Raw genomic sequence first — 277786 nt, 5'->3', positions numbered from 1 at the left:
TCACGCTTTCCAGGTACAAATCAGGATTCAGTTCCAGCTACGCCAAAATGGTTTAGTATTTTATTTTTAAATGGTAAGAAAAATTTACTCACTTTATCGTAGAATTCGGTGATTTTATTGTCGTCCAGAAGCTCATCAGGGTAGGCGATGTGCGAGGCCATTGACGCAGCCTTTTCCAGGGCGCTAGCTCTGTGAAATTATAATTTTTTAATTTTGATAAATAGCAGACAATTGACATCTCAATTTTTGGAATAAAAACGGAAATTAATTAAAATTTGAAAAAAAAAATATTTCGCTGTACGTTCTAAGTATTTTTGTGGGTTTTCCTAGAAAACTTAGACGGTGATTCCAAATATGTTTCTGTATATTTTGGAAACGTTACTGATTTTACCTGATTTCAAGCGCAGAACATTTTTTCAATGAATTTTTTTAATATTTTATCACTAACCGTGTGCCGTCGTCCATCCAGTCGATGGTCTTCAGGATTTTAATAAACTCAGCCCTGATGTCCTCGACCATTTCCTGAGAGTTCTTCTTGGCCTCCTCCTTGAAGTATTTCTTCACGTATTTAGACCCAACAGCAATGCTCAAACTGAGATATTAATGAATTAAAAATTAGGCTTTTTATTTTTAAAAAATTTCACCTTCCGGTGACCATGTCGACGCATTCCTTCCATCTAGATTCACGCTCGGTCTTTCCAGACAAAACAGTGTAGTATTTCAGCTGCCTTTTACGCACATCTTCAGTCAGGTATGAAACCATGGCGGCAGCGGCCCTCGTCAAAGCGTAATTAGCTTGCACCCTGAACAAATAAATGAAAAATAAAACTTTTACATTTTTTCATCGTTTATTTTTACTAAAAATACCTCTTTGGCGTTTGGCTGAGAATAATTTCCAGCTCCTTCAGGTAGGATGGGACACTGACGATGATGATTTCGTCATTGGTGACCTGGACAGTCTTGGGGAGGATCGTGTTGAAGTACTCCAGCCAAGGCACGGACGGGTACTCCTTCTGCAGCTGCTCCACCGTCCTCGGGTTGTACAATTTGGTGGCGTTTCGTCTTTTTTCGTTAGGCAGGGAGATCTAAAATACATATTTTCGTTTTATTATTCTGATAAATGGCTTATAAAAATTGAACGCTTACGTTGGCGAGCTTCATTTCGAACATCACTGACTCTTTGATTTCGGTCTCGGCCCTGCTTCTTTCGGCGCCGTAAAGGACAGCCAGGTCGACCAGATAAGAGTAGTAAGCGGTCACCACCTTGTCCTCGAAGCCCTTGATGAAGTACTCGCGACTCAGGCCCAGAGACCCTTGGTCCAGCTGCAATATAAAATTGCTTAATATTCAACAATTTGGGAATATTTAGTGTTTGAAACCCCCAAAAGATGGCACCACCGTTTATTTCCAATTTCAATTTTTTGCATGATTGGCTGAACCAATTTTGGTTTTAGCTCCAAAAATGCCAAGTGAACCGTGGCGACATCGGTTGGTGGTTTCTTGAACTATAAGAGAAATTTCTTACATCAATGATTCTCTTGGTCGAGTTCTTGACGTCCGTGCCGACGGAGAAGTCGATGAAGTAGTCGACGCTGAAGCCCTGCTCGCGGAATTTGTAGACGCTCTGCAACCAGCTGAAGGAACCGGCGTCCCAGTCGTCGCCCTCGAGAACAGGCCAGCCGCCAAGTTTCTTCAGCATTTCCTGCGCCGGTGCGATGCCACGCTCCTCAATCAAACCTGGAAAATGACAGAAGGAGTGTCAAAATGAGATTAGAAATAAAATTAAAATTGGAATTATAAAACGCACTCTTATTCATGCAGGCCTTGTAGAGATTCTTGACCAGTTTGTACGGCTTGGGCTCATCAGGGACGATTGGAGTGTCGATGGCGACGCGGAGTTGCTGCTGCAGCTTGTCACTAATTTCGTTGAAGCCGTTAACCGAGGTCTTGTCATCAGGGATCGGTGTGTCCCGCACGTAGGCGCCGCAGGCGAAGTCGTAAAAGTTGTCGCAAGGGTCTACCTCCGGCTTCATGTTCTTCAACACACTGGCCGCTAAAACATATTTAATTTCATGAACCTATTTAATTTGATACTAAGGGTTGGACACGGCAATTTCCTTGTAAATTTAGGGGAGTAAATTGAATCTCTGCTATTTTTTTAAATTTTATAACAAAATAAAATTTGACCTGATGAAAAATGTTAAACAATTTAAAATATCAATATGGAGCTAGACGATTTTTAGGAAATAACAACATCTGCCACAATTTGAAACAGGAAAAATAAATATAATTTTTTGTTATCTGCAGATAAATTTTAACTAAATTTTCAATCATAAGCACAAAAAGGTTCAACTTTTACCTCGAATATACAACCATATAATTCTTTTCTGACTTCTCTGAAAAATAGTAAGAAAAGCATAAGAAAATATTTATTTACTGAACGGTCAAAATTAATTTTATTTGTAAATTAATGTTTAAAACCATCCAAACCTTTTCTCACGCTATTACCGTCTTATTAAAATTTAAAATTTATCATAGAGCATTTTTTACTGCCATTTTCAAACAAAATAAATCCATCCATTTTATTTTAATAAATCTGAATTTTGTCTCACCACTTTGGACGCATCCCGGTGTGAGGCAAAGCTGGCCGCTGGGAGCGTTGCTCGCCGACTGCTCATTCTCAACGACGGTCTTTCTCGGCTCTGAGAATCACAGTTAATTCGAGGCTTGTTATTTATTTGTATTCTGATTGAACTTAATATAATTACCCGAGTTGTCGCCGATTGCTCTCTTGGAGATTTGCTTGTAGACGGCGGCGGCGCCCAAGGCCGATCCCAGACCCAGGGACAGCAGGCAGGTCAAGGTCGTCAGCACGAAGATTTGCCTCCCCATGCAGCTCCTCTGGCGCCGCGACGTCGATGGTCTGCCGGCACACATAATGAAATAATAATTTGCGCACGCTGCACTGCGTAATTTCACAGAGAGAATGAGAGAGTAAACACAATGGCAATAATATGCCGCTCTAATCGTGGGATGCGGCCCTGCTGTCTAATTTTCTCGCTTCACCTTGGCAAGGACAGCAATTTTCCTTCTCACAATGCCTACCTGAAGCGTGGAATAATTTCATTTTTTTTCCTGTTCTCGTCGTTACATGACTAGTGAATTTAAAATTAATTTTTGTTTCAATCTGTCAGCCCTGAAATCGTCGCAGCCAGTTTGGCCTCTAGATTTAAAAATGCTGACTCAATGGAGAGCCTTCGATTCTAACTCAAACATTGTTTATTTATTCTATAATGTGCCTTGTTTTGTTTTCCTCGCTCGCTGCTAAACCATGGTCAAATTTTTACATATCCAAGGAAACTCTAAGAAGGGTTTTTCCCATAAATTTCATATGGACCAATATCGATACTACTAATTACCATGTGAGGCCACTTTAAAGACCCCTGATGGACTCTGTATTTGTTTGATCTGCAAGGTCTGCACAGAGTTAGAATAACAAAATATCGAGAGCTTTCAGAAAATGTGCATTATGACCCTGATGACTTCCAATTGGTTAAATTGCACTAATTTTAGAGCAAAGAAACCTCCGCTAGTAATGACAGATGATCTAATTTCATGTCAATTTTATGCCGATTTATTTAAAAAAATGTATAATTAATAAAATTGTTTTTATTTGTTTTTAGTTACTTTTTAATGTTAAATGGATAAAGTATTTATTTTAAGTACATAATAAATATTATTTATTTACACCTATATATTCTAATTTTTATTTATTTATATTTTATTTAATTTTCTGTTTTTTATACGCAAAAAATTGTAATTTTATAGCAATTTTTAGACAAAAAAATAAATACACTCACAGCACAAGAGCCGAACATATTAAAAATTAAAATCCTTCATCAATTCAATGCATGATACATTATATATGTTATACTTTAAGAGACTCAAACTTAATGAAATTTCAATAATTTATTTAAAAATAATCTGTAGAAAATTAGAGCGCAGTTTAGACCAATTAATTTAGGATATCCTGCGCCGCGCAGTTGAAACAGGATGCGCCGCCAGTGAAATAAAACACGCGAAAGCGCCCTTTTTATCTCTCACGCATCGAATGTAAATAATGAAACGCACTCTGGCTAATCAGATCTAACCTGTTTTCGGCCATTGTCCACCGTCACAACAAAGAGCAATGCGCGCAGCATCCTTGCCTCTCGGTGCTGCTGGTGCTGCTGGAGCAGAAAGCGAAAAAGTGCGGCTCCATTTGACCCCAGCTAATTTATCAAAACTCGCACACCACACAGAGCCGACTGAGTCGTCCTTTTGTTGTCACACAGCGTGTGTGGAACAATTTAGTCAAACCGCACATGATGGATCTGCGTCACACTTCCGCGGACGACGACCAGCTGTTGTCATCTTTAATTTTGTTTTGATGAGCTTCATTATTTTTTTAATTCACTGCGGAATTTTCAAACAAAAAATAAAAGTCATAATAGGATGCCTGTCTTTTTCATAGCTTTGCATTTAAATTAATAGTATGTTTGAAGCCAAAATAATTGATTTTGGTGACAGTTATTTTAATTATAGCAATTTAAGAATTAAATTTTGACGGTTCATTTTAAACTCATTTACGAAGCAAATTAGTTTTGAAGTCAGTTTAACGATTTTCCTTGTTCTGCTATTAAATTTATGTATTTTGTAAAAATCCCAATGCCAGATATAAATAAAGTTTGAATTTGAATTTGTCCTTGACACTTAAAGAGGAATGATACTGGAAAAGCCTGGAAAATGCTTGTTGCCAATGCATAAACTCATCCCTTAGGATTCAGTTAAAGCCTAAATTGACCTAAGGAGCGCTGTAATTTTTTGAGAAAATTGGCCGGAAAGTTAGCGTGCTTTTCAAATGGTAAATGGCTGTCTCCTTACTTGAAATCCGATTTAATTTCAAAACCAAGAGTTTCCCCAATAAGTGGCATACACCGTTGAACAGATCTCGACGAGAGGAATCGGAATATGCCAAGAAAATATATTCGAGCACTGTAAATTTTGGAGAAAATTGGCAAAATTTGAATTTTTATTGTAGGAAGGTCATTTTTTTATTATTGCAAATTGTTGAACAAATTGTTTATCGGTCAATTGTTTAAGGCATCCAACAATTTTAATAATTTTCAATTGTTGCCCAGTATCATTCCACTTTAACAGAAGGTTAAAATAAATTATTTAATTTTTTAGGTAATTGATACCAGCTCTTAATTTTAAAAATAAATTTTATTAATTTTAATCCATGTTCTGAAGGTAAAAAACATCGTTTTCGAACAAAAATTTGGTCGTTTCAGCAAATCATATTTTATTAAATTTATTAGAGGGCCAATTTTATAAAAAATAATATTAAATTGAAGCAGAAATAAATTTTAAGTTTTCATTTCGCAATAGAACTGATGTCACTTTTGTTGATATTTTTGTGGCGAGAAAAGGAATCTGGCTGTTTCTATTTTTAAACTCCGTCGCGTTTATTATTGGTAGAAAAACAACAATAATTGTATTTGTTGTGACGCAGGTAGCTTTTATAGCAAGGATGCGCAGCACGTGGCCGGTCGTTGCTCGGCAGGAGCTGCGTGTAATGCCATCATTACCTTGCCATTGATGAGAATAATAATATAAAAAAATATGGAGTGGCACAATCCTTTATTGGCGTCGATTGACAATTTCTAAAAGGTCGATCAGGAATGTGCAGCAGGGAGAGTGAAATCGAAACAATCATTCACGATGAAAACAAAAGCAAGCTTTGTTGGATGAGAGAAAGCTATTTTTGACTTTGGCGTGGCTCGCAATTGAACAAACAAATTTAAGAAAAAAGAGCAATATGCTTGCAAAACCCTCATTGTGCGTGCATACGGCACAATCTCCTTTCTTTCGTTCAAGTCTCTCGCAGAGGCCTGCAGCAACGAAAACAGATTTGATTTCATTTTCTCATTATCTCGGCGGACAATAAAATTGGTCGGCAGGTAACTTCCTGAACAGGATTTTCATTTCAATGCCTTTTTTATCTCACTTATGCAATGGCTAATAAAATTGACTCCCGTTTTAATAGGAATAAAATGATGAAAATAATTTTTTCTTTATTCGGGATGATTGCTCTGAAAAGAGTGGAAAATTCCTAATTGCGAAATCACGATTTATTTTAAAATTAGGAAAATTCAGGTTATAATTCTCACATTGCTAATCAGAGTTATCTTTCAATAAATTAGCAAAATCTGATTATTGTTGCTCTTTCAAAACAATTTTAAATTTAATAAATATAAAGAGAAATTTTATTTTAATTTAAAACGTTGTACTTTTGGATTCGTGTATTTCTCAAGGAGGCAAAACAAAAAAATCTGTAATAAATTTTGACATGGAGAAACAAGAGTGTAAATTTTTCATCCATAAATAATCATGGAGGCTGGGTGGCATTGAGTGACGTGAACCACTTTTTCAGGTCTGCACCGATCAGATAAAAAAAGCAATTAAAGGTCACACGAGCGCCGCTCAAAAATCGTGACTTCGAGATTTGCACTTATTGCTGCGAGTGAATGAGCCCTTGAACTTGAGCATCTAGCGGTACTCCTGTCCGGTGTGTGTGTGTGTGCGTCTTGTTAATGCGATTGGGAGCGAACGAACTTTCAAAGTTAATCCAGAACGACTGCATGACAGTGAGAATGAAGGCAGAGGCGCTGGCTCAACAAACGAGTATTTCACCGTTAGCCTCGCCCAAAACTGACCCTTATCAATTAGGTGGTTTACGAGACCGATTATTCTTATTTTAATTTATGTACGGCGGCAACCGTGTCCGACAAGCCCTGACTTGAATACAGATTGGCAACAAAGTAAGGACAATGCTGTTCTTCATTTTATGATCGAAGCTGTGGAAATTTTATACAAAAAAATCAAGGTTTTGGATTTTAAAATTAATTTGAACAATATTTAGATGTTCTAAAAATATTAAGATGTGCAAAAATCAAGTCAGAGCCGAGTAACATTTAAATTTAAAATTTTATCTGATTTTCAAAATATTGAAAAAAATAAAAATGTTTTTTTTGCTATATTTTGATTCCTTTTATTGCGATCTATTCAAATGTGTCCGAATTATGAGGTGAATTTTCCTAATTTTTAAATAAATCGAAAGTTTACAATGGGAGACAGAGAGATCACCGCGCGTGATTTAAATGCAAACTTCGGAGCCGCGTTTCTCGAAATTTAAAACGGCACTTGAGGAAAATTAAGCTTTTTAAAGTGATGATTAACTATTTTCAAAAAAATTGCCCAAGGTTAATTTTGAAAACTGTCTACCCTTTGCAGAAATATTTAATTTACAATTTCAAGGACTAAAATGTTTTAACACCACTGTTCCTCAATTTATAAATAAGCTCGCGGTGTTTTAAATTAAAATAAAATGTCCACCAGTACCGGTTTTACAGTTTTAAAAAACACTCCTTGCTTTTTAAATTGAATCTGCCTGCCTTAGAGTGCATTACGCATGAATTAATCAATTTAAAAAATTAAACCCTTCGAATTCAAGAATATTATAACACAAAAATTAATGAACTCACCTGGCTGTGTGCTGCGTGCTGCCCATGTCTGGAGCGAGTGTGCTTCGAGGAGGAGCTGCCTCCGGAATATATATCCGCTCTCTCGCTCTCCCAACCCTGGCGGCCCTGCTGGTGCTCCGAAGAGGGGTCTGTGCTCCCTCCCTACCACACGATACCTGCGGCCTCAGGGCGTGTGACCTGCGCGTCCTGCGAACGAGCGTAATGCGCGATCGCTGGCTGCTTTAGTTGCTAGGCAGCCGGCGACTAATGTATAATGTATTCCGCGCCCGGCTGGCGAAAAGTGTGTGTGTGCGCGCCGACGACGATAAAGAGAATACGGGGAGGGGAACTCTTTCACGTGTCTTCCTTGCTGTGAAAAAATACATTTGTTTCGGACACAGTAGGACATGGCAAAGGAAACATAATAAATGACATTACTGTTTTTTTAATGGTCGCAACAACTAGATCAAATAAATGCCAAACCGTTTAGAACTGTGTCACGCATTTGTTGCTTTTTTTGTTGTTGTGCGCTTGCCAATTTTTTTTCTAATCTTGGTTTTGAATTTGTGCTAAGTAAGGGAAGGAATATTTAAAAATTGAAAGTACCTGAAATTTAGTTGTTGCGGGGTGGCCGCATGGGTAGGAAAAGGAATGAACTCTGCTCTATTTGACTGCTATAGATATACTGACCCATTTATTTCACACTCCACACTCTCTGCGTGCACACAAAAGAAATATCTGAGTGAATACTTCGGATATAACAGTACTCCGTACGGCTTATTAAAATAATACAAAATAAATTAGATTTATTTTACCTAAAATAATCTCGAAGTAATTGGAAAGAGCATAAATTTTCCCAGATTGTCCGAGAAAATTGGCTTCAAAGTTTGGACACATTATAATACGAATCAAGACAGGGTTCCCAAAAATCCAAATTTTCCCGGTAAAAACACTGCATTGCAAAAAATCTTTTTTTGCGTTTATTTTAAATGGACGTGTATTTTTATTGAAGATAAAAAACTTTCATGATTGATGACCGAATATATAAATTTTTACAAAAATCAACACCAAAGACCGAAAATTGTAACACTCTCATCGTAAATTTCCAAAATTTCTAACATTTTTTTTATGCAAAATGTGACTTTTTCAGGGGTAAATTCGGAAAAATGCGGAAATATCCAAAACTGATGCTTTTCCAGCTGTTTTTTTGCGATTAAGATCAGTATAGTGGATTTGTGCGCAGCATAAAATTGACGAACCCTGTTGATAATAGGGAGAGGAATCGAAATAAAATAAAAAATCATGAGCAAATTAATTATTTTTAATTTAGCCATATCACCAATCGCTAGTTACAGCACACAGGCAATCTGGCCATATCTTACCTTGACAGACTTAAATAAGTTAGAATCTGCAAACTCTCGTTTTCTCAAAAAAGCCTTTAGCGCACTGTCAAAATTTATGAAATCTAGACTAGCATATGAGCTGGCTGATACTGACGACTTTTTTGTTGATTCTTAAGAAATTCTCACTTTCAGAAACTGCTGCTCACAATGGCCTTATAATAATAGACTTTTTAAGCTCTCCCAGATCGATGGGGATTTCTATGGCACCCCTGCAATGGGCTGGAAAAATACCTGTTTTCTAAATAGACATATTTTCGCCTGTCACGCGCCTGTCACGATTATCATTATGTTTACTGTATACTAACAAGAAATATCATTGTAAGGCCGGTTTCGATTGTAAATGTGCGTATACTGTGATGAATATGTGAAGTTCTACCACTTTTTGGAATGCAAGAAAATCCCATGCATGTCTATGTCTGTTGTACACCATTGGTGTTTCTTTAAATAAATAAAATAAATTAATGATTTTCTGTTTCGCGAAAACAGTTCAAATCTAAAATTCTCGTTTAGATAATTTCACATTGAAGAGATGAATTTCTAAAAAAAATCTTCAAATCCCAATAAAAAATAACACTTTTTTCTATTCTCTTTATTTATTTCTCAATCAGTACAATCCTCACTCTCTTGTCTGCACCAAAAACACGCACTCAATAATTATATTACGAGATCCACTTCATCATCACTATATTAAATTTATTAAATTTGAAACGATCAGAATTATAAATAGCGAAAAAAAAACAAAAATCAGTTCCGCTTGGGCGTGATGTTGGTGCAGACCCATTCCATGCCGTCCTTGACGCCCTCGCCGGAGGTGGCCGAGCACGGCTGGATCTGCCAGGCTCTGTCCTTGATCGTGTGCAGCGACAGGTCTTCGGCGATGTTAGACGCCGACGCCGCGTATTCCAGGTCCTGTTTGTTGGCGTAGATCAGCAGCGGCACTCCCGAAAGCTTTTCCTCCGTTAGCAGCTCGGACAGCTCCTGCGCTGTCTCGTCAAGCCGACGCAAATCCGCACTGTCGATCACGTAGATCTAAAAAATAAAAATAATAGGAAGTTTATAATTGGACCAAAAACAATTTTTTTTAATTTCGTTAATTACAATGAAGTTTTGGACTAAATACATATATCTGCAAATTAAAAAAAAATACCCAAAAAATTTATTTTCCTGTCAAGCTCAAAATAATATGGGTAAGGGTATGATTAAATTTAGTGGAGGTGTTGCTCTAGTAGACCTTCAGCTCACCTGAAAATTCCGGATCAAAATTCCGAATATTTTCCATATTTCAAAGGCTTAGAGTTTTTTATTTTTTCGGGAGAATTTGCTGAATTTCGTCATTTTTGACCGCGCAGAACACTATTATTAAAAAATTTCATAAAATCATCATCTCCACATGAATGAACTTAAAACATATATCACATAATTGTACCTTTTGGATCACGGTCGAATGTGACCAGCACTCACAGCTTATTGTGCTTTATTTTTAATTAATTTTACGTTTTTTTATATGGTGCCTTATACTAATTTAACAAAACTAGTCACTGAATTTCGATTTTTAAAAATTTGAAATATAATTCAAAATATATTATTAAAACTCATGGCCAGTCTAGAAATTAAAATTAACCAAAATAAATTATTTAAAAATTAATTTTTTTGGAAATATAAATAGTTAATGAACCTCCAAAGAAATAAAACCCTAAATTTCAAATGTTGTTCCTGCTTAATTGTCTAATTACTTTATGGATGTGTGCTGATTTGGGGCAGAGTTGCCCTGTCAGCCCATAACAAACTTAATTTTGAAACTAAATTACGTACATTTTTAAAAACTGGCTTTTATAGATTAAATTTTAAACGTCCTTTAAAATAACGTTATTCGTTCTTGCACTTGTCGGCTTAAAAGTTGTTATGTGCAAAAATCTGTTGTGCTTTTGATAAGAGCCGTGTTTTAAAAGCAGTAAAACTGGTTCGCTTTAAAAACACACCAGTTAAATTTGCGTCACATGTTCCTTTTTTCTCAGGCAAAGCAGGGTGCCAAGGTTTTTAGCACAGTATTCATGTTAGACTCATGCTAATTAATGTTTCCTTCCAGGCAGACGAAACTTGGCAGAGATAAATTACAAATTTTTCCTTTTGGTTATTCCCCAGTCCAGACCAAGAAGGAGGAAAAATAAATGTATAAGGAAATTACCCTGAAAATTGTACATTGATTTTATCACTTGGCTGCAACGCAATTTGGTCATAAATAGTTTTATTTAAAAAAAATTATTTTGATTTTCAAAATTTTGGAAAGGAAAGCACGAAAAGCTTAAATTCTAGAATAAATAATGATTTTTTTTAATTATTGACATAATTTACAATATTTATTTGTTTCTATTCATGATGGAAAAACTATATAATTCAATAAAAAATTCAATTCGTTTATCTCGCTGTTACATCGGAATTATATAACTTAAATTTAAAATATTTTTTATTTTTAAAAAGGTCAGGTTGTCATAACTTAAATTTAAACGAGAGACACTCTAATAAAAAATTTAATTACCAGCACGTCGGTGTTTTCGAAATAGTTTCGCCAGTAGGGCCGGATTTTCCTCTGTCCGCCGATGTCCCAGACGTTGAGTTTGTATCCCTCGGCCTGCACGGATTTGATGTTGAAGCCCTGCGTGGGCGTGATGTGGGTCACATCCTCGGAGGCCAGTTTTTTCAGCAAAGTCGTTTTGCCCGCGTTGTCCAGCCCGAGCAGCAGAATCCGCAGCTCCTTCTCCTGCGACGAACGAAACTTTTTCAACAAAGCTAGCAATCCCTGGAAGATCAAATATAGCGATTTATTTGTAAATTTGGTTTAGAATTAATAAATCAAACCATGTTTGTCGTCGGTTCAAACCGCTAACATGCTTCCCGGAGAGTTTAAAGTGTCAAAAAGGCACCACCTATGGTTCTTTTGCTTCCGCGCGGCCGCAAACGCGAAGAATGGAATGTGGTTGAGTTTGTGTTGAACCGCCAAAACACGCGCCCGCGCCACCCTCGTCAGCACGCCACGGGGGTGCCGGTGGTCGCCGCTCAAACCGTGACGCGATCAATACTCTAGCTTATTACACAGTCTATTTTGTGCATTGACTGGCGCAATGATTGTCTTTCTTTGTTAAAAAAAGTTATTGACATAGTACAAGATACTTAAAAAACTCTTTCAAAACACAGACTTAAAGCGCTTATTCAAATTTAAAATAATTGTTAAAGAAACGCTTCATATTTTGTTTTAATTAAAATAATATAATTTATAACTCATAATATTCGATTTTATGGTTCAGTTTAAAAACCAATCTAGACGTTTTCTATTCGATAGATTATCTTTTAATAGGTTTTCAATTTATTTGTCACCTTCGGGAAGATATGTCAATGAATTTTAATTGTTTTAGATAAAAATTTATACTATTTAGGGTGGATCAAGTTTTTAAATAATTTTGTTCTATATTTTACCTTAAAATTAATTATTCAATGACAAAGAAAAAATAGAGTAGGTCGTAAATTTGATAAAAATATTTTGTTAATTTTGCATTGAAATATTAAAAGCCACTTAAAGTGATTTTAGAACAAAAAAAATTTAAAGTTTTAAATTTTTGAAAAAAGAAATGTTTAAAATATGCAAAATTAATGCTCTTTGATCCCTTAATAAAAAATGTGTATTTCAGATTTTTTTGTCGTTTTTATTCTCGTATATTATTTTTTAATTAAATTTCAAAAACAATTTATTAATTGTAGAAGATCCGGGTGTCTTTTTCATTAGAAGTGATATGAAATGGGGCTCCATAGACTTGCACATCATAAATTAGATATTCGAGCAAATACATTTTTTGCGGCCACGCTTGGTGAAATGAAATTACGTTTCTGCGGCAACAGGATGTCCGCTGCAATAATACGAAAAAGATTGGTGTCGTTGACATCTGAATAAAATATAAATTTCTGGTACCTTTTTCGGCGGGCTGGGTGAATCTCCATAAGGCCAAAACTCGAATTCCTCTTTCCACCAGCTTTTCCCTCTCACCAAAGGTAAAGAGAACTTTTTGTCGTCAAACGGCAGAGTCTCGCCGTTGATTTTGAACGGCTTCATTTTCAGACGCTTCATACAAGAAGCTATTTCGATATATTTTAATACAAAATAATTAATTTAAAAAAGTCTAACTGATTTCTAAGTCGTCATCCACTTCTGTCGCGTTTTCATCTCTGCAATTTGACGTGTTGGAAGAAAATCCTTCTTCCACTAATTTCTTTACCGCTTGCCGGCTCAATGCATAACCTTTTTTGCGGTTTAAAATTAAATTTTAAATAAAATTCGAATAAATACCCGTTGAAGTATTCGGCTTGTTTAGAGTGTTGAAATGAACTCCGTAATTATTTGGGTCATCAATGCTGAATGGTTCCAAAGCGCGACGTAAATTCTCAACCAGAAGAAAGCTGAATGGAGACAAAAGATTTTAAAATAAATCGCATCAAAGATTAATTAATTGTTACGTTTCATCATCCAGCCTAACGAGCCACTCAAAATCGTAGATATATTTTTTGTGCACGAATTTCAAAGCACGCACAACGCTTTTCCACGCGCTGGAATAATTTTCCACGACTCTTTTCTTCCTATCTATTAATTAAATTAATTAATTTTGATAATTTTTAATTGAATTAAAAGTGACGCAATTCACCCTTAGTGTTCGAAGCCGCCAACCATAGATTCGCCGTAGAAACGTTGGAAAATATTTTTTATTTCAAAAAATAGTTTTTTTACGATTCTACGGCGATTGGCTGAACCGATTTTGGTTTTCAGCACATCAAAAGAAAGCATATTAAGTTAAGAATGCACAGTAGCTATAGATTGTGTCTGAATTCGCAGCGAAAGTGCCTCTTAAAATAAAATGTATTATGAAAGCCATCTGTTGGCAGCTTTGAACACTAAGGGTTTATACAACTGGTCAATTTAAAGAAAAATCAGATTGTAACTTGTAACTTCGCTCGTAAAAATGAGTTTGTTGCAATGACGTCCCCAAGTGGCTTTCGAGCCGTTTCTCCTCTGCGTTTGGTACGGATCGTCGATCACCAGGCATAAAATTCGCACTCGCTCGGCTAATCGTCTGGCTTCGATTTCTCTCGTCTCTGAAATTTTTACTTGTATAAATTATTCAAAAAAAGAAAAACACAGTCGAAAACCTGTCAACAAATCCACTGCAAATGTGGAATTCATTTGCAACCAATGGCTGAGGCTCTCGTACAATTCCTGCTGCTCACTATTTGCTACTTTTGTTGCAGGGCTGTAATTCCAATTTAATTTTTTTTCGTGAGAATATACTTTTAAAATATAAACTTACATGGAATTTCCAGGATTATTTACGGTTATGAATGTGAGTGAGGGTAGGAATATTCCAAGACAGAGCCCGATTAAAAAGGTTAAAAAGAATCGGGGCCCGTGCGATACAGCCACCTTCCAAAGTCCACCTGCTATATATTTTTTGAATGAAAATCATTTTTATGGTCTGCTTTATCTACGGCCAAAAAACCCCGATACAATAAATGTATTTTAATTTTTCTTAAATTTCGAAAGAAGAGTGCTTGGGGAACTTTAAAAATTTTGTTTAAAATTGGTTTAAATTAAATTAAAATATAATTATAGGCGAGGATCATATACTAAGAATGCCGAGAGATGAAAAATTCCTGATTTTAAATATATTTCAAAAACTGTGGTAATTCGTGGATTTCTTGAATAAAATTTTATCAGCTATTATTTATCTCTCTTGTGCTGCTTAACTCCGTTTTACGTTGAATTGCATTGCTGGAGATTTGCATGCACGGAAGGGGTGTGAAATATTTTCCAGATTCACTCACGTGTGGTCATCGAATTGATTTTAGAAATCCAATAAAGAACGATGACGAGGACCAATCCGCCAGGAACAAAGAATCCAGCGACATGGAAGGCTGTGAACTCGAGCGGCATTTTCGCCCATGCAGTGTGTCCGCTGTCGCGTTGGAAAAGGAACGAGATAAGAGTGTTATATTTCGCTTTTATCAAGGAGGGGGGGGGGAGGAAATTATATCTTTTTTACGTTTAAGGTAGCAAAAGTTTAGTAAATATATTTATCAAATTTGAAGTTTTCATATTGGAGGTACAACATTGGCAAATAACAATCTTTTATAGTATCTTTTCTTAATTAAAACTGTAAAAAACACCGAAAAAATAGCGAGGAAATTGTAGTTTAAGAATTTTATGGAATATTTGTGAAAAAAATCATTTTTGCCTTTCTTTGAATTGCAATTTAAAAATGAAAAAAAGCTTATTAAAACTTTCCAGGTAGCCGTTTAAATTTTTGAGAAAATAAGCTCAAGTGCTTGCAAACTAATGAAGCACTATAACTGTCTCCTTACTGTAAAACCACGATTTATTTCACAATAATATATATTTTGCAGCAATGAGTTTCTTACTGCCCTCGCTGGATTTGAAAGGAAGTGCATGTGTTTGTATGTGTATTGTTACTGATGGCAATTTGTTTGAAAGTTATCTTTTTTTTAAAGAAATATATTTATTTTGAAAGCAACAGAAGTTCAGCCAATTTGGTGCTTATTCTGCCACACAATAAGGCAGCAAAATTTTTGTACATTAGTGTGCAAATTACATACAATTAAATATTTTTAACGCAGTGTCGTCATTGAGAGTCCATTTAATTATTAATAAGCCACTTTTTGATGTTTCGCTTCACAACACATTTGTCAGCTAAATTTTTTAGTTCACTTGGTATAACATGTTCCAAAGTCTGGGCAAGATACTGTGGCGCCTTCTCGCCACTACTGTCCTAATAACTACTTTGCATTTAACCTGTATCGCCAGGTGGCAGTACAAATGTGTGCGACAAGCAGTGCACCCTTACTGCACGCTTTCTCCCCCACTGCAGAGAAGGTGCAGTAAGGGTGCACTGATTGTCGCACACCTTTGCACTGCAACCTGGCGATACAGGTTAAATGCAAAGTAGTAGGACAGTAGTGGCGAGAAGACGCCACAATACATTCAGATGTTCGGTTAAAATAGTAAAATTGCAAATTTATGTAGCTCGTAACCGGGGTTCGCAAAAAAAAATCGCTAAAAATTTTTTTCAATGTAGTGAGTTTTTTTCAGAAAAATGCAGTTTTTCGAACCCTGGTTGCAAATCACATAAGGTTGCAACTAACACGAAAAACACCGTAATTGAACTAACCAGAAAAATATCCATGAAACAGAACGGCGCGAAAATTTATAATTTAGGGCACGTGAAAATGAAACTCTATATAACTTTAAAGGGAGTTAAAGAAAAGGGGACTCAAAGTTTCGTCTGGTTCTATCCCTTTATCTTCAACAAATAAACGTTTGGCGGTTTAGTCGCGGTTTTGTTGGCGCGGTTTTAAAATTTAAAGTAGAAGTGATTGCGGTGCGGTTGTGTGTTTGTCTTAAGTTGTTTGGAGCGGTTGTGGATTGAAAATTTTCAATAAAAGCGCGCAAAGCTCGGCACGGAGCCGTGAAGCCAAACGCCGATCACAATGGGGGTGGCTCAGACGTCTATACACATAAAAATAAGAATTAATTGAGGAAATTGGCGAAATTGGCGAGCCACAGTGACATATAATATAAGAATGCTTCATCGGGAAGGTGCTTCGAGGGGTGGAAGATGTGTTGCGGCAGCAGGGTGTGCGCCCAGTATGGCAAGGGTTGCGGCAGCAGGGTGTGCGCCCAGTATGGCAAGGGTTGCGGCACATGAATTGCTGGCAGGGGCAACCCCAGGCCAGCGGAGGCACCAGTCATCGGCAAGTTGCGCTCAACGTCACGAAGGTAAACTGGTTCCTCGGAGGCGGCGGCGGCGGCAATGGGGACGGAGGCGATGCTGGCGGAGGCCTGTAGGCCCTGCCAGCTCCACAGTTCAGGGGTAACTGGCGAGGGGTGCGGGAAGGTCAGGTGCGGGTGGCGGGGTTCCCGGTAGGTCAGCTGTGCAGCTGCCACCTGCCGCAGAAGATTCATCTCAGAGAGGGATTGCTGCTGCTGCATTAGACCCAACGATCTCAACCGATTTGCATTGCGTCTGTCCAATTCCTCGATTTTTCGGAACGAGGCAAATCTGGAAAAAATTGAAAATCAATTTAAACTTGGTGGAATATTTATTTTTAAGACGCGTCGTGAACATATCAAAATTATAGGAATCCGACCCTATTTTTTCGGTATCTCAAAATCCTCGAAAAACGAATCTCTCTTTAAGACGGGTTTTAGTCGATTTTAGATGGTTTTGACAAATTTGGACGGTTTTAAACGATTTTAAGTGTGGTTTAAATAGCTTAAAAATGCATGATTCATGCTCATTTGAGATAGTCCTACTATTAATCTAACGCTTAGAAAAAATAGTCAATCGTCTAAAATTAACAGCCCTAAATACAAAAATTAGCATTTTTCACTATGATAATTTCCTTTTCTATAGAGTGTCTAAAATACTTATAAAAACCCCTTATAAACATTCAAAACGGGATGAGTTCAATCCAATACCTGTACACAAAATTCTGGCCAAGGACCTTCTTGATGATATTTTTCCCATAATAAGAGCGCAGTGCTCTGCTCATCTTGCCATAAGTCATGTTGGTGTTATTTTTGCGGAGTCCCCATAATCTGGCAACTTCTTCAGCGTTGACCAACTTAAATTCTCCTTCTGCATTCGTCCACGTGATGATGGACGAGTACTGGTTGGAAAGAAGCAATTCCAGCAGAAACTGCCACAGCGTAGTGCTCGTCTCCATGATTCCAGCAACTGCAATGAAATTATGTATTTATTATTCATTTGTTGGACACCATGGGGGAACACTTATTAAAATTGTATTTCTTATAACAGGTAACTTGGGATGGGATAATGTTAAGCATCGTGGTACCAGATGTGCGATACAATTGGTTCGCGCACTGCGCAGATCCAAAGATAGCGTCTGAATGTTAGGAAACAAAAAGCTCTCTTTGGATTGCCGTACTAGTGTCAAGAGTATGTTTTTACGATTCATCAAGTGATGCAAATTATGCCACAATATTGACGAAAACTTGGTTCTTTTCACGCATTTTCACGTGACCGTTTTTACAAGCGAAACTCCATCTGCCGCCATATTTGCGAGTCGCACGAATCTAGTCCCCGCTGATGTTAAAGGTTTTTTCATACGGTCGAGCAAATGAAAAAAGCTATATATGTGTGTGTTCGGGAGACTTGTATGGGTAATTGTCAATTTACCGACTTTATTTCTCCATCCTGAATTTTACATAATTATTATGTTGTAATTGTCAAATTTTGAAAAAAAATGGAGATTTTCTCATCATTTCGTCGAAAACCGCTCAACGTGATTCAATGTTTTAAGCAGCAGAGAGGGGTTGCCAAAAAAAATTTATTAGAGAGTTCTTGATTAATAGCGTTTTTTAAAAATTCTGAAATGGGGTGCTGTCAGCGACGCGGGGCAGGGGCCGCCGAATGGGTGCAATCGGCCCTGCCGGCGCGCCTTCTCCCTATCACGAGGTCGGAGCCTGTTCTTCTAGCCATGGCCGACTTTAAAGGGTGCAGGGTGGACAAGAAGGGAAAATGCCCGGTTACTATACCATACCAGTTTATTGTAGATGGCGGCGACAGTAAAGCGTGGCTACCCAGAGGGACGAGCGGGGGAGCGAGAGAATTACCCTCTTGCTCGCGTGCCGTCAGGAGAGCGAATCCGTGGGTGCGAGCGGGTCGTGTGCTCGCGCGAGGGGGAGGCTCTTGCGTCGCCTTTATTGATACCTGAGTTTCTCCCTCCGCTCTCCCCTGTGGGCGCCCGAAAGTTCACGTCAATACATATCGGTGCGCAACAATTATTAGTGCGATCGTAATATCGTCAGGTAAAACCCTGACATCTCACAAGGGTTTAGTTTTTTTTAACCTTAATTCTAACATTGGTTTCCTTTCCCGTTCTTACATTTTCTCCGGACATAATTATGTAGTCATGTGTTTGTGTGACCCAATTACTTCAGTTTATTCTAATTAAGTATGTGTGTATGTGTGTGACACTCCTGCGCGAGTGAGGACTGCGAGTGCAAATTCTGTGATATCAAACAAATTAACTTTTACCATTTTTTTGAATTTGTTAAGAACAATCTGACGTTGTGCCAAGCCGCCAAAGCAAAAACGAGCATTGATATGTGATTTAATTACTCTGTATTTTATGTCTGTTGTACACCTTTTGGTGTTTAATAAATATTTCATTCATGTATGTGTGTGACATAAGTGTAGTTATGTGATTTCTAAAATGTGTCTTATGTATTTAACTTTCACTTTCGGAGATTTATAGTAAAAAGTTAATTGTAATTAAATGGTAGAAAACCTTCTACCTCTTTATCGTCAGGTAAAACTCTGACACAGTAGAAAAACAAAAGGAGCTCAGACGAGCAAAATTTGATGTGAACAGATAAATAATTATCGGAGAATTCAAAAATCTCGAGGTCGATTGGACGCGATTTTTCAGCGTTGAAATTTTTAGATGGCAATCATTTTTGCTTAAAGTTCTTGTTAATAGATGGTGAAATTCCAAATTTTAAGCTCGGGAATGGGGGCGTTCCCTATTTTTCGGTATCTAAAAAATACCCAAAAAACGAATTGTTTTAATGAATTCTAAACTGCAACTTTTGACTGCGTTGAGGTATCACCTTGAAATTTTCACTTCCCAACCTAGTTTTTGACCCTGAACAACTTTTGCATTTGAGCAGTTATTTGCGAGATTGGAGGTCGATTGGACGCGATTTTTCGGCGTAGAACCAGTTTCAGGATTGTCATTCGGCAGTTTTGGCTGTATATTTGAGCTCTACGGTGGTGAAAACCTATAAAAGGACACCAAGTTCGATGAAACTGGAAATTTTCGATATTTCGGATCTCAGGGTCACGTCAGGGACAGACCCTGAAGGTCGATTTCAACCTTCCTTGGTCTACCCTAGGCCCCATTGGTGTTTCTATGCAAGTGAAATGCGAAAAAAATCAACTTGAAGAACAAGAGGTGAACTCGCTGCACAAAGTCCACGCGCGGTAAAGCGGCCTCGAGCAGGTTTTCAAACTTCAAATTCGAATTGCAGCCAAACTATCGCGATTGCACCTATGAAACTTGGTGTGCTTGTGCAGAATTTCACGGGCTACATTTCAGCGCTGAACCCCAAAAAAATCGTAGGGGGCTATCATCCCTTAATTTTGAATTTTCAAAAAAAGGTCGCAAAAGGTGATCTTGACCTTCGACCTGCGAATTTTTTGTAAATGCAAAAGTTGTTCAGGATCAAAAACTAGGTTGGGCAGTGAAAATTTCAAGGTGATACCTCAACGCAGTCAAGAGTTGCAGTTTAGAATTCATTAACACAATTCGTTTTTCCGGTATTTTTGAGATACCGAAAAAATAGGGAACGCCCCCATTCCCGAGCTTCAAATTTGGAATTTCACCATCTATTAACAAGTACTTTAAGCAAATATAACTGCCACCTAAAAATTTCTACGCTGAAAAATCGCGTCCAATTGACCTCCAATCTCGCGAATAACTGCTCTACTCTCTTTTTTTATTAAAAAATTATTGAAATTCAGATATAATACTCTATAAGTATTAAATTTTTAACAGCAGAAAAATAAAAGGGGCTCAGACGAGCAAAATTTGATGTGACCAGATAAATAATTATCGGAGAATTCAAAAACTTTGACAGCAAAAACTATCTACATGAATTGAAAAACCTGAGAGATTAAATGTATCGAAAAAAGTGAAGGATTGGTTGTCATCGTGCGACTAATTTTTTTGTTCTTCTTTTCGCATACTATTTTTTGAGTACAAAAATGTTTTTGCACTTTTATTTTGTTAAATAGCTACTGCGACTCAGCAACTGAACGAGCTCCAGTCATAATTCCTATTGAATTGTAATGTTTTTTCCAATTAATATGATTTTCTAAAACCTAGATTTTTCCACCACAGGTTTGTTTAACCAATTTATTGTTATTTTTTCTAGAAAAAAATCTTAAATTAGCCTCTATGGGTGCCAACTGTATACTGCTACTAAAATTTAATAAAAACCGTCATTTCGTGTTCTCAATTTCGCCAGAATTTCTGTCCCGTTGAGATCATATTATACAAATATCTCCAGTGCAAATAATCACGCAAGATATATCTGTACAAATTAAAAAATAAATAGTACACAACTTGATTTCAAGAAAAAAAAACTTCTGATTTGTCTAAACCCTGCGAACGGGATGACGCAGATGAAAAGAAAAAAATTAATTAATTACCTGGGAGAGATGATTGAAACTGCCGTATCCAGCGGTTCGAGTTGTGTGAATTCATTGCTGAATCTGTGCGAATGCTGCACCCCGATCACAAAATATTGAAAAGGAGACTTTGATGAGTCGCCGCACTGCTTGCTACTGCCTTTCTCACTCACTGGCTAGCTTCACTCTGAGTTGAGATGCGCGCTCGCCAACATATATGGCCATTGAGACGCCGCTGTTAGTATAATTGTTTGCCCCCAACCCAGCTACCCCAAGAAGGAGGAGAGAACAAGAGAGAGAAGCCAATCGCCGTAGAATCGTGAAAAACATTTTTTTAAATATAAGATCTTTTCCAATGGCTGGACTGATTTTGGTTTTCAGAACGTCAAAAGAAAGCAAATTAAGTGAAGAATGCACAGTGGCAGGATTGAGTCTGAAATCACAGTGAAAGTGCCTTAAAATTAAATTTATTGCGAAATTTTACGGTGGCGCCATCTGTTGGTGGCTTCAAACACTAAGGGTTTATACAACTGGTCAAATAATTGTTAGAATTATTCCTTTTAATTACGCGCACAATTGGATCAATGGAGTCAACAATAAATTTTGTAAAATTTCCAATAATATTCGGAAATTAAAATATTTTTTTACCACAAACTTGTTAGGATTGCCAAACAAATACCAAAATTTTTACTGTGAAATTGTCTGTTGCCTTTTTCCAGCAGCAAAGAAAGTTTAGATTTTGGTTGTTAATTTAGATTCAAATTTTGGTTTATTACGGATCAGCAGGGCAACTGTGCCCCATACATCCACATCCAGAACACAACAAAAATATAACAAAGCATTTTTTTGTATTTGATAACAGAGGGAATAGTAAAATCAGTCTATCATATCAGTATTTGGCAAGAAATGTTTGGCTCACTTTTTGTTTGAATGCACTTGAGTTCCCATTCATACACAGATTCGGTGACAGGTTATTCCACAAGCGATAACAAATGACTTGGAAGCACTGCTCAGGCACTGTTACACTGACAAAGGGGGCCCGAAGCCGCTTTCAATGCGCCCGTGACCTACCCGAAAAATCGACATCATGCATTGTTGTTACAAGATTGTGCAAATATTCGGGACTATTATTATACAAATAATAATTTATGATTCATTGCGACCTTCCAGAAAAATCTGGGATGGACCACTTATTTACTATTTTACGTGAGGTATACTTTGTGGAGAGTGAAACGAAAAATGTAGAAAGTCGGTTCAAGCGAATATATACACCCCCAATGAGCTATGTTCTATTTTTCTTTAAAATTGCTGTCTATATTTCAATTGTTCCAGAGGTTCATCTTTTATTTTTGACCGGCAGGGGATTTCCTTTGTCGAAGGGTATTTTCCTCTAAATTCAATGCATGTGCTTGGCATTATTTAGAAACGTTTTAGGAAAAAAATGTATTGAAATATTTCCTCTCTGTCATATTATTTCGAAAAGAGCCCATTCAAAATATGCTTCGTCATGAATTTTCCTTTATCACCCAGCAGAGACCGACTCTGCGGGTGGGTTCTTTTATTCACCTGTCTTATGTCAACAATATTTCATTTGTTACAATTCTTTTCATCCATGGACCAAAAGGTTCAAAGTTCAACCTTAAATTAGCTAATGAATATAGCGTGACATTGTTAGGCTGTGAGAGTTTTTATGATTTTTTTTAGATTGCCTTATTCTGTTTAAAATATGGTTTAGGGTGCGCGTTCAATGGTAAAGTCTCTTTTATTTCCGAAAAATCATAAAATGTTTCATCAGTAGATTCATCTTGTCATAGGATAGGTTTAAAAAAGTTATCTTTAAAAAATTTCAAGATACAAATATTATATACATATGTTTCCACCATATAGCTCAATAACATTTCATAGATTGAAAAATTCCGACTAGTGGCTGGTTTCAAAGTTATAATAAATTCACATTTTAGGCAAAAAGAATGTCTTATTGTATTTCGCACCTTGCATTTTAATATTAATTTTGATTTTTCGCCCACGCGAAATGCATCATGAGACCGGTGGTCGCGCGGCTGGTCCTCACGTGACTGCTGCTGTGCGGCAAATAGAGACGTCGCATGCATTAAAGTAAAATGATTTTGATTTTTTTATTTAAAAAAATGAAATTTCATGTAAAGTGAACCCTAACCGACCTATTTTTTCCATGTACTTCTGACCAAAAGTGCCCCAAAATCCCATTTTTCGAATTTTACTGGTTACGCACTCTTTTTTTAGCATGAAATTAATTCCTTCCAGGGTGAGAAAACTTATGAAAAATCAATAGTGAGAAGATAAAAAATAGTAATTTTGAGTCCTGAAAGAAATTTTTTATTTTTTTTAAAAAAAATTGCAGATTTTCAAAAGGGGTCTGTGTTTGGCTTCATTAAAATTCACCTGTTCATATTAGCGCTAAATACTGCCTAAAATTTCAATTTAGGAAGAACCGCTCCGACCCCAGGTGCTATGCATATAGGTAAGAACAACAATAGATTCACGGGGAACCCCCCTACATCCGCCGGGATTTTCATCTGGGGGACCTTATTAGGATTTTTCATTTTTTTCAATGTCACGAATGCTGGAAAATTGGGCATAGCTAATGCTTTGTATGGTGGGTGCTTATTATTGTGCCCAAGTGGGTGGCGCGCTCTCTCTCTCTGCTCCCCTGGGTGTACCTGATAGTTTATTGAATCTATTTTAGTTTTTCTAAAGACATTCTTGTGTGTGGTATTGTACCCTCGACCGCATACTAATTTTAAGGCGTATTCGTTAAGTAGGTATAGCCAGGGGAGGAACCGATTGGCAGCCTCCATACTTATTTTAGCTTCAGGGGAAGTTGTTAATTAAGATAAAATTATGTTTTAATTGTTATTGTTTTATATTTCATATTATTTTGCTCATCAATTCAAAGCAAGGGAGTTAGGTGTGTGTTCGGGAGACTTTTAAGGGTAATTGTCAATTTTACCGACTTTATTTCTCCATCCTGAATTTTACATATGTTGTTAGGGGTGTTTCATAGTGTGTAACCTGAAATTTTGAGCAAAAAATTCGGGGGCTTTTTTGGGAAATCACGATTTTTGAAAACGGAAAATTTCAGATATATAGTAAATCCGAAATATCAAGGTACCTTCGGTCCAGATTGGAATTTCCATGTGGTTTTTTCACCTCCACACGTAACTTTTTCAGTAGAACAAGTTTGCCATTGGTCAAAAATTCGTAGGTCAAAGGTCAAGGCCACCAATTCGCGTGCAAAATGTTCAATTAAAAATATCGCAAAATACGCCCCCTCGGATTTTTTTCATGAAAACGTAAAAAATGTAGCCCTGAATGTGTCGAATCGAATGGTGAAGAGAAATCGATGGAGACTCTAACAGATCGTGAAATATTTTGAATTGAAGAATTCGTGTGGCGCGTCCGGCACGATGACAATATCATCCGGCGATTTTACTTTCGTAATTTACGTCGGAATTTGATATGTAACCCACATGCTATGCATATGATTACCTAGAAAAATAAACGAGCTTTCCAGTGGTGTGCTTACATTTTGGTTTGGTTTCAAACGTCTCAAGAAATAGCGGCGCGCGAAAAGAAAATATAAATTTTTCAAATATTGACATTTTTACAAGTCTCAAATCTCGGGTTCTAACCATCAGAATTGCAAAAACTACCCACCGTTGGACTCGTCTCGACCTTCCCTGACCAGCTGAAAGGTTTAGGGGTGTTTACCCTCCACCCCTAACTGTAAGATGCTACATTTTTTGTTATTTTTCTTGGGGGTTGAAGTTCAGCAACTTAGGGGTGGAGGGTAAACACCCCTAAACCTTTCAGCTGGTCAGGGAAGGTCGAGACGAGTCCAACGGTGGGTAGTTTTTGCAATTCTGATGGTTAGAACCCGAGATTTGAGATTTGTAAAAATGTCAATATTTGAAAAATCTATATTTTCTTTTCGCGCGCCGCTATTTCTTGAGAATTTTGAAACCAAAACAAAATGTAAGCACACCACTGGAAAGCTCGTTTATTTTTCTAGGTAATCATATGCATAACATGTGGGTTACATATCAAATTTCGACGTAAATTACGAAAGTAAAATCGCCGGATGATATTGTCGTCGTGCCGGACGCGCCACACGAATCCTGAAATTCAAAATATCTCGCGATCTATCAGAGTCTCCATCGATTTCTCTTCACCATTCGATTCTACAAATTCAGGGCTACATTTTTTACGTTTTCATGAAAAAAATCCGAGGGGGCGTATTTTGCGATATTTTTAACAAAACATTTGGCATGCGAATTTGGGACCTTGACCTTTGACCTACAAATTTTTGACCAAAGGCAAATTTGTTCTACTGAAAAAGTTACGTGTGGAGGTGAAAAAACCACATGGAAATTCCAATCTGGACCGAAGATACCTCGATATTTCGGATTTACTATCTGAAATTTTCCGTTTTTGAAAATCGTGATTTCCCAAAAAAATGCCTCCGAATTTTTTGCTCAAAATTTCAGGTTACACACTATGAAACACCCCTAACCACATATGTAAAATTCAGGATGGAGAAATAAAGTCGGTAAAAATGAAAATTACCCTTAAAAGTCTCCCGAACACACACTTAGATTAATTATTTAAAATTCATAAAATTCAAAGAGCCACCACAGTTTTGAGCAAAAATTTTAAAAAAATTAACTGAATTTCACAAATTACGTTATATTTTGATGGCATAAAAATCTTAGAATCGTTATAAATTTTAGCCCTCAAATTATAAACATTCCTCTTAGCTAAAAATTGTGTTGGTATTTTTATATAGTTTCCTGCTCATTTTTAAAACTCTTTATATATATATATATATATATATATATATATATATATATATATATATATATATATATATATATATATAACCCCCTCAAGAATAAAAAATGTAGCGTCTTAATGGTATTACTTTAAAAAAACATCTTTATAGACATTCAAGATGAAAGTTAATTTATATACTTGTACACAAACTTCTGGCCAAGGACCTTCTTGATGATATTCTTGTCGTAATAGTAACGTAGTGCCCTGCTCAGCTTGTCGTAGTTCATGTTTGTTTTGTTTTTCCGCAGTCCCCATAATCTGGCTACTTCTTCGGCGTTGACCAACTTAAATTCACCATCTGCGTTCGTCCACGTGATGATGGACGAGTACTGGTTGGAAAGCAGCAATTCCAGCAGAAACTGCCACAGCGTAGTGTTTGTCTCCATGATTCCAGCAACTGCAATGAAATTATGTATTTATTATTCATTTGTTGGACACCATATATCGGCGTACGATTTATTAAAATTGTATTTCTTATAACAGGTAACTTGGGATGGTATAACGCAAAACATCGTGGTCCAGATGTGCGATAAAACTGATTCGCACTGCGCAGATCCAAGATAGCGTCTGAATGTTAGGAAACAAAAAGCTCTCTTTGGTTTCCCGTACAATATTGACGAAAACTTGGTTCTTTTCGCGCATTTTCACGTGACCATTTTCATGCACCAAATAAACCCAAAAATTCGAAAAATGTCATGTTTTTTAATTTTTTGTTGTTGAATTTCTTGAAAACTAATAATAAAACCACTCTAACATTTTCAGCCTGCTTATTTTGCTTCGGCGAGAATTGTTCTTTTTAATTTCAATTGAATGTGAGTGGCAAAAAACTTGAATTTGCTCCGAGAGAGTGATACGTACACTTTTGACTGCTCGACCGCTGCATGGCTATTGCGCATGATAACCTTCTGCAGCGACGAGGGCGGAGCAAAGGTAACCTACCATGCAGGTTGCATATCTGTCCCCATGTGAAGAAGAAAAACCGAATTCTTTTGGTTTATGAAATCTTCTGCGGTCCTTTTCCGGTTAAAATATATTCTGGTTTATTATGTGGAAAACCGGAAAAGGTTTCCATTTTCGGACTCCTATCATGAGATACGCACTTTTTGACTGATAGGAAAAATACAAATAAGTTAATAAATTTGTGAAACCTAATTAATACCATCTTAAAAATAATTTTTGGGGAAAAAATCAGAAATGTGATTTTCGAGAGTGACTCGAGCAGCACCGTGAGCAGTATATTAGGTGAGCCGCCGCCGGTGCGAGATTTAGGTGGCTAATTGCAAGCCGGTTTAGCCAGCAGCCGACAAAATGGAGCGCCTCAGAATTCAATATAGGCCTCATTTTGGCCATTTTGGGGTTTCGAATTTTTATGTTCGAGGGTAGTACGCTAGATTTTTTTTTAAATCGAACTCAATTTTGAAGCCTGACCTTTGGTCTCTGACCTGCGAAGTTGGTGTCCAAGGGCAACTTATTTGGCGTCAAACGTCCAGCTTTTTTGACACCGATATTTTCTTCCTCAATCAAGGTAAAAGTTTGTTATATTCTAAAAAAATGCCTTTTCAAACAGCAACCTCCTTTGAAATATGCACACTACTATGTTAGGATTATTTGCCGATATTTTTGGGTGTTACATAAAGGTCTGCTAGGCCAACTCCTCCAGCGAAAGTCTGATTTAGACCATTTGATAAAGATATAAAATAATAATTAATATGAATAAAAAAAAATTCTCTATTTTTATTACAAAAATAATTAAAATTCAGATATTTTACTCTAAGTAATTTAATTTCAAACAGTAGAAAAACAAAAGGGGCTCAGACGAGCAAAATTTGATGTGACCAGATAAATAATTATCGGAGAATTCAAAAATTTGGACAGCAAAAACTATTTACATGAATTGAAAAACCTGAGAGATAAAAGTGTATCGAAGAAAAAAGTGAAGGGTTGGTTGTCATCGTGCGACTAATTTTTTTGTTCTTCTTTTCGCACACTATTTTTTGAGTACAAAAATGTTTTTGCACTTTTATTTTGTTAAATAGCTACTGCGACTCAGCAGCTGAACGAGCTCCAGTCGTCAATTCGTATTGAATTGTAATGTTTTTTCCAATAAATATGATTTTCTAAGAGCCTAGATTTTTCCACCACAGGTTTGTTTAACCAATTTATTGTTATTTTTTCTAGAAAAAATCTTAAATTAGCCCCTATGGGTACCAACTGTATACTGCTACTAAAATTTAATAAAAACCGTAATTTCGTGATCTCATTCATGCCAGAATTTCTGTACCGTTCAGATCATATTATACAAATACCTCGAGTGCAAATAATCACGCAAGATCTCATTCGCGATATTAAAACCTACTTAGGCAAAATGTCTCTATATTTAAATTGGAATAAATGTCAGATTATAAAATTTAGAAATAAATATAAAGATAAAGTAAAATAACTTAAAATTTTCCCCTTCAGTCAACTATCTAGGAGTAACTTTTCAAGCATCTGGCACTTGTTTTAGTCAACACATTGATCGAAGGGTTGAGGGTTCTATTTTCGCAACATTAAAAATAAAAAAAATCTGTGTAAGTCCTCTATTGATACGGCCTCAAAGTTATTATTTAGCAATCTACGGTATTGAAGCTATATGGCCATATTTAAATTTAAATGATTTCAATAAATTAGAAAGTGCTAAATCTAGATTCTTTAAAAAGGCGCTGGGCGTTGATAAACGAATGCGTTCAAGATTGGTTTATGAACTTGTACAGACCGACCTATCGTAAATGAGCTAAAATCAAAATTGTTCCAAAGCTTTTGTCAAGTTTGTTAAGTAATACGAATATTAAAATGCAAAATATTGATCCAAAATTCTATTATACTCCCGCAATGTTAAATACTGATTGGAAGAAAACGAATTGTAAGGATCGTTCCATGCTAACCATATATTTTTTTCATGGGTATCATTTTCTTATTTGCACAAATTCTTGTTTTCACCTGGATGTTACTGACAAATGTAAATGTAGTTATTGTAATGCTGATCTGTATAGTATTCTTGATTGTCCTTAAAAACCTTTGACTTTAACCAAAGCAGCCTCATATAAATGCTGGAAATAGTTGTACGCCGTTGGCGTTTAATAAATATTCTATTCTATTGCCATTTGCAGAAAACATGCACTAAAAATGTTAAAGGTATACAAATGATTTCTCAGAATTAGCTGAACAGATTCACTTTAATGAAAGTAACATGTAGTTTTTATTCAAGCCAACAAAAACCCACTCACAATTTGCAAGGGCAACACATAATTAAGAATTAATTGGGGAAATTGGGGAAATTGGCGAGCCACAGGGACATATAATATTCGAATGCTTCATCGGAAAGGTGCTCCGAGGGGGGAAAGAAGTGTTGCGGCAGTAGGGTGTGTGTCCAGTTCGGCAAAGGTTGCGGCACAAGAATGGCTGGCAGGGGCGAAGCCGGGCCGGCGGAAGCGCCAGTGATTGGCAGGTTGCGCTCAACGTCGCGAAGGTCGATGGGCTCCTCGGAGGTGGCCGCGGGGGAGACGGCGGCGGAAGCGATGGCGGCTGAGGCCTGCAGACTCTGCCGCCTCCATAGATCTAGAGCGGCTGGCGGGAGAAGCGGGAAGAAGTCGTCCCGGTATATCAGAGCAACAGCTGCCGCCTGCCGCCATAGATAGCTGCTAACCTCGGAGGAGGCCCGCGCCTGCTGCTGCTGCTGCATTACACCCGACGACCTCAGCCGATACGACATCTTTTTGTCCATTTTCACGATTTCGTGGAACGAGACAAATCTGGAAAAAATCGAATATCAAATTAAATTTGGTGGAACATTTAATTTTTAAACGCGTCGTGAAGAAATCAAAATTATAGGAAACCGACGGATAAGTTCTCTACGAGATTGGAAGTCGATTGGACTCGATTTTTCAGCATTGAAATGTTTAAAAGTACTTGTTAATAGATGAATAGGTGAAATTCCAAATTTGAAGCTCGGCGATTTTGTGTTCCTTATATTTTCGGTATCGCAAAAATCCCCGAAAAACGAATTGTGTAAATAAAATCTTAACTTTAACTCTTGACTGCGCTGAGGTATCACCTTGAAAATGTCACTAACCGACCTAGTTTTCGATCCAGAATAAGTTCCCAATTAAAAAAAATTCGCTGGTCGAAGGCCGAGGTTACATTTTGCGACCTTTTTCGAAAATTCAAAATTAAGGGACGATAACCCCTTTCGATTTTTTGGGGTTCAGGGCGGAAAGGTATCCCGTGAAATTCTGCACAAGCACACCAAGTTTCATAAGTGCAATCGCGATGGTTTTGCTGCAATTCGAGTTTGAAGATTAAAATCCTGCTCGAGGCCGCTTATTGACCACGCATGGACTTTGAGCAGCAAGTTCGCCTCTCGTTCGTCAAGTTAAATTTTTTCGTATTTCCCTTGCTTAGAAAACCCAAGAGGGCCTAGCGTAGACCAATGATTAATGAAGGTCGAAATTGACCTTCAGAATCTGTCCCTGACGTGGGCCTGCGATAAAAAATTTCGAAAATTTCCAATTTCATTTAACTTGTGTGGGTCTTTTCATAGGTTTCCACTGTCGTACAGCTCAAACAGCAAAAAATGACAATGCAGACGTGATGTTGAAAATGGTTAAATTTATGAAAAGATCCTTCTATTTTGCACACATGAAGTTCATATTGAGTGTTGATAATACAGGATCTTATTCTTGAAACTACGAAAAATTGTTATTAAATGAAATAGCAACTAAGCTGATTTTAAAAATAGAAAACTTTTTCCTTAATACTAAAAATTTCAACCCTGAAAAATCGAAGAACCGCTCCGACCCCAGGTGCCATGCATAGGTAAGAACAACAATAGATCCACGGGGAACCCCCCCTACATCCGCCGGGATTTTCATCTGGGAGACGTTTTTAGGATTTTTCATTTTTTTTCAATGTCACGAATGCTGGAAAATTGGGCATAGCTAATGCTTTGTATAGTGGGTGCTTTTATTATTGGTCCCCAGTGGGTGGCGCGCTCTCTCTCTGCTCCCCTGGGTGTACCTGAGAGTTTATTGAATCTATTTTAGTTTTTCTAAAGACATATTCTTGTGTGCAGTATATCGCACCCTCGACCGCATACTAATTTTAAGGTGAATTCGTTAAGTAGGTATAGCCAGCAGGGGAGGAACCGGTTGACAGCCTCCATACTTATTTTAGCTTCAGGGGAAGTTGTTAATTAAGATAAAATTATGTTTTAATTGTTATTGTTTTATATTTCATATTATTTTGCTCATCAATTCAAAGCAAGGGAGTTAGATTAATTATTTAAAATTCATAATATTCAAAGAGTTACCACAGTTTTGAGCAAAAATTTAAAAAAAAATTAACTGAATTTCACAAATTACGTTATATTTTGATAATAGCATAAAAATCTTGGAATCGTTATAAATTTTAGCACTCAAATTATAAACATTCCTCTTAGCTAAAAATTGTGTTGGTATTTTTATATAGTTTTCTGCTCATTTTAAAACTCTTTATATATATATAACCCCCTCAAGAATAAAAAATGTAGCGTCTTAAGGGTATTACTTTAAAAAAAAAACATCTTTATAGACATTCAAGATGAAAGTTAATTTACATACTTGTACACAAACTTCTGGCCAAGGACCTTCTTGATGATATTCTTGTCGTAATAGTAACGTAGTGCCCTGCTCAGCTTGTCGTAGTTCATGTTTGTTTTGTTTTTTCGCAGTCCCCATAATCTGGCTACTTCTTCGGCGTTGACCAACTTAAATTCACCATCTGCGTTCGTCCACGTGATGATGGACGAGTACTGGTTGGAAAGAAGCAATTCCAGCAGAAACTGCCACAGCGTAGTGTTTGTCTCCATGATTCCAGCAACTGCAATGAAATTATGTATTTATTATTCATTTGTTGGACACTATGGGCGTACGACTTATTAAAATTGTATTTCTTATAACGAGGTAGCTTGGGATGGGATAACGCTAAACATCGTGTTCCAGATGTGCGATACAATTGATTCGCACTGCGCAGATCCAAAGATAGCGTCTGAATGTTGGGAAACAAAAAGCTCTCTTTGGATTCCCGTACGAGTGTCAAGAGTATGTTTTTACGATTCATCAAGTGATGCAAATTATGCCACAATATTGACGAAAACTTGGTTCCTTTCGCACATTTTCACGTGACCGTTTTCACGCACCAAATAAACCCAAAAAAATCGAAAAATGTCATGTTTTTTTAAATTTTTTGTTGTTGATTTTCTTGAAATGAAAACCACCCTAACATTTTCAGCCTGTTTATTTTGCTGCGGCGAGAATTGTTCTTTTTAATTTCAATTGAATGTGAGTGGTAAAAAACTTGAATTTGCTTCGAGAGAGTGATACACTTTGACTGCTCGACCGCTGCAGGGCTATTGCGCATGATAACCTTCTGCAGCGAAGAGGGCGGAGCAAAGGTAACCTGCCATGCAAGTTGCATATCTGCACGGCAGTCCCCATGTGAAGAAGAAAAACCGAATTCTTTTGGTTTATTGAAATTCTCTGCGGTCCTTCGCCGATTAAAATATATTCTGGTTTATTATGTGAAAAACCGGAAAGGGTTTCCATTTTCGGACTCCTATCATGAGATACGCACTTTTTGACTGATAGGAAAAATACAAATAAGTTAGTAAATTTGTGAAACCTAATTAATACCATCTTAAAAATATTTTTTGGGGAAAATTTAGAAATGTGATTTGCGAGAGTGACTCGAGCAGCGCCGTGAGCAGTTATTAAGTGAGCCGCCGCCGGTGCGAGATTTAGGTGGCTAATTGCAAGCCGGTTTAGCCAGCAGCCGACAAAATGGAGCGCCTCAGAATTCTATATAGGCCTCATTTCGGCCATTTTGGGGTTTCGAGTTTTTATGTTCGAGGGTAGTACGCTAGATTTTTTTTAAATCGAACTTAATTATGTAGCCTGACCCTTGGTCTCTGACCTGCGAAGTTGGTGTCCAAGGGCAACTTATTTGGCGTCAAACGTCCAGCTTTTTTGACACCAATATTTTTTTCCTCAAGCAAGGTAAAAGTTAATTATATTCTAAAAAAAATTCTTTTCAAACAGTAATCTTTAATCTCCTTTGAAATAGTAGGATTATTTGCCAATATTTTAGGGTGCAACATAAAGGTCTGCTTGGCCAACTCCTCCAGCAAATGTCTGATTTGGACCATTTGATAAAGATATATATATACAGAGACAAAAATAATAATAATTATTAACAAAAAAGTTATTTCTCTCTTGTTTCATTATAAAAATAATTGAAATTCAGATATATCACTATCTAAATTTCTAACAGCAGAAAAACAAAAGGTGCTCAGACGAGCAAAATTTGATGTGACCAGATAAATAATTATCGGAGAATTCAAAAATCTGGACAGCAAAAACTATCTACGTGAATTGAAAAACCTGAGAGATAAAAATGTATCGAAGAAAAAAGTGAAGGATTGGTTGTCATCGTGCGACTAATTTTTTTGTTCTTCTTTTCGCACACTTTTTTTCAAGTACAAAAATGTTTTTGCACTTTTATTTTGTTAAATAGCTACTTCGACTCAGCAGCTGAACGAGCTCCAGTCGTCAATTCGTATTGAATTGTAATGTTTTTTCCAATAAATATGATTTTCTAAAAACCTAGATTTTTCCACCACAGGTTTGTTTAACCAATTTATTGTTATTTAATCTAGGAAAAATCTTAAATTAGCCCCTATGGGTGCCAACTGTATACTGCTACTAAAATTTAATAAAAACCGTCATTTCGTGTTCTCAATTTCGCCAGAATTTCTGTCCCGTTGAGATCATATTATACAAATATCTCCAGTTCAAATAATCACGCAAGATATATCTGTACAAATTAAAAAAAGTATTACACAACTTGATTTCAAGAAAAAAAAACTTCTGATTTGTATAAACCCTGCGAACGGGAGGACGCAGATGAAAAGGAAAAAAAATAATTAATTACCTGGGAGAGATGATTGAAACTGCCGTATCCAGCGGTTCGAGTTGTGTGAATTCATTGCTGAATCTGTGCGAATGCTGCACCCCGATCACAAAATATTGAAAAGGAGACTTTGATGAGTCGCCGCACTGCTTGCTACTGCCTTTCTCACTCACTGGCTAGCTTCACTCTGAGTTGAGATGCGCGCTCGCCAACATATATGGCCATTGAGCCGCCGCTGTTAGTATAATTGTTTGCCCCCTACCCAGCTACCCCAAGAAGGAGGAGAGAACAAGAGAGAGAAAGAGAGAGAGAGAGAGAGAAACAAAAGGTGCAATAGGAATGTGAGAGTCGCTTAAAATTTTTATGATTCATTTGGACCTTCCAGAAAAATCTGGGATGGACCACTTATTTACCATTTTACATGAGGGATACTTTGTGGAGAATGAAACGAAAAATGTAGAAAGTCGGTTCAAGGGAATTTATACACCCCCAATGAGTTATGTTCTATTTTTCTTTAAAACTGCTGTCTATATATTTCCATTGTTCCAGAGGTTCATCTTTTATTTTGGACCGGCAGGCGCTTTCCTTTGTCGATCGAAGGTTATTTACCTCTAAAGAAAATGCATGGAGTTGACATTATTTAGAAACATTTTAGGAAAACATCCATTGAAATATTTCCTCTGTCATATTATTTCGAAGAGAGCGCATTCAAAATATGCTTCGTCATGAATTTTGCTTTATCACCCACCAGAGACCTACTGCGCGGGTGGGTTCTTTTATTCACCTGTCTTATGTCAACAATATTTCATTTGTTACAATTCTTTTCATCCATGGACCAAAAGGTTCAAAGTTCAACCTTAAATTAGCTAATGAATATAGCGTGACATTGTTAGGCTGTGAGAGTTTTTATGATTTTTTTTAGATTCCCTTATTGTATTTAAAATATGGTTTAGGGTGCGCGTTCAATGGTAGAGTCTCTTTTATTTCCGAAAAATCATAAAATGTTTCATCAGTAGATTCATCTTGTCATAGGATAGGTTTAAAAAAGTTATCTTTAAAAATTTTCAAGATAAAAATATTATGTACATATGTTTCCACCATATAGCTCAATAAAGCATTTCATAGATTGAAAAATTCCGACTAGTGGCTGGTTTCAAAATTACAATAAATTCACATTTTAGGCAAAAAGAATGTCTTGTATTTCGCACCTCGCGTTTTAATAATTCATTTTGATTTTTCGCCCACGCGAAATGCATCATGAGATCGGTGGTCGCGCGGCTGGTCCTCACGCGACTGCTGCTGTGCGGCAAATAGAGACGTCGCATGCATTAATAACATTTAATTTTAATAATATGTGGCATTATTTATGTGGAAGATTACGCGTTTCCTGCTCTCGTTCCGCCAGCAGAGGATGTGCTTCGTTTATTTGCTCTGTCCTTTATTCGTGCAAGCGCGCTTTAGTTTTCTCTTGGTGAGGGTGGCTTGTTACACAGTTAATGAACGCGCCATGCAGTTCCTCCTGCTCGCACGCGCTCTGAAGGAAATTAAATTTGTTGTTTAATCAGTCACTCGCTCTCTCAAGTCCGCGTGCACAGTTTTTCAGCCGAACGAAACCTTTTCTTTGCAACACGCGCACTGCCATTTGTCTGTCAACAGAAAATAAAAACGGCCAATTTGGTCAATTATTTTAAATGACGTGATCTCACTTACACATTAAAGCACAGAGAAGATAATATAGTGAGCGAATGAGGACAGTACCCTTCTTACATACACACACGTCTGGCTGGTAACACGTGAAAAATGTAACTGCTTTTCAAAATAAATTCAAATTGTGACTGTTAGCAGAATTTTGGCGGATTTTCAAACTCATTTACAAAGCTAGACGCCAGTCCTTGAGTTGGTTTTTACCAGCGGGGGCCAGATTCGTGCGACGCGAAGAAATGGCGTCCGGTGGAACATGGGTCACGTGAAAAGAACCAAGTTTTCATTAGTAAATGCGACATAATTTGTATTATAATTGTTTTAATTGTGTCTTCTGGATTTTAAAAACAAACTTTTGACACTCGTACGGCTATCCAAAGAGAGCTTTTTGTTTCTCACATTCAGACGCCATCTTGGATCTGCGCAGTGGGAACCAATTTTATCGCAAATCTGGTCCCCGCTTGTTTTTAAGTTCAATCGATTCAAAAAAAAAAAATTCGGTAGACAATTCAACGAGACTGAAAACATGAAAACCATTACTTTCTCATCGAATCTAAAAGTGCTACAAGAATGCCAGCGACCAATCAGAAGGGAGTTCCTTATTATGCGGTACTAGCCTAAAATCGAGACAGAAGCGCCATGGTGACAACGAGCAGAGCGACTATATATAGCATTAAGTCTTGTTGATTAATTGTGTGTCGCTGCCGTCTCGATCTCAGGCTTCTTCGACAGCCACAATTATATCTATAGAGCAGTTCATCCTTTCTCTGATTGGCCGCCGGCGTTCTTGTAAGAATCTAAGCTACACTCTGATTAAAAAAGTGGCTAAAAAGCAACGATTTTTAAGTGTTAGACCGATTTGTCGGAATTTCGATCACCCAATCTAATGAGACCATCAGGAATCGATTAGCACTGACAAAAAATAAATTCCACCGCTTAAAAATAAATCAGATGGTTTGCATGGTGAAATTGTGAACTATTTTTAAAGGTTATCATGCATTTGATTGTAAAATTCAGACAGTTATTCCAAAAACCCTGAATCTCTATTAGAAAACGAATATTAATTTTTCCCGCAGTCTTTTGCATTTAATTTGTAAAATTGCTCCTGGTCTAGACGTAAAAAATATTTATTAAACCTGCCACTCATTTTTAGAAAATTTGTTGAAACTAATTTGCAAGCTATAAAGGCTACGAGTTATGCCACGTAATATATTATCAACCAAATCAGATGAAAATATGATTATCAAGGTTTAATGGAGAGCTAATTAATTAGAAACCGCGTGCATAAGCGGAGATTCGTGAGGGTGAAAAAGAACAGGATTGAGAGAATTTTGCTTAAAGCAGGAGGTGAAAAGAGCACAGTGTATTGACGGGGTGTGTGAGTGGCACTCTCATCAGCCACCGCCGCTCACTCGCCCGTCCGCGTGTCGTTTTCAATTGAAAAACAAATGCGGGGAGAAAAGAAGGCGCGCGCGAAACAAAGCACTGCTGCTTTCAGCAAAATTAATGGCGCAGAAGATATCCTTTTTTCTGCATAAATAACACAGCGAGTGGAAAAAGAAGTGACTACAATGAAGAATTAAAAGAGCACAGCATATATCCAAGTCCACACACGTGAAAAGGGGTTTCATGCCAATGAGATGCGCCGCACCATGTAATTTCAGTGGCACGACATTTCGCGCGTTCCAATGCTTTTGCTCATTATCCGCCACCACTCACGGTGTTTAACTCTCTCTTTATATTTTGTCGAATAACGAAAAAATAAAGCGCAACTCGCGGTGTCCAATCAGGAAAGTGTTTTAAAATTCAAATTGAAATGAGGCTATAAGAGGAAATCATTTCTACTAAAAATTGTACTCACAAAAATTGAAATTTTCTCACTAATTGCTATTGTGTCACGTCTCGGGGCCACCAATATATAGGAAATAATAATTAAGATAAGCAAAGTTTCCTATATTATGAAGATGTTGACCTTTTGTTGCAACAAGGAAATTCGCGTTTGGTTGTTGAAAGTTGCGCAATTTTGCCGGGACCAGGACGATTTAATGCGTTGCAGTTTTTGGGCGATGGCGTGTCATGCGTGGTGTTCTATCACCAAACATTTGCGGCAAAATTGTTTTCCTCTCCTGAAATTACTCAACAAATACTGCTGGCTTAGGGGAGGGAAACCTTGACACCAAGGGAGGTCTTTTTCAGGATTTATACCCCTTATGTATGAAAAGGCTCTTCCGTGAAAAGCATCCCCGAAGGCGGGCACAGCTTAATTTTCATCTTCGCATCGCGCACTGTTTTGGAGATATATTTCTTGTTTAGAAAAATACAAGGTCAAAGCACCACGCAGGTGCATGTCGAAATAAATCACTTTTGCAACCAACACTTCTGGCAAGATTTTGTCCAAAACAAATCGCCTTGTTTGCTCTCTTGTGACATTTCTCTTCTGGCATTGTCATTGCCATGACATAGCCATTCCTTAGTTGAAAGTATCACGGAAGCCTTTTATACTTCCGACTTTTGTTGTTCAGCACCTTCAGCACCTTAAAAACTCAGCTTCAACCAATTCTGCGGAACGAATTTGGGGAACCATTATTCATTTCTGTAAAATAATTATCCCCATGAGGGAGCAGAAACACGATGATACAAAGATCATCCTACCCTGGAATGAGCTATAGGGCAATTTGTCACTGCGGTATTGGACAGGGTATTTCTGCGCGCTGGTCGTTACAATAAAAGATGAAAAGTAAACAAGTATTAAAAGAAGTGAACCGACAAAAGGAAAAAAAATTGTCAAAAAAGATTTATCTGAGCAGCTCTTTATTTGTGAGATTGGAGGTCGATTGGACGCGATTTTTCAGCGTTGAAATTCTTATATTTGCTTAAAGTACTTTGTTAATAGATGGTGATATTCCAAATACAACTCAAATATACAGCCAAAATTGCCGAATGACAATACTAAAACTGGTTCTTGAAAGAATTGTGGTATTAGCCATTAAATGCAGTATATAGACGTTGAAAATGGTCAAATTTATGATAAGATTCCTTTGTTTTGTACACACATAATTCATATTGAGTGTGAAAAATTACCGATCGTTTTTTTACAAAGTTAAAAAATTTATTTAGAGCAATAACAAATAAATTACATGTTTAAAATTTTTTACTTAAAAGAGTAAGGACACAATTTTTTTTAGTTTTTAAAAGTAGCTAATTTACCAGTGCATTTAGCAACATTTGTTCATAGTATATAAAGCATAATGATCCTTTATTATCAACACATTATGAACTTCATGTGCAAAAAAGATGAGAAGCAACTTTTCATAAATTTAAGATTTCAAAATTTTGACCATTTCTGGATGAGTGGCTACCACAATTATTTCAAGAACCGGTTCCAGGATATTCATTCGGCAGTTTTGGCTGTATGTTTGAGCTGTATAATGGTGAAAACGTATAAAAAGATACCAAGTTCGATGAAATTGGAAATTTTCGAAATTTTGTATCTCAGGGTCACGTCAGCGACAGACCCTGAAGGTCGATTTCAACCTTCCTTGGTCTACCCTAGGCCCCATTGGTGTTTCTAACAATAAGCAAGTAAGTGAAATGCAAAAAAACATCAACTTGACGAACGAGAGGCGAACTCGCCGCTCAAAGTGCTTGCGCAGTCAAGCGGCCTCGAGCAGGTTTTCAAACTTCAAATTCGAATTGCAGCAAAACTGTCGCGATCGCACCTATGAAACTTGGTGTGCTTGTGCAGAATTTCACGGGCTACCTTTCAACCCAATCACCTTTCGAGAATTGCAACCACCGCTGCCTGATAGAAACAAGATTCCCGTAATTGCCATAGGTGGCAGTGCAAAGGTGCAGCTCACCTATACAGCACCTTAACCCCCAGTACATAATTAGACTCGCCCAGATGTATAGTCACATCTATAATGTTAGTAATGTTTTCTCTTGGGTACCGCGAGCGCGTTGCGCTCGCTGGCACCTGCATCGCAGGTTGCCTAGGCCGCCAGGCGACCCCTACAATAGCATGAAATCACCCACGGAATTATATTTATAAATAAATTTTTGTTTGCGATAGAGCAGGCATGTATCATGGAAATTTGCTAACTGTAAAACAAGTTTGTCAACTCCTCGAGCCACCAAAAGCGTTATAGCCCAAGAAATCTGATGTGGCCGGCAATCTGGCCCAAAATAATAAAAAAATCCTTTCGCGGCTGCTTTTAGCGGAAATAGCATAAATATAACAGTCAATTTCGTAAAGTTAAATAAATTTGATCATGTCAATATTTCATAATGTTCGCCATATCAAATTTGTTGGCGTTTTGGTAGCATATAAAATAATGAAACTCGGTTTGATGTCACGAAACGATGTCACTTCCCAATAAAAATTGAGTTGCATCAGAATTTTAGACCGTTAATATTGGAAAATAGTCAGTTTAAGACTGTTTGATCGGACTTGTTAAATTTTAAATTACATTTCTCAAGCGGACATCTTATTTTTTTCATCCAGATTTTTCGACAAAAATATAATTTATTTGTTTTCTTTAACACTACCTTCTACATATACTGATTTTACAATGCGGCTAATCCCATAAGCGAATAAATTAGTCAGTGAATTGTGGTTTAACAGGCTTAAATTGCATGGTTCGTGCCTATTCGATGAGAAGATTTGAAGCTGAGGAAAAGATAGTCGATCATGTAAAATTATAATAATCCTAATTTTTTGTTATTCTTTTAAAAAATAAAATACAGAATAATAGAAACGAATGCGTTTTACTGAAATATCCAGGAAAATCGTTGTTGGCGCTATGCATGAACTACTCATCCCTGAGGATTTAGTTGAAGCCAAAAATTGTTTGTAATTTATGTTTTGTCTGTTTGTTGTTTTGGAGGCGGTGGCAATGGAATACTCAGAAAACGTTATTATAGTAACCCAAGCCACATGCTTTGTGATGTTTGGAAAGATACTTTACGCGCTGAATGGGGAAAAATTAGCTCACGGAACAAAAAGGTTCCCTACCGCCTGTGAAATGTGCGTGTTTTTAACAAAGGGAGGGCTTAGAGTTTTTACATTTTTTGGTCTTTGGAGCTTTTGCCTCAAGTGCTTCATGAATAGGTGGGTGATTTTTAAGAATTGTATGGATTTTTTGTGATTTTAGATGTGACATTATTGCATTGTTGTATTTGATTTTTTTTCCTTTATTTGTATTACACAGCGGTACAAAAATCGAAGCTTCTCCATTTCTGTCCGCGCATTTACAAATGAGTCTTAATCAACAAAATAATTAATAACAATAAATAGAAGAAATATAGTGTTAACATTTCGTTAAGTTTGTGTCGCAAGCGAGTGTGCGTGTTTTGCTACATTTGGTGCTCTGAAATTGTAACGTATGTGATGACGTCGAAACTGGTCGAGGAATAAAAACGACGAATTTCTATTTTTTTGACAACGAAGATGAAGCCTGGTTTTAATTCAAACATGAAAACAACCTCAAGTGGTCGCATTTTTCAAATATTGTCTGTAATTATTTGAGAAAAGTGGCTGCAAAGTTAGCATGCTTTTCAAATGGTGAGGATGACTGTCTTCTTGTTTGAAATCCTGTTTAATTTCACAACAAAGAGTTTCCCTAAAAGGTTTCATGCGCTGTTGGATAGATCTAGATGAGAGGAATCAAAATCTGCGCCGAGAAAATGTTGTCAAGCGTTGTAAATTTTGAAAATTTTGAACTTTTACTGTTAAAAAGTTTTTGTTAAATCATTGCAAATTTTAGAACAATTTAGTTATCGACAAACTCCTTATTGCATCGAATAATTAAAAAAAAATCGCCCTATTATCGATCCACTTCAACATCAAGTGTGCTAATTCCTTGAGCTTCTTATTCTTTTTTTATTGTTGAGCAAGGACTTGGCGATCGAGTGCGCTGTGTGTTTCGGAAAAGACGCATCGCACAGACTTCCCTTGATATTCCGTCGGGTGTGTGTGTGAAATAATGCGATCGGTGGTGGCTTGGGTGGCGAAGGTGCCAAGTGTGATTAAGGCTAGCCGTCACCGTTTGATTGCAGATTTGAAGACGTCAAAGTGCTTCTCGACTCCGACCAACTGCATATGGATGAATTTTGCCGTGCGGCATAATATATAAAGAAAGCAGAAGCGCAGTATACTGGCTTCATTATTTAATGACGCGCGCTTCCCCGCCGCACGCCCGCCCGCTTCGCTCAATCAGCCCCGACCGCGACCCATACATAGCAGTGACGGACGGAACGACCGAAATTATTACTACCGCCGACTTCCTCTTCATCAATTCAAACGACGGCGCACAATAATTTTTTATTTGCACTCCGGGGAAGCATTTTAAATTTGTGCATCGCTCCTCTGCTCAACACGATGATGGGCTACAATGTCTCCCGTCTCGTGGATGCAAAATTATTTCAATCTGTTTGGACATTTAGCAATTTCTTATGGTTTTGAATTAACAAAGAGTTTAAAAGTTATCACTCAACTTTAATGTTCGAATTACCAATGAAAATTGATGAAAATTTTGTCCAGATTTGAATTCGTGACGGCAGTAAACATAATGAATCGATGCCAAAAATGTCATGTTTTGAGTAAGTCACATGCCAGTGACTTTTAATGAGAGTGCCAATTGAGATGCCATCTGGATAAAAAAAAGAGTTAACGAAACAAACTAAAAAAAATAGTTAGGCGCTTTGAAGATCGAGGACAGTATTTTTTTTCAAGTTGTATGAAACATGCTAGGTTTTTTCGATTTGATGTGCCTGCTCTTGTGTGTGGGCAATCCTTGATTTTCCAAAAAAATTAAAAAAAAACAGTTTGCAGTTATCCATTTTTATTAGCGATTGGACTTTTTTATTCGTCTTTAATTTAAAGTACACTTTTTTCGATCTTTAACCCTTTGTATCTCGATATCTAAGAGCTTCTAAGCAAGTTCAAACACTTACAGCAACAATTGTTACCATTGTGTCGCTTACTTTTATTATAAAACGATGTATTTTAAGGGATTCAATCAAATATTAAATAAAAACATCATCATAATCAGAAAATAAAAAAAAAATGTTTCGGGTTTCTTTACATGCATCTTGTGGCACAAAGTTTTAAGTCATAGAAAATAGTTTAAAAGTAATCACTCAACTTTAGTGTTCGAATTACTAATGAAAATTGATGGATATATTAACAAAATTAAGTCCAGATTTGAATTCGTGACGGCAGTAAACATTATGAATCGATGCAGAAAATGTCATGTTTTGAGTAAGTCAAATTTAAACCCTAAAGACAAGAGATGGATTCCAACTTAAGCCTCTGAAAGTCTTAAATAGTCACGATGATTAATCATTCTAACATCAAACCTGGTTGATTAATGAACAAAATCAAGCGTCGTGTTTCGGAGTGCTAAAAACCGAAAACGATTTCATGCACAGAAAATTTCGAAAAAGGCTTCAGCGTGTTGCCATGAACTTTATACAACAAAATTTATCTCAACTATAATGCTCTTTTGAATTTTCGTTTGATTTGACGAGTTGAAAACTAATAATTGTTTCATAATATAGGGTCATTCGCAGTTGAAACCTAAAATAATAATTTAAATGACGAAAATATTTACTGTCATGTTTACCGAGACTGGCCTGAATTGATTTGGTTTTCAACTCGTCAAATGAATCATTTTTACGCCAAGTCTTAAAGTGGAATGAAACTGGGCAACAATTGAAAATGATTTAAATTGTTGGATGCCTTAAACAATTGATCGATAAACAATTTGTTCAACAATTTGCAATAATAAAAAAATGACTTTCCTACAATAAAAATTCAAATTTTGCCAATTTTCTCCAAAATTTACAGTGCTCGAACATATTTTCTTGGCATATTCCGATAACTCTCGTCGAGATCTGTCCAACGGTGTATGCCACTTATTGGGGAAACTCTTGGTTTTGAAATTAAATCGGATTTCAAGTAAGGAGACAGCCATTGCCATTTGAAAAGCACGGTAACTTTCCAGCCAATTTTCTCAAAAAAATTACAGTGCTCCTTAGGTCAATTTAGGCTTTAACTGAATCCTAAGGGATGAGTTTATGCATTCGCAACAAGCATTTTACAGGCTTTTCCAGTATCATTCCTCTTTAAAAAAAGCGATTTTATTATTTCACGAGTACCACGTGTCCAGCTTGCTGATAAAATATAATATTATGTTAGGAGCGGTTACGAGTGAATTGTTAGCGCCACATTCACTCAAGTCTCCCAAATTCGCTCCATGGTTTGAATTCTACTTCATAGATGGCGCCAAACTACGCGTCTCACGGAAATAAACAAAGACAAGCTAACTAAATACCGGTAATCTCAAAATTCATAGATACGAGTTAATCAGCTTTATTTGAATTTTTAAACTGCATTTCAAAAAAAGGAAACCTAAATTTTTAAATATTAAATCATTCAAAGGGAGTTTAATGATTTAAATACGAAAAAACACCTTTGATTAACAACCGGTATTTTAAAAAATTAATCTGCATTGACTCCGATTACTATCCCACAAGTAGTGGTCCACTCAGGCAGAATCCAACACGGTCTCATCTCGGATATCGATGAGCGTGTTTCGATTGGGAAAACCGGTTAATGCTTGCCGCAATAAATCAACCGAATTCCATACCAGCCGGTGTTTTGATACTCACACATCCAAAATGCTGCTTCGTGTTTGATTTCTGCAGAATCGACGGTTGAATTTAATTTAATTAGAAAAAGGTAGATAAGCATGCGGTGTGATTGACAACAAATCACACAATAGAAAATGTTTTTTCCAATTTTGGCGGCGTCCACAGGATGCCAAACATGTGTCGGCGACGATGGGCTATCTTTGTTGACAAACAAAATACCAACGGTTGTCTTTGTTTTCTTTTTGACGAATGTCGATTTCCAATATATTAGCTGGTGATCTTGTAATTTGTGTTGTTATTAGTAATCAGGATTATTTCGGCCTTCACATAATCTCAAATCACGCAAGAAAAGAATTAGAATCGGGGTTTTGGGCTAAATTTGGCGGCAAATTTATTTGAAGAGATGCTTCGTCAAAATACAGACTTTCAAACCCTTGATAATCATTTTTACGTGTCTTAGTAGCTTCAATCTTTGTTGTTAAATTGTAATTTTGGTCTCGTTGTGCCACCAGCGTTGCCGAATTTGTCCACGAGCTGTCAACCTAACTGGTGAGTAAATTTCGTTGTTTCTAAAGACGATTGATAGTGAAAAATCCTGGAAAATCCTTGTTGGCAATACATGAACCCATCCCCTACAGGATTTATTTGACCTAACAATAAGTAGCACTGAAAATTTTTGAGAAAAGTAGCTGCAAAGTTAGCATGCTTTTCTGTCTCCTTACTTGAAATCTGATTTTATTTCGCAACAAAGAGTTTGCCTAAGAGGTTTCATACGCTGTTGGACAGACGTCGACAAGAAGAATAGAAATCTGCCTAGAAATTGTGGTCAAGCGCTGTGAAGTTTGGAGAAATTTTTTGAATTTTTCTTGTAGCAACTAGCAAGATCCATTTTTTAGCTATTGAAAATTGTAGAACAATTTGTGTATTAATCGACTGCTTATTGCAACCAACAATTCAAATTAAGTATCAATTGTTGCCCTGTATTGATCCACTTGAACATTGTCCCAAGCGGCTTGCTATAATAAACAAAAAATATTGTAATTATGTCGTACGCCAATGGTATCCATAATAAATGAATAATGAAATATTCTCCAAAATTTGAAGCGCGCTTGGCCATTTTCACCACAAATTTCGATTCGCCTAGTCAAGATCCATCCAACGTTGTGTGAAACATTTTGGCAGAGAATTCTTTGTTGTGTAATGAAATAAGATTTCAAGTCGTCACCAGTTTAACTTCACAGCCACTTTTCTTATAAATTTACAGTAGTGCTTCTTAAGTTCATTCTAGCTCAAACTGAACCCTCAGAAATTAGTTAATGAATTGGCAGCAATGATTTTCCGGTTTCAATTAATTCCCCGAGGTCTTATAATTTATTCTCGTCTGTATTTTAGATCCGGATTTCGTCCAAGAGCCGCATCGACCTGATTGGTGAGTAGAAACGATTGATTTCCAAACGAGAATCTCGGCCTGGAATGTGCTTTCGAGTAGTAATTAAAACGGCGAGCTGATTGTGAGGGGGGAGTAATAAATTTATGGCGGGGAATAGTAATAATAATATTAGTAATTTAATAAAAACAGATACTTGTCGGCGAAGCAGTGTGTTGTGCGCGCGGTGAAACACAATGAGAGCCGCACAGATTCTGTGGGAAAGATCTCACTATTATATTCCTAACGGGGTGTTTTGGGCTTGCAACAACAATACACACAGCCACTGCGCTGATAACAACAATGCCATGTGATTAGGGGAAAGATAAATTAAAAAATAAAGAAGCTCTCCTCTCTCGCTGGCTGGCTGGCTGCTGCTGAGAAACTCATTCCGTGAGAAAAACGCACCGCCGGCCTGTTAATTGCCAGTGACTTTTAATGAGAGTGCCAATTGAGATGCCATCTTTCGCGCTTTAAACTCCGCTTCTTGACTCACAAAACACGGACGGCGTCTCCTCGATTCACGCACGTCATTGCACCCGAGCAGCAGATTTCAACAAAGCTGAATTTGCGCTTCGTCTGCGAAATCTAGCAAATTTTCAAACGGCGCCAGTCTACTGCCTGCTAACAGCAACAGATATAAAATAGATTGATTAAAAAAAGGGTTAACGACACAAACTGTAAAAAATTAGCTCGGCGCGTTGAAAATCAAGGACAGTATTTTTTTTTAAATTGTAACAATAATATATGCTAGGTTTTTTCGATTTGATGCGACTGTTCCTGCGTTTGGGCAGTCCTTGAATTTCAAAGAAATTAAAAAAAACCGGAGGACTGTTAGAAAATATCCACTTTAGTCACCTTCATTTTAAAGTACACTTTTTTCGACCTTTGACCCTTTGTATCTTGATGACTAATAGTTTCTAGGCACGTTCAAACACGTACAGCAACAATTTATACCATATAATCCTCTTACCTTTAGTAAAAAAACGATGTATTTTAAGGGATTCAATTATAAAAAAACAGATCATCGTCACAAAATTAAAAAAAAAAATTGTTTCGGGTTTCTTTACATGCATCTTTTGGCACAGAGTTTTTTAAGTTCAAGTGTCATTTTAGCTCAGGAAATCCTCATTTTTGAACGCTGAATTTTCCCTTGATTTCCCGGAATTTTATTAATAAATTTTCCCGTCAAACCTGTTTTTTAGACACCTTTCTCTCTGTTCTGTAGCACCCAAACAAAATAACAGGATGGGAAAGAAAATTTAAAATTTTTGTATCATAATTAAATTCTTGTGGCTCTAAGGTTAGCATGCTTTTGAAACGGTAAGGACTGTCTCCCTACTTGAAATCCTATTTTATTTCAAAATAAAGATTTACCCCGAAAAATGCTATACATACAAAATTCGACAGATCTGTCACTCAACAAAAGGAATCAAAATTTACCAAAGAACTGTAAATTTGAGGGGGAAAATTTGATTTTTCACTGGTGCCACAAGCTCCTCTTTTGATTTTTCTAGTAAAATGTTCCACACAATTCAATTCAATTGCTAACCTGATTCAATTTTAATTATTTAGCTGCGTCCCATTTTTTAAAAAGTTACAAACAGTTAAATATAAAGAAATTCTCAACAGGTTTTAAGAAATTATACAATTATTCATTATTATTTTATAAATTAAAACAATTAAACAGTCATTATACATATCTTAAACCGTCATGGGCTAGAAGAGCAACATTTTCAACATTAAAAATTAAAATTATACAAAATAAAGCCAAACCAAACCTTTTTAATGTTCAGTCTTTAGAAGGACCATATATGTTGGGGGGAAAAAGGGCTTCAGTATAGGAATAAGAAACAAATGTAAATATAACTTTATTAATTTACTGACATTAAACCATGTTTTCGTGCCTAATTTCGATTTTCCCGTCGGTATTTGTCCGATTTTGTTTTACTTTAGAGGACGAAAGCCTGTAGTGTTTTTAGCCATCATCGTCAAATTTCGCTAACGTATACTTACCACTTTTATTCAGTCCACTCTACTAGTCCAGACTCAATCCTGCCACTGAGCATCTTCATTTAAAATGATTTCTTTTGACGGGCTTGATAGAAAAATTTCGGTGCAGCCAATTCCCGCCGAAACGAAATACAATTTTTTTGAAAACAAAAAATATTTGCTGATGTTTATTTTTTGTTTGATTTGTGTTTTTAACGCATCAAAATAAATCATTAAAGTGCTCAGTAGCAGTGGTGAGCTAGAAATCCCAGCGGCCTCAAAATCGGAAGTAGCTGGGCTATTGGTGAATTGTGCCCTGATTTTCAGTAAGCTTTTGCTACATCAAATAAATAGCAGACAAACTTCAAGCTCACCAAATTAAGGTAAAAGAAAAAAACAAAAGTTTCACAAATTGTAGCTACAGCCCTGTTTTTCCCAATTGAATGAAAACTGGCTACAAATTTATCCCCTCTTTTTGAGGTGTTAAAAAAACAAACTATTTCTCTTGCATTAATCCGTGGGACTGAAGCCCGGCTGCGATGCGAAAAATCGAGCAAACCGCAAGCTTCGAATATAAATATGGAGAGAAAAAAACATGCATCCCTCGCGCACCCAGATCCGATGCTCTCTTGTCGGAATTTTGTGCGTTTCTCGGCCATTTAATCCAATTCATTTGATTGTGGTGTACCGCGGCGCATCGCATCGCATGGGCGACTGAACTTACTGAGGGGTTTGATTCTCGTTGCGCCCGGCCGCTGAGGAACTGTAAAGCACTATTAGGTTTGAATAGGTGGTGAGAAAGCAGCGATTCTCTTCTCTCACGCTGCCGTGCGTGAGATCAAACGAAACACACTTTCGGCCTGCGCTGAAAATGTCTCCTCGCCCAAGGTGCACGAAAGCTGAAAGCGAGAAAAGCGCCCTGTTGTTCGACCTTTGGGCGGAAAGGAGAACAACTCGGAGAACAGACTGCAACGATATCGCAAAAGACTCGTTCTGACTGGATTTTTTTAGAACACAATGTTTCGGCTGCAAATTGAATGGTTTATTTTGTTATAGATCAAGTGTCCATTCCTATATTTTTACAAATAAACCGGGTAACGTTTAAAATAATACTAATTTATTTTAACCCTGTCAAAAACTGTACCGCAAAATTATGTAAAATTATTTTACCTTTTAAAATAAATTAGAAAAAGACTAAATTTTAATTTTTAATCAGAAGTGCGGTGAAAACTGTCTCCAAATTATAAAATCCATTGAAAAAAAATGAACAATTCGTTTAATTTTTTCAAGAATTGGTTCTCATTCTCAAACTTAATTGTTTCTTCATCCTGATTTGACTGTTGCACATTGTAGAGACGAATTGTTGCATTTTATGCGGATCAGGAGAGTTGAGGAAATTCCCACAATCATAAGTAACGTAATTTTTTAGCTCTTGAACAAAAAAAAATCACGCTATATTACTCATTCTTTTTGTGCGTGGAGAGTTGGTGGCTAGAAATTAAAAGACAATGCGTTCATAGTTTTTACCATTTAACTTCCTTATTGCTTTAATATCAGTGTCTGTTATTAACTATATGCATTTGATGTGCGGCTTTGGCATACCATCAATGCAACAAAATTGCCACTCTAAGGCGATGATTGCATTTGTAGAATTGAATTTTCCCATTTTCCTTGTTATTCGAAACATGACTGAAACTAAGATGAATTTCCTTATAAATTTGAGAAAAATGGAATGGAATGAAAGAGTTAGTTTGCAATGGTCGCTTCAGGCGTTGTTACTCTTATTTTCATCGAACTTGCGGTCACATTCTGGCCGCAATAATATCTTTTCTAAATATAGCCATTTTTCGGGATATTATTTCACAAAGATTGCGTTCTTTTTTTGTAGCACCACCGATCGAATTCCACAATAATTGTAGCTTCAATCGCACACATGTTACATCCTCCTCGTCGAAAATTGAAACGTCTCCACCTCCAAAGAAATAAATTGCCTTAATTTAGCTTCTGCATCCTATAAAAATGGAATTAAATTAGGATGAACATTTTTCAATTTTCCAGTTGAAATTGCGAATTTAACAGTCAAAAAATCTTATTTATTGAGGTTGAGTGCAAGATGCAGATTTCAGCTTACATGCAGACAGTATCATGGACAACCTTCAACTGTTTGAAATGATTTTTTTATGGGTCCAGCGAATTTAAACGCTCAAGAAACTCCCCTTCCAAATTCATTCAATTTTTACTTGATTTTCTATAAATTTGACATTTGCGAGAAATTATAAAAGAAACATTTTATTAAATTTGAGCACTGCATGTTCAATTACTTTACTTCTCGCTCCAAAAATTATTTAAAGATTTTTCATTTTAATGTTTGAGATTAAATTTTTAAATGCAATTTAAGAATTAATCTTTTTCATTGAAATTTGTATCGAAATTGTCTTATAAACATCTTGGAATTCAATATTTATACGCGCTCATTTTACAACCAGATAAATTTTACAAAAGCCCTAGGTTAGACAGACGGTTTCCACTTTTTTTCAGCATAAACTTTATTTAGCCCCTATATTAAATATTTTAAGAAATTCAGTTTTGAACTTAAGGTAAAATTGCAGATTTTATTTCAGATAGAAAAGCTAGAAACTAGTCAAACATTTAATAAAACACAACAACGAAATTTTGTAGCAAGAAACCCGACGCTGCTTCACCAAAAATTGACGTCACTGGAACATTTTTGCTCCGTAAATCATGCTGGTAGCATTTTTTTCGCGATGCAACCCCGCAAATCACGGCAGAGAAGGCGAAAAGCAGCAATCTCGGCGGTGGTTTGCACCTGCGGCGGGCGGTGGGAGGCGCGGGGAGGAGCCACCTGTTTTGATTGCCGGCTCGTGGAGTGAGTGATTTAATTACGTCACGGTGGCTCGCAATTGGTAGGAGCTCGAGGCGTGCGAGTGTCTTAGCGTGAAGAGTGCAGGCCGAAAAAAGAGCAATTTCGGCAGTTGAGGTAGCGACTTTGGCGCGCCGCCACCCCCGAGCCGAGCCGCCGCCAAGCTGGAGGTCACGAGTTTCGAGGGCCCCGTCTCCGGAGGCGGCGGCCTGCCCCTCGAGCACCTCCAGCACCACCACCTGCTACCCCTGCAGGCCCTCCAGCACCCCCAGCTGCACCACCCCCTCGACGACAGCGCCACCCTGCAAACCCTCACGCCAATGTCCACGCCGGGACAGATGCCCGTCAACGACGTCTATGTCCAGGCCCACGAGGTATGCCAAACTGCCGCCTTGCGGACGGTAGAGAGAAATTTCAGAATATTCAAATAGGGGCTGTTTTTTTATAAAAATTAGAAATGTAGACCAAAATATTAGAAGTTGACGATTAAAATCAATATTAAGATCCAGGGATATTTTTGAACTGTTGCACAAAATTCGCCAGTCAATTATAGCACATTTTAATTTATATTTTTTCCACCAATAATTGTCTTACCAATATCTTGCGCCAGAGAGCTGCAAGAAATAACTCTCTGCACATTTTCATTTTCAAATTTTAGGCAAGTTGAAGTAATTGGCTTTATTTTATCATTATTTCTTTGTTCTTTCAGTGTTTTATTTTTCTGTCGCAAAAAACTCTAAATATAAAGTATTAATTGGACTCAGTTCAAGATTACTAACAAATTCAACCAAAATTGTCATCTTTAGTCGAGAATATAAACTGTAAAGATAGGTAAAAATCGAAAAAGTGGTTCTTCTGGGTGATCTGAATATTATTTAAAATACGTATTGTTTCGGCAACCCTATCGCCGAAAAATAATTAAATTTAGAAGAGCTGAAATATCCTAAAACTTCTCAAGATTTCTTGGCGTTGTGTTGAGGTGTTAATATGCGTTATAAAATAGCAAAACGCGTGCAGATCGCATATTTCAAAAAACCATAATTAATATCTTTAGATATGCAGGTAGACATCCAAGTGAGCTGTGCTTGTAAAATAACAACTTTTCAGTAAGTGTTAGAACATTAATATAACTTCCGAGACGCCATCCCTTCCAAAATCTGTTCGTTTTGGCGGTTCAATCACGGTCGTCAGGTACAGGTGGGGAGGCAAAGTGGTGATTCGTAGGAGGCCTTGTTGAAAAAAAAAATCAACAATGACTGCTCACTTCTTTGATGTGGCTGATTTTTTCTTTCTCAAACCGATACAAACTTAAATGTTTTCACAAACCCTTTTCTCAACCTGCGGTTTTTCAGCGCTGATTTTTTAACAATTTTTGGCTGAATATTCGTTATAAATATTAATCGTATTCTTCAAGCCAGAAGCCCCAATTTTTTGCTCTCTTCTAAATTTTTCCTTTAATTTATTCCTAACAAAAATTGTTCCCAGGCAGAAAAATTCGCCTCCAATGGAAGCGAAATGGAACCAATTCTCTTCCACTTGAGATCAAAACGCTTCTCTTCTGGAAGTGGTATTGGTTCTGTTAAAGCGAAAATGTGGAAACGTTGGTTCCTCGATCCTCTAATGAAAGCGTTTGCTTTTGCTCCCCTTATTTGGAAGCATTTCTCTTTCGGTTCCTATATACGAAACCATTTCGGTCATTTTTCGATTACTTTTTTGGAACCATTTCTGTTCGATTTAAGATTAAATTCTTAATTTTTTCTGCTAAAAATCTGGTCCATAATTTGCAAGCAGTGAGCACGGTCTCCATTTGAAAAAATCACGATTTATTTATAAATGTACCTCACATTGCGCTCACCGTTTGTTAAATAGCGACATTAAACATGAATTAAATGAAGCGAAAAAACACGTACAAGCCGTTTAATACTTCGAGAAATTTGGACAACATCTGATTTTAATTTTTATACTTCCGTCTTGATTCGGGTTTCGCACATTTTAGATATGAGTTGCTACTGAATTCCGCAAAAATCGGTGCGGCAAAATTCATGAAAAGAAAAATACCGCTTGTCAAACCAGCGAAAATTTTCAATTCTGAAGACCGACTCTTTTACAGTGGTGCGAAATTTAAATGAAATGGACTGCTTCAAAGCGTGGGCGAAGAACTTATAAATTTAAATTTCCAACGGTGAAACATATATTTAGAAATATTCTGTATTTTTTAACCCTTTCCCCTCACCATCATTAAATATTCAGCATTTGGTTTCAAAAGTAAAACAGGAAACCGATTAACAATTGTAGGCTATAAATTACGAAATTTTCTTCATTGAAATTCAATTTCCTGTTGCAACTGCAGCCGTTTAAAGAAGTAATAATTTTTTTTTCTCAAAGTCACTTGCATCAGTCAGATGCAGTAGCACACCTGAGACGGTGTTTGTTTGGTCGTGTGAGATGCGATCACAGCGAGAGCTAGCCAGTTGGACTTGTGTTAGTTGTGTGTTCCACTTGTCCTGTTCGCATGACTCGCGCGCAGGCCGGCTGGGCAGGTAACCCGATCGGCAATATTGTATTGAAACCATTTTTTCTTCTCTTGTAACAATCCGATCGGACCTGCATGGTGCTTTGACACGTCTGCGAATAAATACACTCGCCGATTCTCATCAGACATGAAAAATACAATCCTCAGTGAAACCGATGCCGCCACCGCTTTCAAGAAGTAATATATTTTTAAATATTAATCGTAATACAGATTGATTTTCCTCAAAGCAATGACTCATGTGAATTTAAAAGAGTAAGGGGGACAAATCCATGATTTTTTTTGGTTTCTAAAATTATGGGACTTGTCAAAAATTAGATCAGACACACTTCACTAATTTTACTCTTGACCACTAAGATTTCCTAGTTCTTTATTCGTTTTTTTTCCAACAAAAATCTCAGGTTGTTTCTTGGACAAATTTCTATCGTGTAGGGTTCTAGACTAATGAGACTATGCCGAATAATAAAGGAAATTTGTATATACTTTATGGCAATACTCCAATGGTTTTTCTAGATTGGAACTGTACGGATTTATTATTCAAATTGGCAGGAGTTGAAAAATTGAACAAACTCTTCTAGTTTGAAATATGCAATGCATGACAAACTTGCATGCATCCATATTAAAAATAAATAAATAAATAAAAATTAGTAAATACTCAAGGACCAAAATTTACAGAGATTTGCTTCAAAATTAAAATACGGAGGTTTTAAATATAAAACCATGAATAAAAAATACAGGGAGCATAATGTTAAATAATGAAAAACAATAAAAAAAATTGAGCGCTCCCTGAAGGTTGTGGTTGATTTTTTTTGTGGTGAAATTTTGAGAACATTGTCCCGAGTCCATTGTCCTTGCGAGAGTGAAGTTGAAGAAAATTTGCGGTGTTTCGGAAATTGATCTAACTATTTTGCGCCGAATCCGATTTTGAGGTCCATTTTTCGATCAGATGATCGGAGAGTGCGTTAAGGGCAGATTCATAAAGGGTTTGAAGAGGGAATGATGGTCAAAATCAAAGTGGACAAAACTTTAAGTGTGGTGGGACACTTTTCGCAAGGTAAAATCGAAAAAAATAGGAATTTCAGACATTCTTTGAGAAAACTGGCGAAAACTGATACTTTTTTAAACAAAGGTTACTGAACAAAGGGCACAAATCTCTTCATAATTACTTGAAATTTAGTATGCGAGTACAAAATGACATATGCTAAGCAGGAGGAATTAAGCCCAGCTCTTAAAATTTCCAATCTTTATCGTGAGGCAAGAAATTTTGCTGCACATGCCACTTTTCCGAAAATTCCTGATAAAAAATCAAGTTTATTTTTCCAAACATTTTAGCAGCAAGCAAAAATCAAGGCAAAGTCTTTGGTAACATCCTGAAAAAATCAAATGTTTCCCCAAAGCTATTAAATTTCCCAAAAGTCTGCTGGCAAGAACCAAAATTTAAAAAAATAACATCGTTAGTTTCGTCTTGACAAGCAATGTCTAGAAAGGTTTGTGTTTTTGAAAATCGGACCATTTTCAAAGTCCAAATAAGCAACAATAATAAAATTTCAGACTTTTGGCCAAATTTATCGAAAATTTAAAGAAGTTGACCAATTTTTACCCCATGATTGCGAATCCTCTCGTCGCGATCTATCCAACGGTGTGTGAAATTTTTAGCTAAATTTCCCTACTTTTAAAATAAATCCGGATTTTTTCAATAGGGAGAAGAGCTCACCGCTTGATTCAAATGCAAACTTTCTAGCAGATTTTCTCACAAAAGGCAATCAGGGAAAAATTTTGTACTGTTTTATTATTTTCTAATTTTCCTGCTATTTTGAAATTAAATTCAACTGTTCGGATCTCATTTTTATTTCAAACAAATTCATAAAAATCTAGCGGAACCCTCGTCGAGTGGCAATGGCAATATTATGCCGTCTCCGAAAGGACTTCCTCCTCCTTTGAGCGAAAAGTGTCACCCAGCTGCCGAGTGCGGTGGCGGTGCTGTCTGCTCAAAAGTCTGGCTGCGCAGTCAACAACCTCGCTCGCTCCAAATGGGATTATAATTCTGCGCCTTTGTTGTTATTATTTTAATGTAGCTTCAATTAAAACAGGAAGCAAATTGTTCGTTCGGCTGAGCCTCTTTTGTGTGCATGATTACTTTGGGAAAAGGTCCTCTCGCGCGCTTCTCGGCGTGCTGTGCGCACGCATAAACACACGAGTCGCACCAGTTCCCACGATTTGCTGCTCTCCGCGCCGCCGAGATATTGTAGCGCGAAAATTCCGGCGTATCACAAGGTGCCTTCCGGTCCGCAGTGGACTCTGATTTTTTAAACTTGCGCGACTACCCTTCCGCTCCTTCCGCTGCCGCAAGCCGGATAATTGCCATTTAAACGCGGCTTATCAGTTTGGTCTCGAAATTTTCTCATGCACTTGCCGCTGCTGCTTGCTTGCTTGGTCGGGATCAATGAATTTTAACACCGCTTCACCAGACCTCGTTTCACGCTTCTTTAATTTCAGTTCATTAATTTATTTCAACTTTTCAGACCCCACAACAATAAGAATGATCCGCGGTGTAAATGCTAATTTTTTGTTAGCAAATTTATTCCTCACTGATTTTAAGGAAAAGCAGTTTTAAATGTATGTAATTGAATTAGATTTTTTTCATTCAGGAAATTTATGCCATTGAGGCTCCACTGGAACGCGGTCCTATTTTGTGTGCGATTTTTTTAAAATGTCATTTTTTAAACTATGTTTTAAACTAGTCAATCAATTTAGAACCAAATAATTACATGAAAAGGGAAACTTAATTTTTTCATTTCTGAACTTTTTCAGGGTACTTTTGGTAAAAAACAATAGATTTTTTACCATGCTATTGCGGCATTTTGGAGGGTCCCCTGACGAGACAAATTTGCGAACGGACAAGAAAAGCATTTGCGAGCTGATTAAGACGAAATTTTGCGACCCTGACGAAAGAAAATTAAATTCGCGACCTTCTGGCGAGAAATATTTAGCGATTCGGGCTAAAGAAAATTTTTTTATCCTGCATGAAGACCTCTTTAAAGAAAATGGCCGAGATTCCGCGATGCACGTTTGAGCAACTAAAAAGATAGAAGAAGATGAAGAAACAGACGTAACGCGCGCGAGAAGACGATTTATTTTATCTGCCGAGTCCCTTAGTAACAGATTAAATGTAAACATTGCGCCAAGCACAAATAATAGTAATCGAGAGCGAATAATATAGACTTAATTTTTGGAAGCCTAGCCAGATAGCTGGCAAAATACATATTTAACAAGCGCTGAGGTGATTTCGATTTTTATTTTTTATTTTTTTAAATTCACATGAAACTCGCCATTAACAGGCCAAAGAGTGTCACAACACATGCAATCGTCTGAATTTTAATCAAATTTTCCGAAATGCGAAAAGTTCAATTAGAGACTAAGAGAAAAGTCGTGACACTTACAGTTAAATCGTTTTTGCTTCGTTAATTAGTTTAATATGTACAAAATACCTGAAACCGGCCATATTTTGCCTCTGAATTGAAAAATTCCAGCATACAATCACAATTCTAGAAGTTTTTTCTAGGACAGTTTCACTTTTAACATTTTATTAATTCTTTTCCTTCAAATTAATTTATAAAAAACTTTAAAAAACATTCATATATGCTAATTTTTTTAATTTAACCAAATTTGCGTTGAAATGTTCTCACATTAAATTATAAATAAAAGGTCAGTAGTTTTAGTTGAAGAAACGGGGATTTTTTTAAACTTTAAAGGGCCTACAAGTTTACACAGAAACTGCAAGATTATTATTTTTTGATAGAAAGATAAAAAAGTATAGTAGTTTTTTTTTGTCTTAACGTTGTAAGAAATTGACGAGCCATGCGTGGTCAGGAATGCAACCCTGGGAAAAAATGGCAGAATTTTTCAGAGACCCATATTTGAAGGAATGCTAGGCACTAATTGTGGGAGTTCCATTTAAATAATGAAGACTTGCCAATTAATTTGTTATAATAAGTGCATGAAGAGATCTTAATTAGCTAACGATTTATCCCTACTCGTCAAAATTTTCGCTCAAATAGAAGCTCGTTAAAAGGATTTCCTCGTACAAAAGCAATCAACTCACACAGAGAGCGTTTCATTCATTCACCTTCTTTTTTTTTGTATTTTCCATGCTGTCCGCGTGTTTCATCTTCTATCTGCTCTTTCCGTGGCCAGAGACAAGAGAGGCGGCGCGAATTTTTGATTGTGCCACCCGGCAGCATTAATATTGATATGGTCCAGCGAGTGCACCCACGCTCGTCGGCGGCAATTTCCACACACCGCATGCGGTCATGCGAGCGAGCAGCGTGTCATCTCCTTTTTCCTCGGCTTGATAAGTAAATCTGCTGGTCGGCCAGGTGTGCCGCTGCCGCCCCACACACATACCGACGAGAGATCATCTCGTGCTCACGATCGGCCGCTCAAAATTTTATACGCTTAATGGGAAATGAGGTTTCGACAGTAATGAGGTGTTGTTCAGCCTGTGATCTCGCCTCGTGGAAATTGAATCTGGGTTTTGTCTGCTGCAATTTGTCCGTTTTGCTGATGTAAAAATATCGAATGGGATTTTCTTGGCGGAAAGTAAAAGTTGTTGCTAAAATAGTTTGTTTGAAGGGTAAAAACTGTTAAAAAAAATAAAACTACCAGAATTTTGACTGAAATTATTTGATAAAATACAGCAGTTTTGACAAACTGAAACGAAATAAGTTTTTACTGGCAGTTTTCTTAAACTTTAAAGTTATCATTTTAACGTTTGGGAAAATTTAGACGGTTTCATGGCAAAAATTTCAATTGTTTTTAAGGTTTCTACAATTCTGACAATTCTTACAAGACGTATCTTCTTACGTTTTCATAAAATATTATTCCCACTCATAAATATTAATTTAAAATTTTAAAATAGGCTGAAATACGAAAAGAAATCAAAGAAAAATATCATTTTTCCTTTTAAAAATGCCGAAATATAAGCTGACACATTTTAAATATATTTATGAATCCGCAAAAAAATCATATGATTACAGAGAAATTTATTTTGAACGCTACTCCTTAGAATTACATTTTTTACGAATACTTAAAATTTAATTTCAATATCTGTCTCCTAAATTGTCAGAAATAATTTATTATAATCCATAAAAATCGAAAAACTCTTCCCTCGTCTCAATTTTTCTGTACCGATGTCGTCGTCTTCTTAAAAACCAGCGAAAATGAGGCAAAAAACATTTTGAACCGTTTGAGAAAATTTGTGCTCCATGATTGACCTCATCTGATGGAGCAAATCACCTCTTTTGACGTCAGTAGTCAAAGAAGTGCACGCTCGTGCTCACGACGGTTGAGAGTTTTACTTTTTTCTGAAGAAATTTCGCGGCGACGGCCGATGCACCGCGCGCGGCATGAATGGAAAAATGAAAAGAAAAGAGCATATATACAGCCTACCGCAATCGAGCAACCGAGCGATGATTATGTGAACGGACAGGCAGCAACAAATAATAGTGGTACGTGCGACCAATATGCTCCATTGAGTGAGAATTTTCTCATCAGACGCGATCCCTATTCGGGTATGACACGCCGCACTCACCTTGGGCTTTTTTCGCCGCGCGTGCAATGCTCCTCCCGCGCACCAATATCCCGAGAACCACGTGTGAGTTCAATTTTTCAACTTATAAATTATATTATTCTTTAATTTAGAAAAAGGGTCTTTCTACAAGAGGTTTGATACCGACTTCAGATTTTTTTAGTGTTTTAGAGGTGTTGAAATAATTTAGTGTCCCGGAAAATCAGCGTGAAATCTGTGGAAAATCAAAATCAGCCTCTCGGAGGCTACAAAATTTAAATTATCTCGAGTTTTAATGGAGCTAGAATATCAAACTTTGCTCCAAACGATGTCTAATTAGATGGACAGCAAATTTTATGTTTGCAAAAAAATCTTCAGAACAGGCGAGAACAGGTAAGAAATCGAACCTTGGCGTCAGGGTGGCCCTCAATCGATCGATATCAATAAAATCCAATTTTTCAACAATTTTTTCGCCGCCTGACGGGCTCTGTATTAGTTCGATTTGCAAGAATTCCACTTCATTGGAATGCCCAAATCAAGATCTTTCAGAAAATGTGCAGTTCGACCCTTTGAAGCCATCAGGGTGCTCAGGGTACACCCACAATTTCGCATCAGAATTATAAATTTAAAATTTTCTAACGTATTTTGGTTCAAATTTAAAAGTCTGTATTTTTCGGTTATTTTTCAATTTTATTAATTTAAAAAAGAGACCTTCAAGGCATTCTATTGTGTCACGACTTGCCATTTTCTAAGGCAAACTGCCTCACCGCGATTGGTTGCGTGCAATTAGTCTCAGTCACTCCACCGTGTTGTTGCTCGGCCAATCGCTCCTATTATTTTTGTCTAAAAGCGTCGGTATGAAAAAAGAAAAATCGGCGGCGGTCATGCCTGGCTACATTTCGCACCGATTCCGAGCGAGATGGAGAGAAAAAAGAGGCGGTGTATATGGTGCTGGACTCGGCAGCTTGTCGGATAAAAAATAATGCACGAGTCTATTCACGGGAGAGCCTCGAATTTCACACCCGCTCGAATCAAATTGCTCCCATCCAGCGAGACGAGACTAACGCGCCAAAACTACTGGAAATCACTGTCATTACACGATGATTTGGGTCTTTTTCTCCGCCAAACGGAAAATAATCCGTGTGGAAAGAGCTACCGTGTTCCTCAAAAATCCGTCTATAAATAAGAGAGTGAAAAATGCCCAGCAGCATTATTTTTCCTGTTAAATATATTTTTGGCTAAAAATAAGAGCACCTCTTCCTGTGTTTTTTTCTGGAGGGTGTCAAAATAAAGCTTTTCAGGAAAAATATTTAGCAGGTTTTTCGGTGTTCACAAAAATTAGTCATAACTATGCTAGAACATTAAACTTTGTCCCAAAATATGCCAAAAAACTAATCAAACCCGGAATGTGCCTAGTAAAACTATATTTTTTTAATTTTTACATATTCGAGTAATTTTTGAATGTCTTAAAACCAATTTTATTCAAATTATAAGACTAAATATTGCCCTTAAATGTGTGTAGCATGTGTATAAATGTTGCAACTCTTAGTTTTCGAGGTCTGGAGGTTGAAAGGTTGCAAAAATGCTTCATTAGATCTGGTGAAAAGTCGGTAAATAAAAATTTGCACGATCGCGGTTCATTATTTCGCCTGCGAAACGTGCTGGGGGTCAATCCAGGTGTCAGATAAGACCATCAAAGCAGGTAATAAATCGAACCCAATCGTCAGGGTAGGCATCAAGCGATTAATAGATTAATATCATTCAATTTGGCACCTCTACTGACGTCTGCGGTGTGGGCTTTATCTAAGAGCTTTCAGAAAATTTGCAATTCGACCCTTTTGAAGCCATCAGGGGGCTCAGGGTGCACCCACATTCTTTTACCTGAGTAAAAAATATTTTCCAAATTAAAGTTGAAGAAAAAATTGCATTAAAACATTCCAGACGAAATCAAATCATAAACTGAAAATTTCCGGCAAATGATCGAGTACTTCAGGTTCAATTTTCCATAATAATGAAACATTTGAAGTGCAGACAAAAAATAAATGGTGATCTTTGGTGGACAAAAAAGTGACCGAAAACAATTTTCTCGCCTACGAGCAAATCAATTACCGCACGCGATATGGTTTTCTGCGGTCTGTCATGTGGCCGCGTTTTGATTTCTCGCCGCGCGGCTGCAGGTGCTCGCATTCATTATTATTTCTTCGGAAGGTGGGAACCTCGCGCAGAGCGGCATTGTATCAAGAATCGGAGTCGTCAGAAAGGAGGAAAAAATCGATCCCAATCAAGGACAAATCGGTCCCTGCCTGAAGGTGGCACTTAATAGATGAATTACCCGCGCGAGCTGACTCATTCGCGGTCGCACTGCATTTGTTCCATTGCGGCCGCGTCGAATTTCGGTGAGATTGCTCCCACCCTTTCAGCACCTGACTCGAGTTTCTTCGCGTCCGGCGGCTGGAATGCCGCCCAAAATATACACAAGTGTGAAAAGCGCAAGTGAACCTAACGAACGCCTCGAAAGCCTTTTATTAATTTATGCGTTTTATTTCTCCATTTGCGCAGGATGTGTAGAAACAATATGGTGGATAAAAATAATAATGCAGTATGTATGGAAATTAATAGCGCTGAGGACATTTCCTGTTTCTACACACAAAAAACCCTGAAATTCGGTGTAAATAATTTATATTAATTCTATGACTGACAAGAAAAAAACTAAAATCAGGTCCATTTGGATATTCTCAAGTTATTCTTCTTTATTGCGGAAGAATAATTTTAAATTTGTTAAAATTGCAAGTTTGTGTTTATTTTTGCAAGGAAATTGATAGTAGTTTTAGTTTTTAGTTAAATTACGCCTTAAAGAGAATTTAATAATTTTTTATTAAAAGGTGACCTGTTATATAAAGGTAAAGGGGACTCCGAAAATCAAAATTCCTACCGTGGGATTAGTCTTAATCATACTCTTTATAATTTATTGGATAAAATTGTTCATAATAGGTTATATTCAATTTTAGTACACGATATTCCTGAGAATCAGTTTGGGTTCGTTAGGGGTAAGTCAACCCTACAAGCAGTTACACTTTTAATCGATCAAATTAATCTGTCGGTATATGAAAGAAAGAAGCCACTATACGCTTTGTTTTTAGACGTTAAGAAAGCCTTTGACACCGTTGATAGAAAAATGATTTTTAGGAAAATTGTTGAATCGGGAAATGTTTCTAAAGTGGAACTAAAATATTTAGCTAATTCCTTAGATGTAAATTTTTTGAAAATTGTTGATGGTGTCGCAGAATCAGAGGTTATTGTCCAGTCGAATGGCGTGCGTCAAGGGGGCTGCCTATCTCCTTTCCTTTTTAATATCTCAATTAATGATATTAATGAAGTTATTAAACACATTCCTGGCTTGAAAGCTATTCTATTTGCGGACGACATTGTACTAACGAGTGAGTTCTTGAGTGATTTGAATATTGCAATTGTCGCCTTAAAGGAATATTTGTTAAGTAGGAGCCTTCAGCTTAATATTGAAAAGTGTAAAGTGATGAAATTCAGGAATTCTGGGCGGGGCAGGTATGCGAAAACTGATAAAATTGAATTAGATGGTTTAAATGTTGAATTTGTGTCTGAATTCTCATACTTAGGTGTTGTGTTCCAAACCTCGGGCACGTCCTTTTCGAGACATGTAGAAAAAAGAGTGCGAGCAGCTTTAATGGCTACTTATAGCATTAAAAATTTAAACAGGCTTTCTATCAATACTGCGGTTAAACTCTTCGACCTTAAAATCTCGCCAACAGCCTCATATGGAATTGAAATTATCTGGCCACATCTAACTAACATGGATTTTGTAAATCTAGAAAGAGTGAAAACTCGCTATTTTAAAAAAGTGCTTGGAATTTCTAAGTATAATAGATCTCGTTATGTTTATGAATTGATTGCGAAAGACTCCAATTTATATGTAACTGACTTAAAGGTTAGATTTAATCTACCAGAGACTGATGTGTATATAAAGTTCTGTGAAGAAAAGAAAACAAATAGACTGTTAATTTGTTCTGAGTTTTTTGAGACTGAAACTATGATTAATGACAACTGGCGTGGCCCTGATTTTCCTGATAGACATATTTTTGCAAGATTTGCTTGTCATGGATATCACTATATTTTCTGTAATAATGCAACGTTTCACTATGAGCCTAATTATGATTGTAGATGTAAGTTCTGTGGCGAGACTTGTGAAAAATATCATATCCAAAAGTGTACAGCAAGAAAACTTACTTTGAGAGAAGCAGCGAAAATGTGTAAAAATTGATTAACCTTTAGATGTAGAGTGTTGCACGCATATTTTGCGTTTAATAAACCATTAATTAATTAATTAAAAGGTGACCTCGTCCCATTCTTTTCCAAATTAAGATTTCTAAGCTAAACATGGAAAGTATCTTTGGTTTGTTTTATTATAAAAAATATATGCTAATTAGATTGATATTCAGAGTTATCATCAAATGGCTCCACTATTTAATTACAATTTTACCGTCCACTTTCTCCTTGCGATTTCAGATTTAATTTGACGTGCTGAAAACCAAAATCGGCGCACCATAGAAATGTTTAGTCTTCTCGTTTTTAAGTTAAGGAACGGAGAATGATTCATCGCGTGATCTGTGATGTGGGCGAATTAATAATAATAATATTGAATGAGCGCGATATTGAAAGCGGTTGAAGTTGGCTAGGACACTATTGTTATGACTATGCAAACACACAGCGACAGAAATAATAATATGGCCGGGCGTCCTCCGACGTCCTTCTCAAAGTCACTTTGTGAGAAAATTTTTTCGCTCGTTCTCTCGGGCCGTTTTCATTATTGATTTCCCATAGTGCACGCAACACACAAACAACACACCCGACACCGCCGCCGACGCCGCTGCATTAAATTGCACCCAAAGTGCCGACAAACGCCTGATGCACTCTCTCCACAATGCAAAATCACGGTTTAATACGTTCAAAATGACGTTTTCCACGAAATTTTCACACAGTTGGATCGGTCAAGACAAGAGGAGTCAAAATCAAGTGAAAAATTGGCTAATTTATGTATAATTTGGTAAAATCTGATATTCTCTATTAACTAGGGCCTGATTTGGCTTGAGATTTTTTTTAGATTTTACACACAATCAAAGTTACTTTTGAAAAGTGTTGAATTATAAAAACAAATTTTTTTAATTTAGTTATATTTCAAAAACGAGAACACAATAAAAAGCAAATATTTAAGTTATTTTTGCAGTAATTATCTTGACCCAATTTACAACTGATTGTGAGATGAAAACTTTAATTTGTGAACTGAAGAACTGTAGTGGAGGGTGACACGGTGACAGTTAATTGCATTATTTTTTAAATTAATATATTTTATAAAAAATCAGTTTAAATTACATCTTTAAAAATGGTTAACTTATTGTTTAAATTTAAAAAAACTATAACTGCATCACTTATTTAATCACTTTAATAACACACCATGACAATACTCGTAAAATACATTACTAAAACAAATAATTTACTCTTAACACATTCTGTTTATACCTGCGGTGCACTCGTGGAGGTCTTGACAAACTCTCCGCTTCGTAAAAGTGCTTGTTCTGCAATCTGAACAACACTTGTGCGCTGCCGGTTGCGTTGATTGTTTCAAACACGATTAAATGCTGAGAAAATGACCTTGCTTTTGCATTTGTTGAAGCAGCACTGGAAAAAAACACAGAATAATCGGATATTTTTTTAATTCTTAGGAAAAGTAATTTATATTTTAAATGTACGTTTCGTCATTGAATGAAAAAATATTTTCTTTAAATAAGAAGCATTTTTACGTCTTTTTAAACGTACAAATTTTATCAGAGAGAGGTTTAGAACAAATTTGTTAATTAGAAAAAGTTAAAAATAAATTCGCCCTGGTCCCGGTAAAATTGCGCAACGTTCAACAAATACCCAAATTTTCACTGTCGAATTGATTGTTGACCTTTTCTTGCAACAAGGAAATTCGCGTTTGGTTGTTGAAAGCTGCACAATTTTACCGGGACCAGGACGAATTGTTTAAAAATTTAAAATATATATTTAAGTCATCAGGGTGCCCAAAAACAAAATTTTTGGCACATCAGGGTGACTTTGAAAGGGGTCGAATTGACATATTCTGAAAGCTCTCGACTTGTCCGATCCAACAGTGTGAAAATCTTGAAGATCGGACCAATACAGAGCTCGTCAGGTATCGGTAAATTAGCCAAAAATTGCGAATTAAATTATTTCGACCACTCGAGGGCTACCCTGACGCCGGGTTTCGAAGTCTCACTTGCTCTGATGGTCTTATCTGACCTCACGAATGTGTACTCTGACATGCTCTTAGCTCTTAGGGTAATAATAAACCGATCGAGCGATTTTTAATTTTTTTAAATTCACCTTGAACTAAAATAAACATCTTGAAATTTTCCAGGCATCTTACATTTTCCCAAACTTTTCAAAAATTGAGATATTCAAAATAAGAAATAAACTTAAAAAATAAGTCGACCCAAACTAATAAAAAGGTCGATTAAAAAAAACACCAACATGCGTTCTTAAATTTTCACAGCATGATTTTTTTCAAGTCAAGAAGAAGTATTACGTCATATAGTAATATTTTTTTATTTCTGCAACAGTAGCAAGAGATTGATCTAAAAAAACTCGTGTTTTCCTCAGGGGGCCGTGTTCATTCATAAATTAATCCCTGGGTGATAAATTCCCATGCAGTCAGTCAGGCTGAATGATTGCGGCGCGCAACAGGTGGCACACTCGGCGCAATTTCGATCGCGTATCGGCCCAGGGATGAAACAACTATAACTATGTATTATCACTCGGCTTGCATATCATTAATTGAATTACGACACACGCACGCACGCACACACACACGTGAAAGGGAGAGAGAGAGAGAGAGAGAAATTGTATCAGATGCGCTGTGGCGGCGGCCGAAAATTACTTGAGCAAGACAATAAAAAGGGGCAGAGGTTCCCACAGACACCCATAGGCCCAGGACCAGCAGCGCGGCGCGGCGAGGCGAGGCGCGCGGGGGGAGGGGAGCAGAAGGCTACCGTGAGAAAAAAGTATCGCGGCCCGCAAAGCAGCTCACGACAAATATGAAATAATGAATGTTAAATAACTGCACACAGGAAGGAAGCCTGGGGTGAGCGGGGTGTGTGTGTCAACAGGTGAGAAAGACCGACACACAACGCTGCTTGATTCTTGATTGGTGTGGGAAGTCTTTTTAAGCTGCTCGCCCGCCCGCCGCCACGTATTAATTAAACTCCTTTTGTCCGCTTTCGGGAATTCCTGCGGCAGCCGGCGCTTCCAGCCTCACACGCCACGGCGCCTAAACTTTTGCATACGCTCTTCTCCAAAATTAAAAAAAAATGTTTCTTTCTTTTCTCTTGAAGAAATTAGTTTTATTTTTAAATAAGCGAGTTTGTTTATTAATAAAATTGTTTTTACGATGGCTACTCCAATTAAAAACTAGGAATGGAAGGCTAAAAAAAATGAAAAAATTGTATGAATTACAATTACTCTACTGCTATAACATCACGAATTTTAATTACCAAAGACCATTAATGGAACAAAATTATTTGTTGAGCAGCCCAGAAAATTTGGAGAAAATGTTAAAAGCTCGAGTTAGCTAACCGGAAAGCAGAAATTAAAATGTTCATCAATTTGACATTGCGTTAAATTCAAAATTTTCCACAAAACCATAATTTATCCGGTTTTGATTGATTTTGCAACTCTCTTGAAGATTTTCAAGAATGCACCGCCCAGCTTTGGAATTATTTATTTATTTTATTATTTTTACTTTTTTCATTGGAATAAATTCCTTTTAATTAAAATAATTGATAAAATTTCGAGACTTCAACTGAATTCCATTTTATTTTAAATTTTTTTCTTGATGGATTCTTAAAAACAATTGTTAAAGAATAACATTTGAAGCTGTTTTTCTTGTTCATTATTTGACCTTTGCAAATCCATCTATTCGGAGTCGTACCTATCAAATTTAAAATAAATTTGATACAATTAAAATTTGAGGAGTGAAAAAATGCAGAATATATAAATTGCAATTTTTCTATTATTTTCTTTTGCAGTTTTAAAATTTATGCACAGAAAAATGACTTGGTATTTTTTGTTAAATTTTTTTAGTTAAAAATAGTTTAAATTTTGAACAATTTTGGAATCTATTTTACTTTGCTTTACCATATCTTAAAATTTGATTCTTTCCTTTTAGTATCGGAATTTTTACTGCATTTTAATTCTAAAAAAATAAAGATCCTAATTGGAAATTCAAGGTAAATAAAACTGACATCCTTAAAGAGATCAATTATTATTGGTACACACAACAACAGAAATTTACTTTAGGGGTAGGACCTTCAACCAAAATTAGTATATTGCTATACAAAGAAAAAAAAATCCTTAACAACTCTCAACAAACACTTAAGCCGCGCTTTATGTGTCGTGGAAAAGTGAAATCTGCTTAGCTTCGAGTTACTGGCATTGAATCGTCGTCACCCGCCCGCCGAAAACAGGCCCTTTAAACCACACCGCGCGTATACTGTATGTAAAGCCAGCCAGCCAGCCAGCGAGTGTGGGAAAATAGGTTAATGGGGGGTGGCGCTGGATGGAGAAGGCCGCTGCTTGCCATTCCAGCGGCAGCGCGGCGGAGGGCTGGAGGCACGAGGGAGGGAGGTGGCACAGAGCGAGACAACTGGAGCCGCAGCAGCGTGAGTGAGTGATATCAGCAAGCAGTTGATTTCCGAAAGCCGCGGCGATCGCTCTCTGCCGCTCTCATCGTCAGGGCCTCTCCCAGGGCAGCCCTCTCGCCGGCAGCGACGATGCCCGTTGTCATGGAAAATCGATCTGAATGGGTAATTAATTCCGGTGGTTTGTTTTAAGTTTCTTTAAATTGATATTTCTTGTTTTAATTTTGCAAATAAACATGGTTAGCTTTTATTTTTGTTATGTGAAAATATCAAATTTCAAATTGTAAGGTATCATGACATTTTGACGAAAGTTAAATTAACATAATTTTATTTTATTAATTTCAAGCTTACAATATTTATTTTTTCCTAAAACTCAGATATTGGCTTTTTAACCAATTTTCATAAATGGAAACTTTTGACTATGGTTTCCAACCCTAATATTAAAAAATAAATTTTTTATCAAATATTTAATTTTTGGTCCTACGTTTGATTTCAAATTAAAAATGATTAAAATAATTAACAACTTGACATGAAGTTAACTACTTGAAATATAAAAAATCCGTCAACTATTTCTCAAAAGAATCAAATTTAAAATTTCAAAACAAGGAATGTTTGTCGATCTTTAATATGTTCACAAGAATAAAAAATTAGAAAATTATTTATTATTACTTTTTATCAAATTTTTCCCCGAAAAAATCGTGCAGTAAATTCCTCAAGTTAGTAATTAAATTTGTATCGAACGGGCCCGCTGGCGGTGCTCACTCGCGGAAGGTCCGGTGTGGAGGTGCGTGATCGGCGGCCAAGAATTAATATGTATTATATGCCATCCTCTCCCTCCCGAGGTGATTGCGTTACGCTGCACGCGAATTCCACACATATAAAGCAGATGATTGTCTGCTGCATTTGCATAATTTGATTGTACTCGTTGCCCTGATTCTTTCGTTTTCGTCGGCCAGCACCGTGGGAACATTCGCGTCTCTTTAATTTCCGCGTCATTTACTTATTTTGTTTCTCAATCCTGCGCTAATTTTTTAATTTTACAGTCTAAAATCTTGTGAGTTATATTTCTTGGAATTAAATATGTTAAATATGGCTAGAAATGTTCTTTTAGCGAATTAAAAATTAAATTTAGGATTATCAAATTGGCATTTTATACAGAAATAAAGTTAAAAAATTTAAATTTATAAGGAAAGGAAAATTGGTAATTTAATTTGCTAGATTTTATTCCGTAAATTTAAATTTCTAATTTTTTCCAGTTTTAATTTTAAGAGAAGATCTTGAAAATAAAACTTTTGGACCTGAGATAAATTCTGCCCAAATTGCATTTTATATTCGAGTTTCTGATTTAATTTTCTAGTGTCTTAAAACGCTGCTCTTAAAACGAAAGCATTTAAAAATTTTACATCTTGCTGGGAACCTCGTTTTGATGTTTAAAATTAATGATGATTGATGACTAATTACCATTAAATTGTTTTATTCATTTATTTTTTGTGCGGAAACGCTGACATTTGGGTGCATGGGAACGTGGTTTAGAGCTCACGGGCCACTCGAGGTCGTGATTTACGTGGCGCGGGGCGGAGGTGTTTGTGTTTCTCTCTCGAAATCAAATGCATGTTTCGGAATTGCGGCGATCGCTGGGGGATATTCCCGGGCCTCGACGCTCGCTTAGCGAGTGAGCGAGCGAGCGGCGAGAGATGAGCAGACAGGCGGAAGAAAGCCATATCCATATTGAGGGGAAGAGGTCTAAGGCCACCGTGGGAACCTAACAAGACGCACAATCATGAGAAATGCGCCCGCCGCGCGCAATCGCTCTGCTCTCCGCATCTCGCATCTCGCCGCCGCTCACCCCAGCTAAATAAATTCTAAGTGATGTTATTCGGTGGTGAAAACGAGCCTTTTGCCCTCAAAAGCGTGTGGGAAATATATTTTTTTATCCCGTCGCTGGGTTTCGTGACAAAAAGTAGTGGTGCCGGTATAGTCTCCCTTTCAGCGCATCAATGAAAAGAGGGAGGTTGATGATCCGGATTTAATTCTCGCTGGAAAAACAACTTTTTTATAAATAAAGTTTACGGTGAGAAAGTGATGTGATGTCAATTCTCAGATTTTTGCTACAAAACAAACAGTTCCACTTCCGTTCTTGGTCCTTTTTTAAATGGTGTGGCTTCACAAATAAAACGAATATAACTGGATAGCAATTTGGAATATTGTGCTCTACCATACAATACAATTTTTTTCTTTGGAAAAAATCATTTTAAATTATTCTATAAAATCTAATCTGGAACTAGGTATACAATTAAATTTAAGATTTTTCACTTGTTTTCGACTTCTCTCGTCGGGATCTATCCAGCAGTGAGCGAATTTAGAGGACAATTTCCCTAATTTTTAAATAAATCGTGGTTTTTGAGAAATTCAAACGACACTCTTAAATTCTTAAAAAAAATTTTAATTTTTTTTCAATTTTTCAATTTTTTTTCAGCATAAAATTGTTCTAAAGTGCAAACAGTTATCCAGATTAATTAACCTCATTCTATGCCCTTCGTGAGAAAATGTTTCACTCGCTCAAATTCGTCGTGTCTCCTTGCATTTGGCGGAAAATTATCTCTCGTCTCGCATTCGTCCGCACGCTTATTTTTTTCTAGCTCTGCAGATCCAATTACACAAATTGATGTTGTCAAATAGCGGTTGAAATTGAGATCATTCGCTTTAGCTTTTTAGTCATCGCAGCCAGAGAGCGTATATACAAATTATTGTAATTGGCTTTTGATGCGTGAGAACAATGCGTCGAGCACGAGTTCGCCCTCGGCACTCTATGAAAAATCACTGACGCTCTTTTCCTTTTAAGCCAAATGCTATAATTGGTGCCATATTACGGCTTGTTTCTTTTTTTTATTATTGGCGGGCGGTATAAAATTCTTAGAAGGCCCTGCTTTCAATATTCAATGTTGTTTTATTTTTTTTAACTCTGCAGCCTCTAATAAAATAATTATATAAAATTAATTCAGACATTTAAACAATTTTACTAAAAAGAAAAACCTAATTTTGTTTCCAGGGACACTACAGTTACGCCAACTACTCGGAGCAAAGAGGTGACGACTCGTGGTCAGGGGTGACGAGCAGTGCGTCCGAGTCTCTGCCCCCGTTCAACGCCGCCGCCGCCCCCTCGCCCTCTGCCCCCTCGCACCATGCATCTGCCTACTACACGCAGGTAGGTCATTACTTTTAATTGAATTCCGTGTTTTTACGCGCGTGAATAGCAGAACAGCCAGCTGCGTTTTCACACGTGTGTTTCGTGGCTTTAAAGAGCTCCGAAAATCGGCTAGTATGAATAATTTAGCTTTGAGTCTATTTAATATGAACCCTATACTCAATGAAAAAGGTATAAATAAAAAAATAACAAAAGAATGTATAGTTGAAAAAGAATTCGCTCTTTGAAATTTTTTTGGGATGGGTTTTTTCTAGATTTTACCAGACGTCTGTTTGATTCTTTTGATTTTTGTTCAACACAATGTTAAAAAATTGATTTAAAAAAAGACTTCGATAAGAATGTATTTTTCAACAATTTAATTTTTTAAAAATGGAGTTAAATAAAATAAAATTAAAATTAGGAGAACAAATGGTTTTTTCAACCCTTAAAACAATCGCATTTTTCCAGTCCTAATTTTAGATCAAGGGAAGTTATGATTTAATTCGTTAATTAATTTAAAAATGTTAAAAACCGGCTTAATTTTTTCTGTAATCGAATAAGTCGGCCTCGAAAATATATTTTTAATTAATTTTAGAATTTTTTGACATTTTGAAAAAGGAGGAGTCGGGCCAGAACGGGGCCCAGTCAATGACAGAGTTGAGCGTGGCTGGGTCTGACCAGCAGCAGCAGGACTCTGCGTCCTCAGGCAGCAACCTGCAGCAGGATCAGCCCTCCAGCTACCCTGAAGTCCACCCGGTGGACCTTTCTAGTCCGCGTCAGTTAGATTCCATCGACTCGTACAACCGGGACCGCCGAAGTGCTGACCAGTACAAACAGAACGGATCACTCGACGCGGCCGGTGAGTCTCCACAATTTTTTTTCTTTGTTAGTTAAAATGTCGTAATTGTTGTTGCATTTTTGAAGAGTATTCTTAGTAGAGATAAGCGTTCTCAAAAAAGGTCGCCGAACCATAAGAAATAAAAGCCTATTGTAGATCGCTTACAGATGAGGGGAGACCCGTTTTTTTGTGTCTTCTTGCAGCTGAAAAGTTTGTCTATCGATTTTCGTGTTTTAATTCGCAATAAAATCGGTTCAAAACAACATTTATTGCGTTTCTATACGGTTTTAAGTCGATAGAACAACTTTTCAGCTGCAAGAAGACACCAAACAATTGGTTATTCGCAGACTGGGAAGCGATCAATGAGAGGAATTGTAGGAAAAAGACGTTTAGTGACTTTTTAAGAACGTGCATTCTTCATAGCATGATTTGTACTGTAGAAATGGATTTTTAGTCCATTTTCCCATTCGTAAATCCCACGTAATTCTATATAAATTGGTGCAACTAGATCAAAAATGTCCGGAAATGATTATTATTTGCAACACACTCAAAGTCACGCCTGGCCGTAATCAGAAATAGAATTAACACAATGCCGGCGAATTAAGAGGCCGTTCGTTTCCCCTTGCTGGCAGCGGAAGGGGGTGCGTAATTCGCGTTTAATGCACTGCGGCCCCTCTATATCGTCTGACACACATTCAAAAGTGCAAGTGTTTGCTTTGGACGCACTGCACACTAATACCTCCGTCGCGCAGACAGGTGTCAGCTGTTGTGGCCTTCCCCCCGGCTTTTATTTGTCTCATTGATAAGGGGGCGATTTCCGATGCGTCACAGATCAAAATTGAGAGAATTATCTTTAATTAATTCAACGCTTGGCAGTACTTTTGGATTCAGTTTAGAACCGGATAATTCAAAAAATATATCTTGCAATAAAAACTGCTATCTTATTTCCGAAGGATTAATTTTTTATCACAAAAAAAAATGTTTTTTAGATCTGATTAACTAAAACAAATCGTGACAAGAGTTTTTCGTATTTTAATTTAAACCTATCAATTTTGTTTTGATTTGTTTCTCGCATTGGATTAGTTGTGTATAAATTTCGTGCTGCGCAGTAAACACACTCGGTTGTTCGGTTCGGGTTCGTGGCGGCGTACATACACACATAGCAGACAGCTGAAGATGATTTATCGCGCGCCAACGTAGTGTAGCATTGTGTGAACCAAAACACATGTTCGTCATTCAGCACGCAGGCAGGCAGAGCAAGGCAGTCGACCGCCGCACGAGGGGGGTGGCTCATCCCTGAGCCGCGAGGGATGATTTGTATTGTATAGTGTATACGGCTCATCCGATGATATAGCCAAATTTTTTTCAACAAAAAGAAAGGAAAGTGAAGCAGGTTTTTTTTGCGTATGAAACTAGGAAAATAGTAGCAAATAATTAAATTTTAATTGATAAAATGCCTGGCTTTTAGGTTTTAAAATTTATATCACCGTATATGTGTACTAAATAATTTTTCTTTGATTTTTTATTTGCTACAGTTGCTAAAAACCAGTTTAAAAAATGAGATTAACGATTTTGGATCATTTTTTCGAGAGAAATTTTTTTAATTGATGTTCCTCCAGTCAAGGTTATCGGATTAGAACACAATTTTGCGACATTGAGGTTTTCATTTAATTAATTTTTTTATTTATTTGCTTTATACTTTAACACTTGAATTTATTCAATTTTTCAAATTTAATAGTTTCGATATTAATTTTCCTATGAAGCCTCGGGCCGAAAATAAAACCAGCCGGATAAAATTAAATTCGCAAGACCCCTTGTATACAATATTGAAGAAAAAATCGGACTGTTCATTTTTTTTTTCAAAAGTTTCGGACAGATTTTCATCGTTTACTTTTTTTTAACAAGTCTCTAAAGGCGGAAAGTTAGTTCTGAGACGCCTCTTCGGCTCACATTTTCCGGAAAAGCGCAGGCCCGACGACGGCCAGCCCTTAGATGCGCGCGTGGGGCGGCGCAGGCCTGGCACTGGGGGTGCTCGGGCCAACCCCTCACCACCGAGGGCGGCGGGAATTCGCGCAGGTGCTGCGGATAATTAAAAGCAAGATCGTGTGTGTTTATTCGCGGGCCGGCGAGGGTGCGATATAGTCGACAGTGCCGCCGCCGCCGAGAGAGAGAGAGAAAGAGAAAGAGAGCGAAATATGGTCCTGCTGCGTGAAGTATAGTGTGAAGCGGAGAAGGTGCATGGCCGACCGACACCTAGACCACACGAGCATGCCGTACATCGAGGCCGCCGCCGCCCTCCACGCCTCCAACCCTTACACGCCCCAGGGTACGCTACCCTCAGCCGGTATGAACGGGGTTATTCTTAATTTTGTCCGTCTGGTTAATAATCTCCTAGATAAAAAAACGTTTAAAAATGTCACGTTTCATAAAATTTACCGAAAACTTTGAGAAAAGAGGGAGTTTAGTGCTAAATTTATTTATTATTAAAGAGGGGGAAAATTGGTTTAAAAATAATTTGGTCATAAAATGTTTCTATAAAAAAGGAACAGTTGGCTGTAATTAAACTAATGAAAGTTAGAAAGTGAAATAATTGTATTTTCAAAACCCGTCACACGAAATTGGAAAAAGTCAAAAAGTGACCTTTTCGTGGGTCAAATTCGGGAATAACGCGGAAAACTCAAAACTGTTGGTTTGGTTGGTTTTCCCAGCTAGCTTTTTAGAAAAATTGGCGAACCTTGAATTTAATATTTTAGCAGGACATGTTAAAAATTTTTAATTCATGATAACTCAGAGAACTCAGATTTAAAAAAAAAATAGGATTATCGTTATAAGACAGCTAAACTTTTAAGGCATTTAAGCTAATCTTTTTTTAACATGAGAGGCTTAAAATTAAGTTCCAAATACAAGACTGAATTTTTATTGTATCACTTTTTGTGATGAATATTCAAACTCATTCAAAAATCCACTCCTTTGATTCTAATTTTGTTTGCTGGCAAAGTTAAAAAATTCCTTCCTAGAAAATAAATTATCAATTTTGGGGTGGGGGTTGAAACTCTGGTATTTTTAAACAGTCGTGGGTCTAACTTATGACAAGGATGGATTTTTTAATTAATTGACCTTGCTTCGAAAATAAAAAATATCTTTCTGTTCTTTCTGTGAAGTGTCAAATGACCTTCACGGTAAAAATCTCAAGGTGACTGTTTATTTATCATTTTTTTACTCTGGAAAAGATAAATATGAAACAAGTTTAAAAAAATCAGATATATTTTAGTTTAGTGTCCCTCCTCATTTCATCCTTAAAATAACCATCCAAGTTTGCTGAGCCTAAAACGAGTTTTCAAGTTCAAAGCTACCGCCTAAACGAGGTTGAGAAATTGATTTTTGTCTGTCAATTGAGAAGGAGCGTTAAGTGTTATACACCAGGGATGTTTTTGGTTTCACCCAACAAAGAGATACATTGAAATCGTAAGTGACATGGACAAAGAGGGTGAAATCGGATAACAAATGATGCAGTCGTGACCATGAGAATGACTTTGTTATGGTTCCAGAAGATTTTACCTGGAATCGTATAGTAATGCCGTGAGAAAATAAATTTACAAAAAGAATTACTGAAGAAATATTTTTTACAGAAATATTAGGAAAGAGGTCGTTAGTTTTATTTTTAGAACATCTCGGCTAAACAAATGGTGAGCACTGTCTTGATCCTTATGGGAAATCATGATTTATTTCGTCAGAAAGGAAATTAGCTCAAAATTCGCACACCATTGGATATAGATCGCAGAGAAAAAAATCATTGAATTTGTTGAGAAATCTGGAATTCAACTGTTTCCCAGTCCTGATTTCAACATTGCGCACATCGTAGAGAGAAAATGTTGCTAAATCAATTTAAAAAAATTAATAAGTAAATAAATTCAATTAATTTCTTGCTATAGTCAATAAAATAATGCAAAATGGTTTTCGTTCTTGGCCTGAAATGCTCTACTTTAAAAGTTTCCCTGGAGAATCTTAAAATTTTCTGAAAAATTTTATTCTGTCTGAATTGAAACAATTTTATTTTTGTTCTATTTTATCCATCAACATCTTCAAAATTACGTATTTCCTGATAAATCTTTTATTCCAAAATTACCTTGCGGCTAAAATTGGAATTTACACATCAATTCTACAATTTATTCCTTTTCCCCTCCAAATCTATCATTTGAAATGCAATCATTTATTTGTTATTTGATCATGACCAAATTAAAAAAATAATCCACAGAGATTCAAAATCGTTTTCCTGGAATCACGCACGCAATTCCCGATATCTTCCAATTGACTGACGCGAGAGAGCAAAAGCATGCAGTTGTCTGGCGTGCCTTTCAATTCTTTTTATGGCCAGCAAACTCTTATACGTTATTATTATTATATATTTGTTTATTTTGGGTCGTTCCATCATTGGGAAATTCGTGCGCGAACTGGCAAAAATAACACGCTCGCGGATACTGCTTCTTCTCGGCGGCGCGTACGAATGGTGAGAAAACAAAATGGCGTTAGCTAACAGTTGGCATTTTACTCACGGTGGTCTCGCAGATCGATAGAGATACACTTGGAGCACGCGAGCCAGCCGCCAGCCCGCCCCGACCGACCGACCGACCCATCCATCCCATCGCTCGCAGATTCAACCGCAGCCGCAAATAATAATGCACTTCAATTATACGCTTCACTCGTAGATCGCGTCCGGAACCTAACAATTCGACGATGATCCAATTTTTTCCTCGCTCCGATGGTTTCGCATTCATTTATCTCTGGCACCTGGTCGAAAATCTTGGGAAACAATATAATTCAACTGAAAACTAGATTTTTAAAGGGTATATTGCGTAGAAAATATTTTTAAAAGGAAAATGAAATCTTTGATTGAAATGTAGGAAGTCTTAAATGTTAAGTCTTAAATTCGCAGATTAAGATGCAAAATTTATGCTTACTAAAATTAAGTACTCTGTATAATAACTAATAACAATGGAAATTCTGTTTTTAATTTTTCGATACGTAAAAAACAGTTATGGACGTTCAAATCTCGAATTTAGGAGGCTTCCTATATAGCTGTCAAAATCATTTTTTAAGTATCAAATTACATAAATGTATTTTTAAAATTCATAAAGGGTAAAAATTTGGCTTTATAATGCAGCGCTACAGAGCAAAAAACTTGAAAAACTCGGAAAGCGGATAAAATTTGCAATTTTTACTTATTCTGGAAATTTTTTAATCATTGATATCCCTGAATCGAATTAACCAGCTAGCTATACATATGCAAACCCGCAAAAATTGTATAAACAGCTTCAATTTATGAAAAATAATTTAAAAACAGGGTTGCAAAAAACCCAAATTTAAAAAAATGCAGTGCAGTGGTTAAAACCTTTTTTCTTTTCAATTTTTACCATGCAGTTCCTATTAAAGCAGGCCATGTTTGCACCTCAGTTTTCAATAATTTTCTAATTATTAGCTCATGGCCTCGACTTGAAAAATTGTCAGAGAGAAATGTTTGGAGAAATTGAGGCAGTTGAAAAGAAAAAATCTGCACCGTAGAAGAAATTTTGACCACTCTGACCGCAAATTTTAGATTTTCGCCGAGGAAAAGTGGAACGATTTAATTTCTTCCGCAAGAAATTGGTGAAATTGAGTGGTAAAAACAGTTCAAAACCATTGAACAAAACCTGGGGTAAGCAAATGCAACCCTGTTGAAAAAATTAAAGCTCTTCTAAAATCCGTTCAATTTCTGCGCGCAAATTTCCCAGAGCGTTAGAAAATCTTAAATTTTTGCGCAAAAGTATAATCGCACAACATTTAATTCGTCTCGCTTAGCAGATTCCAAAATAGTCTCGTTTATTTTAATCTTACAATTTTTGCAATAAATTTTCGATTGTTGGTAATTTTTTAGTCTTGAAAAAAACTTGATATTTTCATTCGGGTCTTTTTAGACTTAAAAATTTTAACATTTTAATAAATATAAACATTTCAATAATTTTCTGAAAACAGGAATTTCCCAAAAGGTGAAATTAAATCCCTAAAACAGCCCTAATATTAAGCTATCTGTTCTTTCAGTTTCAATAAAAATGTTCAAAATTATTATTTTCTCTTGCACCTCCATTTCAAATTATTGTTTATTTATATTTTCGCTCGATTCTTCTTGTAGAATGGCAGTCCCCAGACGTCAAAGCCTATGGATATCCTCGATGTAAGCAGCAAACTCAGCCATTTTTTCAGTTTTCCACCCGCACTGTTAATTTTATTCACCACACAAAGCACCAAAATATATTATTTTGTACAAATTGTCTCGCACTTTGACACCAAACGCACACCCGGTGGACTGAGTTTTGGTAGTTTTATGCATGCTTATTTTCTTACAATTAGACAGAATAAAAAAAAATAATCGAGAGCTTGAAGTTGGTTGGTAGGCGACGCACTGCAGTTGCTGCGTTTTTGTTTTCTGCGCACAGTAGAGCTTTTATTCGCGGAGATTGAAACGATCGGCGCTGAAGTTGCTTGTTCTCGTTTTGCAGGGGCTGTTCCTTGGCCGCCACACTCGCCCCACAACCACCGCAGCTCCTACTGGGCTGACTCGGTAGAAAACACATCAGGTACGTCAACAATTTCCTAAAATAAATATTTAAAATTAATTGATTTGTTCGAATTTTTTATTTGGTGATTTAATAAAATAACTCACCAGTTGTATGAGCTCTTAGAGTTCGAAGCCGCCACCGTATACTTTTGTAAAAAAATAAGGCATTTCCGCTGCGATTTCAGACTCAATCTAGCTACTGTGCATTCTTCACTTAATTTGCTTTCTTTTGACGTGCTGAAAACCAAAATCTTTTTAACCAATCACAGTAGAATCGTGAAAAACTATTTTTTTTAAATATAAAATATTTTCCGACGTTTCTACGGCGAAGGGTTGGACTGATTTTGGTTTTCAGCACGTCAAAAGAACACATATTAAGTGAAGAATGCACAGTGGCAGGATTAAGTCTGAAATCGCAGCGGAAGTGCTTTAAAATTAAATTTATTTCGAAAGTACACGGTGGTGCCATCTGTTGGCGGCTTCGAACACTAAGGGTTTATACAACTGGTCAATTAACAAAAATTAATGCAGATGTAAATTATTATTATTTAATTTCAATAAATTTTCCGTCTCAGAATCGGGCCCTTCCATGATAATTGGCTCGCTGACGCCGCCAGACAAGATGAACGGAGAGCACCCTCACGCGTCCGGAGTGCCCAGTGCGTCCGGCACGCCAATGTCGCACCACTTCAGCCTGACGTCGATCGCCGGCCACGGCATGCAGACCCCCCCGTCGCCCATCCCCACGCCCTCCCCGCCCGTGCCCATGGAGAGATATAATAGGTGAGACCCAACAACAAATTTTTTAACCGGACTGCTATAAATCTTTTTCTCGGTGGAAATTTTATATAAAAATAAAATTATTCGGATCTCAAGTGAGGTTAGCAACGTTATTAATGCTTGCAGTTCCTTACACTTCAGACCGAAAGAGCAGCGACTGACGCGTGACGCCATGAAGCGCTACCTGAGGGAGAGGAGCGACATGGTCATCGTCATCCTGCACGCAAAAGTCGCCCAGAAGTCGTACGGAAACGAGAAGAGGTTCTTCTGTCCTCCGCCCTGCATTTACCTCTTTGGCGAGGGCTGGCGGATGAAACAGGTGAGAAAAACGTGTTTTTTTAACTAACGGATCTTTGAAAAATTAAAAAAACTATTTATTAAATACAGTTTTAGCTAGATTTAGGTTAATTTTAATTTGATCAATCCATGATATAGATCAGTTTTGACTCCGAGAAAAATTAATTAAAATACTTGGGTCTTTTCTAGGCACCATGATTTTTTTACACAATTTGAAAATTGATAAAAAAATTTCCATTTATTTAATTCCTTGTCCCTCATAAAGTTAAAGTTCTGTGCCCTTTTTTTAAACATTTGAAACTCCATTTTTTAAATAAATTAAAATTTCAGGAGCAAATGATGAAGAGTGGCGAGTCAGAGCAGAGTTCGCAGTTGTGTGCGTTCATCGGGATCGGCAACTCGGACCAGGACATGCAGCAGCTGGACCTGAACGGGAAGCAGTACTGCGCGGCCAAGACGCTGTTCATTTCAGACTCGGACAAACGGAAGCACTTCATGCTCTCAGTCAAGATGTTCTATGGCAACGGCCACGACATCGGTGTCTTTCACAGCAAACGCATCAAGGTCATTTCCAAGCCATCCAAGAAGAAACAATCGCTCAAAAACGCCGACCGTAAGTTCAATTTGTCTCTGGTTTTGTTTTCGGAAGGTGAGAATTTTCTCTGTTATTCGCAGTGTGCATAGCCAGCGGTACCAAAGTTGCTCTGTTCAACCGACTGAGATCTCAGACTGTCAGCACTAGGTATCTGCACGTGGAAAACGGAAACTTCCACGCCAGCTCAACGCAGTGGGGAGCATTCACCATTCACCTTTGTGAGTAAAATTTATAAAATAAATTGTGATGTTAAATAAATTTGGCAGATTCGGATTTTTGAGTCAAGCTGGACATTTTTTCATACCAAAATAAACCAGTTCAACGTCTACAGATTTTATTCGAAAAAAATTTGAACAAAATAGAGAATTTATAAGGTTCAGAAATTTTTTCCAAGGATCCCAGAGAAACAAATTTTCATGAAGGCTCAAAAATTTTCGTGAAAAACTATATTTTTTCTAAATGCTAAATGAAATAGTTACAAAAGATCTAAACTTTTCCAAAGTGTTCCAAATTTTTCCCGCACAAAACAAAACAATTTTTTTCACGGGTTCTGGAACTGTTCCAAACGTTTCCAAAATACTTCCCGAAGGCTGTGTAATTTTTCTTAAAAGTACCAATTCTTTCTCAAAAGTTCCAGAAATGTTCCCTGGAAAATCTTTAAATTTATCGAAAGAACTGGAATTTTTCCGAATTGTTCTTTTGAGTGCCTTTCAACAATAAACCTCCATTATTTTTATAGAAAAATTAATTATTTTTACTATTTTTTCCTGCAGTGGATGACAACGAATCCGAATCAGAGGAATTCACGGTGAAGGACGGTTACATTCACTACGGCTCGACCGTAAAGTTGGTGTGCAGCGTGACGGGCATGGCGCTGCCCAGGCTGATAATTCGCAAGGTGGACAAGCAGATGGCCCTTCTGGACGCCGACGACCCTGTCTCGCAGCTGCACAAATGTGCCTTTTACATGAAGGACACCGAGAGGATGTACCTGTGTCTGTCCCAAGAAAGGATAATCCAATTCCAAGTAAGTATTAAAAACGATATTTTTTTGTTTTTAATTTTTATTTATTTCTTTTCCAAAATTCTAGGCGACCCCGTGTCCGAAAGAGCCAAACAAGGAGATGATCAACGACGGTGCTTCGTGGACAATAATCAGCACGGACAAGGCGGAATACCAATTCTTCGAGGGGATGGGACCTGTCAGGGCGCCGGTCACGCCAGTCCCTCTCGTCTCCACCCTCCACGTAAGAGAAATTCCCCATTTTTAAAGTTGTATATTAATAAACTCCTCTTTAGTTGAACGGAGGCGGAGACGTGGCGATGCTGGAGCTCACGGGCGAGAACTTCACTCCTAATTTGAAGGTCTGGTTCGGCGACGTGGAGGCTGAGACCATGTACCGGTGTCAGGAGAGCATGTTGTGCGTCGTTCCTGAGATTTCCGCCTTCCGAGGAGAGTGGCTCTGGGTTCGACAGCCCACTCAGGTACCTAAGCAGCGGCCAAAAATTTAAGGGAAAAATTTGGGAAAAAAATCGTCAAAGTTGCGAATGTTGGCGCAAAACCCAAACAATCAATGCATTTCGTCGCGGGAAGGCGTAATTTCTAGTCAGAAACAGAATTCCGCCCAATGGTGAATTAAAAAAAACCAAACACTTTAAATTCGCGCAGATTTTGGAGGTGGAAAAGGGCGGCCAAGGGGTCTGAAAAACGCATAATTTTACGGCGAGTCTGATAAACTTTAGTTTTTTACTGTACGACCAATAGCAGCCGAGTTATTAATTTTTAAAGTCCAAATACGCGATTTGTGACATTTCAAACTTTTGTTTTCGGGGCCCAGGTGGGGCCCTATGGGCTGGATGGTGCCCATTTTGGAACCAATCGATGCCCCTCGATGGGGAATGTCCGCCCATGTGCAATTTTCCAAAATCAGACTATTTTTCGAATTTTTACGAATTTTTTGGGCCAATTTTTTTGGAAAAGTCGAAATTTTCAAGGTTGATTAACTTCAATTTATTCCATAAGTTTTAAAATTGTGTTTCAAATTAATTGATTTGAATAAAAATTGTAAATCAGTGAGTCAAATCAATCTAAATTTTCCCTTTTTGACTGTGTTTCCAGGTTCCAGTGACATTAGTGAGAAACGACGGGATTATCTACGCGACGGGGCTGACGTTCACGTACACGCCCGAGCCGGGCCCGCGGCCGCACTGCACGGCCGCGGAAGAAATCCTGCGGCCGAATTCTCACCTGGGACGGCCGCCGCCGCTGAGCATGTCCTCGTTCGAGTCGCAGGCGGCGGTGCAAGGGGGCTTGTGAAAGGGGACACTCACCGTGTTTGTATAGTGACGGAACATGTACTTAAGTGCTGGAAGAAATATCTTTTGTTTCACGCTCTAGTTTTGTGAATTTGGATAGTGTTATATTCATACATAGCTATTCTTTGATACACACACACACACAAACAAATATAATTTTATTTATTATTTTAATTAAAGCGCTATGATCCATTCAATATTGTACAGCTCTGTGATTTTCCGAAATAATGCCGCAATATTTTCGTTAATTACTCAATTTTTTGTTCCATAGTGGCCAGAGGAATAAATAAATAAAAATAAGTGGATTAAATCGAGTTCGAAATGTTCAGGGTACATTTTAATTTTAGCGCTTACGATGGAAACTGGCCATTCGACTAATTTTTAAGCTCCGGAATGAATGAAAGATGCGCGCTGTCAGTGTGAGAGAGAGCAACTTTCGGCCTGGCCGACACGAGAAATTGGATAAACCAAAGAGATTGTGAAATTTAATCGCGGATAATAAAATAATACAGTTACATCAAATTCACTAACAGCTTTGAGAATAAAAGTGCATATTGCTTAAATTCTGTTTGGCTTTCATTTGATTAAAAGAAATTACTTTCCTCAATTTCTTCAAGAAACGAAAATTTTAGATTGCAAAAAATATCCGAGGCATAATTTGAGGTTGATTTTTATGCAAAATTGAAATATTCATCAATTTAGAATTACCAACGTTTTATTACTTAATAAAAAACGAAAATCTGTCTGGAATTTTCACAAACTTTCACACAGATCAAATCTTGAAGGTTTTTCATTTTTTTAAGCTAAGCAAAAGCCTTATTTTCCGAAAATTGCCATTCACCTTAAATTTGTCTATCATTCGATCTGATTTGATAAGAATCTCATTAATTTTTCCGATGAGACACAAAAATTAAAATTTTGCTTAAAATGAGACAATTTCAACCCTCATGTTTTTTTAGAAATTAAATTTAAAAATTTCTAGGTATTTTGGGAATTAAAAGTAAATCGTTTGAATTTGATAATACGGTATATATGTATTTATTTAATTGCTTTCATCACTTCGGCCCAATGACTAAGAAAACGTAACGATAAATCGGTTTGTACTACCCTTCCGCCGTGGAGAGAACACAATAAGAATTTCGTTTAATCAACGCTTCAACGAGCCAGCTGCGTGATCAGAGCTGCGCACATCTCAAAGAACTCCATCGTGTGGTGCCCTGTTATGTTCAACGGCGCCGCTATATAATCTAAAAAAATATAAAAATGTTAATTCAGCACTTCTAGATTAATTTCTGCTACGTGGGCCAATTAAATATTAAATTCGCATACCAGAGGAGGCACTGAGTTCCTGGTCCTCGCCGCTGAGGCTCTTGAAGTCGAGCAGGTAGCTCTTGGGGTCGACCTGGTACAGCTGCAACGACATCAGCACGTAGTTGTCCTTCTGACGGTTCTTCTGGCGGACACGAACGTGGTACGGATTGATCACCTTCCATTCCTACAAGCAGAAAGGTAAAACAAAAATGGAATTAAAGAGGTTTTGGATTTATTAAATGGGTACTTACGAAGTCCAACGCCTTCATGGCTCTGTACACCTCGCCCATGATGTCATGCGGCTTGCTCTGCGATCTGATTCCTGAAAAATAAATTTCAAAATTGTTAATAATGAAAGGGAGATTACACGATAGATTTGATGGGGTCATGAATTTTCAAAATTTACTCTTAGATTTGAAATAACTTGTAATAATTATACTAACCAAGGTGCCACTTTGCCCTCTTGACCGGGGCGCGGTGCCTGTCCTGCAAGTGCGAAGTTGGTCCAAGTGAGGCGCTGCCGCTGTTGGCCAGCACCCGTTCTCGCAGAGCTACAATGTAATTAAAGTGGATTAATTTTTAATCAAATAAAAATTGCCCCCAGATATCGAAGACCCACAATTTTTTGACGCTATTTTTTCCTGTTCAAGATTTTCACAGATACATCTTAAGTGTTTATTCAGGGTAATTTTCAAATCTCGGATTTTTGACAAGATTTTGAGCATTTAACAAATTGAAAATAATATTAAATAACTGTTTATGCGGTTTTTTTACAATTAAAGCCAATTTAAAATTTCGTTAACTTTAACAAAATGCAACGTCAAGCGTTTTATATGTTTTGAGACTGAGGTTCTTTGAAATATTTGAAAATATTTATTTTAGGGTGACATAACACCGTTTCAGCTCAGAGTAATTTTGCCAAATAAAAGAGTGCTTACGGGCGATTCTCTCAGGGTGTGGCCTGGAAGGGCTCGGCGTGAATTCACTGGGGCTGAAGGAGACAGGTGGCGGGCTGCTGGCCACGTAGAAATCTTTGATTTCCGCCTTGGCCGCTTCGTCGGCGATGCGTTTGTTGTCGATCACCAGGTGGTAGGCGATGGCCAACTGGTCGTGCGGGTCGCCGTTCAGCAATGCATTGTGCACCTCCTGCTCTTTAACTTGGAATTTCTGAAAGAATGAGCAATAAGGGCACTAAATTAAAACGTTTTTAAGTTGACCAAACGGAAAATATTGCAGTGTAATTTAAAAAAAATAAATAGGAAAGCTTCATTAATCTATTGATCTAAAAATAAGCAGGCTTTCTCCAGAAATACTCATAATTCAATAATTTTTCGCGGAGTTTTCCGTATTTTTTAAAAGTTAGATGATAAAGATTGAACAGAATAATGAATTCTTTAAATCAATTCCCAAATTAAATATATTTTTAACCTAAATGATAAGTATTCAAAAAGAAAAAATTGAAACTTGTCTACCAGGAGATAAGATATTGTGGCTTAAAACGCCCTTGAAGTACATTTTCTCGAAAAATGAACCCAAAATACCCGTTGTATTAATTTCCCCGATTTATCGGCAATTTGGACACTAAAAAAATACCTCGCAAACTTCATTGATGGCTTCTAGGTCGATGAGCGACGAGTCCTGGTCAACCGTGGCAGGAAACAGGTAGGCTGGCAGCTCCTTCTGGAACCACTCGTGTTTCCTAATGAAACTTGATTATTAAAAAGCCAAACAAAAACCGCTAAATTCATACTTGATGTCCTCAATCGTGGCTCGCTTCATGGGGTCCACTTGCAGCATGTGGCACAGGAGGCCGACCACTGGCTTATTCAAATAGTCAGGAATGGGAAAAACGCCAGCTGAACACAAAGTTTTATTAATTATCTTTCGAGATTTCGAGGGAAACACCAACATTTTATCTTTCTGAAGAGATTCTGAACGTGTTCGTCGTCAAAGGGAAGAGTGCCACAGAGCAGGGCGTACAGAATCACGCCGCAAGACCAAATATCCACTTCGGGCCCTGCGTACAGCTTGCCAGATATCACCTACAAAATGAAAAAAGCTATTTACAAGATTTATTAAATTTGAATTCTTTTTTCATCAACGTTAAGAAGATTTTCAATTTGACGGATTTTGCAAGTTAAAAAAGCTTTGAAGAAATAAAATCCGAATTTGATGAAAAGGATAAATTAATTAATATTTAGGTTGTGAACTGTTTTAATTTCAATCATGAACATTTTTTAAGATTAACTCTCGTCAATCGGTAAGTTATTTTTTTTTAATCAAAATATTTATCTGAAAGCTTGTTAGTGGCTTGCATAAATTGGTTTAAATTTTCTCAGCAAATTTGCAAAACGTGGTGGAATTTTTTATTTAGAAAAATTGCTGCTTTTAAATATAAAAAACTGCAGGACAAAATAATTAGAAAAGAAATAAATTAATATTATTGAGTTTTCAGAATAAGTTATTTAAAAATTCAGAAGTTTGTAGCCTTCATTTTTAATTAACCTTAAAAACAATCAAATTTATCTCCAAATTGTCACCTCTGGTGCAGCGTAGTTAGGCGAACCGCAGCTGGTTCTGAGGAACTCGCCGTCCATCATCATGTTGCTGAGTCCAAAGTCTGCGATTTTCACGTGCTGGTTGTGGTCCAGGAGCAAATTCTCCGGCTTCAAATCTCTGTGCACGATCATGTGTCGGTGGCAGTAGTCGACTCCCGAAATGATCTGCTGGAAGAACCTGCGCGCCTCGTGCTCTTTCAGCTTTCCCTTTTTGACAATGTAGTCAAAGAGTTCACCACCAGCCACGTATTCCATGATCATGAATATGTCCGTCGGAGTGCTGATCACTTGGTACCTGACAGGAAAAATTATATTTTAACTCTCATTTAAGGAGGCATTTCGAAAAATTATTACAGTTTGATAATGTGAGGGTGTCTGAATAGTTTCAAATTTTGGATTTCCCTGCGTATTTTTCCAACCACCGAGAGACTCTTGATTTTCTGGCGGTTCAAAATCTTCACAGCCACTTTGTGCTTGGTCACTTGGTGCTCACCAACTGCAAAAATTCCAGAGACAAAAAGTTACAACAGCTTGAACTTAATGGCAATAATTTATCGATTCAGGTAGGTCGGCATTACACACTTTTGACTTTTCCAAAGGTTCCTATGCCTAGCGTTGCTCCAAGGGTGTAGTGTCCTATTTTGACGATGGGCTGGCCAGGGCCGCCGACCTCCACCTTTTCCGTGGACGAAATCATGCTCAGCTGGTCTACAGGCTTCGGCATGGTTCAATATCACTCACGCAGATCTGCAAAATTTTATGGCAAACATTTGAAAATAATGTCCATTTTGTACATTTTTTCGCTACAAACACGCAATAGAAGTGTATGGTACTACACTACACGAGGTTTGATATCGAATAATCAAGGAATTTGCATCTGACGCAACTGGCAGAGTTTCAGAAGCTCTAAAATAAATTGAGCCATTTACGAAAAATGCCAAGACAAACAATTACATGGCAATTAAATTCTGCTAACTCACACAAAAGGGAAAAAATTGCCGTCCTTCTATGGCATACCGAGCACCATAATTGTTATTTAACTTTTCTCGTCCTGTAAAAAAGACACGCATTGGTTCCAGCCGTGGACTTTGAAAAGCGCGCGAGATTTGAATTAGAATTATGCCTTGATGCGCTATTAGTGTTTGCACGATTCTGGCGCAGGACTGCGAGAATTCTCACCTGGTAAAACCTCTTTTCCTCCCACCCCTTTTGCTGCTCTGTTGGTCCAAGCAGGATATTATTTGGTTGGTGCCATCACGTCACGTACTTTTCAGTGAGCTGAGACACTCCCCCTCCAAGTTCTTCGAGCTTGGGTTCGACTTTTGGCTTCGTCGCAGTCCTTTGATCACTTTCCTTCCGTCCGACATAGTCTCACAATTGCAGACGCTACTTTGTAAGTATCACGCTCGTTTCTTCCCGAATTACCTCTATATTCGAAAATTAACGGTATCTGGAACAAACCATCACGACGTACTTCGCCCTGTGTTTACTGACGCCTTTAATTATTAATTTCTGTGTAGGTTGCGTGTGAAGCCGTAACACAACAGCAGCCAAGATGAGTTGCACCTACTCCTGCAGCAAACTGATCCTCTTCACGGTCAACCTCGTTGTCTCCGTAAGTTCATCTCATCCGCGTATATATGTAATTTCATCCGAAAATTATGCAAATCCCTAAATTGCAGATATGCAGCTTGGCCGTGCTGGTCATCTGCTCGCTGGCGCTGGCCAACATGAACCAGCTGTACAACCTGAAGAACCTGAACACGGACCTGCCGGTGCCGCTGGCTCTTTGGGCCATCATTGCCGTGGCCGGCGTCGCATTCGTGCTCTCGTTCATCGGCTGCTGCGGCGCCATCAGCGAGAACAGTTGCCTGCTCTACCTGGTAACCTCCATTACTAAGTAGTGTCAAGTTTCTCACTCAAACGTGAATTTCGCAGTTCGCCACCTTGCTGAGCATCGTACTGGTCATGCAGCTGGTCGTGATTGGCTTCGTCTACTACCAGCAAGACAACTTCAGGGCCCAGATCAACAGCGTGCTCAACTCTACGCTGCACGACTACCCCACCAGCAAGGACCCGATTGTGCGCAAGACCTGGGACACCATCCAGACTGACGTGAGTTGGAGGAATTTTTTAAATTAATTCATAAAAATATTAGAATTTGAAAAATGGGTCAGTGGTTTGAGGACAATTGATCGATTGGTATTTAAAAAATTAAAATCATATTATGAAACGCAGTTTTTGTCTACGCTATTAACCAGAGTACTCAAAAGTTAAAAAATGACGCAATCAGAGCCAATTAACCCAACTAATCTAAACTACAATAAAATTAATGAGTCACCGCATTCGCTTTCGAAACATCCCGTTTCTGTTTGTTATTTGTAATGATTTAATCAGTTCTCGTAAACATTTTCCCCGAAGGAAAAATTCTCAACAAACACTTCATTGACCGGAATAAATTTTTGTTTACAGTTCGAGTGTTGCGGCATCAACGGACCTGAAGATTGGAAGCACGTCTTCAACAACGACACCCTGCCAAACTCTTGCTGCAAGGCCATTGCTGAGGGCTCGTCTTGCCACGCCAGGAACGACGACGCTCCTCCCTACCTCAGCGGCTGCCTCGAGGTCATCAACAGCAAGCTCGACCCTGTCTTCATCAGCGTCCTCTTTGTCTGCGTTGCCGAGGTAAATTCAATATTTTTTCGGTCAAATTCGTTCATAAAATTCAAACTGTCATTTCACATTAAATTGTTTAAAGTTAAGTTATAAAGTTTTGTAAAATGGTTATTTAAAAAAAATCTAAATTCAATTCCTGCACTTTGGATTAAATTTTTTTAGCCAATAATTGCAGTTTGTAGTAAAAATTGCAATTACAAATTATCATATTGCGCCATTATTTTACACTAAAAATTAGAAAGCCTAATTAGAGGCAAGTGTACTCAAAAAATTCGCCAAAATGCTTAGATCATCCATGGTAAATTCGCTTGCCATTGCCATAATGAGCGGAAAACCAATAGTTCGGTGTCTACTTGCAGTTTAAGCGTTGTTCTATCGATTTATAATCGCGGAATTGATTTAATTGCGAATAAAAACACGCAAATTTTAGTTTACAGCGAAAATTCTTTGCTCAAAGAATCCTCAACGCGCCTGTCAACAAATTAGAGCTGTTGCTAGGCAACCGCGGGAGCTGTTGTCATGCGTGTTGCGTTAGCTAATCAGCGTTGAGGATTCTGCAAGCAAAGAATTCTCACTGCTTTCTCCAATTTGCAAGTTTACTTTCGCATTTAAAACATTTTTAATTTTTTTGGGGTTGTATTATATCGATGAATCAACTCTTAAGTTGCAAGAATGTGTCAAACAATGCGTTTTCCGCTCATCAGTAGATTGCAGAGGCATAATAATGGGGTTCTTATGGGGGCAAGAAACTGTAAAAGAGCGATTTATCTGTTCATTCCTTTTTTCTGAATAATGTCTCTACTGAAAACATAGTTACCAAACAGAAATCAATTACATAAATTTTAATTAGGATAAAAATACCTCCTTTTATAAACACAAAAATTTGACTAACAATTTTTTTTATCAATTTTTCGCAGATTTTCGGCATCATCATAGCTTGCTGCCTGTCGTCGTCCATCTCGGCGCAGTACCGTACTGTGTAAACCCCGTTTTCGCCCTCTCACTGTCGTTAGGAGCTGCCAGCTGTTTGAAACAACCACATGCCAACTTTAGATTTCTGCCATTTCAACAGAACGCGAAGGACGTAGATTTTCTCATTTGATTTCTTGATGTTTTATGCACAATAATTTGTAATAACTGGTATGCAATCTCGGTTAAACCCGGAACTAAGAATCTCCAGAAATATATAAGCAATCTCGATAGTACAGGGCTTGCCAAAATCACTTTTTGTATTTTTTATATTAATATTTTCTACGGCTGCTTTCCAAATATTGGATGATTTATTTTGGTGCACTATAATTGGCGAGCCCCCGTTAAGAACAAATTAAATACTCGTACGGTACGATTGAGCTGCTATTAATATTATACCAGAGTAACACTTAAATATATACATTTTTAAAAAATTTGCTGAGGAAAGCTTCTGGGCTTGTTGAAAACAAGAGGCTGAATAGTTCATACTTAAAAATTTTGACGCACTCGTCTCAAATAATAATTACTTTATCGTCAATTAATCATAGCATTTAATTTGTCAGACAGAGTGTAAGCTGGTGGCTGGGTTCTCTCCTCCATTCTCAATGTGTAGCCTTGTCACTCACTGATTTGATGTCTGATTTTCTTCCCTTGCAATTTCCAAAGGTGGCTGTTAGTTAGTTAAAAATACGTGAAGAAATTTAAGTACCGTTTTCAGATCTAGATGTGTTGTTTTCTGAATAGAGCTATAATGCTATATAATAATTGTAAATTATTCAAGTCAACTCGTTGCATAGAGTAAAGTTTTTGGCAATATTTATTGAATATGTGTATAGGATTGTTGAGTTGCGATGACGTCTTAATCCCAGCACTTCTGGCTTCGAGCACTGTCCAGTTAACCGACTGATTTTCTCGACACCTTGATTCAGCTTCTCAAATTCATGCTCCTACAAGAATGTTGACAAATAAATTATTCTCTAACCTAATATGTCTGCTACTTATTAAACTCTTTTTCCTCGTCATTATATTTTGGGAACAAGTAACTTTGTTAGCCATGAAAATTCATTCAGTGTGAGAGTTTTCAGTTGCATTAATCGTTTTCTTAGGTATTCCAGGTTGATACAAAATAATATAGTCGCTAATTTTCGGAGAAACGGACTTGCTTTCCAACGTCGAGGTAGGAAATTATCGAAGAGAAATAAAACAAACGGTTTGAGTGAAATGGATTGTATTTTAATTTATTTTCATTTTTCTTCTGGAAAACTATCAACCTTTCTAATTCCTCCATCTGCGATATTTTTGCTTAATTATCACGGTTATAGCCTTCTAAATGGACCATTTTAACTGGAAAACCAAATTTTCAGCCAAAAAGCCGAACAGAACTAAAAATTCTACCCAACAGCATGACTAGTAAATGGATAATAACAAAAAAATTATCAAATTACCGCAATGAAAGTTATTTTTTGAGGTTACACGCATTCTAAAAAAGTAAATTTATGCGCGATTAGATCTACTGCCAATGTTATTAATTATTTTCTGGCATCTTTGAAGCGCAGGCATGAAGTCAAATAGCACTCTAATCTTACTGATTGAAACCTTAAATGTACTTAGAAAAAAACAACAAGTCTCGTTGCATCATCAAAGCTCATCTTTTAATTTTCACATTTCACAACTCTGACTTTGCAATCTTTGCATCCCATAAATAAAAGCCTTATTAACATGATAAATATTGTAGTTTGTTTTCCGACGGTGAAAGTATATTTTTTCTAAACACTATCCTGCATCTCCTGCAGTCAATCACACTGTGTATTTGTCCCTGGAAATGCTGTTGTGTCAAACAACACTGACCCCTTGGAGAGACTGAGGCGGGGGCGACGGCTTGAAGGTCACATACGCGTAGAGAAAACTACCAATTACACTGCAACAAAAACAAATCAATCAAATTAAATCATTCTTAAATTTATAATAACCCGCATAAAAAAATATAACCCAGGAATATCCGGAATAATCTTAGATTAATCAAAATTTACCCGAAAAAATTAATCCGAAAAAATGATCCTGGATTAATCCTGTATTAATTGAGATTAATCTATGAATGTTTAAGATCAATCTAGAGATTAATCTAAAAAAATATTCTCAAATTATTCTTTAGATCATTCTGAGATTAATCTAAAGAAATAATTTTTGGAATTTTCTTAGAATGAATCCAGATTAACCTTAAAATGTTTTAAAGTCAATCTAGAGATTAATTTACAAGAATATCCCTAGAATAATCCCAAAGGGGCAATTTGAATATAGTTAATAGAATATCCCCAGATTATTCTATGGATCATTCTGAGATTAATCCAAAAATATTTTTTTAATGTTCCAAGAATATTCTTTAAAAAACCCTAAAAGAGAATAACTTCGATATTTTTCTTAAAATTAAAAACAAAATTAAATATGAAACATAATTTAATCAAGAAAATTAACTGCCATATTGTTAAATAATATGAATAATATCACAAAAAATATTTTTCTAGGAAATATTTTGTAATTAAGTCGATGGATTATATTTTAATATTAAAACCTAAACCTTTTTCATTATCTGATACAAAATTATGATGCCTTTATTTTTCAAAGAATCTGCCCGGATTAAAAAGGGTAAAAATCATAAATGCGATTGAATAAATTAATTTCTTAACACAAAGAGTCTTATTTAATGCTACCGATAAACGGGCAAATATGAAAATAATGGTCAGAAGGACAAAAAAGGGTTAAAAGGCGATTTTAGTGTGCGCGTGGTAGCGGCGGCTGCACATGCATGCACGCACTTGCATGGAATGCCTGCTGCTGCTGCCTGCCTCTGTTGTGGAGCGGGGGAGGGGCGACGGGCGGTGGCAGCAGCAAGAGACTTACAAAATCCTGCCTCGCTCTCTTTGTCTAACGCGTCAACGGTCAACCGCCGTTCAAAGTTAAAGTTATTAACGGACGCAGGACGCCGGACGCCGCCAGTAAGGGACAACACGGACGTCCCGCAGACTTGGACGGATGGCCTGGATCTGGCGGTTAACAGGGTAAGTCCCATTTTATAGATTAGCGTCCAAAGAAATTAGAACAGATCGCGCAACTTTGAAATCCAACGGTTTTATTGTAAAATTACACTTTTCGCCGCTACTTATGCAGTTTTCGCCACCAATATTTTGATATGGGATCTTCTCCAGTCCTAAATGTTCTTAATTAGAACCCTATAAATAAGTTTGGGTGGCGGAAACTGTAAATCGGTGATGAAAAATGTAATTTTTCCACGTAAATCGCGGTCGCGTTTTTTGTACGCTTTCGAGAATTTTGATTACACATTACGATTCAATTGGCTTCGCTTGGAAAATGGAAAAATATTATGCATGAACTTGACATACTTCTACCTTCCATTTTCCAAGCACAGCTAATTGAAAAAAGCTTTTATTTATTTTTTTCTATGAGTCGCTCCCTTTTTTTAGCTTCAAGCCGTCCGCAGCTGTTTTGCACGACGGGAAAAGATACAATCGTTTAAGTTCTGCAGTTTGGGCTTCAAGATTGGCGGTGCTGGCATCGAATGAGAGAAAATTTTGTACCTGATATGATTAAAAACAAATAAATTTTAAAAATTTAACTGAATAAGTTTGTTATTATTTAAATAATTCCCAATTATATCGTAGTAATAGAAATAACAGATTTTGAAATATTCTAGGAACAATCTGAGGGTAATTTTAAGAATAATTTGGGGATAATTTTTGTCACAATCTATGTTAACCTTAAAATGATATTAGAATCACCTAAGAACATTCTTAGATTATCCTCAAAGAATAATCCAAAGTTAAGATTTGATACGCTAAATATTAATCCTAGAACAATCCAAAGATTAATCCATAAGTATATTCTGAGAATGTTCTAGGATCATTCTCTAGAGCTTTTTGAAACAAACCCCGGCAGAATAATCCTGGAACATTCTAAGGATATTCTCTTAAATTAATCTACAGATTAATCCAGTATCACGAAAAACCGTATCATAAGTTCATATATAATTAATTTTTTAGATTAATCCTGGGCGAAGTCGGTATATTCTTAGAACATTCTCAGGCGATATTTTTTTATGCGGGAAACATTAAAATAGCTGCTTCATTAAATACAAAAATATTTGACCCAAATATTGCCAGAAAAAAATTTAACTGCACGATTTTATCAACTTTTTATAATTGAAAATAATTTTCAGTGTTCCAAATATCATTTTTAAAAATAATTTTTAGCGAAGCCAGTTTAAACCGGATCTTAGCCACCTATATTGATTAAAATTAGGAAAGTAGCAAAATAATTCAAATATAAAACACCTTGAAGTACCTTGAATTTTAAAATTCTAAATTTAACATCAAAAATAAAATCAGTAGTAAACAACCTATTTAGCAATAAATTCAAACCAATATGAAAATAATAATAAGTTATGCCTGGTTTTAACCACCCTTGCTAAAACCAGCTGGTCAAAATCCAGAACATTTTAATTTTGTTTAAAAAAAATTGAAACGAATTGCAAACAAATAGTTTTGAGGGCTAATGAGAGCAATTATGCAATAAAATAGTCGAAACTGACCTGACATTGAGGCCCATGAAGTTTACAAAGGAGAAAATGTAGTCTCCGCCGATGATCATTCCCAAGTAGGTGATGCTAATGTTTTTCAAACACCCGATGATGGTAGTGGTGAGCGCTGAGTTGTGTTGCGTGCACAAAATCACTGTGTACGACAGAATGAAGCCCATGACGCAAGAGAGCAAGAACTGCACGAGGAACAGCGAGTCTCCCCAGTTGTCGTAGGCCAACGCGGCTTGCAGTTCGCCAGTGCCGTACGAAAGCAGGAACGTCGGCACCAGCATGAAGAGTGCGTTGTAGTAGAGCAGTCCGTATTTGCCCAGCTCCTTCGCGTCCAGCTTCTTTTTCATTATGACACCGTTTGTGGCAGTGAAGAAGTCGTTGACTAACACGAAAAAGTACCCTTGCATGTTGAACGCTAGGTCGTTGCTGAAATTCAATTAATTTGTTACTTGAAAATTTATACTACTGGAAATGGCATCAATTAATTTAAAATACAGTTTTGATTCTTCAGTTTTCGGAAAATTAATCACACATTTTTAATATCAATATGTTCAGGGTAGCAAAAAACCCGCATTTAAAAAACAAATGCAGGGCAGTGGTAAAAAGTAAAGAGTTTTTTAAATTTTTGCCAGTTTCTTGCAGGCCATGTTTGCACGTCAGTTTTCAATAATTTTCATGACCTTGACTTCTCTTGAAAAATTTTTAGAGCGAACGTTTTGGAGAAATTGAGGTAGCAAGAGGAAATTGAATGCACAGTGGAGGAAATATTGACCACTCCAACCGCAAATTTTAGATTTTCACAGGGGAAATGTGGAATAAATTAATTTCATGCATTTCTTGGGAAAGAACCGGGCGATAAGCAAATAATGCAACCCTGAATATGTTTGACAAAAATGAGGCTTCAAAACTTGATTTTAAAAGTATTAACCACGTACAATTCCTGAAAGATTGTATTCCTTTCTAGCTCCACACCGTTGAATTAAAAAACTCTCGAAGATAAGTCAGAGAGATGCTCAAAAAAATTACAAAATATGTTTTCCTGATATACACATAATATGATTTTTACCTAGCAGCAACAATCGCACCAGCGATCATGGTGTAAACGGAAACTTGAATGGCAAGACTAGGTTTAATGTTGAGAATGTAGAGCTCGGCTATCATGGTCATCAAAATTGAAAACCTCCGAAGCACAGTAAACATAGGAAGACTGAAACAAATCAAATTAACCTCAAGACCGAAAACATTTTCATCATTTCACCTTAATTTTTGCGTTCCTGCTAATCCAAAGATCATGTTGCCGATATAGATTAGCGGCAAGGGCCAAATCTTAAACGTAAAAATAGAATTAAATGTGAGAAAAAAATAACGCAAAATTTTCCACCTTTTTGAACGTGTCCCTGGCGAAGTCTGGAAACTGGATAATTCTGAGTCTCTTTCCAACGAAGAGAACAACCACAGTCGCAATCATCTGTCCCATGCCCAAAAATTGCACCGAAGGAAATCTGCAAAAACAAATAATCTAGAAACCTTTCTTTCAATTTTTTTAATAAATTTATACTTGTACGTGGTGAGCACAGTCTTGTTTACAACTGTGATCATGAATGAAGCAACTCCGTATAACACAGCCGACATGATTTTTTTCCATTGATTCAATGAATTTGCGTTGCTGTGCTTTGTCCGCTCGCTTGATCCCATCAGCGGCGCCGAGTCAGCTTCGGAGCCAGTCATCTTGAGGTCGCTTACTGTGTCAAGGTTCTCAGGATGATTGATTACTCGCGTTACCACAAACTATTGTAGTGGGAGCACGACAAATCCTTCGGAGTTTCAGAGAGCTGGAAGAATTTTACAACATGTTAAAAGTTAAAACGCTCCACGTAGACACTCATTATACACACATACACAATTGCAAAGCTTCATTTTCCTGATGTTTTCCCTTGGGGCGGGAGAGAGATAGTAAAACGTGAAATGTTATATTTGCATTAAGAAAAATTGTACGTAATGCAAATGAAGCTCTCAAAGTTTTGCGGCTTTTCAGGCTGCTCAACAAACTGGCAGCATGCTTCCTGAAAATAAGACAACTTATAATCAACAGAGCCGATGGTATTATCATTTAAAGGACAGTACCTTTTCATTCAATGCAGATTTGCTGCTTTTGTTTTTTCGACTGACGTACGTGTACACTTGAGGCAGAGTTGAATCCTTTCCTCGTTCTCGACCTCTGCTTCTGCTGTTTTGATACTGGCGCTGTGCTCCACTGGAGATACACGGCGCTGAGTACCAAAACAAATAGGGTGTTTGCTAAGGAGTTAAGAAGTTATTTACTAACAGAAAAGCGGGACGTACAGGACTATTATTATATTACGAGAATGCTTGGTGGTATTTATCTTGAGAATAATCAGGATAATTCTTATCAAACTTAAAATATAACACAGGATCCCATTTTTCTGTATGTTTTTCAAGAGATAGCTTACAGTGCATATCAAAAATATTATCGTCACGTTCTCCGAAAACATTAAAACTTATAAAAAGAATGAAAATAACAATGAATAAAAAAAATGCATAATAATGGTATCTACGGGATTATCAATATAATCCACGATTTCTTTGTCTTCAACAGTCTTTAAAGTTTGAAAGTTTGCTTTTTACAAATTCTTTAAAAATTTTGCACTTATACTTGCAAAGAGAATTTTTTAAGATTTTAGGTTTTCAATGGTATGAACAATTATGCCGTTTAAATTTCATAAAAATAAAAAAAATGAAAGCGCGAAAAGTTCACAAGCCGTTCAAACGGTGAAGCACTCCTTTTTTAACAAAATCTCGATAAAAAAATAAGGGAATTTCATTCGCGATATCATCAATCCAACTAAATTACATGATAGCAAGTTGTGGAATAACATCATAGCGAAATTATTTAATCAAATGAATTAAATTTGATAGCAATTCATATCTTTTATTGATGTCCTCTAATGAATTTTTAGTTGGGAATGTGTAATGAAGATTTTTTAAAACTATAGACATAATAATTTTGACAAAGATTAATCATTTATTGAGTTTCATTATAGACATACACAGCGAAATCAATAAACCACTATTAAACTACGATTCTTCGTCTGACGAGTCACTGAAGAAGGTGACAAACTTCTTTTTTGTTGGTGGAGCCGATTCGTCTACTGACACATCGTGACGTTTGCTTCCTTATATCGTTTCCCACTTGCTGGACTTGCTCATCAGTAAATGCTAATAAGCCATTATATCTTTTACCTACATTTTAAAAAAAAAAATAAATGTTAGTCCGTACTTGGTGCCTATCATTTATTTATTTTTTTTTCGGTTCGACTATTTTTAAATTAGAATTTTTGGCCTTTTTCTCGGTCTAGCTAATAGTTACTAACTGCAGTACTGTAAAATAATATTACGACCTGGTCGCGGCAAAATACGGATTTTTCCTGCGACCGGGTTTCAGTATTAAAAATACTATATATTTTGGCCAATTTTTATGTGTGTGAAACCTAACTAATCGGCGACGAAACAGCCGAAATTGACCAGTTTAGCATTAAAACTTGATGTGATAAACTTGTGAAAATCTGGGGTTCCCGACTTTTAGTATTTTGAAATTATGTTTTTCGTAAAATAATTTTCTAAAACAAATTATTTATGCCTTATAAAAGCTTTTATAACCTCGCACAAGGAGGTAGAGAGAAGGAAGCTGATCGGTAGGGATGTGCAAAAATAGTCGATTTGGCAAAGAAATAATCGATTATTATAGTCGGAAATTCAGAGACAAATAATCGGTTTTATAATCGGTTTCTAGTCAAATAATCTATCAAAGAATCGGTTTCATATGTGGTTTCCTGTTCCTATATAGGCGATAAATTATATATTTTTCTATGCTTAATTTTTTATTTGAAAAGCAAAAGAAGTTCGTTAAGGATATTAAAATTTGTAACATTTTGCTGAAAACAATTTTAAATTTTCATATCACTATTAGCTCTTGTGGAAAGTTTTAATCGTGTTGAAGTATTTTTAGACAGTTAAAATTTAATTAAAGTCGCACAGATAGGTCAAAATACTTAAACAAAAATAATTGTTTGAGTGAAAAAGTTAAAGTAGAACTTTCAACTAACAGTCCGCTAAAGATTAAATATTTTTGCATTGTTGGCTCTATATTGTTTTGGGGACTAAGCAAATTCTACAATGAGCAATAATGAAATCAGGTCTGTCAAACAATTAAAGTTCAGATATTGCCTAACTGCTTGCATGACAAATTATAGAGTTTGTCAAAGAGTTTTTCGCTTAAAGAGGAATGATACTGCAAAAGCCTGGAAAATGTTTGTTGCCAATACATAAACTCGTCCCTTAGGATTCAGTTAAAGCCTATATTGACCTAGGAAGCACTGTAATTTTTTGAGAAAATTGGCTGGAAAGTTAGCGTGCTTTTCAAATGGTAATGGCTGTCTCCTTACTTGAAATCCGATTTAATTTCAAAACCAAGAGTTTCCCCAATAAGTGGCATACACCTTTGGACAGATCTCGACGAGAGGAATCGGAATATGCCAAGAAAATATGTTCAAGCACTGTAAATTTTGGAGAAAATTGGCAAAATGATTGACTTTTTATTGTAGGAAGGTCAATTTTTTGCTATTGCAAATTGTTGAACAAATTGTTAATCGATCAATTGTTTATGGCATCCAACAATTTAAATAGTTTTCAATTGTTGCCCACAATCATTCCACTTTAATTTTGATCCCTTTCGTCACGATCTGTCCAATTAATGGTACATATGTGATTTATGATCTAAATTCCTCTTCTTGTGAAATAAACTATGATTTCAAATCAAAATATTGATTAGACAATTTAAACATTTAGGCAATAGGACTTAAATGCAAGCTTAAAAGCCGATTTTCTCACAAATTTGGAATTAATTTAAGCTTTTCTCTAATTATGGGTAAATATAAAAATATTTTTAGTTATACTTTAAGTAACAACAACTTTCTGCAACTGGTTACCTCATGCGGTCCTTACAAATTATTACATTGCAAATCAATCATTGCTCACGTACATTACTGTTAAAAGATAAAAATGTTAAAATTTGAGCTATTAAAGTAATAACTACTGTATATTTAAATGATTCATTGTTTAAAAATTATCTGTTTTGCAAGATTCCTTTAAAAATTTGCTTTGGCAACCTCTCTGATGCTTAAAACACTGTTGCACGTTCGCGGATTGCGTGGTTTTAATTAAAAAATCGACACAACAGGCCAAATGCGAAATTTATTTCCGCGCTTTTTCACACCGAATTCGTCTATTTATCATGAAAATTGAAAGAGCTAGGTAAGTTTCGCGCGCGCGCGCACGACGCTACCTGTTGTAAATTCCTTCACACAGAGGGAGCGCCGATCAGCTTCCCTCGCCCCGCCTCCTTGACCGAGGTTATATAAGCTTTGGGCAACCGGAAGGACGCCGTGGTCGTATATCGGCATCACCCCCACACACACCTCCCTCGCGTTTTTCCGCGTTTTTTTCGAGTTTCTCTCATTTTTGAGTTTTCCGCTTTTTGCCCATGTCCTGCCAGAAGCGTTTTCCGTCCGGCGAGTATCAAAAGTACTTGCGGGACGTGGATCGCATCAGGCGACATGGCATAAAGCGTCCTTCCGACAGCAGATGTAGGATAAGGGTGTCGCGAGGCGATTTGCTCAAATGCCCCGGAACCAAGGCCCAAGCGGTCGGAGCCGACTTCGCAATGGGAGCCGGCTTGGCGTTGCACACGAGGCAACTGGCACGCTGGCAACCCAAAGTGTTGCGGCAACGACATCCGCGGGCAGACCTTGGTTACGTGGCGGCTGAGCTAATGCCGGACAACACCACGATGCTTCTCTGCGTGTCGAAGCCGCGTTCGACACAGAAGCTGCACCACGATCCAGATGGCCATATTGGCGGCGTGCACCTCATGATTGCCGGTCTGGCGCGTTATGCGCGGCAGAACGACATTCGAGAGTTGTATTTGCCGCGAATATGTTCCGGCTTGGATGGTGTTGACCAGGACTTTGTTCTGGAACTGCTTCACCGTGCGTTTGCAAGCCAGCGGATCACGATCCACGTGCTTGACTTCGCTCGTGTGGCGCCGCGTCCCCGAGCACGAAGACCTTCAAGGTTTGCTTGAAGGCATCCTCCCCTCCCATTATCGGCCCTTTTAAGGGCCCGGCCTTGCAAAAGGCCGAAAAAAATAATTCAATAATAGCCCTTGCCCCACAAAGTTAAACGTGATTCCCTGAGGGCGACCTGCTGCACGCATTTTTTAAAAATATCGATCGATACTGGGTGATAAATCTATATCGCACAGTGTTAAAGGACAGGGAAATGTCGATATATTGCCCAGTATTGACCGACAGGTTTCCGGACTCCGTTGCAGCCGTTCCCTCCCCTGAAAACAATATGGCGGACCCTACGGCCCCAGCCGCACGCACAAAAAAACTGTTGCTTCTCATCCACTGGGTCGCGAGCAAACACAGATTACGAAATAGGCCAACATAGTCATTTCAGCAAGAAAATTTGATCGATCTCGTCCCCCACACTTAATTTGGAGTAATATACGATAATTTCAGAATTTTCTTAACTTTAACACACCTTTTATGGGGCATAATTTTTTTTAAAAAATTATTTTACGAAATATCATTTCAAAATACTAAAATTCGGGAACCCCAGATTTTCACAGGTTTAACGCATCAAGTTTTAATGCTAAACTGGTCTATTTTGGCTGTTTCGTCGCCGATTACTTAGGTTTCATGGACATAAAAATTGGTCGAGTTAATAGTCTCGTAATTTTTTAATTCCGAAACCCGGTTGAAGCAAAAATCTCTTATTTACCGCGACCAGGATGCAATAATATTTTACAGTACTGCACTTACTAATTATTAGCTAGACTGAGAAATAAGCCAAAATTCTAATTTAAATATCGTCAAACCGAAAAAAAATAAATGATAGGCATCAAGTACGGACAAACCTCATCCCTGCAGCTGGCTGTTGTTGTTGTTGTTGTTGTTGCTGCTGCTGCTGCTCAGTACCTGCCACAGAACTAGAGGCCAAGCTGGACACAACTGGCAGGAAAGAAGCGACGTCTCTCTTGACAGGTGTGGACGTGGCCAACAGACTGCCAATGGTTGGTTTGCCACTCGTCTGTCGCTGCGCCATTATGACAGAATGAAAAATTGACGACTGAGAAGGACGTTGGCTTGCTTGTATATTTATATTGCTTTTCAGTACCTGAGAGACCGTGGCAGTGCTCTGGAGCATGTGGGTGAGCAGGGGCGACGTTGGGGTCGCAGGCGTCGGCTTTTGCTCCTCGGACAGCTGCTCAACAGAAATGCCTTCGCTCAGCACGCTGTCCTGCGAGATTTCAGCGTCGCTGCTCGCGCTCATCTCCAGTGTCTTCTTTCTCAAGACTGTGGTAAATGAATCGGTTTAAAATAATGCATGAAAATAAATCAATTAAATGCAAAAATAAGAGAAAGCCAATATATTGATTAGTTAAAAAAATAAACCCACATAATTATTTTCAACCATTAATTTTTATATCTCCCAAAAAATGTTTCTTTCAAACAATTTAAAAAAAACATTTAAATCTCTGAATTAAATTAATATTACATGAATGTGGTCGCCAGGCTCGTTGAATCTCGTTGATTTTTTCTTCCCTCTCTTTCAACCAGATTTTATGCTGCTTTTTCTTTTCTTCCTCCTGTTTAGCTTCCCTGTTGGCACATGAATTTTGCATTTATATTCTGATTAATCATTTTAAATAGAATTTACTCATCCATCTTAGCTATCATCTTGTCAAGGTACTCCTCTGACGCGTTTACACTGACTTTTATATACTCTTGTTTCGTCTTTGCATACTGCTTCTTCACGTTCTCCATCGCAGCCTGCAATTCCTCCAGCCTCTCTGCAAATCCAAAACCAGTAAAAATTCAAAATTCTGCCCGCTCAGTGGAAACTCACGAGACCGGAGCTTCTCAACAATAAGCTCGCCTGGAGTAAAAGGCTTTGATTCCTCGTCCTTGTCGCCTCTCCGGCGTTTGGGAACCTAGACATTCTCCAGCAGTTTCTCGTACTGAAGGGCGCAGTTCTTTTGAGAGAACCAATCGTTCGGTCTGTCCTTCTCTCCGTACGGTTTGATGGCCCTGCTCACAGATGCCCTAAAAATCCAATGGGTTTTAAACTGCACAAGAGACAACCAAGGAGACAAACCAATTTTGGTCCCCACTGCGAAGGACCGATGATGCCAATGCAAGTTGTTCACGAATGGACCACTGATCGACATGTAGCCGCTTCAGTTTTAGAGCTAAAAAGTTCCAAATATTTCCAATGAGCGATTTATAATATCCCAAATTATATGTACTCACTCTCCTCCATTGAAAATTTGTGCATGGTTAAGTGCCCTATGGTTGCTGTTTGCTCGCGCTCATCTCCAGTGTCTTCTTTCTCAAGACTGTGATAAACGAATCAGTTTAAAATAATGCATGAAAATAATTCAATTTAATGCAAAAATAAGAGACAGCCAAAAATATATTGATTAGATAAAAAAATAAACCCACAGAATTATTTTCAACCATTAATTTTTATATCTCCCTTAAAAATGTTTCTTTCAAACAATTTAAAAAAACATTTAAATCTCTGAATTAAATTAAAATTACATGAATGGCGTCGCCAGGCTCGTTGAATCTTGTTGATTTTTTTCTTCCCTCTCTTTCAACCTGATTTTATGATGCTCTTTCTTTTCTTCCTCCTGTTTAGCTTCCCTGTTGGCATATGAATTTTGCGTTTATATTCTGATTAATCATTTTAAATAGAATTTACTCATCCATCTTAGCTATCATCTTGTCAAGGTACTCCTCTGACGCGTTTACACTGACTTTTATATACTCTTTTTTCGTCTTTGCATACTGCTTCTTCACGATCTCCATCGCAGCCTGCAATTCCTCCAGCCTCTCTGCAAATCCAACACCAGTAAAATTTCGAAATTCTGCCCGCTCAGTGGAAACTCACGAGACCGGAGCTTCTCAACAATAAGCTCGCCTGGAGTAAAAGGCTTTGATTCCTCGGCCTTGTCGCCTCTCCGGCGTTTGGGAGTCTCGACATTCTCCAGCAGTTTCTCTTACTGAAGGGCGCAGTTCTTTTGAGAGAACCAATCGTTCAATCTGTCCTTCTCTCCGTACGGTTTGATGGCCCTGCTCACAGATGCCCTAAAAATCCAATGGGTTTTAAACTGCACAAGAGACAACCAAGGAGACAAACCAATTTTGGTCCCCACTGCGAAGGACCGATGATGCCAATGCAAGTTGTTCGCGAATGGACCACTGATCGACATGTAGCCGCTTCAGTTTTAGAGCTAAAAAGTTCCAAATATTTCCAATGAGCGATTTATAAAATCCCAAATTATATGTACTCACTCTCCTCCATTGAAAATTTGTGCATGGTTAAGTGCCCTATGGTTGCTGTTTGCTCGCGCTCATCTCCAGTGTCTTCTTTCTCAAGACTGTGGTAAAGAATCGGTTTAAAATAATGCATGAAAATAATTCAATTTAATGCGAAAATAAGAGACAGCCAAATATATATTGATTAGTTAAAAAAATAAACCCACAGGATTATTTTCAACCATTAATTTTTATATCTCCCAAAAATTGTTTCTTTCAAACAATTTAAAAAACCTTCCCTGTTGGCACATGAATTTTGCGTTTATATTCTGATTAATCATTTTAAATTGAATTTACTCATCCATCTCAGCTATCATCTTGTCAAGGTACTCCTCTGACGCGTTTACACTGACTTTTATATACTCTTGTTTCGTCTTTGCATACTGCTTCTTCGCGTTCTCCATCGAAGCCTGCAATACCTCCAGCCTCTCTGCAAATCCAACATCAGTAAAATTTCAAAATTCTGCCCGCTCAGTGGAAACTTACGAGACCGGAGCTTCTCAACAATAAGCTCGCCTGGAGTAAAAGGCTTTGATTCCTCGGCCTTGTCGCCTCTCCGGCGTTTGGGAGTCTCGACATTCTCCAGCAGTTTCTCGTACTGAAGGGCGCAGTTCTTTTGAGAGAACCAATCGTTCGGTCTGTCCTTCTCTCCGTACGGTTTGATGGCCCTGCTCACAGATTCCCTAATAATCCAATGGGTTTTAAACTGCACAAGAGACAACCAAGGAGACAAACCAATTTTGGTCCCCACTGCGAAGGACCGATGATGCCAATGCAAGTTGTTCACGAATGGACCACTGATCGACATGTAGCCGCTTCAGTTTTAGAGCTAAAAATTTCCAAATATTTCCAATGAGCGATTTATAAAATACCATAGTATATGTACTCACTCTCCTCCACTGAAGCTTTGTGCATGGTTAAGCGCCGTATGGATGCTGTTTGCTCGACTCAATCTTAAAATTTACACAATCATGTATGCATAAATATCCTCTTTTACCGGAATAGATTGCGTGGATGTGCGATTTTCACATGAAAGAATCTCACTGAAAATGATGAGTGCCGGCAAGACCGCTGAAAAAGAAAATGTTTACAAATTGTATGCAGGTGTCAGTTAGAAATTGTCAGATATACCAAAAATTCATTGTTTCCTTGGGGAACGTGTATTTAATTTATTATTAATTAATTGAAACCTGCAGATGGTGCTGTTTAAATGAAGTTCATCAAGTTCCTCCTTGTCAGGGCACCAAACGCATGCGCGAAAAAATCTAAATGTATCCCCAAGGATCTCTGGTGAAAGCCCGCGACGTTGGCTTAAATTATTTAATGCACTTCTTTCGCAGAAAATCGGTTAAAAAGATTGTAAAACGTGAAATGTTATGTATGCATTAAGAAAAATGATAATGCAAATGAAGCTCTCAAAGTTTTTCGGCTTTTCAGGCTGCTCAAGACACTATGGCAGCATAATATGCTTCCTGAAAATAAGACACTTTATAATCAACAGAGCCGATGATATTACATATCATTTAAAGGACGCAGTACCTTTTCATTCAATGCAGATTTGCTGCTTTTTTTAACTGACGTAGGTGTGCACTTGAGGCAGAGAAGGCAGAGTATCGAATCCTTATTTATGTCGCTCTCGGCCTCTGCTGTTTTGTTTTGATACTGGCGTTAGAGCACCACTGGAGATACACACAGGGCGCTGGGTATCAACACAAAATTGGATGCTTGCTAAGGAGTTAAGAAGTTATTTACTTGGAAATACGCCGCGACGTGTGGTACTGGATGAGAATGCTGGTTGTTTTTCTATTTTGGGTACAAATTCTTATTAAACTGAAAAATACAACATGGGATTTCATTTCTATATGTTTTTCAACAGATGGCTACTGATACGTGTACAGAACGTATTAAAAATAGTATCATATCGCGTTCTTCAAAATAATAAAATCTTTTAAAAAGAATGAAAAATAAAATATTAAATGGGATTTACGAGTGTTTCTAATTATTCTCAGTGACATTTCTTAGTCTTAAAAATTCTTTCTAGTTTGGACGATTGCTTTGGGAATTATGAAAATTTCTTTGCACATCTTGCCAAAAGAATTTTCCAAATATTGATCAAGATCATACATTTTCAAGGGTATTATGCCGTTAAATATTAAGAAAAACTAAAGCCAGAAAGCTCTCACTATCAGTTCTCGCAAGTCGGTGAAACAGTGAAGCAATTTCCGCAATTTCGTCTTTTTTTTAAATAAAAAAATTCCACCAGAAGGGAAAATAACCTCATAATTTGCACTCTGTTGGATGGATCGAGAATGAGAGAGGAATCAAAATCAAGCATAACATGGACAGACACCTTCAAATTTGTTTAAGTAGATGTATTGTTCTTACTTGGTCCAGATTTGATTATTGCACGTTGTGGATATACGATGTTTTCCTAAAAAAATACTCAATCAATTCAAAGAAATTAATTTTGCTACAAATATTCTTTGATCATGTCCTCTAATGAATTTAGAGTTGGAAATGCGTTCCAAAAATTTTGTACAACAATACATAATCATTTAAACAAAGAACACTATTTTATTGAGTTTTATTATGGAAATACACAGCGAAATCAATAAACCACTATTAAACTACGATTCTTCGTCTGACGAGTCACTGAAGAAGGTGACAAACTTCTTTTTTGTTGGTGGAGCCGATTCGTCTACTGACACATCGTGGCGTTTGCTTCCTTCTCTCGTTTCCCGCTTGTTGGACTTGCTCTCTTGGGCAGCAGCATACACCTCAAGTCAATAAAAGAACTTTAATAAAAGGTAAAGAGAAATAAACACGGTCGTCACCTGGAATTCCTCCTGACAGTCCTTTTGCATTTCAATCGCCATTTGCGCAATGTTGTGGTTACTTGGGTTGTACATGACTGCGTTCATGAAAATCAGCCGCACGTCTCTTTGGAACGCCTCGGCAGATGTCACGTTTCCAAGCTCAATGTTCTTTTTAATCGTGCACAAGTCCATCGGCCTGCAATATTTTGTTTGTTTAAAATATTCTAATTATTATTAGAATTCACCTCAAAACCACGGTCCTATAACCTGCAACCATTTCATTTGTGATTGGTTTGAGGAAAATCGACGCGTTCTTGTGTGCGGCGATTTGATCCCAAATCAGCAGCATGGCCTTCTTGAACGATTTGTTCTTCTCGTCGTCACTAAAAACAGTAGATTAAAAACAGGAATCAAATTCAATTATCGACACATACACAGACACTGGGCTGTTTGGCATGGATTCGTCCGTCACGCTCTGCGCCGATTGTGAAATGGTCTGCCTTCTAAGCAAATTTCTCTTTGTCCTTGCTGGATATGTTTGAATATTGACCGGCCGTGGCTTGTAATCATCATCCGATGACTCTTCAATCTCTGATTCCTTTTCCTCCTCCACAACCTCCTTAGGTTCAGGCTTCTTTGTCTGAACAGCAGGCGCAGGTAGGACCTTGGAATGCAAATTAAGTAATTCATGTAAAATTTGAATTGATTATTGCTATTACACATAAAATTTGTATATTTTGTTAACTGTACCAATTGAATTTTATAATCTAAAATTTTCATTCAGTTACAGAAGATAAAACTTTATTAGTTCAAAATAAAAAATACAGTGAAATCTTATTCAACCGAGAAATTTAAAGATTTTAAAGAAAATTTATGGTTAATCTCTTCCTGCATTAAGTGTAAAAACGGTAAAAACAGCATTTTTTCACTTTAAGATTGAAATAAAATTTCAAATCAAACTTTTCCAGCATGTCAGAAAACGCTAATGAGCCAGCATATCTTTTTCCTACATTTTAAATACTTATTTAAAAATAAAAATTTAACATCTTGCGAATTCAGAAAATTGCATAAAATAGAATGAAACAAATCAAGGGTGTTCTTGAAAGAGAAAGAAACCCACCTCCTCTTTCGCCTCAGCAGGTTTTTCAGGCTCCACCACCTTTGCAGGAATGTTAGCAACAACCACCTCAGGAGCAGCAATTTTTTCTGCTTCGGGAGCAGGCTTTAATGTAACCTCCACTTCCTCCACGACCGATTTTTCTTGTTCAGCTTTTTCCGGCACTTCAGGTTCAGGTTCCTTTTTGTCCTGAAGCAAAGAATGTTTTAAACCATGAACACTGTTTAAATTTAATTTAAAATGCCTGGGGAACAACTTCTGCTTCTTCCACCTTGACGACCTGCTCCTCCTCTGTCGTCGCTTCTGGAGTGATTTTCGTTTCCACTGCTGCAAGGGTTGGTTGCACCTCGATTGCGGGAATGGCCACCGGAGGGGAAGGGTAGAACTGACCTATCTCTCCCTGCTGCTTTTTCGCTTCGGCCGCCTCCTCAACCTCCTCAATCAGCTCCACCACGTCTTGCGGCAGCTCTTCCAGCACATTGGTCTGACTATTATCAACCTGTAAAGAAAAATTAACGTCCTGAAGACATAGGGTAATTTAAATTATATCTGCACTGACCGCATTTCGATCAAACTTCTGCAGTTGCTCTTCGAATTCCTTGCTGCTCTCGACGGTCGCTGGATGAGAAAAAGAAAATAGTTAGAAAGGAGGATGTTGTACATTTCATCCATCTTACATTGCAAAACAGGAAGGGAGGTGGAAGAGCTGGTGTCTGTGTGCGGCAATGGTTTGGCTGCAATTAATCCTTGAGAGTCGACCGCATCGCTGGTGGATGGAAGCTCGGGAAGAGGCGTCCCAGGGATGCTCGGTGGCAGTTCTAACAGCATCGATAGAGTTGGAGCACCTGAAACAACAAACTCGTGTTTATATTTTTATTAAAAATGCCTTGATTGATTTAGAGCAATTTAAATTTCATGCATATGACAAACCATGTAATAGAGAGTATGAAAAATTATTTCTTGCAAAATTGGTCTAAGAAAGCTTTATAATATCTAGTCCTGTGCCGGTTTCATTTTAAACAGTATAAAATGTTGCATTTTTTGAGTGAAATAAATTTTTTCAGAAACGAAAAAAGCAGTGTTTGTGATTTTTGGGGCAGTTTAAGATATTTATTTAAGATATCAAAATATATAATATATAAATTAAATTCCTTAGGAATTGACTTAGTAGTGCACTACCGCAGGTTCAGAGGTGGATAAGCTCAAGTCTTGCCATTCGCGTTTGCTTATACCCTGCACGACCAGATGAGGGCTAATATCTGAGATTCGAAATAGGGTAGCTTCATTCAAAAAAGCTCAACTTTTTAGTTTTGTATTTCTAGAAAAAGATGTGTTTGAGATTAATACTTTTGGGAGCTACCAGGGTAGTCCCTGAGTAAGCGAAAGGTGCTCATATAAAGGTAAATTTGCCCATTTTCGCATTTTTGCCATTAAACGATGTGCAAATCTTGCAGGTCGATCAAATACAGAGCCTGTCAGGCATCGTTAAAGTAGTTAAACATTCTTCCTTCATTACTATGCCAATACGCTGCGCCGTTGCGATTTTTGGTTCTATCTGTTTGAGATCCGAATCGAAAATGAAACCTAGCGGCGGATAATGGCAACGTAACCTTCACAGAAAATAGCAACGCTGGGCGTAAGGCTGGCACTGAACAGTGTTTCAAGTTCGAGCTAAAAAATGGTGACGTAATTCGCCCCCTAGCTGCCTTTTTCAAACCCCCAAAATTCGATACTCCAATTGGGTCGATTAACGCTAGTTCAAGTTCATCGCTGAATGTAATAATCATCAATTTAATTCGATAATTTAGCCAAAACAATGAGCAACAAAAGAAACGTGATTCCTCCCAAAGAGGCGCCACGTTCGTGCCCCCGTCGAGGGTTGTGGGAACATATATTTAAGAAATAAATCTTTGAGGGTCTGAAAGAACTCGACGAGGTGCATCTAAGGAACTGCGTAAAATAAAAATAGGATAATTCGGGCCCGAGAAATTAGCTCCCAAAATTTAACATTTGCACCACGAGAACCTTCCCAAGAGAATAAAAGTATTTAAGGGTCGAAATTAAAAAATCGACACAACAGGCCCAATGCGATTTTATTTCTGCGCTTTTTCACACCGAATTCGTCCATTTATCATGAAAATTGAAAGAGCTAGGTAAGTTTCGCGCGCGCGCACGACGCTACCTGTTGTAAATTCCTTCACACAGAGGGAGCGCCGATCAGCTTCCCTCGCCCCGCCTCCTTGACCGAGGTTATATAAGCTTTGGGCAACCGGAAGGACGCCGTGGTCGTTTATCGACATCACTCCCACACACACCTCCCTCGCGTTTTTCCGCGTTTTTTTCGAGTTTCTCTCATTTTCGAGTTTTCCGCTTTTTGCCCATGTCCTGCCAGAAGCGTTTCCCGTCCGGCGAGTACCAAAAGTACTTGCGGGACGTGGATCGGATCAGGCGACACGGTATCAAGCGTCCTTCCGACAGCAGATGTAGGATAAGGGTGTCGCGAGGCGATTTGCTCAAATGCCCCGGAACCAAGGCCCAAGCGGTCGGAGCCGACTTCGCAATGGGAGCCGGCTTGGCGTTGCACACGAGGCAACTGGCACGCTGGCAACCCAATGTGTTGCGGCAACGACATCCGCGGGCAGACCTTGGCTACGTGGCGGCTGAGCTAATGCCAGACAACACCACGATGCTTCTCTGCGTGTCGAAGCCGCGTTCGACACAGAAGCTGCACCACGATCCAGATGGCCATATTGGCGGCGTGCACCTCATGATTGCCGGCCTGGCGCGTTATGCGCGGCAGAACGACATTCGAGAGTTGTATTTGCCGCGAATATGTTCCGGCTTGGATGGTGTTGACCAGGACTTTGTTCTGGAACTGCTTCACCGTGCGTTTGCAAGCCAGCGGATCACGATCCACGTGCTTGACTTCGCTCGTGTGGCGCCGCGTCCCCGAGCACGAAGACCTTCAAGGTTTGCTTGAAGGCATCCACCCCTCCCATAATCGGCCCTTTTAGGGGCCCGGCCTTGCAAAAGGCCGAAAAAAATAATTCAATAATAGCCCTTGTCCCACAAAGTTAAACGTGATGCCCTGAGGGCGGCCGGCTGCACGCATTTTTGAAAAATATCGATCGATACTGGGTGATAAATCTATATCGTACAGTGTTAAAGGACAGGGAAATGTCGATATATTGCCCAGTATTGATCGACAGGTTTCCAGGCTCCGTTGCAGCCATTCGCTCCCCTGAAAACAATATGGCGGGCCCTACGACCCCAGCCACACGCACAAAAAAACTGTTGCTTCTTTTCCACATTTACTAAAATCCGGGAACCCCAGATTTTCACAGGTTTAACGCATCAAGTTTTAATGCTAAACTGGTCTATTTTGGCTGTTTCGTCGCCGATTACTTACGTTTCATGGACATAAAAATTTGTCAAATAGTCTCGTAATTTTTTAATTCCGAAACCCGGTTGAAGCAAAAATCTCTAATTTACCGCGACCAGGACGCAATAATATTTTACAGTACTGCACTTACTAATTATTAGCTAGACTGAGAAATAAGCCAAAATTCTAATTTAAATATCGTCAAACCGAAAAAAAATAAATGATAGGCATCATGTACGGACAGACCTGAGGAAGGTGAGCTCGTCCCTGCAGCTGGCTGTTGTTGTTGTTGTTGCTGCTGCTGCTCAGTACCTGCCACAGAACTAGAGGCCAAGCTGGACACAGCTGGCAGGAAAGGAACGACGTCTCTCTTGACAGGTGTGGACGTGGCCAATAGACTGCCGATGGTTGGTTTGCCACTCGTCTGTCGCTGCGCCATTATGACCGAATGCAAAATTGACGACTGAGAAGGACGTTAGTTTGCTTGTATATTTATATTGCTTTTCAGTACCTGAGAGACCGTGGCACTGCTCTGGAGCAGGTGGGTGAGCAGGGGCGACGTTGGGGTCGCAGGCGTTGGCTTTTGCTCCTCGGACGGCTGCTCAACAGAAATGCCTTCGCTCAGCACGCTGTCCTGCGAGATTTCAGCGTCGCTGCTCGCACTCATCTCCAGTGTCTTCTTTCTCAAGACTGTGGTAAATGAATCGGTTAAAAAAATGCATGAAAATCATTCAATTTAATGCAAAAATAAGAGACAGCCAAAAATATATTGATTAGTTAAAAAATTAAACCCACAGAATTATTTTCAACCATTAATTTTTATATCTCCCAAAAAAATGTTTCAAACAATTTAAAAAAAAACATTTAAATCTCTGAATTAAATTAAAATTACATGAATGTGGTCGCCAGGCTCGTTGAATCTCGTTGATTTTTTCTTCCCTCTCTTTCAACCAGATTTTATGCTGCTTTTTCTTTTCTTCCTCCTGTTTAGCTTCCCTGTTGGCACATGAATTTTTCATTTATATTCTGATTAATCATTTTAAATTGAATTTACTCATCCATCTCAGCTATCATCTTGTCAAGGTACTCCTCTGACGCGTTTATACTGACTTTTATATACTCTTGTTTCGTCTTAGCATACTGCTTCTTCACGTTCTCCATCGCAGCCTGCAATTCCTCCAGCCTCTCTGCAAATATAACACCAGTAAAAATTCAAAATTCTTCCCGCTCAGTGGAAACTTACGAGATCGGAGCTTCTCAACAATAAGCTCGCCTGGAGTAAAAGGCTTTGATTCCTCGGCCTTGTCGCCTCTCCGGCGTTTGGGAGTCTCGACATTCTCCAGCAGTTTCTCGTACTGAAGGGCGCAGTTCTTTTGAGAGAACCAATCGTTCGGTCTGTCCTTCTCTCCGTACGGTTTGATGGCCCTGCTCACAGATGCCCTAAATATCCAATGGGTTTTAAACTGCACAAGAGACAACCAAGGAGACAAACCAATTTTGGTCCCCACTGCGAAGGACCGATGATGCCAATGCAAGTTGTTCACGAATGGACCACTGATCGACATGTAGCCGCTTCAGTTTTAGAGCTAAAAAGTTCCAAACATTTCCAATGAGCGATTTATAAAATACCATAGTATTATGTACTCACTCTCCTCTACTGAAGCTTTGTGCATGGTTAAGCGCCCTATGGTTACTGTTTGCTCGTCTCAATCTTAAATTTTATACATGTAAACAAAACCAATTACTGGAATAGATTGTGTGGATGTGCGAATTTCACATGCAAGAATTGAGTAAAATGATGAATGCCGGCAAGCTTGCTGAAAACAGAAAATGTTTACAAATTGTATGCAAGTGTCAATTAGAAAATATTAAATATACCAAAATTCTGTTTTTGCCTGGGACCTTTGTATTTCGTTTATTTTGTTGTTAATTGAAGTCTGCAGCTGTTGATGTTCACAGGTTCCTCCTTGTCGGGGCACCAGACGCATGCGTTAAAATGCCCAAAGAGGTTTGGTGTTTGGTGAAAGCCCGCGACGTTGGCGTCCATTAATAATAGGCGGTGATGTTGCGTACGAACGTCAGATAAAGAGGAGGGGAGGAGTTTGACGAGTTCCAACTTGTTTGAAGCGCGTGTGCTTTCTGTGATAATCCGTTTTTGTGTTACTCACCAAAGTATTTCATGCAATGGTTTCATTAGCTCATTTTATCCTTGTAAGAGGTAACATTCGTTCTTAACAAAGACGACAGGTTTGTGTGAAGCCTGATACGGAACCAGATGCATCTCCGTCCTCTATGAGTGCTGAAGTGAGTAGAAAATAATTAATATCACGTGAATTTAGTGAAGTCTTGGGCAAAAGAAGTGGGACTTACATTATGCGACGTTGCCGCGTTCAAGTGCATTTAATTGCGATTAATAATACTTATCATGTATTCCGTTAGGAGTTTCGGATTTTTATTTACAACTTTGATCAATTTGATTGAATTTGAAGAATTCTAATCATGTGATGGTTATTACCCATTCTCATATATTATGAATTTTAAAAATCCAGAAAATTCCTAGACGCCCGCTTATTTATTCATCTTTTACCTGCCAAATATTAAATATTAAAATATTACTATGCAGTTCATCAAAATATTTCTTAATTTTATGTAAGAAGTGTGTAATTACAAATTAAAATTATGTTCTAGATGACCAATGCCAATCCAGTGGTAGGTAACAAACGGCGCAGGCTGTCAATAGGTAAATTTTCTCAATTAGAATATTCCCAAAAAAAAATCTAACCCCTGTTGTTCTTCAGATGGCCATTGCATCGGTGGTTGCGGCAATCCATCCTGCTCGGAGAAAAGGAAAACTGATGAAGATTCGGACCACAACGTCAGCTGGTGGTACTTTAAGCTGGACAGCGAGTCAGAGCCGTTCGACAGCGACGAACCAGACAGCCTGAAGAACGAGAGCGTCTGGAGCGTGCAGCAGAGAGACACTGGTGAGTGCGAGAAGCGAGAAGTGCTGTCGCAGGGGTTGGCCGGGCCGCAGCCACCGAGTGCTTGTCCAACCTGATGCAATTAGCGTTGTTGGGCAATCATGCAACAGGTGGCTGTCCCGCCTGTAAAGCATATTGAGCGTCTCTGTCGGGCATAGAAAGGAACACGAGCTTTTGCGGGTTATTAATTTTAAGAAGCAAACAAAAAAATACGAAAAATAATCTGAAATCCGAATTTGTGATTAGGATAGTTTCAAAATGGAGATGTTAAATAAATTATTTAACTTTGCCTGATTCTTCAAATTATTCACAAGGGAATTCTGGGTTGGTTCCTTTCTTCTTTTTAAAATTCGATTAATGATCAATCATGATATTTATAAAAAAAAATTACTCCCAAATCATTCTATACCTTCTCATAATTTTCTCTTGAAGCATTTGAAGAAATCAGACCATCTTGAATAATTTCCTTAAAATCTTCAATTTTGAAAAATTTAGAATTAGAATTAAACACTACTTCAAAAGCTCTTCTTCCCCTAGAAATATAATTAATAATTCGTCAGTCAATGCCGGTTCAGGGTCAATATGTGGGTCAACCCCTGGTTTTTCGTTTAGGCAGAGTTAGTGAGTGACCCGTTTTTTGGGCGCCCCCGCAGATAGCGTTCACGACAGTAACGACAGCGAGAGTCGATGGCGGCAAACTCATGCAAATGAGTATGAAGTCGCGTCCCTGCACTCTGGGAACGAACTAAACCCCTTTAGTTGCTCGTCAGCCGACGAAAGCTGCTCTTCAGTTGAGGTGTGTGTATTAAGTGGCTCAACAAATAGTGCACCACCCTTCGCCCACCCTTTAGTTTTTCCCAGAGTTTTTTTTAATGCATTAATTTTCGCTTTCTTTTTCCTTTTTATATAGGAGTAATTTTTTAAATTAAAAGAACTTGCTCATGGAATCCTGAAGATTCTAAACTTTCTTTTGGAATTTCGGCCCGTCATTCGTGTAATGCCTACCGAGTGTTTTATTTTAAGCATTTGCTCTGGAATTAAGAACATGTTTGATTTTTCCTGTTTATAAAAGTTCTCAGGAATAAGACATGCTTGCTCAATAATTTAACCAATAAAAAATCTTAATCAGAGATAAGAAAACTTTGAAAGTCACCGAACACCATAATGCCTTTCATAGATCGCTTACCATAATGTATGTAACAGACCGATTGGTTTATGTTTACACTTTCAGCCAAAGAGTGGGTCTGATCTATCGATTTATAATCGCGAAAGAACATTCAAAGTTTATTGAAACCGATTTAATTGCGAATACAAACACGCCAATCCGAGAAAAGAGCAAGAAATCTTTGACGCTGTTATGACTAGGATTTGTCAATGCTGTTACCTAAGGAAGATTTACAAAGCAGCCGCGATTACCTTAGCTTGATTTTTGTCTGTTCTGACTAGCACAGACAACAAAAGTAAAATAATTCCACAATGAAAATTTTATCAATTGCGTAACTAGGAACTAAATCAATTGTATAATCCTGTCGGTTCACTTTTAACTCCCAGTTGAGTAACAGGATATGAATTCGATAGTATGGTTACTCAATTTTTGTTGGTTCATCCTAGAGGTTTTTGTCTCTGTGTTATTCATACCAAACAGTAGAATAATCAACAATCAGATCCTACAGTTGAGCTAATGAAATGTCTGCTTGTCGGCTCTCGTGTCTACCTCTCCTATTTTTATTCCCGCGAATCCTGAGGTTGCCTAGCGACTAGGAACAGCTCACATTGTGTTTTAAAATGCGCGGGAGCTACTATCATGCTGGTTTCACCGATTTGCGTAATTTCATTTGCAATTAAATCGGTTTAAATAAACTTTGAATGTTCTTTCGCGATTATAAATCGATAGATCAGACCCACTATTTGGCTGAAAGTATAAACATAACCCAATTGGTCTGTTACGTACAATATGGTAAGTAAAGACCCTAGAGACCAAACAATTGGTAACAGAATTGGAAACGATATACAAGAAGCATTGTTCAATATGTGGGGTGCATAAAGGAGAAAAAAGGTGTTCTCTCTATTTCAGGTCTTTTTGCTTTAGTAACTTTTATTGTTTAAGATTAATAGGAATGTTTTCAACCTTTAGGATTTCGCTGAGCAATTAAATGTAGTATATTAAAATTAAAAAAAAAATTGTAAAGTTTTAAAAAAATAGATGAAATGATACGGACAAAAGTATTTTTTAACATTTAATCATTTCCTGTTGAAATTTTAAACGTCTGAAAGCTTAATATATTTGAATTAATTTCTATAAGTGTCCCACATTTTGGTAAGGGTGGTGCTTTTTTCGAGTAGCAGTCAGACGTGTAGCAGCAACTGCTTTATGAACGCTGTTGTGTAAAAAGATTTCCTGATTTCCTGAAGAAGATTGTTCATTGTGTCGCAATTCGAGTGAGAAAAACACTCCTAGCCTTCACAGACTCTCTTCCGAGTGAATATAATTAGAATGCAGAGACTACTAGTAGAACTTTTGCAGTAAGAACAATGTCAGTCAGTTAGCTTCCTGCGGTAGATAGGTAACTATACCCTCCCTAATGCGTCTGCTGAGATTAAAATGCAGTTAGCTCGGTAAGTAAACTTACATTTAGTGCTCTTCCGAAAGAATATAAAAAATATAAGGAACATAAATATACGGAGTTTTAAAAATTAATTTAATGAATTGCTCTAATTCAATATATTTTAAATCATGGATGGACAGCACAAAGATAATATTTTTCCATTCATGTACATATTTAAAATGTAAAGGGTTTGAAATAATCATTGTTGGCATGAGTCAAAATTTGCTGGAGAGGTTACCCTATTAATTCTTTGTTGCACATTATAAAAATTGAGCCAGAGTTCTTTAAATTGCCAATTCTACAGTTGGTCAAAGTTTGCGGTGTTTTGTAAAAGGTGATTTTTTCAGATGTTAACGTTCAATTAATAGATTGATCAAATAAATTGATAAGAATATAATGTTCTACATTTTACGCCAAACAAGTTGCCCTAGATGAACAACTCCGTAGATAAAAGGTCAAAGTCACAAAAATCAGGTCGAATTTTTCAAAAATTTCTGGCATGCTATAGAACATAACATTTTGAAAATCCAAAATAGCCAAAATGTGGGCCGGTTTCCAAGGAAAACATAAAATTTCCGATGTGCTTTTTTCAGTTTTGAGAAGATCAAGAGTTGTAAAAGCCTTGTTTTTTGTACACTGAAAAACGTGAATATGTTATCATAATATTTTACAGATTTTGAGCAGATTTGACTTCAAATGTATTGAAAATGATTCATTTTTACTTTTGAATCCCCAACCATGACCTTAAAAAGTCAAAATGAAACATTTTCAATAAATTTGACGTCAAATCTGCTCGAAATCTGTACAAAAATGCATTATAATAATATATTCACGCTTTTCAATGTACAAAAAACAACTTTTAACTTTCTCAAATAAGAAAAAAGCATATGGGAAATTTTGTATAATATGTTTTCCTAGTAAACGGCCCACATTTTGGCTGTTTTGGATTTTCAAAAGGTTATGTTCCATAGCATGCCAGAAATTTTTGAAAAATTCAACCTAATTTTTGAGACTGGCCTTTTATTTACGGAGTTGTTCAATCAAGGGCAACTTGTTTTGCGTCAAATGTTGAACATTTTTCTCACCAATTTAGTTGATCCCCCTCAATCTCTGAAAATCGCCTTTTTCAAAAAACCTCAAACTTTGAGCTCCTGTAAAATAGGCAATTATAGGAATTTTAGCCCATTTTTAATATTGCAATACAGGATTAGAGGGACAACCCTTCCAGCAAGTTTGTTACAAATTTAATGACCAAAATGCCAACAGTGCGTCAACAATGTTTCTTTCAAACTATTGAATCAGAGCCATTTGTTAAATAAAGATTTAAAACAAAACCGCTACTTTCGGACTGCACCCGAGCACATTTCAAAGCAGAACGGCATAATTAATTTTTGAACCCGGCGCCTTATGACAGGAACTCTGATCATGTTCCCGAGGGCCGCTGTGACTTACGATTTTTTTCCTTTTCCTCCCATTTCAAGCGCGATCTTCCTGACTGACACGAGTTCTCGCGCCTCATTGACGGCCCCACAAAGCCCGAGAGGTTTTACGAGCGAGAAAAAAAGTTGCTGTGAGCAGACTGGCCCTAATGAAGGCTGTCTCGGCCCTTTGAGTGGCGGCCGAGCGCCGGAAGGGGGCCCAATCCTGAGATTCGTGGCGCATTTTACTCACGTGTTCGAGATGTTCTAACAGGGCTTGGTCGTAGCCACTGTGGCGCCCGATGGCATCACAATTGACTACTTTGCCGACTCGAGCTCGGACTCGGGCTCTACTGATGAGAGTTCAGACCCGGAGCTGCAGCCGCAGGACAAGTGGTCGTGCTTGAAGTGCAAACAGAAAAACCAACCCATCCCTAGGTACTGCCAGCACTGCTTCTCGGTAAGTGCCAAAATCGGTTTTAAAAAATATTTATATTGTTATCCAGATCTCTTTTGTTTGTTTAGTTAACCAAATTTAATTTAACTTTTAAAACAATTAATTTATTTGATTATTGGCTCGCATTTTTAAGCGTGTTTACTGTAAAATCCTGGAAAACCCTTGTTGCCAAAGCAAAAGCCCTTGGGATTTAGTTGAAGCCAAAACTGATCTAATTAGCTGTTACATTTTTTTTAGAAAAGTGGCTGCAAAGTTAGCATGCTTTTCAAACGGTGCGAACTGTCTCTTTACTTGAAATCTTATTTTATTTCACAACAAAGAGTTTCTCTACACTGTTTGATAGATCTCGATGAAAGGAATCGAAATCTGCCTACAAAATGTGGTCCATAAGCGCTGGAAATTTAGGAGAAATTTTGAAAAATTTGAGTTTTTCTTTTTTAATTATTGAAGATTTAGAAAAAAATATTTATCGAGAAACTGTTTATTGCATTCAACAATTCAAATAATTTTCAATGTTCGCCCTGTATCGATCGCCTTCAATAATTTTATATTTTTGTTTCTGTTATTCAGGTACGCAAGCAGTGGTTCCCACCTCGCCCAAAAGCACACAAAAAGCGGCAGGAAGCCAACCACGAACCCCTACCCATCCCACCCCAGATACAAACCACCCCTAACCTAACTATTCCAGACCTCTCCGACCTGAAAGGAAACCCATTTGAAGACAGCATCCAGCGTTCGTTCTCCGAGTCCGTGAGCAGGTACGCCAGCATGACCCAAGAGCAGAAGCTGGACCAACTCAAAGAACAAATTCAGCGCAACAAGTTGGTGCAGGCCCACAGCGACAAGCATCTAGCAAATTTCCTTAATGAAACGGTGCGGGTTTTTTACTTTTTTTATTTTAACTCAATACTGATGTTTTTTTTCAGACCCCAGATGAGATCATCAACGCTGGGGTTTCTTCAAAAGGTTCTGAGACCATCAGGCCAGAACTCCCGGAGAATGAAAGTGGAGGGAAAAAATCTTGCCATAGCAATAGTGGAGCTGTTGCAAAGGCAAGGTCTTCTTCCTCTAATAGCAGTGCCAAAACTGTCCGGGTTGAAAGCAAGATTGTTCAAGCTCACGACGGCGTTAGGTAGGTTCTAGAATTTGCGTTTGCTTGTACTTGATTTCATTGCAATATTAATTAATATTATCGGTTTGACAGTTTGAAGTTGACAGTTTTTTACTGGAGTATTAAATTTTATTGCATTTATGGAGTTTTTAGGATGCTATATGGTTCAGTTTTGGTGAATTTTTAGTTTTTTTTTTTTAAAAAAAAAGTAATCGTCGAAATTTTCACTTTGGTGGCGTTTACATGATCCAAAGAAATAAATTTCTCTTGGGAATCAACTCTGTAAACAAGATTTTGATTGAGCATGATGATTTTGAGAGTTTACTCGTGCAATCAATGTCATTTTAAACTCTCCAGAATATTTCTCAACAGTTTTAAAAGCCATCACAAATAACTGTTTTCAAAAAATTAAATTTTTTTGAAGATAATTATTATCCCAAAAATTTTGAAATTCGGGATATTTTCATAAAAACTGCCAAATTGTATTTTCAAAGAGTGTCCAAATACAAAAATTCGTCAAGATAAGATAAAAATTGCCCATTTTTAAAAAATTCGGTTTTGTAGCTCTGAAACGATACTCATTTTAATTTTATTTCTACACAATCAAGGCAAAAAATTGGGTGTCAGTCGAAGCCAGTTCAACTATTAATGCGTCCAAAATGGCAATTACATGAAAAACTGGCTTCAGAAAACAAAAAAAAAAAGAATTTTCTCACAAATTAAACTTATTTCAGGCCCGTGGGGATAGAGCAGGAGATGGATTTTCGGGCCAAAGTGGCTCAGTATCTTGCGTCCTGCGTCTCACCAGTGCTGGACACTCCCCCTCAATCGCAAGACTCAGAATTCGCCTTAGACGGTCCTTCAGAGACTCCGCAACCCCCTCATTGTGATAACCTTATTTCCGAGGACGTGGTTGACGGAGTCGTGAAGCGGCAGGCGGACACCATCAAAGCAGCAAATTCGAATTCGTTCAGCACAGTCGGCGCCGGCGACAAAATGTGTTCGTTCTGCGCTGAAAGGAAGGCCGACACGGCCTTCATCCACGCGCGCAAAGGCCATTTGTGCGCTTGCTACGCTTGCGCCAAGCAGGTGTACGCCGTCAAGGGCCAGTGCCCCATTTGCCAGCGACAGGCGTCGTCCGTCTGCAAAATTTACTTCTAATTCCTCATTCTTGCCCTTTTTCCCTAGAAATTTGCCAAAGAACATACCTAACTTAGCGCCGCAAATTTTTAAATTTTCTTTTTGGGCCAACCCGTTAATTAAAACTCACTTTTCAAATTCTTCGCCGATAATTTTTAGCCTTTTTACCCTTATTCTTCTACGCATGTAATGTTTGAAAAATTGACGACTGTATTTAATGGGATGAAAGAGGAGTGAATTTGAAAAGAAAAAACGTATGGTCTTTACTCAACTGGTCGCAGGAATTTTTTCCTGGCAAGCTACTATCTCAAAATTTTAAACATTCATTTTTCTAGGCAAAAATAAAACAAACTCACTAAAACATAGTTGCACTGTGCAGTTTCATTTCTCAATTCCTGAATTTAAGTAGACTAAAAAAATACTGACAAATAGTACAAGGATTTTCACGCCTAAACTTGTCGCCTGAATAAAGAAGGAAGTTTTTCAAGCAACGAGGATTAAGTCAGTTTCTATCTTAATAAACGCTGTGAATATAAGTTTTTTTTTTAATTAATTTTGAAAAAGTCGATTTTAATGTTTTCCTATTTAAATGAACAATTTTCAGGTTGCTGTTTTCTTTGGGAAATTTTTCTTATAAAAAGAAATCGTGTTTTAGTTTTCTAAAATGATATGTAAGTAAATTTGGTTAGAGTAGGGTTTTTCAGTAATTTTTGTAACAGATATTTCACTCCACCACAAGTTGATTAATTTTGGCAAAGAGCAAAATAATAAACTAAACTCAATTCTTGTGCAATGATAAAGTTTGCTTGGCAACCAGAGATATGAAAAACACCGGTGGGTCAGCCAAAACATCTCCATAAAATCACTTACCTTTCCAAAAGTATGAAAGAAACTATTCCTAAAATATTAATATTTTATTTAACACTTTGTCATATGTTAGCGGAAAACAGCATAAAGGTGCTCTCCTCTTGTGCAATATTATTTATCATTTATGAGATTTAAAAAAATAAATAGACCACTTTGCTAGAGGCAGCAATTAAAATACTAATTAGTGTCCGGCTTGAAATTTCTCGCGAAAAAAAATTAAAAACTTTAGAAAGGTATTTCAAGATTGTGCAGTTTCGCATTTGTCGCTTTGTGAAATTGATTGTGTGACGTCTGGAGGAGAGTGTTGACTTTAACGGCCGCGCCAAGAGTGCAGCTTTAACATAACCCAAATTCGAATTGAGGTGCAAAGTACATATAATATATGTGTTACATAATATGAAAGAGCGGCGGGCTCTCACTTTATTCCTCATCACAGAGAGCAGACTGCTGACAAAAACGAGATGATCACTCTACAAAGAGTCAAATTATATGTATGTGACAGTGCTGCTTGCGGCTCACATCGCGCAGACAAAAGGAACCGCCGGTCAATAAAACGAATTAGGCGCCAACTTGATTTTGATTCTTCGACGGCTCGGCAGACTCGAAACTACAGACAGAAACATTTCAAACCAAATCAACAATTTTGATTCTTGTGATTTAGAAACTAGAAACTACAATGTGTATTCAAACTGAAGATATTTTCTCGTAGATAGAGAGGGGAATTTAAATATATAATTATCATTTTTGGACAGAATCTGCTAAATTTTCTCAAAAGCAAATTTGCACTGATTTTATTTTCACACCTGTTTTTTCTTTGACAAAATCCACAATTAATTTTCAGAAATACAAATTTTAGTTATCCTTTCATGCATGTGGTGTTTAAAATTAAATAAATAAAATCAATTTACGTGCTAGAAACCGTGAAAAATAAAATAACTACTGTTACCTAATAAAAGCAACGGTTTTAACCATAAGAAAAAAAATTGAAGCTTAGGCAACCTGCGAGGCATAGACGAAATGCGGAACACCGAATTCGTGAGCGGCGCGCAGGCAGCCGGATACACTTGATTAAGGTCTCGTCGGCGGAGCTTTTAAGCAACATTTCGAGCCGCGAGATGATTCAATTAAAAAACAACACACAGGCAGCTAGGCTTTAAAAATGATTGCTGCGCAGTAAAGTAAACAAGAACAAGTTTGCCGAGCTGCTGCGGCGGCGGCGGCGGCTGCGGTGAAAGAAAACCAAAAGGCTACAACATCACGAGGCAAATAATATGCAGAAATAGCAGTTGCTCTCTTATATAATTTGGGTGGGGAATATTTAACATGATCGAATATTTTTACAGGCTGTTAGATTTTAATTAAGGCACCAAACACGCGATTTTTACTGTCACGCTATTCCATTTTTTTTAAATATAAATTATTCCACAAAGAGATTATTAGATTAATTTCAACATTGATCCGCAATAATTTAAAGTCCTTCTTCATCTTAATAAAATCACAGATCTCTTTTTAACTAGTGGTGGCGGGTAATACAAAAATTTGGAAGACTGTGATTTAAAATCAATCGAAAAACTAGCTCTGATGAAAAACAGAACAGAAAGTTTAGACTTTTATGATTTTAAAAAAATTAATCGAGAAAACATCCTAATTTTGTAGAAATTATAATGAAAAAAAATACTTAAAACGAAAGAAAATTGGCCTAAAAATGGGTAAAAACAATTAAATGGGATCAAAATCTTTTCTATATATTAAAAAATCAAATTATTCAATCGGAAACCCGTCTAAAAGTGCCAACCTTTAGTAATATAGAGCTAATCAGCGGGAGAGGTCGTCCGGTTTTGCGGCGTTCAAAGGGCAAAAACCGATTCGGTAAGTACCGATGTGCGATTGTCGGTTGGGCGGCGATACTGGCTGCTGGCTGGCGTTCAGTGCTCATGCTCACTCTCGAGTTGGTCGGTCGGCAGGCAAGTGAGTCAGTCAGTCGAGTGTGCAGTGCAGCAGACGGTCCCTGAGCCGCCCCGTGTGCGTTTATGACCCTGCCAGGGCGGAGCAGGAGCAGCCCCTCGCGTTCCCCTGCCCCGGCCCGGCGGAGAATTCACCCCTCGGCGGTAAGTATCGTCTTGCAGCCTCCAAATCATTCTTTTATTAAATATTAAATTTCACCTGTTTATTTGTTTCTCTCTTGCTTGGTTTATTTTCGTACAGGGGATGGTTTTAAGGGTGGATAAACAGTCCCCTTAGCGATACGAATGGTCTTGGAGACTCTAATTTAACTTTTATTTATTTTTTTATTTTGCCTATTATTTTATATATTTTGTTGTTTATTTTTTAATGGGGTGAAAACTCACCCTTTTAGTGGTAAGTGGGGCTCCTAGCCTTAAAATTTCACCTGGTTGAGGAGGAATTTTTGCATTTTTGTATATTATGGTTATTTATTCCTGTGCATATTTTTTAAATAGGGTGGAAAACTCACCCTCTTGATAGTCCGTGTAAAATTTCACTTTTATAAATTTACTATTATTTTTCCTGCAATTTTTTCTTTGTGTTTTCTTGTCCCCCTATCTCAGCTGGGTATTTATTTAGTTTTTTTGTTAGTTTATAGGGTGGAGAATCAACCCCCTAGGTGGCACTTATGATTCCGAGCCTTGAATTATATCTAGATTTTTTTTATTAATTTTTTCCATTTAAAATTGGCTTAAATTGTTATTGTGTTTTTAAATATAGGGTTGAAATAAGTCAACCCTCTCGTAGTGGTGTGTTTTGCTTTCTCTTGTTTATTTTCCTTTTACCTATCTGTGCTCGGTTTATTTTTGTTTTGCGTGGGTTAATTGGGTTAATTAAAGAGCGAGCGAGAGGAAGGTGTGTGTATCGATTGCATCTCCCGTGCGCCGCGCATTTGTACGTTTGCCTGCGCTTGCTTGCCTGCTTGCTTATTTATTCGTTTGTTACGAGAGCAGAGAGCCTCCGCCGCTGCCGCTGCCGCTGGCTCGGTGAGAAATTACACCACATGGAAATATGTATGTTTCCCCGTCAGCAAATCGGTGTCAATCAATAAAACTGCTGCTGCTGCTGCTGCTTGCTTCTCGATGCTCGTTCGCTCACTCGCGCGCGCTGAATGGGATTAATTTGCAATTCATGATTGTTGTTGTTGCCCCTATGCTCGGCTCTTTTCGACACGTGCTCCCAGCCCGCGCGACACGAAAACAAACGCCGTCGCCGCGCTTATTAAAGTGGATCCTTACAATTCAAAATTGCCTGCTTTGCTGGTGAGGAAAATAAATGGATGCTAAACAACTGAATTGTTTTTTTCCTACATTTAACCAGTTTTCCGAACTTTTAGTTAAAATACTGATATTAAAAAATGTCCAGACACATTTTCTGTTCCTATTTGAAAAAATACTTCAACACAATTTTAAGTCTTAGTAAATTAACCAACCACCACCTCCCCTCTTATTACAAAAAAAAATCATTTGTAATTTTTGCTACTTTATGAAATTAAATAGTAGATTTAAAAAAACGTCTCAAAATCAGAGCCCTTAAATAATTAAATCAGGCGGAAAGGCAGTAAATTTCAGATTTTGCCGGAATTCTCAAAAAATTAAACGGCGCTTTGTCCATGATTTTTCGCTGTCTTCACGATTTGTCTAGCGGTAAACAAATTATGTGGAGTTTCTTTAATTTTAATCCGGATTTTCAAAAGGAAGACAATCGTTCTGGTCCCGGCAAAATTTCGTAACTTTCAACAACCAAACGCGAATTTCCTTATTGCAAGAAATGGTCAACAATCAATTCGACAATGAAAATTTGGGTGTTTGTTGAACGTTGCGCAATTTTACCGGGACCAGGACGCAATTGTCCCTCTGTTGTTAGCATTTGAAATTTTGAATCCAATTTTCCCGAAAATTAAAACGGCGATTAATCTAAAAAAGGTTTGGCTCTTTCTACTTTGACTCTCAGTTTTTTACAAAATTTCTCCAGAATTTCAACGGCTTGACCATTTTTGTCGCTTAATTACTTTCAATTTCTCTCGCTGCAATCGAATTTTGAGGAAAATCCCTGATTTTGAAATTAAAATCACGATTTTCAGTTTAACTTGCAAATATTCGGAGCAGATTTTCTCGGAAATGAGAAAATTTAGCTCTTCCGGAACTCAGAGAAATAAAATGGAACTGAAGCTGAAAAGAGTTTTATAATTTCTGCACTGCAGATCCACTTTAATATAAGAGCCGTCGGTGTATTCTGTGTGTGTGTGTGTGTTTACGCGTCAAAAGAAACGCGTTGCCCCATTGAAAAAGGTCGTCGTGTTTTTCAAGGATCTGCTCGCTCGCTCGCTCGCTCGCATTATGCACTAGACGCGCGTGTTTTGCACCTTTGAGACGTGACACGTTACTCAACTCTCTGCGCACATTAATTATTGCTAAGTTGATCGAACAACAATTTTCATAATTTATCTGTCTCAGGCATGCTGGGACCAGCATGACGTGCGTGTTGAAAAGTTCAGAGGTCACGTCGGTCGGTGCAGCGCACGCGGCGTTTGTTTTATCTGACGTCGGCTCGTCTGACACTTTTTATTTGTTCTGCGAGCAAATATTCGTTCTGTCCGGGCCAAATTGTAATTTGATCCGGTGGTAAATATAGCTCTGCTTCTATATTGTTGTAATGTTCGGCCTTATCATCATTTGTTTATTTCTGGACACAACTGTGTTTTTTTCCACTTTTATCGCTAATCGTTACGCCTGGCCCGACAATCTATAATTATACAACAAATGTAATGTCAACTCTTTGTAACGACGAAGAACAAAAAGTGAGAAGTCTTTTGATTCTATCTCAACGGCATGACCAACCATCACGTCTATCTCACTGCCAGGAAAAGTCTCGAAGCATATAGCCTTCGAAATAATGGAATTTTAAGAAAGCGTTCTTTTACTTTCACGATTTTTCACTTTGGAAAACTAATTTCCATATCTAATGCAGAGTGAAGAAATTCTTCTTGTTTTATTCTGTCGAAACATGCAGCAACCAATGCACGTGTCATATATTCTGATTTTTTAATATTGCAATTTTTACTAAAAATGCAATTCTGAATATGTTTTTTTTGGGGGGCAGGGAGATAAATTTGTCTGAGAAATAATTTTACCCAGAGTTTTTCGGCGAAAAAGACGAAGTCTGAACTTATTTTAACGAAATATGTACATTTAATATTTAATTACCAGCCAAGTTGAAAATGAAATTAAATGAGTTTTCCAGTATAAGTGTCTGAAATTTGAAGAGGAAAAATTGAACCTTATCAAAGCAGAGGAAAATTTCATGAAACTGGTGGTTTTTGCTTCTTAAAATATTGAACACCGTACTGAATTTCGTCGTCACCAACAATTCATGAAAATTCAAGAGGTTAATTTCAAAAATTGTTTAAATATTTTAAATTTACTTTTATTTACATTTCATTAGCGCTGAAATTTCATATTTTGACAGTGTTGAAAATTCGATATGAACGTAGAAACCGTTACTTTGGCATATTTTGGTCTGGACCTTGCGCGAAAAGTGTGACGAGAACGCCCCGGCCCCGGCCTTATTGCTTATTTGCGCTGTCTGTTACTGTGGCGCTGCTGTCTCACGTCACAATACCAATTCAAGATCTCTGATTGGTCGCCGGTCGCAGGCGTTCTTTTGGCACTTTTTGATTGGTTCAGACCAAATATGTAACGGTTTTTACGTTTGCGCTCATTTTCGGTACATCGCGTCGAATTGTCTACTTACAATTAATTAGTAATTTGGCTAACTAACCTGCTAATTCATCTTTCAGGAATCGGTTTGAACTGTAGAAAATTACGTTTCAGAAACATATGCTTAAATAATTTCCTGTCAAATCTAATTTTGAAAATTAATTAACGAATTTTTTCTTACATTGCATCTTTCTAAAACCAACAACAAGCAACAAGATTTTGAGCCAGCAAGAATATTTCGAAATGATTTCTCATCTTGGAAAGTGTTTCTCGTGTCAGCCTTACTCTTGACATATGAGAGGCGGCTTCGTGTCTGTTTCTGTGTTCCCCGTTAACTCCCATAAGCGGCTTGACTTAGTAGAGCGACATGCGTTTTCATATATTTTATTCATTCGCCCGGGTGACCAAAAATGATGATCCGCTCGAGGCAAAAAAATTGCGTGGAGCTTTCATCAAAACGCTCCAAAAGCAGTTATATGTGTGTAATTTGTTACGGCCAGGAATGGAAGATTTTATTAAATTGCAACGCCTTGAAATCATAAAATTCTAATAAGCAGGAGATTATAAAAACATCGAAAATTATTTATATTATTATATTTGCTCTAGGGAAATATATTTTATTGATTCTATTTGATTTTATGACTCTTTCGTGATGGTATTTTTGCCAAGGAGTGGAAAAACTGTTGATTTTTATACAGACAAACTATTTATGACTATTAACTGTTCAAAAAAGTTAATTAGTTCTAGTAGCAATTCTGCAAGATTGAGACAAGTGCGTGTTCAGGAAAATAGCTTTTAGATTTTTTGTGATTGGTTGCTCGAGTTTTCGAGAGATAAAAAAACAGAGTTTATAGCCAAAGAGTCTATTTTATATTTCATTACAGCAATACGGTTTTGACAAACTTGAGTGAATTTTAGACGGTAGAAGCAAATAAATTTTGACCGTCAGTCAGATAAACGATTTTTCCTTGTTCTTAATTTTTTCACGTTTAGGAAATTGAAGTAAAAATTCAAACGGTAGCGTTTTAACTGCCAATGAACTATGGATTCACCAAAACTGGTCGAGTTTAATGAAGAAACTTTGAAATCAACAAGGATGAAGTCTTGTTAATGAGAATAATTATTTAAATTGCATTTATATATATGGATGAAAAATTTACACAAATATTTCAAAACTCTCAATAAGAAAATTAAATCTGATTCAAACTTTATTGGAAAAACATGATGATTTTTTTAATTAGAAATATGTCTAAAAAATTCAATAAAGGTTTGATTCGTTGTTTTTCAAATAAATTCTTTATTTAAAAGTGTTAGAGACATTTTTCTGTTCTCACAAGGAAATCCCGCGGACCACACACACTTACCTTTGTGTGATTTAAACATGAAACATTATAACATTCAAGATTATATTTATTCTATCTAACATTGCTTCCGAGTTACAAACTGGAAAATGTTTAGGAAAAACATAGCAGGGAAAAACTAAAGAGTTATGATGTTCATCCTAGTCTAAATATGATTTCTATCTTCCTCCGTAAGAAATATATATTTTATTTGTAATTTCTCCCTGGTAAAACCAACCACTTAGACCACGATGTGACATTAATTTCTAAAAAATTATGAAATAACTCTCTCTCCGCGGCGTCTCAGCGGAGACTGAGACGCGATGAGAAATAATTAATTAAATAATCCTGCTCTTCTTGCGGTTGTGATAAACGCGCGCACACGCGACCTAGACACGTTCTTCAGACGGCGCACAAATAGAATTACAGTTCCATTTGACGGCGGCAAATTGCTAACCGCGAGAGGAAAATCGCGAGAGTTTCTTTTGCCAAAGGCTGTACTGCCGAGTGGAAGTGGACGTGCTCATATCGGGACTTCGAAAGGGCACGGCTGAGGCCGAGAGGGAGGAGGAGGAGGGGGCAGGCTGGCAGGGCGGCGTGGTCAATAACGCCGACCGGCCGACCAGTTAATTAAAGGAAAAGGTCGCAAGCAGCGATAGATCGAGAGCGAGAGAGAGATCGAGCGCGTCACCCAGCATGCAGCTCCTTATCTAAAATCTCGGGCTGTTTGTACGCGTCGCCTCTATTTTTACTGTGTTGGTTAAACATTTTGTTTCACTCTCGCGCACTCTGGCTATGATGGCAACTTTTTTGTTTGCCCACGCAGGATGCTGCTGCCGCCGTCGCCGCCGCCGCTGCTTTTGATGGCCTGAAAAGCGTTTATGGACCCTATGCTCAACTCAATTGAAACTTCTGCACCAGCACGATGCGCGATTTGTGGCAATTATCCCCTCGCGGAGAAGACCTTCTACGTACGGGTCGGCCACCGAAAAGAAGTGATGAGGATACCAACCACAATGCCAAAACTTGACTTCATAGGTATTTATATATATACTCATACACTTTTGCTTTTTTTGGACCGCCGAGAGCAGCCTGCGAGCAATCAAATTTCGTGTCATCTGCTCTTGCTCATTAAAAAAATATTGATTTTGGCTTGGCATTAATTGAAAAATCGCCAGCAGGTGACTCCACGGTTCATATCAGAAAGAAATTAATTGTATGTCGTGCCGAAATTTTTGGTTCAATTTATGGGAATATTATATTTTAGTTTTATCGATCTGAGATAATTATAAGTTTTCCAAAGGGTTCCTTCTGGGCTCCGTATGCTTTTAAGTCTGGATTTTAGAGCAAAAAACGCCACATATTCTGAAATCTAATAAAATTTCGAAAAGTTTTCCTATGATATCGGTCACAATTGTCTCGCAGTGTTTGAATATGAAAAATCCATTCTATAATTAAACTGGCCAAAATTCTCCTAGTATCATTGGTGTTAAAAACACTCACTTTAATTAAGCAGATGTTTGTTATTTTAACTCTACCAACAATGAGTTGACTGACTGACTTGTTTGAACCTTTTGAACAAATAATACATAAATAATTGTAAGGAAACTCTTAAGATATTCCATTTTGTTTTGTTGAAAATGAATTTTATATATAATAAAAAAATCGTTAAATACTTCTAGATTGATTTGAAAATACAGTTTTTGTTTAATTTTCGTGGCAAACAATTATCAATGGATGGTTTTTAAAACGTTGGGCAAATTTAAATGGGAGCTGTCAATTCAGATTACAAAATTTAGAGCCTCCGACGAGCTATTATAGCGATTTTCCTGGCCAAAGACTAAAAATTTTATTTTCAAGAAAGTAAAAATGCTACATCAAGCACAATAACAGTTATTGCATTTTGATTGAATGAAAACTGGCTTTTCAATTCTGTCATAAAATCCCAATCCTTCGTTACACAATCATATTAGAAAATTTCCGCTGGTAATCTTAACTCAAACAGTCAGAAACTCTTGATCACAAAATAAAACAAACAACATTTAATTGGAAACATTTTGGATTTTCGACGCTATATAGTTTTTGGCATACTTGATTGAATTCCTGATGTTAAACACGTCCAGAAGTAGAAAAATTTCAAAATTTATTTAGAAAAACAGGTTTTATTTAGCTGAAATTTGGTAGACACTGTTCTAAAAGACAAAATGGGTGGTATAGGACAATCTTGACGTTTTAAATTTCCCACAAGGGTTAGTTCCGTGCTTTGTATATATACAAAGCTTTGTCAATGAATCATTAGCTGATTTTTGCTAAACCAAAAGTGAACATCGATCAACTTGTCTTGACAAGCAGAGTCAGGAATTGAATCAAAACTGGCTCTAAATTTCGATTTTGTTAACAATACCCTTGTTAATCCATAAGGATTTTTAACCTTCGAAGCTCCATACATAAACTCGTGAACTCTGTTGAATCCAAAAAATTTCCCCTGGTAGACACGAACCAAGCACTTAAGTTTCAATTGTAAGACTAAATAAATATATTAAATAATTTTACAACAAACTCAGCTCATTACGAATAAAACGATTGCAAACGTTTAAAAATTGATTTCCAAATGGCAGAGGCCGATATTGCATAAGTTGTGCAATTAGCACGCACGTGTTGATTGTCGTGTGTGTCTGTTTACTGAGCGTCTAAAATAAATATTGTGTCTGTGTTCCACCAGACATGCTACGCTCGGCGGCTGAAGTCGACAAAAGCGAAATCCTCAAATTATACTCAGACGCGGGCCATCTAGTCAATATCTCGCCAGATCTGCCGGCAAACTCGCCGGACTCGCCGTACGAGCTGCACGCGATTGCCACTAACTGTAATGGTCTGTCCTTTTCATTCTGCAATAAAACAAAATAAAAATTAAATATGTAATCTGCCCGCGCTTCCAGATATTCTGCGGAGAGAGCTGGGCATGGATTTCGATGCTCTCGACCATAGGTATGTATATCAGTATTTTTTGTTATTATTATTGTTTGCTGTTCGGGCCTTATCAACCTCTCCACATTTCGCCGCGATACGGGTTGAATTTGTTAGTTCCTATATATAAGCCCCAAAACGCTTATTTGACCAAAATTGTATTTATTACTTTTTTTAATTATATAAGTTGCAAAATTTTGGTAAAAAAAATGACAACAAACTAGGGTTGAAAAAGAATCAGTGGTTTTCCTGGAATGATTTTAACAGATTGGTTTTTAAATAATAACTAAAACAGGAATCCCAATTTTTTGAGTTTAAAAGGTTATCTTTTTCGCTGAATTATATAAATTTGGTATTTTTGAACCACCACAAAATTTGTATACTGTTTATTTGCTTTAATCAAATTGTTCGGATTATTGCAAAATTTGGCGATACTGATATTTTTATTACAAATTCACCAGTTGCATAAACAGATGGCGCCACCGTTTGCATTCGTAATAAATTTAATTTTAAGGCAGTTCCGCTTTGATTTCAGATTTAATCCTGCTACTGTGAATTCTCCACTTATTATGCTTTCTTTTTACGTGCTGAAAACCAAAATCAGTCCAGCAATTCACCGTAGAAACGTTGGAAAATATTTTATATTTAAAAAATAGTTTTTCACGATTCTACGGCGATTGGATTAACCGATTTTGGTTTTCAGCACGTCAAAAGAAAGCAAATTAAGTGAAGAATGCACAGTAGCAGGATTGAGTCTGAAATCACAGCGGAAGTGCCTTAAAATTAAATTTATTACTAAAGTATACAGTGGTGCCATCTGTTAGCGGCTTCAAACACTAAGGGCTTATAAAACTGGTATATTCACAATTTTTTCCTCGTCTTAAATTTTCGATAAAATTCAACCCTTTACGGAACTTTTAAAAGAACACTTGTATTTTTTAAAAACATTTATTTGATGCCCATAATATTGAGGAAATACAGTTTTGACGGCCGGTTTCGTCTCTGCCGCATTTCTCATTGGCATCAAATCGATTTTCGGTCTGCGGTCGGTGGTCGTTTTGAGAAGAAATTGTGCATTTATTGTGAGTGTACATATGAAGGGCGCAGCCTCGCGGGAACTAATACATTTCCTGTGTTCTCTCACTCACTCACTCACTCACCCCATGCGGTAGGGCTTCTCGATGGCCCTGTCAAAGCTCGGCGCGTTCTGTGCGGCGCGCTCTCCCTTGACATCAATAACATCGTCGTCGCCCCTCATGTAGAACGCGCACCCAATTTATTTATAAATAACTATATTTCGGGACGAGACAAAAGTTTGGAAAAGACTACTTGCTCTCAATCCCCAGGCGAAATGTTTTCCCTCTCCTGAGAGATAATTCAATTTCCCTTTTGTGAGATTGGCTCGGGACAAGCCAAAACTTTTATAAATTTCTTTTTTCTCCAGGATAAGTGAGCTGGAACAAATGCTAAATCCAGACAACATAGATGTATCCAAAACCCTGGCTCATCTGCGCAAACAGTTGGAAGCCTTCAGGCTCAAGCTGGAAGGACCCAAAGTCCAACAACCTGGTAAATTATATTTTGAATTAAAAATGAAATAAATAATATACATTTTTGTTTGTCGCAGAATTGAAATTGGAACGTCAATCGCCGACAAAAGAGAGGCACAATTGGAATACGCTTAATCAGCAGTTTTACGCTCGACGCAGCGCTGAAGAGAGACTTGTTGTGTGGCACAAATTCCTCAAAATATGGTACGAATAAATTATTTATTTAAATGTTGTTAAGTTAAGCAATGGAAAATTTCCAACAATATCTGAGAATGCAGCAGAGAAGACTTAAAAATAATTCGTTTTCACCTCAGAAATAATTTTTATAAGAATACTGAATCAAAACATTTCTTTGGCGCTCTCTAAAAAGATATTTAATTTGACAAGCTGAGGACCAAAATTGGTCTAGCCAATCGCAGCTGAATAAAAAACAATTCAAGTAAAAAAACTGGGAAAACTTCCTCAGAACAGGAATAAATTTTAGTATTTTTTAAAATTCCTTTTTTTAGGGCTGATTTGATTCCTTGATTAATATTTTATTTTTATAAAAATTTCCATCAGTGAAATGTCGCTTTCTGAGGATGTTCGGGTGAGGCTGCGTCAAGTGAATTTCGACATCAATGAGTGGGAGGACGAAGAGCTGCTGGTGATGCTGCAGCAAATGTACCTGGACCTCGAACTGACCTCCACCTTTGCTTTGGACATTCATACTCTGCGAGGCTTCCTTTTTCAAATCTACGAACACTACAATGATGTGCCATTTCATAATTTTCGACACTCCTTCTGCGTAGCACAAATGGTAATTATATGATTATCAAGCGCAAATCTCATTTTAAAACCGAGATAAAAACGCAGATGTATTCGCTGATATGGGCTGCCGGCCTTCGGAAGAGGATGGGCGATCTGGAAGCACTGATTTTAATCACATCTTGCATTTGCCACGACCTGGACCACCCTGGCTACAACAATATTTACCAGATTAACGCGCGCACAGAACTTGCAATCAGATACAATGACATCTCGCCGCTAGGTGCGTAACAATTTTCATCAAAATTGCCGAGAAATTTAATTTTCTTATCTGGACAAATTTTAGAATTAATTTAAATTTTAAACAGTCAGTATTGTCCTAATTTAGAGGAATTAGAATATATTTTAAATTTTTGTCTTGCTTAAGGGTTGATATAAAATTGCAATGATCTTAAATTTTTGACATTTAATTTTTTTAATTCCTTATTTTTTAAATTAATAAGGTATTTGATTTAAAATATCGAATAACTATTCAATGATCCCTAAATTTGATGCTTTTGGAAATTGAAGAGATATTTTTAAATCTGGTTAAATTTCACATCTCCAAAGATTAACAACATCTAATTTTATTTCATAAAATGTATTTTTTTCCAGAAAACCACCATTGCTCAATTGCCTTTCAAATTCTGTCCCGGCCGGAGTGCAACATGTTCAAGAGCTTCTCGTTCGAGCAGTTCCGGCAGGTGCGCGAGGGCATCATTCGGTGCATTCTGGCCACCGATATGGCGCGTCACAACGAGATCATTGAGCAATTCCGAGAGATAACGCCAGTGTTTGACTTCGCCAACAACTCGCACACTAATTTGGTGAGTTGTTTCGTTCGTTCGATGTGGCGAAAAAAAAAACTAATTAATTCTCTGCCCAAAGCTGTCGATGGTATTGATAAAAGTGGCAGATATCTCAAATGAGGCGCGACCGATGGAGGTCGCCGAGCCGTGGCTTGATCGCCTTTTACAGGTGAGCGTTTTATTTTATTTTTTCTGCGCTACAAATAAAAAGAGTCATTTGTTGCAATTAGAAAATTAAATAAAAAAATATCACAGTAAAAATAATTTTATTGTATATAGAGATTTTTTGTTCTCTGAAGGTTTTGAGACATTAAAAATCTCATAATTTAGGCAACAAAATGGATTAGCTGAAAATAATTAATATTCTTTGCTAATTTCCAGGAGTTTTTCAAGCAGAGTGACTCTGAAAAATTAGAAGGCTTGCCTGTGACGCCATTCATGGACCGGGACAAAGTGACGAAGCCGTCATCGCAGTGCAGTTTCATAGGACTGGTTTTGTTACCTCTGTTCGAGGCATTAGTAGTCCTGCTGCCAGAGCTCCATGTACGATATCCGACATAATATTTAAATTAAGAATATTTAGATGTTTAACTGTGGTAAATATTCTTTCCCAGTAAATACCCTAGATTTTCCCTATTTTTTGGCTTAAAAATATTGCAAGAGAATTGTGATCTTATGGGGAAAACAGGAAATTGTACCACCATTCAGAATAATTATGCTTGATTTTTTTTGCTCTACGATTTATCATTATAAACACACAAAGCCTGGAACTAATTTTTTTCTGAACCCGATCGATTTGTCTCATAGAAGAGAGTCTAAAAACTAAATTTCAGCTTAATTGAGAAAAATCTGTAATTTTAAATCAATTTCTAAATTTTAAGGCCATCTTAAAAAAAATCACTTAAATTGTCAAACCACTATACATCTTAATTTTAGCATGACTAAATAAATTAACTAAAAAAAATTGCAGGAAATGATAATCAAGCCAGTACAGTTCGCGTTGGACCACTACCGGCGGCTGAACGAGGCGGCCCGCGAGCGCCGCAGTTTGGACTTGCAGTTGTCCCTGGAGAGCCCGCAATCGGACGTGGCATCGTCGCCGACCGACTCGAAGCGCAGGTCCATTTCCATCGAGAGCAACCCGCGGCAGGGCCGCTTCAGCATCCAGTCCAACAGCGAGATTCTCAGGCAAATCAGTTTGATCGAGGAGGCAGAGCACGGCGAGGACGTCACCGAGGTCGACATCAGTGAAAAGACTCTCAAATTCAAAATTTCCACCGAGCATACCGTCAACAACCACCGCAAGGTGAGCCATTTAGACTGATTTTCTTTGGTAAAAATTTTTGGTGGGATAAATTAATTGTCAAGAGGGAATTGAGGACGAATCATGAAATATTTATAATAAGAAATTAAAGCGTTTATTCAGAAATTTTAATTTTTTAATATTTAGGCACCCTCCTTGGCATGGAGATTTTAGATCTTGATGAAAATTGGTTGAAATATTGCCCTATAGGAGTTTAAATTCCAAAAAGTGCCTATTTTACAGGGGTTCTAAATTTGCGATTTTTAAAAAAGGCGATTTTTTTTCAGCGAGAAAAACAAAACTTTGATTTAAATTAAGGTAAAGGCAAACATTTTGTGTCTGAAATGTTTTACGTTTGACGCCAAACAACTTTCACTCGATAACCAACTCCGTAGGTCAAAGATCAAGGTCACTAAATCAGGGCCAACTAATTAAAAAATTGCCGCATACCCTTGTAAACGAAATTTTTAAAATTCAAAATAGCCTAAATGCTCCAAATATTAATGGCAATAACATACAAAAAAATTTATACCTGTTTTTTGTATTCGAAATATTCAGTCAGAACGTCAGAAAATTCACGCTTTTCGCTAAATCTCGGCTTCTGTTTGTCTGATTCACAAAAACAACGCACCGTTTGACTCGTGATGACCTGCCCTAGATAGCTAAAGTAGCCGTAAGGGTGCCACCCCTATATAACCCTTTTAAACCCTCTGGAAAAATAAAAATTCGCAGGTTTTAAGCCTCTAACGTGAGAGAATAACTTATGAACAATCAAGAATGTCCCAAAATGACTCTAAAACAATCAACCCTTATTCAACGCTCTAGAATAGAAGTGTAAAAACCACCAAAAGTTTGGTTCTAGTACTAAATATTTTTTTTTGTCTTCGAGATTTTTTTTTTAATTTAGTGTGTAAAGTTGAGGTTTTCAAAGGCGCAGTATTCCAATATTGCAATAATCGTAGTTTCCATGCCTTCTTAATAAAAAAATAAATGTTCAGGGAAACCAAAAACCAATGTATAATCCTTATTAGCAATTTTAAAAATGAAAGTAAAATTTTTTCACAGGGAAGCACAGAAAAACAGAGTTCGGTGGAGGTGTCGCCGTCAGAGGAGGAGCTGAAGGCGTGCCGGAAGCAGTCGTTCTTTGCCAAGCTGCGTTTTTTCCGGGACAAACTGAACGGGCAGAGCGTGCCGTTCAAGAAGGCGGGGGGCGCGCGGCGCAAGTCGTCCTCCTCGTCCGAGATCAACAAGCAGTGCAGCTCCGACAGCGGCGCCGGGCCGTGCGTGGCGGCGCCGTCGCTCGACGCGGTCGTCTCGTCCGGCAGCCTCGACTGCATGCTGGCGCCGACCACGGGCGGCGCCGCCAACACCGACGGGAAGCCGCACAAAAAGAACCGGCGCTTTCAAAAGCTGAAAAGCAGTGGCGGCGGCGGCGACGGCGCCCGCAGCCCAATCAAAAGCAAGGTCGCCTCTTTTGTTGGCAGTTTCCGCAAAAACCGCCGCTCCGACAACTACAAGACTAATTAGCCAAATAGGCCCAGCAACACACCTCACTCCGCCATCAGGGTTCGCAAAACCAGCATTTTTCCGGAAAAAATATAGCTGACTTTTTGTGCAATTTTTCCCTAATTAAAAAAAAATACTTCATATTAGAGAAGAACAAAAAAATCGTGTTTACCAGCACTGATAACAAAAAATGATGGATTTTTGAAAAAGTTTTATAAAAAAATTAAGAGAATTCGCCAATTATTGCGAATGCCTGTAGTTTCGCAGCCGCCAACAGAGATGAAACCACAGTATACTTGCTTTTTTAAAATGCACTTTGAATTCTGCTGCTGTGCATTCTGCACTTAAAATAATTTATTTTGATTTTTGTTAATTAAAAAATTGACAGAGCCAATCGCCACAGAAATGTACAAAATCTACAGCGATTGGTTGAACCAATTTTAGTTTTCAGCACATTCAAAGTGGCAGGATTTAGTCTTATCGCAGTGGAATTTAAATCGTAGGTAACCTGTCGACGGCTTTGTACACTTCAGGCATTAACAAATAATGGCGAGTTGAATTAATTAAATTACGAAATGGTTAATTCGCCGCGTCTATCCTCATTCCTATGGATTTCAGCCATTTCGCAATAATTTTTATTTAATTTTTCTGTTATCATAGTCCAATTGGGAAACCCGTTAGTGTTTGGATCTGCTAACAGATGGCACAACCGTAAATTTAGAATTTTCAGCATCATTTTTGGCCAAAAGACTCTATTTGACGTGATTAAAACCAAAATTATATAGATCAATTTTTCGAGGCTATAAAACGAGGAAACCCTTTAAAATTGCTGTTTTTTTTTTTGTAAGAAAAAATTTGCACAATGCAAACCTTGGCGAACCCTATCCGCCATATCCATTTCATATATATATTTCTATAACACTTCGCCCTTTTCTCTACGCTATATTAATTCGTTTCTAACCACGTTTAGCTGTTACTAGACGTGAAAAGTGTTTTTATCCGTTTTGGATAAAGGTCAGTGTTGCGTAGATTGCGTTCTTCCGAGAGGGCAGGGAAATTGCCTACCGAGAAATAATTCTTTGCGAGATAACGGAACGTTTGGATAGGGCTAATTTTTAAATGATTTGATACGCCACAAGACTCAGAGTTAGAGAAATAGAGGCATATATGTATTATAATATAGTACTCGATCACCTCTGGATTTGTATAAAAACTCCCGCAAATTTTAATGGCGATAATATTAAATGCAATTCACCAGTAGTATAAGCCCTTGTGTTTGAAGCCGCTAACAGATGGCGCCATATTTTTAGTAATTAATTTAATTTTAAGGCACTTCCACTGTGATTTTAGACTCAATATTGCTAATGTGCATTCTTCGCTTAATAGGTTTTCTTTTGACGTGCTGGAAACCAAAATCAGTCCAGCCATTCGTCGTAGAAACGTTGGAAAAGATTTTATATTTCAAAAAATAGTTTTTCGCGGTTCTTCGGCGATTTGGCTTAACCGATGTTGGTTTTCAGCACGTCAAAAGAAAGCATAAAAAGTGAAGAATGCACATTAGCAGGATTGAGTCCGAAATCGCAGCAGAAAGGCCTTCAAATAAATTTATTACGAAAGTATACGGTGGCGCCATCTGTTGGCGGCTTCGAACACTAAGGGTTTATACAACTGGTGTATTTAATTGTGTGAAAAAAATCATTAAATTTTGTCTTGACCCTGAAGTCACTAAAAACATCAGAATGTGTCCCCAAGTCCCAAATCTCACAAAGAGTTTGCTCTTTGATTAAAATTGAAGTTAGATTCTTGGCAGCCCTGCCGCATATCACGAGAGAGGGACAAACTCAGGTCGAATCCCGCGGAAAAGCAGAAAGCTGGATGTTCTGTCGTTGCCCAAATTAAAATGTATGTTGTTGAAAACCGCATGATATTGAATTGCTTATTGAAAAAGGAAGCGAGGTAGCGCATGCAAAATAGCAATCGTGTTACATGCATCAAATCAAAAGCGTCACTAGCAACTTTACTAAGAAAGTTGGACGCGTGTGTAAAAATCTCCAAAGATGTTTTTCGTCTTTATTGGTAGACAAGTTGTTTGAATGTACAATTTTGTGTTCCCTCTAGCTGAGTGTTCATTTCACTGTAGCGCAGGCATTAAATTGGAGAAACGGACCAAATGTACACTTAAATTTTGATATAAAATATTCACAATTGTAGCTCTTCGCGCATTTAAAATAACACGTTAGGAGGTTGGAATTTTTAAATTTTGGACAGATATTACTCTATATTTTTGTTGATTGGAAATATTTACACGCAGGGGGCCCCCGACGCGACGGATTTGAATTCGAGGGCCGCAGTAGACACGTATTTCCTCGTATTGAATAAGAAGATAAAAAAGCTTGTGATCCAGCCACACACGCGTAGATTTAATTTCCACAAACAAAAAGCGCTTAACTATACTAAAAAGTATCTTCCCTGTACGACTGTGGTCTCTATACACACATTTGACGAAATATATTTATCACATGTGATCGCGAAATTTACAATAAAAAAAACAATTGAAAACGCTCTTTACCGGTTCGGAAATCAATGTATTAAATAAATGTGAATTCAGCCAAGGTAGTAATTAATTTTCATACGCCATCTTCTAGTCATTGTATTTTATAGAGCCAAAGATGCATTCAAAAGCATTCCAAAAATAAACTTCTTTCTGTAGTGTGAATCATCTTGATTGGAAAATATGTTTGTTGAACAGCCCATGTATTAAAAGTATATAACAGAAAAGCTACAAAGCATTTTCATTTCGAGGATTGCAGTGAAAATCTTCTCATTTTTAACAAGAAACCCTTCATTTATTCAACTCTATAATGGCAGTTTTATCAAAATCAACACGTTATAAATATTTTTGATTACATTTCAATCAATTAAGTAGGTGTGTTATTTATTTAATATTTTAACAAATTGTACGCATTATTTGATCGATTGACTAGACAACATACAAGATGAATGAATTCCACTTTTGGCAGTGCCAATCGATTCCTGAGGGTCGAATTAGGCTGGACAGCCGAAATACTCGGTCGAAAATTCAACACGAACGTAGAAACTGTCAATTTGGCTGGTTTTGGTCTGAATACGCAGCAAAAATTGCCACAAGAAAGAAGCAGTTCTGTGATTGCCTGAGACCGAGACAGCAGCGCCACAACGGCAGCCAGCGGAGATCAGATTTTACTGCGTTGAGATTTTAAGTGTTTCAAATCGAAATTTCGATCACCCACCAAAATTTGACCATCAGGAATCGATTGAAATTGTCAAAATTGAAAATCCAGATTATTTAGGGAGCCAGGAGTTGCACAAAATTGCTCAATAAGCAGGCAATAAAATACCAAAATTAATATCACATTCCAGATTTTGAAATTGTGCGTCTCCAGGCAGCCTTTTACTTTGACTGATAGTTAGATTAGTTAGCAATGATAACAAGTGTTTAAGGATTAACAAGATTTTCATGCTCAGATTATTTGTGCGGAGATGGATTTAAAAATGCAATATTATTAAATAGACATTTCAATTTTTTATAGTCGGTTGACTGAAGAATACTTCTTATTCTTAAGTAACAAACGTAAACAGCCAAGATTCGAAATCGAAACACAATAATTATGGCACGGCCTCAAGGAAAAGGAGACTGGACTTCATCACATCACATACTTCATCTCTTGCTTGACGCACGACTTAAACGCGTCCCAACCCTCGTTCTTGGTGTACGACTAAAATTGAGCGTGACCATTGAGCAGATTTGCGAGAAAGACGAAAGAGAAGCCTTACCTTGAATCCTCTGTGCAGTCTGTCCTTCATGATGGCGATGAACTCACGGTAGCTCAGCTGGCCATCACCATCCTCGTCGAAAATCTGGAACACGGTGTGCACCAGGTGCCGGCTCAGGTTCGTTCCGGTGCAAAGCTTCACAGCCCGATGAAATTCATCTGAGGAAAAAATTGACACAAGTGTTTCTTGAAATTTTTATTCTAAATCGATAACTTTAATAACAAATATTCAAATAAATTCTTTCAATAACATTAATAAGGAATTTCACCATTTTCCATAAAAATTGGATTTTTTTTACTAAACAATTTGTTTTTATTCAAGTTACCGACAGTAAAAATTGAACAAATTTGGCTAATTTTTGTCTCACCTTGTGAAATGGGATGGTCAGCCAAGGTGTACATGCGCATGGCGATGCTGAAGTCCTCCAAATTGTTAAGAAACTGGCAGAAGACGCGGAATTCATTAAAAGAAATTCCTTGTTCGTGTTTGATCCTGTCGAGGAGGCGGTCCAAATACATGTCGTACCTAGATACAGCGTTGTGCACTCCACATAATTTTTAAATTTATTTCATTACTGGTCAGCACTCAAGTACGTGAAGCGGAGCAGGATTCTGGCGAAGTCCACTTCAGATATCGTGTCCAGCCCTTTCGAGAACTCATGAAACTCTAGCTCGAGAACTTCAGTTTGCAGGTTTTCCATGAATCTGGGGACAAGTTGATTTTTTTAATGGATTGGTAAGTTAAATAACTTACGAGACAAAAATATCTTTCCTGTCGTTTCAATTGATTTTGGCTTTCAGCTCATAAAATGAAAGCTTTGAACGCCACAAATATACCGGAAAAGAATTTAATCTGAAATTGCAGAGCAAAATCCCGGAAACTGTGGTGCCTGAACACTTCAGTAAGTTTCCAATAATATTTATTTTTAAATAATCTATGACTGATAACAAACAATGGTACAGTTTTTATCAAAAGCGTAATTTTAAAATAATATTCATCAAATTGACAGTTTCAGACAATGATTTTAACAACCTACTTTTTAAAACCTTCGTACTGCAGGTCATCCAAGCCCTTTCGGCCGAAAAAGTGGAGCAGCAGAGTGGTGTCGACAGCGTGCCTTCGCTGCAGGCCCTGGTCGTCGTCAACAAACTGCTCGTGTGGGGCCTCGCCCTCGGCCTCTTCGCCATCAGCTCCGATTCCCCGTTTGTCGCGCCACGTGTGGCTGAAGATGCTCTCCAACTGAAAAGAAAAGATAAATTAACAAAGAGAATTTTTAACAATGACGCAGGCGTTAAAACAGTGGCAAAAAGCTGAAAGAAGTATTAAATTCAGTTTTCAACAGCATTCGGCAAAAGCACAAAACCTGCACGAAAGTCGCATTTTTACATGAACAGGTATATAATACAGCGCAAATTTACAAATAGAATTAATGGAAGAGAACGGATTAGCGTCGCAAAAAACGAAAACGGGTACTCACACTCACAATAATCAGAATTAAATAACGGATTTTGTACAAAAGTAGGGCCTATATTTTTTTAATTATTTTTGACAGACAAGATTGCTGGAAAATGGAAATATCCTAAATTTTGTTAGGCGTACAGGGCTTAGATTTTTAAATAAATCAAAATTTCAATTTAATGAAATTTTACTACAATATTTTTTAGAGGAAGACTTCCAGAAATTTAAATTTTAGCATTCTGTAGACGAATTTTAACACTATTTTAAGTAAATTAGTAAAAATTGTAAATATTTCCTTTTCTTAAACTGTTTTTTATATTTGAAAAATCCTGAAAGTTTTGTGAACCAAATTCAAATGAAAATGATTTATTTACATATTAAGAAAAAATCCCATGGAATTAAATTTTCATTCTTTCTTCATTCAACTCATCAAATAATAAAATTGACTTAAAGGAAAAAACGAGAAGACAGGCAAAATTTTATCTTATTATAAATTTTCGTTTGAAATAATAACGCAAACCAGAGTATTAGTTGAATAAGAAAGTATCAGAAAACGACCAAAAACTGTTTTTAGCAACATTTTTCAATTCAAACAAATATTAGTTTAGTCTTGTCTTGTGTAGAAGCAAACACTTAATGTTAAAAAGAGAGAAAATGAATTAATTCAAGAGGCAGAAACAACGGACAGTCATGTTCAAACACACTGGTTTCGCACCTCAACCTGACTTACGCTAGCATTATTTTTTCTTTTAAGGACTCCCTTGAGAGCGTGTTCGGAAATCAGACCTTTAAGCTGAAAATTGAGTGCTGAATAAAGTGGACTAGCCGTGTTAACAAGAGGTGCACATCGCGCTGTGCTCTTTTTACGAGAAACTCACAGCATGCCGTGTGTTCGGATCGTCCTTGAACTCCAGCATCAAATCAGAAATTGTGCCAGCCATTATGCCGCGGATCTAATGGAGAATATTCAAAAGAAAAAGGAACTGAAAAGTGCTAACCTATGGTACCAATTCAAGAAAAATAGTGTGCTAAAAATTTGAGGAAAATTCACTCACGACTAGAAACTCGTTCTTGTCAACTCGCTGGTTTCCATCGGTGTCGAACATGTTGAATGCAATTTGGAAACCAGATTGAGGCTCTAAAGAGAATTTTTAATTCACTTTGGACGGTCTAAATAAATTACGTACTGGTTAAAATAGATAAAAGGAACAGGTACTCGGTGTAGGAAATGATTCCCTTGTCCCTCAGGTTGCGGAACATGTTGCTGGAGCCTTTCTTCAGAGGAGGAGTGTGGCTTTTTAACGAATCCAAGTCCTTGCTCGTCAGAACTTTCCTTTTGAGCCGGGCTGTAACGAAGACCTTATTTTCAGCGATTTGATCGTGGAAATTGATTGGGGCTCACGTCTCGGCTCACTCTCCACGACACTGTCCAGGAAGTCCTGTGGAGTCATGTAAAGCTGGCTGTCAAACTCCACAGAGGAGAATTTTATGAATCGCCTCTCCCTGGAAGTCAGTTTGACGGCTTTGGCCAGTTCCTCATCCTTCTAAGTGCACACAAAAATCAATTTTAGTCATGATTTTCATAAAAAAACCAACTAATTGGACATTAATTATTTTTATCTCATGTGAGTGTTCATAAAGGTGTGAACGTGAACACAAAAAAAGATAAGGCCGTAAAATAGGCTCACCCTTCTCTGCTTTAATGCATGCACAGTGGCTTGCTTTTGATACATTTTGACAGCGAAAAAAGAGGCGCCAGCGCCCACAAGCACGGCCACGACTGGCCGCAGGCCTCGCCATTGTTTCCGCACGGTCGAAGTGGCCAGGCATCGCACGGGTGCCGACCTCGGCAGCGCCGAATGCCGAAGGGCCCGGATCAATGTTGTGCTCACTGCGGCCATTCCCTCACCAGTATTTTCTATTTTCAGGTTGATTTTCGAACAACTCTCACCACTGCATTGGTGAGCCGCAGGACCGGTAGATACGCCATGTTTAGCACCTGCCACGCCCCTTTTTTAAACTCTTGTGTCTGTTTAAAGATGGCGAATCTCCCAGTCCCGGCAGTGATAAAGAGACTAACAGAATGTAGTGCGCACGCGCCAGCATGTTGCCGGAGATCGATCCACGTATCGATTGGTCGATTCCGCTGATTTCGCGTACCGGTTGGTGGGACCGGCGCTGATCTCCACTCCCATTGGTCCTTTTTGAATTTGCCGGCTGGAGAATCATGGCTTTCGCTGCAAACAATAACAAAACAACCAACACCATGCCGACTGCACCGCAGGAAAATATGAGTGTCGTTACTGAAACGGTGAGAAAAACTGCTCGATTTTTGTAACTCATTAATGAATATGCATTCTCCGCAGCCTGTTTTGTCTCAAAATGTCGTTGTCATCCACCCTGGGTCGCAAAATCTGCGGATAGGAAGGGCCGTGGACTCGAATCCCGTCACCATTCATCATGCCATAGCTAGGAGAAGGTTGAGGCACGACCGGCATGATTTCGTTCACGAGGACAAACTCCTTCCGCCTTTTTACGAGGTACCAATACTTAAAAAAATGTTCTGGTCTTAACTTGTTTATTTTAGGATACTAATTTATTAGCTGAATTGGACGAGTCGAGGCTGCAAGTCAGTCACACCCTGCAGTCGTGTCTTCAGTCTGATGGCTCGAGGAGGTACGCCACACCGCCTCAGCAGATTTCCGCTTTTAATCGTAGATCTCAACCCGAATTGTTGCACCAAAACAAGTCGGAAATGCTTGCCGAAAGCGCTGACGTGATTATAGGCGACGATGTAAAGCATAAACTCTGGTTGCCCAACAAAATCTAATTCACGCAACCCCCTTAGGTTCTCAAAATCCATCCAGACGCCAATTACAACATTCACTATCCAATAAGGAGGGGACTGTTGAATTTGCACCCTGGCGTCGGGGGCTCCCTCACCGCCGTTCTGCACGACCTGGAAGCCATCTGGAGCTACGCCATTGAGCGGAAACTGCGAATCCAAAGAAAGCACCTCGCTGTAAATATTGGAAATTTCTAATTCCTCGCCTAGAAAATTGATACAATTTTTCTTCAGGTGTACAAAGCTGTTCTAGTGATCCCTGATATTTACAACAGAAAACACATCTCGGCCCTAGTAAACTTGCTGCTGACCAGATTGAATTTTGGTTCTTGTTTTTTGGTGCAAGACCACGTAGCCGCCACTTTCGGCGCGGGTCTCGGCTCTGCGTGTGTTATCGACGTTGGGGACCAGAAAACTTCTATTTCCTGTGTTGATGATGGAATGTCCCAGCCAAGCACTAGAGTATGAGTTTTTCCAAACAAGAGAAAAATAATTTAATGCTACCTTTTAACTCGGGATTTATTTCTTTTATGTTTCCTGACGTTATGTAAAGCAAGTTTTTTTATTTGAAAAGTTAAGCAGTCTTTGGAGGTTTTAAAAGAGAGTAGAAATATAAAATTTAATAATTATTATACAGTTTTTGTTTAATTGAGAGAATATTTTATCTATTAATTTTTTTTATTTTTTCCAGTTTGTTCTGAGGTCTGTTATTTATTTAAAAATTCATAATAGAGTAAAAACTATTTTTATTGCTAGTTAAATTTCCTGTTTAATTTTTTATGAATTTTTTTTTTGCCTTGAAGGTCGGCAAACTAGCCTAGCCAACGCAAAATTTTATGGGTCGTAATTTGTACTTAAAAGCTCTAGGACGAACTGAAGTCAATTTTTAAAATTCCCATGTGGATAAACGCGATTTTTTTATGTTTCTAGGGCTCAAATCTATTGATTCCCCTCAAACAAGTTCTTCTGGGCCGCTTTTGGCTATTCAAATTTTCAGGCATTTTTAAGATAATGTTTTATAATATCTCCCTGATGTCAAAAATTGAGTTACATCAATTGGATAACTAAAACGCCGCAAAATTTCCAATTTCAGATAAGACTGGATTACGGCGGCGGAGACGTAACTGTCGTTTACTTCTGGCTGCTCCAAAAGTGTTCCTTCCCGCACAAAGGCTGCAATCCGACCAGAAGAAACGACGCAATTCTCTTGCAAAAGCTGAAGGAGGATTTCTGCCATGTTGACCTGGTTAAAAATTAAATTCCTCCTTGTTTGACTGTTTTAACAAATGTCTATCCTCAGGATATTTGCGGACCGAGTGAAAAATCGTTTAATGTGACCTCTACAGACGGCGTTGTCAAGAAAATTACCCTGCAGGTAGCCAGAATTGATAAAATATTGTGTCGTTTGCTGACCTTTAGTCGCTTCAGGTGGGAGACGAGTGCCTGATCGCGCCGCTCAGCCTGTTCACCACCGACCTGCTCGCAATCACTGGAACGAAAAGCGTGCACGGCCAAGTTCCATATGAATTCCAACCTGATGATCCTCACGATGCCAATTACTTGCGAGAGACTAGTGTAAGTAATTTTTATTTTGGGAATGAAAGTTCAGTTTTAATCTGGGGGCCGAAAGCCAAGGAAACGTGCTTGCATCGCGTTCCTAGTCAGTTGATTGGAGTGAAGTTGGCTCTAGGTGATTGTACTTGGAGGGTTTTGTTCGTGCTGCGGAAATTTGGCCGATTGTTCGCCCCGCATTTACTTTTTTCAAGATATTTTTTGTTCGTGATTCAATTAAGACAAAAAAAGAACAAGGAGTACATTAGATTCTCCTCATTAAGCCAGATTGAACGAACATCAATTAATTTAATCCGTTAATTTTCGGCTTTGAACGAAACTGTAAACAAATTAATTAAAAAAAAAAAAATAAGAAAGGAAATGTGGCCCACGTCAGAGTGGAACGACCCCAGAAGTTTCCCTGTAAGTTGGAAAATTTCTCAACGTTGACATTCTAGAAGTACAAAAGATTTGTCACTGAAAAGTTAACTGTTTCCTTAGATTTTATGATCTTTTTTAATAATTATCTGCATTTGTCAACCGATAATCCTTGATAGCAATCAAAATTTAACCATTCGCCATCTTAAAAATTCCTTCAATTAAAACTAAGTCAAAATTTATTTCCTTCCAAGATAAAATCAAATTGTCTGAAGTTTGTCAGAGCTGTGGTATTGATATGGAACTAAAATGATCTATGTTTAACGAAAAAACACATTTTAATTTAAAAAACCTATTTTTCTCTGAAGAGGAAAGGTGCGAAAGAAACGCTAGACACCCCCGGCGGCGACGGCCAAGCAAACCTGTCGGGTCTGGGCAACATTCCCCTCCCTCTGGACATCAGCAGTGTGATGGAGGAGGACATCGTGGTCGACGCCCTTGACCCGAACTTCCACGCCAATTCGCTTTTGACGGCGGCTGGAAATATTTTGCAGGAGAAGGAGATTTTCGAGTCGGACATTCTGCTCAGCATTGACCAAGCCATCATGCAAAGCATCGAAAGATGTCGTAAGTAGTTTTTTTTATACAGTTATTCTTAAAAAAAACATTTAAAATAATATTGACTTTCTTCTCTCAGCTGAGGAACTCAAGAAAAAAATGTACTCTTCGATTTTGGTCGTGGGCGGAGGCATGAAGTTTGTCGGAATTAATACATGGCTCCAGAACAAAATCAGTCTGCAAATTCCCTTCATGTACAGAAGTGGTAATATTTAAAAAAAAAATCATAGTAAAATAATAATTCATTTCCATTATGTTTGAAGACCAAATGGAGGTTGTCACGTCCGTGAAGGATACAGACCCGCAAATCATCACGTGGAAAGGCGCAAGTCTGATGGCCACTTTAGAGTCTGCGTCTGAACTGTGGATCAATTCTCAAGACTGGATCGACAACGGTGTCAAAGTCCTCAGGGAAAAGGCTGCGTTCATTTGGTAGAACTGTTAATAAATTTTAACACATCGATATATTATGACTTTAGTGTTATTTCTAAACCATATATACTTTCATTTTTAGTATTCAAACATTCATCTAAAAAGACGGATTTTAATAAGCACCAAATAACAATAAAATTTAACAGTTGACATTGAAAATCGTCTCACGAAAAATTCGGTTGATTTGAAACTTTGGAAAAAATGGAATTAAATTTCCGCCCAATTTTTTAGTAATTCAACTCTTCAAGTTTGGACCAAATTTCAAGTCTGGAGCTTTGTCTGGTTTTAATGTATAAATCGCAGAGAAAATTTAAAAATTTTCTGAAAGCTGATGAAATTTCCGATTAAATTAAAAATGTGATTGAAAATAAAAGAATTTTTTAGAATTTTCCTAGTGCCCATATATTAATAAGCAAAGTAGAAAATTCAGGGGCCGATTTTTATTCGAAGAATAAATAAAAAAGGCTTTAGATTTCGGTTTGCTGCTCAATTTTATGTATCCGATACTTTTTTTCCAGGTTCTCTCCTGCTTTATTTCAAATAATGGTCTCTTGAGGAATGGGAATTTGGTGCAACCCTAATGAAAGATCGAACATTGTCAGACGGCGAAAATCTCCATCGTGTCGAGCGACAGAGAACTCGTTGGATGTTCACTAGGGAGACACATTAAATTTGCTCTCTATTGTCAAGCCTTTTTTCTGGGTCAAATCATTCGGCACCTGGACTTTTATTCGCGGATTTGACCGATCACCGATTTTTCCGACGCCAATTTGTGTGCGCGCATGTGGGGAGGAAAGGGCCGCCGCTGACGATGACGACGAGTGTGTGTGAGAGAGAGAAAGAGAGGAAGTCACGTCATCAAAGTTCGAGAGGCTCTTGACAAAAAGACAGGCCGGCGTGGAAAATGCGCGAGCGACACGGTTTTCGCCCGATTCTCTCGATCGCTCGCTCATTGCCGCGCGCCGCCAGCCAGCAATAAGTGCCCATTTATCGAGTGCACCAAGCACGTGCCCCGACTCGCTGCGGTTCCGCTCTTCGCGTCTATTTTTAATTGACCCAATCAAACTGCATCTCTATGGCACCGAAAAAGCTCAAATCGCATGTTCAGCCGTATGAAATAATACTTTTAAGAATTTTATTCCTTTCGATAAGAGGTTTCCCCTCCATTCTCCTGCTCAGGAGTAGGGAACGAGATTATTTTAGGCACGTCAGGGCGTTTCCTAAGCAACCCTGATAGCTTCCAAAGGGTTGAATTGATCGTATTCTGAAAACTCTCGATTTTGTCGGTCCAAACGGTAAGCAAATTTTGCAGATCAAACTTATATAAAAAGAACTTCAGGTGCGTCGGTAAAGTGGCCAAAAAATCCGAATTGAATGTTTTCGACCGCTTATGAGTTATGAGGCCTTCCCTGACGCGCAGGGTTTGATTCTTTTCTCAGGGATGACCCTCAGCATGTTTCGAGGAACTGAAATAAATACGAAATACTGTTTTTCAGATTAAACATTAAAATTTCCTTTAAAAAGAACTCAAAATTTTAGAATTCCAGAAGTATATTGGTTTTGAAAGTTGCACATTGTCTGTTTGGGTATCTCTTTGGCATAAGGTTTAATTTGTATTCTAGTACCATTCAAGATATTCTGTTTTCTGAAGGCTGAGAGAATTCCAGCCTGATTTTCCAGAAAACTACATTTCGTCCTGGTCCCGGCAAAATTGCGTAACTTTCAACAACCAAACGCGAATTTCATTGTCGAATTGATTGTTGACCTTTTATTGCAACAAGGAAATTCGCGTTTGGTTGTTGAAAGTTGCGTAATTTTACCGTAACCATGGACGATTTATTCTTGGAATTTTCGACATCTTCATATAAAAAAATAAGGATGGTGTTTGAACAAAAAATAAAAAATTGCTAACAATATATTAAATCTATCGTAAAAACACCCATTTCAGCCTAAAACAGTTTTACTGGAAAATTTTCCGACCCTTAAAATTTTAAGCTTTGATTTTAACTTAAAATTAATATTTTGTTTCAGGAAAATTCGAATAAAAATTACAAAAATTTATATTCCTCGGAAAACTCACTACCGGACTTTATTCTTATTGTTATCTTCCGTGAAAATACCAGAAGGACAAATTTTGTAGTTACTTTTCAGAAACAGAAATTGTCGAGCACATGAACGTATCTATTTAATTTTTATTTTGCAAAATTTTATTTTTTAAGTACTTTTTTATCTGTCGTCTCCAGTTGAAAATAATTTTTAGCCAGAAAAATTGATGTGAAGCCCATCGAGCCAAAATGTACGCCTTTATTTACTTGAGACACACACTTTTGTAGGGGACCAGAGGGGCTCACGTCCATGTAGATCCTCTTATCTGCGGCTGACATCGATTTTCAGCACGTGCGGTAAAAATGTTTATTAAAAAGATTCAAGAAATTTCCTCTTCAACTGACACGTTCCACTTGAATTGAATCTTGGGTCATAAAAAATATCGACTGGAAAAATAAAATGTAATATTTTTTATCAAACAATTCTAGAAAACAGGAATTTTTATTATGGAATTCAAAATATTTTTTTTAGAGTCACTATTGAAGTAATTCTGAAAATTGTGCATAAATACACAGCCGCAACAGTGTGATGATGGACCGAAATATAAAAAATTCTGATTCCGTCTGAATAATTATTTTCCCATATTTTAAAATTCACAATAAATCCTTCCAAATTGCAGCATTCAAACAATTTAAGTAAAATAAAATCTTCTTGGCCTGGCGTGGTCATGAGTCACAAAAGCAAAGAGTGTTTTAAAAAAATGAAATTTGTGCTTGTTGCAGCGAAAAAGGCGTCGACGTGCGTGTTTTAATGCGCGCGCGTATGACGAAAAAAAATTAGTCTTGACGGTGGCAGGGCAGGCAGGCACAGAAAGGGCGCGAGGTGGATAGCGACGAGTCGAGGGCTATTCACTGAAATAATGCTGACTCGGCACGAATAAAGTGGCCGTGTACATATTTAGCCCTTTCTCGGCTGCATCTCTCTCTCTCTCTTTCTCCGGCGGCACCCGGGTTACCGCTGCCAGAAGCTGCTCGCCCTTTTTGCATTTCGACTTTCTTTCTTTCTTTCTTTCTTTTTTATTATGTACATATATCGAGAAGGAGCATTTGATCGTGTCACACCGCCGTGCTCTATTTCTGAAATGCTGACGTCTTTCGCGGATTTTTTTTTAGACACGTGTCAGTTCTGTTTAAATTTAATATTTTTTTCTTACACAAAAATTATTCAAAAATACAGCAATCACAATTAAATTAATTATAATTACCGCATGGAATGGAAATGAGAAATTGATTTTGAATTTAAATAATTTCAAAAAATATTTATATATTGTTCAATTCACCAGTTGTTTAAGTCCTCGGTGTTCAAAGCCGCCAACAGATGGCACCACCATCTACTTTGGTAAGAAATTTATTTTAAGGCACTTTCGCTACGATTTCAGTCTCGATCCTGCCATAGTGCATTCTTCACTTAATATGCTTTCTTTTGACGTGCTGAAAACCAAAATCGGTTAAGCCAATTGCCGTAGAATCGTAAAAAATATTTTTTTTAAATATAAAATCTTTTCCAACGTTTCTACGGTGAATGGCTGGACTGATTTTGGTTTCCAGCGCGTCAAAAGAAAACCTATTAAGTGAAGAATGCACAGTGGCAGGATCGAGACTGAAATCGTAGCAAAAGTGCCTTAAAAATAAATTTATTACGAAGGTATATGGTGCCGCCATCTGTTGGCTGCTTCGAAAACTGAGGGTTTATGCAACTGGTGAACTGCATACACAAAATTGCATTTTTAGTTTTAGTTGTTTAAAATTTTAAAAATAATATTAACCCATTTTTAAATAAGATTATTCAAATAAAAATTTTCTTAAAATATTATACGATTGATATTTGTCTAAATTTACAATTTATAAAAACTATTTAATCAGTTTGAATCCAATTGTAATCACTTTGAACAGATTTTTGGTCTAATTATACACAATTAATATATAAAATTCGAGCAAGAATTTTGAAATTATTAAAACAAAAGGAAAATATTTATTTCTAAGCTCGATCTAGTATGTTTTTAAATTGGATAAAAAGTGTCTATTTTAACACGAAAATAACACATGATTATACATAACTAACAAAACTGAATTTCCTTAAAAAATAAATAATGAAATCATTGTAGAATGTAAATCAAAATTTGGCATTTTAATTCAACTCTCATAAAAAAAATTATTTACAAAATACAATTCAACAATTTATAAGTGCTTTTTTCATCGAAGATAATTCACAAAAAATGCACAAATTATAGCGATTTTTAAATAACATTGAAAAATAAATTGTTTTTTAAAATAGGTTAACATGTTCATATACAAAATTTTAAGATTTTTTAATATAATTTGAATGCCTCAATAAATAAAACCAAAATTTTTCCCAGCAAAATTAGATCAAATTAAAAAATCAGGAGTTAACTGGTCTAGGAGAAAGGCGAAGGGGGCGAGAAAGGCCCGAGGCAGGGCGAGCGGGAGGGTGGAGGCCGCTCGCGGCTGCGGCTCAGGCTGGCTGACAATAGCACCCAATAATGCCGTGTAATGGTACTTGACGGGCTTGATATCCATCCCTCCGAGTAGGCAAAAGATGAGAACCAGATATAGCAGGCGTGCACGGTCGCTGGCTCGCTGGCTCGTTCGCTCGCGGTGCAGCCTCGGCACCTTTTCAGTACATATCTTTTCATGCGCGCGATCGACGCAAATTGCACTCACTCACACGCCGTATATGCGGCCGGTAATTGCAATGACATGCCAATAGTGCACTATGTACAAGTACAATCATTATTCTGTCGCCTTGGAGGATGATTTTCTTTCAATTCTTTAATATCTATTTTGTTGAAGAGGCGGCACCTTGTTATTGAATAATGACAAATAATATAATGATCGTCAATTTTGTCACACGCTTAAGAAATAATACGTAGTACCATTACACGGCATTATTGCGGCATATTGTCACCAGCTGAGCGGCCTCCACCCTCCCGCCTTTCTCCTGGACCAGTTATAATTCCTTATTTTTTAATTGATGTAATTTTGGTAGGTAAATTTGAGGTTTTATTTAATGAGGGATTAAAATTGTATTTCAAATCCTTATATATTTTTATATGAACTTAATTTAAGCAACCTATTTTAACAGTCTGAATTGGGAGTGACGTTTATTTAAAAATTAGTAGAGAGGTGAATTATGTATGAATAAGTATGGAAGAAAATAAAATTAGATTTTTGCAGTTTCTCCGAATCTAAACATTATTTTGAAAAAATAGCAGTTTAGTTTTAAGTTCATCAATTTCAATTTGAATCAAAGAAAGAAAATATTTTGGTCTCTAGTTTTTTTAGAACACGTGCTGACGAACAGTTTTTATTTATTAGTGCTCTTTAATTTTAAAGTAATTTTGGATTTTAAAACCAAATTAACATCTGAAGTATATGAAAAAGTGTGCTTGTAGTTCAATGTTTGTAGTGAATTGATTTCATATACTTGTTTATTCTTGCATGGTAAATATACACAAATTAATTTTATTTATTTAAAAAAAAGTGTTGAATTATATTTTTTTATTTAGGGTTGAAAATTTAATTCGACGTTTCTTTAGAATTTTGCAGCTCTGAAAAAATAAAGTTCTCTTATACACGGAATTGGACATCATTAAATTTGGTTTGTTCGCTCATATTTTTAAAATTTTTCGCTCGGACGAAACAAATCGATTTTATTCACTATTGTTAAAAATCACAAAAATTATCATTTTTAACTGATGCAAGGGTAAAAGCAAATCGTTTTTATCTTTTGAATTGTTCTCTAAAAAAATCTAACCAGTTTTCTCTATACATATCTATTAATTATTAATTTAATTTTGGGAAACTGAAAATACAATTATTGACACGGAAAATAGAACGTTATTTTATCGGCCCTCGGTATTAGCGGCATTTTTGCTCTTCGATTAATTTGACCTAAATTGAACAAAAAAACTATTTTTTGTTGAAATTTTTGGCGCTCTTTTTAAACCCCAATTAATTTTATTATAATGGTTAGAACTTGGAAATTCGTAAATTCAGTCTCATAAATTTTTTTGTTCAATTTAAAAAATATCGGGAAAAATAAATAGAAGAACTGATTTAGAATAATTTACTGTATATCGAGATTATGGATGACAAATTATGATTACTCTAATTATAAATATGAGGTTCAATTGGAAAAATATATTTTTTTTCTCTTAAATAACTAAAAATTGAATTAAAACTAGTTTTTAAATCTTTTAATTACTTAAGTTAATTATAAATAAATAGATAAATAAAATAAATAACAGACAATAAATAAATGAAATAAATAGATAAATACTATATTATATTAATTATAATTAATAAATTTTAAAGTCACTGTTTTTAAGAAAATTAATTTTTAACACTTTAAATTTAAAACAATTTCTGTTCTATTTAATCAAATTAAATTTTCTTCAGTTAAATAAAACTGATCTAAAATATGAATTTTCTTTTTAAAAATATTAAAAAATTAATTTACCATATTTATGCAAATTAATTTTTATAGTTTACAAAATGTGATGTAATTTTTCAATTATTATAAGTTGGAAAAAAAATATTTTCCAATATAAAATTCCAGAAACTGATATGATAAAATATTTAAATGAATTATTTTCCCTGTTATGAATTAGTTATATTGATTTGAACAACTACCGTTCAAATTTTTGCAGTAAATTATTTAAAATAGGTAATTTTCTATCTTTATACAATATTTTTCGTCTGTGCCATTGATGCTGTCAGAAATTGTGTCTCGGCCCGTGTTTCGATCTTCGAGCAGAGCCCGTGGCGCGTCCCTAATAAAGTTAGTCGTGATTGCCGCTGACACGGAGCACATCAAGGGGCGGAACGTGCGAGACAAGGAGTCGTTAGGGCGCTGCGCAGAGCCACTCGCCGTCTCCTCGCTCGGACGGTACTAAACTTGCTGCTCTGCCTGCGCCCGTTTGCCGTTTGCACTCGGCCGCCGCCAACGTGCTGACTGCAGGTGAGTCTCGCACCCTACACCCTTTTCCACCCTTTACGCTCCCCCAGTGCGTTTTGAACGGTGGTCTTTGACCAAAAACCAAACTCCTCATCGCTGTGGAATTGCGGGGGGTTTATTTTATTTAAATTTAACTTGAGAAATTTGGGGATTTTCCGAAAAAAACCACCAGTGCAAATTATAGTTTAAGTTTGATCTGCATCCCTCTTTGGCTTTATTTTAATTTCAAATAATTTTAATTCAGTTTTTTACAGAACCAAGTTTTGCTGTTCCAATTCTTACAAATTTAAAATTAATTATTTTTTATTGCCGTTTCTAAGCCGAGCGAAAAACCTCTTTTGAATATCCTATTGATTTAAATTATTTTTAATTTTACGGCTGAACAGGAAATTTCTGAAATACGGAGCGAAATAATGTAATTTCGAAAGCTTTGCTTGATTCAGCTATTAAAGTTTCCGCGGCATATATCAGTGGCAGGAGCTCTTCAACGCTCACTGCCAGAGACAAAAACATTTCACAGACAATTCATATCAGAACGGAAATCGTGCTTGTTTGGATTTTCTCTTTTCCATTGTGTTATAAGGAAAATGAGACACTTTACACGCACTCTCCTCTGTTTGACTGAAATAGAAAAGAAGATGGCGCCTCAGTTTAAGTCTTGATCGATTCTCGTTTGCTCTGAATTTGCTGAGGATGAACAATTGATTGGCAAGTCAAGGATACGATCTTTTTTCTTCCTCAGTTTATAAAAAGCCGAGCAAAAGGTTTGACGGGAACATTTTTTAAATCAAGAGGAGTTCTAAGACACTTGTTACGTAACTCACACACGACTTAATTTAAATCTAAAAACGAATTTCTAGTCGGTATATCTAAACAGAATGTTCCAAATTGTTTCAAGCAGTTTAATATCTTTATTAAAATCAAACTCTCTCTTTGGCGGAATTCATTAATTAACTCTCGACAAAATAGTTATTTTTTCGTCTAAAATCAGATGAATTGGTTCAGAATTAATCTGGGTTATCAAATTTTTTGTGTTCCAAATTGAGTTTTTCTTTTTAATAAACATGATCATTATCTTAGTCAGTCTGTACACACTCGAAATTGGTTGTTCCATGGTTAAAAACGGACTAAAAATATGTGATCATTTATTTTAAATTTGGATTTTATAAAAATTGCTAAAATTATGTTTTGTCTTAATATAGATTAAAGCCAAATTTGATGGTTTTCGACCATTTTTGAAGCAATTTTGAAACAAAAAAAGGCAAATTTCAGAGGTTTATATTAATATTATTTTTTTCTTAAAGAATGCGGTTTTCTGAAATGATCGAATACGTTAATTTTGTCTCTCAGCTCTGTTTTATTTAAAAATGAAGTCAAAATAAGCTTAACAAAAACATTTTTTGGAGGTATGAACAATTTGTTTAAAACTGCGTGATTAGTGTTTAATTGATTCCGTCTTACAATTAAGACAGTTCATTGAACCGAGAGGCCGACTTCTTCCCTCTGTTTCCAAATGGTAATTTTATCTTGGATGTGGGATTTACGGGGTAAAGGTTTCTCTGCTGAGGGTTGCATTTTCTTAACACTCGGGTTTTCCTTGCAAACAAATTGAAAGAAAATTACGTCAAATTTTTCAGTGTTGTGTTTGAGAAGGAAACAAAAATAATTATTTTTTCACATAATTCCTCTACCACATATTTATATTGAACAAAAATGTTTTACGCCACCCATTTGGTTGAAAATGTGTGAACCACTTTTTTCTCTATTAAATAATTCACTATATTTTGAGAACGTCGTTAGTATTTGAAGCCGCACCAGCCGTTATTTCGATTTTAATGCAATTCCGCTGCGATTTATGGTTTATGCAAGCTTAAATTCTCTTAAAATAGTTGCAGAAACCAAAATCGTCGGTTCAGCCAATCGGCGCAGAGAAGTGAAAAACAATTTTTTAATAATAAAAAAACCCCGACGTTTCTACGGCGATTTTTTGGACTGATTTTCGTTTTTTTTTTCAATAAACTGTGGCAGGATGGAGTCTGAAAATAACTAGATAAAAATGGACAATTTAACTAAGAACCTTTAGTAAAAAACGTCTTGATTTATCAGAGAAACAGCTTAAAATTTTTTAACTCTCACAACCATATTGGGCATGACTTAAATAATAATTAACACCAATTTCAAATTTTCTCCGGCTTCATTTAGTATTTAAACCAATTTATCATGTTTCTTTAGACTTCAACTCCTTCCTTCAAACTGGTTAAAAAGCTAAACAAAGGGCTTCTTAATATTCCACAATTTAGACTTTTTGGTCGACATTAAAACAGCAAGTCTTTTGAAAATAAGTATCACGCGGATGAACACAAACAAAAACGTGCCCTTGAGCCCGCGGAAACGGAAAAACGCGAGGCATGCGCTTCTCTCTATTATATGTATTAAATGTACACAGTTTCGACACGGCACTCACCCTGCACGTGGCGAAATGAGTGCGGTTTTGCGCGCGCTTTGAATAGTGGTGTGTGTGTGTGTGCGAGATCACTCTCAGAGTGAGAGAGACACACCATTAGTGTGCAACTCTTCGCATCTTTTGTGCGTGTGACTTCGATTTTTGCGCCGCGAATGAGGCCTCCACCGCGCTCGTTCATTACGCCCCGGTCTTAATTGGCACGAACGCAAATTTCGCTTCTTTTTCACAGGTTGAGGAGTTGCCGAGCCGCCGCCGAGAGAGCCGAGCGCTCGTCTCCTGCACATTAGCATGTTCCACTTTTTAATCATCTTCCTCTTCGTCAGGTGAGTGTGTGCGGCTTTCTTTGTCACGCTTTTCGATCAATCCCGCCAGCACCATACATCTTGCCTTTCACGTACGAGATGTTAATCTTGAAATCCTGGGCATCAAGAGAATCAGTTGAAAGCAAAATTGTGCAAATTAATGATGAAGACATTATCTGGAATTCGTTGATTTTCTGGAAAATTCCAATTTTTTATATGGCTGGAAAAGGGTTCTCCAAATTTTCTGGGCTGATCAGCAACATTTCCAATTTAAAAACAAATTAATACCCTTTTTCAAAATGTTTGGAATTTCCATAATTAAGAGTTAAATTTTTATTAATTGTTGCTGATTCCAGAATAAACTTTCAAGGGATAATTTGAATTTTAATTTTTAATTTAAAAATTACCCATCAATTGATTTGTTTAAATAAGAGTAGAGTCTGTAAACAATGTTAAAACTGTATTTTTAAAATTGGTTAGATTTTTTGGTTTTCCAAAATCGAATAAATTAAAAAAACTAACACTTAGAACAGTCAAAAAATTATTTTAATTTGGATCATTAATTTAGAATATATACCTCTACATTTTATCTAAATAAGTAGAATCATATTTTCCGCAGGATTTTGATTCCTCTCGTCACGATCTGTTCAAAACTCCGTGTTTTAATGAGGTGTATTTCAGAAAAACAAATCGAAATTTTTATCTGGAATGTGTCATTGTGCTTGAAAAGCCTGCAAAAACTTGGCAAATGATTTTTTTTAATTATATCCAAGAAAATATAAATTAATTAATAATGTTGATCTAATTTAAGAATTAAAACCGAAGGAAAAAACCTGTTTCTCCGAATATATTTTAGCAAACCTTTCCACCAATGGCAGCATTGAAATATTATTGAATTCCTCCTTGGGCAACTGACCCGAAAGACTTGTGAAGAGAAGAAAGTGATATTAATTGTCCAAGCGAGTGTCACGTCGAACCAAATAATAGACTTCTTGATTAGGCGTCGTGCTAATCGCTCACGACGAGCGAGTTGCCTGCCTTCGAATCCCGCAGGCGCTTGCATCGTGTCTCACAATCAGCTCTCGTTGTGAAGTAAAGTAAAAGAGGGGTGAAATCCATCTGACGACGCGCAGGTTGCCTACCCCGTAATTTGCAGGCGTTTCAAAATTACAAAAAAAATCTAATGGAAATATTAATCAGGGTTTTTTTAAAGTGGAATGATACTGGGCAATAATTGAAAATTATTTAAATTGTTGGATGCCTTAAACAATTGACGGATAAACAATTTGTTCAACAATTTGCAATAATAAAAAATGGACCTTCCTACAAAAAAATTCAAATTTTGCCAATTTTCTCCAAAATTTACAGTGCTCGAACATATTTTCTTGGCATATTCCGATTCCTCTCTTCGAGATCTGTCCAACGGTGTATGCCACTTATTGGGGAAACTCTAGGTTCAGAAATTAAATCGGATTTCAAGTAACGAGACAGCCATTTCCATTTGAAAAGCACGATAACTTTCCAGCCAATTTTCTCAAAAAATTACAGCGCTCCTTAGGTCAATTTAGGCTTTAAATGAATCCTAATGGATGAGTTTATGCATTGTCAACAAGCATTTTCCAGGCTTTTCCAGTATCATTCCTCTTTAAAAAAATTAATCTTACCTTTAAAATGAAAAATTCAATTTTGAAGTGAATTGGCATAAACAAAAATTTTAGTTTTTTCTCCCAAGAGAACCATTTTTAATTTATAATCAATATATTCTGCCTTCTAATATCGAAAATTTACTTTTTCTATCTTCAACCGATCGTGAATAGAGGAATTTATTGCAAAATAATTTTAAAAAAATCTATCAATTTAATTTTCCCGTTGGTGCCGCAGATGTTGCTGCAGTTTAGAGTTCAATGAAATTTTGCCGCAAGACGCGCGGCATTACGACAAAATGCGTCCGCCGAAGAAGGAGGGCATGCCGACGACCGTCTTCTTCCACGTGACGGTGATGGGCCTCGACTCGATCGACGAGACCTCGATGACCTACGCCGCCGACATCTTCTTCGCGCAGACGTGGAAGGACCACCGGCTGCGGCTGCCCGAGAACATGACCTCCGATTACCGGCTTCTCGAGGTTGACTGGCTGAAGAACATGTGGCGACCCGACTCGTTCTTCAAGAACGCGAAGGCCGTCACCTTCCAGACCATGACCATCCCCAACCACTACCTCTGGCTCTACAAAGACAAGACCATCCTCTACATGGTCAAGTGAGTCATGATTTTTGACACTGTTTAAATTTATTTATAGAGACAAATTCACCAGTTAGTGTTTGAAGCCACCAACAAATGGCACCACCGTATACTTTCGTAATTAATTTTATTTTAAAGCATTTCCGCTGTGATTTCCGACTCAATCCTGCTATGGTGCATTCTTCCCTTAATATGCTTTCTTTTGACGTGCTGAAAACCAAAATCGGTTCAGCCAATCGCCGTAGAATCGTGAAAAACTAATTTTTGAAATATAAAATCTTTTCCAACGTTTCTACGGCGAATGGTCGGACTGATTTTGGTTTTCAGCACGTCAAAAGAAAGTTTATTAATTGAAGAATGCACAGTGGCAGGATTGAGTCTGAAATCGCAGTGGAGGTGCCTTAAAATTTAATTTATAACGAAAGGATACAGTGGTGCCATCTGTTGGCGACTTCAAACACTAATTGCTTATGCAGCTGATGAATTAAAGTAGTTTTTTCTTGTGCAAATTTTATAAAATAAAATTTTAAAGCGTTCTCCCTTTTAACAGGGCTAGAAAAGTAGTGATATTAATTTTTAATTTCATTACAAACTATTTATCAATACACACACTTTAAAAAATTCAAATTTTCCCCAAAATTTACAGCATTATGTGTTTCAAATTTTATTTTTATATTTATTTTATTTCACCCGTTTTTAATAATAATTTCCGATTCTCGCATCAAAATGTAATCTTTAAATGTGCGCCAGATGAGATTGTTCGCCGGCAAGAATTTTTAAAAATATATTTGGACGAAACGGTGTCTGTTGAATAAAAAATCAACATTATTTGTATCTTCTCCACAACTGTCAACAGAACTCGTAGCTGAGCTTTACTGAGTTTAATTAGGTTTTTAATACAAATTTCAACCACATAATCTCCAGAAACCTGATTTTAATTACAATATAATCTGTTAAAATTTTAGGCTAACCTTAAAGCTGTCTTGCGCGATGAATTTCCTCATCTACCCGCACGACACGCAAGAGTGTAAACTGCAGATGGAAAGCCGTACGTGTCTATTATTGATTGATTTAATCCTCAATTTTCCTAATTGCATTATGAATTTGAACAGTGTCGCACACGACGGACGACATGATCTTCCAGTGGGACCCGGAAGTGCCGCTGGTGGTGGACGACAACATCGAGCTGCCGCAGCTGCAGCTGGTGAAGAACTACACGGCCGACTGCACGCAGGTCTACTCAACCGGAAACTTCACGTGCCTGGAGGTCGTGTTCGTGCTGAAGAGACGCCTCGGATACTACCTTTTCCACACCTACGTCCCCACCTGTCTGATCGTCATCATGTCTGTGAGTCTCAAAATCAAGAAAAAATTTAAAAAAAATCAACTAAGTGCTTCGTTAATAATTAAAAAATGTATTTTTCAAGCTTTCAAATTGAAATTAACCTTTGCAGTGGGTGTCGTTTTGGATCAAACCTGAGGCGGCCCCGGCCCGCGTGACCCTGGGCGTGACCTCGCTGCTGACCCTGTCGACGCAGCACGCAAAGTCGCAAGCGTCCCTGCCGCCTGTGTCCTATCTAAAGGCCGTGGACGCCTTCATGTCCGTGTGCACCATGTGAGTAGAGAATACATACATAAACTGGAGGGAAATAATGCCTGATTTCAATCGGGACGCGTGCAGTTTTGTGTTCATGGCGCTGATGGAGTACTGCTTGGTCAACATCGTGCTCGGCGACAACGACGCCCCGAAGCCGCCGCCCGACCCCAAGGCAGACAAAGTGTTCGACCTGGCCGCAAAGGTGATTTCATTTCTTTTATATATTTACTACAATTTCTGTTAAAAATATATTTTTTGGAATTTTTTCCCAAATTTTTAAATATTCTTTAAACTGTTAAAATATTTTAGTAAGAAATTGAATCAACAAGCGATTGAAGGATTTTGCACAACATCATTTAAATGATTTAAATAAATGAAAAATTAAAAATATTCAAGGTTCGTAGCTTTATGACTATCTTGTTTTTTCAACGGTAATTTTATTACAACAATTTTTTTTATTAAAAATCAAGAGCAATACCGTGAAACTACTGCAAAAGTGAAAATGAAGAGCTGGTTGGATTTTTAAATAGATAAAATTGCTCGCTAATTTATTATAGAAAAAAGTCAAAATCAATGCTTTTTTAAAGTTTAATTTCTGGAAAAATTGTCAGTTGAATTGATGTAATCGAATTGGTGAAAAATTAAATTTTCAAATATATAAAATCATCTAAGAAATCGTCACTGACGAAAAATAGCGCATTAATCCGAAAATATTTTTACTGTTTAAAATGTGTGCCCCAATTTAATTTTATTTCAATCATTTGCTGATTAAAATTTTGAAAATGAGCTCAGGAAAATTTGCTTACATGCGTGAAAATTAACGAGTACATTGTATTTAAAAAAAATAACTTTAAAACTAAAAAAATATTCTTCATCCACTTTAAATCTCGAAATCTAACCCATCAGAATTTCAAAAACTTCACACCATGAGACTACCCCAAATTTCTTACATTTTAACGGCTTTGAAAAGAGTAAAAATATTTAAAAATTTATTCTTGTATTTATTTCAATAAAAACTATAAGAGGTAAAGCTCTCTGATAAAAACTGTTTTAATTTTTAAATAAGTTATGGGATAGTAATTTAGAGTGAGTTTTGAATAATTTCAAATATTTTTAAGCCCTGAGAAAGCAAACGCATATTTATACATTTTTGCTATAAATATATAAAAAGGGGATGAAAGGGTTGAGCATCCCCCGAAACCTTTCAGCTGGTCAAAGGATGTTGAGTCAAGCGGTGGGTAATTTTTCCAATCCTGATGGTTGAAACCTGAGATTTGGAGTTGGTATATTAGTCAAAAAATAAAAGCTTCGAGCTATTTAGATTTGAAGTGGAATTTCTCGAAAGCAAAAAACGAATACCATTCAGAAATTATCACACACATTCACACATGCGTTGTAGGAAAGCTCTAAAACACATTTTAAAAATTCCAAAATCTTGAGCTCGTTTCCAAAATTTTAAATTAAATCCAAAATTAGATTTAGGACATCAAATTTTGGGTTCCTTTGATTGGTCTCGGCGAGCGGAATCCAAAGTCCAGCTTATTTTTGAAAATGCAACCCAGGGAGATGAAATTTAGAGGTTTTAAAGTTTTCCAAAATTGTCCCGTAAAATCCGTAAAAAATTTTTAAAAACATTAAGAAATCTATAAGCGAATACTGATTTCTTGTGTAAATTTCGTTGAGTTTACTCAATCAAATGTCAATTTTGTCCTTCAAGCTGTGACATTTCGTCTGGAAATATAACAAAATTTTAAATTACAGCAAAGATAAAACATTTCCAACGAGGAAAAGTGGAATTTTTACATTGTATTTTCAAAAGTTGCTCTGAAAAGCTCTAGATATCTCCGAAAAATTCTCTTTCAAAACATTCACACAAATTGACACATTCATCATGATTTGTATTCTGACAAAAAGCTTTTTTTAAAAATTAATTTGAAACTTGAATTTAATAAGATTAAATTGAAAGGAGATTTTTTGTGTGTTATGTTGTTGAGAAGGAGAACGCTCGCATCTTGACTGGGCAGCCGCCGGCCCCGCCAAAGCCGACCAAGGCCCAGAAGGCTCGGCTGCGCGCCCTCAACATCGATCGCTGCTCGCGATGCGGATTTCCGCTCTTCTTCTTCATTCTCAACGCCACGTACTGGGTGCTCTTCTTCGAGTATCTCTAAATCGCGGCACGACGACGCGCGCGCCTTGCTAGTTTCGTCTCTTCTCACCCTCTCTCCAATTCTCTATCATTTATTTGTTATTATTATTTTATTTCTCTGGCTGAAAATTCGATTCTTGTTAAATATGAAACACAAAAATCTTTTTAGCCGTTTTAAACTAAAAATCAATCGTCATTTTCCACCTGTTCCTTAATGGTGTAATTGAATATTGTTAATAAAAAAAATATTCCTGCTAGTGCCGGATCAAGACTACAGGGTTGTACATATAATTGTAACGTTTTTTGACCACGCTTTTCACCTGCACTTTTTGCATTTAATTTTAAATCGTTTTCTCATTTGTATAGCAGTGCATGTGACACACAACTTGACTCTCTATGATATCAAAATCCCAATCGTTCTTGGTTTCGAAATAAAATATATAGATTTCGTCAAAAAATTTTTTGATTGTAAAACGTTTCAGATTTTAATCCAGTAGATTATGATGCGCTTGTAAAAATTTAGGAAATGTGGAAATGGAGCAACGCATTAAAATAAAACTGATAGAATAGTTCAAACCGAGGTTAATATCTTGTAAATCGATCGCTGTGTAGACCAAAAATTAAGGAGGAAAAATGATATGCTGACTTGCAATTTTGAATGAAATAAAACTGTTTATGCTCAATTCATTGTGTTTTTGTTTGTTTATACACCCTAAAAAACGCTTATAGTTTAATTTGGCAGAAATTTACCCTGGATTCCAAAAGATACTGTTTATCTTTCAGGCGGTGAATTTTTCTAGTAAAGAGGAAAATTGTAAAACTTGATAGGATTTATTTTAGAGCAATCCGAATTATTTACCAATGGTTAAAACGTAATATTAGTTAACCAATTCGATTGTTAGAAAGCCTGAAGATCTACTGATCTGAGAAAGACTTGTGGAGGGAAGAAAGCGAGTTCCACGTGCCACGTCGAAACAGATATAATGGATCCTTGATTAGACATCGTCACACAGTAGTCGTAACGAACGGGGTGCCTACTTTCGAATCCTTCATCGTGTCTCACAATCAGTTCTCGTTGTAAAGTAAAGGCAGGCGAACGACGAGCAGTTTGCCTCTACCTCGCATTCTGCAGCCGTCCTTGGTAGCATTTACTCTCAATTTTTATTAAGCATTCATTTCATTAAAAATTTCACGACACTTTGTTGCTGCATTAAACCGGAATGCAAATTTCAAGCAAGGATACTCTCTAAACATTTTTTAGTCACAATTAAATATTTTTAATAATTTTGTGCAATGATTACTGAACATATCTTTGGCGACCAGATATCTATAAAATAACACAACTTGGTCAGCCGGAAGAAAATTTGAGACCTTGAGGAAAGTTCAAACGACAATAATTTCTCAACGAGCATCCCTTAAGAAAGATCTATTTATATTTAGGACAGCGGGGCTTTTACTCGTTTGTATTGTTAACATGGAAATAAAAAACTGAACCGTTTGTAAAATTCAAAGAACCGAATCAGTCGCGCACATCTGGTTGTTTGTTGTTTGTATAAACAATTGGACCAATGTAGATTTATGACCGGGTAAGGGTTGCTTGTGACAGAACGATGTACGAGTTTCCTCGTTCTCGACCTCTGCTGTTTTGATACTGACGCTGTGCACCACTGGAGATACACGGCGCTGATTGTGAGTACCAAAACAAATAGGGTGTTTGCTAAGGAGTTAAGAAGTTATTTACTAACAGAAAAGCGGGACGTACAGGACTATATTATACGAGAATGCTTGGTGGTATTTATCTTGAGAATAATCAGGATAATTCTTATCAAACTTAAAATAATATAACACAGCTAGGATCCCATTTTTCTGTAAGTTTTTCAAGAGATAGCTTACAATGCAAATCAAAAATATTATCGTCACGTTCTCCGAAAACATTAAAACTTATAAAATGAATGAAAATAACAATGAATAAAAAAAATGCATAATAATGGTATCTACGGGATTATCAATATAATCCACGATTTCTTTGTCTTCAACAGTCTTTAAAGTTTGAAAGTTTGCTTTTTACAAATTCTGTAAAAATTTTGCACTTACTTGCAAAGAGAATTTTTTAAGATCTTAGGCTTTCAATGGTATGAACAATTATGCCGTTTAAGTTTTATAAAAATAAAAAATAAAATGAAAGCGCGAAAAGTTCACAAGCCGTTCAAACGGTAAAGCACTCCTTTATTTAACAAAATCTCGATAAAAAATAAGGGAATTTCATTCGCGATATCATCAATCCAACTAAATTACTTGATAGCAAGTTGTGGAATAACATCATATAGCCAAATTATTTAATCAAAGGAATTAAATTTGATAGCAATTCATATCTTTCATTGATGTCCTGTAATGAATTTTTAGTTGGGAATGTGTAATGAAGATTTTTTTAAACTATAGACATAATAATTTTGACAAAGATTAATCATTTATTGAGTTTCATTATAGACATACGCAGCGAAATAAAAAAAAAACACTAATTAACTACGGTTCTTCGTCTGACGATTCCCTTTTTTATTGGTGGAGCCGATTCGTCTGCTGACACATCGTGGCGATTGCTTCCTTATCTCGTTTCCCACTTGCTGGACTTGCTCATCAGTAAATGCTAATAAGCCATTATATCTTTTACCTACATTTTAAAATTTTTTTAAAAAAAATAAAGGTTAGTCCGTACTTGATGCCTATCATTTATTTTTTTTCGGTTTGACTATTTTAAATTAGAATTTTGGCCTTTTTCTCGGTCTAGCTAATAGTTAGTAACTGCAGTACTGTAAAATAATATTACGTCCTGGTCGCGGCAAAATAGGGATTTTTCCTGCGACTGGACTTCGGTATGAAAACATACTAGATTTTTTGGCCAACTTTTATGCGCATGAAACCTAAATAATCGGCGACGAAACAGCCAAAATTGACCAGTTTAGCATTAAAACTTGATGCGTTAAACTTGTGAAAATCTGGGATTCCTAGATTTTAGTATTTTGAAATGATGTTTTCCGTAAAATAATTTTCTAAAACCAATTATTTATGCCTTATAAAAGCTTTTATAACCTCACACAAGGAGGTAGAGAGAAGGAAGCTGATCGGCTCTCCCTCTGTGTGAAGGAATTTACAACAGATAGCATCGCGGGCGAAACCTGCTTAGCTCTCTCAATTTCAATGAAAATTGGACGAATTCGGTGTCAAAAAGCGCGGAAATAAATTTCGCATTGGGCATGTTGTGTCAATTTTTTAGTTTCGACCCTTAAATAATTTATCCAAAAAATGAGCAATAAAAATAGGATAATTCATGCCAGAGAAATTAGCTCCCAAAATTTAACATTTGCACCACGAGAACCTTCCGAAGAGAATAAAAGTATTTAAGGGTCGAAATTAAAAAATCGACACAACAGGCCCAATGCGAAATTTATTTCCGCGCTTTTTGACACCGAATTTGTCCGTTTATCATGAAAATTCAGAGAGCTAGGTAAGTTTCGCGCGCGACGCTACCTGTTGTAAATTCCTTCACACAGAGGGAGCGCCGATCAGCTTCGTTCGCCCCGCCTCCTTGACCGAGGTTATATAAGCTTTGGGCAACCGGAAGGACGCGTGGTCGTATATCGGCATCACCCCCACACACACCTCCCTCGCGTTTTTCCGCGTTTTTTCGAGTTTCTCTCATTTTTGAGTTTTCCGCTTTTTGCCCATGTCCCGCCAGGAGCGTTTTCCGTCCGGCGAGTACCAAAAGTACTTGCGGGACGTGGATCGCATCAGGCGACATGGCATAAAGCGTCCTTCCGACAGCAGATGTAGGATAAGGGTGTCGCGAGGCGATTTGCTCAAATGCCCCGGAACCAAGGCCCAAGCGGTCGGAGCCGACTTCGCAATGGGAGCCGGCTTGGCGTTGCACACGAGGCAACTGGCACGCTGGCAACCCAATGTGTTGCGGCAACGACATCCGCGGGCAGACCTTGGCTACGTGGCGGCTGAGCTAATGCCGGACAACACCACGATGCTTCTCTGCGTGTCGAAGCCGCGTTCGACACAGAAGCTGCACCACGATCCAGATGGCCATATTGGCGGCGTGCACCTCATGATTGCCGGCCTGGCGCGTTATGCGCGGCAGAACGACATTCGAGAGTTGTATTTGCCGCGAATATGTTCCGGCTTGGATGGTGTTGACCAGGACTTTGTTCTGGAACTGCTTCACCGTGCGTTTGCAAGCCAGCGGATCACGATCCACGTGCTTGACTTCGCTCGTAGGGCGCCGCGTCCCCGAGCACGAAGACCTTCAAGGTTTGCTTGAAGGCATCCACCCCTCCCATAATCGGCCCTTTTAGGGGCCCGGCCTTGCAAAAGGCCGAAAAAAATAATTCAATAATAGCCCTTGTCCCACAAAGTTAAACGTGATTCCGCGGGCGGTCGGCTGCACGCATTTTTGAAAAATATCGATCGATACTGGGTGATAAATCTATATCGTACAGTGTTAAAGGACAGGGAAATGTCGATATATTGCCCAGTATTGATCGACAGGTTTCCGGGCTCCGTTGCAGCCGTTCGCTCCCCTGAAAACAATATGGCGGGCCATACGGCCCCAGCCACACCACAAAAAAACTGTTGCTTCCTATCCACTGGGCCGCGAGCACACTCAGATTACGAAATAGGCCAATATAGTCATTTCAGCAAGAAAATTTGATTGATCTCGTCCCCCACACTTAATTTGGAGTAATATACGATAATTTCAGAATATTCTTAATTTTAACACACTTTTTTTAGGGCATAAAATTGTTTCAGAAAATTATTTTAAGAAATATCATTTCAAAATACTAAAATCCGGGAACCCCAGATTTTCACAGGTTTAACGCATCAAGTTTTTATGCTAAACTGGTTTATTTTGGCTGTTTCGTCGCCGATTACTTATTGTTAGGTTTCATGGACATAAAAATTGTTCGAATTAATAGTCTCGTTATTTTTTAATTCCGAAACCCGGTTGAAGCAAAAATCTCTAATTTACGGCGACGAGGACGCAATAATATTTTACAGTACTGCACTTACTAATTATTAGCTAGACTGAGAAATATGTCAAAATTATAATTTAAATATTGTCAAACCGAAAAAAAATAAATGATTGGCATCAAGTACGGACAAACCTGAGGAAGGTGAGCTCGCCCCTGTAGCTGGCTGTTGTTGTTGTTGCTGCTGCTGCTCAGTACCTGCCACAGAACTAGAGGCCAAGCTGGACACAACTGGCAAAAAAGGAGCGACGTCTCTCTTGACAGGTGTGGACGTGGCCAACAGACTGCCGATGGTTGGTTTGCCACTCGTCTGTCGCTGCGCCATTATGACCGAAAGCAAAATTGACGACTGAGGACGTTGGCTTGCTTGTATATTTATATTGCTTTTCAGTACCTGAGAGACCGTGGCAGTGCTCTGGAGCAGGTGGGTGAGCAGGGGCGACGTTGGGGTCGCAGGCGTCGCCTTTTGCTCCTCGGACGGCTGCTCAACAGAAATGCCTTCGCTCAGCACGCTGTCCTGCGAGATTTCAGCGTCGCTGCTCGCGCTCATCTCCAGTGTCTTCTTTCTCAAGACTGTGGTAAGTGAATCGGTTAAAAAATGCATGAAAATAATTCAATTTAATGCAAAAATAAGAGACAGCCAAATATATATTAATTAGTTACAAAAAATAAAACCCACAGAACTATTTTCAACCATTAATTTTTATACCTCCCAAAAAATGTTTCTTTCAAACAATTTAAAAAAAAACATTCAAATCTCTGAATTAAATTAAAATTACATGAATGTGGTCACCAGGCTCGTTGAATCTCGTTGATTTTTTCTTCCCTCTCTTTCAACCAGATTTTATGCTGTTTTTTCTTTTCTTCCTCCTGTTTAGCTTCCCTGTTGGCACATGAATTTTGCATTTATATTCTGATTAATCATTTTAAATAGAATTTACTCATCCATCTCAGCTATCATCTTGTCAAGGTACTCCTCTGACGCGTTTACACTGACTTTTATATATACTCTTGTTTCGTCTTTGCATACTGCTTCTTCACATTCTCAATTGCAGCCTGCAATTCCTCCAGCCTCTCTGCAAATCCAACACCAGTAAAAATTCAAAATTCTGCCCGCTCAGTGGAAACTTACGAGACCGGAGCTTCTCAACAATAAGCTCGCCTGGAGTAAAAGGCTTTGATTCCTCGGCCTTGTCACCTCTCCGGCGTTTGGGAGTCTCGACATTCTCCAGCAGTTTCTCTTACTGAAGGGCGCAGTTCTTTTGAGAGAACCAATCGTTCGGTCTGTCCGGGTCTGTCCTTCTCTCCGTACGGTTTGATGGCCCTGCTCACAGATGCCCTAAAAATCCAATGGGTTTTAAACTTCACAAGAGACAACCAAGGAGACAAACCAATTTTGGTCACCACTTCGAAGGACCGAAGATGCCAATGCAAGTTGTTCACGAATGGGCCACTGATCGAAATGTAGCCGCTTCAGTTTTAGAGCTAAAAAGTTCCAAACATTTCCAATGAGTGATTTATAAAATCCCAAATTAAATGTATGTATCATACTCACACTCCTCTACTGAAGCTTGGTGCATGGTTAAGCGCCGTATGGTTGCTGTTTGCTCGACTCAATCTTAAAATTTACACAATCATGTATGTATAAATATCCTCTTTTACCGGAATAGATTGCGTGGATGTGCCATTTTCACATGAAAGAATCTCACTGAAAATGATGAGTGCCGGCAAGACCGCTGAAAACAGAAAATGTTTACAAATTGTATGCAGGTGTCAGTTAGAAATTATCAGATATACCAAAATTCATTGTTTCCTTGGGGAATGTGTATTTAATTTATTGTTAATTAATTGAAACCTGCAGATGGTGCTGTTTAAATGAAGTTCATCAAGTCCTCCTTGTCGGGGCACCAAACGCATGCGCGAAAAAAATCGAAATAATTATATCCCCAAGGATCTTTGGTGAAAGCCCGCGACGTTGGCTTAAATTATTTAATGCACTTCTTTCGCAGAAAATCGGTTAAAAAGATTGTAAAACGGGAAATGTTATGTATGCATTAAGAAAAATGATAATGCAAAAAATGAAGCTCTCAAAGTTTTTCGGCTTTTCAGGCTGCTCAAGACACTATGGCAGCATAATATTATGCTTCCTGAAAATAAGACACCTTATAATCAACAGAGCCGATGATATTACATATCATTTAAAGGACGCAGTACCTTTTCATTCAATGCAGATTTGCTGCTTTTTTTAACTGACGTAGGTGTGCACTTGAGGCAGAGAATGCAGAGTATCGAATCCTTATTTATGTCGCTCTCGGCCTCTGCTGTTTTGTTTTGATACTGGCACTTGAGCACCACTGGAGATAGTGGAGATAATTGTATGGCAGTAGTGTGAGAACCAGATTCACTATTGGCTCTTGACCTGAAATGTTTAAAAAAGCAGTTATCATGCGCAACGTTTCAAAACTTCAGTGCTGATTTAATGATTTTGCATCAATTTTTACATTAAGTCCAAAAATATAAACTACTTTATTTCTTTTCCGAAATTTAAACTATCTGATGCAGCCAATGGAATTCGTCGAAGACGCGGAACCATCCTTATTTGAGAATGTCTGCAGGAAAATTAACTGATCTTCAATTATTTGAGAATTACCTAAAATTGACCTAACGCTCAAATAAAATATTAAATTGAGTTGTTCTCATTAATCAAAGTTGTAACTTTTCCAACCCCGTTCAAACGACAATTTTTTATTTTAAAAATCGTTTCTATTTTTTATCTATGTTCTTATTCCTTCTTCAATTCCGTAAATTTAAAATGAAAAATCGTCATTTCAGGTAAATTTTGTGGTGTAGAAGTTTCCCCACACCTTCTTTAATAAATATATATGCGTGTGTGTTTATTTATTTACACAATTATCTTAGTATTTACCAATCTTTGATACAATTGATAACTTTGCACAGGAAAAGAAACGTCACGTGTGTCTGTGTTCTGTTCTGTACACCACTTAACAAGGTCCACTTGAATACTAGAGAAGCAAACAATTAAACAATAAAATCAGGATCACTATATTCGTTTTCGTCGTCCTCGTCTTCACTGTTCACGACGCGTTTCCTCTTTTTGTGCTTGTGCTTGCGGTGGCGCTCCGACTTGTGCACCTTGTGGTGAGATTTGTATGACTTGCCACTGCCCTCGTTCGGAACCTTCACTGGCACAATTGTTAGTTTCGGGATTTTCGGATACTGCACCTCCTAAAGGTCACCAGGGAAAAAGCAAATCGTTAGAACTTTTTATATTGTATTAAAATTGTAAAATTTTTTGTAATCAAAATTAATCAAGAATCAAACTTTCTTAAAAAAAGCAATTTTCAAGTTATTAAAATATGAAAAAAATCAGTAAATATGGTAAATACCGAGAAAAATAAGAATTGCCCTGTAAAATCAGATTTGAGCTAAATAATCACAAAAAAACATTCTTAAAGACATTCCAATTTGAATTTACTGAAATTTTTATTATTTTTACAAAATTGGATCTTTTAAATTCAATTTTCCTGTCAGGTCAAATAAGAATATACCAAAACTAAGCGTACCTGGCCGTCAGGGCCCTGGGCAGAAGTGCATGCCGACTCGTCCGGAGCCGCCTGCGAAATGGCGTACACTTTGGTAACCTTTGGGCCGTCCTCCTCTTCATCCTCGTCGCCGTCCTTGCCATCGAAACTGAGCATAAGTTGCTTAAACTGTTGGAGAGCATGTAAGAAATCAGCTGGTGTTTTTATTTTTGATTTTACAAGGACTTACACTTAAGTATTGGCGAATGACGTCTCGCTTGTCCTCCTCGGTCAGCAGCGTCGTGAGCGAACCTTCCCTCAGCTTTTGCAAGGTGGCTTTCGGCTCAAAAATTGAATTACTTTTCCTTGTCAAGGCTTTTTCATAAATCTTCCCCGACTCGGTCGGAGCGTACTGCCCTAGTTTCCTATTTGAATTAAAATTTTAAAAATCTAATTCATGAGTTTTAACAAAATTGTCACTTACGAATCACTTATTCCGTACATATCCTTAAGATGCTGTTTTAAAACTAATAAAAGCATGCAGCCTTGCGACGCTGTGATGCAGTCGAGAAGGGGCTTATTGTTATCTGAAATTCGTTTCATAAGTTCGTCGACGTCTTCCTCATCATCCTCTTCGTCTATCACAGGCTCTTCCTCTGGTCCCAGTTCGTTTGCCGGTTTTGTCAGGTTTAACGACTGAAAAATTCAACATTCAAAATAAATAAAATTGAGCAAAATTGATAAAAGGGGCAACTCACCTCGCGAAATGATTGGAGCAGATTGGTTCCAGACAAGGAAAGGACTATGTCAATGTGATGCACAATGAAAAGCGGCTCATCCTGCACCTGGTAAGGAAAGTAGGCGAGGTTGTCGGCCAAGTAGAGCATTTGAGACAGACTCGTTTTCTACAAATTCAAGGAAAAATTAATTGTTAATAGAGTAAGAAAAAGCATATTTGTTTCAATTTACTCTCAAAGTTAAATATTTTAGCATGAAATTTTTCTAACCAAAAGAATTAATGTGAAACTAAAAAAACCTAAGTAGGTGGGATTAGAGAGTTGTAACTTGTATTTATGTTAAAATCGATTAAGTATTTCTAGAGGTCTCAGCCAGCCGCGCTGCGCCAGCCAGCAAAATTTGGGTCACGTGGGCAGCTGCCAGTGTTTAAAGGTCAACAATTAAAAAAAGTGCAGGAGAAAAAATGTCTTCCTGCCCTTTGGGCAGTTAAGCACTATCAAACTTCACGTTTAAAATATTGTCAGCCATGCCAGCTGCAAGTGAAAATAGCAAGCCGCCGCCGGGCAAAAAATTTGGCTAATCTGGTCCCGCCAGACGCTGCTAGAAAACTTGCGGCTGAGACCTCTTAAGTATTTCCCATAGTCAATTTAATTTGAAAGTAACGTACTGCTTGCTCATCAAACTGCTTGAGGATGGAGAGCGAGACTGCTCTGCGCTGCTGTTTGGTGTTGCGCAGGATCGAGTAGAGGAAGCCATTGAGCGCGGTCGGCAGCTCCTTTTCCTTGGTGCGGAAGCCGCGCACCATCTCGCCGCTTTGCAGGATTTCCTGCAGGCGGAACGACAGCCAGATGCCGTCCAGGGTCTTCATGTGGATGAAGCCTGGGTACTTTTTCTCGATCTCCTGCAGCTGCTTGTCCGCACTGTGGCTCACAGCCTGTTCTTTGTCCGTGCTCATGCAAATCAAGTACGGCACAATCTGAAATAATTATTTAATGTGGAGATTTATTTCTTTTGTAAATAATTTGAAGGATTACTCACCTGTACAGGATGGACGAGACCTTGCTGTAAAATTAATTGAATGACTCTTAGCGCCGCCTTCCTCACAGCAACATTGGAGTGAAGAAAAGCATCAAGCACATATTTCAAGTAGATTTGGATCACAGTGCTGGCCATGCCAGAGCTCACGTCTCCCATTTCCTTTAAATTCTCCTTCTTTGACAGTTTTGCCCCTGGATCGAATTTAAAGTTTAAAAATCAGCAGTTATTAAATCGAATTAATACTTACACTCCTGGTCCTGCTTAATCATCCGCAGCTCCTCCTCTTGCAGGTACGTTTCTATATTGGACAGAACTTGGATTCGCATCGCAATGTGCGCGTCCTTGTCCGTCAACAGCAGGTGGTACATGTTTTTCAGGTCGTCCATCAGCATGTAGTCGTAGTGCCTGATGCACATCGAGCCGATCGCCTGCAGAGTGAAGTACTGCACATCGAAGTTGCCATTCTGAAGGAAGTAGAATAGTGTCTGGAACACCTGCTCCTTGATGTCCGGCTGAAATTTTACATATTTTACTCACGGAACTTCCAGTTTTGTGAAAATAGTAAATTACACCTTAAATATGTTAGTATTCCCTTTAAAATTAACTAGTTTATTTGAAATAATTCAAAACTAAAAATATTTCAATAGTAAGAGCTCTAAAAATGATCTAATGTACTCACAGGCAAGCCTTCGTTGACCTCAGGAAGGGTGAAGTCAAAGTGTCTGATGAGCAAGCCGACCGTGAAGAGCGCCCTTTTAAAGTAGGCCTTGTGCTGGTTGAGCCGTGGGTCATTTTTGTCTTTCAAATGTAGCTGCTTGTACGAAGTGATAGTGCCATAGTAATTCTTGAAGCAGTCCTTGATCAACTTAAAGTTTTTGGTCACGTTGTTCACGACAGAGCCTAGACACGAGAGGCAGCTGGCCACAACGGACTTTTCGTGCTGCAGAATCAGCTTGACTGCGTCCTCCTCCAGCTGCGCCATGAACGACTCGCTTGGGTGTTCAATCAGCGGAACCACCAGTTCGAGGGTGCGAGCCACGCAACTGATTATTTGGAAGTCGGCAGAGCTCTGAAAAATGTATTTAAAAGGATAAGTTATAAATTTGTATGACGCGTGGAGCTGGAATATATTTTCTTTTAAATTTGTTGCGGTTTTTCTAGTAATTAGCGATGGACATTCACGAAAATTGTACTTATGCTTGTTTATTTATCTTGTTTGATCGTGTTTTTTATTCAATTTAACAGAGTATGGTCAATTTAAGTTAAGCTGTTGAGTTAATTTGAAGGGATTTTAAATTCCTAAACCTCCTCGCGGTTAAAAAGTTTGAGAAAAGTTTATGAATAGAGAGAAATCCCAAAATGTATTTTCATTTTAAACTATTTTTCGAAGGAAATTGCTCCATAAATGTGCTTATCGTAATTTTGCAGGAAAAAATGCCCAACCTTGACTATAAAGATTGTCTGATTTAGGGTTTCACTCCGATTTCCCTTTAATTGGAATTAAATTCTCCAAATATTTCAAATAAGTTATAAAAACACAGCAGTTATTATATATTTTAAATTAGGCAGTCTAAAAACCTTCCTGCAACACAATTCCTATTATTGAAAGAAGAAAAAGACAATTTAGCAGCCATCACTCACCTTGCATTTCAAACTTAGGTAAGGCTGCAGGGTGGTGGCGTGATCGATCAACAGTTGGGGCCTGATTTTGGCCAGCAGGTACAGAGTTGTGAGACTTGCAACCAGTCTTTGGGTCAAGGCCTCTTCCGGCGTCATTGTCTCTGACGACGATTCAAATCGGGTGCCTTCCAAGCGCAGCACGTTTTCAATCAGGCAGTGGACTATTTGCTTGCAAGCCGTCAAAAGCGCTTGTGGCGGCTGCGTCTGCACTTTCGCAGCGTCATCTTTGTCTTCCTTTGGCTTAAACAACTGGAAAATATATTTTAATTTGAGTTGACATTTTTTTAGTGGTCTTTAGATTTGAAAACTTGCAAAAAAATTAAAATCCAACACTCACGCTTTGCAGCAGCTGCTCGAACCAATCGAGTCCAGTGTCCTTGCACAGATAAACGACTTCAGTGATGTTAAGTACTTTCCGGAGCAGAGCGTTGTTGTCCAAATGTGGCCTCTCTTTGACTGGCGTGAACCACATATTTTGGAACACCTCCATGACAAGTTTTCGGATGCCTTCTTCATCGTTTACCCTCCTGATCATTTTTATGCAGATTTCAGGTATTTTCGGGAACTCTGGACACTCTATGCATATGTCCTTCATGATTTTAATCACTCTTTTACGCACACTGACGCCAGTGTCCTACAATTGAGAATTATTAGCCATTTTACATCAGTTTAGAGTTAGTAGAATTTACCAGAATTCGTTGCGAAAGCATGTCGTAGTACTTGTCGATCAGATCTGGACAGCTGAGCACAAATTTGCCTACGAGATCGACGGCCGCTTCTCGCACCGAGGTCGCGTGGTCCAGGAACGAGTGCTGCACGCCGTACTGCATGTTAGTCCGGCCCAAAATCGAAGGGTCGGCCTCCACGACCATCGTCAGGCACTTCATTGCTTTTGTGCGAATCGCGATTGAGTGCTCGTTCAGCACTTTGAGGATCTGAAAACAAAATAATCAGTATTACAAGAAAGGATCAACATTTTTTTATAGTAAAATTTAATAAATTCCTGGGCTGTTTAAAATATAATAAAACTCACAAAATTTCAAATGAAAAATTTCTTAAATATACATACCTGCATAAGGTAAACGTCAAAGCTGTAGGAGAAAGGCCGCTTTGAAGCAAGGTATCGGCAAATCAATTCGGCGCTGTCGTAGTCGATGTACGTCTGCAGCACCTGCGTTTTTCCTCCTCCTGTGTCCTCGAAGGGCTTCACCTTGGACATGAGAAAGCACTTGCGCTTCTCGACCAACGCGGTGACCTCGGCATTTTCGTGCTCCTCCTTAGCGTCCGAGTCTTCGTCCGATTCGTCCTCCTCAGACTCGGAATCTCCACCTTTCTTTTTCTTCTTCTTCTTTTTCGTCTTTTTGTTTGTTTTCACTATGTTGTCAAAGTGTCTGCTGATCTCATCAGCTGCTCCTTTGAACCAGATCACAATGTAGAAATGCCTGGCGTAGTTGAAGCACTGGTCGCCTTGCGCGTTCACCGCCAGGTAGTCGAGCAACACCTTCTGCAGGTACTGACACCGCTCCTCCTCTTCCTCCATGGCAGATACATTCTCACTTTTCTGCAAGCCAAGCAAGAGGATTTTTTATTTATTATCATAATTTACAAGTGGCTTGCGCTCCTTGGGCCCTTCGGGCTTCCAGACGGACGCTTTGGGAAACTGTCTGTCAAGTCGGCGAAAATAGTTTAAAGATACAAATATAACCGTCAGTGCCGGGAAAACCGCATAGTCTTCAGGTAACACGACCTAAGGAAGGTCGGTGACTGACAAAGGTGAATAATCGTCGCCTAGTAACGCCAAATGTGCTCAAAATTACTCAAAAAACCATTTATATCCTGCCTGGGAGCGGATCTCAGGTCGGGATACCCTGAAAAAGGTCGTTTGATTACCGCAGGTCAAAGCTCTTCCTGTGACCTGTCCAATGAGGGGTCATGGTCAACGATCGGATGAGCGGCCAAATTTGAATAAAAACAAAAAACCCATTTTCGCCTATGAACTTCTCTTGCAGGGCGAAAAAAAAATTAATTTTAATTTTTGAATGGGCGTGAAAAATCTCAAAATTGGTTTCCAGGCCGGCGTTTGACCTAAGCGTGTGATGGAGTTGGTGGGAACCAATAGTGGACCCCAGTACGTAAAAATGGTGAATTTTCAATTTCCCATGATATATCCTGGATATTGTCGTGCAACTTGTAAAAAATTAACCAAGAGTATAAAGTTGATAAAACTTTCAGCAAAGTTGCTCCATGTAATGCCTAGTTCAGATGGCTAAGTGGCATATCCAAGAAAACTCCGGGTCATGGTGAATTTTTTTTTGGGTAAGTTAAAAAATAAAGTATATTTTTTTTTAATTTTAATCGTAACCAATTTCTTTCATCAAACCCTGAATTATTAAGTATCACGTACCTTTGTTTTCTTTTCGTTGGAACCAGTCTCCTCCAAGTCCTTCCTCTCCTCCTCCTTGATCTCATTAATGAGTTTATTGATGGAGTCAACCTTAAGTGACGACGACACTGCGTCTTTTCTCAGCCTAGCAGCAACGACACCTAAATAGTCGAGCGACGCCACCCTGAGGGACATGTCGGTGCCCTTGTTCATGAAGTTCTTGACCAGGATGTTGCCCAAAAGGCTGAGGAGCATCTCAGCGGCCGGCCACTCTGGCTTATTGGCAGTGGTCAACAAGTCTTGCACGAAGTTTTCAAACAACGGTCGGTAGTCGATCTCTTCATTCTTGTTGCCGCACTTGTTCAAGAAGACAGTCAGAAAGGTGCCAGCTAACTGGATGGCAAGGTCGTGCCGCGTTCTCACAAATACATCACGGTCCACCTAAAGAACAGAATAAATTAACAACTGTTTCAGCTTTTATAAGGAGGAAAAAAAATAATAAGTTAAAATTTTTCAAATATAAAGTTTATAATTACACAAATATTGACCTGGGTGATACTGTTGGCCAATTTTCCGTCTTCGCCTTCGGCGGGTGGCGCATCGGCCGGTACGGATTTTCCATCCTTGGACTTGTGAAGGCGGTCGGGAAGCACGACCACGCACTGGATCAGTTGCAACACGAGGGCAGTAAGCATTTGAATGTGTTCCTGATTGTTCAAGCGGTAAGAGCGAAGAGAGCGCTTGTTGCTTGGCAGTCTTGCGATTGAGGCTAGAATGTCATCCAGCAGCAACCTTCTATGCTTCTCGTAGCGAGTAAAAATCTAAGAAAATGACAATTGAGAATTTTTAATATTTGATGAATGGGAGAAAAATTGCTTCAAAATTGTATTAAGAAAGTTATTATTTGTGCTGCAAACCATCAAAATTGGATTAAAATCCTTGTATTCCTGCATTTTCGTTGCAAATATCAAGAACTATTAAATTTAATTTAAAAAGTATTTCAACTGAATTGAATTAATTTCCTTTGTAATGATGTCTTTAAACTCTTGTTGAACATTTTTTGTAATGTAATAGAAATTTTGTTTTCTCTTGGACAAATCTCCTGATTCCTATTTAAAAAAAATTCCATGAACGATCAATTTTTACTGTCAATAAATCAATCAAAATATTCAAATAAACCTATTTAAACTGCTGAAAATAAGTTTTTCTTCTAAAAAGATGTCAATTTTGCTACAAATGATGTTCCTATTTAGCACCGAATCTTACTTATTACGCGGTGTTACTTACTGTGGTGACTAATTTAAGTGAGGACAACTGCAATTCAGACACTTTCTCCACGAAAAACGGAGACACACTCAGCGTAGACACATTTAACACAGCGGTGTCCGTTAGGACTTGTATTGACAGCAACTCAGAGAGCAAACCAACTACTTCGTTCAGCTTATTGTACAACAGCAAAATGCTTTTCTCGCGCACTTCCTTATTGTGCGCCCGCTTCTTCTTCGCACTCACACCATCTGCGTATTTTTCAAAAAATTAGATGTCAGCTGTTTTTAAAATAAAGACTTGCCTTTCTTGGAAGTGACTCTGTACACTGGATCGAAAGAGGGAAATATCGTATTCGAAAGCTGGTATTTGGTGAATAGAACCACTCTGTCGATCACGTCCTCCAAGTAAACGCGTTTGGGCATGTTGGCAGAGGTTAGAATGTACAAGACCGACAAGGATGAGTCCACGCCCCGAAGCACTCGCTCCATGGCGATGTCGTGCCACAACTTTGTTTCCTCCTCGTCATCGTCCTGTTATTAAAGAAAATTATAGAAAAACCTGACAAACAAATACTGAGGTTTCTTTTAAAAAAGTTTTATTTCAAATTCTGAGCATGTGAATCATTGAAAAAGGATAAAAATGCACTGGTCCTAGATTATCTATTATTTAATTCCAGTACGCCGCAAGGAAAAACTGAAAGTAACCAAACCAAAGAATATGGGAAATAAAAACATACCGGATCGGCCAATGGTGACACTCTGGCTCCATCACGAATATTCTTCTCCAAAATATTCATCAACCGGACAAGCCGCTCGGGCGGAATGGACTGAGTGGCACCCATGGTCTTCAGTTTGGCGGCTTCGCTGTACAAGTCTTGCAGCTGGTACTTGGGAATGAGAGCCTCGCTCGGCACGTCCATGTCTTCCTCTGCGACGCAAATGTCAGACTCCTTACAATTCTACTCGGAAAAAATCGACTTACCAAATTCTGCGTTCAGATCTAAATCTTCGGTGTTTTCAAAAATGAGGTCGACGCACTTGCTGAACCGTTGATATGTGTTGCTCTCCATCAACTCGTCGGTGGTTAATTTTTGAATCACAGGAACCAACTTTCGCTCAATTCTGCGGATTTTCTTCCTTGGAGACTCTGCAAATACACCTTAGTTGTGAAACTCGCAAGTAATCTGAGTTGGTAATGAACTTAATCCGATTATTCCTAAACATGGAAGTTATTATAGAAAAATATTTAACAAAATTTTACTTAAAAAACCGAGAGCTTAACGACTAAAAGTTCTTTATGAATGGTAAAAATATCCGTTTAAATTTATTTTAAGGCGTGAAAAGACTAAGATGAGATGCTAAATAAAACTAAGAATAAAACATTAGTGGCTAATTAAATTTGTGAAATATTGTAATAGATTTTAATTTAAAAAGATTTGATGGGAAAACATCACTGATGCAAATTTTTCCATATTATATATTTCAGTGACGACTCAATTCAAGGCTCTATATTGGTTATCAATCGTTAAAAAGGTGTTTTTTAGCGTTTCCAGTGTGCAAAAATAAATAAATATCACGTTTTTCAGAATTTCCGATCGTGGTAAGTAGGGAATCAATGAAATCTTTTAAAGATCTTAAATAATGAAAGGTTACTGACCATCAGTGGAATTCGACTTTCGGCCTCTGCTAGGAGACTCAAAGTCAGGCAGTTCGTAGTCGTCATCCTGCTGCTTGCTCCGCTTTTCCTCTCGCTCTGGAAATTTTAAATGACCTTTAACCACCACCCAGGAGTTAAATATATTTGGTAGCACGCACCTCGCTTTCGCAGCGCCTCTTTCTCTCGCCCTTTATTTTTGAAAATTTTCGAGTTGGACTTTTTTGCGGTCTCTTCCTCGCTGTCAGACGAAGAAGACACTTCCTTGTACTTAGATCTTGTAGCAGCTCTGCGAGACGTGTTGTTTTCCTTACATTGCGTTATGCCCAACTTGTTTGCCAGGTCTGGCTTGTTTTGAGCAAACTCCTTCAAACTCTTCTGCATCAGAGCTTCATCCTGGAAGGTAACAGAGAGTGACAGTGAGAAAAATTGGATTAATTAATGTAGCCAATGGATTAATTAACCTACCATTGCATTGGTTTTTTTAATTGGTTTCTAGAAAAAGTTTAGACAGATTGGTTGAATTTGAAAAGGACCAAACTGCTAGTAATTAAAATTTGGAGCAAGAAATGACTCAAAACGTACCATTGGCGGTGAAAGAAATTTAGAACCCTGTTTTTGAGTTAGTTTTAAATATAACAAAAAAAAATTTGATTCTCACCTCTGGATTTAACCTGTTCAGCATGACTCTTGGCTCCTTGATCTTAAATACTGACGAATTTTTAACTGGCTCTTCTGGTGGGGGTGGAGGCGGCGCTGAAATCGTATGAAATATTAAATTAAACCTGTTATTTGAAGAGAACACTCAAGATTTTAAGCTGTATTGGGTTATTTTTAGACATTTGAAGAAAAATTAAAATGTTTAAGCGACGTAGAGTAAAAAAAGCATGTTTTAAAGAAAAAATCTGCATATACTAGAAATAAACCAAAATTTCTATTTTTTACTACATTGAAAATAATTACTGGTTTATAGCCAATTTAGATTTGTTGTACACATTTTCCAAGACCACAAACGGACTAACTTTGACCAATAACTTTGAATTATTATATAGGTTATTTTTTCAAAAGAGAATAAACCTGACATTTTTTAGAGGGGGTTTGAGAGAAAAAATTGAAAGTTTTAAAGCTAAGACTGTACATAATCTGAAAGTAAAATAATACAACTTCCTAGCTCTTCTTCTGGTTAAAAAAATTTTCGTGTTGTCTCCAATGTTTCTAACAAAAATTTCAACAGTTAAAATTTTTGAAAATTAGGTCAATCTTAATTTTAAATTTTCCGCAATGCAAAAATGAGCAGAAAATCAGCTTAAAAAATTAAGAGCCATTTTTAAGCCATTTAGCAAATTTCAAATAAAAATAGCAACCTTTCTTAAAAAAATAATTTTGATGTGGCAATAAAACATTTCAAGGTTGGAAAGTAAAAAAAAAAAACGATAGAAACAAATGTGGCTTCCAATTAATTCAGTTATAAAAAGCAAAATACCCGTAATAATATCACTGAGACTTTTAATATTTCGGCGCTTTAAAAAATTTGGAAAATAATTGGTAATGTTTAAATAGTTGGCTACAGTAAACAAGTAAGGACAAAGTAGTAATAAATTAATGAAATTACTCGTAAAATTAAAGCCCTCAATAATTTTTTCTTGATTTCAATCGCTCCCGTCGCGATTTATCCAACAATGTGCAAATATTGTACCTTTTCGCTCAATAAATAAAGATTAAGTGCTCGCCACTTGATTGACAAGCCAATAATAGAGCCGACTTTCTCAGAAATTTTAGCTCTTCTCCCGACTTCAAAAGCATTATTGCGGTTACTAATAATTATTTGTTCGGTGCTGATCTACTTTAAAAAAAACTCCTAGGTAATATTTTGAAAAGAAGTCGAATTAAAAAAATCTTAAACTGTACCTGAGGCAGAATTAGAGGCAACAGGTTTATGCTCCTCTTTGACGGCGTTGTGCTGGGGTTCGTTGCAGTTTTGTAGCGCTCTGCTGGCGGCAGCGGCGAAGCTGCTGTTGCTGCCGTTGACCACCTTGTCCTCTTCCAGCACCTTGAGCAGCTGCTGCGGCGTCTGCGCCAGGGTCGGCAGGGGCATCGACATCGCCGCCGGCATTTGCTGGTTGAAGTTGCCCGAGAAGGAACACTGCTCCAGGCCAGACAGGTTGTTCACAAACCTATTTGGGGTTACTTGCTGCTGCGGCGGCGGTGGCGGCTGTTGGTGCTGCGGCATCAGGTTGGGGAACACGGAGTTTTGCTCCACCAGCGGAAAACTCGGCGCCACCGCTGGCTGTGGAACGAAGTTGCTCACCGCGGGCGCTCTCGTACAGGACGCTCGAGCCGCTGAAATGGAATTTTTCGATAGTTTAATTGATGATTGGTTGTTAGATGTAAGGGTGGAAAACTGACAGCTAAAAAAATGTCCTGAGTTTTTTTTAATGAGAAAACTTTATTCGCCAGAAAAAAGTAATTTTTAGCTTATATGTATATATTAATTTTTATTCTCCTTTATAAAGAAAAAGAACTCATTTTTAAATTTTTCCATAAAGAAGTTTAAAATTTATTCGAGCTGAAGAATGAAGTTGTAACAGAAATATAAATATTTTATACAATTAAGAAAAATGTATTTGACAAATTTTAGTATACAAATAATAGTGTAAAACACACTTTCTCTAGATTTTCATGAGAATTTTCAGTGCCAAAATAAAATAAAAATAGTTTTCCACCTTAGAGCAAATGCATCTAATCTATACTACTAAGCTTTTCACATAGGACAAAAATATAAAACGATTTCGGCGCCGAATAAGACGGTATTAAAGGTTTAACAAACTTAAACCTCATTTTAAATTTGTTAATAGTTACTAATAAAAAAATAATGGATTTCTAGGAAAAAATACACCAGAAAAAAACAAATTTTGACTTAACTCCGCTATTTAAGATGAGTTTTTGGGTGTGTTAAGGGATTTTAATTAATTTATGTTTGATTTTACAGCCTTAAACTTGCAAAATTCGAGCTTAAAGCTAAAATCGGAAGCTTATAATACCGTCTTAACATTCCAGTAATATACACAAGTAAAAATACAGCAAATTCCTGAATAAAGGGCGGTGTACCTTGGGTGTTGGGGCCTTTAAAGGCGTTGGGGTTTCTCTGCAAGATCGCTTTGAGCAGAACAGGGATGTTTTGTTGGTGTTCGATCAGGTGATCCGTGCCCGCGAAATGATCCTTCAGCTCTCTGTTGGGACAAAAATTTACAGATCTGGGGCCAAAATAAATTGTTTATATCTTACATGTGCTCGGCAGAGGTTTCAATCAAACTGTGAATGAGTTGAGGAACCAGGTTGTCATCGTGTACGCTCAACAAAATCTGAGCCTCTTCTGCCACTCGGGGGTGAAAAAGCAGAGACTTATTGCTCATGGTTTGAGGCAGGGGCGTCGGCAAGGGCATTTCAGGCAACACTGCTCGCGCAAAGGGACAAGTGAGTGTAAATGAAAGTGCATGTAATAAATAAATTGAAGTAATTACAGTCTGTTAGGCTTGAAATGCCCGCCAGGGTGGTGATCGGAACACTTGGTATCTCTCCGTTCATCTTGGGGGTTGATTTCTGCAATACATAATAAGATAATTAGCAACATTTCAGATTATTATTATTAGAAAGTTGCAAAATATGAAAATAACCAGCAAATTTTTAAGTAGGTTGTGTGCTGATTTCTGTAGCCGTAATTATCGATTAAATTTTACCACTATTTCATTTTAGGAAATGACTAATGTAATACAAATTCATAAAAATCAGCAATCTTGCGTTAAAGCGAGTAAATAACAGCTGCAGTTGATTTTCTCAGCGAATTTTGGTGCAGTTGGCCCGAGTGCTCGACTGTCCGGCAGACTGCGGACGAGGCAAAACAAACAGTCCAAAATACCATTTAGGGTCGAATTAACGACTTGCACACGTAGCGTAATTAGCGTAGAATTCAAATTTGTCATCGCGTACGCAATGGGAGCGCACAGGTGACTGGGAAACTCGGGCACAAAAGGGGAGCAACCCGTTTGCAATGAGTAACTCACTTTGTTTATGCCGTCTTAATGAGAGAACGCCTGGCCGGAACAGAGATTGGGAACTCGCTATCTCTGGCGCAGCTCGAAGGCACCATTTTGACTGGAAACAATTTTCCGCACTTATCACCGGGAAATCAAAAAACCGGAGAAAACGACGCGCCAAACACTATTCCACAATATGTATGTACTGTGTTTTCGTGAACTCTGGCCGCATAGCAACCCATGCCATAGTGACTGCTGGCGTGCGCGCTTAAAAGTAGATCCGGTGCGGCGGCAGGCAAAAATTCTTCGCCGTCTTAAATTAAATCACACGCGGCACATAATTTTGAATGCACTAGACGCGAATGTTTGAAAATATCCAAAATTCTCATCGCTTTCCTGCAATATTTCGTAAATCTGGGAAATTTTGTTTTTTTGGGAGGAGCTTCACGGGACTGAGGCATCGGCGGGGTTTGCGTTTGGGATTCGGCAGCGTCGATTCGATATGATTGAAGGTCTAAAAAAAATCTGTTTCGGCCTTATATTGAGAATATTTTTGACACATAACGTTGTAATAACGCGTACAAATAAAAATTAAAACCAAATACAGCCGATTTATTAATGTCCGAGCGGATTTAATTCACTTTGCTTGCCGCCAAAATGATTCAAATATCGATACTATCGGTTGAGCCGATGTAATTAGGTGTTCCTCCGCCCGCTGGAGCGCTTTTTAGCTTTTCTCTCATTTTGCACAGCCCATACAGCGTTGCCAGATTGCACTTGGGGGTGCAAGTAAATATTACGCTTTTGCTTCCAGCCACTGCGAGACAGATCCAATAGCGCTAGCTTCGAATGCATTGAATGCTTTGCTTTTCCATTCGATTCAGAGAAGAAGCTATGTCGTGATGTTGTGATCGCGATCTCGTTGCATTCTCTTTTATGCCTGCATAGCGTTGGAATATCATTTTTTGTTTTAACGTACGTTAATTTTTGAACTATTTACTCAAGATGTTTGAGTCTTCAGCCAAGCATTTCTTTGCGAATGGTGAGACAGGTGAGAATCTTATAAACGCTTTTGCTCCATAGCATGCACATAGCATGTTTAGCATCATGGCAGTCGTGATGGTGGACAAAGGAATTCCATCTTAACCTGGTTTTTCACGTGTTCTTCCGTTCCAGGAGAATTTCCATGGATCTGTCCAGAAATCAAGGATTGGATTTTTCAAGAGGATGAGCTATCTCGGCATTTTGATAGCATAGCATCACACTGGTTAGTACACAAAACATACATGTGTAATATAAAATGCGTGTCTTTTTCTTTCCAAAGCTCTTCCATAGCATTCAGAGTAACTACCACCCCCATATTCAACACAACCCCATTGTGCCCAAGTTAACGGCTTTTTGTAACGGTCGCTTAACGCGTCGGAAAAATATTTTTAAAACTAATCCTCTAAAATTAGTAATGTTAGTAAGTTGATAATGTTATTAGGTTGGAAAATGACTTTTAGCGTTTTGACTTTTAATTTTTTTCGTCTCGACATCATGAATTATCTCCCTTCTTTCTTTTAGAAGTTAACTTAAATCCTTTAAGTTTGTTCCACTTGTTTTAGTTTCTCATTAAAAATCTAGATTTTCACATAAAAAATTAGAAACTCCTTCTATTCCAAAACATCATTCTCTCGAGAAATCAGGACATGTGGCATGACTACTTACGAAAACAGACTGATCATGTGTGCGAAGAACACGTGTGTGTTTGCTTGTTCTTTATTGTATACAACATTTTTTGTGTAAACAGGAACTTTTAGTAATTGGGATTTCAAAATACGATTTAATTTTTTCAGGAATAGCGTGCCAAGGAAACAGTCCGATATGAAGAAACTATTGGTGAATACAAAACTTTCACATAAACTGGACGATTTTTATCTCAAACTTTATTTTCACAGAATCGATACAAGGAAAAATTGCCTCGCTTAGAAATTTCATGCTCTCTGCAAGAGTTAGCGGAGATGCGATTGTTTTTCACTGTGTTACAAGATCTTCGAGCCCATGACCTGCGTATCTCGCACTATTTAAGAAGAATTTCCAACCAGATGGAAATGATAAAATCTTATAGGACTGATTGTGAGATCAATAGACTTGCCGAAGCCTTGGCTTCAATCGGGGCCCAACTTGAGGATCCAATTCAAGCCCAAAATGACGCTCGTGTGGGACACACACAATTACAAGTAAATAATGAACCAACTACGAGATTTTTCAATTAATGACTCATTAATATTGCAGTTAAATGAGGAGAAAAGGACTGCTCCATCGGAAGAACCGCATTTGACTGAAATTGCGAAAGCCCTCGCGAAAATTAGAAACAAGGGCCAAAATTCTGGATCTGGAAATGATGATTTGTTCATTCCAATGCCTCCTGGATGGAGTTCTAAGGCACAAAATGATCGCCAAGACGAGGAAATTGTAAGTGTCATGAACCACAAGCAAAATGTGGCTCTACTAACAGGGTTAGATTAGATATTCTTATTAATGGTTATGTAGAAATTAAATATTTCAAGTTTTTTTACTGGCAATGTTTCACAGAAAATAAATTTTGGCAGTTTTTAGCCAGTTTTATAGAATGTACATAGTGACAAAAATTATAAATTCTTTAAAAAAAATTATATTAATTCCTAACAAATTCATGGTAATTTTGCTCATTTTGGAAAGTTTTTAGAATCGGCATCAAAATGGTGGGAAAAACGGTGTCGCCATCAGCTGGCAGATTTGAAAATTTAAGTCTCTGAATTGAATAATGGGTTTTTTCAGTGTATCGCATGATTTTAAACAAATTAATTTGAGCACTTTCAATCCCGACCACTCAACCTTTTTCATTCCAAATTAGGTTTCTTTTTAAGTTAATCTGATCAACTGACTGATTCCAGGCGCAACTATATGATCTGTGGAACGTTCCTGAGATACACCATTTCAACTCTGCTCCGGCGCAGACTCCCGTAGATCCAGTTGATGTTTCAAAGGCGCCTGGTTACAGATGCCCATTTACCTGCCCGTCTCCTCCTGCAGACGTGAACCGAATCAACTCCTTGAAACGCATAAAATTCCTACCTCGCTCACTTCTGGATGAACGACCAATTTCCAAACTATATAATAAGGTGGAGCCAAAGTTGCGCGGTCCAAGTGTAAGTCTTAGTTTAACATATAGTAACAAGGAAGGCTCAACTGAATGTTTTAATCGCAGGAACATGTTCCGAGTCCGAGTGAGATCGGAGGAGATGAATTTTGGGAGGAAGAAAAACCAGTGTTGCGGAACAGCGCGTGGAAGGTCGTCGGTTGCAAGGATCACCAGGCTCCAGCGACTATGGCTGCCGTCGTCAAAATGTCTCTCTCATCCGAATCAAAATACAAACCATGCATGTGGGGTCCGAGTGCTCACAACGTGAGCAAGCCGAAGGTAGACATAGTTTACCACAAGCCCAGATCAATCGACAGTACTGGATCTAGATCAACTGACATTTGGGAATCTTCTGATGAAGAGAGTGAACCACACTCTGACCCATTGACTGAGTAAGTTGAAGATTATTACAATTGAAACTAAATTTCGATTTTCAATTTGTTAAATTTTTTTCAGCCCTAGCAACCCTCTTCAAGCGACTTCGATTTGGGTAGGAAACTTGACTCCCAATATTGCAAAAGAAATGCTGTACCCGCATTTTATGAAGTAAGATGGCCTGAGTTTGTTTTTAAATTGCATTCATAATGAAATGATTTAATTTACAGGATCGGAAACATCAACAATATTGTCATGACCCAGGAAAACCACTGTGCTTTTGTTAACTTCGAAAATCCCAGAGCTGCTGGGAGGGCAATGCGCAATCTGCAAGGACTGGTCGTTGGAGGAGTCAAACTGTTGCTTCGCTACCCGAACCGATTTCTTGGTGGAGACCACACGAATAAATTGAAGGACGCGACTGCCGTATATCCAGGCAGACCCAAAAGGGGAGGCCCATCATTTCAAGCAATGCCTAGAAAGCCCCATAAAAAGTGGAGCAAGTAATTTGGGCTTCAATATAATCTCACGTCAGCATTGTTGCTAATATATCTATAATTATACTGCGAGTACAAATGGCTCTTATTGTCTTTTAAGGATAATACACACAGGCACACTGTGTAAACTTTTACAGTATACAAATGGATGTTGTGTTCAAATTTGGAAAACTTAAATGTTGGCACGCAGATTGTATGGCATAGAATAACAATCGCCGTCCTAAGGAGTGAACTCGCTTACTTAGGCGGACATAAATTCCTAAACTAAATCAGTTTTATTGTAGTGACCTTGTAGCAAAACTATTTTACCTATCTACAAAGTCCTGAGCGAAATTTCAGTGCTGGCGAATCAAATGATGAAGAGTTAGTATTTAAAGTCGCAATAACTCTATTCGTGGCTCTTGTTCTTCGAGTAATAAAACTGCATTTCTATACATGGAAATTCTTGTTTTATTTGAAGATAAGAGAAAAGTCCACCTAGTTTATTTAAGTCTTGTCTATTCAACGTACACTTGATACGTTCAATCTAACTTCAGTAAGTTCTATTCACATTATTGCACAAATTGTTACTACCTGTTAAAGAAAGATTGTATTAGAACTAAAGCCACGCAATGTTCAGGCATTCTCACTAGGGTCAAAGCAGTGGGAAATATTTTATGTCAGTGACTCGAAATTCTCAACGGGCTGCGAAGCGCACCGGTGCCGACTCTCCACTTGCTGGTTTACAAACCTATCCATCTACTATAGGGATAAATAATGTCTGGCTTTTCAATAAAAGACCTCACAATCAGTGCCAAAAGATGGCCCAAGCTCCTGTGCGGACACTCGGGCCCCATGCTATCCGCTCGGCGCTTTTATGGGACCCGGAGAGCTCTTAAGCCAACAGGATGTGCTGAACAGATGAGGCACAAAAATTAAAGATGACAACTTTACTATTATGATTATGTGCATCGTCTGTTTAGGTCTCAGTTCGCCTTAAAACTAAATACAGCAATAACGTGAGATTATTATGTATCAGAGTGATCATTGGAAAGTCTGCCTTCACTTCCTTTAAGTTCAGTCGATGAAACTTTGTTCGACACACGCTTTCACTCGCTTTTCATATTCCTTGCGGTTTTCTTTGTAGAGTTGAGCGGCCAAGGAGTTGGCAGGTGAGTTCGGGTTTGGGTCACCCAGCAAGCTCTGCAAATTATTTAACCAGGTGAGTTCACGATTGCAGCAAATTTTAGCTAGAGTACCTGGATTGAGGTGAGGATGGCAGCAACGTCGTAAGTGGGGCTCCATCTGTTTTGCAGAATGTCAAGGCAGATTCCTCCATCAGCGTAGACGTTGGGATGGAACATTTTGGACATGAACCGCACCACAGGCGGTTTGTTCGGGTACTCTTCGTTGAACTCGATTATGAGTTTGAAGGTTCCATCCTCAAATGGAGTGTCGTAGGGACTAAATGATTTGATTAGGATTAAAAATCAACAAAATTTTGCTAATAAAATGAGTCTGTACCCAAAAATGACTGCATTCCAAATCATGATGTTGTTATCCGTCGGAGCTCCACTCACCCCTGATGGCGGATCTTCTTGCAGCCTGTGGAGATAATTTTTGGTTTAATATTGAAGCAACTCAAATAATTATAACTATGCATAGAGCTTTTAAGACCAATAACTAAGAACAGTTTGCATTGACTAAAGCAAAAGAAGTTTTTTTTAATAATTTCCCTTCAGGAATAAATTTTGATATTGTAGCATACAGATTTTGGAGCTGATTTTCTCAATAATTAAACAGAAACTTATTGGAAAATTAATAAAAAGATAATTACGGAAAATTTGTGAAAAAAATAATAGTAAACCTTGACTTTAAATACTACTAAAAATTTATTAAAATCTAAAGGGTAATAACCTTTTGAAATCTCTCATGAGTCTTCGTCTGGCAGGAGTTGACATGGTGTTCAGACGATAATTAAACACAAATTATAATTAGAGGAAATCAGAAGTATAATTTGGCGTTGTTAGAGTCGTCAGATCAGCAAAATAATAAGTTAGCTATCAGAAGACGACAGAACGACTCATCCGAAACATGAAGGAAGAGCGTAACGCGTCAGGCTTGGTCTAGTCAGGTCCCAAGTAGCTTTGCGCATTTGCGCATGCTCTGAGACCTTGATTGAACTATTGTATTAGAGTTGACTCTAGATTTTATGTCCTGCATTAAAATGTCATCGATCATCCATTCATCAATGTGAGGGAGGGCCGACTATGATGAAAAGAGGAGGCCGAGGAGGGGTGTGAGCCGTGAGCCATATAAAAATCAGGATTTCAACGCCATTCCATGCCCGTGCAGTTTTGAAGCCCGCCAAATTTAACTTGAAATGAGGATTCGAATTATTTTCTCTTGATTTTCGACTAAATAATTTAGATGATGGAATGAGGAACAGAATAAAAGTCACGCATTATGCCAATAATCTCACAATTAAATCTCATTTTATTTTAATTCGGCTTCTGAAAGTTACACCAGAAATTCGCAAAAATCATCACGATTTAAAGATGGCGTCTCTCTTCCACTCATTCCAGTGTAGGCCAGTGTAGGCAGTTTACTTAACATACAACCATGTGAACCATGTCATGTGATCTCCGCTCATTTTTCTGATTGGTGAATGGTCATAAATGCATTCCCAGGCTCTCTGCTCTCTACAAATTCTCACTATTTACAGAATTTATAGATTTTGGGGGGAAAATACTCATATATTCGATGTCGACATTCCTTAGGCAATAGCTTAAATGCTAGGCACGCTTCTGTTGTTAAGCATTGCAAGAAGAGGCCACACGACCGTCTCATCTAGGTACAAAGATTTGGTCTGTGCTTTTTGCACTGAATTCATTCGCAAGTGTTTTTTTGTAAACACAAAATCCCGCCAAAATTATACCCTAAATTTAAGCACGACGCACGACTGTGTTTTAATAGATCGTTGTCATCACGTTTTTCAGACTCAAGAATGAAATACGCAGACAAAAGCATTCACTGATTTCTGACTGGAAACCTTATTTGATTTACAACCCAAAGAAAATGTACAAAAGCAGTAAAAGTGAAGTGTCCAGGCCGTACAGGGTGTCTGTCGAGGGAAACATTGGCAGTGGAAAATCCACTTTTCTCTCGTACTTTGAGCGTTTTTCGGAGGTCGAGACATATTTGGTGAGTGACTGTTAATACAAAAATTTGTTTTTAATTGTGTTACGATTTATCAGGAGCCACTTGATCGTTGGAGGGACGTGCAAGGCTATAATGTTTTGGATCTCCTCTACAGTGACTTGACCAAGTGGAATCTCACCTTCCAGCACATGGTGCAGCTGAGCAGAGTGAACATTCAGACGTCCACGTCGTCAAAGACGGTCCAAATGTTTGAAAGAAGTGTCCAGAATAACAGGTTTAAAATTTGTGTTTAAATTTGAAACGAAACTGACTATTTTTTGGTGCAGATACTGTTTTGGGGAAATGGCTTACAAAGGAGGCCTGCTGTCTGACGTGGAGTACACAATTTTTGACAAGTGGTACTCGTGGGTCAGCAACAACACTGACATTGGTTTAGATCTCATAGGTTTGTTTTCTTATTTTTTAACAAGTTTTGTGAGTGTTTATATTATTATTAATTTAGTATATTTGCGGAGCAACCCAGAAAAAGTTTATCAGCGGCTGCTGCAGCGCTCTAGGAAGGAAGAGCTGAGCGTGTCCTTGGAATATCTGCAGCAGGTGCATGATGCCCACGAAAAATGGCTCCTGCACGGCATCCCAGCCAAGGCTCCGGCGCCAGTGCTTGTCCTGGACGCGAATTCCAACCTGGACGCCATGTACCGCCAGTATGAGCTTAACCAGGAAGTGATTCTTGGCATGAGGAAGAAACTCGCCAATTAAATATGACCAAAAAACTGACAAGAACGTTTCAGTCTATTTCTGGACTGATAATGTGTGCTATATTGTTTTTTTTTGTTCTGTTAGAGAACTTTTTGTCGCATTTTACAGGCATTTCAGTGTAATAAGAGACCAATATTTGTGAAACAATTAATTATTATTTTTAGATTTTTAACCCAAAATCAAAACATTCACGCAGAGACTCTTTCCAGCCAATCTTCGACCTGCTCAATTTGAACCCCTTCTTCATTAGCCGCACTGAACAAGGCAGTCTCGGCGAATTCCACCTTGATTTTGTTCAAATGCTCAAACTCAAAATCCTTGTCCTCTTGACCAAGAAAGACGGCATTGTCGGTCGAGTTGTCCAAACTGGCAAGGCGGCTGCTTTTGGTTTTACGGAGAAGGTTCCTGAGAGAAGAAATAAATCTAGAAAAATTATAAATCACATGGGAATGTACGCACAGCTCCTTCTCCAGCAATTTCTTGACAGCGACGCTTCCCTTGGCCATGGTTTGGTCTTGTTTATTGCACACAATCAGGAAGGAAGGAGCGGATGAGGCAATAACAGGGTCCGTCAGGATGCTGTACAAGTACCTGCGAATTTTTAATCAACTTTAGACATCTTTGAAGAGGTTTGAGCGTTCTCAAAAAGTCACCGAAAGCATTTCTCCATAATTTGTAGATAATTTATTTTCCATTCTACTCCTGGTCATTAATTAGTGTTTATACTTGCAGCTATAAGAGAATCTAATGAATTGTATTTACAGAAACACAACACAAAACTGGAAGCAGCAAAAATTCTGAGCTGCAATAGTAAATCGATAGACCAACCCTCTAAAACTGCAAGTAAAGACCAAACAATCGGCTTTCCTCTCATCAGAAGCAGATCTACAAGAGGAATTCAAAATACAAAGGTTCCTTTTGAGAGAATTAAGGCTTTCGGTGACTGTTTATCTACTCCCCTTATAAAGATCTCTATTCCAAACAAAACTTACTCTGCAGCATCACGGATATTGGACTGTAGATTTGAGGCGTCGACCAGGAAGGCAATGCCTCTCGCATTTCGTTTGTGTTCGTCGAAGAATTTTGCCCTGACGCGTTCGTGTCCAGGAATATCGATAATTTTTAACACAGACTGAAATGTCTAATTAATTTCCATAAAAGTATAAAATATCAATAACTACCTTGCTGGCTGTGAAATCCCCAATATTTTCTTTCATTGAGGTGAAAGTATCCACAAATTCATTGTAAACAATCTGGCTGAACATGAGGGTTTTGCCGCTGTCGTTCAAGCCAACAACCAAAATTCCAGATCTCGAAGTACGCCTTCGTTGCCAAAATAGGAAGGCTGAAAAGCGAAAATTAAATTTTAAATCATTTTAAAAAAAGAGCCAGCATCCGCCATACCAGCTGTCAAGGCGATGACGAAAACTGCGATCAAAATGCCCAGAATTTCAGGTGAAAGAGCCATTTTTACTAAGTAAAAATCACTCTAAACAGTTGTAAATCACGTAGGTTTTGTGTTAACAATTAAGAATCAGAACTGCATGCTGAGACTGGGAAGGAAAACAAAGCGGCAGAGTGCAAACGAAGGTCGACGTCACTCCTGTTGTCGGCGCAGCTTTTTGAACGTCCACTACTACGACTCACAAATTGTTTACACGTAGAAGTGGGAGGGACTGACGTCACGTTTATTCCCTTCGCCACCAGGAGGTGCTCCTGCTGCTCTCGCGAGGCATCGCACAGTCGCAGCGAAAAAACGAAAAACAACCACCACCATCGGTATCCGTATCCGTACTGAGGAACTTGCTGCCCTTTTTTGCATTACTGGTTTCTGGGGAAGTGCAAATTGTCTAAATTGTCATTGGCCCGCACTTAGCGACTCGAAATCAGCTGGACACTTCACACGTGACGAGTGTCTTCCTTGAGGTCCGCAAAGAGGCAGAGAAGCGCGGAAATTTTTGGCCTGAAGGTCGACACCGCAAAGTGTTTGCCCACAAAAAATTTAAAGGTGCAGTATTTGCTTTCTGTTTTCACAAGTGCTTTTGAGTTTTCATTAACACGGAGCTAATTTTCTTTGTTGTATTAAGATTTAAAATTTTAATTATGCTTCTTGTATAAGAGCGTGATAATTTTTTCTGCTCTCATACCGGACGTCCTGTAGATTTAAAGGTTTCCTTTCCGCGATAAAAAGACATTTTTATTTCAGTGTTTGCCTTCAAAGAAAAAAAGCGATATCAATAAATATTAATTTAATTCTTTTCTAGAATTTTTCAATTTAACAAAAAGAATAATCACGTTCTAGTTTTTATTTTTACTGTACGTTGACTAATTGTTTATTTATCTGCTTCACAGGTTTCAGAGTTTGATATGGAATCTATTTAAAACTCTATAGCAAAGGAGGATGTCTGCTCTCAGCGGTTTTGTCGACTTTTTCCAAAAAGGAAAGGTACATAATGTAAGCTAAATCATTTTCATTCAGTTGCCTCAACAGCTTTGCAATTTTTTGCGTGGTAATTTGGTTTTGTTTTCACCTAGATACTATAGCTTTTGTACATTTTGCAACTTATTTTTGAGTGAGAGTGGTTTTTGCATCAATTTTCGCTATTTTGATGGCTTTTTTGTTATAAATTAAAAATTATGCTCTTTTTCAGACATTTCGGCCGAAGAAAAAATTCGAGCCTGGCACCCTTAGATATTCTCTGCACAAACAAGCCGAAGCATCTCTTAGCTCCGGCATAAATTTGCGTTCCGCTGTGAATCTTCCTCCAGGCGAAGACGCCAACGACTGGATTGCAGTCCACGGTAATTGAATACCGCAACCATCAATTCGTTAATAAAAATTGACGTTTTTCAGTCGTCGACTTCTTCAACCGAATCAATTTGATTTACGGCACGGTCAGTGACCAGTGCACGGAGGAATCATGTCCGACCATGTGCGGAGGACAAAAGTATGAGTATTTGTGGGCCGACGGGAACAAGTACAAGAAACCGACGGCCCTGCCCGCCCCTCAATACGTGGCACTGCTGATGGACTGGATTGAGGGACACATCAATAATGAATCTCTATTCCCCGTCACTACTAGTAAGTTTCATGGACGCCAAATTATCAAATATTTATAGAAATATATAATTAAGTTTGAGCTATGCTCTTTCATTGCCCTAAAATTAGCATATATTTTTAATTTCTGGAATATTTTCTATTAAATCATATCTTTCACGTTCCAGAAAAATTGTTTTGCTAAACTAATTTATTTTCTAAGCTGAATTTCCCAATTTGAAGTGGTCGGCTGGCTCAAGAATTAAAATAGTATTCATTTTATTAATTACAAAAATTGGTGCCTGGGAAATGATGATTTATCTTTCTATGATATTTTTATATTTTCCAAAAGGTATGTTTTTTCCTGTGAAAATATAATCTTTTTAAGTTAAATAGAAATATTTGCTTCTAGCTTAAACAAATTTTCTGCCTTTTTGCAAGACAAATTAAATTAATATAATAATTTAATAAATTATCTGATTAAAAATTGGCCCAATTGGACTTTTTAAAATTAAAAAGAAAATGCTTTAAGGCGTTATCAAACCTTAAAATGATTTAATTTAATTATACACATTTTAATAATCATTTTTCAGGTGTGCCATTCCCAAAGAACTTCCTAAGTACCTGCAAGAAGATTCTCACTAGGCTCTTCAGAGTGTTTGTGCACGTGTACATCCACCATTTCGACAGGATTGTTGCAATTGGAGCAGTGAGTTTTTATTTAACACATCAATAATTTTACCAAACTGCCCTAATTTGAATTTTGACCTACAGGAGCCGCACGTGAACACTTGCTACAAGCATTTCTATTATTTTGTGCGGGAATTTGATCTGGTGGGGCTGAAAGAGTTGGAGCCGCTGCAGGAAATGACAAAGAAAATCTGCAAGGACGCGGTGAAGGTGAAGCATAGCAACAGCGCGGTCGCCTCTCCAAGCCACTCGAGCTCTGCGGTGGCCCCTGTGGTGGAAGAGGCTCGGTGATGTCAAAATTCCTTTCTCTGGTCAGGGATGAGTCCCACGGTGAAGACAAAGCAACCTCATTGAACTGCGCCTTTTAATCTAATCTTGTGTTTTATCTTAATGCAATTGGTGCAATTCTTGTTTACTATAATGAGTCTTAGTTGAGGAATTTTTTTCTGGTGATTGTTTCTTTCTTTTAAAATGGTTTAAAACTTGTGACTTTGAAAAAAATTAAACCTAAGAAATGAGTGCTACAAACAAGTCAGTGTCGTTTGGGCTTGAATTTCGCATGTAGCGCAGTGTTGTTTGGCTATAAAATTAGCGGAAAATAAATATTCAATGTTTTGAACAGGTCCCCCAAGCCAAGGTTCTAATAAGTGAGCTTGTAACTATATTTATAAACGGTGCAAATTTACATAGCATCCGCCAAGATACTGAACTAGAATTTCGCTTCTTGAAATTAATCAGGGATTGTGTTATTTATAAATTATTGCTTCTCGTGACATTATAATTTTGCTTTTAATTTTTGGTGTGCCCGTGCTTTTATTGACCGCCTGCGTTGGAATCTCATTTTTTGATCGATTCCTGAAAGATGTTTCAAAGAAACTAGTCATATGTCAAAGTAAAACTTGCATTGTGAGTTTTCTTCACACTATTGTAATAATATGGTACTAATAAATAAAACAGTTCAGTTTAAAAGATGTCTGTCATTTCATCAGAAATCCTATTATATGGATTAAAATAATAGGAGTTTTACATAAGGATAATGGCTTTATTTTGGCTTCTTTCACTGCGAATGCAAGATTGATACTAAATAACTTGTGCTTAAATAGATAATAACTAAAATTGTTAGCTGCAATGAGAAATTTAATCGAATTGTCCAAAAATTGTTATTTTAAAAAATACTTCATTCTATTATAATTTGCAATTGCAATAATAAAAAAGAGGATCCTTCAATTCAAGTTTTACCAATATTTCTCAAAAATATACATGGCCAATTTTTGCTTGAACTGAATATTTTGGGGTCAGCTTATGCATAGGAACAAGAATTTTCCGGGTTTTATGCAGGTTATATATTATACAGTTCATCATTCCTCTTCATAAACAAGTTTTTTGTTCAAGGACCAGATTTTTATTTCAGGAGGAATTTTAGATTTTCCCTCGTTACATCATGTGAAATTGGCGTTCCATGTGTTATTCGGCATCAAATGATTAAGAAAGTGTGTGCAAATCGTGCAAATTGAGAATTTCGGATATCAACTCGTAAAATGGCCGTAACCGCATGCATTCCTGGGATGTGACGGAAATTCTTTCCGGTTTCCCGCGCGAACCCACGCCTAGAGCAGTGGGGCAGTGGTGCGCATAGCATCGGGCGCAGTGTCATTCACGCACCGCCCGTTTGGCCGTGTTTCCAAAGAACGACGATAGATCTCCGTAGGCAAAACAGAGCAAAAGCAAACATCTTTCTTTCGTCTTCTCCGCGGACCGAGTCCTTGATTGGGGTGCAAACAGCGCGAATCTCAGTCGCGGATTCCGCGATCCGCGATTGGAATGACCAACAGGTGAGGATAGCCATCGGTGCGTGTTGTTGTCACTCATTTTATTGCCTTTTCGGCCTGCCCCCAATATGCAGCACCAGCAACCCCCTTTGCATTTGCTATTTTCTCGCCGCCGCTGGCTATTCTAATCCATTCACGCAGTCATCCGTCGGAGCCGAGAGCGAGATGAGTGGTGGAACGGTGAATTTTTTGTCTCACCATTGCACTTCTTGTCGCCAATTTCTCCAAAGCAAATATTGATTTATTTTTAGTTGTTGCTCCTTATCAAAACTCGTTGGTACATACGTTTTATTTGCACTCCGCGGCCCCGTCTTAATTAAATGTTAATTTTTTTGTTGCAGAGTATGGTCTCCTCTGAGCAGGATGATTGTTTACCGAATCGCATTTAGAGTTCCTCGTTGAATCTTCCCCAAACCAAAGCTTCCCTAGCCAATAATTATAGTAATGATATCGATGAGTAATAAAACGGACGCCTCTACCATCACAGGTAAACATATCTAATCGAGATTGTGTCATTCGTACTGATTTTCCTCCTCTTTTCCAGATATATGTAGTTCAAGTGATTTACCTGAAATCGAAGTGATTAGCTTAGTGCAAGAAGCAATACCATTTTACAAACTTAGAGCTGACAGCCTGACGCAGTTCACTGGTAAAAACGAAACTCGAGAGATGCTGTGTTTATTTTGGCGATTGACCCATGGTATTTGAAGGTTACGAGCACGAAGACTGGTTTGTTCCTCACCCAGCCCTACCGGACGAGGCATGGCACGTCAAACTCACCCCGGACATTGCCAGGGAGACCCTCAACTATATGGGTGAGTCACAAGAACCATGGATAAAAATATTAATGTCTCCATGTGTGACACAAATTCCTCGGAGATTAAAAGCAGGCTTTTCTGTTTCTGATAAAAGCTCTTGCGAAAGGTTTTCTTAGTTGAACAACAATTTTTTTTAATTAGAGATAATTTAAAAACTCGTCAGTGCCTCCCCAGACGCTGTCGGCCCCACTAGGAGCAGATTTAGCGTCTGCTATTAGTGGCCTAGACAGTGAGAAAAAGTGATCAGCGACATTGGGGGTGTCTGTATAAAAAATAAACGTTCTGCGGAAGCTGCTGAATGTGTCTAAGTATTTTTACGGTCGCAAAAAAACTTGGACAGAGTCCAAAATCAAACTTTTCAGCTTGAATTCTACATCTGGAATTTGTCTCATCCAAATACGAACTAAACACCATAACGGTTAAGGATTTTATTTAATTTCTTCACTTCAAATTTCAAATACTCGCTCGACCGGAAGTCAATTCCAAAAATAACAGGAAGATACTGTTATTTCAGGCGTAATAAATTAAAAACAAAACAATATCGATCGTCGGATTGCGTAGTCTCCTCATTGCAGTCGTTTTCTCATCGCCTGTCCCACGGCAATAAATTCTGGGCGGCGCTGCGTTATTTGTAGGAAAATAGAACCGCGAATCGATGGTGAAAACGGCCAGCTGACTTTCCTCAATGAAGCGAGGAGCGCCGCGCCGCGGGTCAACTCTCGCGAGCACCAGCAGGTGGCTTGATAATTAAAGTGTGTTTGTTGCCAGCGAGTGCGACGAGCGGGCTGCTAGGCCAATATTTGCCCAAGGATCGTTCGTGGTTCGTGGCCGCACGCGAAATCGAAGGTCACGCTGTCCAATCGTGTCCGGAGCCGCGGTCCGCTGCAATGTGTCATATTGATTCCGTGAGTGAAGTAAATCCGTTGATATCGCACGTTCGACAATCGATTACCATTTGCCTTCACCCACTTTGTCCTAAGTGCAAAGTAATTTATCGATTTGATAACTCTTTCGTGACCGGCTGCATGGCGATTCTGCTTTTTGGACTCTCATCGGTCTGATATTATTTTCAGCTCGTGTTTTTGCTAACTTTCTATCTCTTGCTTATTATAAAATTAGGTGTTGAATTATTATCAACTTAAAAAATATTTTCTTTCAGTTTAAAAACAATTACATTTATTTGTCACCAATTATTTCTGGCTTTGATTTTAAATCATAATAATATATTTCTTGTGGAAGCCAAAAATTCTTATCTGAAAAAGTCATTCCTGTTTTTCTATGATCAGGGGTGCGCTTTAATTTTGTAACTTATTTTCTATTACGTAATTAACGCAATTTAATCCCATCCCTGAATCATAATATATAATTTTGCATTTTTCTACGGAATTTTCTCATTTTTATATTAATTTTTCTGATCTTCCAATCATTGCGAATCATGCAATTTTAAGCCATTTGAAACACTCTTTCAATTCAATTTCTTCGGCCTGTAATTGATTAATTAAAATGAATTTAAATTAAGAAAGAATATCTTTCGTATTTTATTGAAATTCAGAATTTGTAGCAAAGAAAAATGCAATTCAACTGTCTGAATTTCACTGGAAATTCTTAAACCTTGACAACTTGAGAAATAGAAAAACAATATTTAACTCGACTGTTACTATATATTTGATTTGTAAATGAGTTTCTAATTCTAAAACCATCCAAACTATTGCCTTTCTTGATTAACCAATTCCGGCTAACAATCTTAATTCTAGAAATTGATTTTAAAAGTTTTAAAATAATTGTTTCTACGGTGAATAAAACATCCTTCAAATTGAATATGTAAATAGAACTTGCATTATAGTGATTATATGTCGAAAAATTGAACGAGTCGTTGCATCTAAAATTATTAAATTCAATTAAAGGAAACCTTTTTAAATGAACACATCTTAAAGAGAGAAACCATAAATTACAAAATGAGTTCACACCCGTCGTGACGAAATTCTTAAAAAATTAATTTCCATGACAATTCTGGCCACCTCTTTATGATGTTAATGATGCACAAAATTAAAATTTGTAAATACTAATCAGACTAAAAGGGTTCGAAAAGCAGTTGGTGTCACTCTGCGGGTGTCGGCGTGAGGCAAAAAAAAAAAAAAAAAAGATTGTCACGAGGGACGGGCGTTCGTTTGTTGGTTCAGTGTGCGCGCGGCGAGCACCACCATTTGTCTGTTTCAGAAGGGCGCCTAAAATAGCTCTCTGGCTGGAGAGGAGTGGCTTTCCTCCTCGCAGACCATACTAATCCGTTGTGCGGTGCAGTGCAGTGACAGTTGGACTGGCAATTGACGTGGTCACGGCTCATTTTAATTGCGCCGATAAGATAAACAGCGCGGATGGAATGTGACGTTTGGGCCGGTTTTGTTGTGGGCCGACAGTGCAGAATGTGAACGGGAGTGGTGCTGCTGAGATGCACAACGGCGGCCCGGCTGATCAGGCCTCCAGCCACGAAGGCCATGGACAGCTGCCAACGGACATTATCTACCATGTGGCTCGCGACAAGAACCGGGAGATGTACCTCAGGTTTATCAGTATCAAGCTCAATCAAGGTGCGACCTCGAATTTCAAGTGTTTCTCCTGCTCACAATCAGGATGAGAGAGAGAGAGAATTTTTTTGTTTGGTCACAAACGGGATTTTTTGTTACAATGGGATGAAAGGGACGCCATTATTTGTTAATTTTGGCTTGTCATCGCGATTGATAAAGAGTGGATTGGAAAAGTCTCCTCTCATGGTATTAAAAAAAGTCAAGAATTTTTTTAGAAAAAAAAGTTCAGAACTAAACGTGTATTGTTGGCTTTTGATTAAAGTGGAATGATACTGGGCAACAATTGAAAATTATTTAAATTGTTGGATGCCATAAACAGTTGATCGATAAACAATTTGTTCAACAATTTGCAACAATAAAAAATGACTTTCCTCCAGTAAAAATTCAAATTTTGCCAATTTTCTCCAAAATTTACAGTGCTTGAACATTTTTATTTTCTTGGCATATTCCGATTCCTCTCGTCGAGATCTGTTCAACGGTGTATGCCACTTATTGGGGAAACTCTTGGTTTTGAAATTAAATCGGATTTCAAGTAAGGAGACAGCCATTACCATTTGAAAAGCACGCTAACTTTCCAGTCAATTCTCTAAATTACAGCGCTTCTTAGGTCAATTTAGGCTTTAACTGAATCCTAAGGGGCGAGGTTATGCATTGGCAACAAGCATTTTCCAGTGTCATTCCTCTTTAATTGGATTGCAATATTTCGTATTCTTAGCCGCTTAGGAAAGAGAAAAAATTGTTTAAAATATCTCTTTAGTTTAAATTAATTTTAATTTAATTTTTCGGCTTAAAATCTGGCGGCGAGTTCCTGTAAAAAGTTAAAAATTAGGAAAGAGTACAACACCGTTACACATGAGGAATTGAAATCAAGTGAAAAATCATGGATCAGCCATTCATTTCGACATAATCTGAAATTTAGTTGTTACTTGGTCCTAATTTATTTTCTTCTCGACTGCACAAACAATAAATTGAATGGACCACTCTCTACAGCCAAATAAAGCAAATAATAAATAATCTGTCCTGTGTTGAGGTCCACTTTAACACAACTTTCAAGCAATTAAAACACTATAGATCTGATGCTCCATTTGGCTGAGGAATTTCCAAGAGACTGATTTCTTTTTATTTCACGCTTCAATTCTGACTGTCCAGCCGAAGAAGAAGAAAAAAATTATTCGCGGGATTGGTTTGCACACGGCATGCGTCGTTTCGAATTACATAACGCTGAAATTGAACACCAATTGTGGACTGTGTACTTGGCGAAATGAGCAAATTGAAGATATGCGAGATAAGTTTCACCTCAAGCAGCGCATTCATCCAAATAACCGCACTTATTTGCCTCATTAGAGGTTTCGGAAAACTAAGAAACGCAATGAGAAGCAGGAAGCGCTTTTTACGGCACATCCACGCGATAGCATCAATTCATATGCGAATATACGCGACGTGCGAAAATCGGATTAAAACACTCCGGCTGCGTACGTGACGTCCTTTGTTCCGACGCAGTTGTTTAAGAAAATTTCATACCATTCGTATCACATATAAGTCGCACCATCTGCGATTAGGGGCGGTTAAAAATATCGAGAATGTTTAAACGCACGTTTTTCTATGGATAAGTCTTATCAATTCGTATCACTTTTTATTGACACTCATTGAGTACTGAACTAAAACTTTGAAAAAAATATCGGCTGAATATTGCTGTAGGGTTCCATTATCAAACCTCTGGCTTTTATCGTGCTAAAGTAATTCTTGCAAATGATAATTTTATGCTAGTGATTAGATTTATTGACGTTTTTTTTAGCGTTTTGCTGCTTTGTCAGCGTATATTTGGAAGGAAAATACTGAAAATTTTGGTTTATTTTTTGGTTGAGCAAGAAATCGGCAAAAATTTGTCTTTACTTCTTTGGGGGTTAGGAGGTGAAAATAAAACCTTGCGGGATCTTCAACAATTCTTCTCTTTTTTTTATAAGACAGTCAGTCACTTGGCGACTAAGTCTAACAGAATACAAGGACCTTTAAACTGAATTCATAATCGACTTTAGAATTAACAGTTTAACAACAATCATTAATAACAATACCCTAGACCAAAAGTGAAAAGGATTGGGAGCTCGGCCCCGCAACCACTACTCATATAATATGGATTTTTTTTTGCATAAATTTGTTTAAACACAAAACAGAACGTAACTTAAAAATAATCAGTCAAATTGCAGCAGTCAAATTTATTTTTACTGGTTAAAAAATCTTGTTGACTCATATTTGTGCAAGAAATTTGTAACGACTGAACAGCAGGCGCTGTGATGATGATAAAATAATTTAGTAAACTTTAGATTCAAAGTAATTTTATTGCGGATCAGCAGAGCAACTATGCTCCACACCTCCCCACATTCAGAACACAACAGATAAATATACAAAACATTTTTTTGTTTTTTATAACAGAGGGAAATAAGAAAATCATTCAGTAAGTTCAGTATTTGGCAAGGAAAATTTGCCTCACTTTTTGTTTGAATGCACTACAGTTCTGGTTCATGCACAGAAGTAAAAATATATTATTTATTGTAAATTGACAAGACATTTCCCTTTTTGAAATATTTAAGAATTAGTAATAAATTTCTTCCAAATGATAAAATCTTCCAAGGCGTGCCAATTTTTATGATTCCATAATTAACAACAGATTTTCTACAAGTGAGCGTGGTTGGAAATTAAAATCCTCTTTATTTAACAGTTTGAATTCTCCAATTAATTTTTAAAATTCTTTTCATCGGATTTCTATTTATTGGAAAATTCTTCTATGACACTTTAAATTCGATTTTTTTAAATCGTATAGGATTTTATGTTTTAATACGATATATTAGATTTTTTTCTCAATTTCAATAAAATTTGCTTCACAAACAATATTAATACACGAGACAAAATTTTAGACATTCTGAGAAAAGCCTGAATATTCCTTTAATTGTTTTAAGGGTTGACCATATAACAGAAAACCTCAACATATTCTAAAATCAATTTAAATTTCCTATTTTTTGCTTATCCTACTGAGCAACATTTTCTCGGGATTTTATTATTTTTTGATGTAAGACTTGAATGAGAATGCAATATAAATCCGTGTCCATCTTCGGTTATCTGACGTTGCGTCCAGCTTTTCTTCTTCTTTGGTGCCCTCGGAAGCATAAAAACAGACAGGCGGCTCGCACTGCGCAATAGCGACTCGGAAAGTGTGTGTGTGTGTATGGTGGTGTGGGTATTCCGCTTCGTAGGAGGAGTCGCAGCAGTGTTTAGCTCTCGGTGCGCGGCGGCCGAACAGCTGGAATGTGAGCGACGGCGTTCGGCAGGCCGAAAGTGCGTCCGAGGCGCGGACACGCGTTAGACGCGTCCAAGGACGGTGCCCATCGGCGGCCCCGGGCCCCCGAGGCTGCCCCCCGTTGCATCTGCGTCGGGTACGAGGAATCTCTTTCTCTTTTTTTGGTCGGTCGCGGTATCGATCCGTGGCGCCGCCGCCTCGGTTCTTCGGCCTTTGCGGCGTGCTTGAGCAATTACCACGCGCTTACGACATCACTTTCCAGTGCACTGCAAATATTGCCTTGTTTTTTGCCGATTACGGATTTTTCTTTTTCACGTATAACGCAATAGTGGGGTTGCATTGCATGGAAATGCGCCGTTTCCCGTGTGACATCGTTTGCATTAATAATTGGCACCCTGGGAACATTCCTCTCAAATTATAGCTTAAGAGGATAAGCAAAATCGTTACGCTCGTAAAATAACGCTTTTTTTATTTTACTTCAAGGCCTAGAGGCTGTAAAAGTTATTTTTGGACGTAAAAAAGTAAACGGATCGAAAATAATCGCATTTGTTTTTGTAGGACTTTTGTTTATCGTCTCATTTGATAATCAAATTAGTTAAATTTAGGCTTACTTCAGATTTATACATTTTGCAGTGGCGGACGAAGAGATAATGCACGGACTACTGCACTTAGCTTTGACCTTCACAGGTCGATTTTGCTAAAATTTCTTCAGTGCTATTTTTTAATTAGAGGTGTATTGTACTGCGGGTTTGGAAATCTCAAAAAATTAAATTTAACAAGAACCATTTGGTCTAGGTTTGCGGTTTTGTTCGTAATCGATTTTGTTGGAATGTCCCTAAATCTCCAAATAATGTAAATTTGAATGGTTTGAGGCATTAACTTATTTTATTAAAAGCGTTCCATGTAAAACTTTTAGTTGTGAAAAGCTTAAAATTTGATTTTTAAAAATTGTCATTAAAATACTTAAAATTTTTACTACTGCAAAGTCAATTTTTCTTATTTTTACAAACCCTGGACGTGATTCGTTAAGAAAATGTTTTTTCCGAGGCCTTCGATTAAAATCCGTTAATTTTATCTCACAATTAAGCTTTCATAAATAATTTAAAACCTTTCTTCAACATTTCCCTAAAAACAGCAACTTTCTTCGACTTGATTTAATTCATATATATTTACATTTAAACTGTTCCAACTTTCTTTGTTAGGACGGAGATTTTCGAACACAAAAGTTGTTGTAAACTGGTTGTTAGGAATTTGTAATTCAACGCACACTCTATATAATATAAAAATGTTGCCAATTAACTTAATGAAGCTGGTAAAATAAGGCGCTAAAACCGGTCCACCGCGTCTCTGCTTCTCGATACAACTTGCTTACACGCACGTACGCTCAGTTTTGAGAATGAATCTGACAAGAGCAGTATGCAGTTGTGTTCACCTATAGGACAACAAACAACAAGTATTTTTATTTGTTAAATATTCTAATTATTTCGGTTATTAAAGTCCAAGAAGTGTCTCTTAATTTAAATGAGGTCGGTCCCCCTCCGTCGGCGGGAACAGGATCCGACCGCAGAATCAGAAAAGCGCACCTGACGCTATAACCATTACCTGACGCACCCTTTCTGTTTCAGTGCTTAGTGGGAAGCGAGTTTCACAAATGACAAAGACTTACGACGATCCAGAAGCTGTCACGAGACTGCTAGAGGAGGTGGGCCCAATTTCCAGCATGCAGTTTTGCGGTTTGATTCACGCTTTCATTCGCAGAAAGAGAAAGACTTGGAGTTGACTGCCAGGATCGGTCAGGAGCTCCTAGCACACAACAAACAGCTCGAGGAGCAGGTCGGCGCCCTTGAGGCACAACTCAAAGAGCAGCATGATAAACTTGTGCAGACGCAACATGAGCTGCACAGCAAGGCGGAACTCCTCGCCATTCTCGCTGCTGAGGATGACCCTTCCTCAGACCCAAGTAACAAATTATTCTGGATTAAAAATTAATTAAAAACTCCAATCAGCCAAACAAAAAATTTCAGCTCATCAAATAATATTTTTACACCAGGAAAGGATTTTTTTCTAAAATTGCAGTTGAGAAATAAATTTAAAAATCTTATGTAAACGGACGGTGGTGCTGTCTGTTGGTGGCTCCAAACTCTGAGACCTGACTGATATTTGCAGTCAATTATTAGTAGTTTAAATTAATGACTACAAGCATTTAATTTTATTTGCCTAATTCAATCATAATTTTTCTGATTTAAATTTTTAGACACGCCAACGGCAGCTAAGTCCGTCACGTTGGACCTGCTGCAGCGGAAGGTGGCCAATCTGGAGGTGCAAAACACGGTGCTCAAAGCTGAGGCAACTCAGATCGCCAACGAAACGGCCATCGTGGAGGAAAAGGAAAAGCAGCTGCTCACCGACATCACAACTCAACTCAGCGCGGCCAACAGGGAGAGAAGCAATCTCGCAGATGAGAACGTCAAGTACAAAGAGGAAAACAAGGTGCAGTACGAGGAAATCCGATCTCTGCTGGCCAGGCTGGACTGCTTGAAGAAGACAAACGCAGAGCTGACCAGCGACAACACGTTCCTCACGCAGCAGGTCGCCACCACCAAACAGACGCAGGATCTCTTGTGTGCCGAAATCCTCGACCTCAAGGAGCAATATGCTCAGGTAATGCCTGTTAATTATTTTAGACTGTATTTAAAGCAATGTTGATTTGAACAGGTCCTCGGCTTGTTGAACGAAGCGCAGGACCAGATCAGGAAAATGAGGAAAAAGCAGCTGCCGACGGCGAGGGTCGGCGTTGGAGTTGGTGTCGGAACCGTGAACCAGCCAAATATGATTTCCAGCCTGAATTCCACTCTCGGAGCCGAGCTGACCACCTCTCTCGTTTCGGATGCTAGTCTAGATTCTGGAATCAGCGTTGGAAAACCGCAAGTGTGAGTACTCATGATTAAACAAAAATTGTATGAAATAATTCCCCTCTGGTGTCAATTGCAGTCCAAGCTATCGAAGAGTTTTTGAGACTGTCCGTTCTGCCTCTCGCGCCGCTTCAAACGCAAGCAACGCCAGCACTAAAAGCCATAGTCCCGCCTTGTTCCCAGTCATGTCATCTACCATGTTAACCTCCACCACATCAAGCATGCCCAAAATGTCTTCCGGCATTTCGGGTCCCTCGTCAGGCTCTTCCTGGCCTCCACCGCCTTTGTCTCACGAGCCGCTGTCCGACATGAACAGCCTCAGAAGCACTGCTGAAGTCTCTTTGTCAGAGGAAATGGGGTACGTTGACAACTTGATTCATCCTGTCAGACAGTTAATTTCGCTTAATTGAAAAAAAGTAAGCTATTGTTATAATTCATAAAGGGGCCATACCAGTGTGCTATAATTTAACTTAAAAAATTAATTTTTAGACATCTTCAAGTCTGAAAATATATTTTTTTTAAATAACCTAAGCTTACTAAAACAATTTAAAAATTGAGCTTATGATTTATTTGTGAAAAAATACTAGTTTTTAAATATATTTTTGGTTCTCTGAGGAATTTGTATGCCTTGCAACATAATTATTAATTTAAATTTGTATTTATTCAGGATCAACTGTCCTCGTCTCGGCATCCCTGGTCAGCCAGGTTCCTTGGACTTCAAGATGGCCCTGGGCAAAATCACGGCACAAGACGTGCTGATGAAGCGACATCGGATGGGCTTGATCGAGTCCGAGGGCCAGAATTGGGGCTGCAGCAACCCTGGCGAGGCGTGCCTGGGTGGTGACCCCTTCTCTGGCGACGCCTTCCACCTGATGTGCCGCACGCCCGACTCGATCATGTCAACGGGCAGCAGCGGCTTCACCAACGCTTCCTGGAAGCTGCCTGAGAAGCTGCAGATCGTCAAGCCCATCGAGGGCAGCATGACCCTGCACCAGTGGTCGCAGCTCGCGCGCCCCAGTCTCGGCAGTTCGCTGGACGAGCGGCCGAGGGTCATCGCCCGTGGACAGTCGACCGCCGCCTCCTCCGACGCCCCCACCAGATACACGCTTGACGACCTCGAGGAGGACGACTTGGACGAGGTGATTTCAGTGTGGCTCAGTGTTTTGTTTTGTCTCTACTTCTTTTGATTTTTTACTAAAGCTTGGGTCTTTTATGTTTGGTATTTATTATCGGGAGTGGCAAGGCAATAATTAAAGGGCTGTGAGTTTTAGACTAATCGATTATCTTTTTCTCTGGGCCATTAAATTAAACTTGAAGCTCTTTGAACCTTCTATATTGGCTAAAATCTATGCCCAACAGTACAAAGTTTTGGATCGTTTTTTTTTTTATTAAAATCAGGTTAAATTAAAAATTGGCCTCAGACAAGACCTTCCAGTAACTCAACAAGGTTTCAGAAAATGATTTATTTTAATAAGTAGAGAAATTGCGTGACCCCTTTTATAAAAAACATTTTTTTAATATATTCTACTAGAGTTTGGTGAAATATTGGAATAATTTTCTTTACAAAATGAACCTGTTTACAAGGATGACTGAAACATTTGCTCCAGTAAACAGTCTAAAGTTCACAGCCCTATAGCTAAGACCAAAAAGATATTTTATATAAAGGGGATTGCCAAATCTGTGAACGTTTCTGAAAACTGTCAAAGAATTATCCTTAAAAAATGTAAATTAATGAGGGACTGGCTTGCCTGTCAATTTCTTCATAGGTTTCGGTTAAAAACCAAATACTTTTATACAAAATGAAAGTTATATTTACGTATTTCTGTCAACTTCATTAAATATATTTATATTCAATCCCCTTTTTTATTTACTTTTCTGTTCCTTTTATTATTTTTTCGCTCGGTCTGATCAAAACTCTTTGTTTGCAATAATTTTATTCATAAACAGGAATATTAAGTTCTTGTAAAAAAGTAATTTACTCTCATGACCAAATCATTTTACAGTTCTAACACTCAAAATCACTCCCGTTTTTAAATGTTTTTCGAAACAAAAGCTTTAATGGCATTATTAGAAAGTTTAGGAGCTCAAAATTAGCATGGAAAATGCCTTAAAATTGAATTTGGAACCATGTTTTAGACTTTTGCAGGAAAATTCATCAACAGCTTGAATTAATTGTTTTAAAATTTTGTTTCATTCAATCTTTGGTCAGTATGTTATTTTACCAAAGTCCAGAAACTCTTAAATTATCTCAGAATTTATAAAAAATTCGCCTAATCAATACTTTACATTTTATAAAAGCTACAAATTAATATTACTTTACTGTATTTTAAAATCATTTAAATAAATTATCCGTTTTTTATTAAAATTTTCCACGTCAAATCAGGCTAGAGTCAGTTAAATAAAATTTCGATAAATTTATTCCAGAAGATCTATTAATTTATTTCTTAATTTTATTCAAAGCACAATTCACAACATTCGCTTTTTCTTTTCATTTGCAGAGTATTTACCTGGGCAAGCAATTTGAGTCGACAGGCATGACGTACACTTTCACCAACTCCACTGTGATGCACCCTGAGGACCTGACACAAGTCACCTCCAGGTAGGAATAGTGTATTTTTCATTTCGGGTTATTTATAATTTATTTTAAAAATATCGTAACATTTTATTTTTTATCCAGGGTTTGGTATTTTTTACTCAATCTCAAGACATCCTTACAAAATTATCATGAAAGTTCCTGCTGTTTTTAAAATGCGTAAATATTTACTTACACACATAACAGTGATGGAAAAGCAGCGTGACAAAACGAGTTTTGGGCCAAGGCTATAAGAGTTATTTTTTAAGGGTATTTTTTGGTTAATTTTTAAAGTCAGCATGCATATTATAAGCGTTGTTGATAGCCCCAAAAAATATTAAAATCGATATCGAATATCTCTACGATTTTATGCAAAAAATATCATTGAAAATTTAGAAATTTTATTCCAAATAAATTTACCTCGTAGTGAAATGATTTAATTTTTAGTTTTTGTTTAACTTTAAGGAATTAAATGCACTTAAAGCACCAAAAATGACTTTCCCTCTCTTTAGTTACTCAGGGTTGAAAGTGTCAGCGGGAGATCCGGTGCCAGAGTGCCAGACGCCTCGAAAGCCGGGCCTTCTGAGCCGTCGGAACTCGACCAGCACCTTCTCGACGTCGCTCGGCCTGGCAAAACTGCTGAACGAGCGGGGAATCACGGCTGCCATCGGCACGCCCACCATCTCTGCCTGCGCCACGCCGTGCAACAGTCCTGAGAGGCCCTCCTCGCCCGTCTCTGGCCTTGGATTTTTCGCCAGCGGCGCCGAGTACCTCCGGAAGACCCTCGAAGGCTCCTACCCCAAGAGTTACAAGAGATCCAACAGCAAGGTATTTTTTTATTCAATCCCTTGGATATTTTTTCCTTAATATTTTGTTGTTAAGGTATATTTTCAGGGATTTACATATTTTTCCTAAATTAATTTTATGATTTAATCTAGAAGGTCATGATTTTGGCGGAAAAATCAAGTTTGAAAATAAGAAAATTAAAAATATTTTAAAGGAAATAAAATTTTTAAAGGCGAAAAATTACAAATAAAAAACAGGTCACGTTTTTTTATTTTATTTCATTTATTTAATCACCCAAGTAATACCAACTTTGTTCTCAGGAGGTCGCAAACATTCGCTTGGTGGACAAACTGGAGGAGATCGGCTTGGAGTCAATTTTGAAGACGTCCGAGTCCTCGACTTCGGAGAGGAAATCAAGCCTTCCTGTTGCGAGTGTGAAGGAGCGGCGGAGGCCTGAGTCGGAGATAGTGCAGTGCCCCATGTAGCAGCACGAGGACTTAACTTGTGATCAGCCGCAATAATTGCGGCCTGATCACAAGTTAAGCCCTTAAACGCACAGCGGGCAGCTCAAATTCGATATTTCTGTGATTGAATGATGGTTGGTTGAATAATACAGATAGAGGCTACCCGTTAAAGTAATTCTTGGAAGAGAGTATTTAGACATCGGTGCATCGCGAATCATGCGTAGTTGAAAGAGGCTTTTTGAGTCGGTGGCACCGCCTTATGCAAGGAAAACCCGCTTACCTTTTTTGAATTCAATGTGTACAATTTTATCATAAAAATCGTTTCTTTTTTTCTATTGAGCATCGTTTCCAGTTCCATATAGATCAATACAATTTTTATAATATCCACTTTTCAACTAATCGTGGTAGTTGTTAGTCTATTTTTTACCTTTGACGAGACAAATCGATTGTTTGACTATCTTGGTGGTTTCTCTGGCTGATTTGTCTCATCAAGGAGAAATTTATTCATTGCGGTTAGACAAAAACTGCCCATTTTTTTTAAATAAAAAACACGTACTTCCCCTTATGACGCATTTCTAACTCGCCTTTAAAAAAATGTTATTGAAAGGTACGCGGAATTTCCTTTTTAGCTTTGTACCCAGTCACCCACCTGAAGGACTTATAAGTAAAAATCAGATTCACTGGGTGCCACCGCAAGTATTTTCCAATTTTTGCTTATTTATTCACGATTCTGACGCTGTACTGCAGTAGGACATTTGCTGGCAACTGGCCTTTTGTTAATTGGTTTTTTCTCCTCGCGAGAAATGAAAAACTGAGACAAATCGAATCTGTTATCAGCAGAGGAAAAAAAATTGAGGCGGTTCTCTTTAATGATATATTTTGTGCACAGAGAACTGCTCGGGACTTAGCCAATTTCTGTAGAGGTCCACTTGTGAAGATTGATAAGATTAGGCTTACAGAGATTATTCAATTTTTTGGTTGTCTTACCACTTAGATTGCGAAACAATGAACTATGTTAGTGATTATTGATATAAACCATGTATTGTTGAAGACATAATTAAAGAATCAAACTCTCGATTTTGTGCCTTTCAATTCTGATTAATTTTCAACCCATCAGTGAATAAGATGATGAGCTAAAATATTTTGTTGGCTGGTGTTAAGATATTTTCTCATTTTTTAAAGCGTGTATTAGGGGGAAAGTAAGTATTTTTACGGGAGAGGGCCAAAATAATTGATTTTGGAACGGGCTTATTTAATCTTCATTGCTTGCACCAGAAATTTGACCCTTTGGGAGTCATCAGGATACACCCTGATGTGCAAATCTCGTTCCTGAGCACCTGTTGTACCTGCATGGAGAATTACGATTTAAATGCAAATTTCACAAAACAAAAATATTGATGCGGTCGGAAGCGGGAGAGGGAAAGAAAATGCAAATATTGCCGTACAGTATTTTTTTTAATTCTAAAATGCACAAAAATGAAATCCTTCGTTCGATAAAAAGGGGGGCGTACAATAATACTAGGGAGGATTCTCCAAAAGTGTATTAGAGCAGCACCAAATATTAGTGCAAAACTTGTGTGTGTCGTATTAATTTGTTCAATTTGGACAACGCAAAACGAGATTCATCCTACTGCACATTGAAGATAATTGTGAGCAAACTATCATACTGGTAAACTCTGGGAGGGCCAGGATTGCAGCAAAAGGAAAGGTCACGGTTCACGGCTACTAACAAAGTAAAGCCTACAAAATACTAGTCTCAAAAAACGTAGCGACACTATAGTGGTACCAAAACACTTTCCGCCAATTTAATTTAAACGACCTAAAAATGAATTTAAATACAAAATTTAAGCTTTAAGTTCTTCGACGGAAGAAACGCATCGATTCGTCGCACGAGTACGACCTCAAGATGGCACACGAGCCATCCAGTCTGAAAAAAACGCCCTGTCTCGTCGTGTCGTGTGTTTGTGAATCAAGTGTGAATAAATAAAAAGTGAGGCTCGGCATACACGAATTACGCGAGGCCAGCGTCCGAAGCAGCTATTTACACTCGTCGTTTTGTTTCGCAGCTGCGCAATTTCTCTTTATATAAATATTGCCTTGCTTACATTCAAACTCAGTTTGGAATCATGTGGCCCACGGGAGAATTTCGCCTCGGCCCCGCTACTGCCGGTAACCGCTGACCAGCTGCTGCAAATTATTCTGCCCGACGGCCGCGAAGTCTGGCAGCAGCACGTTGGCCGCCTGGTGCGTCGTGTAGTCGCCGATCAGCATGTTCGGCATTGGGTAACCAGCTGCCGTCGAACCCATGCTAATCGTCGGTGTTTGCTGAACGAACAAATTGAATTTTAGTCAAATATTGGAAAAGGAAAATTATGTCAAACAGATAAATAAATCTTGTATAAATTTTAATTTTCGAATTACCGAATAAAAATTACAAAAAATTGTGTTTCTCACACTTTCTGGAGACAATGTGAAAATTTAAATTTTAAATTAATGGGAAAATCAATGCAAATTGAGGATGAAATTTATTTAAAATAATTTAATTTTAATAAATAAATAATAACTAATTTCAACAAGGGAAAAATAATTTAATCCAGTCATAAAATATTTAAATTTAAATTCTGTGCTGCCAGTCTGGAAAAACCAGCGTCGAAATTGAAATCAAGAGAACTTACAGAAGTAGTGAATAAAGTTGGGGCGATGCCGCCACCGATAAGCTGCGATTGGTGGGTTGAGGTTGCCGTGCCCTGAGACACCCTCTGGCGGCCGGTGCTGGGGATGGAGCCAGGGTGCAGGTAGGCGGTGTTGTTGCCGATGTTAATCAAGCTGTTGGGCTGGTGTGTCGTTTCCATCGATACATCACCCAAGCCGTTCACCATGATGCCGTTCACCATGTTGACGGCTGCGTCGGAAAATACTGGTAAGTTTTCTAAACAGTCGATTGTTCCTATGAATACTAGCACGTTCGTAAATACACTGCCATAAAGGTTATTTCAAATAGAAATTAGTTTTTTAGTTTTATAAGCGTGCATATTAAAAAAAATCCTGAAACTCCGAATCTCCTTTTAATCTAGATTGGAAGCAAAATATTTATTTTCTTTCAATTTAAAAAATTTCATTCAGTCAAACAATTTTGTAAATAATTTTAATGTTTAGTTGTGGTTTAAATATTAAGAGAACATTATTTTTAAATTAAATGTATTGGACTTATTACCTTGTCTGGCGCCTTGTGCGTCGAGCTGGGCCCAAATATTTTCGCTGGGTGAGGTCGTGTTGGAGCCGACTGGAGGCTGCGGACTTTGGCCGGTGTAGCGGAAGAATGGGTTCTTCAGGTCCAGCGTGTTGGCAGACCTGGTGCCGGTGCCTTCGACGCACAGTTCGATCACCACGTCGTAGCTTTGTCTGCAGCACCACAAAATATGAATTACTTCTAATTCGACGATTTAAAAAAACAAAAAATCGTCACCTCTTGTTGGCGAGCAGAAGGACGCGGCCAGTGAGCAGCTGGCCCTGTTTGACGAAAATAGGCGTTTCCAGGAGGCAGCGCACCTGATACCAGTGGGTCAGGGGTTCGGTGGGCGCTGTCGACAGCCACACCGTTTGCTGTGAGCCGCCGAAGGCAACGTCAAACCAAAAGGCCAGCCCGTGCACCGTTCCCGATTGGAGAAGGTGGAATTCGAGTGGAACCTCTGCAAAGTTAAAAAATGGTTGCTTGGATTTGGTTCTACGATATAAAAGAATTAAATTAATATAAAAGTTCCAAAGTAGCCATTAAATTCAGAAATAAGAAATTTAAAATTACTTTTCATTATTCAACCATTTTAATAGCTCTTAAATTAATAAAATTAAAATGTTTATAAGGAAAAGTCGGTTAAACAGCGAATTGGTCATTTAGTTCTTTATATGTTTTAAAATTTCTTGCCAAGTATATTTAAATACGTCAGAAATTCGTCAGAAAAACTAGTTATAATGTAAAAAATTGTCCAACTAATGACGAACAGCTCCATTTTTTATTTGGTATAATTTTTAAATAATTAATCAATTAAAAAATCCATTTTTAAACAGATTAACTAACTATCCAAAAATTTCGTTGAGCAAGAAAAATAGAAAATAATATTTAATTTACAAATATGAGCAGATTTAAATAAAATTAACAAAACAGCCCAGAATGAGGAAATTAAAATTTTTCTTAAAAAATATTATAAAATGATATTTCATAATTATATTGTCTGACCAAATTCTGTCCAAAATTCACCAAAATATGATTTTAATATGTATTCAGATGCTCCGTAAAACGCAAAAAATATCAAATTAAAATATTCAGGCTGAAATAAAATTTAGAACAACTAAACTGAAAATCCATGCTCACCTATTTTATGGAGATCTTTTTCGTGAGCAGTCTTAAAATCAAGTATGTGCCGGACAGACTTGGCCATGCAAATGCGGAAGTCGAAGGTGTCGACGATGGGCTGTCGGTAGTACTCTTTCATAGCTGCTTTGCGGAGGCTGCTGAGGTCGACGCCGTGGAAGTTCTGCTGGTACCAGAAGTTTGCCTTGGCAAAGTGCTCCATGTAGAGGGCGTCGTCGGTGAAGGGCGCCACGTGCAAGTCGCCACGGCTCGGGTACATGTGGCCGCCGGGTTTGAGCCACTTCTTGGCGTGCAGGTACGTCTCCAGCATCCGCTCGTTGTACAGCATGTAGCCCATCGGCTCTGATATTATCACATCCACCTGCTCTGGGATATCCAGCTCCTCGATTTTGCCAGCGCGCACCTCGATAACGTCCGACAGTTTGTTCGCCTCCACCACCATCTGAGACAATCACAGCAAAATTCAAATTTAGAAATTAGTGATTAAAAATAGGTAAAAGTCTCAGTCGCGCTGCACAGCGCCAGCCGGCAAATTTATGGTCACTGGCGTAAGCTGCGCCAGGGAAAAAGGGTCAAAATTTCAAAAGTGCAGGAGGAAAAATGTCTTGATATCAAACTTCAAATTAAAAATATTGTCAGACGCCAATCAAAATGAAGAGCCCCAGCCGCCACCACCGGGCCAAAAATTTAGCTAGACCAGTCCCGCAAGCTGCCGCTTTAAATCTCGCAGATGAGACCTCTAGATTTTAAAAATTATAGTTTAAAAAGGTCATATTTAAATTTCAAGAAAAATACTGTCTTAAATTTTTTGTAGACATTTTAAGGAAAGATTAATATTTTTTCAGGGGTTTTTCTGAACTCTGTAATTAAATAAAATAATAAAATATACATCTGAAAGTTGATGAAATTTCCATCTTTAAAATTTCCATTGATGATTTTAATCAATTTAAAAAAAAGTCATTTAAAAAAATTAATACAAACACGAAGCTAAATTATCTGTCAATAAGGAGCTAAGTAATTTTGGAAGCTATTCACCTTCATTTTGACAATTTTGAAAAATTAAATATATCATTTTAAAAGGGCGAAATGATTTAGGCTCGTTAAACCGGTAAAATCCACGATGAGAAAAACGTTATCATTATCGTTTATCTACAAAAATTACTATCAGCGTCGAGGCAAATATTCCAGTTAACTTTTTTACTGATGAAAAAACGCAAACTTTTAAGTTAAACGAGATACTAACTTATAATGCCGTTTTAAAAATAACCTAACTAATAATGTTTTGATTTTCTGGTTACTTGTTTCCTAAAAATTAGGTTTTAGGAAAATAAAAATATTTTTTTAGACTTTACAAAAATTTATCAAAAAAAAAAATTTTAAAACTCACATTCACGAGGGAAAATCTTCAAAAAATTTGGCATCTATATTAAATTTCTGGTATCGTTACCAGCAAGCGCTCAGAAATTTCATGGATTTTTCAATTTTTTAATATTCTGAAAAAGGTTGACGTAAAACTCTTCTTCTTGGAAGTTTTTCAAATTTTTAACATTGAAGGAATGACAAGAGATATTTTATTTAATGGCTCTGAACTAAATTCTTCCTGCAAACGTATTTTGGTAGTTATTTTTATCTGCAAAGATAAGACTGGGTAAATGTAACAACTAATAATATTTTTAAACCGAACACTATGAAGAAATTGCCACCTCCGTTTATCTTTTATAGTATTTTTTTTAGAGAAATCGCTAGTGAAACAGACCATTGTTTAGAAGCATTGTCTGAGTATTCTTATTAATTGATAAAAGTTAGGAAAACTCCCTCACTAAAAGACAAGAATGAAGATAATTAAAATGTACTGACTTTAGCGTGTTGCGCCATGGAACTGGCCTCGACAGCGTAGACCTTCTTGGCGCCCGCCTGCACGGCGAAAAAGGAGAGAATGCCAGAGCCTGCCCCGACATCAAGCACAATCTTGTCTTTAAAGTCCACATCGTTGGCAAGGAAGGCCCGCTGGTAGGTGCTCGTCCGCACGTAGTCCTGCATCATATTTTGTTGTTGCGAAAGGTAGCCGTAGAACTGAAAAATAAATTAAATAATTAAAATAAGAAAGGGTTAGAAAGGAAATAAAGTACTTGGAAGTACTGGGATGCTGACGACTCGTCTGTCCTTTCTCTGAACACGGATATGGTTTCTTTGTTGGATTTTACCCGGGCAATTCTGTTGTGTATGGCTCGTGCGTCTAAACGTCTCGATTACTCAAACCCCTAATTCAATTCAAATCAAACGGAATAATACCTTTTTCATCCCGGAATACAAACAAAATCGTGTCGATGTCCAAGCGGAAGAGGTAGCCCCTGTCGCCCATTCTGCAGCACTCTGTCGTGAAGGTGACCGGAAACTCGATCAGCTCGGTTTGCTCTGCACCTGAAAGCGTCTGTGATGTAAAATGTTATGCCAAAATAAGGGTGCAGCGGACCTCGCGTGACCCTTATGCTGGCGCCCTCCGGGTCGTAGAGGACAGCGAAGTCGACCGGCGTGTTGAACTTTGGCATGAGGTTGCCGTTGGGGCCAACCTCCTGGACGGTCACCCCGGACACAAGCGTTGTCTCGACGGCCGCTGTCTTGCCTTCGCAACCCTCCATCGCAGCAGAGCGTTCGTTTGAGTGCGTTTTTTCGGTGGTGCTGGGGCTTGATCGCTGCTCTGCTGCTGGCAGACGGACACAAGCAGCGGTTATAGTTCGGCTTCGGCTGTCTCGGTTATGTACGCACCTCGAAAGCCGGCGTTGTGTCTCGGTCCGCTTGTTTATCTCGTCAACACACGCTCCGCTAAAAAGCCATCACAAGCTGCCTGCTCTTTTGTGTTTCGCTCATCAATTACTCCGCCGCCGAAGCCGTATCCGCCGGGAGATACACCGGCCGAGATCGCGCAAATGCACGTACGGCCGCCATCTTGGCAATAAGGATTATCAGGATTATCTTGAATTTCTCCAGGACAACATGGCGGGCTTACAAGCCGTTCTTCGTGTTTAACCTCCTTGGTTTTTACCGCATTTAAAGAATGGTAATGGCGCGAAACATTTGAAAATTTCTGTCGAACTTGATATATAAAATCATTTTCCACTCCTTCATCTGGAAGAGCGTTTGGCTTGCACTTAATTTAGTGTGAAATTTGATTTGATGTACGAATTTTATTAAATTTCTTCAAGTCAACCAACATTATTATCAATACACACCACCTGCCTCACAAAAAATGCAACACTTTAAAGAAAATCGGCGCATGCGCAGAAACGAGTTAACTCTTAAATCTGTCAATTTTTTTAATTTTTTTAATGAGTCAAAATGTCGAATATTCCACAAAATATCCTATTCGCACGATCCTGCCGAGAAATCTTCCATTCGGCAAGAAAACTGGATGTTTACGGCACGCCCCCCTTTCCCCTAAAATCAATGTGCGAAATCCCACCGCTGGCGTAGACCTATATAATCAGCGGGAGCCGCGAGCGCGGAGCCAAACGAGCTACGACGAACAGCCTGCCAGAGGGTGCTGCGAGCGTGTAAAGGGCACCACTCACGAAAGACAAAGGGCGAAGACCACCAGCAAGAGGACTGCAGGAGTGTCCGAGTGCGGACATGAGGAGTTGGTGATGTCCTGAGGCCTCCCGGTGCATGTGGAGCCGCGCGGCGCTGTGCGGCTGCGGAGGGCAGCCTCCAGACATGGTCACGCTCAACATCTACCCGCAGGACTGCAGCCTGCACTTTTCCATCTACTGCAGACACGAGCAGGTCGCGCTGATCGGCGGCTTTCCCACGGCCGACGTGCTCGCCAACTGTGCCTTCAACTCGAACGCGGCCCTCGACTCCAACTGGCTCGCCCTCGTCAGCGCGCTCGGCTTCGAGATTTGCCGATTTTCGGACAACTGGGCCCTCGTCTGCGAGTCTGGTATAAAAATTATTCAAATGCTTAATTAAACAGGAATTTAAATGAGCTGAATTAAAAAAAATTTGAACAGCTCACAATCAGTGATTTGTCTCTTTAAATTCTCATTGGTATTTTTTTTTTTTTGCTTTATTTTATTTGGCTTGGGGGGAATGTGTGCTCTTGGCATTCACGTCGGGGGATCAATACCGAGAAGTGTGTTGTATATCGACAGGGAACGGCATGTGCGCTAAAAGGAGTTATTCAGCTTTTAGGCAGAAATCCAATATTTGTGTTTTGTCTTGAGGCGACTGTTCCGTTCTCCAGATCTATTTTCGGGCGCAATAATAATAATACCAGAATATCATGCGTGCGGTGCTCTCACAGGGTTTCCCAAAGCAAGTTTTATTTTTTGTGTTGCCTGCTGATGTAATTAACTATAGCTGTCTTCGTAATCAGCACGCGCGCGGCGTAATCTTTAATGACTGGTTCCTAATCACCTCTCCTTTTATGGCAAGTGTGATTTCCGCTCATTTTTATTCGAGCAAAAAGCAAAGTACGTGCGAGCGAGCCGATTGTTCGGAATTCGTTATCGATCGAACGGACGCGGAACTTCTTACTCGCGGGGGTCACTCCATCGTGCAGTAGAATGTGTTTAAATTAAAAGGACACGATCGAGGTTCCCGTCCCGTTACGAGAAGAAATAAATTTTCGAAACGCAGCCGGCTGTATATTTAAATTCTCTCTCTCTCTCTCTTGACTTGCAAGCAGTAAAAACAAATTATTAAGCGCACAGCACAGGTGAAATAATTATAGTTTGTTGCACCTTTGGTGTGATGTGAGCGGCGAGCGGTGACGTTCATTTTGGCCTATAAATAACCAACACTCATGATGTTCCGATACAAAAAATATGACAGGTGGGTTCAAACAGCTGGGTTTAAAAAAATGTGAAATTAAAAAGTGTTTTCTACTTGATTTGCTTGAAAATTTTAAAAATGCCCTGAAAAGAAAGACAAATTTAAAATTTCATCCGCAGAAAATTAGGATTTTACACCAGGGGCGAGATTCGTGTGACGCGCAGGTATGGCGTTGGCTGGGGTGCGGCGCCTTTCAGGGTTGCATTTTATTCTTACCACCCGATTTTTTTCATCACTGGTTTTAAACGGTTTTTACCACTCAATTTTAACCAATTTCTTGCGCGAGAAATGCAAGAAATGAATTTAATCCATTTTTCCCCTATGAAAATCTAAAATTTGCGGTCGGAGTGGTCAAAAATTTATCCACTGTGCATGTTTTTTCATTTTTGCTACCTCAATTTTTCCAAAAATTTATCTCAAAATTTTTCAAGTCGAGGCCATGAGCTAATAATTAGAAAATAATTGAAAACTGAGGTGCAAATATTGTCTACAAGAAACTGGTAAAAATTAAAAAAAATTGTTTTCAACACTGCACTGCATTTTTTAAATTTTGCAACTCTGGTGCCTTTGAAACAGGCGAAATGTGTCAAAGAAACGAGTTTTTTTTATTAAATTGAGATAAAATTTGCTTATTAATGATCAATTACACGCGAAACTCACACGAAAAGCAAAAGATGGCTTTCCCACATTTCGATACAATCTTCGATCTGGCTACCGGTGAGATTTTAAAAATCTAGATCTAGATGATGAATTGATAAATTTTCTCCAAGACTTAAGGGCAAGTTTAGTAACGAAATAATAATTAAAAAATACACGCAGAGAAAATAATAGCAATTAATTATTATTCTGCATTTTGTATAATTACAGGAGTAGCCATACATTCTTTGAAAATTTCTCATTCTTTCCTAGAGATTTATTTTCTTTTAAGTGACATCTTAAAAATTATAAAATATTATCTGTAAAAAATCTTTGACGTAATTGAGAGGACAGAGTTCTTTGAAATCTATAATATTTGATATTGAGTGGCTTTTGCTATGGAGTGGAAAATTTTAAGTTCTATTGTATTCTTAATTATACTCGATATCAGCTGTGTAAGGAGATTAAAACGCCTCGAGTTTTATTGACCTTGTAATTTAATTAATTAGTTCATTTCACCTAAAAAAAGCATACAACAATTTACTATTTTTTTAATTCTTTCTCAATGGAAACTCAAAAGTTTGTTTAAAAAAAATGAATAATTTGTCATTGATAGTCCTTCAATCTAGCCTCATCGTTAATTTCCACAAACAAAAGATTAGCAAGAATAGCTATTAGATGTTTAAATTAATTTTACAAATATCAGTTAAATTATTAGTCAAAATTAATTCTCAAATCAAATTTGGTACGAAATCGACAGTTTCATTAAAAAATACTGGTGCAAATATAAATCAAAAATTATTTTTCTAACACATCTATAAATTAACTATTTGTTTAGCCTATATAGATTTAAATTAGAGCAATACTGAGCTAAACATTTCGCCAATAATAATTTTTATTAATTGAATTTCAAGTTCAAATTTCCTCAACCGCTTCCAGCCGCCAACTGTGATTTAGTATTGAGCTAAAAAGTAAAACAGGTTTTCCACAATCCCGGAGGAAAACGAGCCAGTCGAGTTGAGCGCACGGAATACAAATCGAAAGGCTTCCTAAGCCATTGTCGGCGGTGGCGGTGGCGGCGTTAAAGGCCCCAGGGCCGGCCTCGTTTCTCGTTTCATAGGTCATGCACAGTGCGAAAATTGGGATTTGGCTGCACCTGCCGCAAGTCACGGACACCCTGCTATGATCTCACGGAAAAATTATTATTATTTATCATCCTCTCCGATTGCATCTCGAGTTGACTCGAGTGGCGAGATTTCGCGTCGCGCTAATAACGTGTGCATGTACCAAACAAACAATCGGCGGGCGCGGGAGATGCGATTACCTGCGCTATGGCACGTACGCCTGCATCTGGAGTGGGACGTAAGCTGCATCATTGGGAAAATGAAAGTGCAATAATCGCCGCCGAGCGTGGGTGTCAAATATTTAACAAGGCAAAACGGCTCTTAAATCATTTCCGGGCTCGTCAGTGCGAATGAGGATGACTCTTTAAAAATATCTTTTCCTCGTATTCTCGAGATGGAGATGGAGATGGAGACTATAAAACAAATTGAAATTTTTATAGGTTTGCACACTTAACCTTGGCTGCTCGGTCAAGCTTAAAAAAGTAGAGTGGAACTTGCCGCGTTCCTATTTGTGCATTTAAACACGATCCCTCTTAGGTTTGCGCGTCGTGGATCCGGTGTCGATTTTCTTTCTTTCTCACCGTGCAAGGGCTTTGGTAGTTATTTTGTTCCTAGCTCTGCTCGAGTGATGAAATGCACGACGCCAGTCCAGGTTTTGCTTATTCCGTTTCGCTTGTACATTTTTTGCCTTTTTAATTTTCTTGTTAAAATTATTAATTTATTCTATTCAGTGGAATAATTAATTAATTTAAATGGGATTGTAGTTTTCAATAATTTAATACAAAGCATTTCTTTATTTTTTCTTTAATTGGGATAGTTTTTGTAGAAATTTTAAATTGTCTCTTGTTTTTCCAAACAAAGTATTCGAATATTTTCAACTGTTCTAAGTGAAATGCGTACACTTTGATTGTTTTTTAAAAAAAAACTATCATTTGCATTAAATATTGTTTTTATTTCTTCTTGAGGTAAAAAAACACACGGGCATTTTACTAATACAAGTAGGAAGTAAGTGTATTTCATACTGATTGTGAAGAAACTTGAAAATTATTGTAATTTTCGGCTTAAGTAAACAATTTTTTCAACAATATGCAAAAGTATTTAAGAACCTTGTGACAGTTTAAATTCGAAAATTGCCGAATATCTCCAAATTCTCCTGCGCTTGACCATATTTTCCTGCCTCCCATCGAGATCTATCCAACGGTCTAGGAGACATTTTAGGGAAAATCTTTGTTGTGAAATAAAATCAGAATTAAAGTAGGGAGACAGTCCTCGCCATTTGAAAAACTTACAAACTTTTCCGACATTTATTTTAAAAATTTACTTTTTGTTGATTTTAAATTACAGCCATTTGCTAATTGAAATATTTTGCTAGATAGACTTGTAAACCTAATGAAATTTTTAAAATTGTTTCAGTAAAAGCCACCAGCTTCTTCTTCTTCCTGGGCGTTGGAGGGTTCGTGTGCTACAAACTGTACCATCATTACTGGCCGAAAAACCCGCCGGACTCGCCGCGCAACGCAAAACGTAGCATTTTCACTTCCACGGGCAAGACCTTGAAAAATTTGTACCAAACAAGGCGACACCTTCTCGAGTCGGGCGAAGAGGCCCCCTACGGATCCGTACAAGTGCGTAGAATGTTTGTATTATTCGAGCAAACATTTATTCTATTTTTTAGAGTAACTACTTCGGCCCGGACACATCATGCGACGACGCCGACTACGCAGATAGATACAACTGCATATCCCTCTCACAATCGGAGGTTCGTAAATTGTTTCAATTAAACCTTTGCTCATCTCATCACATTGAAATCTAATCTTCTGGGCGATTCCATGCCCGTTTTGACCTTCTCGCAAATTTACTGCCTGATCGTTGAACCTCAAGTAGTGCTCTAATATCTTACCTAAATACAAAACAGAAGCTGCGCTTATCAATTTCAGTGGGCTCGTCACTGATTAGGTGCTAATCAAAATATTTCATCGGTTTCGCAGGATGATGAAAGCATCTACTCTGAATCTCATCTCAGGGACCGCAGGTCGGCTTCCAAACGCTGCAGAAATGGCTTCCGCAGTATGTGGGGCGGCCGCAGAGCGAGCCAAACGCACACCAGGGAGGCAGCCAACAAGGGCTGGCTCCTCTCCAGCATCAACGGCTCCATCCCCCCACTATCAAATCCAATAGTAAGACCCGTTCATCCCAAAAAATTAAATTAAATTAATTGGAAATGGTTAAAAAATTCTAAAGCAAATACAAAAATTGTTTACATAAAATAACTAAATTTTACAGATGAATTCTAGTAAATAAACATTTAAAAAATGTCAAAAATTGATAGCATAATTATATATATTATTATTAAAAAAAAACAAATTTACAATCCTCCATGAATGATTTTGCAGCAAGTTCAAAAGAAGGGAGCAAGCTGGCCGGTGACGCCGTGCAAGGGCGACGACAAGCCCAACCTGAAAAAGGCTCAAAGCTACCTGAACTTCGCGGAGAGGATGGCGCCAGACGGCGCCGAGAGCAGCAGCCTTGAAGGCTCCTATCCGTGCTACCCATCATTGCCGAGGGACTTTTCTGTTGACTCGCTCGGCTTCTCGTTCTCCGACTACGAGAAGCACGGCTCCAAGTTCCACAGGGAGGGTTCGTTCGAGAGCACGTGCTCCGACTTCAGCATCGAGTGGAGCGTCAAGGAGACCGACGACTCGGCAACTGTTGCCTGCCTTGAAAAACTGCAGCAGGTATTTATTTTATCTTTTGATTTGTCATCCGCGTGGATAAAATTATATTTCATGGAAATATAAATATGATTTTCAATATTTTTTAAATAATTGCTCTTGATAAGTAACACGTAATTTTTTTAATATTTTTCGTAAAAAAGAAACAATAAAAAATATTAATTATTTCCAGGAAATTGACCAGCTAAAAAACAACTGCCTGTTGATGGACGAAGACTTTGAAACCATCAAGTGCAACCGGAACGTGCCGGGAATGTCTAGCCTGATGACGGAGGCGCCGAACGAAGAATCCGAGCGAAAAGCGTGTTTTGCCGGCCTTTACAGCCTCACCTGCATCAACAAGAGCATTTCCTCTGAGTTGTCAGACATGGCTCTGATCAACTGCAGTCAAGGAAGCGAGCAGGCGAAGCAATTGGACTCGCCAATTGCAGCTGCGACGCAGCAGATGCACATAGGCAGAGGATACTACTTGCCAAGCGTGAGTCACACTTTTATTACGCGCGTCTGCTCTCATTCTGCGAGAACGAAATGGCGAAATTATTACTGTCTAGAGAAACGTGATAACTAAGCCTATAAAATCCCTGATAATACGTTGAAAAAAATGTTGTTTCTTACTTTATGTAAGTTGAAAATTGTTTTAGGCTTGAAAAATTGCACAAATTTTTCTGACCTGATTTTAAGACAAATTTTTTCGATAGAAGAAATTAACAAAAATATAAATATTTTATGCCTCTTAATTTTTTAATTATTTCATTTAAAAAAAGGTTTTTTCGCACTATTTATAAATACTTTTAAATGTTTTGGAGACTAAAACAAATCAAATTTGATCATGTACATTTTTAGCTATCAAGAGCAAGTTCAGTTTTCGACAGTATAAATAATAAAAAATGTTAAACTTTTTCAGCAAGAACAGCAGATGTCTCTGGGGTCTGCATTTAGCGAGGAAGACGAACTGATGGCCCACCTGGAGTGGGACGAAGACCTGGACCAGCAGCCCCTTTTCGAAGAGCGAGACGACGACGCCGGTGACGAGAAACTAAACTGCGTCGCCACCTTGGAGTTGGATTTGGAGGCCGAGCTGAGCGGCCAAGACCTTAACCTTGACAATAACGAAAACCCGACACAAAGGTCGGTGTTTTTCCACTCTCGCTTGGCGTTCCACTTTCTCACAAGATCAATATTTACAGCCTCCAATCTGTGCAAGCCGAAACAAAGAAACCGGAGCTCAAGCTGTTGAATTTGCAGCCGCCCAATCTGCTGCAGTGGAGCTCAGAAGAGTCGGGCTTCATGGAGTGGGACACTTCCTCCGAGAGCCACCGCACCCTCAGCGACTCCTCGCTCCTCTCCAGAAGGTAAGCCCCGGTCGATTTTTTTGTTTTAATCGGTAGAATCGCCAGATGATATTCTTCACGCTAGTAGGGGTGTGTAATTTAGACAATCGAATAATAACTATAAAATTTGTTTTAGAAATATTATGACAGTTAATGTCACAAAAACTTAATTTTATTAATAATATTAGCTTCTTTTAATTAATTATTATACTGTTTTTAATTTTGGAATTGATATTACACGTTCAATTTTGGTACTTGAATGTAAAAAATAAATATTCAACTTTTTTCTGGGTCTTCCTGTCATTCACAGCCCTAGTAATGAGTGATTCAATTTTTGTCCAGCTGGATGAGTGGTGCGAAAACCAGCGAGCTGGTCACCCCCGAGTCTGATGCCTTTTTGACCCCCTCCTCTGAATTACCCACCCCCTCCGATGTGAGCCCGCCGCTGCAGCCAAACATTGGCGACAGGGAGCAAATTCTTGAGTATGCTCTAAGGGAGTGGCACGGAAACACGCTCAAAGCCCAGAGGATGCTCAAGGTATTTTTTAAAAAAAATTCTTTGACCCCTCTATGCCAAATTAGTTTGAGAGCTTGTGATTTTGCTTATTTTATATGCAAATTTAGTTTAAAATAAAGTTAAATCGATATTGCTTAATAAAAATTAATTTTCAGCCTGAAAAAATGTAAACAGCTTTCAGAACCTAAAATATTTTGTTCTATTTTATTAAATTTCTATAGGAGCACAAAAATTGTACATTTGTTTACTATTTTTATATTTACTTCAAAAACCCCGTCCGCATACCAATGTAAAATCTCAAACCAAATAATAATTTCAGGGTTATTCGGAAGTGTCCGGAGTTGTAGGCAAGCAATACATCCGCCGGATCCGCGGCGACAACTACTGCGCTGTGCGAGCGGCGCTTTTCCAATGCCTTTCGACGAATTTGCCCGTGCCAAAGGGCGACGCCACGTTCGCCGCGCTCGCCAAGGCCGTCGGCAGCGGCAGCTCCTGGATTCAAGACTGGCAGTTCGCCGGACGCCTCCCTTACAGGGGCAACAACGTGCTCCACGGAATGAAGCAGTGCCTCGACAGCTTAGACAACGTGGTAAGAATTTTACTGGTTCTTTAATACTGTTAAATTAAAAAAAATATATCATTTTCGACTTCAGGCATCCGAATCTTTTTACTCTTAGAAATATCAGAATATTCAACAAGATTAATCAGTTGATTGGTAAAATTTGAAATTCTGTCATTTTTTGCTTACAGTCGACACTTTTGAGCGAAACTACAAACCGTGAGAGCCTGTTGGTGAACATGTTGAACGCGAACGCCAGTCTGGACCTGCATTTGCTGGAGGCTGTCAAGCTGCACATGATGGCGACCGCCCTGAAAATCCACGAGCAGAGCGTCACCTGCCCTGACGAGCTGCCCCTTTTCGCAATGCTGATGTTCGCCAGGGACACTTCAGAGAACCCCAGAGACTTTATGAACAACCACCTGCAAGTTGTCGGCAACAGCGGAGGCCTCGAGCAGGTAATTCTTTATTTTTAACTACAGTAAATTTAAATTAATTCAAAAAATTATAAAAATATATCTAACTAAGATAAATTTAACCCAACATTTAAATTTTTATTTGAATTATTTTGACAGGTTGAAATGTTCCTGCTGAGCCACACGCTAGGCGTGAACATCAAGGTGGTTCGACCAAACTCCTTTGGCACCGAAGACTTTGTGTGCAGCTTCGGCAAGGAGGAGACAACGCCAAGCGAGCCGAGCATCGTGCTGATCGCCGAGGACGACAGGCACTACAACGTGCTGCTCTAGCAAACGACGCTTATTCACTAGTTGGGTAAAAAGAGGAAGAAGAGTTTTGTTATGATTGTGATCCTTAACACTGCTGGATTAGTGCCGTGACTTTTCCTAGATCTATTCGTTGCTAACCTTGATTTTACTTTTCTGTGCTGATTCTGTAGACTTCTTTGTTGACTTGTCAGGAATCTGGTCAGTGCGTTGAAAAGGCTTGGCAACAAATTCTGTACTCTAGCGCCTAGTTGAGCAAAAAATGTTCCTTTATCTAAGCCAACGATTACACAAACTAGTGATGTTCAAATATGTAGTTAGCGGCAGCAGACTGTGTGGATGAAAAGCTTTTAAACGCAGCCCATTAAAATGATACCTCATCCGAGTAAACTGAAAATAAAAGTACGCGGTCGCAAATAATCGCTGTTTACGTTTGCCAGTGGCGGTCGCTTCTCTCTTTTTTGTAAATCGATGCCTTACCTTTCCTAATCAACAAAGTGCTGGCTGGTTTGCTCTCCGCGTCGGAGTGGGTAATTATCTGAAACTGTTATAAGGCTGCTGGAATGATCCTACCGAGTAAATTTAGTCCCCTGAGTTCCTTTTGACCACACTTTGCGACCTCGAGAGAGAGGCTCAGTATTTTTAAGAACTTAATTTATTAATTATTTATAATTTGCCGTCGATGCGTGAAAAAAGCCGCCACTGAATTTTAAAAATTTATTATACTGTTAGTTTTGGATGAAAAGAAAGTATTTTAAATGAAAATGTAACAAATAAAAACAATGAAAATGCAGCATATAGGATGTATATTTTAAAAAGAAGAGCTCGACAATTATTTTTGTGACTGTACGATGACACATTTATTTTCCAGTTGAATGGTGTGCACAAATAATATCGTTTCTCCAGAGTTGTCCAACAATATAATTTTAACTTATGTGTTGTGCAATACTTTGCTTTACTCTCCCGTACAAACAGGACTGGCCAAATTCATTTCATGTCTGTTCAAAACTGTTATACTAATAAATAGATTGTTAAAACATGTTCATTCTAATTCATTCCTTCGTTTTCTTGGTAAATTCCTCAAATTAAGATATTTTCCAGGTCCGCGTAGAATTTGGTGCCTTTAAGAATTCTAGAAAATTAATTGGGGATTAAAATTCCAAGGATTGTCCATAGATGTTTTGTCGCGTAAGGAAAATTTACATTGGAAAGATATTAAATAAATTGCGATTCGCTGCAGGCAGACGATGTTAGATTTGTCAGATTGTAAATTTTGGCTTTTATGATCAAATAAAAATAAATATCCCTGACTTAAAAGCCACCAACACATCTCAAGTTGTAAAAGTTTTATCCATATCAAGCTAAACAAATAAAATAGGGATGTATAAATACACTAAATCTGAAAAGGATTTAATTTTTAAGAAATAATTAAGCTTTTAAATAAAGCACAAAATTTAGAGCTGACAATGAGATTGCTCGGAAATTTGCACAACCAATTATTTATGATCGGGGTTTTCCTTAACATTTTAATTAATTTTATAGAATTTCAGACAATTTTCTTTGAGAAAAAGGCAGAATAATTTTGAGTGCTTAATAGACGGTTTGCATTGTTCTACCATATACTTTAATTACTTATGGACTCGAGGCTTTGTTTTATGGCTTCTTCTTTTTTTGTAAATTGAATAAATTTTTGCAAGAGTTCGCGTTTCTAAATATAAATTGCAACACAAATTTAGGACTCTAGACGAGAGGCTTCAATATATATCTGCAATAAAGCCTAAAGAATATTTAAAAATTAAATATAAATATGAATATTTTGCCTACTAGAATTCAAGAACGTATTCGTTAAAAAAATGCGATGAAGTTATATTATTAAAAGTATGTTTTCCCTCAACAAATTAAAATTAGGACACGAAATTTTGAGAACTCATTAAAAAATTCTGCTTTTCGAAGGGAATACAATTTTTACGTATTGGTGATGCGCTTTATTGTCTTCTTTTAGCAAAAGTTAGATAAACGTGAAATTTTTGCCTCCAAGGATAACGTTTTAATGTCCGGTTCGAGTACATTTTCCCAGATTTCAGTCAAATTTGATCTCAGCTTTGTTCGTCGTAATTATTTTAGGCATATATGTGGTGGTAAATGGGGGTGAAGATCCGCCCTTTTCCCCCTCAAGCCCCCAGGGGTGAGTTTTTGAGCAAATTAAACTAGAACAAAATTTGGCGTTTTTTTAAGTCAATCAGTCATCAGGAAATGAAATCTGCTGGCCCCATTTTTACAAATATTAATTGATCAATTCATCCGAAATTGGATTTTCGTGTCAATTTTATTCTTCTTTCTTAATTAACAATCAGGTAATCCAGATTTTTTGCCGTTGCAAACAGAAATGTCATTCCACTCCGCAAACGCATCTCAAATTTCGCGAAAGACGCATTTTTCCTGGGGCGGGTGGGAGAGCAGTACTTTATAGTAGAGTGCGGCCGGTGCTCGTGCTTGGTAACCTGAGCACGCATTTCGTTGATGATGATTCGCGGCAAATGTGTTTTCTCCCCTCTGGCGGCTGGCGGGAATAGCGGAGTGGCTGCCGGAAAGCGAGTAAAACAGGCCGCAAATTATTAATGCCGGCTTGAGGCTCGATTAATCAAACTCCCCCAGCCGAGGCGAGGCGAGGCGGGCAGCAAGGCGGCCGCAAGGCAGGCAGCGCCGGCACTCAGTCTCTGTGTTTATGGAATATTAGATCGGCTGAGTGGCAAGTCGTAAAATGGCGCGCGGCTTGTCCCACCAGGCTGCCTCGTGAATGTTTCACCAGCAGTCATTATACTCGCTGCCTCATCCCTCAAACTTGCATGCCTTTCCTCCTGATAGCCCCCGAGATTCTTTCAGTTATGCAACACGTGCACCACCAAAGCCCACACCATTGCGTAAATTCGATTTTTTTTTTCACAGCCGCCTTGGCTGCTTTATCAATTTGCAGCTCCACATTATGACAGCTTATTGCAAGATTTGTAATCTTTTTGAAAGAAAAAATAACATTTATTGGCAATTTAAAATAAATTAATTGAGTTAAAGTGTCTCATTTGCTTCCGTGGATTTGTTGCATTGCAATGGGCAGAATTCTCTCAATTCTTCTTTCACTAAGGTGTCCCATAAATTCGGACCTCTCTTGATTTTTATAAATTTACGGCGTCTTCTAAATTTCATTAATTCGGTTCATCTGCCAAATTTCCCTTCACACGGGGCAAATATAGAAAATTATTTGAATTTGTTGAATGCAATAAGCAAAAAAACTGCCCTATTATTTGCAGTAATCAAAAAAGAACCTTGCTAACTGTAATTTTTTTAATTTTCTCCAAAATTTAGAGCGCTTGACTACATTTTTTTAGCAGATTTTGATTCATCTGTTCAACAGCGTATGAAACCTTTTAGGGAAACTCTTTGTTGAGAAATGAAATAAGATTTCAAGCAGGGAAACAGTTCTTACCATTTAAAAACCAAACGCCAATTTTGCAATGCGCAAAAATGCACCACTGGTTTTTTGCATACAAAAACAGCTGGAAAACCCCCACCACTATTGGTTTTTTTCGCATTTTTCCCGATTTTAACCCGAAAAAGTAATATTTCGCGTCATAAAAACCTGCAATTTTGGAAAATTAAGAAGAGAGTTAAAATTTTCTGTCTTTTGGTGAAACTATATTGGCTTTCATACTGATTTTGTAAAATCCCATTTTCCGGTCATCCATAATTAGAGTTTTTGATCTTCAATAAGAATGCATGTGTTTCGGGAAATTACGCAAAATTGCAGATAAACCCGCAAAAAACATTTTTTTGCAATGCAGTGGGTTTACATGAAAAAACGCGGGCTTTTGCAAACCCTGCTTTTGCTACCTTTGCGGCCTATTTTCTAAAAAAATTGCAGTGCTACTTCTACGTCAAATTTGGGTAGCTGAATCCTAAAAGGGATATCAGTTCATGCATTGGCAGCAAGGAATTTCCAGTCTTTTGCAGTATCAATCCTCTTTAAAAACTCTTTCGAGTATTTAACGTTTTAATGATTGGCAAAATTACTGATAAGAAAGAAAGCTCTATTAAACAAAAAATAAATTCAACAAAAAGACTCCCTTACAAGGCTTTTGATTCTCCCCAAATTTTATAGCTCAAATTAAAAATATTTTACACTGGAAGGGTCTAATTAGCAAATAATTATCAAACTAGCGTTCTGTGAGTGTGTTTTTTTTTTTAACATCAGAATCTGTCGAATCGAGATAAAAAAATTAATGAACGTCATTTCATAACGAACACTGCGATCTTTTCAATTAGAACGGGTGTTTTTGCCAGCGTACCAGGGAGAAATAATTGATATTCCATCGCAGTCGATTAATTTTCCACTTGGCCGATTTCTTTCTTTCGTCTTCGTCGTAATTAGCGACTTTTTAATTGAATCTCTCCTTATTTCTCTTCATTACCGGGCGCGGAGGCAAGAGAAAAGTGCGTCGATGCCAGCCCGGCGAGAAAGAGGGAGCTCATTAATTAAAAATAAGCGAGAAAGATACACATCTCAAGAGCTCGTTGAGTCGTTAAACTGGAAGAAAATTGTCATCGCCTACCCCCATGCTCTCTCTCTTGCTTCTCCCTTGCACCTAATCTTTCTATGCCAGACAGTTAAAACACAAATTAGCTGTCGCGTAGAAAAGCATGAGAGATGATCCCGCCGGGGGTCTCATCCCACCACGGAAACCCGAGCTGAATTTTTAATGCAGCTGGAAAATGAGAAAATTGCTGCCAACACTGGCAATCCCGCACGATGAATCATGCTAGAGAGACGCGATTTTTCACATTAAAACACAAGAAATGAGTGAAGTTAATTAGGAGGTAATTTTTCTAGACAATATTAAATTAATTTTCGAATTAGTTAGATGTAACAGTAAGAGGAATTCTTGTTTTTGAATTAAAATCGGTAAAAAATCAAACCTAAAATAGTATTTCAGGCAGAGAGAACAGGGTATTCAACAGGAAACTATTTACTTTAAACGTTTTGGTTTTTGGCTTAACTATTTAACTCGTATAGCCTTTCCTGAAATGGTGGAGCTTTTGGCGATATTAGGAGATTTTAAGGAATTGGCCCAAAATTTCAAAATTGTTTTTAAAAATACACAAACATGCAAACTCTGTTTAATGAATTAGAGAAACCGATCAATTTTTACATCCCAAAAAGTGTTCATTGTTTTAACTGTTGCGTTTTCTCCCACTTAGCACCTTTAATTTTTTTGGACTAATGCGCAATTTCCAAATAAATTATATTTAGAAATAAGTGGTATAGATTTTTTTAGCTTCGTTCTGGACACTTTATAGGAAAATAAAAATGTGGCTTAAAACAATATCTCATAATCATATTTAAAATTCACCCATTCTGATTTAAGTTGGTTTTTGGTTGAATTTAGAAAACATTCAAAAATTTGTATTGTTTTAAAAGTCCCGGAATTTTCTTGCTGGACATTCCGAGGATATAGACAGCCAAGGAAATATCTACAAAACACCAAAAAACCTACTTGATGAGAGTTAAAAAAATTAAAATATTAATTTTGTCGAAGGTAAAAATGATCAATCGTTTGAAATTTTATGTGTCCCTATTGACAAAATTTAACTGTTGAAGATTATTATATAAAACGATCGGATTTTTTACGCATCACTAATCTTTAATTTAAAAACCGTCTCAAAAATTTAGAAGCGAATCTCGTGGAAATAAAAACATCAAACAAGGAAACGAGAAAGAGAAGTAGCGTGATTTCTCAGCACATCTCGCTTAATTTCCAGCCCGTTGAGAGAGGAGCGGAAAACTGCCGCAGAGACTCGAAAAGTGAGCGGCGAGGATCGAAGTCGCGCGATCAATCACTCGGCATGTAATTACTTCAGTAAATTTAGCCCGCCTCGCACGTCTTGCAGCCTGCAGCAACAAACACACACACAAGCAGTGCTCTCTCTCTCTCTCTCTCTCTCTCTCTCTCTCTCTCTCTCTCTCTCGTGTTATTTAAAGCGAGAGGAGCGGCGTGAAAGACCCGAGAAATGGTTATTAGCTCCCTTAGAGCGATGATTAAACAACAAAATCCGCTGATTAATGGGCCAGTGAAGAAAACTCTTTAGAAGACGGCTTTTTCTTTATTTAATTTTAACATTTAATGTGGTGTTTTTGCAGTATTTCTGTTGATGATTTTTAAACACAAGTTTACACATTGTTTTTAAAAAAGAAATTATTATTTTACATTTTTTGATGCGGAAAATCTTAAGAATTGACACCAAAAAAGAACGCTAATTTTGAATAATGTTTATTAAAACCCAAAAACCATCCCCGGAAACTTCCTGAGGGATTGAAAATTAATTTAAATCTCCAAAATAGTCATGAATATTTGTTTAAAATCGGTCGATGGTCATATCCGCTCAGGTGGAAAATCAAATATTTGATAATACTACAATTAGTTTCGAGGCCCGAAATTACTACGTTTTTAATACTTTCAATGTGCATATCTCGAAAATGAATAAAATAATGTTTATATCCCTTAATCTTGAATTTGGAGCAATATTTGTGTTTGTGCATTGCGTTGAGAAAATTTTGGGCCTTAGATATCTGGCGGTGATTTTAGAATGCGGCCAAATTTAAGTGACCTATGACCTTGAATCTGTTGCTGATTTTTTGCCCATTTTATTATCTTTCAAATGGCGTAAAGTTTGTCTCATGTGCACTTCTGGAAGCCGAGATAATCGAATTTGAAGCCAAAACTCTTACAAGTTGGGCAATTTTTGGATTTCAGAAAAATGAAATACTTTTATTTGGTTGGTCACCTTCCTGGAGGCAATCAACATACCAAGTATACTTCAAATCGATTGAACCTTTCTAACTTTGTGTCACCTAGAAATAGAGAAAGCCTAAAACAATTGAAATTTTAATTAGCAACCGTCTGAAATATTAACTGATATATCTTAAAGGGGAAAAATTGAATGTAAAAACAAGGAATATCGTGAAACTGATGATTGATTATCATAATTTATATACATTGACTAAATTGCTTTTCTTAATTAAAATTTGTCCAATTTGTTTTCTTTTCCTCTACAAACAACAATTTAAATTTTTAAGAACGAAAATTATGCAATAATAAATTTAAACCGAGTATGTAAACTAAACAGTTAAAAACGTAATTATTTTACGGGAAAAAAAGAAACAAAAATAAAGCTCGAATAAGAATAAATTGATTTGTAGTTTTATTCAACAAGTGCAAGCAATTTAATCACTTTAAGTGAAATAATAAAACATATTATATTAACTGCGTCTGACTATTATTTGATTCATGAGGCGAGCGTATATGCACAGTTTAATAAATCAATCTGATAATTGGCGCAATAGGGAAGCTGACGGTGAAAGGCAATTAATTGTCAGTTTGAGCCAGTCATTCTCGTGTCAAATTTAGGAGCGGTGGCGGCGGCGGCACAAAAAATCGGCGGGCTAACAAGAATTTTAATTGCTCACACGCAGCCGGCGAATGGGGAACGGGCAGCTCATTAAGACCGCTCGAGAAGTGCTGGGCTAAATAACCAATTAGCCCGCAAGCAGCAGCTCCCCTCACGCGTCTAGGGGGTGCTGGGGGTGCCTTTTTTCAACTTATAATTAGACACACTCGCTTCTTCCTTTCCTACAAATAAGCAGTTACGCTAAGCAGCGCGTCGACAAATTGCAACAATATAATACACGTTTGAGAGCGGGCCGAGGCATAAAAAGCTCATTTCCAGATCCTTTTCAGCCCGCGCGGCGTGTGAATGGCGAGTGAACACGCCAGCTTCTTTTATTACTCTCCTCGTGCACTCTCGGTAACAGCAGCTCTCGGGAGAAGAAGCAGCAGTGTAATTTGCGCAACGAAATTGCTCCCGTTTTTCTGCCAACCTGTCGATAAATGCGGAACAAAACTGTTTTTAAAAGAAGGGCAGAATTTTGGTATGCTCTATTTATTTATTTTTTAAACTTTAATACGGGGAGATTTATTATTTTTATTTTCAAGTGAGTTGATGCAGGTCTACAATTGAAAAAATAATTAGAATTGTTGATAAAAATCGTTGAATATGAAGTACTCTAAAAAAATTAGGACCAAGAAATTTGCCAAATTTCTTGAATGATTGAACGGGTTTGTCAATAATTTTACGCTTAATGTCAATTTCACCCTGCTCTTTCCCAATTTTGAGAACTTAATTGTTGTATGAAAATGGTAAAAATTTATTTTGCAGAACATATTTTTTGACGGTATTTGACAATACATTTTTTGCTACAATAATTTTGTTGTTCAATATAAGGGCTAAATTAAGAATTTTTATGTAAAACTATTACATACGAAATAACTTATACCTTGGTTTCAAGGTAGATGCTGATGAAATTAGAAAAATGAATACTATAAATTGTTTTGCTTAAAATTTTTAATTATAATGAACAGCACAAATAGTAGCTTTTTTCCTTTTGGCTTTGGACATTTTTCAACAATCGTTGAAATTAATTTTACCACTGAAATTACCGATTTTCTAGCTTGTTAAAACAATTTAATACCGGATAAGGTCATAAAATCGACATATACGAGCATTAAAAGTGAATATATTTGTTAGAAAAACTATCTAAAATATTGGACTATCATTATATTTTATTTTTTACAGCGGTAAGATTTTAAAAATGAATATTCTTGCCTACAGGCAAAAATGGCAAATATTTGATTGTTTTGAATAACCAAGAAAAACCAAAAGAAGATTTTGCTTCAGTCGAAATTCAAATTTTGGCCAGTTTTCCCCAAAATTTACTATAAATTTCGTCCGTGGTATCCAACGTGTATTCCAATTTTCTGGGAAACTCTTTCTTGTAAAATTAAATTAGATTTCAAGAAGGAAGATTTTAAAAATATACAAATTTTTGCAGCTATTTAACTAAATAATTAAAATTGTTGCCTCTGAAAATTTAGGCTCAAAAACTAATTTCTCAAAGGATTCATTTCTGCATTGGCGACGAGGACATTATTTGGATTTTGCAAGATCAATCCAGTAAAAAACATCAAAATCAGCAGTACTGAATTGCTAAAAAAATTATAATAATAATCTGTTCGGTCCATTGAGGTGACCACAACACAATTAGATCTGCTGGAATATGAAATGTTAACTTTAAACAATTTAAACTACAATTGGCGATATATATCAAACATTTATATAGACTTGCTACATTTTAAAATTTCTAAAAGACTATTTGATTCGTCATAAACAATTAAATTAATCACCGCGACTGAGCCAGAATTAATCATTCCTAAAATCCACATTTATTTTCCGATTTTGATTTTAAAGAAATTTTAATTGACCAAAAATGAACCCATTTCCATTTGCAGTGCTGACCATTAAAAGTAAATCTTTGATTGGTAGCTGAAAACGCTAACAGCATCCGATTCCCACGAGCCTCGATTCTCGGAAAGCAACATTTGCACGGGCAGCGCACATAGTATATAAAAATGAGGTGGCCTCGAGAGCGAATTGCGATTAAAGAGGAGCATGAAAGTGAGTCAATCAAACGCGGCGCGGCGGGTCGAAAACGCAATGCAATCGAGCGGCCGGGAAATAATTTGATAATGGCACACAATGAAATGTAATTTGATTAGTTCCCACCAGCACCTGTCCTGTCGGCTGCTTTTTTCATCGCGCACCGATTTGCCGGTGTGTTGGCTCTCACGAATCGCGCCCCTCGCGCTGCATTGTTGTTTTTTGTAACTCATTACGTGGTCCAATGGGCAAAATGTTATCTGCTTCTCATTTACACTCTGCTTTCATTGTGCGGTGTGTTATTATTACACGCACACACTGCGCTGCACGGCCCACAATGAGCAGCGCCGCGTCTAACACGCATGAAATGGCCACCTTATTTGCCGTACACGACATACAGGCCTGCTTTTTATATTTCTAATTGCGTCCGACGATTTGAAGCATGGTTAACGCGCCAAATCAACCGATTCCCACAGCACTAATTCCGGACAAAAAATAAATGATAATATATATGGGATGCGGGACTCGTTTTCCTCTCTATAGATGTAGAAAGGCTCCGTTGAGTTTCGTTCAGCCTCACTACTTCATTTAATTTATTCATGAATTCGTAGATAGAATTTCGTGGATAATTATTACAAATAAAAATATAATAGAAAATCTTCAACATTAAATTATAAAATATTGTTACTGAATTGTTCGATTTTTTCTTGTTTTTAAAACAACAATCAAATAAGCCCCATCCATTCATTCAGGGTTATCCCGTTGATTTTTAAATCGTCAAATTATTATTAGACCTTGGAAATGTTACCAAAAATTTAAACTTTGAATTTTTGCCAACATTGTCATCGCCAAATCTCGGGTTTGAGCCATCAGAATTGCAAAAACTGCACACCGTTCGACTCGTCTCAACTTCCCCTAGATAGCCGATGGATTTTGGGGGTTGAGGGTGGTCGCCGATCAACCCCAATTTGCCTTTTTTTGTTTCTACATCCCAAAGTAAAAATTTATTATTAAAATTGCGATGAAATTCTTCTATTTAGATATTTATTTTAACCCTTTTCACTCTCTTAAAGGATAGGGGTAGTTTGGGATAGATTTATGTTAATTTAAGAGAATTGTGATTAAAAAAGTTTCTGAAAGTGCGATTTTTATCGTTATTGAAATGCTTAGGGCGGAAGGGGATGAGGGTTGATCACCCTCAGAACCCTTTGGCTCTCTAGGGGAGAATGAGACGAGTCGAACGGTGTGCAGTTTTTGCGATTCTGACTTTTAGAACTTGAGATTTGGTGGCAAAAATGGAACAATTTGTGTCACTCGTCACGTAATTTGAAAAAAGTTGGTTTTGGGGTTCAATTAGTCTTAATGGTCTAGTTCTTGGTCATGGTTCAAATGAATGCGAGGTATACTATTTATTTTAAAGAGAAAATCATACTTGAATGACAAAACTGAATAAATTAGTGGATTGTATAGATTTATAAACGGCTTTAATCGATTTCAAGTGTGGTTTAATAGGCATAAAATTGAATTTGTCGTGCTCATTTGATATTCTCATGAATAGATTCGAAGCTCTGATAAAATAGTCAGCAATATACATATAACGATTATAAATCCCAGTTGCAGTTTTTTTGAAAATCCAAAACCGTGAAATTTAGCCCTCATTGATGATAAACCAGCCATCGACTGTTCGCAAACAAAATTAGTTGGCTGGAATGCTTCCGATTTAATTAACGCGTGTTTAATGGACACTCGCAGCGCGTTTCATTAGTCTGAAATATTTAACCAGCCCATCAGGATAAAAGGGAAAGTGTTTGCATGTTTTTAAGCCTATACAACCCGATTGAAAGAGCCGACTAAAAACCTCTAAATTGCTGGTGTATTTGTCGAAAGTTAAATAAAATACCATTAGTGTATTTTTAATTAAAGTAATGGATCTGATTTTTATTTAGAAAAAATGCGTAACCATCAAAGAGTAATTAAAAATTTATGCCTGCTTTTAATTAATGAAGGAACTTAAGGATTTTTTACAATCATGACAGAGGTTATAAAATAAAATTCTCAACTGTAGCAGTGTTTTACGGCTAATTGAATTTGTTTCTGGTCACAAGATCACTTTTTTTATTGTTGCACAGCAGTTATTTGCTTTTGAGTTTCTCGTCACCACATTTGTTTAAAATAATTACTCATCTTAAGTATTGTGTTCTTGCAGAATGAGTTTAATTCATATAAATCTCTCAAAATGTTGCTTTTATATTCAGTGTATAAAATTGGTCGAGTTAACAAAATCCTGGAAAATATTTTAATTGTTCTGTTGAAAATTTAGAAAAAGCTGAAATTTCCCAGGCCACTGTTTAAATTTCTGAGAAAATCGACTCCAAAGTTTGCATGATAATCAAGCGGCGAGCACTGTCTCCCTTTAGAAAATCTCGATTTTCTTTTTAAAAAACTAGGAAAATTTATTTCATAGACACAAAAATTCCAACGATTTAGAAATCGAAATCTAAGCAAAAACATAAATGGACAAGCCGTCAAACTTTTCTAGAAAATTGGAAAAATCTGCAGTTTAATTGATACTCAGTCTGAATGAATTTTTGCACGCTGTAGAAATCAATAAAAATTATTGTCAGTGGTCAGCAACTATACTTTCATCTAGTGATTAATTTTTTATTAAAATAAAATTCTGCTGTCGAAAACAATTTGACGTGTATTCATTGGTAGTTTAGTTGTTTTTAAAATAAAAAAGTAGATGACTTCTTTGATTTTAGGAAAAAAGGTCAATCAATAATTATGTTTTGATTAAGTAATTCGTATTTATAAATCAGTCTGAAGTCTGTGCCGTAATAAGAGCCAATGACCTTTTTTGTGTTGTTTTTATCGTCACACGCGAACAGAGAAAGAGGAGAAACAGTCCTTAAATTTAATTTATAGCTGTTAATCTCTTTAAAACATCGCAAATTTTGCTTTAATTAACACAATGGAAAAAATCCCATTTGAATGTTGATTTTAATTTAAATTATGCAACCTGGGCAGCATTTGTGCGCAAAAAATTGCCTACTCTCCTTTTCTTTATTTTGAAAAATAAAAAAAACCCAACGTCGGGGAGGCTACTGAGAGCTGTGCAAGAGCGTTTAAAGCAACAACGCTAACTCTTCAATTAATTATTCTCGGGACAAGAAGGCAGGCGCAGCAGTCCGGGCCTGGGCTAATGAGATAAATCCGTCGGGTCCAGCGTGCTTGAGAGATCGATATGCACAAACCCGCTGTTAATATATTTGCACATCATTTAGCCGGCCGAGCAGGGTTGTCGGGCGGGGGGTGGGGGCAGGGGAGGGGGTTATAATAATTTAATTAAGGCTGGAGCGGGAAGCAATCGCGGCGGCCCCGCCCCCCGGCCAATGGGATGCGCGGCGTGCGGGGCCACGCCCCCGTTGATGGCCGCCCTCGGAGCGTTGCGAGTGTGTCGGGGCGTCAGTGTGGATGCGAGAGCGGCGCCGAGTGAGTGGAATGCAGCGGCTCGTCTGCCCCAGGGCGCTGATGGCCTTCCCCGACGAGCCCCGCAAGCCCCTGTGGGCCGCCGACCCGTGCAGCTCGGACGCCGACTCGGAGGTGCTGGACGTCGGACACGACGACGACGAGGACGCCATGGACCTCAGCCGCCGCGGCCTCTCGGACGAGGATGAGGACGCGCGCACGTCGCCGCCTCCGCCGCCGCAGCAGCAACTCTGCAATAAGCCGCCTCCGAACGCCTCCTCCGCCGCCAGCAGCCGCCTCGCCTTCTCCGTGGAAAACATTCTCGACCCCACAAAGTTCACCGGACGGGCCCTCTGCTGGAAGCCCCTCGGACACCCCGACGACGACCTCTCCTCCAGTGATCTCGGTTAGTTTTTTTGAATTTTTATTTTTCATAACAATTAAAAGCAAAAGTAAATTTTAAAATACGAAAATAAACTAGAAAATTATCACTTTCCTCTCATTTTGTAATTAAAATTAAAATCTAAAAAGATGGAAATAATGGAAACGGACGACGCATTTTTTTATCTAGGGGTTTCGGATTTTTTTTTCGAAAGTTTGAATGCAGAATTAATACTAAATGCCACCATGGAAGCTTCCACTGTCTCAGCTCACGAGAAAGCTGTAAATTGTCCAATCCAATTGTTGCCTGATTAAAGGAAACATAATTTAAATCCTGCTCACAGTAAATAGTTTTCTGAATCACAAGAGCCTGAAGTTACTTTACTCAGAAAAGTTAGGCGTTCTACCAAGAACCACCATGTCAAAGAAAAGAGGAAGGAAGCGACCAGATTCTGAATGATTGATCTTTAGTCTTAATTGATTTCAAATATTGACACGTTGTAATTTGTAATATAAAACTACGAATTGATCATAATTGCTCTCTGAATTTATATTAATTAAGCACTAAACAGCTTAACGCGTCTCCATTAATTCTATTATTTATGCCAATACTAAATTTCTTGTTTATAGACTTTTATAAAAGGATATAAATTCTCTACTCGGACAATTTCCAATTCATTCTTTTGTTATTTATAAGCTAGTCTGTTTTTTTATTTCATAAATTCCCTCACTGGTAAAAATTGATTCATTGGCGGGCAAATTTGAGCTGAAATTCCATATTTTTTACTTTTTAATATCGTATTTTCAATAAGGAGACAGCACGGATCCGATTTTCTCGGAAAATTCAGCGATATTATGGCTCAAAATGTTTTTTAATAAAACTCAAAATTATTATGCTATTCAAAACATCGCCATTGCCTTTGGATTTGCGGCTTGAACAAATATTGAATACGATTTAAATCTCATAAAAAATTCCCACAGGCGGATTTTTATTTATTTTTTGCATTAAATGCTTTATACAAGATGAATAAGGTCTTCTATTTTTCCAATTTATAATGAAAAAAAACTAAGATCAAGCAGCGCAGGATTGGAATTTCCGTACCTTTCTTGGATTTTTCATAAAACAAAATTGGCAACGAAAATCAAATTCCTGAAATTAAAAAAAAAATCAGCGCTGGAGCCGTTCATAATTTTAAATTTCATTTAACTTAATATTTATTTTCTGTGTACCCTTTACTGATCACTTCATTTGAAATCCTCCTTTTTGATGTCAAAAATTTCCCACCCTTAATTTAAAGAAATTTTAAAGTTTGCATTAGTTTAATTAAAAAATACTATACCACTAATCCTTATTAAATTCTCATAGAGAAACTATAATCTTTGTGCTAAAAATGTAAATAATCTTCCTAATAAAAGAAATTGGCTCTTAACAAATTATAAAGATGTTAACTGATTATATGAATTATTAGACCCGATTTAATTTCCAAATCTTACTTACAAATTAAGTATCAGGAGGCCGCATAAATTTAACGTGAAAATGCGATATTCTCGTCCAATTTTATTCGCTCTATTGAAAAGCTACACGCGTTGGCGAGCAAAAAAGAAAATTTCCGCATGAGCAAGTTGGATTTGATTATTTGTTTGCGGCCAAGCGCAACGTATACGCGGCTTCCGAATCCATGCGATCAAAAATTTAAGCTCTTCGGGGAGAAAAAGGAAAGAAATTGATTCGCTGGTGGAATTTTATTGGCGTGTTTGTCTAGCGCACACACGCAGCACACGCACGCAGAGAGGCCGCAATTACAATTTCACGCCTGCTAGAGTTGGCCAGGCATTGTGGATTGCGCGTGAATGTGCGTGAAATGAGCACTAAGTAGAGAACACAAAGCGCCTATTGTGTGCTTCATCATAATAAACAGCACGTCATCATCGCAACACAGCCGCCGCCACGGCATCGCATTATGCGTCCTGACCGCGCGCACATTTAATATGAGCAAATATATGTTGAGCTAATTATCGCATTATGTGCACGCCGAGGTGTCAAATTTATAGGTATAATATTGGATTTGGGAAATTAACTCTATCACAAAATTCTTGGACGAGGAGATGAAACATTGTTTTTAAATTGAATTAAAAAGGGGATAAGTTATCTTATTTAAAAATTTTAAATCGTTAGCAGTAATTTCTGTACGTCAGGAGTTTCTAGTTCTTGATTGCTATTTTAATTTAGGGAGTTCAGTAAAATTAATACATTTGAAAACAAATGTCACGTTTAATGAAACTGTGAAGAATCGAAACAAAAAAGAGACTCGTGTTTTTAATTGAATTTTATATAAATATATAGGCAAAAAACACTGTAAAAAAGATAGACCGCACTTAAATATTCTATTCCAAAAATTTATAGCGAAAATTTCATCCCCATTTATTAAATTAAATTTAAATAGTAAAAAATTTAGACATGACTAAAAATAAAATAATTTATTTTGGTCGATTTTTGGACAAAAATAGTTCATTTTGGCATGGGATAAATATATAGAATTGATTCATTTCAAGTCTGCGTTACCAGAATAATATTTAAAAAAACTAACTGCATAGCACTGTAGCCCTAAGTGTTAAAATATACTTAATAGATGTTAAACTCATTGAATTTTATTTTATTTTTATCCTTTAATCTACAGAAAAAAATATAAGTGCTTGCCAATATGAACGTCAGCCTGAAATTCATTTTTTAATTTTATTTATGGTTCAAACCGGTTCGAACTGAGAGTTTTAGACGTTTTTTTATAAAAAATATAGTATGGTATTCAACGATTTTTTTCGTTGCGTTTACTGATTAAATGACACTTTTGCCCACAAAAATGCGATGGAAAAATATTTTAAATTATTAGACTTTAAAAGCAACCTTTTTACTTGAATTTGAATATTTTTATTCCCCTTCCAAACTGCTAAATTGTAGTGTGATACTTCTTGTCTTTGTATGTGAATTGAACGCCACGTTTTGTTGTAATTTCTTAACTCTTGTTTGGCTTTTTTTAAAATTATTTTTACATGCCATCAAATCGGACATGGCATGAATTTTTTTCCATGTTGGTAAATTATTTACAATGCATGAAAGTAGCAACAACTGCTGGATTTCTACCCAAAAGAGATCAAAATTGAAAAAATACGTCTTAATATAGCATAAAACCAACTTTCGTCTGTGAAAAGAAATTATTAATTAAAATTTAATAACATTTCGGGCTTAAAACTCCACCAAAAATTCAAATCGTGAGAGAAAAGTCTAGCTGCGACAAGTATGTATAATGTTCACTTTTCCTCAGACTTTTAGCCGATATATTTATACATATAATGTTTCGACGCTTTTAGACGGTGTCGACAATTTTATAGGATTATGGTCTGAAGTGCTATTTTGATGGTCCTGCATCCGATTGGAAGCTCACTCGACTGTCTCAATTTCCCAGCCCCTAAAGATCAGCTTTACCACACTTTTTATCTCTGATAATTCCCCCTTAAAATATTTAGTTTAAAATCAAGAAATTTTAAACGCGCATCAATTCATTTTGCGTAAAAGTTTTTGGCTGAGGCTAATTTTTGCAACATCAAAAGAAATTAAAAGTGGAAGCGAGACAATTAGCGAAACAAGCAGCATTTGTTCGAGTTAAATTCAGTATTTAACGAGCACGCATTCCTGAATTAACCGGCCAATTAAAGTGGATTTCGATTATAGTGGCGGCTTTGAAACAGATCCTGCTGTGCGCTGACGATTTCCTCGGCACGGCCACGGCAACGACGCCGTTAGTCAATGAAGGATGTTCAAAAATATAAGCGTGCGTCGAGTGTCGTATATCTCTCAGCGACACTTCTTCATCTCAGCACTAAAACTAAGAGGGCAATTTGTCAGACCGCCAACTAGCTTTGAGGTTTGCCTGCGTATATACGTTTGCGCGTTTGCTCCCTTCTGGTCCCGGCACCGCTAGTCGCGCACCGCTCAATTTAAAGAATCTTTTCATCTCGTTGAAAAGATAATATTCTGCGCTGAAAAGCGGAATTGTCGAGTTTAGAAATTAGTTCGAATAGTTAAAATGCATGTATTTGGTTCTAGTCTTTTCCAAGTTTAAAAACCGAAAAATCTCGTTTCCGTTCCTGTTTATGTGGATTTGTTAAATTAATAATTTCTCCTTTTGTTTAAGAACTAAATTTATAACAAGTTCGCGCGTCTTGACGCTTTAAATTGAAATTTGAAACATCTGGCCGTTTTTTTAATTTTTATGTCTGAAACGGTCTGAAATATAGTTTTTTGGGGGTTAGAAGATGGAAACGAACCACTACAGATATATTAAAGATTTCTGGACCAAAGAAAATGGCTTTATTCAATAAGGGATTCTCCAGCCGTCTTGGTATTGTCTGCGAGTGAAGCGGGCAGTGGAGGAGGAGCGAGCGAGCGGACGAAATAACACACCCCCTCCACTCGTCGAGGCAAACAACACACATTCCCCCGATTCTCCGCTTTTCTCGCTACTCCAGCCGGCTGGAGGGACAAATTGACAGACGCTTGTGATTGGCTGGCTCCTAAAATTGCCTAAAAACCCAGCCACCAGCCTAATTGAATGCGCAGATGGAATCAAATCTAATTCTCTCGCGTACTTGGCTTGAAATAATTATTGTCATTTTCTAATTTAATTATTTTTTAATAATTCAGAATTGTTTTGGGCTAAACTCTTAAAGAATATATCTTTAAATAAAGGAGATTTCACTGCTTAGGGATGGAGCTATAAATTAGTATTTACATTTTAAAATGTTTAAAAATTTAAAAAAATTCTGAAAGTGCTTCATTTCAACTTTAGAAGGTTTTTGTCTGAGGATCAAAATTATCAACCAAGTTTTTTTAAAGGTAAAAACATGTTGACGGTAATTTTGGCACTGTATGAACACCCTTGAAATAATTCCTTCAACAGAACTATAATGATAAATTGTTTATATTTTTAGCCAACTTCAACCACAAATAACTCAGAGATTAAGTGAAAAATCAAAGTTAAAAATAGATTTCTCAATGGATTGAATTTTTTCGTTTTTTTTAACCAATTTTTGGGGTGGTTTTCATTGAAAACCAGCCAATAATTCGGCTGAATCGGCTGGACTTGTAACTGTAATAATAAATAAATTAGGCTCACTGATAGATGCATTTTACAATTTTATTCATAAAGAAAATAAAAATCTTTTTGATCTCAAATCAAAGCAGAAATTTTAATTTTGGAGAGGAGCAGAGGGGCGACGTCGCGGCTGGCAGCCATACGGTCACGTCTCAATCCTCGGCGTGTTTTTAATGCTGTTCGGCCCTTTGAGCGAGCGTGCGGAATAATTTATGTTGCCGCCGCCACTAATTGAAATGCCCAACTAGAAAATAACCGCTTTGAGTAGATGATTGACGACCATGTGTTCGCGTTTAAATGGCCGCTCTTCCTTAATTTGTGACCACGGCTCAGCAAAAACAAACGTTTCGCTCATTTGAAATTTTTCACTCGGGCCGAGCGCGCGCAGAAAAAGTGACGCGTGAGCCGCACAAGATGACTCAACGAGCACCAGAGAAATTAGACGCTATTTTCAGGCGCTGTCACTCAACCCGCTTGCCACTTTTTATTGTTTAATTACCCCGCCAGGCTTGTAGAGCTATTTAATTAAGCTCCGCGCACACCACATGTGACAACATCAAGCAGTCTCGCCTCGGAATTATTTCAATGGCCCGCTCTTTAATTCTTAATTCTCTGCTGAAGGAATCTTAGAACTGATTTAATTCAAACTAGCACCCTCGTATATACACCGCAATCCAATGGTGAATGAGAAATTGAGAGTTTAAAAATAAATTAAATAAAACTGCAAGGATAATATTTGCTGATTTACTTTTTTATAAAAACCTTTAGGGTATTTGTTTAATTGGTTCTTTTATTGTAACTCTATAGTCATTCGTACTGTGAAATAAATATTTTCATAATATATGCTGGAAAGGTGCGAGTAAGTGGGAAAGCTCTCGCAATCCTCCCAAATCCGAATGGACTTGTCATAACAATACAAAGGAAGAGTCACACGTAGGCACGTCAGCCCACTTTCAACCCCAAACATCGCTCGGATTCTCATAAATATATAGCCAATTTTCAATTATTTTATTTTTGGAAACATGAAGATCTGCAAGAATTTTATATAAATGAAATTTTAACTCAGCTTTCAGGATGTGTAGAGTTTTTATGATGATATTTATTAGCAAAGTGAAAATATAGGATATATATATATGAAAATATAGGAATGGATGCTGGAGGTGGAGTTTGTTGCTTTTTATATAACAGTAAAAAATAGTAATAACACATGGTGTATCACAGTTCTTGCACAAATGTGTAGAGTATTTTGTTTTGCTTTTTTTAAATTATGTTTAAAAATAGAGAAAGATAAAAACCTTTCAGGTTAATATTTAATTTAATACATGAAAAGTAAAAGTAACCCATTTTAATCAATTAATGTGAATAAATTTTTTCTTAATATCAAACTAGGAATAGTGTTATCCAATTTTCAAAGCTCCGTTCATTCACCAAATTTATTCGATTCACATTACTTTAGGCTACAAAAGAAAGATTCAACTCCAACTCACACGTGTAGAATAATTGTATTTTTGAGGATTGGATCATAGCCAAAAATTTAGACAAGTTTTGCCGTTTCCGAGCATAAATCGTGACATCTCCCCGAAAGCAAATAAATTAAGACCAATTTCGGTTGAAATGGGCTGTGAATTTTAGAGTGCATTTGCGTTTGAATTAGTCGGTTTGACATTTTGACTTATATTTTTTCTAAACTAAATATTTGTATCAAAGAAAATTAAGTACGCTTTCCGCCTCTCTTATTTGTTTTAATTGAGTGCTTTTTAATCGTAAAAAGGCTATATTAAAATCAAGCCCGAGCCTTCTTCTGATGGTGTTGGCAGTTTTAAATGGTTTCAAAAATGGTTCAAATGACTAAAAATTGCATGACTTCTATTATTATTACTCTTTTTATGGGCTCGCAACGATTTGAAGCTCAGAAAAGCACAATCAATCCCAAAAAGTAAGCGAAATCTTTACATTTAAAATGCTTGTTCCTATTTAAATGTTGCAAAATCACATTTTTTTTCTAATTTAACTCAGCTGACAAATTTCTAAATCATTTTTTAAGGATATTTTTATTTTAGAGTTAATTATTTTCGTAAATTTTTCACATATCCGCAAACTGATATGTCGTGTAGATTTTAGAGAAAATTATGTTGTACTAAAAATGTAACAAGAATATGAAATTTAATTAAAGCTTTACCCTTAAAGCCACAAATTACTAAAGGACAAATCTCGAGGGATACATAGTAGATCATTTTAATAGAGCTGCCAGAACTGCGCATATGTTTATAGTAGGTCCCAAAAATAGAATATTTGAATACTCGATCTGCATTGGAAAATTTTCATCAGGTGTTTCTATACCTCTACTTAAATCACTGAAAGTAAAAAATGTTCTGAAAAATGTGGGAAAATTCAAGTTAATTTTCCTTGTTTTGTTGGAAAGTGGATTGGTAGTGGGTGAATATAAATTTCCAGGAAAAATTAAAAGCGACATTTTTTGCCTAAAACAAAATCTATATGCTTTGGAAATTGTGCTGCGGTGCCTGAAATTACCCAGTGTGAGCATTTTTTTACTCTCTGGACACCACATAGCTGTTTTTTCCGTCCTTTTCTAATTATTCCTCTATATTTGTGTATTTAAACAGAGCGAAAGGCTATCAGAAATCAATACGAGGTGTGTTGTGCGGTGTGGCATTTAATATATCCTGTTGCGTCGGCGGCTATTTCGGCAACACGGAATTCACAGGTGATTAATTGCCACCAATTTCCGAAATCAATAAAGCAGCCGAGCCGGACTCTGGTTCGGTGTGCAAACATACAATCCGAGAGAGCGAGGAAAAAAAGAGAGAGAGAGAGGCTTGGCCAGGGGGATGGTCGGCTGAATTAATTGGCGTTGCGGAGGCGGTCGAGTCTCTGCGGACCGGTGTTTGCGATGGATGCTGGATGGCCTCTAATAAGCGTAATGTATGTCCTCCATTACTGCGATTGCACAAACAGAGCCGACTGCTGACTGAGAGAGAGCGAGAGAGAGAGAGAGAGAGAGAGAGAGAGAGAGAGAGAGAGAGAGAAAAGGGCGCGCGCGTGCGGTTTGCTGGCAGGCCCTTGAGTAAACATTCACCACACGCTTGGCAAATTAATTCATCTGCATGTAATCGATACTGCCGGCCGGCCCCGTGCTTTGCCTGCCTGCCCGGCATGCCAACCCCCCGCTTGCGGCCGCGCGCGCGTCTCCATTATAATTAATTTAACAACTCGTTCGCTATTTGTTTAGATGTCCAAACAGCAGCCACGCGGCCACCCGGCGCTGATTGTGAGTGAGCCAAAGCCATTCCCTCTCTCCCTCCCCCCGAACCCACCACTTTTACTCGCCGCGCGTTTAGCCAAATGCCTCTTAATTAACTAATATGCTATTTTTCCTGTTGCTTTGCGGTTATTGCCAAGGAGCTGCTTCTCTTGATTCAAATCAAAATTAATATTCACACTGGATTTGTACTGAAAAAATACCGATCTTTTCCTCAAAATAAAGATTCTCTGAAAATTGTAAAGAGTTTAAAATTTTTCGCCGTTTAAATTTCTGGGAGAATCGGTTCCATTTTTTTTTTATTCAAATGAAGCGCTGAACACTATCTCATTGTTGAAATTTATGATTTATTTCGCCAGGAGAGAAATTTAGCTCATTTTCTGGAAAGCACAAAAAATAAAGACAAAAATTAGATTTTCTTGATGGATAATTTCCCGGCATGACCAGGATAAAAATGCTAATTCCTGAAAAATCCTTGTTGCCAATGCATGAACTCGTCTCTTAGGATTCAGTTGATGCCAATAAAATTGATTTAAGTAGCAGTGTACATTTTTGAGAAAATTGGCTGCAAAGTTTACGCTTTTCACACGGCGAGGACGCTGTCTCCTTACTTGAAATCCTATTTTATTTTTCAATAAAAAGTTTCCCTAAAACGTCTCCTACACTGTTTGATAGATCTCGACAGGAGGAATCGAAATCTGCGAAGAAAATATTGTGTAAAAGCGCTGTAAATTTTGAATTTTTACTGTAGCAAGGTCCATTTTTGATTATTGCAAATTGTAGAGCGCATTTTTTATCGATCGACTGCTTATTGCAACCAACAATTCAAATAGTTTTCAATTGTTGCCCTGTATCAATCCACTTTAGTAAAATTAAAATCACAAAATATAGCGAAATCCAGATCAATTCCGAATCACTATAAATAGTGAGTTATCCTATTTTAATTTATCTCAATCCTCAACGATGATTGTTTAAAGGCTGGTTATTACCGAAAATTTATGGATAATAATAATACACTCATGAACAGGACAGTCTTCGAGTCAATTAACATAAATATCCTGGAAGTAGTGTGGCGAGTGGTGGGATTAACAGCAAACTTTTCTGCTATTTTCATCATGAGTTTCAGCCAGTTCATCGCTTTATTAATGTTGACTCGTATGGAAAAATAAAACTGCGAATTGAATTGGAATTAAGGGTGAAAAACTAAAGCTTAATAATTGTATTAAATGCTGGTAGAATTTTAAGAGCTAATTTGACAGTTTCAAAACTGTTTTTAGACTGTTGGAAAAGCTTTAAAATAAAATATAAAAATATGACTCCATTTGAAAATTATTTAAAATTCAACCATCCGCCGCCTAAAATTACGCGGCTGAGATAGTTTTAATCGAATAGTCATTCGACATTTTTTCAGAAAAAAGACGATCGTCTGAACTGTACAGACCTAATCTTCCTTCAGTTAAAAAAATCACAGAGAAACAAACAGGTGTACAGGTACCGACCGCATAAACACAAAACTGCCATGCGCACGTTTCGTCCCTTTGTGCTTGTTTATACACAAAAATATTACCGTGTTGAACTCACGAAGAAAAGGAAAACAGTGACAAAGGGAAAAGTTGCTAATTCGAGCCGCGCAAGTTGCTTTTCACCGCAAACGCACGAGCCAATTACACGACGGGCGGGTTAAACAAAGCGAGAATGGGAGGCAAGGCATCAGGCGCCGCGAGCAAGACATAATAAGTTTAAGAGCTAATGAGCAGGCTGGCGGGCCTGGCATTATTCATGCGGAAGACCGAATTAAAACACTTAGTACAATTGCGTGGCAAATTAGAATAGGGTGCTGCGCTGGTAATTAGTGTGCGCGGCGGCGGCGGCGGCAGCGATAAGTTTATGCGCGGCGCAACCGCAACACATCCCGATTGACAGCAAACAGCGCCAGAGTGTGGGGGTTGTTCCTCCTCCTCCGCCGCCACCGCCGCCTCCGCCAGCCAACCCCTGCTAACTTGAAATAAATGGGGATGATGGAGGTAATGCATTGTGCGCGCTCAAAGAGAGGGTAAACGCTCAAAACGAGAGAGCGGCAGCAACAGCAGCGCCTCCGGAACAAACCAAGCTTGTAATTTGACACCCCCGTCCTCCTCTCTCTCTCACGGAGTAAGAGAGAGAGCTCTCTCTTGAGATGACGACCAGGATGATTATTATTGTAAGGCTTTATTGCCGCTTGTCTGGCAGTCACTTACACGACCGCAGCAAACGCGCTTTCCGCGCCTACTCTCTGATTTATTTCCCTATTATAAATCCCGATTTTACGCATTTTGCTCTGTACGTGTGCGTGCGTTATAATAAGGCCGGGGTTTTGATCAAGCAGAGCTTTGACGAGAATGGTAAAGCATTCTCATCTTTTTCATTTCAAGGCAATACTTTTCGAGTTTATTCCAATGGAACTAAATCTTTGATCAGTCCTTAAATTGCGTCGTAACATATATACAATCGAAGCTGGGATCAAAATCGATTTAAATCAATGGAAAATAAAAATTTAATGTAATAATGCTATTCTCCATTAAATGAGGTACATTTTGGCTATCTCAAATTCAGACATTTTTTCCCTTTTATATGCCCAGATCTTTTTAATAAATTTCACATGATTTTTGCAGGTTGGACTTTTTTTACCTGATATTTACCAATTTCTTGCGCATGAATTGCAAGATGTTACCATTTCCCCTAGTGAAATTTTCAAATTTGCAGTCGGAGTGGTCAAAATTTCTTTTACTGTGCCGGTTATTTCTTCAAAATAAATATCTTCCGTCTCAATTTCTCCAAAAGTTTCTCTCTGGCAATTTTTCATGTCGAGAGGCTATGAAAAAATAGTTAGAAAATTATTAAAAACACATGCAAACGTTGCCCGCAAGAAAATATGGTAAAAATTGTAAAAAAAAACAGGGTTTACCACTGCACTACATTTTTTTAAATGCGGGACCTTGGATTTTTGTGACCTTGACCTTAGACCTATGAAGTTGATCTGCATTTGAAAGTTGTTAAGTATTAAATATTTTAAAAACCAAAAATTTTATATCCCAATAAACCAGCAAAATTTGAAAATCACCCGAAAAAAATGTAAAAGCCTGTAAAATTGGTAATTTATGGAATTTTGACCAGAAATTTTCAGATGGGCTGAATAGGTCCAGTAAGAGAATTTCATCAAAATCCGAGACCTTTTTTGCAAACCAAAATTAAGTGCCTATATTCATAAAGTCTGGAGCCTGTATTTTTATAGATAATTTTATTACAAACTAAATATTGGTTTCCCTTTTATTTACATACTAAAATAATTCAGGACAACCTTGTTATAAAATTGACCTCATATTAAAGTATGTTTATTTTGTTTGTTTTAGGGAAAGACGGCGGTTCAGGAGACGAGGACGGAACGCGCGAGGGGGGCAGCGACGACGAGAGCGTGGACGAGGCGACGCACAAGTTCGGAAGCCGCAAGAAGTGCAAAAGCGGCGGCAGTTGCGGCAGCACCGACGGTGGGGGCGGGGGTGGAGGCGGCGGGGGCGGCGGTGGCTCCAAGTCCGTGGGGAGCGGGGGCGGGAAGCCGCGTCGGGCGCGGACGGCGTTCACGTATGAGCAGCTGGTGGCGCTCGAGAACAAATTCAAGACGACGCGCTACCTGTCCGTGTGCGAGCGGCTCAACCTGGCGCTGTCCCTGAGCCTGACCGAAACTCAGGTCAAAATCTGGTTCCAGAACCGCCGCACCAAGTGGAAAAAGCAAAATCCGGGCATGGACGTGAACAGCCCGACGGTGCCGCCGCCGTCCGCCGGCGCCCCGGGCGGCGCCGGCGGCGCCGCAGGACTGCCTTACTCCGGCGGCGGCGCCTACTCGAGCCTGCTCTACGCCGGACACTACCCCGCCGCCGCCACCTACTCGCAGTACCCCTACTTCCTCGCCGGACACCCCTCCCTCGGTCCGTCCACGTGATGACGGGCCCCCCTGTAAAAAGTGTTTCTTGACTCTCGCGTCGCGCGGAACCAGTTTATAATTGTAACTGTGATTGTGATCTAAAATTATATCAATGACTCACTCGCCCTGCTAGAGACAGTTGCTGGAGCACGTTTCATTCGATTGCCAGAGGTATGCACTCTGCGGGATTGGAAAAAAACTAAAACACTCGTTTCGGATCTAAGTTGGAAATTAAAATGATTACAAAAATTAGCAATTATTATGGAGATTTTACTGGTCAAGAGGATTGGGAATTTTTATCGGATTGTGCGTTTGGTTTACTTCTAGATGCCAAATCAGTATGAATCACGCAATTCTAAAGACATATATTGAGCCACATTTAAAAATCGACTAAAACTAAAACTGGCCTCATTGAAAACAAAGTTATTTTTAGATGGTGCGCATTAATTATAAAAGATAATCAAATTTCAGGCGCATCGTAGACTATTAATTGAAATCAATTTCAAAACGAAGCTTTTAATTTTATTTTCCATATGTATACACATATAATTTTTATTTTTTTATTAAATATTGTTGGACTGTTAATGAAATATTTAGAGTAAGTAAAATTGTCAGGTTTTCTGGGGTATACAGCTAATTAATCAATTACTTTTTTCAGTATTTATGTAAAATACCCAGGGATTTCGGTCAAACAGCTGTTCTTTTTGCAGCATGGAAAATCTTAAATTGCTATCACAAGCAGAAAATGGTTAATTAAAACAGTCCTAATAGGCTTTACATAGTCGATAACCAGTTTAAATTTATTAACCCTCTATTATGTACTGATCAATTTTGTGTGTATAAAATCTATAAAATAATAAAATTATTTTTTAATATTTATTAACTTAGTTTCTTGAGCTTTTTGAAACAATTATACAGATGTGATTTTTCCTATTTCATTTTCAAAAGCTTTGATCAGTTCAAATTAACTTTTTTTCTAATATGAGCATATATATATATGTATATAGAGGTCGAATTTAAATTTCATTTTTAAATCAAAATCGGATACTTCAGTAGGTTCACAAGCTTTTCTTATTGTCAGTCAGAAAATGACTGAATAAAATAGTCAGAAAAACAACTGGTCAATTTTGGCATAGCAGTTTTTTCAGCTTACAAATCCAACAAAATTTAAAAAAAAAAAATAATCATACAACAAGTAAAATGTGATTTCCAGCATTGAAAATTAGAAGCGGATAAAATAGTCAAATCTTAACGATTGAATAAATTTTTATTACCTCAACAGGTTTCATAAGCAACTGTTAATTTGAAATTAAAACATTTTAAATGTTATGTCCATTTGTTTTATCTGACTTCGCAAGACGATTTTAGTGTGATTCATATAAGTTTCAAAGTCGTGTATTTCGTGCTCATTTGGTATGTCTAAAAGTACATCAGCGATATACGGACAGAAAAAATTAGCTGGCCGTCTAGAATTTCCACCTCCAAAAAATGTCAATTAACACCCTCGTCAGTTCCAATCTCGCAGAACAGAAAGTCCTTTGTAAAAGAGGAATTGTTTGTACATAGAAGAAGGAAAGCAGAAGTGGCACACACTCATTTAATTTTTAGAAAAGTGAGACGGACGCTCGTTTTCAACCCAAAGGACCAACAAACAGTTCACCTGAGATAATTTAGTTTGCTCTTATAATTAATGTAAATAAGTCTACGACCGCGCGTATCAATTTTTTGTAAAGACGAAAATACCTCAAAACCGAACAGGACAATTCTCAAGTGTGCGGGAAAATAACGCGAATACGATATGTTCTTGTGTGTAAAACTGGACTATTATTGTTGTAAATAATACGGAAAACGCGGAAATAAAAAGTTATTGGTGTAATAATCTGATAAATCCTTTGGCTTTTATTCTACGCACAAATCCACACAAAAAGACGAACATATGGATAAAAAAAATGATGCAAAATTAGTTATTTTTTCAAATTAAGATATAAATTGCTTAAATATTATTTAGACTCGAAATAAACTGGCAGGAAATTTACATATGAAATTTGGTGGAGTAAATATTAGTCAAACTTGAAAATTTCCGGTGAAATTCCATGAATTGCCTATTTTACAGGAGCTTTAACTTTGCAACTCTATGGGAAAAGTCATTTTAATCAGAAAATTAACTTTAATTGTGTTTGTGTTTGGAGAGGTTAATAAATAAAATTTCTTCTGGTTTTGCCAAAAATATTTTCCCAGGTCAAAGGACAAAGGACAAGGTCACAAAATCCCGCAATCTAAAGAAGACATTTTAATTCAAAAATTATTTCTGAAATTAAATTATATATTTTAAATAATTTAAAGCTTATTCAAGCAGTTTCAAAAGAGGCTTATTAAATGGCTTCACATGCATGTTTCATATTCATTGGACGGTCCCGTGACGATTTAAAGTTCGATTTTTTAAAAATTAAACTGCCATTTGAGATTTTCTCTCCTCATCCACACATATAAATCACGAAAATTATTAAATTATTAATTAAATTTTTTAATCAAAACAAAATATGCTAAATAACGGGGAAGATATTTTCAGACTTAATTTTACACATCAGACGCGATTCTATAAAATAAAATTGCAATGACTTGAGGTCGCAAGCAGATTCTGTATTCTCGGAGACTTGAAAGGGAGAGAGCATAATGGAGCGAACAATGAGGATGACCGAGTAGTAAATGCAGAAAGAGAGTCCTTACGTTCTCTCTCTCGTGTTGCGTTCAATCGTTTACGCGCGGCGGCGGCGGCGGCAAGTCCCCAGGGCCGGTAATTTCCGCCTGATAAGCTTAATAGTTCTTTGTTGTGTACGCCGGCGAGCGAGCTATATATATATATAGCGATCGAGTGAGAACCATGTGCGATTCTCCTCTCTCGCTCGCATAGGAGCAGCGCAGCAGTTATCAATCTGGCGTCCCAGGGGCTGACGCTGACACCGTAGCCCCGCTTTAGCGCCAGATTAGGCAGACGCTTGCATTTCAAATTAATGCAGCTGCCACTCTTCTTCTTCTCCTCCTCTCCTAGCTCCTATCTCTCGCCTGCACCCCGCGCGCGCGTCTCCGTTCCGTCGTTATTAATCGGGCCGCGACGCGCGAACGAGTTAATAAAGCACCCAATTACTCGGCGCCTCTGCCGCGATATGCGCGGGAGTGCGATGAGCCGCATTTATACACCGTCCTCGTTCATATGTTGATGGGCTTTATTGCTGCAGTTGAAGCTACCTGTTTCCTCAAGCCACCCAATCGCAATTCACAACGCACGCGGAATAAACATCGCAAAAGGGGATGATTAATAATTGTTTTTTAGGGAAACAAACAGACCAACAATCGAATAAGTTTAAGAAATTCTTTTGTTAGAATTAAAAAAATAAAATCTCTATATTTTACTATATTTTTTAAGGTAAACTTAACAGAAAATTTATCTTTACACGTGAAACGATATTTAAAAATTAGGAAAAGGTAAGAATTTCCCAGGTTGCCGTTTAATTTTTTGAGAAAATCGGCTCAAAATCTTAAGACTGCAGACTAATCGAGCAGAAATTGTCTCCTAAATGGAATTCAAGAGATTTATATTTCTCCAGTCTGGGATTTTTTTTAATTCCCTCATTGGATATAATAGATTGCGACGAGAAGGGATCAAAATCATTTAATTTTTCGAGAAAACCCTGAAATTTAATTGTTCGTCGATCCTGATTTTATTATTGCACATTTTAGAGTTAAACTGTAGCTAAATTTCACAAACAATATACTCAAATGAACTATATTCTTTGGTCAACGAACTGAAAAAAATGTATACACTACATCCGATCGTAGCATTACCAATAATTTCATTTTTAAATTGCATTAAACTGAAAATGTGCATTTCTTCTATATATAGTTTAAAAACGTTAGAGCTTATATTTTGAAGGGTTTTATATTGTATATTATCCATGGCCGTAAATTAAAATAATCATAAAACAAAAATAAAATTTAATACCTTGTTTTAAATAGCTTTTAAACTTGCAAATATTTTGGGAATTTGCATAGAAAACGAGTAAAAAATGTAGAAAATTCTCATTATCTCCAAGGACCTGACATTTTCCTGATTGATAATTGGAAAAAGCTCCTGATGACCAAAAAAAGCTTTTACCATTGAAATTTAGGGCGACATTTCCAAGGGTGCAGTGACTCCATTGGAATTTCGCCTAAAATCTGAATGTTTTTAGTTTAAATGTGGATTTGGGAGGAGGATTGATAAACAAATATAAATTCTCTGCACCTTCAGCACTTAATTCTGTAATTTTTATTCAAATAAAATTTCATAAGTCGTTATAATGAATTTAGACTTTTAATTTCTATAACCCCTCATTCAAATCCAGATGAACCCTGCGCAAAACGAGAAAATTCACGAAAAGAAAATAATTTAAATCCTGCCGCAGAAATTAGAAACAAACACAGAGGTGAAAATCCAGGCGGAGTGTCCGGCACAAAAACAAAAATGCATTATTTCCGCTCGAGAGCAGCCGAGCAGTGTGTGCGTTGCGGAATTACAAAAAGCGAGTTGTGTTTCGCGCATGCATAAATGATCATTAGTGCTCATTTTTACTGTAGGCAATTATTTTTTACGACGCAGCAGAGTGGAGCTCGTAAAACGCGAGCGAGGCCCTGCTACACTGCTGCTACACACGGCGGCGGCAGCAGCAGCGGCAATTTGCGGAGCAATTGCTTTCGAGCGCTCCGGCACACATTCATAACAGGGCGGCGCGTAATGAGGTTTGAAGGCGGACAGAGCGAGCAGGGTGTGGAGCTGATAAGCGAGAGAAATAGCGCTGATCCCCGCTTGCACACCCCAGTTAATTGTGTCCCAAGGTGCGCATTATATAAGCGCCATTTTGCGGTTAATGTTTAGCCAGATAACATCGCGCCGTTTGTGCCGCCGAACTGGACTCCATTTCCAGGCCCCTATTGGCTGACCCTCTCGCCCGCCGACTGCATCAACACACCAGCCGATTTGTTTTTCCGCAAAATAACAGACCACGCTTGATTTCAACATTTGATTCCTGTTTGAATAAAACGTGGTGTTTTTTTTATTAAAATTAATTTTTAGCTTGGGAAAGAGTAAATTTCAAGGCTCTGGATTTTGGAGGCAGTTAGTGAATTTATATTATTCCCTTCTGGATTTTTTGTGTGTGTCAAGAGCAGTTTTTCTTCTCTTTGAAAATAGTTTAAATAAGAAAAAGATGGAACTTTTGGCTTAACTCATTTTTTTTAAGAGTTTCACGGTTGCCACTTTCAAGCTCGTTTCTCTTTTCTTTTGCGGATATTTCAACGATTTAAAATTCTCTGCAGCTTTATGGTTAAAAATTTCATTTTGGACAGGCCTGCGGTACAGTAAGAGAACGTGAGTGTGATATTTAATTTTCTCGTTGTTAGCCTGCGGGAGAAGCTATTGTAAAATCAATTTTATGCTTTTGAAGTTGCTCTTAAAATATTTTTAGTAATTTTTAGCATAATTAAACATCAATTTTAAATATTAAATAAATTTAGAAAGATTAAAAATGTAATCTAAATCTAGATATCGAGAGACTTTTTTCTAATTGCGATTTTAAATTTAAATTTTGTTCAGAGGTATGAATCATCGATAAAAAACACATTTAAAATTAATTAGGGTGATGAATCGTTAATATTTTTTATATTTTTCGACGATTTTGGATTTAAAGAGAAAACAAAAAATTATATTCTTTCATTGCGGATTCTCATAATTTGAAACTCAATAAAACTGATGCAATTATTTCAGGCAGTATTATACCGAACAATAAAATAAAACAGAATTTTTTGATTGAACCAATTTCACCGTTGAATTGACTCGATTTAGCGGCAGACCATTAAAATCACAGCTCGTTTTCCGGCCGATTGTCCGCGTGGCCACGAGAGAACAATCGGCAGGTGCTTGCGAGCAGGCCCCGCCCGCCCACGCCGTTGCCAATATTATTAGCGCGGAGGGCGAGCGGGCGATAATGAGCCGCAGCCGCGTGTAATCTGTTGGCGGCGTGTGGGAAACCAGATCGCTGACACTCCACGCTCTAAATGATTATTCTGCTACAAAGAAAATTAATTAAGCTAATATGTGTGTGAGTGAGCGAGTGAAGGGGATGAGCGCTTCGGGCTGTGTGAATTAATATATATTAATTAATTATATAATAAAATGCTCCTCACGTGATTTTACGTCATAGTTTTAAGACATTTTGAGTAAGATTAATTGAAATTATCATTTTAAGTGGAGCTTTACAGGCACGTTTGATAATACATTTTGGCTTTAGTAAGCTTTCTTGGAGTCTATTCAGCAACAATTGAATAAGTTTGGAGACACCAACAGATGGCGCCACCATATACTTTGGTAATAAATTGAATTTTAAGACACTTCCGCAGTTATTTCAGATTAAATCCTGCCACTGTGCATTCTTCACTTTATACATTTTCTTTAGACGTGCTGGAAACCAAAATCAGTCCAGCGATTCACCGTAGAAACGTTGGAAAATATTTTATATTTCAAATAATAGTTTTTCACGATTCTACGGCGTTTGGCTAAACCGATTTTGGTTTTCAGCACGTCAAAAGAAAGCATATTAAATGAAGAATGCAAAGTAGCAGGATTGAGTCTGAAATCGCAGCGGAAATGCCTTAAAATTAAATTTATTATGAAAGTATACGGTGGCGCCATCTGTTTGCCGCTTCAAACACTAAGTGTTATGCCTAAGTTGATATCTTAAAATGCGCAACATTTAAATCAGGACTGAGTTAAAAAAACAGATGAATTTTTAATAAATTTAACAGGGTTTGAATTAATTTTTCGCGTCATTTCGATTCCTCTCATCGCGACGGTCTTCACAACGGTGTGCAGAATTTCCATCTTGACAAAGATAAATTCTGAATTTAAACTGGGAAACAGGGCTTTCGCAACTCTATATTCTATATAACAGAAAACGTCGCACTTACTGCCTTGTTAAGAATATTTACAAAATTGAGAGTAATCGATTTGCGTAATACTAGACAAAAATATATTTAATTTAAATATACCTTAAAAATATTTCCTTCTGAAAACCAAAATTTTCCGCATCAGCGTCACAAACCGACACTTTTACTTGTAAAATACAATAATATACAAACAGAGAAAAGAGCAAACGCGATTTGAAGGAGAAAAGCGGCTGTTCGTTTGATTGCACTCTGCGCGGAGCCACCTGTGCGTCTCCATTTACAGATTTAATTGCCTTCCTTCACTTTATAGGTAGTTAAGCAAGCAAGCAAGCGAGCGAGCTGGAGCTTTCCTTTCAATTAATGGAGCACTTAAAAAGTAAAGAGCAGGGCGGCGTCTGGAGAGTCGGGAAAGCACCTCCAATCACGAGCGCCGCACCCTGATTGCCAGCAAGCAAGCGAGGAGGGGGAATAAATTATATAATCCAGCGGCGGCGGCGGCAGCAGTGCTTCTTGGCCGCCGACGCCGCCGCCACTGCCGCTGCGACTAACTTTTCATTCTCGTTTATAATTACTTGCAGGGGGGAAATAACGCTTAAGTTAAACAACGTACATAAAACCCGAGAGCAAGCACCAACAAGCACAAAAGCAGCTTTTCCTTCCTTCCTTCCTTGGACCTCGATGCATGAGGAATTATTATTTATTTATGCATTCGGCGCAGCAAATGAAGCGGGCAAACTTGGCCCGAATTTTCCGCCCCATTGATTTGCTTCAGTGCAAACACAAACACACCCCAGCAAATTTCACGGAAGAATATAGGGAAAATAGGCTGCCTCTTTGTGTTTCGAACATTTTTGGCAACCAAGGAATTATGAAAATATCTATAAAGTAAAACTAGAAAAATGAATTATCAGAAAATATCATTTTCAAAGAAGAGGTGCTAAGAACTAGCTAAAACGATTAATTAAAAGGGTTAATTAACCAACAATAAATTAAAATTTTTGGTTTTTGGTGAATCTATTTTACAAAATTTCCATGAAGGCGTGGTTTATAATTTAAAGTTAATTAAATTAAATTTTAGAGCACTTTGAAAAAATGTGTTGTATTTTCGTTATTTTTTGCAAACCATTTTCTATGTACAGTTTTGGGCACACAATTTTGAAAGATTTTTGTTAAATTTTACAACTGGTCTGTGTATTTTGTATTTTCTTTTATTTGTAAAAATAAAGTCAACAATATATTTGACAATTATTGGGTAACAGCTAAAAATAAGTTCCCACAGAGTATACTCTTTAAATTTGTGAGAAAATCATCAGCACCGAAGTTTGCGGTGAGCATACTCTTTTGTAAAATCACGATTTCTCTAAAAATTAGGGACATATATCTCAAAATTCGCCCACCGTTTGATAAATCACGTTGAGAGGAATCGAAATCAAGTGAAAAGAGAAAGGGTCCTATTAGGAATGGTTTCATTAAAAATTTTATCTGTCGTCGATCTTCCTTGATCGTTCTACAGTCAACAATTAATAAAATAATCTGAATATCTACTTTCTCGCTATAATTTGTTACCTTCTATCACTTATTTTAATTTGTAACTCCAGAAAATCGAGTTGAATTAATTTTTTGAACATAAAATAAATTAAAGAAAGGAAGAAACGGCTGCAAAGCGGGTTGATTTGGGATGAATTGAGGATTCAAACGAATTAAAACGGAAATCAAAACCAATTTTCACGTTTTTAAAATCTAAATAATGGATCAAAACGTGGTTTATCTAGACATTTAATTATTAAACTGTTTCGAGCGTATTTAGGAGCTACAGTGATTTTAAAAACACTACAAAATCATTTTAATAACAAAAACGATGCGTCAATAATAATTTATTTATAAATTTTTGCATTTGAATTTGAGGTTGCAAATATTTTTTTTTGTGAAGGCAATAAATATTTAGAGCTAATAAATAAACATCATGTCGTTATCGGATTGATATTCGATTTTCCGCGGATTTGGCCCGATCTGCGCGGAGTCTCAAACCCCTGGATTCTGGATGGCTTGCAGCCCTCTGCTTATATACTCTCTCTTTTCTCGAGATAAATAAATGCGGCGGCGTGTTACGATAGACTAATTTGGAAAGGGAGCATAATAATTTTTGTTGTTCTCGGCGGGTGCACTCGCGCCGTTGGGCCTAATGACGCTTGTAATAATGAAAACAGAGGCGAGGGTTTGGCCGCCGCCGCCGCTGCCACCACCCCCGCCCTGCAGCCCTTCAGCCCGGCGCCGCGGTGCACAGGAAAAGAGCGAGTCAATTAAAGAGCGTGGGTAAAATCACAAGGGCTTGAAATTGAATCTGCCCAGATGCAGCACAGCACAGCAGCCAGCCAGCCAGCGGCGAAGAAAAATAGGATTCGCAGCCGCTCTCTGCGTGATTTTTGAGTAATTTGACACGCGGCCGCACTCCTCGTATATCATAATAATAATCACGCGCGCGCACACACACCACGGCTAATTTTGATTACGCCGGCGTAACGCCATAATCCCCGTTCGATTGAGTTGCGCACCCCTCAGAAACAATGAATCTGCGATAATCACGCTTGTTCGCAGCTTCGGTTTCAGCGCCTCGCAAAGACACCAGTTTCCTCCTTTTACCATCAATTTTCGGGGAGAAAATTAGTAGACTAAGCATTTGAAGTTAAGCTTTATTCTAATCAAAACACACGCAAAGAACACGCCTGTGTTGGTTTGTGAAACAGCTTTAAAATGTAAATATAGATAAATAATTTTTAAAACGTAGATCGAACTATTTCTATTCAATGTATTTATTGTATTGACCATTGCAAGAATACATATATAACTATTTAATTCGAACGTCTAATTTTGTACCATGGATTAGTAGACTGCATTCTATTCAATTTCAGTTCAATTTCTAATTATACGTATTTAAAAGTATACTGTAGTGTGAATATTTAACTTAGAAATTTAATAAGTATTGGTGAAGGATCTATAGTATATATTAATATAAATTTGTTTTAATTTCAATATCGAAATTAATTAATTTAACAAAAACAGACATATTGATCAAAATCATATAAATTAATTTAGATACTTTTTTCTAAATAATGCAAAAAAATTATTGTTTTGTATTTTTTTAAATATTTCATAAGTAATGAGCAGAACAAATAGCAGTCTCTCTTGAAAATTGCCCTATGAAAGGAAAATATGATGGCTATAATAGCTAAAATTTTAATTCAAATGATTCGACGTATTTTTTGAAGTAAAAAAAATGATGAAGGTAATTTCATTTCTGCCTTCTATCAAGCCTCCGAATTTATCATTTTATTGCGTTTACGATTAATCCTAAAATCTTAAACTGCATGGAACTAACACGTACTGATTTTTCTCATTGAACAGTTTCTACACATGAAATTTTGGCTGTAATTTTTAATCAATTTTTGAATTTTTGGCCATTTTTGTAAGACAAAAATGACCAAAAAATGCCCACCACTTTACGTGGTTCACGTCAAGAAAAGGCTACACAAATTTAATGGTTTCGCCAGAAATCCTAAAAGTTTCCCTGAGAGAGAGAAGAGATGGATATAAATTGAAGCTTTCAAGTTGCTATAAAAATTATTATTAAATGGGCTAGATATGTAATAGCTGCGCTAATTTATAAGTTAACTGTCACACACGTCAAACTGTAAAATGTTTTCCAAAGGAAAAATCAACATATTTTTGACTCTCTTAGAATTCAGTGGAACATCTGAATAATATATATTTATGATTGATATATAATAAAAGTTCAGGGTGTGTTCGTTTTGGCACAGTTTGACAAATTTAAAAACAGCAAAAATATCAGTTTTTTTAAGATTCCAACTCTCTAGCTTTTTATATGTTTAGAATACTTAGTTTGGCAACGCATTTTGAGCCAAAAAAATCCAGATTCAAAGTATGAGACCTATTTCAAATTTTTATTTGAATGTCCTTGGGGATGAACTCTATGTGTAATCGAGACGAGTTCAACGGTTTTTAGTTGTAGCAATAACTTTGAGCAAACACGGCTTTTTTCAAAAGCCACTCTGCAGTTCCGAGGGGGAGGGGGGTTGGGTTTAGAACCTGCTGTGTGTAATTTTGGAAGCAACAAATACATATGAAGCTATTTGCCTATACATCAGGAATTATCGCAGATTTTCATATTTTGGTAATCGATCCACCTCTGACGCAAACAAGTATCATAAAGGATTAATTGCCTGCTAGTTAATTAAAAATAATTAAAATTGTATTTTTAGCTACAAAAATTTCAATTTAACATTTATTTACTCTCATAGTGACACACACATTTGTTTGCGGCTGTAAGTATAGTGGTAATAGTAGAAGAGTCATATGAAGGTAAACGTGTGTGCGGACGTAAACAAGTGTGGACATACATTCATGCAGTGAGTGTACAATAAAACAAGTGGATATGTGCACTCGAGGAGTCTTACATCTCGACAAGGCAGCGAATAAAATGGCATTTAATCCCCCCAGGCCGCGGAGAGAGAGAAAGAGAGAGCGGGGGTCTCCAATTCGATGATGTGGTCCCGAGAGAGTGGCAGAACAACAAGTCCCCGCTGGATTCGCTTTACTCTCTCGTTATACTGTCGGGGCCGTGTCATTAATAGCATATAATTCGTTTGGCCGGCCGGTCGGTCGGTCGGTTGGGGGTGTCACACGTGCGCTCCGACCACCCCCACCCTCGCCTGCACCCTCACCCTCTGACTGCGCATCATATCGGCCGGGAGAGAGAGAGAGAGAAAGAGAGAGATGCTGTTTTTAATTTCTCGCCTTTATGGTCACAAACAATTTATGCCGTAATCCCTTTTATTATCCGCGCACGCAGCATCCAGCCGACTCGTTAACTAATTCGCCTCCGCGAGCCGTGTCCAATCAACTGCTCCTTTTGTTGGCGTCTCGCGCGTTTATAATTGGCCTGATTGTTCCGCAAACTCGATCTCATCGGAACTTGTTTTCCCGCGTAAACAGTTTGACCTTTAAATTTTAATTAGGGGATTAATTAGCACCAATCAAGTCGATCAAATGGTTCAAAACGAATAATTAGATTGATTATTAGCAGTTTATTTATAGGAATTTCGATGAAAGACGACATGAACTATTCGGTTTGAACAACTAGACTCGCTGCATAATAAAATTAAAATGAAAAACCATGCTGATGTTTAATTTTATTGATACAGGGAAACAATTCAAAATATTTTAACTGTTGGCTACTTCAACAAGCAGTTTATCAAAATTTTTGTTTTTAAAATTTGAAAAAAACCCAAAGCAAGATAATTATTGTGATTTGTGACTAAATTCTGTTAATGTCGCTTTGTAAAATAGTTGTAAATGTATTGCGGGAAACAAAGAGGCAAGAAATCATATTGTCTGTGAGTGTAAACCTCTGGAGGAGCAGAAAAAATTGCATTGAATTAAGATATTAAATGTTGTACTTTGTTAGAAGGAGAAATAAATTAGTCCGGATTCTCATTTTAAACCTTTTTTAAAAAAATAGCTGTATAGTGCATTAATAATAAACAACAATGAAACAAGATAAATGGCTGAGTGAGCATGTTGAAAGTGATTTTGCTGCGTACAGCGTTTATAGCGAAAGTAAAAATCCTTCCCCATCTTGCGATGTTTAATCTCGTAAAAGGTTAGTCAATATATCCGTGCGCGGAAGCAGAAGAGTAATTACATCGGAATACGTCCCAGGGGATGGAGGCATACATTAAAATTCTCATCGATACTTGGGCTCTATATATGATTGTTTAAACGCGCGGCTATTCATTGTCTGCTGTTTGTACTACTTGTGTGCTAATGCCCATCGCCACCACACGCAAACAAGGAGCAGTCAAAATCGCTGTCCCTATACACTCGGACGCTCATCCGCGGGGAGGAAACAACCCCCTTCAGTGGAGTTGCCGACATCTGGTCTCGTTGGCAACCCCTGCGTCTGCCGCCGAGCGTCCCAGGAGCAACAAGCAAGCAGCAAACTCGCTCTCTTTCTGAGAGTGTCAACACGCGCTGTAAATAAATAAATATGGAGCGGCATAGCGAGTGAGTATAAAGGCCGCGGGCACAAATGATTCGTCATATTTAGGGTTGGGATTTTTAGACGATCGATTTTTTTCTGTCCGTCCGATTTTGAGTTTTCACTTAAAACCGCCAAAACTAAAATTTGCTCAAAGTCGTTCACTTCATTGTTGCGCTATTTTTTTATTTAAAAATTTTGACTTTCCCAGACAGTTTTGATACATTTTTAGTAAGCATCGGCACCTAAAAATTTGAAAACTAGGAAAAATCAATTAAATAATTATTCTAAAAACCACATTGTTGCTTCTAGAATTTATAAAATATTATTTTAGCAAATTAACAACCCTCTTTGATTAATTTTTTGCTTTACATTTCCAATATACATCAGTCACCTAACCAGAAGAGGAAGATTTCGTCAGGTTAATTAAAATTAACGACGTAATCAGAGCACCGCTCCCCCTTTTCTAATTGGTTGTCAGCAGAGTCTATGTGGCGCATTTTACTTTTAAGATCAGACCAAAATCAGTAAAATTTACGTTTCCTCCGATTTTTGATACGTCATGTCGAATTTTTACCAAGCGATTCGGCCGCAAACCCTACTTCAACCCTCAGGAATCGATTGACTTTGTTAATAATGATAATCAAGTAAGTAAATGAATGAAAATTACAAGAAACATAAACAAATTTATTTACCTGCATTGAATTCGAAAAAAATATTTTGCCCATTACTTTTGCGGTGTTACAACCAGTCTGAAAATCCCTCCCCTCATCATATTTCAACCCGTTCGCCCCCCGTTTGAATCCCCGGCGTGCTAGCTCTTTAGACTTGATTGCTGTTTAAATATTGAAGCAATCAGCATCGATTCGAATTAAATTACTTATGGGTGTAAAGCAGCCAGCCGTGCCGCGTGCTCGATTTTCCGAGCGCTCGCCGTGTTTTCCCGAGCCTCTGTGTGTCTCACCCCCGCGTCGGCAGATCTGGTTCGTTTGTCGCGCGCGCGACGACGGGCTAGCCGGCTTCAATTTTCCGTCTCACTGACGCCTTTTAGCTCTCTCCGACTCACTTTATGCGCCGCGATACACACACTCCAAATTGACAATTCGCCTGCCTGCCTGCCGCCCGAGAAGCAAAGTGTACGCACGCATGAAAAGAATCGGAATTAAGCCTAACTGGATGCTCCTCGCGAATCAGAGGAGCAGCACCAGATGTAAATATTAAAAACGAGGAGCAAGTTCAAAACAAAACCTATGCGTATGTTGTATGTAAAACTTTATATCATTATTCTGTTGCAAAATTAAATTAAGGCGATATATAGAAAAATATTATTATATTAATTAAATTTAAAAATATTTTTAACCACGAATTAAACGCAAATTACTTTATATATTTTACAATTACAAATATTAACTATCATGCACGGTATTATTGCGTTGGAAGCCAGTATAGTGATGCTCTTACATTAATATGTATGAAAATATACTCATTTTTAGTACAGCTAAAAAATTTCAAGAGAAGAGATGGTAAAACAAAGTATTTCAAAGCCTTATGTTTCTATTTAAACTATAGTTTGATTATAACAAAATATACTGGATATATGGCTTCTGGTGATATTTCCGTTAAATTACTCCTAAAACTAACCATTTAATTCCAATTTTTTATGCATTTTCAGAATGGTTGCAAGAAAAAATAATTTATTAGAAGCTAAGGAAAACAATGCCTCATCCCTCTATCGCTCAGATGATTGATATAGCTGCAGGAATGCTTGAAGGAATTAGATGAGTTAGGAGAGCTATCAAGCTCTGTTCAAGTCTATTGAGTGCTGAGAACAAGGGGATCAGCGACAAGTTAGAATGAGACTATCTAGACAGTTTTATGTACTGCGCGACGACATTAATTTAGGTTGCATTGCGTGCTTTCATGTCATTTTTAGTCAACTTTATATGATATGATAAAATAGTGGCGAAAACTTTTAGTATTCTTGAACAAAGAAAGTAGCATTTATTTTCTGCGTTGATTTTATAATCTCCGCCCTTGTTTTTGACCAAACTTCAGTAAAAATTTAAGACAAATTTATGTGATTGTGTATAATTTGAAGACTTGAGGAGATTATCAGTCAGACAAGTCATAGAAAATAGTTTTATAAGACTGAGAAATAATTTATGTTGACCAAATATATATAGACAGAGGATACCTGCTAATTTTGAGTTTCTTTCTCAGCATTTGAGTTTCCTTTGACGGAGATGTTCTGCATTAAGTCCTCGAGTTGTTCCTCTCCTTCACCTTTCTCGTGGTCAGCACTCTCATTTTCTTCAATGTAAACGCCCTCGTTTTCTTCAAATGCGACAATCAGATCTTCCATTTCATCTACATCATCTTCTTCATCCTCCTCCTCCTCGTCATTATTGCCCCCTTGATCGCCGCGGAGCAGGTCATACGGATTTACACTGTCCAAATCCAGATCTTCGTCGTACAATCCAGTAGCAGTCTCGCCGGAGTATTCGCTTGACTGAACAGTGTTTGACGAGCCTGCAAATTGACAAAAGATGCAAGTAGTTTTTGCCTTAGATTTTTTAAAAGTTTAAAACGATATATATATTGTTGTAAAATAATCACAAAATCTATTATTTTTGTGCAGTGTGTAAGTTACTTTTTATGATACAACAAATTTAGCTCTGCAAAAATGAGTAATTTTAGAATCAAAATTGTACAAAAAAACTATATATGTGCAAAAAAGCATGATGATATATCGTAAATTATAAAAAATGGCTGTTTGCCTTTACGGAATTTGTAAAAAATGTTGATATTAAAAAAGGTAATAGGGTGTGTACCAGGCGAGTCCATGATAAGGGATTGCTCATCTTCGGTGGTGGTGCAATCAGTACTGGTACTGCAGGCAGGAGGAGAATAAGGAAGCCCCATGGACTCCAGGACCAACTTTGGATCTCTGCCAAGCTTTCTAAGCTCAGACTCAATTTGAAGACGCTGAATCTGAGTAAATATCATAAATGAATAATAGGAATAAAATTGTTTGCTCTTACACAAGCAAACTGAAGCAAATCAAGCAAAATTATGCGTACCATTAATTTATTCTTCTCAGTAGTGAGGACTTTAACCATTGGACCCACAGCGTCAATGACTTCATCACATTCCTTGATATTTCTGTCAAGCTTCTGCGTGAAAAATAATTTCCTCAGCATGTTTACCTGAATAAGAAAGCCAAAAAACAGATAAATTAATTTGGACATTGTGTCGCATGAATTGTCACTTTTCTTGAAGCATTTATTTTGTGTCAATAAGTAATTATTACCATGCGCGGCTTTTTGTGTTTTGTAAATTATCTAATATGTTTTTCAAATAATACATATACATACATATTTATGATACATATACATTGATGCAATATGTACATAAATAAAATTAATGCATAAGTAATATCGGATTTTCACTCATCACGTATCAATAAGACAAATTAAATTAGATACATATGTACATAATATATGTAAATATACTTTATGTATCATATCTAGATAAAAAATATTTTTCATGAAAGGGGATTTATTAAAATAAATATTTTTTACCTTTTAGTTTCGTTGCTTTCTTTTCTCTCTTTGACCTGACTATTACAGAAGAATATTAATTATGGTCTAAATGTTACGAGGAAATGAGACAGACACAGGAACTACGAGAACTGCACGAAACGAACCCCACTACCACTAGCTATAGCCGCACTTAAACTCATTTCCACTACTCCCCCCCCCCCCCCGCGCACCGCATTCTCGCATTGCCACTGCTGTTGATCCGACTTCATAAAATCAACGCAGCTGATTGTGAGAAAAAAGTTCGTCGTGAATTGAAATACATAGACAGCGTTGACAGGTGAATTGGTGATTGAGTTGGAGTGGGTGAGGTTTTGGAGTGGTTTTGAATTCCGAATTTATGAAGTTATTTTTGCTTGTTTATTGATTGCCAAATTCATAATATAATATGTAGATATGTATGTAATTATAATACACATCATGCATGTATGTAATGTATTTTTAATGAGCAACAGCAACATCTTTAAAATGGCAAATCCAGTGCAAATTTTAAGTGCTCAATCGTCAGCAGGCCAGCACAGAGAGTCTTATTGCCCATCTTAATATTCATGAAAGTGATCGTAACACACAACTAAACTTGTTTCCCTTGAATTAATGTATTATTTTTAATTTGATACAATACATGTAAAATCTGACTTTTTACCGTTTTTACAGAAATTGTATTAAAGAATAAAGGGCTGCTGAAGCAACTTTGGTGGACATAATGATGCTGCGAGACTCTTTTTCAGAGGCTCAGCCAGAGCAACCTGATCATAGCAGCATTGTCCCTTCTGCACCATCTTCTGGTTTTGATCAAGAAGTGGAGCAAACAGGTGCTGCGCCTCTCACAGAGAAGAGTAGTCCTGCTAAGCCTATTGTCAGTCTCGACGACTGCACTAATAGTGTTGATGATGAGTAACAATAGTTCAATTTTGTATTTTTAGAGCTTATAATAGACTCAAATATTTTATTCTAGTGCCACAAATTTTGAAGACAATCTTTTTCTTCACAAGGAAACCGGCTCCCGAGTTAAACAATACGTCAACAAAAAGAAGATTAGGCGTGACACAAAAGAAGAGCATTTTGAGAAAATTGATCTTGACTCTGCTACCAATGGAGATGGGTCAAAGCTCAATTACTACGCTGCTGAACCTAAGTGCGCCATGCATGGTGTATCTGACTGCAACAGCTCCAACTGTCACAGGTAGGTTTGTCAGGAGAGAATCAGCAAATATTAATTTTCTCATTAATTTTTTATAAACTATAATGTGTCAATTTAAAAAAATTCAAATTTTAATATTGGGGAAATTAACAGACAAACAATAAATTTAACACAATTATCCTATAAACATACAAAATATATCTCTAATCTCGGTCATACTGTTTCAGAAAAACGCAGACTCGTATGAACATGGTGCTGAAGACCAGCAGAAAATCATTTCCTCCACACCTTTACGCTAAAGGTATTGTTTTAAATTTAATAATTATTGTATTGTACAATATTTGTGCTGAAGTGATGTCGAAAAAACACGGGAGGATGGACGATCTGTCCGTCAGCAGCTTTGCCGACCTGGGCATGTACAAAGTCGGCTCACCTCTGAAGGATGTCATCAGAAGGAAACAGCCAGTCTTCTACGGCCCGCCCAACAGACGAGGCCGGCGACCACGCGCTACAAAGGAGGAACAGAACGGGCGTGAACACCGCCTCCTCCCGATGCATATCACAATGCCCGCAGAGATGGTCAGCAGTTTTGTGTCGTCGGCAAACCAATGCGCACCTGAGCCACCCTCCATCAGCAGCAGTCCAGCCTGCCTCACGTGCCCTTCCCTTGACCTGGACAAATTTAAGAAGGTTCCTCATGGGATTGGGCTCCGTGAGCAGCTGATGGGAGACTTCAGCGCCAGGCCTGTCAGAACCAGGGGAAGGCCACGGAAGGATATTGCGATTGACAATGCAGATCACTGTGAGGATGGCGCAGCTGAAGAGTGTGGTAAGGAAATTCTTTCAAACAAACTTCTTGAAAGAAAAGACGTCTTTGCAGGACCAGACAAGGAACCGAGTGCAGCTGAAAAAGAAGAAGTTCAAGTAGCTCAGGCTGAAAAATCAGTTACCAAACGCAGATCTGAAAATAGACATGTGGCTTTTCAGCTGGGGGATCAGGAGATGAACGGAGATCCAGAGAATAATTGTTAAGCGATTGGTTGCTTGTTTTGATTAGAAATGAACAGAAATGAAATGTGTCCTATTTCCTTGGGAAAATAGTTAAGTTATTACCTAGAGAATTGTTGAAAGTAACTCTCAGAAAGTTAATAATATGTCATGTAAGTTAGTAAAAATATTCAAAATTATTTATCATTCACTCGGATATAAATAAAGTGAAATTTTATAAATCCAGAAACTATTATTTATTTTCTTTTATAACAATATAGAAAATTACCCTGCAACCAAAAACTATAGCTTTGATTTTGACTTTTAAGTTGAATAAATCTTTTATTAAAAGCTCTTAATGTGCATACTTTTTTAAAAATTTATAATGTTATTGGGAAAAAACTAATTTCCTTGCATGTTAAAAATTGATAAATAAAAATAAATAGCCGTGGACAAAATCTATCTGAAATTGCCAATTCATCTAGAAATCTTTATATTGATGTTTATATTTTGTCCTTTTTTCATAGTGATTGCAAAAATGCAAATTTCATCTCTATTTATCGATCAAATTACCTTACTGCCTCATAAATAATATAATTACTCTCCTTTTCAACTCAGAAAACGACTATTTTAACCGCAAAAATAGCCTTTTAGCAATTACGAAAAACAACAAAATTGCTTTCGCCGGCATCAATTCATTCGCTATTATGGTAATTGAATCATCCGTACTCTCGAACGAGCGATCCACTTATTTCGAGATTAAACCACGGTGGGAGGAGAGACGCAAGCAACTTTGTTTGCCGAGCGGAAAACAAAAGCAGCGTGTGCGGGTGGGTGGTTTATGATAAGTGAGGTTGATTTATTACAGCATTATTAATTTGATTTGCTCGAAATAAAAGCAGGGGCGCAGCGCACATATTTGCACCACCGACGAGAGAGAGAGAGAGAGAAAGTCTCAAATATTGACTCTTGCGTGCAGTGCACTCTCGAGCCGGGCCGGCGGCAGCGGTGAATGGAAATACATACGACAGAGCAAAAAGAAGCAAGGGGATTGCCCACCCACCCCCCAGCCCGCCCGGCCGCCACTTCATCTCGTCGACAATAAGCGGGGCGATAGCAGCTCTTTAGGCGCCGAATAAAAGCTCGCGCGCCGCAGGCTAAAACGCATTTACATCAATATTAAAGTAAATGACCTTGTTTGCACACGTCAACGGCGAAACAAACCCGCCAGCGCTCCTTTTCCCCTTCTTGTCTGCCTGCCTGCTGCTTGGGGGGTGTGATAAATTGCGGGCGGACCGAAATGATTGATAATTATGCCGGTGGTCGACACAATTTGCGGAAGAGCTATAGCTGGTAATATTAGGGAATTACGTCTTGAAGATAAAAAACATAGGCGGATCTTTTTACTAAATGAATTCAGGCAAATCGAAAAGTGTAGCATTGCCCATTGGGATTTTTACGAGGATTTTAAAACGTAATTTTTAGGATGTTAAATAGGAAAATATAAATCTCTGGATGTACTAAGAAAATTTAATTGGTAATTTTACATTTAAATATTTTTATTTACCTGTGCTATGTCAGCAGCTCGAGCCACATATTTCGGCGGCCCCTCAGCATGGGTGAAATACCCAATTACGGACCATATCATTCCGTTTTCATATATCCTGCTTAATCTGATTAAATTAATCCATAAATTAAGTGTCGGTAATAGTCTCGATTAGTTAGGAACGCCTTTTAATTTTATTAATCTTATTCTCTTGCTCTTGTAACTGAAAACACCTATTGTCCCGAAGCCCTGACCAGTCAGTTGTCAGTTATTCAAGATTAATTTTTAATTATTTTATTTTATAGATTTTTCAAGTCCCTGTGCAACCTGCATTGTTTGAACATTGATATTTTAATTTGTGCTATTATTTGTAGGAAAAACACACGTGCTACACGTGTGTTTACTCAGTGGCGGCAAGCCAGCGAACAATAACAAAATGAATCACGCGGGCACAGATCGCACACGCGCGCCGACTGATTACATCGGAGCCTTCCCGGCCTGCGATCGCTAACCACCCCCATCCCCTGCCACAGACTGCGTTCCGGCGATTGATGGATGAAAGAAATAATGTCATCCGCTCGCCCGCTGCGTGGCTTAATGACGATATAATTGCCTGTGTTATCGCGTCTTTTTCAGCTCCACTCTCGACGCGACTGATCCCACTTTGGAGATATAGTTATATCCTTTACTGTGTGTAAAGAAAATTGTAAAGATTTCCGTCTGATTGTTGATTATTCGAATATCTTTGAAAGCCTGTTTTGCCCTTTCTATGTAGTTACGGCAAACAGTATACATATAGTTAGTATTAGCAAAACAGGCTTTCCAAAAGGCATAAAAGGGCTTAAGGAATTTAACAATTTGGAAGTTCTACGTTCTATCTCCCTATAGGGATATAGAAAAACAGCTGTTTTGTGGAGGAAACAATTTTTTTGTAAATGTTGATTTTTTTAACGCGTATAGGATCTAGAGAAATCACGATTGTAAAATATAAAAGAGGTCTCAGCCAGCCGCGTTGCGCCGCACCAGCCACCGGTGAAAAAGGAGTAAAAATTAAAAAGTGCAGGAGATAAAAAGGGTCACTGAACTCTTTTTTCTACCTGTTTTGTTGAAAAATTAATTTATTATAAATGTCTTTTTTACGAGTAGCGTTTCGGATTTAGAAAAATCGTTAGGTCACAACCATAGCCGCGCTAATTTTGGGTCACGTGGGCAGCCGTCGTGAATCTGGCTAATTGAAAACTGCACCAGGCACACCCGGCCGCTGGTTAAAATTTAAAATGCATCAAAAATTGAAGGAGAAAAAATGTCTTACTGCCCTTCGAGCCGATAAGCAGTATCAAACATCACATTTAAATATTTTCAGCCGCCACCGGGCAAAAAAAAAAAAGAATTTGGCTAAGCCGGTCCCGGCCGGCAGCCGCCGCCTTTTCTATTTTCTTTTGTCGCATGTTTTTATTGCTTCGTATTAACTTGAAAGCAGATTATCAATTAGTACAATAATAGTTAGTAGTTGGTTTGTAACAAATTATAAAAGCAACAAACCTTTAGTTACAGAAATATATGTTGTTAATAATATTACAACGCGCATACACCAAAAGGCTTTACGCATTGACTGAAAAAAATTTTAGTTCCTTTATTAGTTCTCTGTCGGCTCGTACGTTTTGGCTATTTTGATCATGGACAACCCTGAAAAGACCACAAAAGCCGCTGGAAAACAGATGACGATGGACGCAACTGGGAAAGAAAAGGTAAAGTTTCACAGCTATAGGTTATAACCCTGCATGCATATTTGTAACGCTCTTTTGCATGCGTTTATTGCCTGAAGCGTTTTCACTTTGTGCATCAACAGTCGAAATTTTCAATCATAGCATTGTTTTCGAGTTGCAGAGGCGGCTATTCAGAGGGGAAAATTGCTCACTTTGTGGAGAATTTTGGAAATTTCCCTTATACGGGCATTAATTTATGGGTTATTTTTATTTGTACAATTTTTTCTACATTCCATACAATTTGGCGCCTTCCTGCCAC

The 277786-nt window shown here is 37.7% G+C and overlaps 27 protein-coding genes and 2 long non-coding RNA genes across 56 annotated transcripts in view; 14 read left to right on the top strand and 15 right to left on the bottom strand.

Annotated features, from left to right (window-relative positions):
* The window catches only part of Nep2 (Neprilysin 2), a 9982-nt gene extending 2182 nt beyond the window's left edge, over positions 1–7800 (bottom strand). Inside the window, exons 1-11 of the mRNA XM_065493089.1 lie at positions 7587–7800; positions 2769–2923; positions 2613–2702; positions 1808–2053; positions 1526–1737; positions 1147–1323; positions 868–1085; positions 645–803; positions 449–592; positions 93–189; positions 1–37 (exon numbers count right to left, since the gene is read on the bottom strand). The exon at positions 1–37 is cut by the window's left edge and continues 132 nt beyond it. Coding sequence (XP_065349161.1) covers positions 1–37; positions 93–189; positions 449–592; positions 645–803; positions 868–1085; positions 1147–1323; positions 1526–1737; positions 1808–2053; positions 2613–2702; positions 2769–2923; positions 7587–7612 — 1561 coding nt within the window. The 5' untranslated portion in view covers positions 7613–7800. The remainder of the gene's footprint in view (positions 38–92; positions 190–448; positions 593–644; positions 804–867; positions 1086–1146; positions 1324–1525; positions 1738–1807; positions 2054–2612; positions 2703–2768; positions 2924–7586) is intronic.
* A 1748-nt stretch (positions 7801–9548) lies between these two features.
* Positions 9549–12017, bottom strand: LOC135945860 (ADP-ribosylation factor-like protein 3). The gene is made up of 3 exons (XM_065493782.1): positions 11825–12017; positions 11505–11765; positions 9549–9997 (listed from the first exon to the last, which is right to left on the bottom strand). The coding sequence occupies exons 1-3, from the start codon at positions 11825–11827 to the stop codon at positions 9713–9715; spliced, it is 549 nt and encodes a 182-aa protein (XP_065349854.1). The 5' UTR covers positions 11828–12017; the 3' UTR covers positions 9549–9712.
* A 651-nt stretch (positions 12018–12668) lies between these two features.
* On the bottom strand, positions 12669–14957 carry LOC135946459 (glycoprotein-N-acetylgalactosamine 3-beta-galactosyltransferase 1-like). The gene is made up of 9 exons (XM_065494678.1): positions 14831–14957; positions 14317–14446; positions 14159–14259; positions 13952–14104; positions 13472–13595; positions 13305–13414; positions 13143–13256; positions 12930–13093; positions 12669–12867 (listed from the first exon to the last, which is right to left on the bottom strand). The coding sequence occupies exons 1-9, from the start codon at positions 14937–14939 to the stop codon at positions 12712–12714; spliced, it is 1161 nt and encodes a 386-aa protein (XP_065350750.1). The 5' UTR covers positions 14940–14957; the 3' UTR covers positions 12669–12711.
* Positions 14958–29308: 14351 nt separating this feature from the next.
* Positions 29309–34258, bottom strand: LOC135946414 (protein FEV-like). The gene is made up of 3 exons (XM_065494623.1): positions 34117–34258; positions 31749–32007; positions 29309–29903 (listed from the first exon to the last, which is right to left on the bottom strand). Exons 1-3 carry the CDS (start codon positions 34169–34171, stop codon positions 29408–29410), a joined length of 810 nt encoding a protein of 269 aa, XP_065350695.1. The 5' UTR covers positions 34172–34258; the 3' UTR covers positions 29309–29407.
* Positions 34259–44415: 10157 nt separating this feature from the next.
* Su(H) (recombining binding protein suppressor of hairless) lies at positions 44416–82737 on the top strand. Of its 6 annotated transcripts, XM_065493766.1 has the most exons (15): positions 44416–44539; positions 44964–45000; positions 45844–45880; positions 70622–70777; positions 71375–71615; positions 77761–77802; positions 78128–78205; positions 78762–78969; positions 79093–79285; positions 79594–79876; positions 79939–80076; positions 80632–80885; positions 80950–81105; positions 81158–81343; positions 81978–82737. In XM_065493766.1, exons 5-15 carry the CDS (start codon positions 71405–71407, stop codon positions 82173–82175), a joined length of 1947 nt encoding a protein of 648 aa, XP_065349838.1. In that variant the 5' UTR covers positions 44416–44539; positions 44964–45000; positions 45844–45880; positions 70622–70777; positions 71375–71404; the 3' UTR covers positions 82176–82737. The 6 variants fall into 6 exon arrangements, with proteins under 6 accessions (XP_065349838.1, XP_065349834.1, XP_065349833.1 ...); XM_065493762.1 differs by lacking the exons at positions 44416–44539; positions 44964–45000; positions 45844–45880 and adding an exon at positions 50809–51124 and having other exon boundaries at positions 79108–79285; XM_065493761.1 differs by lacking the exons at positions 44416–44539; positions 44964–45000; positions 45844–45880 and adding an exon at positions 50810–51124.
* A 445-nt stretch (positions 82738–83182) lies between these two features.
* Positions 83183–87163, bottom strand: AMPKalpha (AMP-activated protein kinase alpha subunit). The gene is made up of 12 exons (XM_065493434.1): positions 87024–87163; positions 86626–86790; positions 86398–86539; positions 86026–86338; positions 85395–85527; positions 85236–85341; positions 85079–85184; positions 84424–84652; positions 83929–84036; positions 83737–83807; positions 83504–83669; positions 83183–83421 (listed from the first exon to the last, which is right to left on the bottom strand). The coding sequence occupies exons 2-12, from the start codon at positions 86765–86767 to the stop codon at positions 83330–83332; spliced, it is 1608 nt and encodes a 535-aa protein (XP_065349506.1). The 5' UTR covers positions 86768–86790; positions 87024–87163; the 3' UTR covers positions 83183–83329.
* A 140-nt stretch (positions 87164–87303) lies between these two features.
* On the top strand, positions 87304–90674 carry LOC135945633 (23 kDa integral membrane protein-like). Its single transcript, XM_065493435.1, has 6 exons — positions 87304–87436; positions 87564–87658; positions 87726–87926; positions 87982–88158; positions 88516–88728; positions 89637–90674. The coding sequence occupies exons 2-6, from the start codon at positions 87599–87601 to the stop codon at positions 89700–89702; spliced, it is 717 nt and encodes a 238-aa protein (XP_065349507.1). The 5' UTR covers positions 87304–87436; positions 87564–87598; the 3' UTR covers positions 89703–90674.
* A 639-nt stretch (positions 90675–91313) lies between these two features.
* Positions 91314–96556, bottom strand: frc (fringe connection). Of its 2 annotated transcripts, none has more exons than XM_065496265.1 (8): positions 96416–96556; positions 96187–96354; positions 95850–96123; positions 95673–95793; positions 95550–95617; positions 95358–95498; positions 94292–94717; positions 91314–91606 (listed from the first exon to the last, which is right to left on the bottom strand). In XM_065496265.1, the coding sequence occupies exons 3-8, from the start codon at positions 96017–96019 to the stop codon at positions 91522–91524; spliced, it is 1011 nt and encodes a 336-aa protein (XP_065352337.1). In that variant the 5' UTR covers positions 96020–96123; positions 96187–96354; positions 96416–96556; the 3' UTR covers positions 91314–91521. The 2 variants fall into 2 exon arrangements, with proteins under 2 accessions (XP_065352337.1, XP_065352336.1); XM_065496264.1 differs by having other exon boundaries at positions 96191–96354.
* LOC135946638 (uncharacterized) lies at positions 92494–93327 on the top strand. Its single transcript, XR_010575531.1, has 2 exons — positions 92494–92744; positions 93168–93327. It is a non-coding gene; the product is annotated as an uncharacterized LOC135946638 (long non-coding RNA).
* Positions 96557–97311: 755 nt separating the features above from the next.
* Positions 97312–105368, bottom strand: LOC135947410 (golgin subfamily A member 6-like protein 26). Its single transcript, XM_065496262.1, is given in 13 exon segments — positions 97312–97552; positions 101292–101503; positions 101552–101730; positions 101933–102036; positions 102095–102227; positions 102284–102480; positions 102533–102626; positions 102688–102773; positions 102979–103083; positions 104056–104188; positions 104245–104441; positions 104494–104587; positions 104649–105368. Coding segments are annotated over 13 exon segments (1563 nt in total). The 5' UTR covers positions 104674–105368; the 3' UTR covers positions 97312–97548.
* A 959-nt stretch (positions 105369–106327) lies between these two features.
* Positions 106328–171323, bottom strand: LOC135947409 (bromodomain-containing protein 8-like). Of its 3 annotated transcripts, none has more exons than XM_065496259.1 (16): positions 112952–113104; positions 112722–112890; positions 112566–112659; positions 112317–112513; positions 112128–112260; positions 111966–112069; positions 111585–111763; positions 111320–111536; positions 108369–108536; positions 108251–108309; positions 107936–108190; positions 107695–107880; positions 107009–107238; positions 106820–106957; positions 106593–106770; positions 106328–106535 (listed from the first exon to the last, which is right to left on the bottom strand). In XM_065496259.1, exons 2-16 carry the CDS (start codon positions 112744–112746, stop codon positions 106386–106388), a joined length of 2313 nt encoding a protein of 770 aa, XP_065352331.1. In that variant the 5' UTR covers positions 112747–112890; positions 112952–113104; the 3' UTR covers positions 106328–106385. The 3 variants fall into 3 exon arrangements, with proteins under 3 accessions (XP_065352331.1, XP_065352333.1, XP_065352332.1); XM_065496261.1 differs by having other exon boundaries at positions 111320–111503; XM_065496260.1 differs by lacking the exons at positions 112722–112890; positions 112952–113104 and adding an exon at positions 171151–171323.
* Positions 113188–121151, top strand: LOC135947411 (E3 ubiquitin-protein ligase Mdm2-like). The gene is made up of 8 exons (XM_065496263.1): positions 113188–113377; positions 113762–113813; positions 113872–114057; positions 114708–114850; positions 118353–118538; positions 119106–119408; positions 119462–119667; positions 120381–121151. Exons 1-8 carry the CDS (start codon positions 113366–113368, stop codon positions 120805–120807), a joined length of 1515 nt encoding a protein of 504 aa, XP_065352335.1. The 5' UTR covers positions 113188–113365; the 3' UTR covers positions 120808–121151.
* LOC135947142 (uncharacterized) lies at positions 122041–122262 on the bottom strand. Its single transcript, XR_010575588.1, has 2 exons — positions 122173–122262; positions 122041–122123 (listed from the first exon to the last, which is right to left on the bottom strand). It is a non-coding gene; the product is annotated as an uncharacterized LOC135947142 (long non-coding RNA).
* On the top strand, positions 123579–140415 carry Pde9 (phosphodiesterase 9). Of its 2 annotated transcripts, none has more exons than XM_065493092.1 (13): positions 123579–123761; positions 129543–129754; positions 131439–131582; positions 131656–131704; positions 133128–133252; positions 133311–133437; positions 133795–134032; positions 134089–134263; positions 134635–134846; positions 134908–134997; positions 135210–135371; positions 135799–136134; positions 137197–140415. In XM_065493092.1, the coding sequence occupies exons 2-13, from the start codon at positions 129598–129600 to the stop codon at positions 137656–137658; spliced, it is 2277 nt and encodes a 758-aa protein (XP_065349164.1). In that variant the 5' UTR covers positions 123579–123761; positions 129543–129597; the 3' UTR covers positions 137659–140415. The 2 variants fall into 2 exon arrangements, with proteins under 2 accessions (XP_065349164.1, XP_065349163.1); XM_065493091.1 differs by having other exon boundaries at positions 131439–131588.
* Positions 140462–144845, bottom strand: MICU3 (Mitochondrial calcium uptake 3). 4 transcript variants are annotated; one of them, XM_065493093.1, is made up of 11 exons: positions 144597–144845; positions 144311–144452; positions 144096–144254; positions 143964–144046; positions 143787–143861; positions 143639–143701; positions 142487–142689; positions 142026–142154; positions 141818–141975; positions 141451–141608; positions 140462–141392 (listed from the first exon to the last, which is right to left on the bottom strand). In XM_065493093.1, exons 1-11 carry the CDS (start codon positions 144807–144809, stop codon positions 141321–141323), a joined length of 1455 nt encoding a protein of 484 aa, XP_065349165.1. In that variant the 5' UTR covers positions 144810–144845; the 3' UTR covers positions 140462–141320. The 4 variants fall into 4 exon arrangements, with proteins under 4 accessions (XP_065349165.1, XP_065349166.1, XP_065349167.1 ...); XM_065493094.1 differs by having other exon boundaries at positions 144311–144449; XM_065493095.1 differs by lacking the exon at positions 143639–143701.
* Positions 145102–148773, top strand: Arp8 (Actin-related protein 8). The gene is made up of 11 exons (XM_065495045.1): positions 145102–145219; positions 145275–145448; positions 145496–145702; positions 145757–145930; positions 145988–146215; positions 146847–146999; positions 147054–147128; positions 147182–147328; positions 148051–148309; positions 148380–148505; positions 148564–148773. Exons 1-11 carry the CDS (start codon positions 145136–145138, stop codon positions 148734–148736), a joined length of 1800 nt encoding a protein of 599 aa, XP_065351117.1. The 5' UTR covers positions 145102–145135; the 3' UTR covers positions 148737–148773.
* ort (ora transientless) lies at positions 155668–165248 on the top strand. Of its 2 annotated transcripts, none has more exons than XM_065494840.1 (8): positions 155668–155818; positions 158509–158602; positions 160463–160840; positions 161788–161870; positions 161935–162170; positions 162277–162437; positions 162504–162621; positions 164417–165248. In XM_065494840.1, exons 2-8 carry the CDS (start codon positions 158568–158570, stop codon positions 164585–164587), a joined length of 1182 nt encoding a protein of 393 aa, XP_065350912.1. In that variant the 5' UTR covers positions 155668–155818; positions 158509–158567; the 3' UTR covers positions 164588–165248. The 2 variants fall into 2 exon arrangements, with proteins under 2 accessions (XP_065350912.1, XP_065350911.1); XM_065494839.1 differs by having other exon boundaries at positions 164414–165248.
* A 1098-nt stretch (positions 171324–172421) lies between the features above and the next one.
* Nipped-B (Nipped-B cohesin loading factor) lies at positions 172422–186196 on the bottom strand. Of its 2 annotated transcripts, none has more exons than XM_065495934.1 (27): positions 185960–186196; positions 185420–185498; positions 185184–185352; positions 185007–185128; positions 183807–184238; positions 182560–182654; positions 182060–182294; positions 181902–181997; positions 181227–181391; positions 180982–181172; positions 180547–180775; positions 180264–180493; positions 179513–179797; positions 178998–179417; positions 177663–178154; positions 177283–177528; positions 176931–177227; positions 176555–176842; positions 175593–175982; positions 175161–175425; positions 174914–175104; positions 174543–174851; positions 173896–174042; positions 173622–173833; positions 173388–173562; positions 173180–173326; positions 172422–172841 (listed from the first exon to the last, which is right to left on the bottom strand). In XM_065495934.1, the coding sequence occupies exons 2-27, from the start codon at positions 185481–185483 to the stop codon at positions 172635–172637; spliced, it is 6099 nt and encodes a 2032-aa protein (XP_065352006.1). In that variant the 5' UTR covers positions 185484–185498; positions 185960–186196; the 3' UTR covers positions 172422–172634. The 2 variants fall into 2 exon arrangements, with proteins under 2 accessions (XP_065352006.1, XP_065352007.1); XM_065495935.1 differs by having other exon boundaries at positions 179525–179797; positions 185960–186195.
* A 588-nt stretch (positions 186197–186784) lies between these two features.
* Positions 186785–190406, top strand: LOC135947238 (uncharacterized). Of its 2 annotated transcripts, none has more exons than XM_065495938.1 (9): positions 186785–186974; positions 187109–187199; positions 187771–187813; positions 187873–188154; positions 188210–188389; positions 188851–189105; positions 189165–189490; positions 189555–189644; positions 189704–190406. In XM_065495938.1, the coding sequence occupies exons 1-9, from the start codon at positions 186938–186940 to the stop codon at positions 189978–189980; spliced, it is 1581 nt and encodes a 526-aa protein (XP_065352010.1). In that variant the 5' UTR covers positions 186785–186937; the 3' UTR covers positions 189981–190406. The 2 variants fall into 2 exon arrangements, with proteins under 2 accessions (XP_065352010.1, XP_065352009.1); XM_065495937.1 differs by having other exon boundaries at positions 186786–186983.
* LOC135947239 (ubiquitin-conjugating enzyme E2-17 kDa) lies at positions 190402–192072 on the bottom strand. Its single transcript, XM_065495939.1, has 4 exons — positions 191867–192072; positions 191474–191554; positions 191209–191413; positions 190402–191152 (listed from the first exon to the last, which is right to left on the bottom strand). The coding sequence occupies exons 1-4, from the start codon at positions 191908–191910 to the stop codon at positions 191027–191029; spliced, it is 456 nt and encodes a 151-aa protein (XP_065352011.1). The 5' UTR covers positions 191911–192072; the 3' UTR covers positions 190402–191026.
* Positions 192073–192642: 570 nt separating this feature from the next.
* Positions 192643–194028, top strand: LOC135947234 (thymidine kinase 2, mitochondrial-like). Of its 2 annotated transcripts, none has more exons than XM_065495928.1 (5): positions 192643–192803; positions 192949–193153; positions 193207–193385; positions 193438–193556; positions 193614–194028. In XM_065495928.1, exons 1-5 carry the CDS (start codon positions 192742–192744, stop codon positions 193868–193870), a joined length of 822 nt encoding a protein of 273 aa, XP_065352000.1. In that variant the 5' UTR covers positions 192643–192741; the 3' UTR covers positions 193871–194028. The 2 variants fall into 2 exon arrangements, with proteins under 2 accessions (XP_065352000.1, XP_065352001.1); XM_065495929.1 differs by having other exon boundaries at positions 192675–192816.
* On the bottom strand, positions 194015–195478 carry SrpRbeta (signal recognition particle receptor beta). Its single transcript, XM_065495933.1, has 5 exons — positions 195275–195478; positions 195052–195215; positions 194863–195002; positions 194330–194461; positions 194015–194275 (listed from the first exon to the last, which is right to left on the bottom strand). The coding sequence occupies exons 1-5, from the start codon at positions 195336–195338 to the stop codon at positions 194059–194061; spliced, it is 717 nt and encodes a 238-aa protein (XP_065352005.1). The 5' UTR covers positions 195339–195478; the 3' UTR covers positions 194015–194058.
* Positions 195479–195631: 153 nt separating this feature from the next.
* Positions 195632–198566, top strand: Mob3 (MOB kinase activator 3). 3 transcript variants are annotated; one of them, XM_065495931.1, is made up of 6 exons: positions 195632–195839; positions 196223–196325; positions 196522–196672; positions 196725–196952; positions 197501–197616; positions 197682–198566. In XM_065495931.1, exons 2-6 carry the CDS (start codon positions 196272–196274, stop codon positions 197886–197888), a joined length of 756 nt encoding a protein of 251 aa, XP_065352003.1. In that variant the 5' UTR covers positions 195632–195839; positions 196223–196271; the 3' UTR covers positions 197889–198566. The 3 variants fall into 3 exon arrangements, with proteins under 3 accessions (XP_065352003.1, XP_065352004.1, XP_065352002.1); XM_065495932.1 differs by having other exon boundaries at positions 195632–195878; positions 196223–196316; XM_065495930.1 differs by having other exon boundaries at positions 195632–195878.
* Positions 198567–199253: 687 nt separating this feature from the next.
* milt (trafficking kinesin-binding protein milt) lies at positions 199254–213929 on the top strand. 6 transcript variants are annotated; one of them, XM_065496193.1, is made up of 13 exons: positions 199254–199429; positions 199768–199913; positions 199971–200075; positions 200137–200241; positions 207744–207820; positions 207877–208078; positions 208373–208779; positions 208834–209048; positions 209110–209388; positions 209698–210169; positions 211529–211629; positions 212115–212430; positions 212709–213929. In XM_065496193.1, exons 2-13 carry the CDS (start codon positions 199871–199873, stop codon positions 212871–212873), a joined length of 2487 nt encoding a protein of 828 aa, XP_065352265.1. In that variant the 5' UTR covers positions 199254–199429; positions 199768–199870; the 3' UTR covers positions 212874–213929. The 6 variants fall into 6 exon arrangements, with proteins under 6 accessions (XP_065352265.1, XP_065352267.1, XP_065352266.1 ...); XM_065496195.1 differs by having other exon boundaries at positions 199254–199445; XM_065496194.1 differs by lacking the exon at positions 199254–199429 and adding an exon at positions 199566–199703.
* Positions 213930–214288: 359 nt separating this feature from the next.
* On the bottom strand, positions 214289–220162 carry Art4 (arginine methyltransferase 4). 3 transcript variants are annotated; one of them, XM_065496199.1, is made up of 10 exons: positions 219988–220162; positions 219695–219922; positions 219514–219642; positions 219351–219457; positions 219079–219294; positions 217222–217663; positions 216319–216541; positions 216067–216254; positions 215528–215808; positions 214289–215177 (listed from the first exon to the last, which is right to left on the bottom strand). In XM_065496199.1, exons 2-10 carry the CDS (start codon positions 219858–219860, stop codon positions 215013–215015), a joined length of 1917 nt encoding a protein of 638 aa, XP_065352271.1. In that variant the 5' UTR covers positions 219861–219922; positions 219988–220162; the 3' UTR covers positions 214289–215012. The 3 variants fall into 3 exon arrangements, with proteins under 3 accessions (XP_065352271.1, XP_065352272.1, XP_065352274.1); XM_065496200.1 differs by having other exon boundaries at positions 215528–215781; positions 219695–220161; XM_065496202.1 differs by having other exon boundaries at positions 215528–215754; positions 219695–220160.
* A 520-nt stretch (positions 220163–220682) lies between these two features.
* LOC135945486 (uncharacterized) lies at positions 220683–230730 on the top strand. 2 transcript variants are annotated; one of them, XM_065493214.1, is made up of 12 exons: positions 220683–221158; positions 225225–225436; positions 225487–225570; positions 225800–225988; positions 226205–226546; positions 226716–227021; positions 227448–227671; positions 227731–227895; positions 228217–228412; positions 228711–228980; positions 229142–229408; positions 229526–230730. In XM_065493214.1, the coding sequence occupies exons 1-12, from the start codon at positions 220885–220887 to the stop codon at positions 229697–229699; spliced, it is 2703 nt and encodes a 900-aa protein (XP_065349286.1). In that variant the 5' UTR covers positions 220683–220884; the 3' UTR covers positions 229700–230730. The 2 variants fall into 2 exon arrangements, with proteins under 2 accessions (XP_065349286.1, XP_065349287.1); XM_065493215.1 differs by lacking the exon at positions 220683–221158 and adding an exon at positions 224430–224463.
* An 11941-nt stretch (positions 230731–242671) lies between these two features.
* On the top strand, positions 242672–255994 carry slou (slouch). Its single transcript, XM_065496296.1, has 2 exons — positions 242672–243092; positions 254887–255994. The coding sequence occupies exons 1-2, from the start codon at positions 242693–242695 to the stop codon at positions 255471–255473; spliced, it is 987 nt and encodes a 328-aa protein (XP_065352368.1). The 5' UTR covers positions 242672–242692; the 3' UTR covers positions 255474–255994.
* A 14629-nt stretch (positions 255995–270623) lies between these two features.
* Positions 270624–272197, bottom strand: LOC135946173 (uncharacterized). Its single transcript, XM_065494253.1, has 4 exons — positions 272070–272197; positions 271569–271694; positions 271320–271479; positions 270624–271017 (listed from the first exon to the last, which is right to left on the bottom strand). Exons 2-4 carry the CDS (start codon positions 271686–271688, stop codon positions 270686–270688), a joined length of 612 nt encoding a protein of 203 aa, XP_065350325.1. The 5' UTR covers positions 271689–271694; positions 272070–272197; the 3' UTR covers positions 270624–270685.
* A 63-nt stretch (positions 272198–272260) lies between these two features.
* LOC135945927 (uncharacterized) lies at positions 272261–274446 on the top strand. Of its 2 annotated transcripts, XM_065493874.1 has the most exons (6): positions 272261–272393; positions 272742–272981; positions 273043–273270; positions 273456–273529; positions 273581–274057; positions 274109–274446. In XM_065493874.1, the coding sequence occupies exons 2-6, from the start codon at positions 272791–272793 to the stop codon at positions 274258–274260; spliced, it is 1122 nt and encodes a 373-aa protein (XP_065349946.1). In that variant the 5' UTR covers positions 272261–272393; positions 272742–272790; the 3' UTR covers positions 274261–274446. The 2 variants fall into 2 exon arrangements, with proteins under 2 accessions (XP_065349946.1, XP_065349947.1); XM_065493875.1 differs by lacking the exon at positions 272261–272393 and having other exon boundaries at positions 272696–272981.
* Positions 274447–277786: the final 3340 nt, after the last annotated feature.

The sequence above is a fragment of the Cloeon dipterum genome, chromosome X, assembly GCF_949628265.1.
Source record: "Cloeon dipterum chromosome X, ieCloDipt1.1, whole genome shotgun sequence".
Taxonomy (NCBI): Eukaryota; Metazoa; Arthropoda; class Insecta; order Ephemeroptera; family Baetidae; genus Cloeon; species Cloeon dipterum.
The sequence above is the reverse complement of the archived record's forward strand: the minus strand, read 5'-3'. Positions and strand labels throughout refer to the sequence as shown.

Coding starts and splice junctions, on each gene's coding strand:
- LOC135946414 (XM_065494623.1), bottom strand. CDS start 34,171: ATGAATTCACACAACTCGAACCGCTGGATACGGCAGTTTCAATCATCT. Junction 32,008..34,116: donor GTTTCAATCATCTCTCCCAG/GTAATTAATTAT, acceptor ATTTCATTGCAG/TTGCTGGAATCATGGAGACA. Junction 29,904..31,748: donor GGCCAGAAGTTTGTGTACAA/GTATGTAAATTA, acceptor GATTTTTTCCAG/ATTTGTCTCGTTCCACGAAA.
- LOC135947238 (XM_065495937.1), top strand. CDS start 186,938: ATGTTTGAGTCTTCAGCCAAGCATTTCTTTGCGAATGGTGAGACAG. Junction 187,814..187,872: donor CCGATATGAAGAAACTATTG/GTGAATACAAAA, acceptor TTATTTTCACAG/AATCGATACAAGGAAAAATT. Junction 189,491..189,554: donor CACTCTGACCCATTGACTGA/GTAAGTTGAAGA, acceptor AATTTTTTTCAG/CCCTAGCAACCCTCTTCAAG.
- SrpRbeta (XM_065495933.1), bottom strand. CDS start 195,338: ATGGCTCTTTCACCTGAAATTCTGGGCATTTTGATCGCAGTTTTCGTC. Junction 195,216..195,274: donor CGTCATCGCCTTGACAGCTG/GTATGGCGGATG, acceptor TTCGCTTTTCAG/CCTTCCTATTTTGGCAACGA. Junction 194,276..194,329: donor AAATTGCTGGAGAAGGAGCT/GTGCGTACATTC, acceptor TTCTTCTCTCAG/GAACCTTCTCCGTAAAACCA.
- LOC135945927 (XM_065493874.1), top strand. CDS start 272,791: ATGATGCTGCGAGACTCTTTTTCAGAGGCTCAGCCAGAGCAACCTGAT. Junction 272,982..273,042: donor ACTAATAGTGTTGATGATGA/GTAACAATAGTT, acceptor ATTTTATTCTAG/TGCCACAAATTTTGAAGACA. Junction 274,058..274,108: donor TGGCGCAGCTGAAGAGTGTG/GTAAGGAAATTC, acceptor ACGTCTTTGCAG/GACCAGACAAGGAACCGAGT.
- milt (XM_065496193.1), top strand. CDS start 199,871: ATGATATCGATGAGTAATAAAACGGACGCCTCTACCATCACAG. Junction 208,079..208,372: donor TGACCCTTCCTCAGACCCAA/GTAACAAATTAT, acceptor TTAAATTTTTAG/ACACGCCAACGGCAGCTAAG. Junction 212,431..212,708: donor ACAAGAGATCCAACAGCAAG/GTATTTTTTTAT, acceptor CTTTGTTCTCAG/GAGGTCGCAAACATTCGCTT.
- Pde9 (XM_065493091.1), top strand. CDS start 129,598: ATGGACCCTATGCTCAACTCAATTGAAACTTCTGCACCAGCACGATGC. Junction 131,705..133,127: donor TTCGATGCTCTCGACCATAG/GTATGTATATCA, acceptor TTTTTTCTCCAG/GATAAGTGAGCTGGAACAAA. Junction 134,847..134,907: donor ACAACTCGCACACTAATTTG/GTGAGTTGTTTC, acceptor CTCTGCCCAAAG/CTGTCGATGGTATTGATAAA.
- LOC135946173 (XM_065494253.1), bottom strand. CDS start 271,688: ATGCTGAGGAAATTATTTTTCACGCAGAAGCTTGACAGAAATATCAAG. Junction 271,480..271,568: donor CTGAGAAGAATAAATTAATG/GTACGCATAATT, acceptor ATATTTACTCAG/ATTCAGCGTCTTCAAATTGA. Junction 271,018..271,319: donor CCTTATCATGGACTCGCCTG/GTACACACCCTA, acceptor GTCAATTTGCAG/GCTCGTCAAACACTGTTCAG.
- Arp8 (XM_065495045.1), top strand. CDS start 145,136: ATGGCTTTCGCTGCAAACAATAACAAAACAACCAACACCATGCCGACT. Junction 145,703..145,756: donor ACGTGATTATAGGCGACGAT/GTAAAGCATAAA, acceptor CAACCCCCTTAG/GTTCTCAAAATCCATCCAGA. Junction 148,506..148,563: donor TCCCTTCATGTACAGAAGTG/GTAATATTTAAA, acceptor TTATGTTTGAAG/ACCAAATGGAGGTTGTCACG.
- LOC135947239 (XM_065495939.1), bottom strand. CDS start 191,910: ATGTCAACTCCTGCCAGACGAAGACTCATGAGAGATTTCAAAAG. Junction 191,555..191,866: donor CTCATGAGAGATTTCAAAAG/GTTATTACCCTT, acceptor TTATCTCCACAG/GCTGCAAGAAGATCCGCCAT. Junction 191,153..191,208: donor CCATCCTCACCTCAATCCAG/GTACTCTAGCTA, acceptor AATAATTTGCAG/AGCTTGCTGGGTGACCCAAA.
- Art4 (XM_065496199.1), bottom strand. CDS start 219,860: ATGGAGGGTTGCGAAGGCAAGACAGCGGCCGTCGAGACAACGCTTGTG. Junction 219,458..219,513: donor TGTATTCCGGGATGAAAAAG/GTATTATTCCGT, acceptor CGAGACGTTTAG/ACGCACGAGCCATACACAAC. Junction 216,542..217,221: donor AAAAGATCTCCATAAAATAG/GTGAGCATGGAT, acceptor TTAACTTTGCAG/AGGTTCCACTCGAATTCCAC.
- Mob3 (XM_065495931.1), top strand. CDS start 196,272: ATGTCTGCTCTCAGCGGTTTTGTCGACTTTTTCCAAAAAGGAAAGGTA. Junction 196,326..196,521: donor AAAAAGGAAAGGTACATAAT/GTAAGCTAAATC, acceptor GCTCTTTTTCAG/ACATTTCGGCCGAAGAAAAA. Junction 196,953..197,500: donor TCTATTCCCCGTCACTACTA/GTAAGTTTCATG, acceptor ATCATTTTTCAG/GTGTGCCATTCCCAAAGAAC.
- MICU3 (XM_065493093.1), bottom strand. CDS start 144,809: ATGGCCGCAGTGAGCACAACATTGATCCGGGCCCTTCGGCATTCGGCG. Junction 144,047..144,095: donor CCTTTTATCTATTTTAACCA/GTACGTAATTTA, acceptor AATTCTCTTTAG/AGCCTCAATCTGGTTTCCAA. Junction 141,976..142,025: donor ACGTACTTGAGTGCTGACCA/GTAATGAAATAA, acceptor CGCTGTATCTAG/GTACGACATGTATTTGGACC.
- LOC135947234 (XM_065495928.1), top strand. CDS start 192,742: ATGCTAGGCACGCTTCTGTTGTTAAGCATTGCAAGAAGAGGCCACACG. Junction 192,804..192,948: donor CACACGACCGTCTCATCTAG/GTACAAAGATTT, acceptor CACGTTTTTCAG/ACTCAAGAATGAAATACGCA. Junction 193,557..193,613: donor CATTGGTTTAGATCTCATAG/GTTTGTTTTCTT, acceptor TTATTAATTTAG/TATATTTGCGGAGCAACCCA.
- AMPKalpha (XM_065493434.1), bottom strand. CDS start 86,767: ATGCCGAAGCCTGTAGACCAGCTGAGCATGATTTCGTCCACGGAAAAG. Junction 86,540..86,625: donor AACCTTTGGAAAAGTCAAAA/GTGTGTAATGCC, acceptor GAATTTTTGCAG/TTGGTGAGCACCAAGTGACC. Junction 83,670..83,736: donor CCATGAAGGCGTTGGACTTC/GTAAGTACCCAT, acceptor TTCTGCTTGTAG/GAATGGAAGGTGATCAATCC.
- Nipped-B (XM_065495934.1), bottom strand. CDS start 185,483: ATGAACGGAGAGATACCAAGTGTTCCGATCACCACCCTGGCGGGCATT. Junction 184,239..185,006: donor TAAAGGCCCCAACACCCAAG/GTACACCGCCCT, acceptor ATTCCATTTCAG/CGGCTCGAGCGTCCTGTACG. Junction 176,843..176,930: donor TCGAGCAGCTGCTGCAAAGC/GTGAGTGTTGGA, acceptor TATATTTTCCAG/TTGTTTAAGCCAAAGGAAGA.
- LOC135947411 (XM_065496263.1), top strand. Junction 114,851..118,352: donor AAAGCTGCTCTTCAGTTGAG/GTGTGTGTATTA, acceptor ATGTTCTAACAG/GGCTTGGTCGTAGCCACTGT. Junction 119,409..119,461: donor CAAATTTCCTTAATGAAACG/GTGCGGGTTTTT, acceptor GTTTTTTTTCAG/ACCCCAGATGAGATCATCAA.
- slou (XM_065496296.1), top strand. CDS start 242,693: ATGCGAGAGCGGCGCCGAGTGAGTGGAATGCAGCGGCTCGTCTGCCCC. Junction 243,093..254,886: donor CCTCTCCTCCAGTGATCTCG/GTTAGTTTTTTT, acceptor TGTTTGTTTTAG/GGAAAGACGGCGGTTCAGGA.
- LOC135945486 (XM_065493214.1), top strand. CDS start 220,885: ATGTGGAGCCGCGCGGCGCTGTGCGGCTGCGGAGGGCAGCCTCCAGAC. Junction 227,672..227,730: donor AACGAAAACCCGACACAAAG/GTCGGTGTTTTT, acceptor CAATATTTACAG/CCTCCAATCTGTGCAAGCCG. Junction 228,413..228,710: donor AAGCCCAGAGGATGCTCAAG/GTATTTTTTAAA, acceptor TAATAATTTCAG/GGTTATTCGGAAGTGTCCGG.
- LOC135946459 (XM_065494678.1), bottom strand. CDS start 14,939: ATGCCGCTCGAGTTCACAGCCTTCCATGTCGCTGGATTCTTTGTTCCT. Junction 14,105..14,158: donor TGCAGTGGATTTGTTGACAG/GTTTTCGACTGT, acceptor TAAAAATTTCAG/AGACGAGAGAAATCGAAGCC. Junction 13,094..13,142: donor GGATGACGACTTAGAAATCA/GTTAGACTTTTT, acceptor ATATCGAAATAG/CTTCTTGTATGAAGCGTCTG.
- LOC135945860 (XM_065493782.1), bottom strand. Junction 9,998..11,504: donor TCGAAAACACCGACGTGCTG/GTAATTAAATTT, acceptor TTTATTTTTTAG/ATCTACGTGATCGACAGTGC.
- frc (XM_065496265.1), bottom strand. CDS start 96,019: ATGACTGGCTCCGAAGCTGACTCGGCGCCGCTGATGGGATCAAGCGAG. Junction 95,618..95,672: donor CCAGGGACACGTTCAAAAAG/GTGGAAAATTTT, acceptor TTTACGTTTAAG/ATTTGGCCCTTGCCGCTAAT. Junction 91,607..94,291: donor TTCATGGGCCTCAATGTCAG/GTCAGTTTCGAC, acceptor TTTTTGTTGCAG/TGTAATTGGTAGTTTTCTCT.
- ort (XM_065494839.1), top strand. CDS start 158,568: ATGTTCCACTTTTTAATCATCTTCCTCTTCGTCAG. Junction 162,171..162,276: donor GTCTGATCGTCATCATGTCT/GTGAGTCTCAAA, acceptor TAACCTTTGCAG/TGGGTGTCGTTTTGGATCAA. Junction 162,438..162,503: donor TTCATGTCCGTGTGCACCAT/GTGAGTAGAGAA, acceptor GGACGCGTGCAG/TTTTGTGTTCATGGCGCTGA.
- LOC135947409 (XM_065496260.1), bottom strand. CDS start 171,175: ATGCACCAAGCTTCAGTAGAGGAGT. Junction 108,537..111,319: donor GACGAGCTCACCTTCCTCAG/GTCTGTCCGTAC, acceptor TTGTTGTTTCAG/GTGCTCCAACTCTATCGATG. Junction 106,771..106,819: donor TATAGGACCGTGGTTTTGAG/GTGAATTCTAAT, acceptor AAAATATTGCAG/GCCGATGGACTTGTGCACGA.
- LOC135945633 (XM_065493435.1), top strand. CDS start 87,599: ATGAGTTGCACCTACTCCTGCAGCAAACTGATCCTCTTCACGGTCAAC. Junction 87,659..87,725: donor CGGTCAACCTCGTTGTCTCC/GTAAGTTCATCT, acceptor CCTAAATTGCAG/ATATGCAGCTTGGCCGTGCT. Junction 88,159..88,515: donor GGGACACCATCCAGACTGAC/GTGAGTTGGAGG, acceptor TTTTGTTTACAG/TTCGAGTGTTGCGGCATCAA.